We start from the raw sequence: 254,352 nt of genomic DNA, 5'->3' as shown, positions 1-254,352 counted from the left end.
GTTGGAGGCGAAGAGTGCTTGGTCAAGGGAGGTGAGGAAGAGTTGAGTGACAGCTGGGTTGTTGGAACAGCTGGTGTTGATGTGTGGACGTACCTTCTGCTTGGCATGGTGGATCTGCTTGGGCTGTAGTTTCTCTTTCATACTCCCCACTCCAAAGTGACCAAGGCAGTCTGGTCAGGATTAATGGTCGGCACCAACCCTTGCACTGAAGTCCCCCAGAAGGAACAGGTGCACATTCTTTGGGATAGTACTGAAAACCATGTTGAGCTCCTCCTAGAACTTCTCTTTTGACTCCAGTGGTGAACAGAGAGTCAGAGCATAGATGCTCAGCAGGTTGGCTGGTCCACTGCTGGTGAATATATAGATGGCAAAGATGCATTCAGAGCCTCCTGTCAGTGGTTCAGCTGTGGAAAGCAGGGTGTTCTTCAATGCAAAGCCCACACCATACTCTTGGGTCTTGTCTACACTGTTGCTCTGCCCAAAGAATTTGTAGTTTTGTTCCTTCAGATAGCTGTGGTCAGCAAGTTGTGTCTCTTGGAGAGCAGCAATGTCGACACTGAGTCGGTTGAGTTCACGGTTGATGATGGCTGTCTTGTGGGAGTCATTGATGTGGTTAAGGCTGTCTGAGAGCCCTGTGTCCATGGTCCTGACATTCCAGCTTGATATGCAAAGAGCTGGCATCTTTGTTTTCTTCTTGTGTTTCAAGTGTGCATTGTTGATGTCCACTTGTCGTGCTTTACACTAAGCCCCAAGCACCCAATGAGGCAGGCAGATGTTGGCAGATCGGCACCCTATTGACTGGGGCTACCTGGCTTGAGTGCAAAATGATGATTCCTCCCACCATCAAAGCTGACCTGTGATGCCCCGATCCCTAAGCCAATTGGGTAGTACTCATAACTGTAGACTGCCAGCTTCCATGTTGTTTCCTCCCTCCAGAGTGAGGCTGGAGTGACCTCTCCAGGCCACTGATGCTGCCATGGACTGGGATGATGGCTTGGATCCCGGTCTGAGGACTTCATAAAAGTCCTTGAAGTCCCAGTGAATCCTCTTGCCACCACGGATGTCCCTAAACGCTAGGGCAGGGAAATATTTGAGCCCAAGTTCCTCAAACCCCAGCCTTAGACATTCCATGACATCCTTGCCCGCCTTTTGCACCATCAGGCGGACACAGCCAAAAGTGCAGGGCACGGGGAATGCATTCTGTTGTGCCAAGCCCTGAGTGAAGATTTCCAGGGAGACTGAACCCATAAGCCTACCTGGGTATTCTGCTGCCTTCAGACCATGTAGACCAATCCTCTCATTTCTTTTATATAGATCCATGAGCAGCACCTTAAGAAGGTGAGCTCCAACTACAGCAGGGGATACCTGCAGTGTCTCTGAAAGTGGGAAAAGTCTCCTGATCCTCAGAGTCTGGAGCTGGTTCCTTGTCCAATTGGAAAGAGGTGGAGGCTCAATGTCTGCACTGACACTTGAGTACGATGCAAGGCCAAGAACTCCTCTTTGCTTTGTGACACTGTGGTCATGCACAAAACTAGTGTCCAGTGCCATACCAAGTCGGTAGTTGTGAGGATAGAGGGGGTGGCCATAGAAGACCTCCTCAAGTGCCAACCCCAATTGGTAGGCATGCCATGAAGCCTTGTAGCCACCAATACCCAAATGGTTTTGGCAGTTCTTGAGTGTGGTTATGATGTACTTTAAAATACATCTGAGCACTGACAGGGATTCTTCCCCTGTGCTGTCTTCTCAGAACGCTAGGATGAGAGGATGGTGTTTCAGAAGCTTGTGTATCGCATCCATGAAGGATGCAGGGACAAGAACTGAAGGGATGCCGTCTTTTCCCTCAATGATTGCCACCTGTTTCAGCCTGGCTGGGTTTGGCACACAAGTTTTGAGACAAGGTCATCCATTAAGTCCAGGAAGGACAAGGCTCGGTTCACAACAGCCTTATTAAATTCTGGATGTCCAAGAGTCATGGTGACTATTGTGCTATTGACTGGGTGCTTATTGGGGTTGCTGATGTAAACATGAGGTGTGGTGGCATACAGCTGGAGGAAGGTGACATATTTGGCCTTTGAGTCTTTAAAAGGTTCCTGTCCACATCTATTGCCCTTACCTCCAGTGTTGTTTGCATGTTACATGCTTCATGCATTGAGAGGCTGCTTTTCAGCCCAGCCACCTCATTAAGCCACAGTCTAGACCACAGGATGTAGGTGCTTGGGTCCGTGCCCTCAAAAGTATACGCAGCATGTGATGAGACCCTGTGAAGCTGGTTCAGATGTAGTAAGTTGGAGATGTCCAGGTCTTCTAGGCACTTTTGCCCAATCTGGTACAGAACCAACATCAGTTTCAGCAACTGATTGTTTCCTGCCACTGTATTGATGGCCTAGTTAAGGATGTGAAGGATAAGTGGCTGGCCTTCTTGGACAACACCCATTTTGGCCAGGTCGTTGGGATATTTTTTTTTGGATTGAAGGCCTTGCCATATCCCCTGGTGGCAAGGTTTTTAGCAGCCTCTTAAATTCCTCCACCACACTCTGGTAAAAAATGGTGGCTTTCCTCAGAAAGACCAACTTTTCTGCCATAATCACTCCGGTATCCCCAGCTGACTGGGTCAAGACAGGGACTAGCCACCGTCAATAATTGCAAACAACATTCCCTGCATGTTTTTCATGGCAGCAAGAGGTCTGTCCCTCAGGTCTATGTGTTTTTTCAGAATACTCCAGTGATTTATGAAGTTTGACTGTTGCACAGTAGACAGTATTTTTAGTGACCTGTATGCCACAAAGGTCACAAAGTCAGCAAGCCACATTTTAACATTAGGTACGTATTTCCCCTTCCATAGCATTAGTACACATTTCTTAACAGACATTCATTCCAGTAATTCTCAAACTTGGAACAACGTATAAAAATATGAGTATAAAAATGTGAGCAAGAGTGGCCTCGCTAGTCTCACATTTTTCACATATGGGTAAAACTAAGGGGAATAACCTATGCAATTTCACCTTTGAATAATATAGTCTGTGTACAATCTTAAATTGCATGAGGCAATGTCTAATGTTTATGGAGTATTTGTGTATCTGCATCAGACTATGACTTCATTGTTCTTCAGTAATCTGGACGCCCGGATCTCTTTTGCCCTCTCGTATAATTTGTAATGGTCTGATATAAGATAAGGGGAATAAGGGGAACGTCTGACAATTTCCCTAATTGTGAAGTGAATCATTGTCTTATAGGAGGGGACATGTGTCTGGACATAGTCCCTTATCTGTAAGTACCCAAAGAAGTCTTGTCTGGGCAGTCCTATCTTGTCGACAAATTGTTGAAATGATGCAAAAACACTCTCACTGTACAGGTCTGATATAGTCGTAATACCAGCTCTTTCCCATGTCTTGAAAGTAGGGGGGGGGATGAAGTAAGTGCATTGAGCTCCAGTCGATGTGTTTGCCTATCTGTTTCTAAATGTCATCTGATACACATATTAACACATTGCGTGTGAGTGGCTGTCTTCCCTTTCTAGTGTTAGCGATAGAATCCCCCCCCGTCTTCCGTCTCCTCTAGAGTAATTCAAAAAGTTTTACTTTACCAGTCTTACATTTAAATGGTATGTATTTCATGAATATTCTCCATTTTTCAGTCAATGCATGTCAACATATGTCAATTCTGTTTTAATATTTATATTCCCACACACATTCTGACATTTCCCACACTGTTTACATAAATTACATATTCAGTAAGTTATATTATCAGTTTGTGCAAGTACTTCCAGTGTAGCAGTTCTATGTTCTGCTCAATCAATTGTTTTGTGGAAACAAAACCACAAGCAGCAGAAAAATGAATGAGTTGTTAATTTGCCACATTTTATAATGATGGCAACAGAACAAGGCACACATGGACCACAAATAACATCTCTGCTTGTGTATAAGTCTGAGAGGGGCATATGGGAATACATATATGTGTGTATTAATGTGATGCATCAGGCAGAGTATGCAAAACTTAGTACATGTGAGCAACATGTGATTACAGCATGATTTAAAACATAACCTCTGGTAGGTTCAAAACATGATGTTGTGTCTCCTTTAAGAGTGAACATGCCATTCTCCTCAGTGAACCTATCAGTCACATTTTGTGAAATTACTGCCATTGTCTTTGCAAAATACAAACATGGAAGAAACAGAAGAAGAGCAGCAGAATAAAACATTATTAAACAAGAGTTTATGGCTAAATGAGCACAATCACCAACAATACATTTTCTCACTTTTCAACAATCTCAGGAAAGAGGTATACTGACTTCGCTGTAAGGGCCTAAAGTGACAGTATGCTCTTAAACCTGTACAAGATTGGTGTCCTTCTCAAACTATAATGCCATTATTTTATGCATACATTATAGTCAAAGGATAATTTGTTTCCCCATATATCAATCAATCAATCAATCAATCAAAAGGTTTCTAAAATTTCCAAAAGGTATAAGTGTATTGATTTTGAGAGGTGCTGTATTGTGTTCCAGGAATCAGGTGCACTAAAATTAAATGCAGTCTTTCCAAGTTCAGACCTAACTCATGGAACATGAAGCAAGAGCCGGTCAGTAGAGCGGGTCTGACAGAAACCCATCAATCTCAAGGCAGAGTGATAGACAGAGTTCAGAAGTCTAAGAGTGGAAGATTTCTATGAATCACATTGCCATAGTTCAAGACTTATATGAAAATGGCCTCAATGACCCTTTTTCTACAAAACATGGTTTTATTTCTGTAGAAATAGCAAATCTTTTGCCTTAGTTGGCACACAAGATTGTATATATGAAATCTGAATGTGAGTTTTTCATCAATCCAGATGCTGAGATATTTATATTCTCTCAATGAGTCTCTCAATCATAAGTCTATTCATAGTAGAAGTATTAAGACCATTATAGTCTATAGCTCTGGCTTTGGAAAACAACATGAATTTTGTTTCATCAGCATTCAGTACAGCTCTTAAGTCTTTAAGAGCACCTTGCGGAACATTAAAGGTTCTATGTGTAAGAATCAGAAATTCCTTCTCAGTGACACCGGAGGCTGTTAAGTGAGCTGCAGTCAGCATCCTGTTGCTTGTGCTCGCTCATGGAGTGAGCAGCAGTGCAAGACTACTGCAGGTGATGTCTTTTTCCTCGCTTACACTTCTTACAATAACATAAAAGATCTCTCACTCCCAGTCAGTCAGCCCCTTCTCCCCCCTGCTGTACGTGCACATGCTCACACACACACACACACACACACACAAATACACAGAGGCTCCTGCTGCGCTGTGGCCGCTGGCTGGTGAGAGCCAATACACACCGCCCAACCCACACAAATATGTGTTAATCAGCCGAACCTGACCCGACCCATACACTGCCGTGCTCTAAATGCAGAAATGAGCTGAAATGGGCTCAAGATGGAAGCTCTGGACAGAAATAACTTCAATTGATCATTTACTAGAGATTCAAGGACCTTTCCCAGGCAAGGCAGTTTGGATATTGGTCTATAGTTGTTAAGATTGCTCGTCACCTCCCTTATGTAGAGGTATAACATGACTCATTTTCCAAACTCTGGGAACTATACTGGAGGAAACAGAAAGATTGAAAATATTAGTTATTTGCTCTGAGATAAGAAAAAGGGCTCCAAATTGTTCTCTCCAGTACACTTCCTGGGATTGATGGCAAGGAGAGCATCTTTTACTACACTTGAAGAGACAGGATATAGGGTAAACAGAGGGCTTCGAGAAACAGAGAATACACTGTCATCAATTGGAGAGGGATCTAATCCCCCATCCCCAAAGAGGTGACTAAGCTGCTACAACATTTTTATTAAAAGCTAAACTAATCTCTTTATAATAAATAGTCATTGACCTTGAATAAGAGCTAGACATTTAAATCCAGAAAATATTCTGATTTGGCAGTCCTCGTCATGGATGTGCATCTGTTTCTAAGTTGTCTGAAAGTGGTCCAATGGGAATTATTCCCAGAGTGTCTGGCAAGGGACCAACCTTTGTTCTTTCCATTAACAAGTCTGATAGATCATTAGTAAACCAAGGGTTTGATCTATTTTGGCTTTGTGCTCTTTAAAGGGTGCATGCTAGTTTATGACTGAGAGGAAGGACTTGATGAAATAGTTCAAAGCCAGCTCAATATCCGGAATTTCAGGTATAACATGAATATCACTATGACAGAGATAGTTAATAATTTGCAATTGTGATCTCTTTAAACATGTGCTCCGCATACAGGGCACCGGAGAGTGATCACTAATTCAAAGATCAAATACACCAGCAGAAACAATTTTATTATTCCTATTGGATAGGATAAAATCAATTAGCATTGACTTCAAAGAGTTTTTTTACATTAGGTCCAGTAGGTTTCAGTGATTGGCTGTGACAGGTTGAGACTGCAACAGATCTCTTTAAAGTAATTAGAGATGTTTGATTACATATATAATATTAGGGAATAGGGGGTAATCTTTATTCTACTCCAGTTCTCTCTGATCTATTCTGTCTGCAGGCACATGACAGGGGAATTGTATAAACTTTACATAACCACTATATGAAGCCATAGGCATTAGCAATGGCAGACAAAAATGTGAAAGAATTCATTAAAAGAGATAAATGCATAGTTATTTAATCCATCAGATATTCAGTCTGAGGCTGAATCTCTTTTAACACTTTAACAAACCTTTGCTGATCTCCTATCAGCTTGCTCCCGTCTTTGTAAATCTATACCTCACATCTGGCATTATCTCCCACTGAGAGAGACTGGAAAATTAAAAAGATACATCACATCACAGCTTTCCACATTATCTGATGTTGATGATCTATGATTTTGAGGTCACGCTGTACAAAGACACCTACATTGCCAACAAAAACAAGTGAGCCTGTAACAGTTCACTGGAAAGTCATTGGGGCCAACCTGAGATGTGGATTTCATCTAAGTCAGGGGTTTTGCATGTGATGGTGTAACCTAGGGTGCATCACTATGGTGGCAGAGAGAACTAAACAGTTTCAATTAAAGTGGCTATAATTGATTTTTTCATGACAGTAGGTTAGAGGTATCACTCTTAGTGATGAACCCACAGAGAATTATCACCCGACTCTGCAGCTTCCCTTGGCTTTACTGAGCTTTAAAGAGCAACTCACTCCTCTACAGCATCAGTGCAAGCTCCATCAACAGACTCTAACTGGTCCAGAACACAGCTGCCCAACTTCTTACTCACACCAAATCCTGGCACCACATCTCCCCAGTCCTATTAGAGCTCCACTGGCTTCCTGTCTCCTACTGGATGAATTACAAAATCCTGCCTTCTGCCACCCCTAAAAAATGCCTTGCCACCCCAGCTGCAACCCCAGTTTTGTCTAATTAAAAAAAAAAAAAAAAATATGAAAAGTTGTGGGTGGTCGGAAATTTACACAAGCAAAACTCCAATGTCTGAGTGCAAGCGAATGCAGCGAGAGATAAAGCCAGCTGCTGCTAGCTGTCCCTGCAGTGGGCAGCAGCTCCATTTTCTCCTGGCCCAGCAGCTTTCTGTGCAGCCTCTCCCAGTCCCGGCTGCACACAATCACTGCTGATGTTTTTTTTTCCTGCTAAATGTGTAAGTAAGGTTGCCAACTTCCACTAGTAGAAATACAGAACAGCCACAGATGGATAGTGGCGGGTTGTTTTGTTGTAATAGTAATAGTAACCTGCTGATAGAGCTGAGCTGATTTTGGTTTCTTATATAGTTATGTAAGCAAGCTTATGTGACAGAGACATATGTATACTAAAAGTTATTGAAAAAAAGTACAGCCTGCAGCTAACAAGTGGTGCTACAGTGCTGAACTTGTACAGTATGTACAGTATTGCTTAAAGCCAATGTTGCATCTTATTCCCACACTTAAATCTTGGTTTTTAAAGGGCTTGTATTGTTTACATTGCTGGAAAGTGGGGAATACTTTCTATGTCTTGATTAAAAACTTTGTAAAAGAAATCCCTCTATACATTCACTACGAAAGCCCTCTTAGAAAACTGTGTGCCTTTCATGTTGTACTATAGTTAATCACCTTCCATTCTAAGCTTGTACATGTGCTTGGACTGTCCTTCTGTATTTCCCCCCATCATCATCCATGCAGTCCCTATAGATTCTCTTTGATGCCAAAGAGAATTAGATCCCATTTACATCACTTGTTGCCCGAAATTCAAATGACTGTTGGCAATCAGATGAATCATCTTGATCATCACTGTGTCACAGAGTGCAGTAGTTACTTTAACATGTAGCAATGGACAGGATCTGATTTAGCAATGCCTTGGAGATATAATGTACTGTAACATTGTTGTTTGTGGGAAGTGACAAACAGTTAATGCAGGTAACAAAAGTGCTACAGTAGCTGTACAATTGTTAGAACTGTGTTTGATTTGGTAAAACGAGAAAAACAAATCACCATTAAGTTTGATTTTTCTTTGGCAGCCATGTGTATGGATAGATGCACTGGTATGCTTTTTTCCCTGGAACCTGCAGCATTTTATACATGAAAGAGCAATATCATTGTATTAAAACAAGAAAAACTGAGGATGCTAAGTTTAACTATGGTTTTATTATATTGTATCATATAACTAACCACTGTCTAACCACTGGCTTGTGCATACAAGTCAGTAATTAAACAAATAAACAAACAAACAAATAACTGGAAAGGTGCTTGACCTCAACTCCGCCAAATATCAAATAGCTAACAAATGAATGAGGAAAGAGACCATGAAGAATTATGTTGAAGTCTTTCTTCAGGTTGATTGGCCCAGCCATTGCTGAAGTTGATTTTGTAATTGTTAAAGTAAGCAATGACTGCTTGAGATATAGTAGTGTTGAGTTGACTCTGGCAAGGAAAACCAGATCCGTTACAAAAGGCCTAAAGAATGTCGAGGGAGCAAATCCTCCTTGCTTGCAGTATTTATTTTACAAAAACAGACATCATTCAGATGATGCCAGATGAAGAGGGTTACAGTGCATCATTTGCTCAGCCGAGAAGATCATCGGCTGCAAACTCCCCCCCAATGATTAGATGCACTCCTCCAGGGCCAGGTGGCGTGCAAGCAAGATCATCTTCGACCCATCCCACCCTGGACACAGACTCTTTGAACTTCTTCCCTCAGGAAAAATACTGAGATTCATATAAACCTCCACCAGCAGACACGAGAACTTCTATCTAGAAGCTGTTGCCCTACTAAATAACTTTAGTGTTATCAAACTAGACTTTACATTTCACATCCCTCGTTTAATCCCTACACTTGTCACTTTCATATATTTCATCAAACTGGACTTAACATGTTACATTGCATTCAACCTCCACTGTCGCATAATTTGATTATTTATTGTACATGTCACATTTAATTTTTGCACTTGTCACCTTCATATATTTCATACACTTCATTTCTTTGTCCATAGCACAGTCCATATTTCCTTTGTAGAGTCAATATTTCATTTCAAGTTTTATATCCCATTTCAAAACTACTATTATTTCATTCTGTAAATAGATTTAATGTTCATTTCAGTTTAGTACTACTGTTTATTTCATAATACCTTACTCTTGTTCTGTTGTTATTCTTCCATGTTGCTTTTGTGAGAGCAAACGCCAAGACATATTCTTTGCATGCTTGAATACTTGGCTAATAAACTGATTCTGATGTGACTTAAACATCCACTGAAGTTTCCAGTGACATGAAAAACAGTGGCAGATGAAAACATCACATCTGTGTGGACCAATGAGACTGTAACGTTCCTCAAATGAACACATCAAACAAACAGAGATGTCATATTTCATCACGTTTTCAACACTGTTTTTTAATGTAGTTGTTTTTCAGTTTTGACTGGTGCTCTTTTAATTATGTCATCTTGTTGTGTTCTCTTTTGCATTGTTTAATGGAAAACAGCGTCTTCAGCTGTTTATCTCAATGACCCAACTCCAAATAATCGCATAACAGCAGTGAATGGAAATACGCATCAATTCAAATTTTTGCTTTGCTTATTTTCTGGAAATTTAGTCTGAATGTTTGCCCTACATTTGAATGGAAACCTGGCCACTGAGTCAAATGGAACCTAACTGAATGCAGTCTGGGAATTAACAGTGGACTAGCTAGGCCTAGTAAAAAGATGTGTGTTAGGTACTATGGTTGCTAATTTACTGAAAAATTACAACCCAGTTGATGTTACATGAAGTGCAGGTGACATTTGTTGGAGAAGCTAACATTTATTTTAGCCCTATAAAGCCATGAGAAACAGGGTGAATTAGAGTAATGTGGGACAATTTTTGGCACTCCTCACATACATATATTTCAATAGGAAGCAAATAGATTATATCTGCACCCGATACCATTCTGAAATTCCCAAGGTGTTTTCTAATCATATTGGAAATGAGAATGCAGATATCACACCTGGAGAAGAAATGACAAATATAGAAGTGTCACATTGTCCCAGTTATGGGCTTTTCCTAATGGAACAGTTCAGGCTGACTCTAAATCACCTTAATTCATACAATAAATGTACAGTAATAATAATCCTTAATATTAAATTACTTAGGCTACTAGTTATATCTCTAGTCTCTATTTTAGTTATTCTATTTATTTTTCATATTTAAGTTAGTTTATTTAGGTATTGAATATAATTGAATGTTTGATTGAATTTGTTTCTTTTACCTACCTCATTGTTTTTGTAATTAGATTTATGTCAAGTGGCTGCTGTAACACTTTAATTTCCCTTTGGGATTAACAAAGGAATCTATCTATCCATCTATCTATCTATCTATCTATTGACAAACACAAAATCACTGTATACAACAAGTTAATTTTAACGGCATATTATTGTTAGCATAAAGTTGGGTCCTCCTCTGTTTTTTTCACACCTTGCTAATGTGAAAATTCATTTAGATCTGCCTGGTAATACCTGAACATTTTCACTTTTTGTGTGGCTTTCTTGGATTTTTATTTCACATATAGCAGATTTTTTTACACAGAAGATACTGTTACCTTCTCATTATGAGTGAAAGAGAGTTAAAGTAACCATAAAAGAAGTAGCTGCCTAGTCTATTTATACACTTTTGTGGCAGAAAAGGAAGTGACACACCTAATGTTTGGGGACCTGTTTCTCTTCAATTGGCCTGCCGACCTGGGGTCCCCTGACATGAGGTCTGCAGTTTGACCATCTTGGTCCTGCCTCCTTTTTTAGCCTGTAGCCTGTCAGAATGCTGACAGACTTAACGGAACAGCACTTCCTCAGAAATTAGTCTACTGATGGCTCATCGCTGAAGTTGAATAAAATTGTTAATGGTTTAATTTAACTTTTCTTAGATATGCAGGAGCTCATGTCTTGGATCTGGAGTCAATATTTTGTAGGTTTAAAATACACCTCACCCTTCTCACCATTGTGCCTTTGGAACAAAGTACACAAAAGTGAGAACAAGTCAATTAAAATCAAGATTTAATAACATGCAACATGTTGCTGCAATTTTCAGATAAGGTGTGGACACTATTTGCTCTCACCTCTTGCATAAGACCAAGTCAGAGGAACAAGAAAGCAAAGAAAAAGATTACTGCAGTGTCTTCTCTCTTCTCAGTCTTTCTCACACACACAAACATGTTGGTACTTAGCATCTGTTCTAACAATATTTTGGTGTTTGATGTTTTCTCACACTTGAGGTGCAAATAATGTACAATTTGCACATACTATCCTATCTTTGATGCAAACAGTTCCATCTGCTCTGTCAGCGGGCTGCTAAATTAGATAAACGTTGCTCTCAACAAAGATTTAAAAAGCACTTATGTATTTCAAACTGACAAGGCTGAAACCCTGTGAGTTTGTTTGAATCCATAGTTTGTTGTGATCAACATTGAAAGAAAAATAAACAAAAGGCACATGCCCTGCCCATATGCTCTAGGAAAGCTGTATCTGAAATGAGCCAGACAGGAAAAAAAACATCTGTGAGAGAAAGAATCTGAACACAGAAACTGCAGTTAAATGAAAACAACTTCACCATGAAAAGAGAGACTCCCTGCGATGATGGGAAATTAGTGAAGGAGACAAAAGCACATCCCTGCTGAGAGCCTTAATCTCACTAGGCAGCTGCTATATTGGGGGGGGGGATTCATCTCCTCAATTGGCCTCTGATGTTTTCAGTCAAGCAATAAATCTCAGAGCGAATGCATCAGCCCAGAGCTGAAAGATAATGTAATGCTGACAGATGCCTCTCATGTCCTGATGCTCTGAGGCATGAACCACCATTTACCACATGTAGGTAAACAAAGAGTTGGGTCATGTGATGATAAACACAGGAAATACAAGCAGCCAACTTAGCTTCACCCCAGACTTTGTTTCTAATTAGGATTTAGCCATGTCCAGCCATGGAACAAATGTGTTTACCAGTCTCCATTGCTTTGATGATGTTGGTTTTTGTTGTGCTTTGTTTTCTTGCCACACAAGTCGTTGTACATGCTTTTGTGTTCCAAATATAAAGTCATAATCTGTATTCAAAACTGAAAATAATATCCCTGATAGCAAACTGACTCTGCACCAGATCCTCCCTGGAGATATCACAGGCTCCCGAATGGATCCACAGAACGGGTCTGGATCAGAGTCCATTTGCACGGCAGATAAGGATCATGGATCCAGACCATATCTGACCCAGATCCTACCTGTAAGTAGCTCATCTGGCCTGGATCCGATTTGGACCCACTCATGAAGCAGCTTATCCAACCCAGATCTGATTCGGATCCATTCATGGAGTGGCTCATTCAGTCCAGACCGACCGACGTGACTTTTTCTTGTGCACCAGCACTTCTCACAAGCTGTTGGTACTCTTTTCTGCCTTCTTCATAAAGTTCTCTGGGTGATTCATAATGGCCCTAAATAAACTGCGTTACCCAGGAGGCACTACGTGACGCCCACCTGTTCCCATTCTTGCCTGCCTGTTTTTCTCTGTCAGCAGCTAGTCTAAGTAACATTACATTAACCTTACAATAATGTTGCCCTGGCTCCAAAAGGGAACACAAACAGAGTCAGACGATAACACAACAGAGCTTCGAAAGTCAAATCCTACCCAATACTAAATGCAGGCCGGAAGCAGCAAGATAACATTAGCACCACTCCTAGCAGCAAAGAGCCAGTTTATGTAATGTTAGCATCATCAAAAACACCCGCAGCTACCACCACCACTACTGCAGCCAACTACAACGTTAATTGTAATGTCAAGTAGAGAGAAGAGGAAGTATATTTCAGGAATACATGGAACTAAGGACCCAGCCACCCTGGAGCCTCTCCTTAAAGCTGTCCACACCATTGCTGTGTCTACCAGTGAATGTGAGCGAGCTTTTAGGAGCATGAATGACATTCTTACTGAAAAAAGGAACTCTTTTGCTTAAGGTCCAATCTGTTTTTTCTGAAATGCAATGGACCATCGTTAGAGCAGTTCAATCCACAAAGGTATTAATAAGTAAGGTCATGGCTGGTGAAGGGAAGAAGAACTGCAGATGGAATGGCATGTAAAGCCTCTCACCATTCAAGCATAGCTGACCCCAAGACCTGCTGGAGCCTTTTTTAAGTAGGTTAACATCTTATTTCTGATGGATTGATAATTTCAGAGTGAGATTTAATATTTCTCTTTAGGCTACTTTTTTGTTTACCTCTTCTGTCTTTGGCAATGAGTATTCATCAGTTTTGCTGATGTGTTTCATTATTCCAAAGTACAAAAGGTGACAAGTGGTGCTGAATTAATTTACCATTTAATGTGATATGCTCACTGAATTCATCACCACATTCATAGCTAACTCATTTTCTCCCTCTATATCTCTGTCTCTTTCAGCCCCTGCCTGGCAAAGGCAAGGAGAGATGCTGATGAAACAGCAAAGAACCTGACAATTCAGCTTAACCCCAGAACATACTGGTGCCAGTGTTGTTTATCCTCCCAAACATGACTAGTGCTTGGTGAATTTATGCTACCATAAAATATTCAGTCAACCTAATTGTCTACTGTTTCTTTAGAATAGCCAATTAGGTTAATCTAACACAGCAGTATATCTCTTGGCTGAAGTCATTTCCACCCACGTAGGTAACTACTCTCTACTTTTCTTTCTGTCTAACTCCCCCTTCTATCAGTGTCTGTCTCTGTTGTGTGTGTCCATAGGGAACATGAAGCACCAGTTTGATAGTAAGAGACTACTACATGCCTCCTCTGATAGATGAGGAGTCTATCAGATGTGATAGATGTGTTCTCCATTGCAGGCCTGATGACTTAATTGCACCACACAACAAAGCTAATGTGGATAGCCTGAGGGACAACAGGACATAGAGCATGGTGATGCAGAGGTGCTTCGTTTGTGAGACACACTCAAAGTAGAGGCAAGAGAAAGTATCCAGGGATTTCACTGGGAATACAAGGAACTAACGGAATCCTGATGACTTCATTGCACCACAAACTGAAGCTAATGTACATAGTCAATTATTTTTACTCTAATAATTGAAATGGTTGTCCCCTTGATTAAATAAATTTATTCACTGTAGAAATTCAGAATGTAATACTTAATGATTTGCTCATACCAGCGAATACACAAGCCAACATGTGAATAAGGGGAGTACTGGAACTTATTTTTAGGTCATATGAAAAACATAATTTAATGTATTGGAATGGTCTGTGCATGTTCATATTGCTATAGTTTTGTGTTTGAATTAATCTCTGACATTTCTCACAGAATTAATCTCTGATGTTTCTTACAGATTTAGTAACCGCTGTCCGACAATCTGTTTCCACTGTGCTACATGGTTAGTAATGGGGACAGATTGAACAAACTCAGAGGCACTAATTTTAGTGCTTACCTTATTCCTTGGATTTGGAGCATGCACCCTCATGACCATGGGTATGTGTTTTGTTATTGTGACACAAGGAAAATTGGTCCCATTAATGTTTTTGTTCATGCTTAAATCCATCTGGATGTTGCTGGAACAACTGGTGCAGCATGTCTAGAATAGAGTATCTGGTTTATCATGTGAGTGCATTGGCCTTCACCTCATCCCATGATTATGAGCTCCTTTTGAAAAGGATCTCCATCACGAAAGGTGGTGTACTGATGAGGTGGAAAAAGCTTTACAGCATCCCTCGTCTAACTCGACTTAGCTACACCAAAGGAATTTCCTTCCTACAGAACATTTGAGTTAGTCACCCAGTCAGGGATTACCCACGAGGTTGACGTACCGCTGCACGTGTTTGATATAAGGAGTGGACAGTTCAAATCTTGGCCATCCTCTTTGTTCCACTCAATCTTAGCTCCAGTATTGACTGGAGATGTTTCAAAAGTGGAGCACCTGTCCTGCAGAAGCCTCATTTTTTCACTCATTTTATTACAGCTGATTTGTCAGAATAGCGGCTGTCATTAACCTGTATTTTTATTTATTTAGTCTGACAAAGTGATCATAAAATGCTGATTTTATCTGCAGCTCAGCAGCCTGGTAACGACTGACTGATTAACAGGTAGCATGAGCTGTGATCAAATCTTATACTCTTTCTGTTATAATACAACAGACAGAAAAATATGTAAATGCAAACAACTATATTGTGTATTAAAACACATTATTTCTGAGAGAGAGGAAGGGAACTCTCTCCCTCCCTCCATCTTTCACTGTCATTACCTTTGCTTCCTCTCTCTCTCTCACTCTCTCACACACATACACAGTCACACACACGTTAATTACAAACACAAAGAAACTAGCTTTACTGTAAATGTGTTAAAGAGCACTCCACCAAATGGATTCACAATGGGAAATTTTTTTTCAAGTATCAACTAATGGAATAAAAAAGATAGTCTTTTCTATTCTATTAATTCTTCTTCCTTGTGAAAACCTGGCACCTACATTAACCCACAACACAACTTGACTGCTAAATTTCAGTTGGAGATTTGGGTGTATTAGGCTGGTAACAACAAAAAGTCTGAGTGAAGGGTCATTATAAGTTAAATAAGGTTGTTTTTTTAACGGTATATATTAAATATGGGATAAGATATTCTAGAAGAGCCCCAGATTAAAAATATAGAACTGAAAATGTGCATAATATGTCCACATTAAGCAGAGATGAGGAGCGGGCTACAGAGGTCATGTAACCTCACGTCTTCAAGTACACACCCCCAGATTTTTTTCATTTTCAAAGGTGTAGTCTTCAGTCTTAAATTTTATACAACCTTTTTGAAATAATATGCAGCAGTACTCTCTTAAAACTGCATCATTAAATATTCATTTTAAATAAATGAAGCCTGAACTAACTGTGAGCTAGTTCAGGCAGCCTCCAGCTTGTTAGTGGGGACAGCAGCGGCTCATCTCCACAGGAAAACCTGCCCTCAGTCATCAGTGGCCATTTTCGTGATCAGGTTTTTCTGCCTGAATCAGCCTGTGGAGGAGGTGGAGATGAATCACTGCTCTCTCTGCTGTCTGAGACACTAAATTGCGGCTCAGCTGGGCCGGGCAGCTGCTGGACAGCTTTGACTTTCTGTGTTGGTGTTTACATATGTGCACAAGATAGCTCTTCAGTTATAGTGACTGTGAAACACCTAAAATTAAAATAGCTTTGTATCTTCATGTACCAGAGTATATAATTCCCAAAACCCAATCGTTTTTCCCTCCATGAGACCTTCTGTTTAAATACAACAAACCTGGTAGCTAGTTACATTTATGGAATGTTAACACATTCGTTATCTTAAGTTCTCTTTGAAGGATAGACAGCCCATACTGTCTTCTTTGTGACACACAGGAATGGGTCTACAGTCTTTTTTCACAGTTTTTTCTTTCTTTTCTTTTTCTTTTTGGAACACAAGACCACCAGTATCACACATAGTGCTTCTGTAGTCATGATTGAGAATTTCTCGATCCTCCTCCTTGACCATCTATGAACTCGCGCAAGGTCATGAATGATGATTGGTCGGGGTCGTACTTGTAGTGTTGCCAGTCTCCTGACCAAGACACTTCAAGAATTTATGGCAGTATGATTGCCTAATCTGACATGGTGACCATCGAGAAAGATGAAAATATTGTGTAGTTTGATCCTGGCATTAATAAATTCACATATTCTGTACAGTACATTCACAAGTGTAAGGAGAAAAGAGCTGAATGCATGACGCTCCGGTCATGGAGCCAGTGGGCATTACTACACTGGCTAGGATGTAACAGAGTCAGAATGCCACACAGATCCGGTGGATCTGTCATTGTCAGCATCTTTCTAAAAGTCGGAAATCAAATCATACAAATTGTGTAAAAATATTAAATCTTGATTCAGAAATGGTCAAAAGTAACACGTTTAAATGAACAGCCAAAGGAGTCCCATAACTGCAACCTTTAAACCCAGTCTGAATAATGTGCGCTGGCTTATAAGTGATATATGAAGGTTCTGAGTTCTCTAAGGGGTTAATATGTGATGGACAGTTGTTATTGTCAGTAGAATTTAACTTAAACTTAATTTACTGTTATAGTGGTATGTAACCATTACCCTGGTGAAGACAAATACTGTAAAGTTGGTGTAGATGCCCTGGACCCTCATCCTTCACTTCATAAAATTTCAGTTTTCCATAAAAGGCAGTGCCCCGTCTTGTTTATACCAGCAGCAATAGGCTCAGACTTCATGAAATAAAAACATGTGGTCTCACGTACTGGAGTGAACAATGCTATTCAATTGGATGAAAAATAAACACATGGATGGAATTTATAACTAGAAAATAACAATGACCACATATTTGCCCTCATTTGACTTTGCTATGCTAGGTTTTTCAAGCATGAATAACTGATTGCCTGTCATATATTAACATATTTTCCAGGTAATTTTGTGCAGCTTGTTGACTCGTAATGAAGTCAATCTCAGTAGGTTTGAAAAGGAGACTTACTTTTTTAGGCCTCACGGTATTTGGCAACGTTAGCCAAAATAATCAAACTGTGGAAGCCGTGGTAACATTAGCAGTTGGTAAGTTTTTCACATTACTCAAAGAGAAATGTTGATATAAGAGTTAATATTTCGTCAACCAACTTCTACAGCTGTGTTAATCTCATCTACGCTTGTTGCTGTTTTGCCACTGCTATTTTTCATGAATGTAGCAACTGTAGGTAGCTAGCTAGGTTTAGGGTTAGGGTTAGGGTTAGGGTTAACCCTATGTAGGAAAATGGTGTCCCCATTCTTCATCCTGTCTACTCTTCACTGGTCACAACAATAGACCTATTTGAATCACTTAACACAGTTGAGATATCGGTATGAATTTAGTGATCTGGAACCAGGCTAGTATTGGTGCCATTGCTTGAATGGCAACTCTTCTCAGAGTACCTTGTGCGAAAGCTAGCCCAACATATTGTGAATACGTAAGCAGCATTACACAGTCATACAGCATGTGTGAAGTGTGTATGTGCACTTTGCTCTAACTATAGTTACATCTGCAGCAGGCCATATGTTTCTTTGCTAATCTTCTAAATGAAGCACCACATTTTTGACAGAGTGGTAAAGTGCAGAATGAAGGTACACCTGTGCTTTCATTTTGAGCTTCTATTGGAGCCACAGTGTTGATTAGACAGCTTTGTGATGTAACTCTGTGTTAGATGCACTTGGTCCATGTAACAAAGAAAGACACTTTAGGGAGGGAACATACATCTGTGCATGTGGGAATGTGAGTGTGTTTGTGTGTAATGTGTTAAACTCTCTGGTCCATCGGGATTGGAATTGATTAAACTATTATAAAACCACACTGGATGACAAATCAGGTTTCTGGAGGAAACTGGTAAAGTCAAAGTGTACAGAAAGCTCCAAATGTCATTTAAGATTTCTCTTAAACTCTCTAAATGTCCAAGTATACATGTATAGCAGAAATTTGAGGGATTTGAAATTCCCATGTATGTTGCTGAAAGGTGTATGCAGACATTTACGGTCATTTTACATATTGTCCTGTGCCTCGGAAATGTCTTTCTCTGTTAACTGCCGTAACATTCTCAGTGTCCAGAGGTATGTTGAAACCATGTCATACACACACACACCCTATGCGAAAGGTTTTATAGCTAATTTTAAATATGGTATGTATGTAAATGAACCACAAGAAACCTCTGCAAAAAACAGCTATTAGCTATTTCCAATAAGACTTAGACAGTATGATCTAGCCCAAGACAATGGCATTCGTTCGTCCCATTTGTTGTGTCTAAACATACACACATTAAATAAGTGAAAACCTTGAAACAATGCTATCTTTAGTGTTTAATTTACTTTTGAGGAGATACAGTTTAAGTTCAAGTTTAGATTTTTTTCACATTTCACTATGACATTTCTAACTTGATGGAGGAAATCTACAACACACTGTACAATACATGCCCACTTGAGCTACACTTGCAAGAACAGTCAAAGACACACCACTCTCAGTTGCATCCCACACTGTATTTTACTATTGCAAACCTACTTCACAATAGACATTTTAAATAGACAAGGCTAGCAATGTTTGATTTCTTTTTTTAATTTAAATAAAAAATATTTTCCAGAATAAAACTAACAAATGAAAACATCCTCCAAACCACTGCACCAGCAGAAACACAATTCAGTTCAATTCAGTTTTATTTATATAGCCCCCAAATCACAACAGAATTTATCTCAGTGCACATAGAGCAGGTTTAGACTGTACTCTTTATTTTACAGAGACCCAACATTCCCCCATGAGCAAGCACATGGCGACAGAAAAACTCCCCTTTAACAAACGAATGTAACCCACATAAAATTACCAGTAGTTATTTCTGGCGATCCCACAACTGGTCGCTAGAGGGAGCCATAGCGCATAATAGCGCTATCGATTCAGACTGTATTGTAGAGAACAAGAGGCAAAACAACGGAGAAAGAGACAACACCATGGATGTATAGACCACCATTGTAAAAGAGACGCCTGTAAAACTGTTGACAGGACCCCTCGAACTGCAAACAACTTCAATAATGATTCTTTCCATTACGCACTTTTGATTCATGGAGGTTTTATGTTTGTAAAACTTTCCTCGAGCCGAGAAAAGCGATTTTAAAATCCGTGACGTCATCACAATGTAAAGTCTATGGGCCGAGCGGAAGCTCGCGGGCGGGGCCAGCGGGGGAAAGACTACTGCGCATATTCAGTGGACCGCACAACGTGGAAGCAAACCTAGAAGCTAGAAACTTTTTTGGCGTATGCGCCAGGCGAGCAATTCCCATAGGACTGAATGGGCGCCATTTTTAGTCCGGTATCCAGCTCTTATAATACATCCATGGACAACACACAGCTGCTGCTGAGAGAAACGTGTGGAGAGAAATCTTAAGAGTTTCATGAGCACCAGGAGTTTCTCAAGACATTTTGGATTTAATTTCCTTTTTATTGTTTTGTTGATTGCGAGGTCGAAGGATTATTTTGATGTTGGTGTACCTGCTTTTGGATTTAATCCGTGAATCTCCGGTGAGTTGACGTACTAAATTAGCATAGTAAGCTAGCGGTTACCGCAGTGTAAACAACCAGTTTGTGTTATTGTTTTGGATCACTGCATTAATTTTTTGTTATGTTCTTTACCTTATGAGTACCTAAAACCAATCAGAGATGTTTATATAAGAGTGAAGAAATGTTTTTTGAGTGTTATTTTTTGTTGTGCTACAAAGGAGGATGTAAACATGAGCGGTCTTTGACTAGTGACACCGCAAACGCCATTTTGTTTTCCTTCATGTAGTAACGAGGCAGGTTATGACATTAAGTGAGCAGCTGGTTTTACTGTGGCTAGATTTCACTGAGGATACACAGTTGAATGTGAGATGTTATTGCATTTAAGTTCACGTAGGACTATAAGATTTGTTTTTTCTGTGTGCTGTTTAAATACAGTTGATTAACTAGTTAATTGAGTTAAGCCACTCATACAGAGAAAGATTAAGAGAAATATAGTTACTTAAAGTAACACAATTATTGAACAATATGATGAGAGATATTTTCTCTGCTGTTTGCAGGTTGTTTTTTTGAGTCTGAGGTTGTTTCTGAGGAGGAGGTCTGGTTTTGCGAGTCAGGATCCATACTAGGAGCAGAGAGTATCCAGCCTGCTTTCTCAACACACCTGTAATGACTACAACCTTACTCCTGGACCGATAAGCATATGAGATCTCAACATACACTCTTCCCAGGTAGCAACAACAATATACACACACACACACACACCTGAACTGAGGAGAACTGAAAAGAACTGTGAACTGTGGATGACTGTTTGAACTCTTTCTACAGTCTGATAAACAAAAGGACCAAAATAACAGCATTTTTGCTGTAAGAGTCAATTTGAGTTGAAAGTTTATTTGCTTGTTTTTTTTGTTGTTGTGTTGTAATAAATGGAGTTATTTTCTTTAACCTCTACCTAGTTGTGTCACTCGCTCCTAAGTTGAAACCTAGATGGCCTGTGTCATAAAGGATCATTGTTGACTATATATCCATGAGTAGTTGAGTACAGTGTTACACAAACAATAAATAAATAAATAAAAATAAAACAATAAAACAACAACCACAAAAACATAAACAAAGAATTGGAGAAACTTTAATAATAACAGCGTTGACAACGTTTGATTTCATTCAAGTCAAAAGGTTAAAACCAGTCACATCTGGTAAACCTTACAATTATTTAACCAAATTCAGTTATCAGCATTACTCAAAATTCTCACATCGGTGTTACTCATACAACTGACAAAAGTGACATTTGGTTTAAGGGGTCTGGAAAAACATCATCTTGACTTCTCCTGCATTTACATTTACACTCCTGTCTCGTCAACTCTGTGACAGGCTCATCAACGCTGGAACAAACTGAACACAATTTTGCAGATACATAAGCTGATCTTTCAGTTCGGCATCCATCAACAGAATAAACAAAACCCTGGTGTTTAACTCTTCTGCATGTCATAGCAAACACAGAAACATGCTGCACAAAGCCATGTGGATAGATCTTGTAAATCTGCACTTATCTCTGAAATCTTAACATAATATAACTTTTGAAAAGGTGATAATGGCTCTACATCAACTGCATTTTCCAGTGAGAGTGTACCTGAAATGTGATATCATCATATTGTTTCACACAAGTTGAATTTGACATAGTTCCCTTTCCTAGTGTTGAACATAATATGTCCTTGAGTCAAGGTCCATAGTCAGAAGGTGATGTTGTTCAGCTGCTGGCCTGTTTGAAATTGCCTCATAAGTTGTACTTAAAGGTTCTTATTGTTGTTTTGTTGTTCCCAGTGTGCCATTGTAATACTCATATGAAAAACACCAAAAGCTGTACACTGGTCCACTGGTGTACAATGCTGTGGACCAAAAAGTCTTTCAAATTTCTGAAGGAAAGATTTTAGGTACTGCCTCAATAATTTTGGCCTCTGAAATAGCAACTGAACAAAGAACTGTGCAAGCTCTTGCAAAATCATGCCACATAATAGTGTTGCTCATCTATCAGGCCCTTTAAATAAAACAATGAAAAAAAACAATTGTCCAATTCTTCCACTGTTCAGCTGTGAACCCATTGAAGCCAGAGGCTATTTCTCTGGGTACACTCCCTGTGTCTTGTGGTATTTTGACATTATCTATTCTATGCTGAATGATGCTCAGGTCTATGCTTGACAGGATGTTCAGTTCCTTCCAGACTCTGAAGACATGCTTTGCCGATGCAAGAGGATTATGCATAGAGTCAGTGACAATGAGGTCAGAAATATACTTGCTTTTAACTACTCGTTCGTGTGTGCATGATTGCTGCCTCACATATCCTGCGTCTGTTTGGAACATTGGTTGTGCACATCCTCAGAGAGGAATGGGACGATGCAATACGCACTTGAATGGTAGGGGAAATGTAGGGGCAGTATGGGGACGTGACAGGTGTCAGGGGCATGTCAGCAGTGACAACAATGGTGAAAAGTTTTGAAGACAAGTTAATAGACCAAGTCTGCAATTACCTGAGACGAGCATCATGTACTCAACCTGGGTATCCAACAAAGATGTCTAAAAACTGTCCCAAATGGTCACAGATGGTCTGTAGCTGTAAGGAGGAAAACAGCTTCCTGTTGAAGTAGCATTGGGCATCGATAGCTGGTGGCTTTATTCTCTGAACAAACTGAAGAATTAAAAGTAATTGTGTATGCTTGTCATTTTACATAAAGGCCAAATGAAACCTTTATTCCTCAATATATAAATTTGTTAAGCATTTTTTTCACTTAAACACAAGCTAACACAAAAAGTGTAAGCAGGAAGTTTCAAGATTAGTTACATTAGCCTGCATCAGTTACTCAACTATAAACTTAAATAGCCTAACGCCAGTGTAATATCATGTCAGTTACATGTACAAGATGTTCAATACAAAGTTTTTATTGATATAGTATATACAGTATATTTACTGCATTTACTATAAAAACAAAAACTCATGAGTAAACATGAGTACCACTACCACTGTTGTGTTTCTCTTCAGATTATCATTAGATTTTTAAAGTTTAAAGTTTTTGTCAACTCATTTCAAAAATCATAGTTTCTCATTTAAGAACTGACATTTATTAGTTCTGACACTGAAATTTGGAGTAAGTGAGCTGTTGTTATCTGCCTTTTGGTCTTGTAGTTTTATGACAGTACAGTGTGGTGATTTCTGTGACATTCTGTTAAACTCTGAACTGGGCCACACAACATTACAGAATGATAGTGGAGTGTAACAGTGTACTACTACTAATAAAAAACAAAACCCTTAATAATGAGAAACCAGTCAATAATGAAAAAAGAACAAAGGACAACAGGAATTTGAGGGTTTTTTTTAATTCCTCAAGTAAAAATAAGTCAGGGAAATAGAAAAAAACATTTACATTACATTTTTAACAAAGCCATTTTTAAAAATTAAATAGGAAATTGCACAAACAAGGACACTGTTATTTATGCAAAGCAACACTCTTTATTCTGCTAGGGTATATGTGTAAAATTTGTAAATAAATTTTTATAGAAGTAGCCAAACAGCCAATGTTAAACATGTTTTAGTGATCATCTGTAGTCAAACTGATCATAAATGTAGGCCTTAACATTAGGAAAGTAGAAAGTAGATAGCAGAAGTAGAAAACAGTAAATTAGGCACATTTAGGTACAGTAACACATTTTATATTTTAATAATGGTGAATGGATATGACATGACAGGCAGACCTAAAATACAGAAGCCTGTGTGTTTCTATATGATAAAATAAATAGATATAACAATAGAATACTGCTGATAACCTTGTGTGTGTTACTATATAATAATAAAATATAATGAATATATGGATGGTGCTCAGACACACACTCCCTTGTAAACCTGCGCATGCAGTGGAACAAATCCAGCTTCACAGTGATGTCCTGGTTGAACCTGCTGCGTGACGCACATGTGTTTGCCAACTTTCCAGAGGTGGCCTCAGCTGCGATGGCATCAGTGGTCTTCCAGGCGTCCCACTGATGGTGCTCATGAGGCTCAGGGTCCAGGACTCGGAATGGAGCACAGCAGTCTCTAATTATACAAAAAAGCAAAGAGAAATTGTATTGAAAATGTGATGTGAAATTGGCTGATATACATTTTCATTACAGATTTAAATACTCAGTAAATGTAGCCTAACACTTTAAAATGATATAAATGATATGTGAAATGTTCAGTCACTTTTTTCTATTCATTCTATGTATGAAATGATTTAATCTAAATTGAATATAGATGTAATCTGACTACATGTTCAGGTTTTGATTCATACCTGTCCACCCACTGGTACTTGGCCTTCTCTACCCCAGCAGAGTTGTAGCAGTGGGCCAGCCCCTCATACATTGGCTCCAAGGACTTGTCACACTCTGACTGAAGCATCACCCAGGACAGGATCATCCAATTTTTATTCATAATGGCATATGATGATATTGTGCCAGATGATAAAGTGATCTTCCTAGCCAGTCGACGAGTGTGATCTGATTTGAAGACCTACCCAAATGTTCCTTGTAGGAGCAAATTCAGGACTGGCTCCTGCTGTTGATACTCCTGGAGGAGGCACTCAGTCAGACAGCCCGAAGAGACAGAGACCCCATACCAGCCATCAGTATCTTCATATTTGCCAAATGGTGCAGGGGAGTCGTCATGGCGTAGAAAACCAGTGATGGTTTTCTGTCCATACAGCCCTACCTCCTCATCCCTGATGTTCTGCACAGCAAGCAGGTAGGCCAGGTTGGCACGCTCATATTTGAGGTGGAGCAACTCATTCACCTGGTTGGCCATGTCATGTGGAGACTTGCCTTTTCTCCTTAGCTCATCCATCACTGTCTTGCATATGGCCTTCTTGTGGGTGAGGAAGGCTGGGAGACTGTTGGAAAATCTCTTCGGGAGCATTTCCAGCCACTGAAGCTTGTCAGCAAACCGGTACCGTTTACACATCTTGCAGTTGAGATTGGAGGCGAAGATGTAATACTGGCCACTGGTGCCGACAATCACTCGAGGCCTTCCTACACCTGAAGAGACAACCTGGGGAGAAGGACAGCCATAGAGACAAGGCAGGATGTAGTTGTTCCTGAGTCACTCCATGATGGCATGCTCAGGCTTCCAGATGAAGAAAGGATGGAGATGGAAGTACTTGAGTGATGGCAGCTCAGAAATGGAGTCAATGAGTTCAGGCTGAGGTGGATAAAGCCACAAGGACACCATATTCATTGGATGCCGGACTGGTTGGGACCCTGGTCATAGACCCAAGGCCTCCAGCTCAGTTTTCATCCAGATGCGCTGTTGGAGAGAGCAGTGCCAGTGACTGACGTCCTGGTCATAACTAGGAGCAGAAGCAGGCTGGGCAGGAGGAGGAAGTGCATAGGAGGCTGCCGGAGGATGTGCAGAGGAGCCTCAGGCGTAGATGCAGAGGAGGCTGCAGGCAGACGTGTGGAGGAGGCTGCTGCAGGTGGACATGTGGAGGAGGCTGCAAGTGGACATGCAGAGGAGGCTGTTCCAGGGGGATGTGCAGAGGAGGCTGCAGGCAGACGTGTGGAGGAGGCTGCTGTGGGCGGACGTGTGGAGGAGGCTGCTGTAGGGGGATGTGCAGAGGAGGCTTAAAAGACAGAAAAAACTTTTTTTTTTTGATTACTCAGTTGTTTCAGAAACAGTGGTTAGTAAAGAATTGTGAGTAATATTACTGGCAAAACTTAGCCTGCGATAGATAATTAGGTTGCTGTTTATCATTATCATATTAAGCTAAATACTCTGCTCTCACACTGTAGGTCCCTGATGGTTTGTCCTAAGCTGTGGCTCAAAGGATAATGCCATGTCTAACTAACTAGAGGGAGGTGTCCAGGAGGCATCTTAATCAGATGCCCAAACCACCTCAGCTGGCTCCTTTTGATGCAAATGAGCAGCGGCTCTACTTGAAGCTCCCCCCGGATTTCTGAGCTCCACTGAGCTCGGCCACTTGTATCTGCAATCTAATTCTTTCAGTCACTACCCAAAGCTCATGACCATAGGTGCGGGTTGGGACATAGACTGACTGGTAAATTGAGAGCTTTGCCTTTTGGTTCAGCTTCCTCACCACAACGGTCTGGCACAACACCCGCATTACTGCTGATGCTGCACCGATCTGCCCGTCAATCTCATGCTCCATCTTACCCTAACTTGTGAACAAGACCCTGAGATACTTGAACCCTTCCACTTGGGGCAGCAACTCACACCCAACCCAGAGGGAGCAATCCACCTCTTTACAACAGAGCACCATGGCCTCAGAGTTGCTTGGAGTTGCTGACTCTCATCCTGGCCACTTCACATTCAGCTGCAAACTGTCCCAACCAAAAAATTAAGTCAAAAATTTTTTATTTTGGCTTTAATTCCTGCATTCATGTACACTGGGCATGCGCATGCCAGTGTTAACAGGAAGTAGATTGTCTACTCTGAAACATAGCAAAACAGTATATTTCATGCTGATAGAAAAAATAAGGGACATGAAGACAGTTTCATTCATTCTGCATGCAATAGAAGTAGTGATTTACTAACTTATTTTTTAGTATTAATTTGACTGTTACATGATACTAATACTGTATGATACTAATGCTTTAAGTGGCCAATGGAAAACTTGTTAAACTTACTTGTTGTGACATAACCTCATCTGGGCACCACCTCCTAGAAGTAACCTTTAATGTCAGGAGGAAACATTAAAGTTTGAATTTAATTCTCAATTTGGTCAATTAATCAGTCTCAAAACCGTGAGTTCTTGTCCCGACAGTGATCTCTTGTTTACTGCAGCTAAAAGAAACAACCAACCATTTTTAGGATAAATTAAGACATTTATTAATAGCTAAACATCTTGAGTATACATGATAAAACATAAGATAATAAAAAAGAATAATAAGGCCTATAAAAATTAAATAAAGAAAATTATTCAGCAAGAGTGGCTCAAAGTGTGTGACTCAAGGCTAATGTATTGCAATGGTGGATGCTGAGGATAAGATACAAGAAATTATCTTTTTAATTTAAACATTATTCAACATCAACCCTTGATCAAAAAGACATGTTATTTCTTACTGTTGACAAGTTTCCTGGCTGTGGAGGTGTCGTCTTGGTTCAGCGTTTTTTTGGTGTAGAGTCACCAGTGGTGCTTGGCAGTGAAAGAACCCGGATCAAGCTGTGGACTGTGGGCACATCTTCGTGGGTGCAGCTGTGTTGAACACCGGTGAAAAGGAGTCAAGCCATTTCAGGCTTCTCTGAAAGAGTCTTTAGGCTGATTTAACTCCCAGTTTGCAGTACTTCTCTCATCAAGCAGAAAGAGATCCAGTTTCAAGCGTTGCTATCTGCTTCCAAACAACGTTTCAGTTTGAATGAAGAATTCAGGCTTTGGCTCACTTCGTAATCTTAGTTGAATGCCGAATGAAGTTTAATCTGACTACACTCAAATCTTGACTACCTCAAGGTAAAATACTGTACATGGAAATATGAGACTTAATATAACAAATAAAACAAAAACAGCTAAATTGTTTCAATAAAATTAAAATACACATATACTTGGTTGAAACACAAAGAAAAGATACGTCTTAAGAAATTTCTTGAGTTCTGGAGTCCAGCTCAAAGAAAAATCTCTTTGAGACTGTTTGGATAAAATGGGTGGAGTTTTGGATGTGTTTTAAATGTTCTTGCTCCAAATTACTGATAAATATTCAATTTCTTTGTTTCAGGGACTTTTAAGATATGGTTTACTTCGACTTTAGATGGCAAATTACTTCTTACACTGGTGAATTAAGTTTTAGTTGCAAACACAAATTCACACTTCAGTCACTATCTCTGAATATTTTATGTACCATATGTTGTAAACCATTCAGACATTCAACATTATACATTCATTTTGTAATAAGTCTATCAACCTATCAAACATTAACGTTCATATCACTGCTTCTCAGGGTCTAGACATCCAACCTTCATTGATTCAACTTTCTCAAACCATCTGCACTGAAATAAAAGTTTAATACTATAATGAAATGAAATAAAGTTTAGCAACACGTGATTAGATTACTTTCAGAAACATATTCAAATATAAATTCAACACAACTCTTAATTCATAATATAAAACATTCAATATTACTATTGTTTAGTAATACAGAAAACCTCAACCTGAAACTCCGATTCATTCTTTTAATACAACTACTTATGTAACTATTAAAATATCATTGTCTATGAGGTTAGTAGATCAAAAATTAAACATTTAGGTGATTTTAAAATACAATTGCATAGTTGCCAAACATTCATTAACTCTTAACATGAGGGAATTTAACTAGTCACTAGAGGGCAGTAGGGTGACATGTAGTAAAAAGGTAATAATATCAAAATTTAGTATCTCCTTAGTAGATAATCACACAACTATCAAAGTTATACCATTCTTCATATATTTACATGACACATAACATTACATAACTTACATAATGCTTGGATATTTAATTTACATAAAATTCAGGTTTGGCTCATATTTGCAGGGAGACTCCAGGAATGTGTGTTTATGGCTTAGTCTTGTTAAGATAAGAGGAGGGGGTTCTCTGCCCATGTGTTGTGGTTATGTGGTCCTTTGTCCTGGTTCAAATGACCCCAGAGGCTTTTAGTTCAGGCCATAATTCAGTTATTGGTCAGAAATGGTCTCTCAAGAGGTCTCTTCAATCTCCATTTTGTCACAGTGTTTAAGTTTTAGGTAATGTCCTGCTAACAGACACCCACACCCCAAGAGGTCAGTTGGGGGTCCAGGGGTGAGGTATTCTCCATGTCTCTCAGTTTGAAATAAAAAAAAAAAAGAGTTTTACCTATGAATTATCCATGAATCATACAAGATGTCCTACATACTCATCCCAGTAAAACTAAAATTCTAGGGGCCCAAAAGAAAAAATGTTCTAATGGCAGACAGTAATACTGAACAGTGAAACCATTTATTTACTTCGCACAAAAAAATTCCAACAACAATATTTATTTTAGCAGTCTAAGGGTACAGTTTACACACTATAACTAATATTTCTAAGTATAGTGTGTAAACCTAATATTTCAGTCAGTCATTGCATTTATTTAAATATGTTGTTTATTTCAGTTAGCAGATAATTCAATATATTTGGGGCGTGGGTGGGTGAGTGGGTTGTTTATACATGAACACTACAGAAGAGGCCTGCGCAAATGTTGTTGTTGTTGCATATAACTATATTCTAACTTGTTATTATGACATTAAGTTTTAAATAGTGTCATGCGTTCCAGCTGTTCGACAGTGCTCCGGGAGACAGAGCACCACAGAGGAGGAGGAGGAGGAGAGGTTTCTGTGTCAGGGTTTATCTCCTGACCTCATGAATGATGAGGAAGATAATAGTGAGGAAGGGGAGCTGCGTGGAGGTCCAAAGCTCCAGCATTCCGAACTGCACAGCTTTCAGCCTTATGCCAAAATCTCCAACTGCGCCTTCAAGAAAGCCCCCAGTACAGGGCTACTCATATGAAAAGAGTGTGTGCGTCTGTATCTGGAGTTTTTTTTTTTCCATATAGACACTAGATATATGCAACCCTTTTCTGAGCCGTGGCTAACTGTAGAAAGTGTACGCCCTATCACAGTCGTGGTTCATTTCTGACAGGGATGGGAAGTTTTAAATCTCCAGTTTCTTGCCATGCACAATGCATGTCTGACTGTGAAAGTGTAATTCCAAGTGTCCAGCGATGGAGGTTTTCACCCAGTGCCAAGTTACTGTAACCAGCAGGGATGATACACAGCTGTTATCGTCCTCCTCCTCTTGAGTGTTGTAAACGGGGCTGGTCTCAGTTCACTTTCTGTATGGCCTCTGGATCTTCTTTCAATCTTGAATACTAAAAGACTTTTGTTCAGAGAAATGTCATATCAAATTGTCCAAAAATCTCATGAAAACACCCATACCAACAATGAATTGAACCAACTAATTTATAAATTTTAACTATTAAAAACACATCACTGAGCCACACCGTTGCCCTGGATGACATCTTAATTACCATGAACACAAACAATAATTTACATGGCTTCAATCCCACATACCACTCCGGGGAATTCAAAGCAGAGCATCAAATATGTATCAGTCTGCAGCTGAAAACTAATGCACCATTAATTATTGTTTGAGTAACATTTGCCCCCTGCCTTTTTAAAAGATGAAGCTATATACACTATTTGTGACCTAATTTGAGTTTAGACTTTTCATGGGATTTGCTTATTTATTTAATATTATGTCTTTGGATTCTATTGTTCCAAGTGAGTTGCTCAATATTTTCTATTTTTTTGGCCAGGGTTTTTGAAAGAAAAACAAAATCCATTGTGCAAGATGTAGAGTATGCATACACCATGTATCATGCATCTCAGAATCTCTCCTGGGAGTTGTGCAGAAAGTTTGACTGGGACTATATTAATTTGAACCCCTGAGAAGGACATGAGAGTCATTTATGAAGTTTCCTGCATACACTCAGCAAGGACAGCTACTCCATGTAGTAATGTGGGGCATGTTTCATGACACAGTCAGGCTCTGACAGTTGTACTTTGGGTTCAACACACAAGCTATAGGCCTATCTGAAATGTTAGATACTGGAAGTAATTTGAAATTCAGTACTGCAGCACTCTACCATAGCCTTTGACTTAATTTTACAAGCCCTGTAAAGCATATAGGCCTGTACAGTATAGCACTGTGACAACAAGGAGTATAGACACCTCAAGAAGAGAATTCATAAGCAGAAAAATCTCCTTATGGGATTCAGCACTCTTGTGAAATCTGTCAGGATTTTAAAACTCCTAAAATCTGAACTCCTGAGGGTGTTTTGGTAATATGTCTCAGAGCATTCCCCCCTTCACCTGCCAATTGCTGTTCCCTGGGAGTTTCATCACAAGGATGGATGTCGTTTGAATGAAAGGTTGATGTTGCATTTTATTTGGGTTCTGCTGCGAGTTTCAATATCAGACAGTGCTCTCTAAGTTCACTGAGCTGTTAAAAAAATGCATTGGCTCTGAGCTGACCTGTGATTGAACCTCCGTAAGGCTCCATTAAAGGTGCTAAAGCAGACCAGAGCGACTAAAGCGTGCAGAAGAGACTTGAGCGGATTGAGCTAAATGCTTCCATGCATGCCGCACCAGATCTCCTGTGAATTGACAGCAGAGAATAAAACTTGTGTCAGCTGCTCCCAGCTAACTGCACCTTTAGAAGAAAATAGGACTCAAACGCATAGACTGGATGATGTGACACTGTGGTATGCTAAGAATCGTGCTATATATGAAACAATAGCAATAAATGTTTCTTATTACTGGAGATAAATAGGCAGCTGGCTGGGCTGGCCCAGAAGTAGATACATATGAAGTTAGCTACAATAGTTAATTCACAGTGCTAATTTCTGTTTATTTTTAGTTGGGTTCTGAGCACTGCCAAAATGCGGGTGACCTAAACTTAAAACTGCCTGAATACATCCTGTGTAGACACACACACCAAGCTCCCAGGAACAGTGCTGGGCTGTGAGGCCAATTTCACAATTTGGCCAGACCATGTAATTACAATTTCTGGGTCCGTCACGTGATGCACACTGGCCCAAAAAGCATTTTCCCCTTATACAATCATTGGAGAGAGAGTGGCTATAAAACAGTGAATACATTTTTCTAAGTGTCACAACCCCTACAAAATAATGTTTTGTTATCAGAGTTTGGTCCGATAATATTTGGAAAGTCTAAAAGAGCCACATGATGAAATTATTTTATTCTACTTCAAGTGAACGAGTGGCCAGGTGGAGGTTTGCTGGCTTGTCCAGCGGAAGTCTCGGCCACATATGCTCAGAACCGTCTGGCTGGAGAAGAACTCTAGTGTGCATGCTCTATGGACCCAAAAACAGAGAGGCGTGAAGAAGCCTGTGGAAACACGGCAGCCTTTCTTTTGGCTTCATGCACCACTGAGCAACATTCTTTCCAGTTCTCCTTAATACATCCATGACACAAAAGAAGCACTAGTTGCTGTTGCTGGTCTGCTAATGTGCTCATGCTACACCTTCTTCTTTGCGTGCCCACAATCTCTCAAGTACAGTTAGCATAGTCAGAATGGTCACAATATATGAATAAGATCCACGTCGAAAAATTGTCCCTTTAATAGATTTTGCTTGTGTAGAAGCAATGTGTATGGAGTATGCTGCTACAGTTTATTATATTATATATTATTTAGTTCTATTAGTTATGATAAAATTGTACTCAACAAAGTGCTGAGTGCTGACATCTCAGAATGTGTCAATATCACTGAAAATAGGTCCTATGGGGCAAGAAACAGGAGCCATCAGAGAGGTTGTAAACAGCCAATTTATTCAGACTATCTAAACCACTTCATTCAGTGTACAAGAACACCATGAGTGCACACAACTAATGCTGTGGATGTACAGCAGATCTAAGTTGAACCAGGAAGTCGATGTGTAAGCTGTGGTGGCTTTTTACAACTTACATTTTGGATTTTAATCTCATGTTGTTGCAATCTTTTTCTCTTCTAAATAAGTTTGACTAACCTGTTGCTTTGTTAATAACCTGAACGATCATCTGACTGATTAGATTAGACCTTTTTTTTAGTAATGTCACCACATTCCGAAATCTCCAAAATTACTGATAGAAATGATGGTCAAGAAAAGAATCATCTCGAGTTATTTGGATTGTCTGGAGATGTCAGTAGCCCTCAACCTGAGATTGTGATCTAAAGTGAAACGTTATGTTAGCTAACTTCACTAATGCCAACTGATACAAACAGCGCTGCCAAGTCAGCTGAAGAGACTGTTGAAAACAAAGTATCCCTTCCACAGATAACGTTAGCTTTAAGTGATTTTTCAGTTTCTTCAGTCCACTAATTCTGTCCTGATATAGCCATTAATGCATCAGCTAGTTATTTTGTAGACTGAGAGTTCAATTCTACCTTAAAGCCATGAAAGATTAGGGCGGCTCTGATTGCCCAGTCTATTTTATATCACCAGTGCTGTACACGTTCGCTCTGTCACTCTCCTTCCCTATTTATTTTGATGTCTGTTTCCCAAGTCCACACTAGAGGGTGACATGGCAGTGGATTTTCACTCCCGTCCCATCCCACTCCCAAAAAAATACTCCTGTCCACAAAAATGACTGTCCTGTCCCAGTCCCACAAGAATGGCTACTGTCCCATTCCGTTCCCACAAGAATCCCCAAAAAATGTCAGCCTCTAGCTGCAACCAACCTGCAACCAGCCACCAGAGCAGTTATGACAGTATAAAAAAGAATAAAAAAAGACAAATTACTAGCATTATGTTCAAAATGAAGAAAATAATGTTTATTCATATTAGAACTGCATATTTATATATATAAAAAAACAGACCTATTGTTAATATGATTCCCGTCCCGCCCGCTTCTTTTCTTTTTTCTTGTCCGAAAAGTGAAATTGACTCCATCTCGCGGGAATCCCACAGGAACCCTGTTACCCACAGGATTCCCAAAAAATGTCTTAGCCTCTAGTCCACACCTCTCCTCCTTCAGTCTGTAAATTCTGGATTATTATCATTACAGGTGCTGGTGGTATGAACATGCCAGTTGTTTAATCCAGATAACAGATAAATACAAATACTGTACAATATCTGTACTGTACATTGCACTGTTCTCTCAACAGTGTTTCTGTTATAGGCCTTCATATCATTCCCAAATCATAATATACATTGGTTTATCATAATAATCAAAATAATTTTTGCTGTTTTTATTTAATCTGAACATGTGTAATGTGTGGCACACTTGTCTTGGAAGCTCTTCTACTGATTCATATAAAAAGGCCTACATGGTTGCTTTGTCCAACAATCACATTCACACTAACTCTATAATGACGCATGTTACTTATCCAGTCACTTCAGGCTAGTCTCCTCAGATTGAACCAAGCCTGTAAATTGGTGTTACATTGGTAACCATGGCAGGGATTGTCTAACACTTGCAGTTTTTTGTTCTGCAAAACAAAGTCCAGGACTTTAATGGTTTTAACAGAACCTGTTTTTTTATTCTTTATCCAAAAACCTCAAGGCTAATTGTCTTATTATATTATTATATGCTATAATGTATGGTATACCATATAATTCAGATTAGTCATTTTTAGTTAATTTAGAGGAAGATAGAACCCAGTTTTTGCAGTTTGGTGGTTTGTTTAGAGCATTTGACCACTTTATAGCCTTAATTTTTGTAAATGAGCCTAGAGGAAGGCTCTAATTATTTGTCATTGTCAATGTTAGCCTATTCATTCATTTGAGCCTATTATTAGTAGAATATTAATGCATATAAAAAAATCAGCAGACTGTACACACACATTTACAACACATTGCAGCCACCTCTAAACATCCCTTAACACCCCTGGACCACCCCAGTTAAAAATTCCTAGAACTGCCTCTGTGTCCTGGTATTGTGCATGCAGGCTCAATATATATAATAGTATTATTATAATAGTATTATTTAATGAGAGCCTTAATGGAAATGAGCCATCGTAAATGTTAAAATGTGCTTTTCTTGCTATGACAAATGAAAATGTCTGCTGTGAAAAAGCTGCACTGTATGGACACATGATAAACACAAACATTTCGACTGCTTCAGGAAATTAGCTTCCATACATTGTGTTCACTGGATATAATTTCAGTCACAAAATATCATTTTACCTGTGTGAGAATGCTTATTCTGTAGTAGTTTCTAGTCTGTGGTGTATACAGTGTCTGAAAGAAGCTGCAGGAAGACTCTTTGACCCCAAACCACTCACTTTTCTTTGAATAGCTGAACATTTGCCTCTTTTTTTTTTGCTGCAAAACAAAAAGTAACAAATACAAACACCTTCAAGTGATAAACTTTACCACTGGATTTTAGTGAGAAAAACTACAGCAAGAACTAACAGCACTAACATTATTCTTATGTGCCTCAGGCTAAACTGTCAGACTGTCATTTTGTCCATTTCGTCTTTAACCAAATAGAAACAGGCAGCGTGTAAGTAATAAAAAGGATTTGCCTTGAGAAAAGGGTACTTTTGGATTGTTGTTGCGTGTCATAAGATGCAGCTGATCCCTGCTGCTTGAAGAAACACAAGACAGTCTCGTTTGTTTGCATCTTTTGCCCTGGGTGTAGTTTCAAGACAAATCCTTTCTCTCCATCTTTTAACCTTTCCAAAGTTGTGGCTGAACTCAAACTTCCATCAATTCTCCCAGTCTTCTCTGTGATTAACAACACCTGCAGGGTGCAAAACTGCACCGGTGATGTCTGGCCCCTTTTCTGCAATGGAAACGATATATCATTGACAGATTTTGGGAGTGACTTAAGAAAAAAACAAGAACATTCCATTTTTATCTTTTTCATCGTGACTTTAATTCTGTCAGACAGATGAAAACCACAGAGACAATCTTAGCAGGCTTCAGCAGCAGTTTGACTCCTCTTTTGGAAAATCTTGATCTAATTTTCAGCTAAATGACCTCTAAACTTTTAAAAAAAAGCCTCACAAAATGTCTCTGAAAACATCAACAAATTTAACATGAAGTGGTGGGATCAGGTGATAAGGAAATGCTGTTGTTAGGGACCAAGAGGCGAGACAATGAGCAAACAGAAGTTTTAGATGGAAGAATAGGTTTTTCTTTACCCCCAAAATGTGAAAAACATTATAAAACAATAATTTAATAACTAGGCCTGTAAAATAGGTTTAACTGAACAAACTGACCTAACACCATGACACATAAGGGAACATATCAGTATATTATTTGGTTTGGCTTGTCCAAACCAAATAACACACAAGGGGGCAGACAAGATGGACACCAACTACAACTAAACACAAAGCAAAACTAACCAAACCCAGATCCCCCCCATGACAATGAGCTGGCTCCAGCATTTAAGACTGAATCCAACTGTCCGTACTTCACCTCTTGCAGATTCGTCGATTCTGCAGGTGCGTTCCCACAAAGTCAGCCAGTACTAAAAACTGTCCAAAACCACAATTCATCCAGTCCACAAGGGGCCTCAAGCAGACTTTCTGCAGACTTCCAGAGAGTCTGCTTGTGGTGCAGATTTAATTACTCACAATTCATTGTAGTATGGACGTGACATTGGAGTTTTTCCAATTGCCAACTAAAAAAACAAAAAGAACTTATTACAGCTGCAAGCAGTGAGGAACAGGTCATCACACCTCACATATCGGAGGGAGTGGCAGCTGTTTGATTGCTACTAGAGGTCAGTTGACACAGCTCTGAATTTTCTGGATTATTGGACACTGTGTGAATGGGTAAAATATTATTTCCTGTGTGCAGTATGTGGTGCTGGAGATGACATATTGGAAATTGTGTATACATTTGATGAACTATGTATCATTTAGACTTTACTTCCTGTTGCCCGTAAGCAATTTTAAGTAAAATATTCATAAAATATGAATGCAGCAATATGTTTTCCCGAAGGCAGCTGACATGGATATACATTTTCATGAATAGTGGACATTGCATGTAGGAGATAACTATGACTTCCTGTGTTCACTATGTGGCACTAGACATGACCCACTAATTATATGTCATTTTTCTGTATATCATGTGTAGACCACCCCATGTAAACCTCATGTAAATCAGATGATATTTGTCACATAGGGCTGACTTCCTGTTGCCAGTAGACGGTACTACACATGTGGGTCATTAATGCAGCAATACATCTAGTGGAGGTCATCTGACATATATATGCATTTTCGAGTCGATGTTGACATGTAGATGTGTTCAGGCCAGGAAATCAAGCATCAACATACATTCAGGTTACAATAACTTCCTGTTTCATGGCAAAACATCGAAATTTGCTGCGTCACCATTATGCAACAGCATTAAATGAAAACTCAAAAGCTTTGCAATTTATCATCGCAGAAGTCTGTAGATGAAACCATACAAATTTGAAGTTGCTCTGGTTTTTTTTCAAGGAGGAGTTAAATTATGCCTGTACACGGACTGTAAATTCAAAATTGCTGGCTTCCTGTTGGGCATAGGGTATGGCTCTAAGAGGTTTTTTGTAAGTCTGTAGATGTTTCATCTTCATCTTCATTCATCTACGTCAAATTTAAAGGTGGGGCTTTGACTTTGAACATTGTTAGGGGGTGCTATTGAGCCAACTTGCCACACTCAAGCCAAAGACCCATATCAGACATGAATCTTCGCCACTTCTGATGCATGTGCAAAGTTTCCTGAGTTTTTGAGCACCCCTAACACCTCAAAGTGTGCAGTTGAATCAGTATAATAAAAATCCTAATAATAATTCTTTCAAATACAATACAGCCTTCTTTATGATACCTCCTCATTTCATTACAAAAACTTAAATAAGGTAGCAGCTGGCTGGAGGGAGATCTTCAGGGAACTGGAAGTTTCTGGTAAGAAAATTTGTTTTTGTTTGTTTTCTGCCTGGATGCTCAGCAGAGCTTGTTAACTAGCTAACGTTAGCTCGTTTTACAAAGTGGAGATGGTGGTATGATATAGTATGGTAACCATGATAGTGGTGTTGTGAATATGAATAGTTGTTGCTGTGCAACGTTTATTTACATCTGTCTGTACTCTGTACTGTGCAGCAGTAATATTTCTTTAATTTACTTATCACTATTTTACTAGACTGATCATTTACTGAACAAAGTATTCAACTGATGCTTGGACTAATTGTTTCAGTCATTCTGTATTTTTAGTCTAGTCCTCATTAGCATTCAACAAAATTCCTAAACATGTTATTAAGGAAAATTATATTATATAAGATAGTTGTCAATTGATAACTGTTTAATTTGATGAGAAAGAGATAAAAAAGAGAAAGATGACCAAAAAAGAGAAATAGACAAGATGTGCAATAATAATAATCACAAATATAAAAAGAAAAACACAAACACAGCACAATACAAGCACACAATTAAAAACCTTATAAAAGAAATTTACAAATAAATCATCCAAAAGGTAAAACAAGTGAAACTATTTAAAACTTGCACAACAGAGCTGTATTATATAAACAAATAAGACTAGTTGTTAGATAAAAATGTGTCTTTGTACTGGATTTAAAGGTTTTAAAAGCATCAACAGTGTCAGCAGACTGAATACTAACTGGAACACTAAGAAAAACCTATCTGCCATGGTGGCAGGGGCCCTGAAATTTTTTATCAGCCACAGACCACATTGACCCTGTATTTTGCAGGTGGCAGATGGTCATTCACTGACTGCAGGTTTTCACCCTCCCACAGCAGCCTGCATTCTGCATCACCAGGCCTTGTGAGGTTATGCAGAATACAGTCCGCTACAACCAGTGTGTCCATTTTCTCCACCGATGTGTATTGTACGCTGCCAGCATACCAAAGGCCTTCTCCACTGTCATGCGAGCTCCTGACAGCCTGTATTTATATATGGCTCTGTCCCGAGAGAGGTTTCATCCTCCAAAGGGTTTCAGTAGAAATTGCTTCAGGGGAAATGCTACATCAGCCATTATGACATGTGGCACTTCCCCTAGGAACGCAGCGTCTGGCAGGGGTGTTGGTGGTGGTACATGGAGGGTGTTGTTGTCTAGCCCCCTGCACAGGGCAGAGTTTCTAAACACAGCACCATTGCTGGTTCTGCAAATATCCCCTATTTGAGTAACCAGGAACCTATAGTTCGCATCCACAAGGGCCAGAAGTACAATTGATAAAGTCCCTTTGTAATTAAAAAAAAAACTTCCACTCCTAGGTGGAGCTGTGATTGCTACATGCTTCCCATCAAGTGCTCTAATGCAATTGGGAAATTGCCAATTCTCCCAGAAGCCCCTGGCCACCATAGCCCAGGTTTCTTCGGTTGATTGAAGGAGGAAGTGGTGCATCATGTGCTTTTCAATGTCCCTGGTGGTGTCCAGGATACAGTCTGATACTGTTTGCACTCTCACTCGGAAGGCATAGGTCATTGAATGCATGGAATCCCCTGATGCCATGTATCTGAAAAAGAGAGACCCAGGTTTAGTTGCATAGTCTTTGCTGTTGAATAATAATCTTTTTTTTCTTGAGAGATCCCGATCAATGCAGGAACAAGTCACGTTCAACAGAATAAGAAAAAATGTGCTAATCAGTGGATCAGAGGGGGGTGGTAGGAAGGAATGGAGACACCTGAAGTCCATGTGGTTTCTGCTGCCACATCTCAGGGAAAGATGGTAGGATTATTTTTAGTGTATGCAGCTGTGGAAAAAGTAGAGTAAGTAAAGTAAGATTTTTTACTTAAAGGTTCCCTCTAGACATGTTTTAAGATGTATGTAAAATACTCTACTTTGAATAATAATTTGTGACTGATTCAATTTTTCTACAAAAAAGTGAAATTATCTTGTTGAAATCCTTAAATTCCCCCTCGCTAAAATGTCCATAATCTAGAAATATGCAAATATATTTAATCTCAAAAGTTTAACTGCTGGACACAATATTTTTTGGACAATGCATTGATTAATTATTTTACTGTAACATATTGCGCCATACCATCTACATTTAATGCAGCACTTCTGAACAAAAAGTATTGCGGATTTAATAATAACACACAGGGTTCTTGGACTTTTACTGCACACATATGACTAAAACTTTTAACTTTAACTTATAATTTAAAACTTTTAAAATCAGAGAGGTGTTGCAGTGCCTCAGCTCCAGTCTCGAAGGGCTGCTGTAAGTTCTACAAACCAATTAGATGTCACTTTGCTGACATGAGTGTGTGTCTATTTTCAGTTCTAAAAGCAGACTCGACCAGGGAGATTTAGTGAGGACAGAGGAGGAGGAGGAGGAGGGAGGAGAAAGGTCTGGAGAGGTGGAAGTGAAAGATGAAGATGAGGACATGAGGAGAGTAGATATGAAAAGTGGGGAGAGAGCAGATAGGGAGAGGGAGGTGAGGGGAAATGGTGGGAGAGAGAAACAAGTAAGAGAGCAGAGAGATGAGAGAGAGAGGCCTCACTCCTACAATTCCAAAACAAGGAAGAAAGCAAATCAACCTCAGAAACCCTCTAACGAAGACCTCTATGAAATTCTTAAGGCACCTATTCAACCTGATGGCCCAGATGAAATGTTTTTGCTATGTTTACTGCCAGAGTTCAAGCAAGGGCCAGTTGAAAGAACAGCTGTTGGCCACAATTTTAAATTGGGATAGCAACCAGGTTTTTCACCCTCCCACCCAAGCAAACCACTCCATCCCACCACACCATATTACTGTATCTGAATGTATCTATTATTACAAGTTTTATTGATCGGTTTAATTGCCCAAATTTACTGGAAGAATTTTGTCTGGGATAAATAAAAAATAATGCTCATTATCCAAAGCTTGTGTCTTTTCAATCTCCATTTTGCCTCATTTGGTTCTCTATAGGTGATCCATTGTTTGCATAGGTCCTGACCTACATAGGACAAGACCTCTTCTAATTGTGTAGCACTCATCCTGAAATAATTGTGGAATTTTTTGCTGTCAAATGCCAATTCCTGTACAAGGCTATAGAAATCCCCCTGCTGTTTTCTCACCAGGTTCAGAGGATAGACCCATTGTCTTGTCCTGCTGGAGGTTCTCTGCTGGAGGAGTGAAATAGCAGCCACTTTTCTTTTCCTCAACTGCTGCTGTCTGCAAAAGGCTCCTATTTCAAGACATCAACAACAAGGACAAAGTGGTCTTTTCAACAATATAATAACACCTCTACAGACACTACAAATCAGCAAGGTCTCAGCACTGATGTTCATTTCTTTGGTTGGGCCTCCTTTGGACCAGTGGGATCCAGAAAAATGTGTCAGGAAATGGGTGCGTAAAAGAAGGTCAGCTGATCACATAACCTGTTGACAACCACTTGGCGACAGTGGCAATGAAAAACTCCCCTTTAACAGGAAGAAAGAACAGAGCAGAACCAGGCTCTAGGTGAGCGACCATCTGCCTTGACCAGATGGCTCTAGCATTAAGAGACTTAACATTAGCTTGTTGGCTTGTTAGCTTGTTACCATTGGCTACCTAACATTATAACATATAAAAACACCAACTCATATGGGCAAGTAATGTTACATTCGCAATATAGTACCTAAAATAAGTTCCAGTTGCACTGGCACCAGTGTTACTCAAAGATATAACATTACCGTTATATAAATAAACTCTTATTATCTCGTTATAGTTAAGTGTATATCACTGCAACCGTGCATTATTTGAGCATGTTCAGTAGTGTAAATTGGAAGCTGGGCTTGCTTTTCACCACTAAAATAAATCACAAGATTGTGGTGTTTTTAAAAGTTAAGTATAATATTGTTTATAGTTGAAATAATCAATGTAGTTGGATTTTGGTGGCTTGATTCTAAGGTGGCACCCATCTATGGCTCCCAGGCATCATTTTGTGGCAGTCTTGAACAGCCTTGACCAACTTCAGCAATGGTGTTGAGGTTTGGGGAGAAGACAACCTTGTGTCTGTTCTTTCTGATGTCTGCTGCAATTTTGTGTGTGATAAAAATGTACAGTGGATTTTGGAACATCAAATACTTGAGCTGTGATGATACTCTATGAGCAAGCCAGTAAAGAAAAATCAGAAGCTCTAAGTGGTATCCCCAGCCTTCATCTCAGTGCAAGTGGAGAGTGGTGAGTAAAATATTGAAGACTGCTCTGGAAATTTGGAATGTTGGTTTGAGATCCTCACATTCATCCAGAAATATTTTCAACACTGGTATGTTTGTGTTCAAGGGGGTGTAAGTAGCCCTTGTCTATTTTAAAAATAATTGTAACAATAATAATACTAATGACAACAACAACAACAACAACTGACATCATCATCATCTGTGAGACCTCAACAACCGTTTTGGGCTAGCACAAAAGTAATCATCAGTAACTTTTCACAATCACTGCCAAACTCACCTGTCTTTCTTGCAGAGCAACCACCTGAATGATTGGGTCAGCTAAAAAAAACCCCTCAGCCTCTGGCATTGTGTAAGGATTAGAACGATTACATAAGCAAGTGCAGCAGCGATCACCGTGTACATGATTGTAGATGTCGCTAGACTGTCGCTTCGAACATTTCTGCAGCAACGGATGAAACAGACTTGATGCCTGTCCATCAGTGCCTTATATAGCCTTGCATTCTTGCGCCCTTGCAGACTTGACGTGATGACGGTGAACACATGACAGTACATATGACTGAAGTCTGCGAGGGCTCAGTCCGCAGGTCCAGAGGGTGGACATTTGAATTCAGCCCAAGAGTGATCAGCCTTCAGCCACACCTTTTCCACCAGGAAAGGATGCCCCCCAACAACCATGGTAACTCAAGACAAAGAAACAAATGATTAATATAACAGAAAATTGCCTGTGTAACCCAATTTGTACACTCCATATAAAACAATGTAAGGTTAAAAGGGAATAAACAGATTCTAAGTCAAACTAACTGTGGTGTGGTGACTGCAAATGAAATAAACTTGTGTAGGAAAGCAAACTAATGAGGTGGGTTGGGTTATTTTTAATTGGGTTAATATTACCATGTGTGGCTGTGGCCATCACAGTTGTAATGGCTTCCAGATAAAATAACACTTCATCACACTTTCTTGCCTTAGATGCAGACTAATTGGCTTGTTTATCCGTTAAGGAGATACAGGACAATAAACATTCTATCATCACGTCATCCCTCATTACTTTTACTTGCTGAAGCTCACCTGAAAAAGGCCTGTAACCTGAAACATTTATTAAGCTCAATCTTAAGAGGCAGTGCATGCTTTCTCTCTGACCGTTTGCCAGCTACATTGATATACTGTGCATTTTACATTTGCATTCATCAACTAACCCATTTGAAATGGAATCTTGTGTTGTGTCAATAGATTTTAGATTTTAAATTCAATATGTGTTCCCAGGGACTTGGACAAAGGTTTTTCTGCAACAAGCAATTTCATCCATCTCCAGATTATGTATTGAGACAATCTCATGTATTAACTCAAGCGTGAATGGTGACTGCTGCCTTGCTCAGAAAGAGGAAGCTGTATCTCAGTGAGTATGCAGAGTACACTGACTACACAGTGAAACATCTGCAAATGGTGCAAATGGCAGCAGCCTGTCAGGTCTTCAGCCAGCCAAAAATGAGCTTGTCACTCCACTTTTCATGACTCAATAATGCTCGCCAACAGCAGCCACTAGCACAACACTCACCTACCTGAACTCCCTCATTCAGGTTTATGCGCCTTCACATTCACTCCAATCTGCAAACCAATGATGACTAGTCCTACTGTCACTGCAAGGCAGGAAATCTCCATCTAAACTCTTCTCCTGTATGGTTGCTCGGAGATTGAATGAGTTGCCCAACTTGACTCAGTCAGTGGAATTTCTTTCTATCTTCAAAAATCACTTGGAGACCTACCTCTTACAAAGGTACTTACTCACCTAATATGCTTTTTATCTATCTTTAGATCCTTATCTAGCTCTCTCTCTCAAAAAAAAAACCCCCACCAAAACCAAACCAAAAGAAGTCCACTTATATGTTACTTCATGCACCTGCAAGCCTTGTGGCACTTGTGTCAGGTGAAACGTAGAACTGAATGCTCAGGCACTTATTCTCAGATCTACTGTGTACCTCATTTAATCTCAACAAGACTTTTACCTGGTTAAATAAAGGATAGAAGTAGGTGTCTGCCAAATGAATAAATGTAAATGTAATGAGTTTATCTTCTCTATTATCACAAAGAGCACACAAGGAAATAAAGCAGTATTAATCGAGATTGCAACTGGTCCTCATATTAAATGAATAATGAGGAACAGGTAGAAACAGCGTGAAAACAAGGTGTACTATACCGTGATATTACAGGAAGGTAGTTACTGTGTGGTCACTACTGTCTGTTTCACTTACTTTTTTAATAAGGAACTGCTAAAACAGAAAGCTGGACACTAGTTTAACACAAGTTTTGTTCATTTTCTGATGGATCTGGGAAAATACCTGCACACACATGCTGTTGCGCATACAGTATGTGTTACCATGGTTACTGGATGATCTTCATCACATTACCTAATTGTGGAACGTGATTAGAAGTGGTCATAAATGGGGGAAATTAAAACCCTGCTGTCTTTGGTCAAGGATGGTTTTTGCGTTAAATGTAAATAGCCTCCTTGATCTTTCTCCACCTGTCCACTGATTCCTGATCAATGACCTTTGACCCCTTCCCAGATGAGACTGTGACCTACTTTGGTCTGGTATGCACAGACAGCTGATGTAATCTTCCTCAAATATTCATTCAGTTGCTTGTCCCGGGTCCTTGGTATTTCACTGAAATGGTCTTCTCTACAGTTGTCACATGCAATGTCTTACACCACTCCAGCCGTCCTATCAGGCGTCTTTATGGTGTACCAGCAGAAATCTTAAGGTGTGACTGATTATACTACTACATTTATGTGTATTTCTGACAATATTTTCTGGTATTGATTTATAAATAAATTGTCAGATTATATTAATGCTTGTTTGTTGATAAAAATCTCCTGCTGCAAGCTGTGGGCAACGTGTGATCCTTTCTTGAAGCAACAATTTGACATTTTGGGAAATACACTTATTCACTTCCTTGCCTAGACTTTGATGAGAGGATCAATACTACTGTCATGTCTGTTGGATAAATATGAAGCAAGAGCCAGCAGCCAGTTAGCTTATGCCGGCCTTACACGAAATGATGTTTCAAATTATTTCAATGTCAGAATAAAATCATGAGAGTTTTGCTAGAGTTGTGGCACACTCCCGTCATCTTGATCGTTTGGTGTAAGGAGGTCAAAAAACTCAGTCCGAGCTGTCTCAAGTCAGTCTTTTTCTTGTCTTGACTTTCCAATAAAATCAAACATGTTTAATATTATCATAAGTCTTTAGTCTTGGTTCATGCAAATAGAAAAGTTCAATGATGAACATTGTCAACCAATTGGCGTGCTCTCTACAGCACCAAACAGGAAGCAGCAAACCGGGTAGTAACTGTAAAGGCCGAAAAAAACTCCTCAAATACTGTCACACAAACACGACAGACAATGAATTAATAATGTTATGAGTCAGCGTTTAATTCGGCATGTATCTGATCCACCAAACAGCACATATTTTAGTGAGAAATCTTAATTTCTAAACAGTTTGCCTCTCATTCCTACAGTCTTCTCCCACTAAAATAGCACAGCTAACAAATAGGGATGGCAGGGAGTTGAGGCGAAAAAATCCAAAATGTAAAGTTTGTACAGAAATACAATTTATCTTTATCTATTATATTGATGCCAAATTGACAAGAAGACTTGTCACATATGATACCTTTTTATCTTGTGTTTCTAGAGTTATGTGTTTTCACGTAAGGAATTGTTGATAATCATATTTCTTAAAGGTTGTAATATTTTCCCCGGAGAGTGCAGGGAGCTTCATTTTAATTCAAAATGCTAATATGTATGTTTTTTTAACTTTTTGTCACCACTGCAGAATTAACTGCTAAAATATGATACAGTTGTCTGACATTGAATGCCTCTAGTTTTTGGTTTTATTAATGGTTTACAATCTAATAATGTGTGTTCATAGATCACTGACGATGGCTGAACAAGCTAATTATCAGCTCAGTTTCTAATGGCAGTATGCAGTAAATCGTTGCCCTTTGTGTGCATAAACTACTTCCCTAATTGAACATGATGTGTTTGATGGTGTTATTAATGACTCCAGATGAATCTTGAAAGCTCAGCATTCTCGTTGCCCTTTAGTTTCCCTTTTTATAAGTCACATTAACATTTATTCACCCAGAAAAAGCTAATATTTCTCAGAATAATACAACCTGCTCTTTCCGTCAGCTGCTGTGGGTCTGCAGTGTATTCACTGGTTTTTCACACATGATTTCACTTTCTGCCTTTGTAATATTATCCAGGCTGCTACTGTTTCTTCTGTATTTCATCCAGTTTGCAGGGTTTCCAAACAGAAATACTCCAACATCCAGCGGCTGAAAGTGCTGTGTCCTGATAGTTAGAGGACCTATTGCGCTCATTTCCAGCTCTAAATTTTTATTTTTGGACTCCACTAGTGTGGCTTTGCATGATTCACAGTTCAAACTCTCAAACTCCTTATTTGTCTTATATTGACCTTTTATGCAGCCCCTCAGTATACACTTTCTCTCTGCAGTTCATTTGAGCTCCTGTCTCATAAAGGCCCCCCTCTGTTCTGATTGGCCAGCTTTATGTAAAGGAAGAGTAACACACACCAAGGGTCGTAGTGAAGGTCTGATCACTGGAAGTAGGCTTGAGAGTAGGAAAAAAGTGTTGCACACTCTGGCTTCATATGCATTTTTCTTTTATTCAAGTGATGTTTTGTCCCTCGGGCCTTCTTCAGGATCAACAATAACTGTGAATCCTGAAGAGGACCTGAGGGCTGAATGGCCAGCTTTACATATCAGAGTTGTGTCGTGGGAAATCTTCAGATGGGCCAGAAGTCTTCATGTCTCCCACAACTCAATACTCCCACAAGAAATTAATTTACCACTTTTTATGAAAAAGACTCAAAAGAATACACTGGAAGCTGAAAGAGTTCAATGTGAATAGGTTTACTCTGCATAAAGAGCAATACAAAGCAAACCAAGTCTTTGACCCAGGACAAATAACCTAATGAAAAATCATAAAACATTAAATTATATACCTCTCATAACCCATTGCTAAACCCCACCTCGCTTGATCTTAACACTTTGGTAATAATCCAAACATGACTCATCTACAGAAAACAAAGGTGTCTCACACTTCTCTAACAAAGGTGTCAGTTATACTTTGCCTCTTCCACATTTCTCCAAATACACACACACGCTCATCACACACAGAAGATTAGAATATGACATTGCTGATTCTCCCCTTCCGTATTCCCTTGGAAACTATCTCTTATAGATGTAAATGTTTTCTTTGCACAATTATTGGCCTGTTCATGGAGGGACAGTTTTTCAGTTGTGTAAAGCTACTGCTGAAATTAAAAACTTTTAAATGACTAAATAACAGGATAGTTTGACATTTTGGGAGATATGTTTTTGGTCGTTTTTTTTTTTTTTTTTTTTTGCATTGTTGCCAAGATTTAGATGAGAAGATTGATACCACTCTCAATGTCTGTGCAGTACATATGTAGCTGAAGCCAGCAGCTGGTTAGTTTAGCATAAAGACAGGAAACATGGATTGAATTCATGGATTAAACAAACAAGAAATAACATTCATTGGCTTCTTTTAGAGGTGCTTATAGGTGGATTTTGTTCCATATGTACAGAGCCAGGCTAACTGCTTTCCCCCATTTCCAGTCTTTCTGCTAAGCTAAACTAACCGGCTGCTGGCTGCACCTTCATATTTACCGTACAGACATGAAAGTGGTTTTGATCTTCTGATGTAAGTCTCTGTAAATAAGCAAAAAATAAAAATAAAAATGTTGAGCCAGTATTTTAATGCGTCATAAGCCACTCATTTTTTAGTTACTAGTAATTTTTTGAAACTACACTATTTTCTGCATATAAAAACTCATTCTGTTTAGCTAGTTGGTTTATAATGGCTGTTTGTAATTTGGAAGTCACCTCTTGTTTTTGACCAGTAACAATGTAATAATGGCCTGCCAGGGGGAATTGCCTTTTTGACTTCTAATTAGTAGATAAATAAATCCAGTTACAGAGTTGTTGATAGACTTTTTTTTTCTGTAGTGGAAGCTTATGTAAAGTTAACAAGAGATGAGTCACTAATTTTAAGTAGCACAAATGAAAAATGGGTCAATTCAGAAATTCAATTGGGATTAACATCATTCAGTTGGGAATAGACAAATAAACACTACATCTTTAGGACATATATGTAAATATTCCAGGCTTCTGTTGTGGGAATTTTTTAACAACTTACATCTCTAGAATGTGCTATCTATGACCTGATCGCACCAAATGGCTAAACAAGATGGGCTTAGCATGCAAGAGACCATAGCCATTGCTGAGATCACAGGATATGGGTCCTTTCTGCCTTCCTTGATAAAATAGTTGATCCAGTTTTAGAACAAAGGACAATGTCTCAATTGTTTCTGCATTCAGTGCAAAAAATGAGGAGACAAACACTTGAGGCTTCTTGGCAAGAAAGCTGTCTTTGTCAGGTTGAGTCACCTCCTTCATTTTTTTTCAACACCATCAGTCTCATTATGCTAACTGAAACAGCAACAATATCATCTTTGCTTTGTTTTGAAGCATTATACTATAAAGCCCCTCATAATCCTCACACGAGGACTTCATTGTTGCAGCGCTGTACAAAGGTGTACTTCCTTAGATAGACATTACGTCACCTTGGTGTTAGTTATGGCACAATAGACACTCCATTTTGTGAACTGCTAATCCTGTTCAGGGTCATAGGGGTTGGAGGTGCATGGGGCGAGAGACAGTCTGCCAGTCTATCACATATACAAAGACAACCTCACTGACACTTGCATTCACACCTACAAGCAACCAGGAAAAAACCCTCGCTGACATTGGGAGAACATGCAAACTCCAGACAGAAACACCACAGCTGCACGGTGGATTCAAACTCAGGATATTAGTGCTGTAAAGCCACAGTGCTAACCATTGAGAATCTATGGTCAGTGGCACATCGTTTTGTTTTAGTTCTAGTCTGTTTCATGTCTGGACTGATTTACCACAAATCAACCAAGAGGTGTAAACAGAAAGTCATATGGACTGACAGGTAATTCATCCATTGGACAGTGGCCTTTCATCCTGTATCATCAGTGCCACATGGACCCACTGAGGAAAAACAAAACAGTTTTTCATGGTGCACTTATGCTGTTATTTATCTTCAAGGGTCAACAAAGAAATATGTAGTTATGAGCAGTATTAGTCAAGACTGCAGCTTGAACTTATAAGTCAGAAACAATGACAGTCAACTAGAATCAGGACATAAACGAGGTTTGTTGCTGTAAAATAATTTAGTCGCAACCTTTTCTCACTTTTTACTGAGGAACTGCCAAAATACATGGAGATACTGTAAGCAAAGAACACCTGTTTTAACCCCCTTTCACTTTCAGATGTACTGTACAGTAGCTGAGAAATTTCTTGCACTCAGGTCCTGACATACTTGATAATTTGGTTACCAAATAATCTTGAGCAACTATGAAGGAGGTGAATGTAAGCCCAATATTCACTCCCATTTTAGCTCTGTTTTGGTCTCCACCAACTCCTGGTTTCTGGTACTTTTAGTTGCAAAATACCTTGCAGTTGGGTCGGATCATGTTCCCGACACAAACAAACCGCTACAGAATTAATTTGTGACCAAACTGAGACCTCAAATGTCTCTGTATGATTGTTTTGGTCCCCACTAGAGTACAATTGGAGTGTTCAGATCTGCCCTAATGAATTGTACCAAGATTCAACTGGACTAAACAACACAAGTTTGAAAACTCCTTTAGACCAGCAGACTAAATGAACTGTACCAAACGGACAAATCCACCAGATTTTGACTGAACCACGTTACACATCTTAGAGGTGAAAGCACATCGGGGAAGCTGGAGCCAAAGTCCATGTGCAGCCAGCCTCTACCCATATCCCCATTAACATAATAACTGATAATTGGGAGTTCATTGGAACTATATTCTTTGAAAATAATCATCTGTACACAGACTACACTGAAAGCAAACCTGTGAGTGTGGATCTGAATGCATCACTCTGTTGCTGTCTTTTAAGCTGAAGCTGACTCTCACACTCAATGTATACACAGAGGCAGAGTACATAGTGTGAAAGCTGAAAATAATACAGAGCCGTCTCCTATAATTTATGACTGAGAGTAAATATGTTTCTCCTCACTGCTAGAGGCTGATTTAAATGTATACTGTATGTATTGTATATTTGTCATGTAACACTTACATACTCTCTTTGTTATGTGTTGCTACAAACACTTTGGATTGGAAATACATTTGGGGGAAATGTTGCAAGACAGAATATTTCTTTCTGATGATGGTGCTGCTGAAATAAAGGTGTTAACATTATATACAGTACTGGGCAAAGGTTTAGGCACTAAAAGCAAAGTGAGGATGCTTTCAAAAATAATGCCATGAATAGTCTTAATTCATCCATTAACTTCATACAATGTTAACTAAACAGAAGAAACCTAAATGAATCAATATTTGGTGTGACCACGCTTTGCCTTTAAACAGCGTTCTGGAGAAGTTGCCACAGTTCTTCTGTGGATTTAGGCATATCTGTTGCTTCTGTGTCTTCATGTAATCCCAGACTGACTCCATTATGTTGAGATCTCCATTGTTCTGTTGTTGGACTACTTCTTGTCACTTGTCACTGAAGACAGTTCTTTATGACTCTGCTTGTATATTTGGAGTCGTTGTCATGCTGCAGAACAGATTGGGGACCTATCAGACACCTCCCTGAAGGTATTGCATTATTCATAACAATCCAAACATCTAAAGTGCCTACATTTTTTGCACAGCACTATAGTTTCAATGAAGATTTGAACAAGCTGATGATACTGTCAGATTTTTTTCAGCCTCAGATCTACTAAAGGGTGAGTAGGATAACTAGGTTTTAAGGGGATATATATATACCTTAGACAGATTAACAATGTCTGTCAAAGTTTGTCTTAACACAATGGTCAGGTGCCCATATGAACACTGGAACAGGTTTTGCTTGCTCTAATCATTCCTACATTCATACTGGCTGTTAAAAGATCTCTTCCTTTCAATATTTATCTGAAGCTAATATGAGGTCTCAGCAGAAATGAGCCAAATCAAGTGAATATCTTCCAAAGAAATTGTCTTTTTAGTCCGAAATCCCCTCTTTTTGTTGCTGTCCCTCCACTGCAGCTCAATAGGGAAACATTGCTCAGGAGGGAATTTTGTACTTAAACCTTTGAAAGATATCCATCAGATTGCTGAAACTTCATATTAGCTTTCAGATAAACTTCTGAATTCAGTTTTGCACAAAACAAAGTGTGGATTCCACTATCAGTTACATTGAAAGTGGATTAGGAAGGTATCTTTAAATGGTCAGTATAAACAGGAGGAATGATTACAGTGAGAAAAACCTGTTTCACTGTTCATAAGGACACATTTTTAACACAGACTCAAAAAAATGTGAACCTATCCTTTAAGGCTCTAAGGGGTGCAGTAGAGGTTAAAGTCAATGTATCTGCCCATTTAAATTGGCTAAATTCCAAGTAGACATCCCATTAGAGCAATTAAGATGAAAAAGGACAGGGTCTTTAATAATCACAGTGAAAACTCTTCTTTTTGTCTAAATGAACATTTAGACTAAATGGCATTAGTGCCTCACAGGCTCCACAACATATTTCCTGTTGCAGGAGTGTGGGGGCTCTTCCTGCATCCACACTGCACTGGCTTCCTTATCTGTAAGTGGCTCCTGGAATGTTTTTATTTCCCTGATGAAGTCATCCATCTCACTGCACTGTAATTCCTTAAGATTCAATCAGTGTGTTCTGCGCTGCTGCAGCGAAGCTTCAGCAGAGAGCAAGTGGTCAAGTCAGACACACAGAGACACAGACACAACAGGAAGTACAACAGTGTTCCTGTAAATTAAAGTTTAGCTCACCATTTGGCCTTATAATTTAACCAAGACAGGCTTTTTAAAGTTATTAAACACTGGATGGAGCAACATTTCTATTCCTATTAAGTGGAAATAAAATGTCTGGTTTATCATGAAAATAAAGGGCCATTGCTTACAATTGGATTTCAATTTTCTTGTGTTTAAGATTCTATTTGAACATATTTTCTCAATATATTTCAAAATATATTTCATTAAATATAACATACATTTCCTTCTATTAAGATTTATACATACGAATACATAGAAATCAATTTATTCTTAATTTATTTCAACCTATGTAACTTCTGTATGGGTTGATACTGGTCATACACATTTCAATCAATGTGTATAGTTATGATTACTGACGAGTGGCAGAAGAAGTAAACAGATCTGTTACTGAAGAAAAAACAGCAAAAATACTCCTTTACAAGTAAAACTTGTGCATTATAACTTAAAGTACAGAAGTATTTTTATTTATTACCAAAATATACTTAAATTACAAAAAGTTAAAGTACTAATTATGCAAAAAAGAAGACCTCTGTAAGTATATCATTATGCATTATAATGTTGGATTGTTATTACTTATTTTACTGTTGTAGCTGGTCAAGGATGAGCTCAATACTGCTGGGTAGTTTAATCTGATCATATCTGACAACATATGTTTTGTAGATAAAATCTCAATCAACAAAACAACTAGTAACTGTCATTGTCTAATAACTTAGTGGGGTAAAAAGTGCAGTATTGACCTGTGAAATGTAGTAGAATAGGAGTATAAAGTAGCATAAAATGTTACTACTCAGTTAAGTAGAAGTACCTCAAACCTGTAAAGTTCACTACTGATACTGACTTGAACATTTTGAGCAAAGAAAATATTTTACTTAAATTTCCATCTTTACAAAAAATAGTCAATAACCATTATCAAATGAATCGATAATTAATATTTAAAGTCCCCTCCACTCAAAAATATGTTTTTCTTCTTGCTCCTATGAATGTTTGAGCTTCACTGTGCAGAATAATGCATGTGCAGAGTTTGACAGTGGATGGAAGGCTGTTTTCACATTCATCTGCTGAAAGCGCTGCTCACTGAAAATCAGATTTCAAGGGGTGGGCCTACAAGCAGGATTTGTGACATCAGTCAGTTCGGTCAGAAAGACCATCTTTTGCATGAATAGGCCTGTAGTATATTTTTCATTCATCCTGCCATTCACATCTATCATGCATGCTCACTCTTAATAACCCTTGCTGTCATTGTTTGGGGCTGTCAATTGTGCTATCAGCTGTTCACGTCAGCTGTTCATGTCTGTCCAATAGCATGGCGACACCCCTCCATTGTTAGCCTGTCATCTTGTTGCTGTCTTTTTAAATATGCTTCCTCTCTGCCTTTAGTGTGTTCACACTACTGTTATGTGCACCCCTCCACCTCCCCATCACTGCCTAGGCTTTGCGCATTCATCAGATTCATCACTTCATCAGCCTCACCGGCCTTATCACTCTCAGCAAAAGTCATCAGCCACCACCAACACCAGTGTCTGGACTCCATGGAGGGATTTATCATGCTGCTGCTTGGGGCTGATGCCCCTCGATTCCCGATTTCCGCCTTTGTGTAAGCTTTCTTGCCATAAATTAAAAAAAACAGCCCAACACATGATACATTTCTGTAATACTGAAGATGTACCTATCCATTTGAGGAGGAAAGAAGGTTATATCATATTCCAAGGAGGCATGGCATACCCTTTTGTGTAAACTGACCCAAAACCTTTTTTTTCCCTAACATTTGCGTGATCGTGACAGGACCTTTGGGTGATTGGGATTAGATCACATGAGATCCAGTCCTCTGCTTTTTTAGGGTCCTCTGTGTCCCCATATTGCTACAAACAAACCACACGTGACTCATCCTTTGGGCTTTTTGCTTTTTTGGTTGTTTGTTTCCCTTTTCCTGTGGTCTTGCTTCCCACATATTCAAAGTGAGCATCACTTGTGAGGTGGGAGCTTGGGGGCTTTGACTGCTTACTTGTGGTGGCACGCTCACAGCTGGGAATACAAGAAAGCCTTTTAGCACTGTCCCAGTCATACAAAATCATGCTGTCTCATTCACCCAAACCATATTTCAGTAGATGAGTTGAAACAAAAACAACCGAACTCCAAAAATAGAAACATGATATTAATACATTTTTACTGATGTCATTGCAGTAGTACATCATATTCATGTTTCCATCAAAGGTTTGTGCAATATATTAGCTACAACAATTTTATGACCTTATCATGAAAACTAGCTTAAGTTTATGTCATTTTCCTCAGCTCATGTGTTGTCCATGGATGTTTTATAAGAGCTGGATACCGGACTAAAAATGGCGCCCATTCAGTCCTATAGGAATTGCTCGACTGGCGCATACGCCAAAAAAAGTTTCTAGCTCCCAGGTTTGCTTCCGCGTTGTGCGGCCCACTGAATATGCGCAGTAGTGTTTCCCCCACTGGCCCCGCCCACGAGTTCCGTTCGGCCCATAGACTTCACATTGTGATGACGTCACAGATTTTTAAATCACTTTTCGTGGCTTGAGGAATGTTTTACAAATATAAAACCTCCATGGATCAAAAGTTCATAATAGAAAGAGTCATAATCGACGTTGTTTGCAATTTGAGGCATCGTGTCAACAGTTTTACAGACGTCTCTTTTACAGTGGTGGTCTATGGGGAAAATACTTTTTGGGCCAAAGGGGGATTTTTTGCTGCAATACCGCAAGTGGCCACTGGGAAAATTGGCTGCATTGGCTCAGCGACGGTGCCCTATCCAGCTCTTATAATACATCCATGGTGTTGCAGGGTCAACTTCCTTTTTGATGCCTGCTCCGCCCACCTACGTGATGTCACAAGGGCATGAAATTTTGATTATGCCGTTTCACAGCTAGGGCTCAGCAGAAAAAGGTTTTTATTTTCTCATCAGGTGAGAAAATAAACCCTGTATAGTTATACTTTCCCATTTTTATAAAATGATATAAAAATGTGTATCATTTGGGACCTCTTGCTTCGTAATGGCCCAGAAAATTGGCTTCCAGGAAAAGAAAGCCCCAAAGAAATCTGTGAGTTGTCACTGATGCTGATCAATAAAGCAGTCAGTCCCCTTGACTTACACTGTCACAACGCATTCTTATCTGCAGTGACCTCCATGCTCAGTTCACTCACTCTCAAAGGCTTTCATTTGTGTTAAGAGCCGCTGAGTCCCTAAAGTGGCATGCTTTTATTTTGAAAGCTGCGACCAGAAGTGAGTATTTAGCCAGACTGTGTGTATTGACAGTAGTTTGACAGTATACAGCAAAGTGATTGCTGGTTTGACGTTGCTGCTCAGAGCGTGTCTGCAGCTCAGAGGAGAAGTTCAAGTGGCAACCCGGGAATATTTTACAGACTGTGTCTGTTTCTTCATCAGGACCATCACTGACTGCTTTCCTCCAGTTTATCTCACAGTGGAACAGATTTGTGGGGAATTAAACTCCGCTCGGAATGACTGATGACCGATGATCAGAAGGTGAGCTCCAGCAAACCTTCACTTTAGGATCATTATCCTTCACTTTCTTCTCGTGTGCTGTGTGCTCTCTTAGTCTGTTATGAAATCATCTTCCAAACTGCGCTGAATATGATGATAGTCATCATCATGATAATAATAATAATAAAGCTAAACTATTTATAAAAAGCACTGACAATCTCATTTTTAAAAATCCTATTTTCGCCCCTCTTACTTTTTATTGGTTAACATTTCTGTAAACACTGGCCTCTTACCCGCCAACCATCAAAACACAAATGAGAGAAGCTCCGATGTGATTTTTGTTGTTGTTGTTGTTTTTAAGTTGATATACTCATCTGATTCGCCTTCAATTAGCCGCGATATTAAGCTTTTCATTGAGTTTTTTGCCCTGGGTTTGATCTCTCAGGTACGTACAGGCAGGTTACCTGAGAGGAGGGTGAAGAAAGAAAACACACACAGCATTTTTTACAGAAAAAAAAATAATTTAATCATATTTTACGCACATGTGACAAAATATAATTCTATTAGTGTTGTTTTGAAGTTGGCTTTACTTCCCAATTTGACACTGTACATTTACAAATAATAACAATAACTACAAAATCAACTAATTTCCCCCCTTAAATACATATTTTTCTTTTTTTTCTGACCTTATTATAACTCAGTATGTAGAGTGGTGTTGAACCTTCCCTTTGCCACAAACTTGCACATTTGATAAAGGTGACATCATAAGAAAATATTTCAAGCTTTATTTGTTATGTGCGACGTTTATTAATATATGTTAATTTTGTTGCATGTTAAAAGAAATGCATGTTATCCTGACTGTTCAAAGTCATGTTAACAAGCAACTCTTACAAAATCAAGCTGAATTATCAAGCTGATAAAACCATGCAAAGTCTGTTTTTCAGGCTGTTGAATAATAGAGTCTAATAAACAACACTACAGCTGAACATCTGTCAAAGCAAATTCAGTAAAAGGCATTTTTGTGGTTTGTGGCTAGACATGTAAACAAAGCCATATCACAGACTCAGTTCTCTATTGATGATACTTTGATATTTTCAGTGATGTTAGTGCATTATATAATACAGTAATCAAGGCCATCTTTGTAATTGCAATTTGCTAGGTTAACATGAATGTTATGTATATAAATAAACAGTTTGAAGAATCCTACATGTCATTGCTTCACCCTCTCATCTGAAACAAACCTACACCCTTAGAGTCAGAAAATCCTCTTCAGTCCTAAAAAATATGGAGTCATATCCTTTTTTCTTTTTTTAAAGAGGCCAGACTTTTGCCAAGTTTCAAGTGTAAAGTTTGGTTCTTAGATACATAAAATATAAGTGGTTCAAAGTACACAGATGGGCTTGAAAGTGCTTGATTCAAAGAAATATTCAGTAGCACCCAAACTGATCATTGTAACCTCTGGAGCTCCTCCTGACACAGCCTCAGCACTTTAACCTCCTCAAGATGATTTCCTGACGAGATTGAAAGTGACGCTGTGTGTCTAATTCAGACCTTTGTAATGTCTTATTCAAAAGGAGTCTGTGAACTAAACACTGAAAGTCATTGAAAAGTTAATGTTGCTCATATGCAAATAAGTGATAGAACTCAAATCTCATCTCAACCATTGATATATGTGTATTTAACAGTCTCTTATGTTGTTGAAGTTAATGGGTAAAGCAAGGCATTTACAGGTTAGAGTCACTAAAATGTCTGCATTTATGTCAGGTAAAAAAATGGTTTCGTTATCAGCAAATCCTGAGAGAATGCAACACTTCAGCAGGATATTACTGCTTCATTTACTGTGAGTCTGAATGATAACTTAACACGCCTCTCATAACAAATCCACTGGAGGTGGAGTGTGCTTCTACATTAATGAGAGCTACTCTAACACTGACGTGGTCCAAGAGAAAATATGTACCCCCGATCATGAGCTGCTATCCATCTCACTTCGCCCCTTCTACCTGCTGAGGGAGTTCCCCCAGCTCTTCTTCACCCTCGTCTCTTCAGCCACTCAGCTGATGGCAGAGGTGACCGACAGACTGGACGCTCTTTCTGTTGATGCTCTGAAATTAATTTTAGGAGATTTTAATCACTGCCAGGTAGATAAATCATTTAAGACATATGAACAGCATGTTACCTGCGCAGCAACTCAGAATAACTCCTCCATTGACTTGTGCTATGACTCAGTGTCTGGCACTTTCAGATCCCTGACCATGCCTCCAGCATTGTCAGATTACAAGCTTGCTTTATTGTACAGATTGGCATGTCTTAATAGATCATGCTCTGACGTAAATGAACTGGCACAATCTGTTTCTCCCTATAGATCCTTCTGTGTGAACACCAACATTACAGTCTTCCCTAATAACACATGGAACCAAAAAAAATGTCATAAACAAAAAGAAATGCATTTTTTTTACACATGGAATAGCCAGGAAAAGAAAGCAATTACCAAAGAAGTCATGAGATAAGAAAAGTTAAGAGTGTATAAGGATGTTAAGTACAGTAGCGGTGATCTACGGGCAGCTTGGAGGGGAATCAAATCTATGTCCTCAATCACTCAGAGAAACAGTGACAGTGACTGAAAAATTGAGAAAATAAATGATGCTGATCTCCCAAATAATTTTTTTATTCCCGTTTTGAAAAACATGATTTTTCTCAAAATATCTCTGTCCTTAGAGAGTCTCTCTTCTGACTGTGATGTTGTCATCAGTCAGTAATGTGTTAGAGATACATATAATTGTGTAAAAATATAACTTTTAAGACTTACTAGAGCTTAAAGATCCCCCTCAGACATGTTTTAAGAGGTATATAAAATACTAATAATAAGTGTCCAATATGTTTTTTCCACAAAAAAAAGTTCAGTTATCTGGTTAAAATCCATAAAATGACATCTACTCCTTCTCCCTCATTAAAAATCCCAGATTATATTAATATATTAGCATAGTAATATATTCCGAAGTATTTTTCATTTCAAAGGTTGAACTCACAGTGTATGTGCACTGGAGGTTTTGAGTTTCCACATAAGTTTAATACTTAAATCACGATTGGCTTCCAAACTTGTCGTGATGTCACAAATCATGCTCGTGGGCCCGCCCCTTTAGCTCAGATTTACGGTGAGCGCGGAAAAAAATTTCCTTCTCCAGCAAAACAGCTTTATAGTGTCAAATTCTGCACATACATCATTCTGCACAGTGAAGCTCAGACATTCAACTGTAGGAAGAAGAAAAAAACACATTTTTGAGTGAAGGTGGACTTTGAGGTTTTAGGCTGAATAATGAGATTATTTTGAAGTCAGATACCACTTTGACAGAGACAAAGAGATGACAGAGATTCTGTAGGTGGATCCAATTTATCTTAGTCCAGGATACTAATCACAGACTTTCTCTTCATAAGATCACTTCTCTGTCCTACTGTGATTGTATAAGGAATGTTAATTTTCATTTTCCTTTTTTCCTCATGTGTGAGCTTCCAGCTGAGTTGTTGAAAGTCTCATGCATGATTTCACTTGCAAAAATTAGCCATTTAGGATCACCTTTCTGTTTATCATTATCATATCAGTTTTGTAATCACTTTGTTCGTCTATGTTTTATTTATTTGCCACTAACAATCTTCCTCTATAATTCAATTCGAATTTCATTCTTTATTTTTAATATTCGAATTATATTCAAACTTTTAATGCTCAAATCAAATGCTCAAATTTTTTACATATACACTGTAAACACAGGCTTATGCATTATATGTTCTGTCCACTAGAGGGCATTCCAACATTACCAATAAACAGGTGATAACTTTCTTGCTAATTAATAATTAAGCTCAGGCACAAAATGAATAACGTTAACTAAAATATAACTATTAAATAGGCTTTCATCGCACTGGATCATAGTAATTAAACTACGCACGTCACTGAAATATCAATAAATCCACATCGGCACACGCTTGCTTCAATACGTGATGTGTTATTTGCGTCGGGATGCGCTGCAAGTCCAAATAATAGCGTGAGTAGGAGTTCTGTGTTCAAACCCCAAACTGCAGCTGCAGCACTGATTGCTCAGTCTCACGTCTTTTACTGTGGGCCCACTTTTTTAAAATTTTTCTGTTTGTTGATGGAAATCCAAAACCTTTCCACACATCGCTTCTTAAATGGTCAGGAGTGGTGACCTCTGTGGGTACATCGCTTTCTGCCGTTTCTGATATTGTGACGTCATAGATTAACGCTGGCACATTGAACGTGAGATTGTGATTCAGTCAGACTCGGAAAACTTTATTGTTCATCAGATGTGACAAAAGCATTTTGTTTTCAGGTGCAGGTAGGCAAAGGAGAGGAGGGTGAAATTTACTAACGTTAGCCAACACATATCACCAATTGTATTACACCACAGTATTTTTAGGTGAGCAAAAGTAAAGGAACAAATAATCTTTAAGTACATAACATTTAATATTTGGTGGCATAACCCTTGCTTGCAATAACTGCCTCAAGCCTGTGACCCATCAACATCACCAAACTGTTGCATTCTTCATTTGTGATGCTACTCCAGGCTTTTACCGCAGCTTCTTTCAGTTCTTGTTTGTTTCGGGGGGTTTCTCTCTTCAGTTTCCTCTTCAGGAGGTGAAATGCATGCTCTATTGGGTTAAGGTCAGGTGATTGACTTGGCCAGTTTAAAACCTTCCACTTTTTTCCCCTGATGAAGTCCTTTGTTTTGTTGGCTTTGGGTCATTGTCCTGCTGCATGATAAAATTCCTCCCGATTAGATTGGATGCATTTCTCCGTAAATTGGCAGACAAAATGTTTCTGTACACTCCGGAATTCATTCTGCTGCTACCATCATCAGTTACATCATCAATAAATATGAATGAGCCTGTTCCAGAAGCGGCCATTTACACCCAAGTCATGACATTACCTCCACCATGCTTCACAGATGAGCTTGTATGCTTCGGATCATAAGCAGCTCCTTTCTTTCTCCACACTTTGGTCTTTCCATCACTTTGATTAATCTTGGTCTCATCAGTCCATAAGATTGTGTTCCAGAACTTTTGCGGCTCATCTCTGTACTTCTTTGCAAATCTCATTCTGGCTTTCCGATTCTTACTGCTGATGAGTGGTTTGCATCTTATGGTATGGCCTCTATATTTCTGCTCTCGGAGTCTTCTTCGAACAGTGGATTGTGATACCTTCACCCCTGCACTGTGGAGGTCGTTGGTGATGTGACTTACTGATGTTTTGGGGTTTTTCTTCGCAGCTCTCACAATGTTTCTGTCATCAACTACTGTTGTTTTCCTTGGCCGACCTGTTCGACGTCTGTTGCTCAGTACACCAGTAGTTTCTTTCTTTTTCAGGACATTCCAAATTGTTGTGCTTGCTATGCCCAATGTTTGTCCAATGGCTCTGATTGATTTTCCTTCTTTTCTCAGCTTCAAAATGGCTTGCTTTTCTCCCGCAAACAGCTCTCTGGTCTTCATGTTGGTTTATCCTCTTTAACAAGAAATGCAGTCTTTATGGGTTTAAACCCAGGCCAAAAAGTAGACCAGTCATGTAGAGCTATTTAATGTTTGAACAATCAACCTTAAAGGCAACACCTGGTCAACAAGAAACACCTGGCAGTCACATGTTCCAATAGTTTTGCTCACTTGAAAAATGGGTGGGTTCAAACAAAGGATGGTATGTCCTTAGCTGTTTAACACATCTAGATGTAAATACCAGGAAATAAAAGCCGACATTCTGAACTCTTGTCTCATACTCATCTTTTGATCTTAAACCCAAATGTCTTCAGTGAACAACAAAAACAAAGGAATTTGCCTTGCTGTTCCAATACTTTTGGAGGGGACTGTATAAAAAATAAAAAAAATACACATTCAAATAGTATTTTCAGCATTCGATTAGTATTAATTTTTTAACTATTTGATATATATTCAACTCCAGAAATTTGTTCCAACAGCCCTACACCAAATACACAACAACATTCACTATCTGACCATACTAATCAAACTGAATGAAAATACAGGGAATGATCCAATCATTTATAATTATTAACAACTAAATCTTTCATTTTAGGGTTTCAGCAGTGTTCATATTCACTTATATTACCGTCATTCACTCCAATGTGAAAAAGAAAAATAACGTAGGAAGATAACATGTAGCCTACTGTATAATGGCATTCACATGAATTTATTCCATTTCTCTCATTGTCTCCAGTCGTCTCTCTGTTCTTCACTGTTTATTTCCATGTCGTTATGATTATGCTGCTGTATTTTTCTGCTGCAGCAATTCAGTTCTCACCAGGCACATCCTCGACATTCCCCAACATATATAATATAGAATGTGTATATGGTTTACCCTTTGATGTAGAGAGCATTTTGTATTCCATGTCACATCTGTATATGGGGAAACCAGAGAAATTGTTCCCCTTAGATGTGTGATGGAGTGCTGGAGGCAGCATTTTGTGTTTGTGTGTGTGTGTGTTCTTTTTTTTTTTTTTTTTTGCTTTTGCTCCGAGTTGTTGCCCCTGTGCCAGGTTCAAGCTCTGATTTCCAACCACACAGCGTCTCACTCAGCATTAGATTGTCATGGTATCGACCGGTCCTCCAAAACGGACTAATTGAATCCTCCGTGGAAAAGCAGTTCCCTCTTTGAGCTGGGCATAAATAAAAAGGAAGAAAACCTTCCTTCCTATAGAAACTCCTCTATAAATCTTAGATGTGGTTACTCAATGCTGAAAGTCCAACCATTTGCTAAAAAGATACTTCAGCCCTCCTTAGCACCCTTCCATCCCACCTCTATGGTACTGTAGGTAGTGAGCTAATTAGCAGGTTATTGTATTATCATAGACAGACATATTTGATTGCCCTGTGAAGGGAGCTGCTGGCTATGGTAGAGCAAGCTGTCTGTTTTTGATGTCCTGTACTGCAGTGTCAGTACCTCACACTGAAACAATATTGTCCCCTTTCATGGCTTTCCCTCTGGGGTGACTCGTTATAAAAAGAGAGAGAGACGGGAGAGAGATATCTACAGGCAACAGTGGAGAGTCCATGCTCCCCTTGCTACAATAATAGCATATGCTTGACAGAAATCAGAGAAGACATGCTATTCACTGTGATGTATTACAAAGTACATTTTAAGCTTTTGCAGGTTTATTTTTTACAAAGATGTGGATTTATTGACCTGGAAGCAAGTAAAAGCAGATGAAAAATAAAATGAAAAATCTAAAAATGCAAGGGTTTAAAGCTGCACTAATCAGTATTTTTATATAACCAGTGGATCAAACCACTATGTGAAAAGTAAAAGGAGTGGCTTGTATTGGCAGACAAATAAGTAACACCCAACTCTTGAGTTCCCCTCAGCTATACAAAGCATTTTAGTCTCGCAGATCTTACTGTATCCTACCTGCCCAGCAGCTAACAGCAGACAAAGTTAGCAACTAGCTAGCCCTAACCCTAACATTAAACAAATGAAGAGCCAGATATTTTTCTCAGGAGTTGGTGGAGACCAAACCATTCATCAGATTCCCAGAAACAAAACTACAAATGAATGCTAATGTTGCCCCATATCTTCTGGATGTGTAAATTACCAACATACTGGCCATAATAACTTTATATGGTGATATTTTTTATTTTCAACTTGTTCTGCTGCCCCAAAGTGCCCAAAAAACAAAGAAAAAAATCCCCCAAACAATTAATCCAGCTTTAGGATGCTCATAATACATCCGGACTTTACTATCTATCTGTTTTACTGTCTTACTACCAACTATTTGGTGATTTTGTTTGACATGACTTATAAAATGTTGTAGCTTAAAACCAGCAAAACATAATGAAAACTGAGGTAACACTTTATATGAAGCCCTACTTTACATGTAGCTGTATATTTTACTTTTACGTTTGATCAACAAAAGTAACTTGTTAAAAAACCATGCACTGGTGTTAACACTTGAGAAGTCTCATCCTTGGTAAGGCCTTGTGTCCATACAGTGTTTCTCTCTGGCAAAAAAGTGCTGTCAGGGAGCTAGAGATTGCTGGGATGAAGCACTGATGCAGTGACAGAATCAAAAAGTTGTGTCAAATTGGCGCATTCAACTTCTGTTATGACCCATTAAACAATGTTTTATGTGTTGTTCTTGCATAGTGTCACAGTGTAGGCCTGCATTCTAGAGAGTAAGGACTACAGATGGCTAGATGTGCTGGCCCTTGTCCAGAAGCTTAGCTCTTTGGCTCACTGGTTAGCGTAGCCGTCTGTGGTCTGGGAGACCGGGGTTCGAGAGGAGGTGTGGGAACCCTCCTTCACAACACATAGATTTAATTTTTAAAATTTTTCTCACTTTACTTAAAGCATCCAATCACCACTTAGAGTAACTTATAATCACATTATAATGCATTATAACAGTGATTATAATGCATTATAAAATGATTATTTATCACAAATATGAGAATTATTATACACTATGATCCTTGCAAAAAAATGTCAGTGAGTGACCAGCAATTATGAAGTATTATGATACTTGACCTTATAACTCATTATAAAATGCTTTATAATGTGTTATGATTATTGTTATAAAGCATTATGAATATTCATGAGTGCTTATAACTATAACAGTGTTATTAGCAGATTGTAATGCATTATAACTATGTTTATAATGCATTATAGACATGGGCTTCATAGAAAGTGTTACCTAACTTGCCACTGTCTCACTGCATGTGTTATCATCATTAGCTTTTATGCGTTGTTCCATTGACCATACCACAGGGGAAATAAGTTAGCTGAATGGCAGACATCATTCACTGATATACTATTGTATAGAGGAAGCCTCATGTATTGACTAGAAATAGTTTCATTCAAAGTGAACATTTTATTCTCCAGTATGCTGCAGTCTTACAGAAAGGGGAGAAAGCAACGGACTTCGCTCTCGACATCTTGAACACATATTTTGTCACTAAAGTTAGTGACACGGCATAGGGAAGATTATTTCCTTGAAACTTCGGAATAAAAAAATCTCTGTCTGTAGCTTGAAAAAAGGTATTTTCAGTATATTCTCCACAGTAATACTGTATGATTACTATCACCAGGTTTCCTATAACCTGTCACATTCACTGTATTAAATACTGTAACTAAATACTGTAAAAAGCAATTTTTCTTACATTTTTATTATGTACTGTTTAAACTAAACATGAATTGCCTTATTGAGTTACTTTAATCAAACACTTTACAACACTAAACAACGCTAGACTAAACAGGATAAAAGAGGTGCATTTACCTTGATACATTTCAGGGTCACATAATAACCTTCTGTACTGAGTTTAAGAGTTGCTGCTTTGACACCTCAGCAGCATGAGCATAAAACATTTTTCACAAATCATACCCTAAAGGTCTGTGCTTTTATTAATGCGATAAAACAGACAAGATTGCGACGCTTTATCAACGCAATGAGAATTCTGTGGACATATGGAGATTTGTGTTAACTGCAGAAAATAGAGGTTATTATGGAATCTGTGAAGTAGGTTTTGAATGCATTTTGAACAAATATATCACAATTTTAAATCAGGAAATACGTGTATATATAGTATTTTAAGTGGTTTTTACCTATAACATTAATCGTCTTAAGTACCTGCCGCATGAATATGTTAATAGCACAAACACAGCATGTGGTGCTCTATGCTCTGCTTGGCAAACAAAGGAGAAAAGGCATTTAAACCAAAAGCCACTGCTGCAAAGGCGGAAGAGGACACAGATTAAGTGTGCAGTGTGCCAGATTAGTGATAAAGTCGCCTAACACAGATGGCAGAAAAAGTTGGGAACACTTAAGAGTTTCAAATGTGAAAATGATTTAATCAGTGCTTTACGCATGAAGAAAAAACACTCTAAAAAGCACTTAAAGAAAATCTTTATTCAAACAGAGAATATCAGTCATTTGATTTAGGGAAGACAAAACAGAATGGATTGACCTAATTAGTGAGCTCAGAGGGCCCCAGTGACTTGCTGAAATCACTGGTGAATGGTTGTCTATGTGTGGTTTTACTGTGAGTTAACAAGAGAGCAGTGAATTGAACCAACATCAGTTGCACACAATTGAATGAACTGAAAGGATGATGTGTGTTGGTCTTGTGATCTCTTAGCTTAGTCGTGGATGCACAGGATTTCACGGCTCATACTTCACACTTGATCAATAAGACTTTAATTCTATCAAGAAGGACGTGGTTAAGTAATTCCTCTCCTTCCTTCAGTGACACTCATAATAGGGCTGAGTATAAAGCATAATTGTGATTCATTTGGTTGATCCTATGACCATGATAATTAATCAAAATTAAAGCTGCTCATAGTGATGAGCCCATAGAGGATTGTTACTTGATTCTTTAACACTTTATCTAGCAGTTACAGAGCAACATTATCAGTCATTTGAAGTCATGTTTCTATCCACCTGATGAACGTAACTCCAATATTCACTCACTTTTAGCTCTGTTTTTGGTCTCCACCTACTCCTGAGGGAAATATCTGGCTCTTTAGCTTCTAAATGCTTCACTTTGTTCACCAGCTAGTCTACAGCTAAATGTGTCTGTTAGCCATTTGGTGCTGAGCAGGTAATGTATAAAGCTTTTTAATGAAAACAACTGTCTGTTGTTGAGAGCAGTGAGACTAAACCAAAACAGCGAGCTGAAAGATGCTCTGTAGAGCTGAGGGGAGCTGCTAAGTCAGGTGAAAATATAAGTACACTTTAAATGTAAGTAGTGATTATATTTTTATCTTCCTTGCACCTTGGAGATCAATTGGTTTTGTTTTTTATGGGAAAAAACATAGTTTCTAACAGGGATATGGTAATCATTAACATCAATTAATGATTTTCACTCACACACACTGTACCAGTACGATAACACCCTACGTTACCGTGGAATTGTTTTGAGTCATCAAATCCCAGAATCCCTCCTCTCCTCGTTCTTCAAAGGACATCTACATGAAAGGTACTGTTATAAGAGTAGCGTAGCTCCATTAAGGAATAGGGCAGTGTGTAATGTGTGTCTGTAGAAAGTGTGTGGTTGAGTGAGTGGCAGAAAAGTGATGGGGAATGCGAGCAGAGCAGAGGAAAAGGTTAGTAGTAAGTTGTCAATCTGGCAGTAAATGTACAGTACAGACTACAGTGTGCCAGTTAATAAATGCTGCAGCTTCTCACAACCAAGAAAAACCTTGTCTGTTGTTTCCCCAACTGCTGGAAGTTAGCCCTGAAGTTAGCAACAATGGGTTAGCATAACCTGACCAGGCTCACTTAAGGTGGACTGACCTTAAAGGTGGACCAGCTATTCTCATTTTAGTGTCTTAAACAGAGAATGGAGAAATTTCTGGCCGCTGAGTCTCTTCCGAGATTTGGCTTGGAGTATTTTAGCACGTCACCCACTTTGCACACCATTCTCTTGAAGGCAATGCAGCTTAATACTTTTGGGAATAAAGCGAGCATTTAAAACGATCAATGGTGTGGTCGTCTGAGAAATCTGAGAAGCAATTTTAGCTGGACAAAAACACGGTCAATATTCCGCCAAATCACTCCCTTGTGTCAGTCTTATTATTGATGTTTCCTTTGTGATGCTACAATAGTGCTTACTGTGTAAGAATAATCTTCACCTTTAGTTTGTTCCACAAATAGAGGCCTTGAAGTGCAACCTTTCATTATAGCTGAGACAGTAATATGAGTGACACACCGTACTTCTGTCATAATGCAGTGGAGCTCATAACATAAGTAAGAAAGATACATATGTAACATACTCTATGTAGCTTATAATATATGGATATCTACAGTACAGTATATCCTATTCTATCCTGTATATCAGTGGGAACACATGCCTATATGTCGTGTTTATTTTTAAGTCTGTTTATGGTTATATCTGTGGTCAGAGGTCATTTTACCATTGATAAGTGATGAACAGTTACAGCTTATTTTTATACTCAGTTGGCTAAAAGTGACTCATACAGGAATATACAATATGTTCTGTGTTGCAGTTTGAGATTAGAGACGTACTTTATTGTTATCCACACACAGTAGGCCGCTTCAGTCATGGTTGACTGAAAGTAATGTTGTTGTTGTTGTCTTAGAAAAAAAAAGGCATCACCACACCATTATTGTTCATCTGCCACCTATTTGTGTACGTGAAAAATAAATCTGTAATGATTGAATAGGCTAAAGTTGTGGAATTAAAACAGTATTGGAATTCAAAGCTTCAAATTTCATTTCTGGTAGGTTTATTAGACATAATTTCAGCACCCTGCACTATTCAAATAGCACAGTGCAACCATGGGTTTCATAATGCCTCTCGTCCTGTGGGGACAGTATAGAAGTAACATATTGATTGGGATTTACACCAGCCTTGTGTTTGCTTTTTGTTACCCACAGTAGATTTGTGAAGATCCCTGTTAAAGTTTTGACTTCTGACCAAATATATTTTCTGGAGGGCCGGATTTGACTCACGGGCCACTATTTGCCTACCACTGTTGTTTATACTTCACAGCAGGAAGGAAAGGGTTTCTCCATCTGCATCCTCTAATTTGAAGGATGTGATTGGACAATCAAACACATCTTATGTTCTGTTTACATCTTGCACAAGAAGCATCAATCAGTATAAGAATGCTAATGCGTCAGCCCGGTATTTGTAGGAACTGTGTTTGCACTCAGCACATGATTCAAGTGCTGATGCAGGAAGAATTGTGTCCTTTGTGGAGTGAAGTGAAAACAAAGGATGTAGAGTTCAGGGTGGTGGAAAAGTGTGACTTTCACGCCAGAGACCGGCGATAGCATCTTATCTCAGTCCAATAATTAATGTTGTCTTTTTTTAAACCATGTCTCCAACCTTTCCATGACCTTAAGCAGCATTTGTTTATTATACTGTAGTAGCATGTGTAGTTATTCAAGGAAAAAATATTATACTATTAAAATACCAAACCAGTGGTTCCCAAAGCTGGTGCTGCAGCACACTGGGGTGCTTAGAAGACAGGCCAGGGGTTCTGCAAAATTAATCATATCATTGTTCATCTATTGCGTGTTTTTGATAACATTTCCCCACATTTGCACCTCTGCACTAGATGGTCTGGAGGTAGAGAGAGAAAAAAACAAAAAACCTGCCTCTATGCAATCTATGCACTCTATGCATTGCCTTGGTGCACTGCCTGTTGGCATCTACGTCCTATTGGACTCAATCTTAAGCTTTATGGCACTTACTCGTGTTTTTGTCTCCTGACTAGATCCCTGCTTGTGTTGTATCAGTCTCAGATGTATGTCGCTTTGGATAAAGGCGTTTGCTAAATAAAAAATGTAAATGTAAATTTACATGAACTACTTTTATGTTACATTTTCGAACATATCAAAACACAATAATTAAGTAATAAATATCAAAATCACCATATTAAAAACTCTTTAATATGCAGGTAGTCACAGCTGACATGGCAACTCACTGTTGCTGGTTGTCATAGTAACACAACAAGCTTTCCAGCTACGCAGATGTGCAGGAGCTCAGCAGTCAGAGAAAAAGTAAGCATCAGAGCAGTGATGGAAAGATTTGAGACAAAAAACAGCTCAAGGAAATGCTGAAACATCTCAGCTCTCAACACAGAGACAACTGAATCTGAGCCGACCAACAAGACTACTTGGCTAAAGGTTGATGGACAGGTTTTGGCTGCTTGTGGAAGATGGATATCCATCATTGTCCGTGCGCATTCACTGTGGTATTACACATTTCCAAATACAGATATATGTAATGTGGCTCTGAAATACATGGTATACATGTTCTCCCTCCACGTCAACAGCAGCTCACATGTCCCATTAAAATACCAGCAGCCTTTGTTTGTTTGCTTTTCCTTTTAAATCTTAAATAGAAGCTCATTCTAATTGAAGATAATGAAAAAAAATACATTTAAAATATTAACGTATTTCATTGTATTCATGTTTATTTTAAGTAAAATTATTTATCTCTAAATCTGCACAGCACCTGTTGACTTTTATTCTGAGTGATTGAGAATGAGCCTGTTGATACAGTATTATATAACCTAATTTAGCCTGCTTTTTTGTTAGCAAGCTCAGCAAGATTATATGGAACCCCTAGAGACAGACACACAAACCACGAGGAAAGCAACATTAATAGTTCACGACCCTTCACATCCTTTATTTAATGAATTTGAAAAACTCTAAGAGATCTTTTATCCCATCCTCTGTCATCTTACTAAACCAATGACGTATTAGATATTAGTGACAGTATGATGTCTATTTAAGATATTAATTTATTGTTATTATTTTAGCACTTTCATCCCAACCGTTTATTATTACAAGCCTGCTTATTTATTGTCCTTATGTCATGTATTTTAACCCATGGCAGAGGAAGTTTTTAAGTGTTTGTACAGTATTTCTGTGAAGTTTTTAAGAGTATGTCTGTGAAGCCAAAGACAAATTTCCATGTGAGTAGGCAACAAAGATGTTGATTCTAGGGTGTAAAAGTGGGTATGTGCACAGTATGCAGTATGTAAGTATGCTCCTGCAGGGGGTAGACCTGCATGTGCCTGCATCAATATACACAAGCTTAGAAGATAATTATATGTTTCACAAAAGTTTGTCATAGTGCACCTCATTATAAGAGGGTTTTTGCATCTATGCTATTTTTATATTCCTTCAAAAGTAAGACATGTTCTTCTAAACAAAATATGTCAGATTAAAGAATTCAGTGTTCCTTTCTTTCTTCTCTTGACAATTCCCCTATAACAAACACAATATATGATCTTGTCAGTCAGTCATCTTGGTTTTTAAATTACGCTAACAAGCCTCCAAAATGCTTTGCTCTTACTGCGACCTCTGTGGTCTCCTTGGTTAATTTAGCTCTCTGCTTTTCATTTGTTGAACCTGCTGGTGCTCTCCTGCTGTTGCTATCATCTGTACACTTCTTTTGGTGGAATAGAATGTTTTGAAGTGGCCTAATGCTGCACCTCCTGCTTCTCTCTCCATTTTTCTTTTTATAGCGTTGCTTGGTGGAGGTTTTCCACAGTCTATTTTCTCTCTTTGCCAAACATATTGTACTCATAAAGCAGAGATAGCCTTTCCACATGCAAGAGGATGCTTCAGGGTGAGCCCCTGGGTGAGCAGCAAGGATACTTCTGATGGTGCATATCTGCTTGCCTGTATTATGTTTCCTACTCTGCAGTACACTCTTAGAGTACCTCCTTTTTCCCTTCATGAATGTACATAAAATATACTGCACATTACAATGAAGAAATTACCTCTAACTAGTGTTGCATTTAATTTACATTTAGTGGTAATTACTCAGTTTACTTACCTGTGCAATCTTTCTTTTCACTTTTAAGGTTAATCATTAGGTTAACTGCTATAAAACAAGCTCACTTTCAATAAGATCAGGTGATGAAGGGTAAAAGCTAAAGTCAGTGTGCAAAATACCATTGAGGGCTCCCATGCTTTACACCGTACTTCTAAAACAGAGTAAGCCTACATCAGCCACACATTAATTCCACACAGTTATTAAAATTATTAAAAACTTTTTTAACTCCATCAGAGTCCTACATGTGTCCAGTTTTGCAAACCTTTAAACCCTCTGCACATGCAAAGCTCAGCACTGGAGCTGACCTGTTACCCTAAACTATGTTTTAATCAATTCCAGACCTGACGGGAACTGTGACTGAGACTTGCCACCTTATCAAACTTATAATCAAATCTCCTCTGAGCTGCGGTGGCGCACAGTGGCCTGAGGAATTTAATAAATTATAAAAAATATTAAAAAAAAAAAAGATCAATAAATTAAGTAAGGTGTTGAAACAGACTATCTCAAGGACAAGAATAACTGATGTTTTAGTGAGCACTTATTATACCTTATGTAATGTACTTTTTTGCATCTATTTTAAGCATCAATAGTCAAGATGTTTCTATTTACAATAGATGACATGACTACTTGTGTGTGAAAGGTGTTGCTCGTAGTGACAAACCCACGAAGAATTATCACCCAGCTCTGCATGTCCCCTCATATCAATGAGCTTTATAGTTTTGTGACTCACAGCCATGTTGGTTCCCTCTCACCACTTTCACAACATCGTTTTCAGCAGAAACATACTTTTTGGCAGGAGTTGTTGTAAACTGAAACAGAACTAAAAGGAGTTATTATTGGACTCACTTTCATCAGGTGACCAAAACACAACTCCAAACAAATGCTAATGTTGCTTGGTGATAGCATGTCAGTGTTAATATGCTGTGTTCTATGAGAGAGAGTGGCTGCACCAGGGATGGGCTCCTGAATACATCTCAAAGTTGGACCTAAAAAGTGGGACATTTTGCAAAATAACTTCAGCATTAATCAGCAAGAACAGAAGAGGAAATATCATCTTTGGATATATTTTGTAAATCAAAACAGCTAGCTTAGCTGTCAACTGCTAACTGCTACCTGCCACTGTTACCAACATTCCAAAGGAGAAACTGCACTGAGGAAGCTAACAGAAGAGTTATTTTGTGAAGAAAAGAAGAGAAATTAAGGGGTCCTTGTTGGTGGTATTCTCTCTCTCTCTCTCCATGCACTGGTGTGATGGTGGCACGACCTCTCCTAGTTCTGACTATTCAGTGTATTTGTCCATGTCTACGTCTGTGTCGTTTTGTGGAGTGCAAGGGAAATATACCTATGATCGTCAGTTTCTTTTGGACATTTATAACAAGGACTTTTACTATGAGAAATACTGGTTGAGAGCTAAATAATTTGAGCAGCTGGTCTGCTACGCCCAGTGGTCCCAGTTGAGACCATGGCCTTGCCTGGAGCTGCACCGGAGAGGAAACATTGAAAAGACGTGGAAGCTGGGCAAGCACAGAGTAGTGCAAGCTAGGCTAACTGTTAACCCATATAAACCAGCAGTTCCAACAATCATGCCACCTAATGTTCTCTGGACAGCAAATTGGATTATATAACTCCCCCATCAGTGCTGGTCACTCATTGACATGCAGGAGCTGTCTACATCAAACTGAGACATATACTTTTCTCTCTAAATGCACTTTAATGCACTGTGCTGCTAACTGCTCATTCCCATAAACCATAACCATGTGACAGTGAACCAGCATATACAATACCAGGATCCTGGTTTTCATTTCATTATTTATACATGTGTTTTTCTTACTGTGAAATGTCAAAAACTGTCCTCTGTTAAAAAAGGCCTATGGTGTGTTTCCTTTTTCTGTTTTTTTGAACCTGCACAACTTAGACAAACCCAAACGTAAGAACGTATTCTCACAATCGTCCTCTTATCAATAAAGAAAGCAGCTAAATATGCAGCCAGTTTCCCTTCTCTGCCAGAGTGATGCAAGGCAATCTCTTGTGGACACCTGTGACATCTGTTTCTGATTGCTGGCTCAGGGGACATCATGATATAGAGCTACTTACTTACTTAATCCTCTTCATCCCTGGTGGGCAGAAGGCTTCAATGATCTGCCTCCATCTAGACACGTCTTGTGATGCATGCTGTGCTTCGCCCCATGTTAGGTTCATCTTCTTTAACTCAGCTGTCACAGTTTGCCGCCTAGTTGTTTTGGGCCGGCCTTGATGATATAGAGCAGTGGTTTTCAGAGTGGGGACTGGGGACCTCCAGAGGGCCTTGAGGGGGTTCCATGGCAAAAAGCGGAATAATTTATTTTCACTAAAATTCCATCCATGAGTAACAAAATGACAGGATGTATGGGTTTCATATACTTTCTGTGATAAAACATCTAAAAACAAAAATCTTATCAAATGGGGGTCTGTGGTCTCATTTGTGTCAGTTTAGGGGTCCTTGATGTGAAAAAATTTGAGAACCTCTGATATAGAACATGCATGTTTGAAATGGGTTTGTAGACATGGGTCTATGAATTACTCTACGCCTGCATGTGTTTGCATTTCATACTCTGCATGCTGGTACATGTGTGCAGCTTTGTGTCCTGTTTACCTGATGCCTGTATGTGTGTGTGGACTGTTTTCAATTTGAGGAAGCAGCTTCATTGTTTCACCCTTTTCCTCCACTTCACAGAACATTCCCCACTGATGGCAGTGATGGAGAACGAGACGTGGCCACATCCCTCATACGTCCCCCATTATCTCCTCCGTGGTGACCCTTTCGCCTCAAGACTCTCCAAAGAGGCTGATATCGTTGCAGCCTTTTACATCTGTATCATAGGTCAGTTTCCTATTGCGAAGAATGTTTTTTTTCCCATCTCTCACAAATGTTTATTTCATCTTTTCACTGAAAGTCAAGTGTTCAGTGAGATGTAATGCTAATGTCCTCTGGTATGGTAAAGATAAAGACAATAACAGTCTGTGGCATGCAATAAATGTAACATTTGATTAGGCCATTGAGACGCAGTTCAGTTTTTCATTTGCCATGTTAGTTGGTAGAACGTTGCAGATGTAGGAGTGCAGGACTCATAGGGAGCTTCCTTTGAAGTGTGAGTTTATTTTGGCTGAGGGTAAGGGAATTGTTCTTAGGCACAATAGGAAATTACACAACACCTTGAAACACTAACGCATATGATGTATGTGATGAATAATAACAAGTCCTGTAAAACATAATGTTCAAATGGAAACAATAAAGCAGATAAGTAGAGAGCAGAAGGGTAAAATACAGTATGTTGGTCACAGATGGAACTTGTGAAAGATAGGAACATTATTAGAATAAAGAGCTAATTTAGGGTTAGGTTATTTTCTTTCATTCTTTCATTACTTTTCTATTAGGTATCATGGAGGGAAAAAACAAACTAACAAACAAAACCTGCATTATCTCATTTGTGTGCACAGACTAATGGAATGCAATGTTAAGCAATCTTAAACATATGTTTAGGGGTTGTTTAACAAGCAGACATGCAAATTCCAAAGAAGACCCACCTACCTCTGTCCAAATTCAATATGAAACTGAATTTAATTCAAGCAGCTCATTTAGATTAGATTGCCTATAGCCTGACAATATTCACAGGTAATTTCTCCATGCATTAACTTTAGGCTAAACAACATTAGACTGCATATGTGCAAGCTAACCGATAGCTAAAGCTGACCAGTATTGCTGAAATAACTTTCAATGCAGTGTCACAACTATTAAAAGACAAACGGACAAATAAAGGGACAAGGATACATTTATTGAAAGCAATAACCAACTTTAACAACACCAAAACATAGCCGCTAGCTTGCCGCTAACATTCTGGGTGCCCCTACTTAACTGAACACAGTAGACGTTAATTTGTAACTTCAATTATAATTGCTACTGTAGCTGGAAATTAAGTGTTAATCTTACTGCAAACACTGAAAGTTGTAAAGCTATGTACAGTTAAGTCAGCCTTTTTCATGGCAGACATTTTGACTTGTCATAGCAGTAAAACCACAGGCTAATACTGCTAACAATGGCTCAATTCCATGTAAGTGTATCAGTAAACCATATCAGTGAGCCAGTATGCACAATGGCAGGGTTCTGAAACAGGTTAGCTTAATTGGGTGCAGCCCTAATTCATGTTATTGTTATTATTGTATGTTATTTTCTTGCTGTGTCATGTCAAAATGTCTGCCCTGAGAAAAAGACAACTGCCATTGTGCTGTTGTTGACCCTTCATCATGTTAAAATATTAACAGCTGTTGTTAAATGCAATTTTCCGTTACTTTGTGCAAACAATTTATACATTAAAGAACATAAATTGAGTAATATGGTGTAATTTGGAGCATGATTAGGTAATTTTAAAGTGATAGTATTTACCTTTCAACTGGTTACAATCCACCAGTAACCAAAGCAAGAAAAAACTTCTCCATATCTGCTAAATTTCTGGAAGGCAGAAATAAGCTGATAAAAGCTGAGCAGCTGTTATCAGCTGAGCAGCTGTTATCTCAACCAGACCAGAGAGAAGAGTCTCAAGCATATTTTTTTCTTTTGACCCTTTCTCTCTTTTGTTCTATAAATGGACAGAATAAATCTCGGCCCACCTAAAACTGTCTAACACTTACTTTACTGTGTTTAAGAAAATGTATAGTAGTGTGAAATTCACAACTCCATTGAGTTGCAGACTAATATATCAATATTAATTGTATCATATTTGCATCTTGTCATATTTGCATCTTGTCTTTTGGCCTTGAGATTAGTATGATCCCAAAGAACATTTTCTTAATGTCCGGATGACCGACTGTAATTACTAATGTTCAACAGCAAATCAAATTAACTGACCTTTGCTGGTAATAAAATCCCTCTGGATACAGCCTCAGGCAGCCAACAGTACAAAGGGAGTCATTGTTGAGATACAGCTTGGTTACAGTACAAGTCAAGAATTGGCAAACCTACAGTATGTTAAGTCGCTGCATTCCCTTTTTAACGCCAACAAATTATAACTACGTTCAAATGAGGATTTGGTATAACAGGGGAAGGGGAAGTACACATTCTATTTGCTAAGGAAATTTGGGAAAATTATGGGAAATGGGGTTAATTTTGAGCAACAGAATAGTAGGAAAACATAAACCTTAAGGTCACAAAAGTTGACAGTTGAAATACAATACAATTGAAATTTGTATCGGACCTGCTGCCCTTTGACCTCCTGCAGTATATATCATGTGTGGAGGAGATTACAAGGGGAACTTCACCACATCAGCACATGTTTACAGGTGTTGGAGCAGTACTGCATATGTGAAAAAAGTTGTATAAAGCCTTTAGTGGCTCTAGGAGGATCTGCGTGAAGTCTGAGAGATTGCCTCAAGGGATGTGACTTGAAATTGAAAATGATTTTGAGGCTAGCGGCTCAAGGCTACATCAGCTGCTACTAGGATAATGTGTGGGAAAAATTTGTGTTCCACGGGTCATTATCTGGTCATCCCCTGGTCATTCTCTATCCTGGGAGCAGTTGGTCATGACCTGTCTATTTCAGAGCGGTTCATCTCTCTGTCCACTGAGATTGGCTGGGATATGCAGCTGTCTTTATAAGGCCGGCTGTATATGATATGCTGTGTTTTTGTGCAAACGGTCAGACTGGTCTCCTCTTTGAATGGATAGCAAGTAACTTGTGTACAGACTACGTGATTTCAGTTAACTTCAATTAGTATAGTGTCTTGTTTATAGTTCAGTAACCAATAGAGGCATAGATGTGTGAAGAATAACCTTATTTGGAGGTAGAAAGGGCAAAGATTTGGTGAGGGGTTTAAATACTATTGTCTGGAAGTAGACGGCAGAATTGAGTGGCATTGCACAGTGTTTCACTTGTACTGAAATTCTGTTTTCCTCAATCAAGCCTCGATAAATGTTTCCAAGTAAGACATCCCGGTCTCCTGACAAGTTCTTCACTTTGGGTTAACCAGCTCCAGCAATATCCTTGACAAATAACACACCTGAATCTTTGACTGAACTGTCGGTGGTTGTGTTGCCGAGTTGTATTGTGAATAACATTGGCACCAGGTTTTAACAAGGATGACAAATGTGTTGTGTCAGACAGTGTTATGGGAGTGAAATGCTAAATATTGGATATTTACATAATTTTTGCATCATTGTGATTCCTCTTCAAGATCTACTTAGTACGTTTTCCAGAGCTTTCAACTGCATTTCACAGTCTTCCGAAACAGATTTAGTTTGCTCATTGTTTTTTTTCCATCTTTTTTATGGTACTGAATAGGTGTAACAGATTTTAAAAGTATTATTTCATTTGCTCTAAATATGCATCCCTTCCAGCCCATCAACACATAAACACATATATGTAAATCACACACACATTGACTCTCACATGAAGTACATTCAAGGAACAGTATAATCCCAAAGAGGCCTAATTAAATCAAAGGCCTGCCAAGAACATTATAATCTGTGTATTGGTCTATGTAAATTCAGATCCCATACAAACACGCATTCGCAGGATTTCTTTTTATCAGTCAGTGGGCTGAATGGAGGTCTGCTGACATGTTCATATTAGCAGTGGAATGTAAATGCACTAAATGTAGGCTATCATGGGCTCATGAGCTTTCCGCTTTCACTTTCAGTTATCATCTGGCTTCTTCCCTTCCCTTGTACCTCTGGTATAAAAAGGCTGTTATCACCTTGATTTTCTCTGTGGCTATTAAGCCAATGCCATAATTGCAATCAGTGTGAAAAACAGTGCTAGGCTACTGTATTAAATGTACAGATTGTAAACATAAAGCATGGTAAGAAGTGAAATAGCTGCAGTATACAGCTTTAGAAGCCTAACATGTCATAAGTGTCCTAGCAACCCTTGTTGGAGGTCAGGCTGGGAACAAATAAAGGCAGCAGGGCTAGAAGAATAGAATGTACAGTATATACAGTAGATCAGCAAAGTCACATTATAATTGACAATGAAAAGAAAGGTGATAAAATCACAGACTGTTTTTCTAGATAATGATTCACGCAATTCAGGGCTAAGTCTATGGCTAATTATGACTAATTCAATGAACTTCAAAACTATAGTTTCCTTTAAGCTGCTCTTGGTATTGCTTGTAATGATTAATTTTTACCAGCTGGTCTTTTAGCTCATTGTTTCAGTTTCATGGCCCCAACTTTACTTTTTTGGTTTACCCCCACTGTGTGCATCAGTGTCATTTCCAGCAGCAGGCAGCTGTTTTCAACAGAAAAGCTTAGATAAGCCCACTTTACACGACACATGTGCTCTCTACACTATGCACAGCACCAAACAGCTGGCAGACAAAGTTAACAACTAGCTGGTGAACATGGTGAAGTATTTCGATGCTAAAGAGCCAGATATTTCCCTCAGGAGTTGGTGGAGACCTAAACAGAGCAAAACAAGTATAGTGAATATTGGACTTATGTTTGTCAGATGGCTAGAAACACAAGTCCAAATAAATGCTAATGTAGGTCCTTGTCTGCTGGATGTTCATCTTGGTGTGCCTATCTTCTGTAATTTTGTAAGATAAGTCTGTGTAGAAAAACTGTTGAAAACTACTTTTTAAAAATGAATCAAACTAACAATAATAACCTGTGGTAAAGATGGATTTGAGATGAGTGTTTGGCACCATTACTGGTTTACTGCTGCAGTTTTGCACAGAAGCAGCAGTTGAATTATATAACACAGCTTCCGGAGTCACTGAACAGTATTAAACTGGCAAGCAACACCTTCATAGTTGAGCAACATTTTAGCTCTATGCCAGCAGGCGAGCATGTGCATAAAGAAGATAGATATTCTGAAAATAAAAAAGCTATTAAGTCCAAAACTTAGCTCTGGATCATCTTAAAACTTCTACATTGTTTAAACAATATGTGCAAGTGGGAAAGAGAGCAGTACATTTCATGTAGGATGAGCTTCAACGGGCACACTTTTCAGTTAAGAGAACAAGTCACAGGTGTGATATAGGGGACTAAAATCATGTGATTTGACAAGCTCCACAGACATAAAGGTGTGTAAGGAAATAAATTAACATTTATATTACAAAAATTAATCCCTTGGGGTGCACTGTTGGCCTGGAGGTTTAAGTCACTGACCATGTAAATGCAGTGTCTCTTTGCTATATATTATCCCCCTATCTCCTCCTCGTTTCCTGTCAGCTCTCTACTGTCGACTCTGTAATGAAGCAAAAATACTGAATATATAAAAAAGAAATTATTTGATCAGAATGTAACATTTTTAATCCGTCCTTCTTATTTGTCAGATCAATGTGTATTTAGTATTTTTTTAATCTCTCTATTATGGGAAGAAAAAACTCCATGTACGGTTATTAATTAATAATAACTGTACAAATAGTTAATGAAGCAGCGGTTAAAAAAGGACAGACTCCATGAAAGATAGATGCAGCTTCAGTGTGATGAATGCATCAGCTGTGATTTATAAAGTGTTGCCAAATATCTTTTTGGTTTACACAGAAACAGAATCCAGTCCAGCCTGCACAATGACCACATCATTATGTCATCATCTGTACCTGCCTCATGCTAAATAAAAAGAAAGGAAACCCAACATCTGCCGTGAGACTTGTGGGACTTGCAAGCCCACCACCGCCTCATAGCTCACACATATACAACAGCGGCATTGTCTGGCTTTCACTGTACTCTCATAAGGTTAGCAGTATTGTTAGACTATTACTTGACTGAATAGTCTGCAGCAAGTCAGAATCTAAGGAATAAAAGCCAATTCCACACAGGCACAGTGACACGTGTCATATCAAAATGTTCTTCTTTTGTGAGTCCATGTTGTTTCGTGTTGAGTGTTCATATGAGTGCTCTAATTGGTGTGATTTCACTTTCATGATGCACATTACCTAACTCTGACGGGCAGCCTGTGGGTGGTTAATTACATACTCTGAGACTATCCAAGTCATTCAGTTATCACGGTAAACACAAACGCACTTCTACAGAGGTAACATTCAGCCCAGTGTGGCGGCAAGGTAGTAGAATGTACAGTATAAGTTAATCCTAGTGAAAGAATGTACTATTACTGGGAATACTATGGGATATATAATACATTTCCTACAGAAATTAGCTAATTTAGAAAACCACAGAATGGTTCATATGCTGTACGTAACATTATGTGTTGTGTTCATTGTGTTTTTCTGTAATGAAAAACTGACCTTGGCTCATATTCATCAACCTTCACCTCTAAAAAAGAGCCAATTCAGAAGTAAAATCTTTGCTGAAAGGAAAGAATACGACACATTTATCAAGCCTCTCACTCCTGCTTACAGGGAATTGTAAGGACATGATTAATGACATGTATGAGAGGAACAACCAATGAGATACAAAGCATTACCCTTTTATGGGAATAAATTTGTGTCATAATAATTGAACAAATCACTTAAGAATGATTAAATTAATACATTGAAAGTGAATAAAAATAAATTGAAACCAAAGAAAACTTAAAATAAAACTAGACAGGAGTGCTACCTTTGGTTTCAATATTCTCAGTTTTCTTTTACTGATTGGGATTTCTTTTTTGCCGTCACTTTTTTCAGTTTTGCTGCTGAATTTTTCAGTTTTTATAAGTGAAAGAAAAGTGAGAATATTGTAATCGAATGTAGCACTCGTGTATAGTTAATTGTACGTTTTGCCTTTGAGGTTATTGTTTGGTTTTAGTTTATTTTTTATTCACTTTCAATTCAATTTTGTTTTTTGATTCTTGGGAGATTATGTTCAATTATTATGACACAAATTTAATCCCATACCCTGTACCCACCTGGCCCATTGTTCATTGAAAAGAATGCTTAGGTTTTCTCAGTGGTACACTATTATGCAAAAGCATGTATAATTACATTTTTTGTTGATTTCATATGTGTGATCTCTATGATATTTTCTGTAGCATGTGTAATGAACAGTGAAGTGGTATAACTTCTTAACTTTGCCTTTAGAGCTTACAACAAAGCATTGACTGCAAAATGGTGGGCTAAATCTATTCTGAAAATATAAATTTTCAAATAATATTTTTCATCAAAACCAATTCAAAACATATCTTGAAGTGTGTGTGCTTGCCTCTGTCTCTGTATGTCAGGCTTCTCTTAAAGGTAGAGTCAGCGATTCTAATCCCATAATTTTTTTGTCAAATTCAGGGAATATGTCCTCATGGTCCGCTAGTTGTCCCTTCTGTGTGTGTGCTGAAAAATCTGGTGTTCATACACAGCACTGGCTCTGTAAATGGGCATGTAAACACAGTGGCTTGGAGCGAGCCAGACAACACTATTCTAGCCAATCAGCAACTGGGGGCATTCGTGCTTGTGCACAGGAGAGGGGGAAGTGATCAGAGCAGCTGTCTGTGTGAGGACATAATTCATATAGAAAGCGTTTTCTCATGGAACAGATAAGCTTTTGTTTTATTAAATGTATCAATCCACACTGAATCCAAGACAGCCTCACGGAGACCAAATGCACTTTTTTATGCTCTGAGTCTGTCTCTGTTGTGTTAATGAAGCATAATCTGAGCAGGCAGCTGTTTAAATCACTCAAATATCCTGCTGTATATGTGTTTTCAACTTATTAACCATATTAGTCAATCAATAAATACAAACACTGTTGATTTCCTCTCATAAATAGATAGATAGATAGATATTACTTTATTGATACCCGACTGCTGCAGCTACTCCTCTGTCGCTCCAGGAGGCTGTGGAGAGGGTGTTTGCTATTGTCCGTTATAGCTTTCAGTTTGTTCAGTGTGCCTCTCTCCACCGCAGATCTTAGAGGGTCTAATCACCTGCCCAGCACTGAGCCCGCTTTTTTGACCAGCTTGTCTGTAAGGCTGCGTCCCCAGCACACTGCAGCAAGAAAGAGTGCACTGGCCACCACCGTGTGGTAGAACATGGTTATCATTTCCACACGCACATCAAAGGACCTCAGTGTCCACAGGAAGAACAGGCAGAACCAGTCCAGCTGGTCATCCACAAGGACCCCCAGACATTTATAGGTGTGTACCACTTCAATGTCCACCCCACAGATTTTCACTGGCTCCTGCGGAAATCCATGATCATCTCCTTTGTTTTTGAGGTGTTCAGTTGAAGGCGGTTTTTTTCGACTCCAGTCACTGAAGGCTGTTATTAGATACCTGTATTCAGATTCCTGTCCATTCCTGATACAATCTCAATTCTCGATGCGGCAGGACTTAGAGTCATATCTGAAGTCCGAGGTATACAATGTGAACAGGAATGGAGCCAGTACAGTCCCCTGTGGAGCATCCGTGCTGCTCATTACTGTCCCCAACCTGAGAAACTGTGGCCTTTCTGTCAGGTAATCAGTGATCCAGGAAACAAAGGAGGGATCCACTCTCATCTCTCTGAGCTTGTCTTTGAGTATGATGGGTTGGATGGAGTTGAATGTACTTGAAAAATCAAAGAACATGATTCTTACATAAGTGCCTGATTCCTCCAGATGAGCGAGGGCACAGTGGAGCATGTAAATGACAGCATCATCCACTTCAATGTGTTCTTTGTATGCAAACTGCAGGGGATCGGGTTTGTCTTTGACCTCAAACCTCAGTAGGCGTAGAAGCAGACGCTCCAGGGTTTTCATGATGTGCGACGTAAGGGCCACCAGTCTGTAGTCGTTTAGTTTAGCCGGACATTTTATTTTTGGTACCGGTACAATAAAAGATGTTTTCCACAGAGCCGGGACCCACCCCAACTGTAGACTCAGGTTGAAGATCTTCTGGAGAGGTTGACATGGAGCCAACATGCAAACTATTCTGGTTCAGTACATTTCTGCTGTCAGTCAGCCTGATGAAGGCAGTTTGTCTTGCTGCTGTCCTCTCAGCTCTCCAGGAGCTGCAGCTGACAGACGGCTGCTTCTGTGGACAGAGACGCTGAACGCAGGTCCAGTGAGAAGTGCGGAGGCCACAGAGAGACAGACAGTGTGGATGGACTATGTCCCGCTCATGACAAAAATTGAGAGGAACAGAAGTGACGCTGATGCATCGCTCTGGATTCCGCTATATTTCTGCCAGGGCAATGCACGTCCATGAATTGGGGGGGAGTACGAAGGGAGGTGTGTATTTGTTTGGGTGTTTGGTTTAAATATTATCAATCTTTCTCCAGAATGACTGACTCTACCTTTAACCAATTTAAAGCAATTGACATTTGGGGAAATGCACATACTTGCATTCATGTCAATTATGATATATGATCCATATCTTTTAATTATCTTTTTATTTATCTGTAAGCTAAATATGAAGCAGAACCAAGCTTTTAAGTTCTTACAGTAGCTAGTTCCAGTATGCAACTTCCTGTAAAACCACAATTTCTGTTTGTGTACGCTTGAACAAATAAGATGTAACTTGATATTTAGTGAGTGTTAGAGGTAAGGGTGAGTGAGTATCTGTATCTGTAACTGTTCAACCAACTAAGTTATCTGTATCCATACTCAGATAAGCCTGAAATGGATAAGGGTTGAAGCAGTGAGAGTCGTGAGCTGTTAATCCCTGTGGACAGAGTGGCTGTGATGATGGCAAGATTGTGTTGTGTGGTGCAGCAGCAGTGAACTTTGTGTAGGCTGTGTGTAGGGGAGGAGCTCTGTGTGTGGCTGGCCTATCACAGAACGACATAGACACAGCTAACCAGTGACGATTTTCCTTGATCACAAATCCGGATATTGACACATTTTACTCGGATGATAGTCATCCTAGTAAAAAGTATGTTATCTGTAATGGATACTGGTTTCATCCGAGTATTCAGCTCAACCTAGTTAGAGGTGTTGGTCGGCAGATTTGTCAACCTTTGCACAGATCCAGATCTTAAACGACGTGAGAGACCTCTGGAGATCTCTTAAATTTGAGGGCATTTTCAAGTCAAAAGAAATTTGATGACAGCTTTTATTCCCGAGTTTCAGGAGTACAATTGAATTAATTTTACACTTATATGAGGAGACAGTTATAATCATCAACAAAACAGGATGCAAATGGCTCATTGCATTAGGGCAAGTGTTCCAGTAAAACATGACAGCGTGACAGTGAGCCAGCGTGTGCAATACCAAGACTCAGAGAGTGAAGCGGCTAAATGGAATTTAGCCATCATTCATTTTCTCATTTACACATGTGCCTTTCCTACTGTGACATGTCAAAATGTCTTCAGTGAAAAAGGCCTATTCCAAATGTATTCATTACTATCCTGGGTTCATATTTATCAAACAGCTAAAAGTGAAATTATGGACTATTTATCTCTTAGACTTATACTCTTAAATTTGATAAGTTGCATAAGAGTCTGTCTGCAGGACAGAAACACAGCTGAGCACACATGTTCTGGAGTGCTTGTACAATATATCATTGGTCACAATCATTTAATACATTAGCTGAATCTAATGTATTTCATATGCAGACTAGAGTAGTTTGAGTTCACTATTTGCATTTGATTTGTGCATTTGATTAATAACACTTTTGCTAGCAACAATAAAAAAGGTGGCAATGGTTTTGTTTGCAGTCACTTTCCATGCATCTAAATTCTCCTTCTGATATGTTTTCTGTCATGTACTGTACCTCTTGTCCCAGCAGCAGAAATTCCTTCCTGCTCCAGTTTTTCAATTTCAATTACCAAAGAAGTTAACATAAATAGAATAAACTTTTTAAAAATTCAAATTGCCACTGAGAAAAATGTAGATGCATGGGATGTATTTGTTTCTGATTGACTTCCTCCTCTGACGATACATATGATTAATATAAATGTGTAAATCTATCTTATTCCTCACACTTATGCAACAAACTTTTTTACACCTCATGCAAGCCTTGAAATTATCCTCATTAAGAATGCGGACATGGGACAGGGGAATACCTCCTTGTTCATACATGTCCAAACCAGAAACATTTTGTTCTGTTGTTTGAAACATCAACAGAAAATCAAGCTTACCCATCCTCCTGATAAGCCAGTGTGACATGCAGCTAAACACATCTCCAGACAATCCCATGTTGGGGCAGAGGCGAGAAGCTTCCCTAACACTAAGCAGCTGTGCAAACAGGACAAGTTGAACAAAGTGGCTTATACCAGGAGGTGAATGTGATTGATGTTCATAGAGGATCAGCTGATAACCACTGCTGTTTCCATTATAAAGTGTCAAGCTTTAGGCTCTCCTAATACAATATCTGATACTAAAAGCTGTAATATAATACGGCAGCTCCATAAGATATGAGGAGACAAACAGATTGACTGAGGAGGAGGCAGCATGATATGCTTTTGATATGCAATTCATTTTCTATCAATTCAGATTCCTCGCATGGTTTTCCATTTTTAAGATGAATTTTCCCACATGGCCTCATGTGGGAACACTCCAACAGCCTAAACTTGGCCAAGAGCCTCTATTTGCTATTATGTGGTTGCTGTTGCAATGCATCATATGAGTTCACGGAGATGAGGAGACGCACAGTCAGTTTGTTGTGTTATTTATTAATTTAATTTGCCATTTTACTTCGTGCCCTCATAAATAATTGGAATGAATCAGGTTTATTCAGCAGTGAAAAGGGTGTTTGTGCTGATCAAACGGGCAGAATGGGAAGCAGCTGACAGGGTAGTAGGTTTATGACTGAAGGTTAACCATTGTTAACCCTGGGCTAGGACTTATTTTTATTTATTTATTTTTAGGAAAATGTGTCGAAAGAAAACAAAGTTTTCTCCCCTCTGCTGCTGAGCTGCTTAGTGTCTGATTGTGGCACGGTGATGTCCATGTTGAAAAAGGGCATGTATGTGCAATATACAGTAGAACAGATCAAGATCATGGTATCTTTTGGCTTTTCCTTAAGTAATGTTCTGCAACATTTAACAACAATAAATGTAGGTTTTGGTGCTTTCTAATGCAGAATAACATTGTGTATAAGGTTATTACATTCATTACACCAAACATCTTTGATTTGGTAAAAAAACAAACAAATAAAAACTGGTAGTAAATGGCAGGAAATTGACATTTATCACATAACATAGTCACAGCTGTGCACATATTGAATCCCACACATGTGCTCATGCATGACCAAGCTGATTTGCACAGAAAAATACCCCAGAATCAACCAGCTTCCCTTTAAAAGGCCTTGTTAGCATAATTGTTGCAGTCAAATATGACACATGTAAGACAGGGCCAGGAAGAGGAACTGTTGAGTTCTTCAGGCTCATCTCTAAAACTGCCTCTATAATTACTGAGAAATCACTTGAGGATGATTTGTGGTGGTGATACTGAGAACTACAGGACAGCTCTGTTAGGAGGAGGAGGAACATGACATAATAAGCAGAATCCTTGAAGTAAACAATCAGAGACCTGAGGAAAACACAAATTATATTTTTATTAACAGGTTTGACGACTTGAGAAGTCATCAAGTACCTTCTTAAACCTTTTCTGTTAATTTTGTCTGGTCATAGTCTTCATTCAAATTTCTGATTACACCAAAGTACACTTTTGCTGTGTGACCTTGTCAACTACAGGAGTACATAACTGACTCCAGGCTACACGACACTGTCGACTCCAATACAGTCTTCATAAATGTCTTCAAGACTAAAGTGTTCATTTGATTTCATTAATTTTTTATGACTGTCTGGTGTTCTCATTTGCATTCAAAAGCAGCTACTTTGTGACTTACATTTAACAAACTTTTAAGTCATTTGCATAGAAAGTAATAAGAAATTCTGGATGTTTGTGTGTATTAAATCATGAGAAGGCAACCCCTGTAACCCCAAGAGGCAGGCCCTCTACAATTTTGAATGTTCATGTTCTGAAAACAAATTTCTGAAGTTTGTGGAAGTTGGACCTTATTAGTAAGCCAGCATTTACACCTGCACTATGTGGGCCTATATAAGAAAAGAAAAGGGAACTTAATTTTGTTATAGCGTGAAATAGTGACCCAAATACTCCAAATTCCTGCCTTGTCACAGTAGACGTTGACATTCAGTAGAGCAGAAAATTCAGCACGTTTTACAGTTGACTCTCAAAACATCAGCAGTATGCTGGGAGGAAATTTGTTTTTCCTTATTGAAATATTTGACGCTAAAGCAACGTCAGAGATAGTGGTTTTAACCTAATAGTGTTACGCACGCAGTTGACTGATTTCTTCAACCCACTTCAACACCTCACTACTGGAAATTACCCACACATTTTGAACACTGATTACAATTTTAAAGCAGCAGAATTTCTTTTTTTTACATTTCCTTGTGAAGTTGATATGGCTAATGTGTGAGCTTTACAACAATCCCTTATAAGTAGGGCTATCGTGTTTGTTTTACAACATTTCTTTATAAAGTAGTCATGGCTAATGTGTTAGCTTCACAACATTTCCTTATATGCCACAGTGAGTCACTTCAGTCAGTCAAATAAACCCAGTTCGAGGTACTAGTAGTAGTTTAAAGCTCTGAAGTTCTTGCTGTCAAAAGGTGCTTCATTCTGCTCCTTCAACTGCCTTAATTGCATCCATGAGTTGTGTGTCACAGCCACTGTTGCTAAGCAGGCCAGTCACAATAACTAACTTCCAATTTTAGGACTGAACTACATGCTGGTTAAACTAGCATTAAGTGTGGTGTGACAAGCAGATGGCAACCAGTGCCGACAGAATCTTTTTTTTTTCCACACGAGTGACTTTTTGGTAACCCAGGGGCACTGTAAAGATGGCGCAGTGTATAAGTCTACTCTGGATCCTTCTGTACCGTTTATCTGTCAGACACATAAGGAGACCCACTGCTCTGTTAATGTTGTGTTAACAGAGTTTGCAACAGTTTTCATTTCCCAGTCATTTGATGTTATTGTCTCAGCAACAGCATTTTATTTGGTGTAATAGTGATATTGATATTTATTAATTTGGTCTAGAGGGGCACTCTAGTCAAATAGGAACAGCTGTTTGAGCCACTTTAGCATGTCCTTGCTGTTACATATTGCATACAAAGTAGCATAAAGTCAGTCAACATATTTCCAAAGTACAATTTTACTCTCGAGTTGTTTACACTTGAGAATGAGGCAAACCCTCTCAGGATTCACTGTGTCAGTCCAGATTAGACGTCATGTGTTCATTGTACTCAAAGAGACTTCAAAGCACACTGAACATGTCACACATCTGTCTTTCGCTCTGCTACATTCTTGTGTCATTGTTGTGAACAGTAAATTAACTTTCTTTAATGTTGAAGCCAAGAGAACACACAATAGGCCATGAAAATCCATTTTATTGTCATGGAAATTATCTTGCCATTAGATGTGCTCTGATGTGAACATTGTGGATGCAGAATGGGGATCAGATAGGGGTTCATAACTATGCTGTCATATTTTTCTCCTTCACTACTTCGCTTTCTCTCATTCATTCATTCAAACCTTTATTTAAGCCTCGAAAATCATCAAGGTTTCCATATTCCATATTGAGATACAGAGTTAAAAACAAAATACGTAGGGTTAAATAGATCAGAAGAGGACAATACTCCAAATCCACGGTTCGGTTCAGACCTTGTTCAGACCTTGAGGTTAGGGGTGGGGATGAATAAGAAAAAACAGGGGGGGAAAATCTGTTTCTATTTCTGTTTTATTAAATCAACTACAATTTGGAATATCAAGACACTATGAAGGTAGATTAACTTTATAAATTTACTTCACATAAATTAACTAAGTAAACAAAAATAAAACTTGACGGAAGACCAGTCAGAAATAAAGGGTGGTTGGTGCATTCAGTTAGCCACACATGTTTGTGGAAATGCTTGATGTATGGGAACATAGAACACCATCATGTCCACATTCTTAGGTTGGAGGTTTGCTCTCTGTGCTGTGACAATCTCCCCTGCAGTGAAAGAAATCAGAAAACCCTCTCACTGGAGACAGATGTTACTGGTGCTCCAAGGTAGCGTTTAGCCAACATGGCTAGATGGGGAAACTGGTTCACATTGTCCTGCCACCATGTAAGTGGATTTGACTCCACTGGGAGGCTCTGCACTTACTTGTAACACTGCACCTCCTTTTCCACCACTTGACACGGAGACCTGGGTGATGATGTCTGTTCCACTGGAAATAAGTTTCCAAACAGCTGGTTGATTGTTGCTTTTTGGCTGGAGGATCACCACTGCTGGATGCCATTTCTGACTGACTTCCTCTGTCTCTGAGACCTGGGCCTAACAAGGACAAGTCCACAAAACAACAATATAATGTTACCATTAGATATTATTGCAATTAAAATATCTGGTAAATATACAAATCCAGGAAAACAAGACATTAATAAAACTACCAAAAACATTGTGATGTACATTTCTGATGGTTTAATCTATTGTCATCTGTTTAGTTATAGTTAAATGCTGAAATTCAATTAAAAATAAAACTGATTTGTACAGTGCTTATTGTTACTACGATGCTTTACAGGTCTCAGGGCCTTGAAACTGAACTGTATTGATTACATTGATTTTATTAAATCAATTCAGTTTAGAAACTGTTTAACACATGCTTGTGGGGGATGGTCATACAGAATATTGTCAGTCAGGCTGTTGAAGATCTTGCCTTGAGTGGTCTTATTCAGAAAGGGATAAGATTTAAAACATGGGTCAAGAGCATTGCTCTCATGAAGAAACTAATAAGTGTTGAGTCAGAGTCGGGGTATCTGTTGTTGAGGTCATGAAATGGCAGATTCGACATCTTTCACAGCTGCTGAATCTGAGTCACTCTGCTTCATGGATTCTAGGATTAAGTGTTTCAGTGGCATTATCACTGAAACTGTTGGCAGCTGTTCAGTGCTCAACAGAGTTTTCATTGTTTTAAGTGGTTTGAGAGCCTGAACCATGTCCTCAGCTATTTTTACATCTTCATCAGACAGAGTAACAATGTCCTTAATGTTCCTCTTAATACTCCTGTTTGTTAATTCTGAGAAAACAGCAGCCTGCTTGTCAAAGTAGTGCTCAAGCAGGTCATGGCTTGAGTTCCACCTGGTGGGGACATCCTGAACCTAACCCTGCTGCAGCAGTAGTGCTGCCATGGAAAAAAGTGACCACTTTTCTCACTCTGCCCAAAAGCTGGGACATCTGGTTAACACCCATCCCCTTCTGTGATGCCAGGTTAATAGTGCGTGCAAAACATCTATTGTTTGGTGAAAATCTGGCTGCTTCAGCCGCATTCACCATGCACTTGGCATTGTCCTTTGTCATGGGTGGTGACGTGGGTGGTGTTTGGTCTGTCAATTTTCCACTCTGCTACAGCTCCCTGTAGTATTTCTGAAAAATGGTCACTTGGGTGACTTTCATAGACAGCATGTATCTGGAGACAGGGGTTTGCCATTACCCAGTTGTCAGTAATGAAGTGCACTGTGATTGTGATGAAGCTCTCTGTTGCATGGGATTTCCACCCATCTTTTGTTAAAGCAATGAATTTTGCATTACTCAAGTCCTCCACCAGTTTAGCCTTTACTGCATTATAAAGTTTAGGCAACACATTTTGACTGAAATGTGGTTGCAGCAGCAGTATCTTCTCACAACATCGGCACAAATTTCGTTTCGTTTTTGGATAAACCGACCACATATTGGGAATCTAAATGGTTACTTTGTCACTTGAATAAATATTAAAACTTATAAAGTGACATATTAACAGTGAAACTTACAGCAGCTTTCAGCCTGGCTCAAAATCTCCACCATTGCTGCTGTGGTGGCTCAGGGTGGCTCAAGGACAGACTGGACGCTACAGTGAGTCACTATCACCTCTCGAGGTACAAAGTGATATTGTGAGACAGGACAGGCCTGGGCTAGCTGGTTAGCATGCTAACTTCAGTAGATATCTCTGCAACACAATACATAGACATCTTTGGCATAATGTCAAAACTGTTATTTCTTCATATTCTGTTGATAATTTAGGTAATTTTTGAATGTTTTTGAATTTTTGAATTTTAAACTAAAATTCTGACCAAATCTTATATAATGCACCTTTAAATGAGACGATTAAGTCTGCGGTGCACTGGAAATGTCAAGGCCTTTTATTTATATTTATTTTTATATTTCAGTCCTGTTTAGTGATGATTTGATGGCATGAATATGTCGCTGCCTATGGGTGTTGACAGCCTGATGTTAATGGTCCTGCCTCAAGCTTTTCCTTGTCATGTTTCATTCACAGCAGTTCAGTAGTCACAGAACAAGAAAAGCTGCTGTACCTCTAGGTTTGTTTGTCTTTTGAAAAGGAATTCATTTGGAGTAATTTAACATTTTTTATGAGATTAAACAAACATCAGTTCACCTTTTCACCATGGTTTGTAGATACTGTGAAGATGATTTTGATTTTAATGTTGGAGAGCTATTTCACACATCACAACTGCATTCAGTAGTTTCATAGACAAGAGATCCAGAGAGGTTATCCTGCAAACTTAGCTGAAATAAAAGATTAAAGGCTCTTTCAGTGAAACCTCTGCCCAGGTTGAAGCTATGCTTGAATTAGATGATGTCTCCAGACTCCATCTTCTAATAAAAATCATTATGGTGTATTTTCTCTTGCCCAGTGACAGTCAAAGGCACCATTTAAACTTAATTTCAAATGTTGTGCATCCTGATAAAATCCAGATGCGATTAAATACACTTTCATTTACCCTTCGCCACACACAGTAGGTATGTCTCTGTTAGCTATATCACAGATCTATCTTGGTTTTCCCAAGCTACATGCAAATTAGGGTCCTCCAGACCACAGTTTGGTGGTAATACACCTGTAGCTATTTGGTAACTGCCAAAACCACTGGAATTACTATAACTTGCATAATTTATCAGTTAACAAGGTAGCTAACAACTGTCCATAAACTTACTTGTACTGATTAACTACAAGTGACTCACTCGGCTCTGTCACCCACACAGAATGTTCAGCTGATCAGGGATCAGATAAACATTACAGCAACATGTTACGTTAAAATCAATGTTATGTTGAAATCACTGGAGCTGCTTTCTGCCTGCTGCTCTACTGAGACAGCAGATAACAAAAAACAGCAGATAATTTCAGCATGACATCAGCTGCTGTTATGACAGACTACTAAGGACAGAGTAAAGTTTCTGTATGTTTATTGGAGCACAGAGGCATTTACACCTTTTCAACATCTGGCTAGAATGTGTCTCAGATTTCAATTATCTTTATTGCTTCTTGGTTGCATTTACACTTGGCTTCTTTTGATATGAAATAGTTTTAGTCTGTACATGCCCACAGGTCTTCTAATAATAACAATAACAGTGATGATAATACATTTAATTTGTACCACACTTTTCATTCATAGTGAAACTCAAAGTGCTACCGTACATATAACATAGAACACACCACATAAAGAAAATAGTAATGAGTTAAGATGAAAAAGCTTTCCTAAATAGAAAGAGTCTAGGGTCTGCGCTGCCCTCAGATGGTTAGGAAGGCCCTTCCACAAGCGTGGTGCAGCAGAGCCCCCCATGGTGTGGAGGTTATTACTGGGGACCCGGAGGAGCAAGCTGCTGACAGATCTGAGGGTCCTGGTGCTTCTTCCGCAAGCTCCACTTCACACAGCTGCTGTCATATCAGCTGAAATGTTCGTAGCGGCAGAAATTTTAATTTTGGACCAATCCCCATATTTCATTTTAAAGCATTTATCAGCTGATGATGATGATGTGCCAATATTATTGTGCACCCTTACTTATATGGCCATCAAAAGTCAGCTGAGGCTCAAACCTAACACCTAAATTAATGACTGAGGTGGCCATCAGAGATGAGATGAGGTATGGCTGATGACTGAATCTGATGTGGAGTACAGACAATGAGAGCTTCAGTTTTGCTGCTGTTTAATTGGAGGAAATGTGTGTTCATCCAGGCCTTTATCTCCTCAAGACAGATGCTGAGGTGTTACATGGCTGTAGAAATGCTTGGGGCAGCTTTTATGCTCAGCTTTTGATGACAGTCCAGTGGTGGTGTGGAGGTGCTCTATGATAGTATGATCCACAGTGTCAAATGTAGTGCTCAGGTCAAGAAGAATCAGTAGAGGAGGGGGACCCTTCATCAGCTGCCATCAGCGGGTCATTCACAACCCTGAACAGAGCTGTTTCAGTGCTGTGTGCTGTGTTTAAGATGGTCCTAAAGCTCAGAAACAACCACCCTCTCCAACACCTTGGACAGGAAAGGGAGGTTGAATATAGGTCTGTAGTTGGCAAGAACCTCTGAGTCCAGGGTGGGCTTCTTCAGGTGGGGGTGGATGACTGCGACCTTGAGGGCAGATGGAACACTACCAGTTTGAAGGAAGAGGTTGACAGTTTGGGTGATCAGGGGGCTGGGAATGGGGATGTATGATTTGAGCGGAGCTGTGGGAACGGGGTCCAGGGCACAAGTACAGAGTTTCATCTTCATGAGGATTTCCTCGATGTGGCTCTCCCTGACGCCAGTAAAATGAAGTACAGACAGCGAGCTCCCAGGCAGATGGTCGATAACAGGGGGAGACAGAGGAAGAGAGGAAGAGCTGGACATCAAAGAGCGGATGTTGTTGACTTTGGCTCTGAAAAAGTCAAGGAAGCTGTTACATCGCTCTCCTGTAGCCGCAGTTGGGGAAGTTATGATGTCACAAATCCTGCTCGTAGGATACACGCCTTAAATAGATTTTTGATAAACTTTCCGTCTTCAGCATGTGACTGTGAAAACAGCCTTCTAGTGTCAAACTCTACACATACATCATTCTGCACAGTGAAGCTCAAACATCCAAGTGAAGTAACAATAAGTGAAACTCATGTTTTTGTGGAGGGGGACGTTAAAATCACCTGTGAGTTCAACATGGGTTTGTCGGGCATTTAAAATATGATTCTGCTTCTTCATTGTGGTTGATAATATGTCTTATAATATGTAGTGCAGGATGAAAAGAAATTACAGCCAAAGAATTTGATGGCAACATTTTCTTATGATGATGCAGTATGTCAACATCTGAAGTAGCTAATTAGACAGAAAATATCTGCTTTTCTATTGTGAGACTATCCTAAAATCTCCATGTTCATGCATATACTGTATGTTTTATCTGCAAAAACGTGTAGTAGAATCCTGTCCAAACACATTTTAAATGCTGCTTACTGTGAGGCAAATTATCAAATACAAACCAACTTTTATACTTTTAAGTTAGCCACAGAAATAATGGTGCACTGCAGAACAGCTGCAACAATTTACTCACCAAATGAATACTTGTCTGATAGGCAGAATTGGCAGTGTGGGTGAAAATAGCATTAAATTAGGGTTAATTACTGCAATTAATTAACTTTGGTTGACTTGAAGCCTCAATCATTGGTAGATTTTAAGACAAGATTATTAAGATTATTTACAACTGAGTCTGATAATAGTAATAATTAAGAAACTTTATTTTAAACCTTTTAATGTTCAAGTGCTTTACATTATTAAAACAAAGATAACTCTAACAGATGGTTAAAAGAACTAAAATTAAAAAAAACAAACAAACTTGTGTGTACGAGATCCTCAGTAGGAAGATCCCATTTACCTGAATGACAAAGTGAGATTTGTTAAATGCTAACCAGAGGATCTCAAGCAGCTTTAAAAACTAAAGCTAGATGTAGAAGATGTAGAAACCAGCAAATAATAAATAAATAAATTTGCTCTGCACCAGCCAAGCCCTGTATTCAGGTCATACCTCCTGCTAAGACCAGAGTAAAGATATAACAGCAATGAAGCCTGGAGAAGATTAAAGTGCCAATCATCCTCTCCAGGTCTGTGACGTCAAAGACCTGAATGATCTTAGTAATGTTCTTTAGTTGAATAAAACATGATTGCACATTGGAATTTTAGTTAGTTGAGCATTTAATGACATGTCTGAATCAGGAAAATGACACAAAAAGTATAGGCTTCTGGCATCACATTTCACACAGCCAAATGACAACACAGACTACAAATATGATAATTAATACTGCTAGGTTGGGAGGAGTAGTTATCACTGTCTGACTTGGAACATGCTGCTTTACAGTGTTGGGCAAGTTACTTGTAAATTGTAATTTATTACTGATTACATATTACTCATTGTACAAGTAATTACATTACTTATTACTCAGCAGCAAAAGTAACGCGTTACATTACTCGTTAATTTAGTTTAGTTACTTCAGCTCCGTCCTTCAGCTCCGTCAAAGTTGCCTTGTAACAGCTCAAAATCCTCCACACCCATGCACTGCATCTTTTCTATTTAACACATGTAACATTAGAAATGGAAACGTTTGTGGTTTAACAAGCAGGCAGGAAACAGTTTACTGACCATCCCACAGCTAGTGTTAGCATAGCCTAAGTGACTACACACAGCACTGACATCCCGACCTCTGCTGTACGACGTTAACGTTAGCAAGCCAGCTAAGCTACAACACAACCTTGGCATTACCACAAGTTGCAGTTCTCCTCCAGAGCGTTACTGGAATTAGTAACTGTGATACACTTACTGAATTTTAAATTGTAATCCCTTACACTACTCACCCTGAAAAAAGCAATGATATTACTGTAAGGGATTATAGCGTTAGCGTTACTGCCCAACACTGCCGCTTTGAATCTGCAACTGCAGAAATCTTTTAACATCTAAACACCTAATATCAGAGAAATGTGACATAATAATGAGACATTGTTCTAAGCTGAGCTCCAGCAGTGAATATATGTTATATTAACTATGAATCAAACAACTGCAGTAGTGCATATGTAATGTTAAAGGGGTTACTTGAACTTGACACATCCCACTGAGAATTTTTACCCAGCTCTATAACTCTGTGCAGCTTTATAGCTTAACAGCAGGCAGAAAAGCTCTGATAACCCACTATATGCTACTTTACCTGCCGTGCGTGAAATGGCAGACACATAGCCAACATGTACAGCTCTGTTACCTGACGGGTAAAGCTTTGGCTCTGGGGTTCAGGTTTGGTATTTTTAAATGTAAATTACTGAGATATTTCTATCTTCCCTCTCTCTGACTTTGCTAACTGTCTATGTCCACGTTTTAGGGGTAAATTTGCAAAATTTAGTGAGAAATAGACAGAGATTGAGCATAGCCAATTTGTTGCAATAGCCTAGCAAGCTAACGGTCAGTAATGGATGAAATAGTAAAGCCTGGTCACACTCTCAAATTTGGCAGGACCAGTCAGGTTCAGTACAGGTTTGGGTCCATCTATTTACTTGGGCTGTGCCGCCTATTTACTATATTGAGTACAATATTTACTGCCCACCATTTTATCTGACTGTGAATTCAGAGTGTATAAATTTAGCCATAGTGCGCTCAAAACTTATGAAATGAAATGAAACAGTAATGTCCATGGTACTAATTTCTGCTAGCAGTCTCACAATGCAATGTACCACATTTATGGATTCAAAAATGACATTTGTGTGACTCTACAGCTGACAGTAGGCCTTTAATCTGCATTCTTGTCTGTACTTGTGTTCTTGTGTACTTGCATTATCTGTCACAGCCCGAGTACTGTTCCAATTCAAAGTCCACATCCAGCAAAGTACAGACCAAATGCCTGGATGTGTACTTGCACTGGCCATTTTATTGATGATGCATCGGGAGCTGACTGTGTGGACTTGAGAGAGCCGAGTATCCCAGAATGCAGTTCACACAAACCGGCAGCGATGGCTGAGATTTTGAACCAGGCTAAACTGTTAGCTGTTAAAATGTAATTTTCACTCTAGGACTGTTAATATGTCACTTTATTAAGTTTTAATATTTTTTTCAGGCAAGAAAGTAATCATTTAGATTCCCAATATGTCGTCAGTTTATCCAAATAATGCCTGTTGGGAAATTTGCTCTGATGTTTTCAGAAATGTGAGGAGTCACTGGCCGGATGAATGGGAAAGTGGTGTCAGACTTTTGGACCTTAGTGTAGGTAATGCACCGGTCTGGTGACAGAACCCCACTATCAGACTCAAATTGATTTTTTTTTTTTAGCATATTAGTTGTATCTTGTAGGAATCAGAGTAATAAGGGTAATTTTAATCAGCTGGAGACTAGCTTAAAAATGATGTCTTTGTTGTTAATAAAATACCTTTTGGGTGGTTATTTTGCACCATTGATGTTAATATTTGGTAATAATAATCTATTCAGCCCCCTCCCTTACTTTTTCTCTCATATGGCACTGTATGGGATGGAGGAAGTTCATAATATTGGGTTTACTGCATCGATAGTACGCTTCCTGTATGAATTGTTCTGTCCTTTATCCGCCTCTTTTTTTCTGCACTTAATCCTGCTTTTTTGCTTTCAGACAAGACATCTATGATAGCCTGATTGCTGCACTTTTTTTCTTGTATATCTCCTTAATCTTTTCACCATAACAAGTTTTTAATAGAGGCATTTAAAGAATACTTTACAGTCTCCCTGTGTGTTTTTATTGTTTTTGTCTAAATTGCCTCACAGTAACTTTGTACAATAAGCCCTTTAAAGAAATTATGAATGTGCAGATTTATGATCTATGGTTTACAGAATAGCAGGTATTTCCTCTCTAATTAGCTACTTGGTTAAATGCATCTGTGCCTACAGGCCACCTGTACCGTTTTAGTCTATTTTTGTGCTTATTGGGTCATGGTAAGCATTATTTACGGTATGATTAGAAGTGTACCTTTTCATCATGGTGATTTTACAACCTACAATTTATCTACACTTGCTGCACTTGAAAGCAGGTTATTTTTGTTTAATTGGCCACTTGCTTAAATAAACCTGTTTCTGTAGCTTACCAGCATTGTTCTCTGACCTCTGAGCAGCATTCCTCTACATAATTACATACTGCTTGAATAGTATCACTTCAAATTTGTATGACTCCAACAAAATCAACTATGCATCTGAATAAAATTCTGAGAGCTTCTCATTGGCGATCCAGTAAAACCATGATAGAGTTAATCAAGAGTTTGCTTTGCTCTTGCTTTGTCATTTAGACTTCAACGACTCACGTCAAGTATCCACAATGTATTCAAATTTATGTATAACAATTGTGACTCACAAGTGCAAATGGTATTTCAACAACCTCAAACCCCCCTCTCACTCTCTCCTACAGGAATCATGTCTGCAACAGGGAATGGCTATGTCATTTATATGACCATCAAACGCAAGACCAAGTTGAAGCCTCCGGAGCTCATGACTGTTAATCTAGCCATCTTTGACTTTGGCATATCAGGTACCGTAATACTTTCAGTTGTAAAATCAGCAATGCCAGACTGCTTTGTGAAGTACCACTTAACTGTCTATTGTATACTTGCTCTCACACTGAATGGAATCCAGTAACAGCACTGTTTAATATATCTAGACTTCATGAGTAAAATCTAGCCTGGCATCACCAGACTAATTTACAAATGCATGTTAGTCTGGAACCTCCATTTTCGATTTCAATGGGTGCAGACCAAAATGCCTCTAGACATAATTGGATAGACCTACAACCAATCACACGCTTGACGGACCTCTGCAGACTGAAGTTTATTTTTGTTAAACTTCAGTCTTTAGTTTAGCGACGGCAACCAATGGTATGGTATCCCAATGTGGGCAATTTTTCTGTCTGTGATTGAATAAATACTTTTTTTTAGTATAAAATTGATTAACTTTAATGTATGCTCTCAATCAATTCCCAAATCAAATCATCAAATCAAATGATAAACTTCAAGTCATAAAAAGAAAACGTATGGGGAGGATTGAGGGAAACAGTGTAGGACCACTTTGAGTAACACACATCAAAAACAAAAGTATAGTATGTAAGACTGATGGAGGAATCATAATGAATAATGAACATTTATAAAAAATCTTTCAAAATCTTAATTTTAATTAGCCTATAAACTACCAAACCTGAGAACATAACCACTGGTGAAGGTACAGACACTAAATATTTTTAGTAAAAAATGATGATGATGGCATTTAGCATCAGGTTTTACTAATTTTCTCCTCTAGATAACAGCCACAGGCCTGAATATGAAACTGTGTGAAGTGTCAGTTTGTTGCTAATTTTTCTTTCATACATGTTGCATTAGGTTACTATTTGCATATTCATAGATTCATTTATTCAGTCACAGGACGCCAGAGGAAGCTGTCAGACGAAGGAAATAGCTTCTATTCTCAAAGTTGTTTCAACTCTCAACAAGATGAGGCTATCTATCTATTTGGCTGCTATTTCATTAACTTTTCATTTTGTTTTTGTATTTCACCATTATTATCTAGTGTTGAATCTCAAAATCTTTTGTCCCCATTTAATTGCTCCAACCCATAATGCTTGTGATTCACTGGCCGTTTATGGAATTTCTCCTTTAATAACTTTTGGAAAATTACATTTCTTTCTTTTCTGGATGACTTAACTGTTAGCGCACACGTTTGGCCTCAGGAGAATGATTTGACATTTCGATTCATCACTCGGCAGTGTCACATTATGCAACATTGCTCAACAGCTACTTAAAGGGGAACCGATTTTACACATAAATGTCACTTTAGTAGTCATGGGTATTACTACTATGAAAACAGCTGTATAATATCTTTGGGCTTGACAGAAAGCTTGCGTTACAAACTGGAGACATAAAGTTTAAAAGATTACCAGGCAGAGAGAGTCTAATGAAAAGATGCAGTAAGTCAAGTCAAGTCAATTTTATTTGTATAGCCCAATATCACAAATCACAAATTTGCCTCAGGGGGCTTTACAGTCTTTACAGCAATACCACATCCTCTATCCTTAGAATCTTGATTTGAATAAAGAAAAACTCCCTAGAAAAACCCTTTAAGGGGGAGAAAAAAAAATGGAAGAAACCTCAGGAAGAACAACAGAGGGATCCCTCTCCCAAGACAGACAGACTAACTACAGTATATGTGTATAGGACTCGAAGCACTTCTAAAACGTGGGTGATCTACTAGTGTTGCCAACTATTTTCAGTGGGAAGTAGCTAAAGCCTTCTCAAAAAGGGTGACATCACAACAAAATAACTTGTACAATATTTAAAAAAATCAAAGAAAATGAAGTCAAAACTGACTCTATATCCTTAGCTGCCCTGCTAAACATGCTGCTAATGCTATGCTCTCTGAGCAGTGTAAGATTTTACAGCATGCTAGCAGCTCTGTGAGGCTATATAGGCACATAGTGCTTTGAGATCAATGCTAAAGTGAGCACGCTAACATGCATGTAGGTATAATGTTTACCATGTTCAAAATCTTAGTTTAGCGTGTTACATTAAGCATAGCTGAGACTGATGAGGATGTCAGTAGTTTTGCAGGTATTTAATTTTAAACCAAAGAACTGGACAAATTTAAATTTTGTTAGATGAGATTTGTTCATGTCAGTCCATCCAGTACTAACAGAGATAAATTAGTCTGCATCAAAATGGTGGTCTGACTGACAGACATCTCTAGAGCCAGGCTAAGAAATGGAGACAAAATTTCTGCATACAAGATGCACTCACATGTAGCTAGCTTGACAACAAGCTGATTTATCTGCAACATGCATGATGAGTTTTCTGATTTTTGTGTGTGTGTGTGTATTTTCAAATTTGTCAGATAGGCTACAGAAGGAAATCCCTTCAGCCCAGATGGCACTAATAGATTCTCAGAAAAAATGTTGGATGCAGATTGAATATAGGGGAAACACTGGTTCAAGGTAACATCACAGCTGGATACTAAAATCAGTTATTTTCAGTGTACTTGTGATCAATGTGTGCTACGGTTTGATTGGGGCACATTTCAACTTTTATGATTAAAATGAATCTGAATGTCAACATTCCAATGAGTTAAACATAATCATCAGGAGTTGTAGTAATGAGACAAGAGGTCATCTTGTTCTTCGGCCTTTTCGAGTATGATGCGCAGCTGCAGAGACCACGAGACTCTGAGAACCAGAGCTGGGCAAAATATTTTTCACATTAAATTGTTGTCTGTCAAGGAACAGTTTAGAAAGTGTGTGTATTCATGAAATCTAACTAAGACAAGCTCTCAGGAAGCACAGTAAGCACTTGATCATCTTTGACTTTATCTATCTGGTCTATAGGGATGCTGTGTGGGATTCTGACCCATGTATGCCCTGTATGGACCGCTCTGTGCTAGGCACAGTCAAAAATCAACAGACCATGTGTACCCAGAAAGTGAACAAAGCCGGGTTATCAGCACATGTGTTTGCCCCGCGGCTACTTACGCAGTAGTCCTGGCTCACAATAAATGTTATTAAATAAGTCTGCTGTCCTCTCATGCCTTGTGACGTGAATTATGACATTGGCATATTAAGAAGAACTGAGGAGTTTTATTCCAAAATAGGTCATTCACCAGTTGAATTCTGAAAGAAAGGTCAGAATGTCTTGGTATACTTATGACCTAAATCAACCAGGACAAGTGAGAGTCATGCCATTCTGTTTCAAAGGGGTGTGATGATTTAATCGGACGTCTCAATTGGAATAACTCTGATGCATTATCAATCCTGCATTCTGCCCTCGATTTGATTTGATTAAATTGTATTATTCCAAAAAGTTAAACAGCTCTAAAAATAGAAATTATAAAAAGCAGCTTGACTGAGTCAACAGTTTCCTCCTTTGATTAATCCTACTCCATTTATCAAATTTTCAAATGGATGTAATTGGCTTTCCAACCTTGAACTGATGCTGTTTTTTTTTTTTTTTGTTTGTTTTTTACAGCTTTACAATTTGCTCACATTACCTTATGGACTGATCAGATCTCAATGATGTGGTGGTCTATTTAAAGACCTTCAGTCTCACATTCACTGCATGCTGTCACATGCTTTACTGCAGCTACTATCTGCAAGAGGCACTGATACTGTTCAGTATGTGCTATGCAGATGTTTGGTCTATGTAGTGCCTTACTTGCTACTTTTTCATTTCAACCATGTCTTAATATACATACATTCACTGGTGATCACTTTGGATGCTGGTGATTGTGTTGGTCATGCAAACAGAATTCCATTGACTTTCTGTTTGAAAGAGCGGAGCACACACAGGTGTGATCAAGTAATGGAAAATTAATCTGTCAGCACTTGTGTTACAGAATGTAACACAACATGACAAGGTTGACATGTCAGAACAAAACATGTACATTAAGTATATGCAAATTATGACAAACAGCGAACAAAGTTGGGTTTGAGTATGAATTGAAACAGATTTGACAAAAGTAATGAGGGAAGGAGCACGGCAGTCTGTTGTGTATGGTAACAAGGTTGTGTGTGAGTGTGTATGCATGAGTAAAGAAATATATAAGGGAGACAGGGAAAAAACAATCAGAATAAAATGAAAAAGGAGGGGGGAAGAAAAATAGAAATGAAAGTTATGAATGACAAAAAAGTTGCTCAAAACTATTGAGTCTATTGTGAGCAAAAATACAAAAAGTAAATGAGACAAGAAAGATAGTTTGTAATTCACAAAGCACCCGCAAAGGGTGAAATTCAAGATTCAAGATTCATTTTTTATCATTTTACAACACAAGATTGTATGACAAAATGTAGTTTGTAGTCCCTTAATGCTACTCACAAAAACAGAAATGATATAAATGGATTAATAAATAATAAGTCATAAAAATAGAACTATATTTTTATATTGGAGTGCAGAGGATGAATTGGGGAGTCTCACAGCCTGAGGAAAGAAGCTGCTCTGTGGTCTGGTACAACAGCGGATAATTCTGTATCTCTTGCCAGATGGCAGCAGGGTGAACAGGCTGTGGTTGGGGTGGGTGTTGTCTCTTAGTATACTTTGGGCTCTATGCAGGCTCCTCACCTCACCAATATCACTGGTGCTGGGTAGATGGGTTCTGATGATCTTCTGGGCAGTTTTAATTACCCCTGCAGAGCCTTCCTGTCTTGGGCCGTGCACATTTCATGCCAATCTGTGATGTTTCAAGTCAGGATGCTCCTCTGTAAAAGTAAACAAGAACTTGGGATGGGAATTTTGCCTTCTTAAGTTTCCTTAAGAAGTACAGTCATTTCTGAGCTTTTTTTACTAGGGTGGAGATGTGTGATGTCCATGACAAGTTCTCTGTGATGTTGATTCCCAGGAACTTAAAACTGTTCACCTGCACCACCTCAGCTCCACTGATGTAGACAGAGGTATGTGTCTTTGCCTCCTTTTTTTCTAAAATCAACCATTAGCTCCTTGGTTTTGTTGACATTGGGCTGTAGTTTGTTCTCTGTGAACCATTCTGCAAGATTGTTGATTTCCTCCTGATATGAGCTCTAATCATTGTTTGAAATCCGGCCAATGATGGTGGTGTCATACGCAAACTTCTCAACAGAGTTCTCTCCGTGTTGGGGTTTGCAGTCATGGGTATACAGCGTGAATAGAAGGGGGCTGAGCACACAACCCTGGGGGGCTCTGGTGTTGAGCATTAGAGTGGAGGAGGTGTGACCACCAATCTGAACTGTCTGGGGGCTGTTTGTGAGGAAGTCCAATATCCAGTTGGAGAGTGTGGTACTTAAGCCCAGAGTGCTAAGTTTTCCAATCAGTTTCATGGGGGAAATTGTACTAAATGCTGAGCTGAAATCAAAAAACAGCATTCTGATGTAGGTGTTGTTATTTCCTCTGTGGATCTGTTGATTCTGTATGCAAACAGGTGAGGGTCCAGGTTGTCTGGGACAACGCTGCAGACTTTGTAGGTACAGGGATGATGGTGGCTGTCTTGAAGCAGGTGGGAACATTCTCCTGTGACAGTGAAATGTTAAAAATGTCAGTAATAACATCAACTAGCTGGTTGGCACATATTTTTAGTAGACGGCCAGGGATGTTATCAGGCCCAGCAGCTTTATTCATATTCACTCTCAGCAGGATTTTTCTCACATCTGCTGTGGATACTGACAGTAGCAGGTCCTCTGGAGGCGGAGTGGACTTTACAGCTGACTTTGTTGAGGATATCAAAGTGAGCATAGAATGAGTTAAGCTCATCTGGCAATGTGGCCTAACACATTATGGAGACGCTCCTGCTTTTGTAGCTTGTGATGTTCCGGATCGCCTGCCACATATCTTTGATGTTATTGGTGTTGAGGTCTCTCTCCAGTCTCTGCTGATGTCTTCGCTTTGCCTCCTTGATGCCAGCTTTCAGTCTTGCTCTGGTGGTGTTGTATGTTTTCTTATCACCTGACCGAAAGACAGCTTTTTGGGGTCTGGATAGAGCCCTCACCTCTCCATTCATCCAGGCTCTCTGGTTGGGGAATGATTTTATTGTCTTAGTGATCACCACATCATCAACACATTTGCGGATGTATGATGTCACTGTTGATGTATATTCCTCAAGGTTGATGTGGCTTACCTGGGTGGCGGCATCTCTGAACATGTACCAGTCTGTGCACTCAAAACAGTCCTGTAGAGCTGCTATAGCATCATCTGTCCACACTTTAACAGTTTTTACTGATGGTTTGACCCTTTTTATCAGTTGAGAGTAAGTAGGCAGGAGAAGCAGGGAAATATGGTCTGATATGCCAAAATGGGAAGGAGGGAGGGCTTTGTAGCTGCCAGCAGTGTTGGTATAAACATGGTCCAGGGTATTACATCCCCTGGTGGGGATGTGGACATGTTGGTGGAATTTAGGTAAAACAGTTCTGAGGTCTGTTTGATTAAAATCACCAGCCACAATAAAAATACCATCTGGTTGTTCTGTCATGTGAATGCTGATGACCTCATACAATTCCTGAGGGGCATTTTTTGAATTTGCATCTAGAGGAAAGTAAACAGTAACAACAAACACACTGCTGAATTCTCTGTGCAGATAATATGGTCGACATCTTAACATTAAAAACTCGTCATCTGGTAAACATTGTCCATCCACTTTATAATTGCGTTTGAGCACCAAGCATCATTGATGTAAACACAGAATCGGTCTCCTCTCCTTGTGTTCTGTCGACGCGAAACCATCAAGTGCAATAGCTTGATCTGGGATGTTGGGATGGGGCAAGGTCTCTGTAAACATGTAGACACAACAGTCTCTGATTTCCCGTTGTTGAATTAGTCTTGTTTCATTCATTTTATTTTCCTGCGACCGGACATTAGCCAGAAGTAGGCTGGGTAGAGGAATAGCCTTATAGGTCCAAGCTGTGTTAGCTTGGCTCTGACCCTGGCTCTCTTCCCATGTCAAATACCATTTACATCTCTATCTCAGTCTCTCTCCTCTGCTCCGCTGTTATGTCTATCAGCAGGTCTCAATAAGGGGAGTCATATCCACCTTCTACATGATGCACATTTTCTTATTTCACTCCTGGAGTTGGGGGTGTTCCCCAGATTTAAAGCTAAGCAACTGACACACACAAAGTGCTCCCAAGGGACTCTCATAACCTGTTCTACCCCTTCTCCTTTCCACAAAGTTAGGTTGTAAAAAATAGGCAATAAATGAAAAGTTCAAAGCAATAATCGCCTTTGAAGTTCTTTGCCTACACGTTACACACTGTGCTGTCTCTGTATTATGGGTGTATAAATAACTACGGGTCTGTCTGTACTATTGCAATGAGTAAGGTTTTAACTCAGTAGTCAGCACAGTCGTCTATGATCTGGGAGACTCCAGTTTGAGACCCAGTGTAGGGACCTCCTTTGTAAGGTAGTTTATTCATGAACACTTATTGTAACACTTTAATTTTCTAAAATTAAAAGAATAATAAAAACAAAAACAGGATTTTTAAGCCTCTTTCCACTTTTAGTCGAATACAAATATAAATAATTTTGCTGCCTCAACAAATATAGATACAAATACAAATACTGGGCTCTCTGCACATCATTAGTGTGTGCACACCTCTGCTAATTAAAGACACACAATTTGACGCTTTTGTGCTCTCTGCAGTTTTCATTATGGATCAATCTGTGTGCTGAAATGTGGAGAAAAGCACGAAACACTGTAAACCGCTCCACTCACTCAATCAGACACAAAACAAGGGCAACCTGCACTCTGTTCCAAAACTTTATGGGCGTGTTTGTGCCGGCATATCATTAGATCAAAATATTTTGTGAATACGACCTTAAAACGGGGCAGATTGCGGGTCCAAAATTTGTGCAATGAACGGTGCTATTAGCTTTGTGGATTTGGCCCTGTGTGTAATGTTAAAGGTTTCACTCGTAATGATAAACCCAAAGAGAATTACCACCCAACTCTGCAATTCCACTCAACTCAACAGAACATTTGAATGTCTTTTAGCTAATTGTTTTGGTATTTATGAGTCGCAACTGTACTGATTCACTCTCACAGCTCTCATCAACCTAATGTCCAGCTGCAGCTGTTTTCAACAAAAAATGCTTTAATAAACCCACTGTACAGTACCTGCAAACAGCAGACTGACAAAGTTAGCAACTTGCTAATGAACATAGAGGAGCATTTAGCTGTCAGACAGACATGTTTTTTCTCAGGAGTTGGTTGAGACCAAAACAAAGCTAAAAATGAGAGTATGAATGGACAGACGCTTGACTTCAAATAAATTTTTAAAAATATAATAAATTTTGCTCTGTATCTGCTGCATGTGTAAAAAGACAACTGTTTGATAATGTGTTCATCAAAACACCTTTATCACTTCATAATATGTCAGTGTTGTGTTTACAGCTGTTACTTTGTCACCAAATGGCCAATAAATACATAAAAATCAATGAAAGCTGCTTTAAATTGTAAATTGCAAAAACCAAATCTCTTGAGCACATGGAATTATGTACTTATGTGCATATAAAAATACAGACTTTTAGCCTTTGGCTTATATGGACAAGCATTTCATGTCTTATATAAACTGTATTACCTTGTTAATTGCATCTGCCTTTTCCTGCCGCTCAATCTGACTCAGTTTGTATGGCTGGCAAGTAAAGCCTTTGAAAATGATGTGAACTCTCAAAAAGTAGAAATCATAATGTTTTTCTTTTTTCATGTCTTCCATAAATAATTTCTCATCTACTCTATTGCTTTCCTTTGTATCTTTCTTCTCTCTGCATTGTCTGCATAAATTCAATCAGATTGGTGTCCGTGAAGTGCTTTGCACTCTGTCAAATGTGCTTGCAAGTACTCATCCCTGGAGTATTGTATTCTTGCTATAACAACATTGAAGCAGGAGTAAATGAATAGCAGTGTACAGTTATTCAGAAAATATTATATCCATATCTATCTGTCACAACAAGGTTACTCATATCAAAGAAGATGCGTGTATTTTCTTTTCAGAGGTGACTCCAATTTCAAGACAATATATATTTTCATCATCAGGTGATTTTGATGTTGTGCATATGATGTACCTGCAGTGCTTAATATTCCAAAGACAGAGGTTAATGTTGAGAAGATGACAGATGAAGGCTGGTCCATGTAGTTTGCTCACACAGATTCTTTGGACCAGCACGTGCTGGATTCTTGCAGCCAAGCTGTTTGGAGTAATTGTGAAAAATGTCAGTCTTGTCTTCTTGTAGCTCGCTCTCTCTCTTTCTCCAGTGTGAACTGATTTGTCAGTTACACAGAAGATCAAAAACAAAACAGTACCTTTTTAACAAATCTGCTTGATTCAAGTTGAATGTCTTTTACAAAACATTTTCACACTGCTGGGAATCTTTCAGCTCGAACATGTTGTACCATTCATTCATTCACGATTATGAACACATTTCCCCTTTGCGCTGGGGAAAATGTGGAACCACAACAATTTGCTCTTACTGCTGCACCATAAGAAGGAGCTTGTTTTCATTGAACTACTGCAACTTCAGTTATTGCTGTCACTGTACCCTCCTGGCAACAGCCAAAGGCCAACATCTTCACCAGTCTTAATGTTTTGATGATTTACACTTGTCATCTTGACCACAGTCCTCTTACAGAGCGCCGGAGGGCGTTTCATCTGACTGGGTCTTTATTTTATTATATGAGAAGTGGAAGGAAGGAAGGAAGGAAGTGTCAAACAACACTTAAATCTGCTTTCATCCTGTCCCTTGGCAATGCATGTGGACCCTTACCACTCGCAAGTGATCATCATTAAAGGTAATGATAAAGGTTACCTCACTAGCTGAACTCATTAAGGGTGATTTCAAACCTGCATTGTTTAGTTTGGTTGAATCGGACTTCCCCCCTGGTACAATTCGTTTGGGTAGATCTGAACACAGCAAATGTATTTGGGTGGGTACAGACCAAAACAAGTGGTTTGTTTGCAGTGGGAATGTGATAAAACCTCGATTTGTCCGAAATACTAGGCGTGGTCTGCAAGTTTGAGCTAAAAGTAGGTAGGTGCCCTTTGCATACTGGGTTGCGGATGAGCAAAATCAACAGTTGTTTGCAGCTAGCCCGAAAATGAATCGAGATCCTACCTGGACCAACAATGAAGTATGTTGTTAAGTTTTCATATTTGGGCAGAGAGGAGCTTCTTCAGGACCACCTTCCTGTGTTTACATTCTGGCTCCCAGCCCAGACACAGCTAACCAATGAGAGGAGTGGCTTTAAGTAATGCATTTTGGTCTGCTTGTATCTATTATTGTGTGAAAAGCAATTGAACCAATGTGAAAATGCACCAAGTTAACCAACGCATCCATTGATTCAGAGCAGAGCAAACCCACTCTAGGTTTGCAAACACCCTATATCACCGGACACTCACCTGCAAGAGCTGCTGAGGGTCTCTCTGATCTTTTAAAACCTATCAGGACGTTGTCATCTGGCCTTGCCCTAGACCAGTTTGCCTTAAATGAACCTATCTACGTACATTATAACTTTAGGGAGTTGCAACTTTGCAACTTTAGTGACTGCAACCTTTTTTTCATTTATTATCCTTTAAAAAAACTCCTGAAAATCTATCCTGTTAAGAATGATACTATACAGTAAGAGAAAAAAATGTATTGAAATGTTTATGTATGATCATACATGATATTCTACAATTTTATTACAGCATATGAAAGTTATTACGGGAATTTGCAAGACAATTAATTTCCTCCCTATCAACATATATCAGGCATGACAGGTAGGTTTCATAAAAGTGCCATGGATGTTCATGCTCATATCCCTCGGGGGAAAAAAATTGAGCTGCGGTTTTTACGGATGAGACAAGTGGAAAAATACAATATTGACTGTGAACTGTCACCTTGTGAGAGTTCTGTTAAAGATATAAGTTAATTAAATAGTACTGGCCTCAATGATATATCTATATCATTACCTGCAGCCTGCAGCGATTGCTTCTCTGTTCATGATGCTCAATATGTCTCAGCAGAAATGAAGACAGAGATATAAATAAATTGATTGGTTAGGTCCTACAGTTAAGTTATTGATGAATTGTGATTTAAGGTTAAGCTTAATGAAAACCTCTGAGGACAGAAATCATTAAAATTATTAAGTCTAACAATATTTTGTAATTTCTTTGTATTTTAAAGATGACTGGGGGAAAATAGAGATTTAAGTGTAACCAAAATCATGCAATTTAACTACATCAATTTAAAAGCAGTTACATATTTGTTAACTTGCATAATACGTGATGCCATCCTCAGGGCTTTATCCTCACTAATCCTCCTGTGGTTGACTAGTCCTCTCATTAAGCCTTTCAGCTGGTTTACACGGACATGGTTTGCTTTTCCTTGGTCATGACAGTGAGTGTGTATGTAAGTGTAGAAGAGCAATTGGGGCGAGTGGTTATAAGAAAAAAAATTAATAATAATGATGATAATAACAAGTAAATCAATAAAAATAAATACATAAAAAGCGAGAGGAATGGAAAAGGAACAAAGAAAGGAAAAAATGGAAATTTTGGAATTAAAAAGAATAATTAAGTTGAATTTTCTTGGTAGGGGAGGCTGGTGATGTCTCAGGTACAGCCACTCTATGACTTTCCTATTCACTCATCTCCACCAAGCAAAACCTTTAACCCTTATGAACAAACAAACAAGTTAAGCCAAAACCCTTTTTCTCTTTCTCTTGATATCAGTCATGAAGACTATTCCAGTTCTTAGATTGTTTTCATCAAGACAACACCTCCAAAATGTAAACCATACCTATGCTTTTTCCTTCTTCTGTAAAGGGAGACACTTTGCTAAACAAATGTAAGGATTCAGGTTCAGGGAAACAGATTCAAGCAACGGTTTAAAATCCCTGACCGCATAATGCAGCATTTAATCAAGATATAGACAGCTTTCAGCGTGGCCATGTCAAGGTTCACAGCATGACTTAGTCTTTACAACAGTAAATAAAATACTTCCACAGTCAGTGCAGTGCTGTCAGCTTCAGGCAATGTTTCTGAATGCTCTCTCTTAAAGCTGCTATGATCAATATTTTTATGTTAATAATAGATCAATTGATAATGTGTTTGTGAAATGGATTGCTCTCAGTAACAAACCCAAAGAGAATTATCAGCTAACTCTGCTCATTGTTTTGGTTTTCTACAGTTTTACTTTTTTGTTTCAGTGTCGGTGCTCTCGTTAGTGTCATTTCCAGACACAGTAACTGTATGCTACCTGCCCAGCGCCAACATTAGTGACTAGCTGGTAAAGATAGTGGAGCATCTAGCAGCTAAAAAGTCATTTCCCTCAGGGGTTAGTGGAGATCAGAACACAGCTGCTGTCATATGAAATATTTCTCCACCTTTAAGCAGCACTACTACTTATTTCATGGACCGCAGCAAGTTTTACTAATTTCATCAGTCAGCATTCACCTTCAAATTGCATATAGTACAAATTACATATACAGTTTAACGCTAAGTACAATTTTAGCACTAAATTAAATTTTCCATAACCTAACTACTCTTTTAACAAATGAAACTCAGGTGGAAACATATATTTATACTATTTTGAAATTAAGTTACAGTTTTGCCCTTTATGTGTGAATAATAAAGTTTTTCCACAGCTTTTCATGTAGTGGTGGAACATTTGTGGAGCAAATGTAGAGAAAACCCTGGGGTTTACTTGGAATAATCTTGATATGACGGTGTCTCTTAATAGTGTAGTGGAACAATCCCTGCAAGCTGGTTCAGTCAGACAATACGAGTGTGCTGCTACTCCTCAATCTTTTGGGGAGTGACAAACTTGGGGTATGCTCACAGGGAGTATCAAGGTTAGATCCTACATGGTTGATATTAATTCTGGACATATTCTCCATTTAGACATAATCCTTTCCTCACCAGCTGCAAGACAAATAACAGTGATGGTCACCAGGATAAACAAGCCAAAGGGCAAACAAAACAATTGCCCGATTTGTAGAGTTGAAAGATTTTTTTCTGTTATTTCTGTGACTCAGATTGTGTACTATAAATGCTATTAAGCCCTCAAACATGTGAGCAACCATGTGCAAGCATGTGTACATGCCCTGGTGGGTTTTCAGTGATTCCAAGAAAACATTTGGCTCATAGTCTCATGTAATCTTGCCTCGAGAGGTTTTGATGTTTATCCCTTTTATGCCGCTCAGACTTGGCATGCCTCATGGCTCTTGGCCTGTCCGGCTTGCCAAGAAGAGGGCCCACGTCTGACAAACACAACAACTATCAGGAAGTCACTGTGGTTAGCAGCAGTAGAATCTTGTGTTGATATGAGCTCAGTACCCTACTATGTTTCAAGGAATCTTTACAGCGATTATGATTGCTTTGTGTTTATGTCATCAGTGAGTGGTTCTTACCCTCTTGTTTGTCACTCTCCTTTTGGTTGCTCTGTAATGAAGCATTTGACACAAGTTGTCACAAGAGCTGTCACATGTATTACTGTTTTTGATCCTTTGAATCTGAGCTACCGGGAAAGGAGAAAGGGGCTTTTGTCATCAGCACTAAAAAATGGGTTTTTCCTGCCTGTTGCAATTTATTTAGTCTCAAGGCAAGGACAGCAAGTTTAACTTTTATGTCCTTTCACTGGCCTTTGGCATTTTCCATGTAGCACTCAAGCCTGTATTATTGTAGCTGCCTTTTGATTCGGTATTGCTCAGTAGTTAAACTTTTCAGAATATTGTCAACTTTTGTCTTTTAGCTGACATTAAAGTTCTTCCAAGGTGCAACAGAAATATACATGAATTTGCCAGTTTATTAGGTAATTACACCTAACTACAATTAATGCAGTTGAATAAAACAGCCCTGCAATATATTCTACTTATATAAAGGTAATAATGTTCAGTTCTTGTTGGTAGTAGGCTGGATTAGCACTTTGTGATGCTGCTGAATTGTATTGCAGAAAACTGAGAGGTATTATTTTGTCTAAACCATTTATATCAATGATATAAAACAAAAAATGACAAACTACAAACAAGTATAACATAATCTATAGCCTCCAAAATGACCATGAAGTTGAATTATACTGCATTAGTCTAGCTAATAGTAGTATGTGTGTATGTATGTGTGTGGAGTTCTTTCATATACTCTGATTAATCAGTTAAATATATAGAATTATTTTCAATATGTTTTGTTTGTAAGGGTTTGTTACATGTAATGGGTGCACTAGCTGCCTTAGGCCTACTTTATAGATATTTAGTAGATCCTGTTCCTGGTTGTGGTCTTGGATGGGAAAAAGTGGTGTAGATGGTGGTGAATATAAATGTAATGAAGAGTTATAATTAAGTGTATTGCCTGAAGTTATTTAAAAGATGAGGCTGGTGATATTCTCTATTTTTCATATTGTCAACATATCCCATTAAAAGACCAAACCAATGAATTAAACAAGTACTGTTTGTTTATCCAAAGCCTGATATATTTTATTATTTTGTGCAGAACCCTGTTAATCTCCAAAAAAGAATAACAACATACCACACTATTGCCCTTGGTGACTAGTTTCTTCATCACCATGAACATGGGCATTGTCATTTATTATGAGTCAAACCCACATACATCCGTCCTACCACTGTAAATACTGGCAAGCAGTAAATGTGGCTGAAAATAGTCCCCTTGAAGATGTACATCTGTAGTAGGAACCAATGAACTTGATGCTGAAAGCCACAGACAGGCTTGAAAAGCTAAAAATTACTGAAGAACAGAATAACACACTGTTGGTTTAGGTGATTTTGTGGGATTGCTGTCAAGTTTCATGATTAAAATGAAATCTCTTTTAGTAAATATAACTACCCAGATAGCAAAATTGCTGTGGCCCAGATCCGGCCCACACCCGACACTTTCGGCACTTTCATCCGGCCCACATACCGCGTAGAATGATGGCACTTGGGCGGTCCGCTCCTGTTTCCCAGATCTTGGCCACATGTAAGCCGTATGCCAACCAAGAACAAACCAGATAAACCAAAACTGGCCCACATCCAGGATACACATACCTGAGAGCACCACATCTTTACCAAAAAAGGTACCACATCTTTACCAAATTTGGGATATTTGGGCCATATTTGCTATTTTACATGTGGGCCATTTCAGGCTCACATCCATTTTGTCCAGACCAGAAGAAGACCAGCAGTGCCGCATCATTGCCTGAAGTGGCCCACTTCCATATGCTATCTGGGTAAAGAATTGATACTAATTTTATGTTTTCACCCCTTCTGCTCCTTACTTTGCTTCTCCCTCCCCTGTCTGTGAAAATCTACTTACTCCTCCCTCCATATTACCCTCATCATCACTGTCAACACAACACTGTTCTTTTTTCCTGTTCCCTTTATCCACTCCGTATTCCCTCATTTTCATTTTCTAAATTTTGTTTCTACATAATTTTTTCTTCATATCCACCTCTTCCACCTGACATTCTTCCTTCTCTTCCTCTGTACTTGTGCCTTTCTATTCTATTTGTCCTCGTTTTCTTTCTTCCCATTCCTCTTCTTCCTCTTGCTGTTCTTCTGTCATGTTCATATCATTTCTTCCTTTTACCCCCACTCCTCCATTTACCTCTCTTAATCCTCCTCCTCCTCCTGTCCTTCCTTCCTCTTCCCTGTCCTTGCAGTGACAGGAAAGCCCTTTTTTATTGTATCTAGTTTCGCCCATCGCTGGTTGTTTGGCTGGGAGGGCTGTCAGTTCTATGGCTGGGCAGGCTTCTTCTTTGGATGCGGCAGCCTCATCACAATGACCATGGTCAGCCTGGACAGGTACCTCAAGATCTGCCATCTGAGATATGGTACGTCACAATCTCATTTAACAGAACCTCTGTAAAATTTCCATGCACACTCATACAGACAAACAAATATTGATGAGTTGGCTTTTTGATCTGTATGGAAATAAGTAACAGCAAGAGGAAGGTAATTGAGGTGAAAGACAGACACACAACTGGAGTATTCATTCTGAAATATTGCGTACTTGTTATTTCCCCCAATGAAATCAATTATAATTACAGATTTGATTGAAATGAATCATGGAACTCCCTCAAGGACCTCTCAGGGTCTCCAGACTCCATATGTTATGTTCATGTTAACATGTGCATGTTTTGGCCTGTCTTACACACATTACCTTACATCATATTTTGACTACTTGTTACTATACAGTATAGAACCAAAAGAAGCTTAAAGTTGAACTGAAATCCTCATTACATATTTTGTAAAGAAATATAAACTATTATGTTATTGCAGATAATGCACATATTTTTGAGGATGAAACAGTTTATGGATACATTTGTGGAAATGGTGTTTTCCATGACAGTTGTCTGGCATCTAAGTGCCATGAATGCTAGGAGATATGCTATCAACTTCCATAGCACGAGGTAGTTTACTTTATTTGTTTTTTGATCAGGGATATTCAAGATATTCTCTGATCAAAATACACTCAAGACAGCAGCAAAAAGCAGACATACACAACCTAAACCCTTCTCACATTCTCACTGCCTGGTTGAAGCAAACACTGCATTTGACAGATGTGATTTATGTGAACAGACATGATTGTTTAAGTGGAAAATATATGATTTACTACTGCTTGATGCAGTGATGTGATGTGTGACATTTGTGAGGGCTGGGTAATTGTCACTGCAGTGTATGAGCAGTTTTTAGAAAATGAGTTTTTATATGATGTACACACTGAGGCTGAGATCACAGTCAGAAAATAAGGTTGGAGTTAGAGTTAAGATTGAATTTAGATTCAAAAATTGGGGTTTTATTGTCTCTCTCACCGCTAGTCCATCTTTTTCTCTTTTAGGTACATGGCTTAAACGCCACCACGCCTTCCTGTGCCTGGTCTTTGTGTGGGTGTATGCAGCCTTCTGGGCCACCATGCCCCTGATTGGTTGGGGAAACTACGCCCCAGAGCCCTTCGGGACATCCTGCACCCTGGACTGGTGGCTGGCCCAGGCCTCCCTGTCTGGCCAGACCTTTGTCATGGCCATCCTGTTCTTTTGTCTCATCCTCCCCACCGGCATCATAGTCTTCTCCTACGTCATGATCATCTTCAAGGTCAAGTCCTCCACGAAAGAGGTTTCGCACTTTGACGCCCGCATCAACAACAGCCACAACCTTGAGATGAAACTCACAAAGGTGGGTGAGAGGTTTGAGGGAAGGGGTGAAAAGAAACATGCAAAACGAAACATTTTCTCTCTGCTCATACAGCAGTCTTGTTAAGGCCAAATCTGTGATCTGAATCTTGTTTTGTGTTCACTCCCAGGTGGCAATGCTGATCTGTGCAGGCTTCTTAATAGCCTGGATCCCTTATGCAGTGGTGTCAGTGGTGTCAGCGTTTGGCGAGCCGGACTCAGTGCCCATCCCTGTGTCTGTTGTTCCTACCCTGCTGGCCAAGTCCTCAGCGATGTACAACCCCATCATCTACCAGGTGGTGGATCTGAAAAATTCCTGTGCAAAATCCTCCTGTTTTAAGGTCCTGAAGAAACGCAGGCATTTTAGAAAGTCAAGGTAATATTGAACATGTAATCTTTCTACCTCGCTGTTTGTTGTTTTAATTAGTTAGTTGATTTAGTTAACTCTTAGCACTAAATTGACAAATTGCATATTTTTTCAGTGTTGTAACTCAGTCAAACTGGATTTCGCCAGTTAATAGCACAAATGCAACATTGCACGATGTATTGTCGTGCTTTAATTATATTCCACACAGCAACTGTGTTTACAGTCCCTCATGGGAATGTCCACTATTACTGTGATAGAGAGCAGAGGTCATGGTGAACAGAAAGTTACAAGTGGAGTTCGCTTTGCTAGATGTGTGTTACTGCAAAGGAAAAGATAAGTAACCCTTTTTCAAAGAAATATAAATTAAGCTTTATGCCTTCCATCCAGTATATTCTTGTCTGCTTATCCATGGTTACAATGCACTTCAAACTTCAAGAAACTAATGCAGCCTTTTTATGGTGCAGAGTGGCTAAAATGTAATGTGTTCCACATTACATACATTCTACATTCTGACAAAGTAAAGTGTACTCAGAACAATTAGTATGCATCCTAAAACATGACTGATTCTTGAATTTTCATTGATGCACACTATTCTCCCACAGTGCAAATAAGAAATGGAGGTGCTCACAGTTGCTAAAATCAAAACTGTTTGTTGACGGTGGTGAAACAGCTCCAGGATATTCTTAGAGAAGAAAACAAACAAACCAAAAAACAACTATTGAATAAAATAGAACTTACATTCTCCTCTTTCCATTCATTATACAGATATCTGTGATGTGGTAGGAACCTGTGTAAATACAGGCAAAAAATACAATTTTAGAATTGCATACATTTTTTATTTTCAAAGTGTTCCAGAACATGGATAGTACCATTTACTGTATATAACAAATGATGACATTTCTGATTAGCCTGTAAAAAATGGGGTTGAAGTAATTGTAAAAGAAAAGTTTCAAAAAAGTATTAAAAGGGAATACAGTTTTTCCTGGGTCAGCAGGAATAGTGATAATCTGCAGTTTTACAGAAATGTTCAGAGGCATTTATGACATACAATACTGTAACTGCTGAGGTGAAATTGCCAGAGGTTCATTGCTGTTATTGTTAGTTTAACAGTGGTGTGGGCACATATTCTCACAGCAGTTTAAGAGGCGCAATGAAATAAAATCGTAGAGGCATTAAGCAAAAGGTCCAACCGCCTTCATCTCATTAGAATTTGAATGAACTGCATCCATATAAAGTACAACGTTTGTGTTGCTTCACCATTCAGGGAACTTAAAATGTGAACTTAAACATAATACTGTTGGCCTGATGTAAAGAGAAACAACAAATACTACAGTATCTACAGCAGGGACGGGCAACTGGTGGCCCATGGGCCACATGTGGCCCCTGTACTCACTTAGTGAGTAAGGAAGTCACTCCCTCGAAACGCAAGAGGCCTTTAGCCAAGCAACTGCTTGCACATGGTCTTGTTTTGGTCTCGCCAGGTCTCTTCCACAATGGCACGAGATTAAGAGAGACTTGAGCGGCCAAAAAAGAAAACTCGACCAAGAAAACCGTGTCTTCCAGGCAAGTTGGGAAACATGATCTTTTTTCAGAATTCGAAGGCAAACCTATGTGTTTAGTGTGCCTAGAAACAAAATCAGTCATGAAGGATTTCAACCACTACGGCACCACATACAAAGACAAATATGAAATGTACACCAGAGCTGCCAGAGCCACTATCATCGCTGGCCTCAAAGGAAAAATACACTGACAGCAGAGCCTTTTACCAAAGCCACAATTACACAAGTTCCTCTCTCAAGGCATCTTATGCTTTTTCCCTTGAGCTTGCTATAGCAAAGAAGCCCTTGTCAGATGGCGAAACAGTGAAGCGATGTGCAGTAGAGATGGCTAAAGCTTTTGAAGATTATAACATGGCTATAACTTTGAAACGGTTTCTCTGTCGCATCACACAGTGATGCGAATAATTTGATTAAGGTGATGGATGCTAGCCAGCTTCTCATTTTCATAAGAGCCATTAACAGTTCATTTGACATGTACAAGGAGTTATTGAAACTGGTGTCTTTGCATGACACCAACAAGGGCAAGGATGTTTTCAATGCTGTTAAAAGTGTTGTAAGTGAGCATGGGGGCTTTGACAAGCATTCAGTTGTTGTTACCAATGGCGCACAATCAATGCAAGGAAGACGCACTGGATCTGCTGGGCTCCTCCAACAGAGCAGCACTGACTTTCCAATACTGCACTGCATCATACATCAGGTAGGTAATGTTATTGTTAACTAACTGTTAATATATGGTTATGAATGCGGGTATTCTTTGTGATCATTTTTATCATTACATAAATCCTATTTTATTTTGATCTTACAGGAGGTCCTCTGTGCCAAGACTATGGACTTCAGTCATTTCATGGATCTAGTTTCCAAGTTTACCAATCTCATTCGAGGGGGGAACAGGTATCTCAATCATAGGAAGTTTGTAGCCTTTTTGGATGAAGTGAGTGCAGCTTATGGGGATTTACAGATGCACACTGAGATTAGATGGATGAGCCGTGGGAGGTGCTTGAAGAGGTTCTTTGTGCTGCGCACTGAAGTGTTCTTGGAGGACAACATTTGATGTGATACAAAAAATGCTTACTGCAGTAAACTCAGGGATGCAGAGTTTCCCTGCAACATGGCCTGCCTTGTGGATATTACCTTGTATCTAAATCACCCGAATATGCAGTTGCTGTGAAGAGGCCAAACTGCGTCGGATCTCTATGCACACATGAACACATTTCAGTGTAAACTAGCCCTGTTCGAACAAGGCTTTTCATCCGACTATCCAAATGGTACGCAAAGATGTACCGAGAAAACATTTCTCAAGTACAGAGCTGACATAGAAACACTGCAGCAGCAGTTCAACGACCGCTTTCAAGATTTCTATGCCATGAACTGTGTCTATTCACTGACCCCTTCTCTGCTGCTGTCAGTGAGCAACCCCCAGAGTTGAACTGCGGCTTGAACTGTGCAAACTACAGTCAGATCCCTTCTTTCAAGCAAAGTGCAATGAGACGGGAATTTCATTTTGGAGACTATACCCAAGTCCTGCTTTCCACTCCTCAGGGATTTTGCACTCTCATTGGCCAGCATGTTTGGGAGCACTTATATCTGCGAGAGCAGCTTTTCAACAATGAAGCACATCAAGCGAAGAGAGAAAGTGCCTGAGCTGGAACAGATTTTCATCTGTCAGCCTGATTGGATGCACAAAAATTGAGAATGACATTCAGTCTATAGGACACCAGCAGGAGAGGCCACAACTATCAACTATATTAAGACAGAACTTTATACTGATCCACCTGAGGGTGAGAGTCAGTGGTTTTTGAGATAAATACATGCTTATTTGAAACATGTCATGGAATGGGAGGGCAGAGTAGAAATGCAAACAAACATGAGTATTAGTTGTTGCACACCACCATTGAATGCTGATTTTTGAGGCCCCATTGCACTGAAATAATGGTTTATCACTCAGGAATGTGGACATTTTGTTTTTGTGTTTAGTTCATTAAATAAATAGAAACATTACTAAATGCATTTGAATATTACAAATAGATTGTTGGTATAATAAACTTTGATTACTGGTATATATTTAGTTTTTTTAATTAAATTAGTATCTATAATTGGCTAATTGAGTGATGCGATTACAGTATCCTACTGGTGGAGGTGCACGGTCACAATGTGGCCTTCTGGTAGTGAGGATAAAATTTTTGTGGCCCTATCATCAGAATTGCCCATCCCTGATCTACAGTGTGAATGTGGTCGGTGCTGTGATATATTCTTCTACTCTGATGTTGTCACAGTGAAGTGAAACATCATTCTGTGCTTTTAACTGAACGCTGCACTTCAATCTCATTCTCAAGGGCATCTGACAGTGAAGGCTGTCACACAGGCTAAATGAAAAGTCTTCACTGTCAGTGACTCAATCACACATGCCCTTTAGAGGTCAAATCACCTTTCACAAATCTGCATGTTGAAGTTCATTAAGCATTAAGAAATGGCAAAAACTGCTGCAAGTCCACCAATGTCAACACTTTCAGTAAATTAAGTGAATAATAGGACATATTTAGATCTGAAGAACCTTATATTTATATGTCAAATTTTGACAGAATGATGTCAGAGCTGATGTCATATGCAAAAACAATGTTATTTTGACCAGTAAAAATATTACTGATGAGTAACTCTGTGTGATGGTGAAAATCAAATTGCCATCTAGGTAGATGCATGATGTGTGCCTGATGGCGAAGAGGTGACACACTGTAAAAGTAACAGTTTGTGAGATGATCCAGTTGCCTGGTGTGTGTCTCACTGACATGTGAGTGTGTGCATGTGTGTGAGGGGTTTTTGTTGTTATATTTACACCTACCTGAGAAGCTCACAGACTCACAGCAAAAAAAAATTTTTAGCGCAAAAAGTCATAATGACTGTCCAAAATCACTCCACATTTGCTATCTAGTGCATAGGGCTGAGCCATATGGTTGAAGTCAATATCAAAATATTAATAAGAGTACTTTTTTATATACTGATATATATAACAATATGTCTAATATCTGCAAAATCACATATAAAATAATTCATAATTAGACATAATTCATCAGATGTTTGCATATCAGTACTTCTGCCTGATTCACCAATCATTAGAACTGTCAGAGACACAAACGGCAGAGAAGAAACAAAAGGCAGATAAGAACATATTGACGAGGTTCTCCAACTATGCCAGAGCATCTGTCAGTGCCTATTTATAACACCTGCATCATTAATTCATGACATATACCTGCAAAGCCATCACCAGTGGTGATATCTTAATCATCATCATCAATTTGGAAAAAGATAATCAATTATGTAGTTTATAGCACTGGAATTGGCTTTAAAGGATGGCTCACAATAAATGATTAATGTTTTGGACTATCAAAATGAAAAAACCACGACCAGTAAAATTGGCTAACAATCCTAACCAAACAATATCTTACTAAGACTGCATCTCTCACCTTATTTTTCTTCTCCACCTCATCATTTCATGGTTTTTGTGTGTGCTTTTCTTTTTTAGATCTGGAGCTATATTCATAAAGCTTCCTAGTACAAAGAGTTGCTCCTCTGAGACCAAATTCTAAGAAAATTCTTAGAATTATGACATTTTCTAAGAATTTCCCCTTACAGTTAAGACTAGATCCTGGTGAAGATAAAAGCTATTCACAGAGCATCTTAGCCCTTAAGAGAGCTCCTAAGGTGAAAAACTGTTAAGAAACAGGGAGGAGGACTTTTAAGAGGCTTTTTTTTTTGCTCATCCAACCACACATTTAAAATATATCCTATCTAGCAATGGGGTCAACCACACTTCCTCACTAAGAGGAAACTAAGTTTCTGTCCCTTCCTTGCTCAGAGTTGCTTTGAGAAATTTAAATCCCTCTTAAGCTACGACTCCTTGCTAGAATTTTTAGACGAAGTGAGGAGCACTCTGAGAGTATTCTCAGAATGATTGTGAATGTTTGGCCCCAAGTCTCTGAGTTAACTGATAAGCTCTGCCCACCACCAGCCAGCCGAGGGTGTATTACTCAATTTAACACCTGTTAGAAAAAAATTACTTTTTTCTTAATTTATTTCTTCACTTATGATTCAAATTTGCACAGAATCCTTAAATTAAAGAACAGTTTTGGAAAACAGTAATGTTACAATAGCATACAATACGATATGATATGATACAATACTGCAGGTGTGACAGTGGATTGTGCTGCAGGAAGCTGTTTAATCTTTTTTGTGGAATTTCAGTCAGCATCATGAGACCTGTAGGGAATGCTATGCTGTCACTACTGCTAGCTATGGTAGCTAGAAAGCTGGTAAATTTTAGTCTCAATAAGCAAAAACAGAATTTTGTAACAGGTAAATCCATGTATTAATTTTCTGCCACTTCTCTGGCTCCAGAACACTTTACTGGATTCATTCTACTACTAGGAATTATTGTTATATACAGCTTGGAAATTCTGACAGAAATGTGATATAAATGTCAATAAATTCATGTACTTAATTATAATAAATACAATAAATCATTGTAAGCCTTCTGGTTTTCCATCATTGATTAGAAGAGATATTAAATTGCAATGTATGTGTTAATAAAAACATCACACTGCACAGCAAAGCAAAGAATGTTCCCTGTGCTAAAAATTCCATGACTTGCAACACCTCGCCTTTGCAAATGAGATGACAGATGTATAAACTGCAGTTATGAGCTAGTGACATGATATGATGAGTTATATCAGACACAGTTAATATTACTGTGTGCGATTCTGTGTGTATCACTATTTGTATATTATTATTCTTAAAAATTGTTTCTTATTTACATGTTCCTGCAGGTTCTACACCATCTCGGGCTCATTAAAGGACACGCCACCAGCCAAAGAAGCTCACATCGAGATGTGAGACAGACACTTAGACTGTGTGACCCTCTTACCTCTTCTATTTGGACAGTTTGCCTTGTTCCCTGCCCTCTGTGCCCTACACTTACCCAATCACACGCTGCCTGTCATCTGCTATGACATCATCAACCGCTCACCTTTGTAGCCGGTGGTTCCTGAGTCTCGCTGCTTGTTTGCACCCACGCTGGATCTCTGTGTGCTTCCCGCAGCTCCCCACCTCCTCTTCCTTGGAAACACATCTTTCCCACGAGGTTTTCCTTCATCTGTGGAGTAGCGTTGTCTTAACAGTGGTTACAACATACAAGTGATGTGTTGTGTAAGCTTCTTGACTTAACATTTTAGTATTACCGACTGACTACAGTGTTCTCATAATATGGCTTGACTCAGGTTTGAAATTTTAAGAAGTTTCCAACCAAAGTCAAGTCACATCTGGAGCTATAACCTTTTTTGCGAATCCAAATATTGCAAAAGCGTGAAATTAACAATGTTTCTAAACATTAACTGCAAATTGAAACAGAAAAAAAAACCTGATGTAAGCCTTGTCAAATCAGGTTTGGGTGTTACCGTCAAAGCTCAAAGTTGTATTTTTTCTGTTTGTACAGGCTGTTGTCTTTTGTACTCCTACACCTGTGGCTTGTATACAGTAGATATTTCAAAAGGCACTGAATCACGTCAGCTTATGTTCTCATCAGCTGTTAAACTGCACAAGGAGATGTTTGTGACTCTAATAGGTGAAACCGAGACTTTGATATTACATTAACAGGGTATTGTCACATTGCAGCACTGATCAAAAGCTAAAGGTTAAACCTTTCACAAGAAAACACACGCACAGGAGTGCACTTTACCTACAAAACCATTCAGTATTCATTGATAACAATTTTGTGTCACACATATATATGTTGTGGATTGTTGCAGAGAAGTGGACAGATGCACATAAAAAGAAACAAATCCAGCAGTTTTGTCATTTTTTCAGTACTTTTTCCACTACTACCAAACTTACAGTGCAATTGTGTTTATGGGAACAGGAACAATTATGATTAATTCAGGGACCATTTTGTAATCTATTTATTATTGGTTTGTTAGCTTTTTTTTTTCCTTTATGGCCATTGACAGAAATAACGTCATCATTTTCATAATGCTCCAAATGATAGCTCAACATTTCCATATGCTTATTTTCATTCTTTTCAAGTTAGATGAAAATATCTCATGTCAGTGTGTTAAGAATGATGCTCAAGCCAGGAGGCAATTAACTTAGTTTAGCATAAAGACTTGAAGCAGGGGAAAATGAAGATAGCAAAAGTTAAACAAGATTAAGAGTCTGCCAGCAGCTCTGTACTTTGATCTAAATGCTAACATCACCATGCCAGCATACTCATAATGACCATGCTAACATGCTGACGATAAGCAGGTATATGGTTTATCATGTTCACCAATTTAGTTTGGCATGCTAGCATTTGCTACATTGCACTAAACACAAAGTGCATCTGAGGCTGAAGGGAATGTCATTATATTTGCAGGTATTTGGTTAATTTTGACCTGATGGAGAGACTAGAAAAAAAGTCAAGAGATCACGGCAGATATTAGAATTCATCCTGAGGTGGACATGAATGTCCACACCAAATTTCATGGTAATTTCTCCAATAATTGTTGAAACATTTCTGTCTGGTCCAAAGTGATGGACCGACAGACCAACATTGCCATCCCTATAGCCATGCACCTAGCATGGCTAAAAATATACCTTCCAATCTCTCTAAAGCTCACAAATTAATGCTTTGTATCTTGCTTGTTTAATGCATACACAAACAGAAAACTAAGAAATGAAAAGTTATGAAGGAAAGTACTGTATATAGTCTACTACAGTGACTTCCTGCAAGATACAATGTTTTAATTACTGAGCTTTAGAGATTCTTGTATGTGGATTTTTTAACTTAAGCCAGAGCCAGGCTAGCTGTCTATTTATGCTACCAGTCTTTGATCTAAGCTGATCACCTCCTGGCTCCAGTTCTATATTTAATGGAGATACTTCACAGAAATGACTTTCCATGGGCCACTACAACCTGCAAGATTAGGGTCAAGTGGCTGTCGTGGGTAACTGCAGGCACTAACACTAGCAAACTAATCCGCTAGCATGTCCACTGCCATTTGGGCACTATTCGCTGTGTGAGCTATTGCTATGTCACATTGTTTTATTACTTTTTCTTTAATTGTTAGAATAGAGACATTACAGAAGAACTGATAAAAATGATGTGTACTGTCTCTTTACAACATGTTTCCTCTTCTTTATCCGTCATATTTCCTGACAGACATGAACAGAATTGATGGAAGTCTTTTGCTGGGCGACAGACCTATTGAAGGGATCCTTAAATGTTGTTTTTACAATCAGATTAACAAAGTTATTTTGCATGAATATTCATGGTTATATTTTGGATGTTATATTTAAATATTCTTGCATAATTTGAATCACAACTTCTGAGTATAAAGAAATGCTTTAGTGCATTTTTCCCTTCACTGTACAGACTAGTTTTCCAAGTTGTGTTATGTGCTTCTTCACTGTTTAGAGTTACCTAGCATTACTATTTGACAAGCTAGCAAAGCTACTGAAAAGTAGCCTCCTGACACCATCTGCTGTCTCTGATGTTCACATGGCCCTTGCTTTGCGGGTTGTAGTGGTCTGATAAGAGTCTCCCATCATTCTTGTCATCCAACTCTTAGCAAGAAAGCAAATAAGCATATTTCCCAAAATGTCAAGTGATTCCTTTAAAGTAAACATTTATTTGGTTGAACATTTTCCCTTTTCTGCCAACCTGCAGCCTCATTATAAAAATATTTAAAAATTCATATTAAATGTTCATGTAAGCACTTTTCTGATAGGATAAGCAATATTCAAAAACATGAGCTTCACATTTTGAAAACCATGCAAGTCTGTCTTGTGCACCTTTACTCCACAAATCATAAATGAGTGCTAGTTTGAAGGTACTTTATTTTACTTTTCAGTGTCATTCAGTGGGCAGGCAGACGGAAAGAGGTTAAATGAGGACATTGATTCTCTGTTTGCACAGAGAGGCTCATGAGTGCCAGGAAAGTTCAACAGCAGGTTTAGCTGGCAGACTGACTGAAGTGGATGGAGTGGGAAGAATCCTTTGTGAGGTCAAAAAGAGCTAGCTTGAAGCATCAGGGAGATTCAAAGGTTGTTATTTGCATGTTTAAAGTGGAGGCAAACTAGGATGAAGACACAATATTGGTTAAATGAATCAGTGTTGAGTCTAATGACAGTCCTCAAAGTGGCTCAGGTTCATCTGAGGAATTTTGCTTGTTGGGGTGTGATAATCATGCCTGACGCATGTACAGTTCATGCTTCATGTCTAATGTAGACTATGAACGTTTCCACCCCAAGTTACTGCAGTCATTCAATACCTTCAGTAACACACTGCAGTTTGGACCAGAATTCCATTGTACAACCTTTTCAGATGAAGCTCCTGAAAGCTGCAAGTGTACTCAGCCACTAATATCAGCTGCTCTGACATTTCAACACTGTCTCTAGACAAGAGTGTTGCTATTGGACAATTCTGCAAAATCACAGATTATGTTGATTGACAATGTTTTTTTTTTTTTGTTATCCAGTACCAACATTTCTTGTTTTCTCCAATATCTGTACAAGACAACTACTGCACCATATGGTTAAGGTTAGGAAAAGATTGTGGTAAAAGTTAATAAAAATGCAAATGTTACACCCCTTCCTCCACACCCTTACTTTCCACCTGACTACATAAAGGTCACACTCCTGCTTTGGGACTGAACGTTGGCACTTGGCATAAATCAGAATCCTCCAATATGTGCCTAATTCTAAGGGATGTTAGGCTGGGGATTTGTTTCTTTACTATAGGTAATACATCTTTAATACTTTGAAATAGGGTTGGGTGATCAGACAATACCTTTAACCATCAGAGATTTTTCTACTGTATCCATTCCTTTAATATCTCTGGTTGTGTATATCTCTCATTGCGAAAAATGTTGAAAATCAAATGGCAGTGTTAGAATAACAGGGTTTTTTGCATCAATAGAAGGCTTTATCCATATCACCAACCAGAATGTGACACATATACAAATATGGCAAAGCAGAGCAAAGTCATGTTTTTTTGTGGTTTCCAGATGTGAATTTGATTAATTTTAGAGAGAGGTGTGTGCTATCATAAAAAATGTCATATGAGCAGCACTTGACAGCATGGAAAGATGGCTGTTGTAATGAAATCTATTACCAGAAAACAGACTTTACCTTAATTTTATCAGTACATTTGAACACACCTAAAATGCTGTGTGACACCATAGCAAACAGCCCTAGACTAATAATACACAGTAGCAATGTGTAGATTTATTGACTAGTCCAGCTTCAAATGGTGTCTGAGTGAAACTGTGACATTTGTATTTCAACAGCAACATGCATGACAACCAGCACAAAAGTCTTAAAAAAAAAAGGCACAATTTGTCACACATTCTGGTAATATTTTTCTCATGAGTTGATGTTCCCTTTGCTGCTATAATTTTCTTGCTGCTATGATTTTCTTGCTGAGTCTTTTGTAAACATGCTCCATTGAACCTCTTTTGTTTCCCTCCATGTGTCTGCACTCAGCACTTTGCAAGCGTTGAAGCCTAAGTGTTTGGACATGTCCTACTGTCTTAAACACCTGACTGGATTCTATTATGACTGCAACCCTAATCGGGGCATTGTCCGAGTAAGTCAGACACTCTGTGGATTCTCCAGCAACCCTCTAGTGCCACTGATCCTTCAAGACTAAATTTATCCGCTAGATTTACGTGCTGTCTCTTTGCATTGACTGTTTGTGATGTGCAGTTTGTATTGTTACAAAAGACCTGCTTCTTCTTTATATTCTTCTTCTCTACGCACATCTCATCATACCTACTGTGGAGAAGCATGGGATTGATTCACATCACAAAATATAACTAACATTTACCTTTTGTGAATGGTAATGAATCTGTCAGGGAGGGAGGGACATTTATGGTTTGCTGTAGGTTACCTTTTGGAACTACATGCCTGATTACCTACAGTCCACAGAAGACACATATTCATCACATTTTGGGACTTATGAGTAAACAATGAGGAAGAAAAATGTGTCCCGTGCTGTGCCCCATGTGTGCCAAGTAATTAGTTGGTACAAAATATAATATACAAAATATTTCCAAGCCCTACTGGCCTATGTCCAGATGATGTTGGTCTAAAAAGTGCTTTTACATGTTAATTTATATTCCATTTCCACCTAGACAGAGTTATAACAATTGCATAAAATATGCAAAACCTGCTTTTGCCAGCTAGTCCATGTTTTGACCTTAGCAGGACAAAAGTGGCTTCAAGAGTTAATCTTGAATCTTGCTGTCAATTTTCATTAAAAAAAAAGAGCAATTTCTTACTTTCGGTGGTCACAGTAGGTCATTAATGTGCTTCAGCTCATGTTTTTCACTATGAAAAACATGAGCTGCTAAACTGCTACTACTGCTAAACTGTTCAAGTTTTTTCTCCAAATTTGGTACATTTGGTACTACTAATCTAAAGGTGGGTCAATTTAGGCAAGTTAGTAAGTAAGTAAAGTTTATTCAATATAGCACCTTTCACAGAGTAAGGTCACAAAGTGCTTCACAGAAGTAAAATTGTTAAAGAAAGCACAATATGAGATATAATAAAAGAAACAATAAAACAAGCGACAACAGACCTTAAAAAGACACAAAATACAAACCCTAGACAGTAAGAGGCAAGACAAAGGCCAGTTTTCAGCTGCTTTTTAAAGGCATCAACAGAGACCACAGATTGTGTGTCTGCAGGAAGAGTGTTCCACAGTGTTGGAGCCACCACTTCAAAGGCACAATCACCTTTTGTTTTAAGTTGAGCGCGAGGGACAACCAGTAAGCCCTGGTCAGAAGACCTAATTTTAGGGCGTTGCACATGTAAAACAAGCCATAATTCATTAATGCACAGTTCAGAACAAAAAAACAAACAAACAAAAAAACTGACTCACATCATCAGATCAAAATATTGCCCACAGGGAGTTACAATATTAAAGGTCCAGTGTGTAGAATTTAGTGGAATCTAGCGGAGTGGACTTGGCAGAAATGGAATATAATATTCATAAGTATGTTTTAATTAGTGTATAATCATCTGAGAAAGGAATTGTTTTGTTTTCGTTAGCTTAGAATGAGCCCTTTATATCTACATAGGGAGCAGGTTATCTCCCACAGAGTTTCTACAGTAGCCCAGAACGGACAAACCAAACACTGGCTCTAGAGAGGGCCTTTTGTGTTTTTCACGAGTTTTGCAGCCACCGCTGGTTCTCCTACACGCTTTGAAGGGGAGGGGGAGGGGTATTCAGCTGGTTGCAACCTGCAACCTCACCACTAGATGCCACTAAATCTTACACACTGGTCCTTTAAAATCCATATACAGTAACTAAACAGATTTATCAATCATAGTCAAGTAAAATATGATTTGTCAGTTCAGGATGACAGAATTCAGCAGCTCTACACCTACAGAACAAGGAATAGACAGTATATCCTACATACTTGTACAGTCGCATGTAATCTAACACAATAGCAATATTGGTTCAAATGAAACTGCAGTTTGTATTACACCATATTGTACAGGTTGTTCATGTTGTTGTGGTGCAAGTCAGGCATGTTTTCTAGTAGATGCAGTTCTTAGTCCCACTGTTCTCTGCACAAAATCCAAGTTCCACAAAACATAATTCACTGCTGCAGCAAACATTTTGCACAAACTCAATATTGCTTTAGTTCTGCACTGTCTGCATTTTACCAATATTCCCAGACTGACTTGCTGCTTACATTTAAATGCTTTGTCAATAGTTATAAATGTGCTTATTGATAAAATATTTTTTAAGAATGTTGTTTTGTTCGTTTTGTTTCTTGCTTCCTGTTTTGGTGGGTCAAATGATGTCATGTGATATCAGTCAGGTCTGTGGGAGGCCAACGTTATGTAGAAGCAAAAGGAAACTGACTTTTAGTTGTGCAGAAAGCACACTACTGTTTACCTTGAATCATGAGTGATACAACTAATGTTTATGCACATAAAAAAGCATTATAAAACAGGCTGGGTTGTGTTTGCCCTCAGTTCAAATGTATAATCTGAAGTTCCATTATATAATAATCATAAACATGAATTTAAGCCTTAAGATTTTACTGAATAAACATTTGAAATTCTGAAGTGAGGGTAAGGCGGCCTGGCCTGTAGTTATATGATGGAGACAATGATGCCCTTGTTTGGTGTCAAACTGAATCTCAGGTATTGGTTGTTAGATGTTCTGGTCTGTTTCTGATCTGTTGGTCTATGAGGGTGTATGAGGTTACGTTTGTGCCAAAAATCTGTTACACATAAATACTGTTTTCAGAATTTATAATATGAATTACTGTTGACTTTCATATTTGCACATTTATTTACTGTTGTACACCGTTTTGACTCTGTACATCACTTCTGTTTGGTTTTGGTTAATCATTTCTGTTTGATAACTTTAAATTCAGACATCAACAGTATTACATCTGTTTAATGATTATTATTCATTTTGACTGACAGTTAAGGTAAAAGGCATGTCATCACAATTTACCATAATCCATTAACACTGACACAAAACCAGAATAAACTCTTTCACTGTATTCCTATGTGTTTTGTATATTATAAATATATTATTTAAGCCCTTCTGGATTGTTTGTGCATTGATGTCACCTGAGAGTCACTGAGGTCACATGACAGTCATGTGAGGGTCATCAGTTATATGAGTCACAGGCGTGAAACTGCCTTGTGAAGGGATGTCAGGACAATATTGTACAGTAAGTAGTTGATAAATGAGACTGCAGGCCACTTTTGATATGGGATTTTTTCATATTGAACCACATATTGAAACTGAGAAACTTTTTGACTAAAAGGTATAACCGTTGAGTATGATTTGTGTTAATGTGCCAAATTAAAGAGTCAGGCTGGTAGATACGGTATATTTTTCTTAATAAATCCCATGATAGGGCTCAAACCAATTAAACCTACCAACAAGTATTGTCTGTGTAGCCAAAGTCTGATAAGCTTCTTCCTCTGTGCCACAGACCTCCATTGTTGTCCAAAAACTATTATTAATATTGTAATTAATTGCTGCACTGTAGTTTATTTCAAATCAATCCCCAAAATTAAAAATGCTGAAAAATGTTCCAACAAATGCACTATGTGAGTAAGATCCGAAAAAATTAAACTATGTATTTATGACCCATTTTAAAGGGGATATATCATGCACATTTACAGGTCTTATTTCTAATCTGGGGTACTACTGGAGTATCTTTACATGATTTACATTAGAAAAAACAACAACAAAAAAAATCCTTATTTAACTCATACTGCCCTTTTATGCAGCCCCTTTGTTCAGTCTTTTAGCCCCTGTCTCTTTAAGACCACCTCCCCTCCCAAGCCCACTCTGTCCTGATTGGCCAGCTCTTGTAAGCTGCCCCTCAGGAGACTTCTGCCAGCTCTGGAGGCTACACTGACAAACCATCAAACAAACTATAGTAGCAGGATTTCACTACTTTTTCTCGTTCTTTACTCAAAATGTGAATTTCTCAGATACATCTGTACATGTTTGAGCTGGAATCCAATCCAAAATATGAGAGTGGACATCATGATCAACATATGGAAAAACCTTAGCAACAACCTTAGCAACAAAGGCTATGAATGGACTGCTGTTTATGGGCATGGGTAAGGTAGAAAAAAACATTGCAAAGTGTTCAGAGCAGGTTGAAGAAACCTGGGCTTTTAACTTTCAGGGAGCATTTCTACCTCAAGTTAATCATAGTTAAAGCATAATATATCCCCTTTAAAGAGTTAAGTCAACAATACAGGAAAAGGGGAAAAATGGGCTTTGGGCTGAGTGGGCCGAGAGACAGAGTAGGGAAGTTGAAACCATTGAAACATTGACTTGTGCATCATTGGTTTTAGTCTAGTGTGGGCCGTTGACCACAGATGACAGTAATAATCACTTTTATATCACTTTTATATAATATAGTTTGTAGCAAGATGGACCACTGGGGCCAAGTTTTTTTTCTTGTGTTTTTTTCAGATACTACAAAAGATATAAACAAGAGGAGTGATAGACAAAGTCATAGTTGAGGTACAAAGTGAAGATAATAAAATATATAAAATAATATATATTTATTATAAAATAACGACAAGCAAATTAACAAATACAGATCAAAAAAAACACTGTGATAAAAAAAAATTAAAACACAATATTTCAACACACTTTTGGCACACATGGAACCTCATATTCAGTCTACCTGTAAGTATTTTATGTTAGTCAGGATCTCTGCCTGTTGCCTCATGTGTAAAAGATTCTTTTAGGAGGGAGAGATTTCATCAAACACATCTTTTCATTTGTATTTTATTCTGTGCATACACACATAGGATTTTGTTCTATTTAATCGTTTGTCCAGTATGTGTCATTGTTTGGTTCTTTTTTTCTGAAATTATTTTCCTAAAACATGATTTTTCCACATGTGACAGTCAGACGGTACATTGAGACTAATCTGTGGATGGTTTAAAACTGTTACTGTAACACATGATTTGGTTAACAGTGAAAACAACAGCATTAAGTCTCTGAAGCAGGAACTTCACTTTGAATGTAAATGACCTTTAGTATGGCCCAGCATGCTCCTAGAATTTGTTGTTTTTCATTTTTATGCATCTTATAAGTATTTTCTTAAAGTTAGGTTATTATTTGTCCTGTCATTTTAGATTTTAAAGCTGGGGCTTTTCTGAGTCTTGCCGAGAGAAAGACTCTGTAGATTGTCAAGTGTGTCCACATGGCATAAGTGTGTGCTTAATTTTGGAAAATGTGTATTCAAGGTATGTTCAGCTGTGGGTTGAGCTACAGTATGGTGTATTTGCACATAAAATAAACACTTTGTGAACCTCAGTTGAAGGGTTAGACCATCATTCAGCCAGGAATGCTACACTGATAGAAACTATCATCAGCAATTTGAAAAAGAAAACTGTAACAAAGAAGAACATATTTCATATAGCATTGCATTTTTGTTTTTGTGGTGATTCACAAGAAATCATTATAAACTATTATAAGTCAGAAAAGTTGATTTAGAGCAAACTCTCACTCCTTATCCCAAGTGGCCTGACAAATACTTACCCATCTGTTATAACATTTGTATGGATTTGTGATAAATATTGAATCAAACAGGGTTTTAACTGCTGGCAATATTTACAAAAATCAGTGTGGATCTGCTTTCTCTGTAAGGAGAATTTGTGCTGTTGTTTCAGTGTTTGACTATGAGGTGAAAAACGAATGAAAGATACAATATGTGTTGAATTTGTGGTGTGTATGTGTAGGGTGAAAGGAGTAGAACATAAACTCTTGCAGCAGTAGAGTTTAATGGGAAAATCCTAATAACCTAATAATAATTTTAACATCACAGGACACATTGCTGTAATAATCCCAATCTCATCATTTCATCATGCACTGTCCTAATGTGACTTATATCGCTAGGCTTCAATAAAGAAAGATGTTATTTTTTTACTCACTTAATTTTGTCTTTTTTCACGTTATTGTGCAGATAAAAATACTATATTAAATTTAAAAGACCACATATCTACTTAAGGAATAGCTTTTTGAGATTATACACACACACGCACACACACACACACACACATATATATATATATATATATATATATATAAAGAGAGAGAGAGAGAGAGAACAAGCCTAATCAATAGACCTTTATTAGCCAGAGAATCTTCAAATTTTTGTGGACAGTACTGAATGGTAGGCTATTTAAAAGTCATTTTCTAATTACCATTGGCCCTGTGACATCAGTAAGCAATGCTGTTTAGAAAGTGGTAAATAGGTCAACTTTTAAAATGTGAGCTGAGCTGGAGAGCATTAAAAGCATGAAAAAGCTTCTCTATTGTTTCACAGATAAAGAGAGGTCATATAAAATGTGGCATTTTTATGCAATTTGTCCAAAAACATCACATTACTGTGATGATGAGACTATATAAGTATGTGTTGATTGTTGTGTACCGTTCGGTCAGGTATTTTTACCTATTTTAAGTACAATGTGTTGCATACTGAGTAAACAGTTGCACTGCATTGCAAATCTGTTGTGTTTGTAAAACTCTTGTGTAAAAGTGCAAATAAAAAGGTGCAATGATGCACATACATTTGCATGAAATATGTTTAATTTCTTTGTTTCACACCTACTGCACTGCATATTTTACAGCACTCTTCCTTTGAGTCAAAACCCTGTGACTCAAGTATCTACACTTCATCAATGAAAGAGTGCTGACTTTAGTAAGTAATTAGCTTTGAGCTTAGTTTAATGATGGATCTGCTTTCCATTCTGACAGTTTCACCGTAGCATCAGTGTTCATTACAAATTCATCTGCTAATTATTTTCTCCAATAATCAATTATATATTTGGCCCTAAAAATGTCAGAAAAAAGTGATCATAACAATTGCCCACAGTCTAATGCAGCATATTTAAAATTCTTGTTTTGTTCTACCAGAAGTACAAAAGCCAGTTCGCTGTCATGGAAGTGATATGCTATATGTCTGCATAATTACATTAGCACACACAGTCTTTGCCCAAATTGCAAGTAGAAAAACAAAACAAAACAGTGTAACTGGCCTTCAGTAGTTAGCAGCCATGACTGTCAGGAGACCGGATATAATGCTTGAAAGCAGGCCTTACAGTGGCTGAGCCCCGCCGGCCAGTCAGATGCAGGCTGAGTCAGGCGCTTAGATCCTCTCTGATTTTAATTTTTCTATTCTTCTATCCAACAGTCTTTGAATAGAAAATTTAACCTCACATTAACTACTAGGTAACATGTCCTATGTGTGTGTATGTATTTACTATTCTTTGAATTCTTTTTCTTGTCCCTTTTTCTTTTTTTCCTTTCAGAAGATGGATCTACACATTAGTTGGTGCACTTTTCCCCAAAGTAAAATCACAGATATTATTGCAATTGCTTTTGATGATATATGCATCATATAACATTTTAGACGATAGAGTGTTTCCAACCTAGTGGCAAAACTTTGTGGTCCAAAAAGAGACGGTTATTCAAATATTATTGTGAGGTTATTAAAACTTGCACATTACTAGAAAGTTTGCCTCGATGTTAAATAGAACTCATAACAACTTCTTAATCTCCTGGATTTTCAGAGGCCAAAAGTCTCCAGGGAGTGCTCTCTGTAAAGGCTGGAAAGCCTCACAGTCAATCTTCCTAAATCCAGGCTTACTGGTTGAGTAATTGATCAGTCAATACCTAATCAATAGACCTCCACTGACCACTGGGGAATCTTTATACTTCATGAAAAGCACTGAATGGCAGGCTATTTAAATGTAATCCCCTCATTACTGTCCGCCCCATGACACCAGTAACGTTGTTTAGAAAATGAAAATTCTGTTAACAGAAATATGTCAAGATTTAACACTGAACTGGAGAACGTAGGGAGCATTATGAATAAGCTTCTATTCAACCAAGAAAACCAGGACCAGGACAGGCCAGCGTTTGCGACTCGAAGTCAAGGTTTTTAATAGACTGCAATCTTGATGTTTGCTCATGTTGCTTGTGAATTTGGCTTCAGAGCAGATTCTAGTCAGCCTGCCTGCAGCACCTAGTGGTGGATCAAACCATCTGGCAATCCTTTAAATATAAGAAGCATTTTCATTATAGGATGATAATGATTATTATTATTCAATTTGGCAGAAGGATCAAGACAACACTGGACATGCATAAAATCTTACATAATTTAGATGAGAGATAAACATACAAACTCTGCATCCCAGTCGCTCTCTGTTGATATGTTGAACTGCTTTCTGATGACAGATTGGGATACTTCAGTACTACAATAACTGCAGCATCTGCCAGTTGCCTGAGGAAGAGCACCAAGCTTTGCAACAGTTTGCAATCCAGAGTAACTACTGATCCAAGTCTTTTCTGTGTTCCTCATGCCATTTAGTGTGTGTTCCTCATGCCATTTAGTGCCTTTATTCATGCAAATATTGAGTATATTAAATTCCCTCACTTTTTTGCATTTGACAGTTCCTTTCCTTTCCTTTTCCTTCTCCTATTATTATTAGTATTATTATGGGTCTCAAAAATCATAATAATTTCAAGAAATATACGATGGAGTAACATTAGATTTAACATACTAACAAATTTTAATTTTTATGTCATGGTAATATTCAGTTTTCTTTAAAAAAAAAATGTTTTGGGGTAAGCATTTATATCGTTCTTCTCAGTGAACCCTCACATCAGCATGCTAACATGCTCACAATGATAATACTAGCATGTTGATATTTAGCATGTATCATGAGCCCAACTGATATATCGGTCAGCTGATATTGGCCTATCCCAGATACATTGATATCGGTGTTTATGTTGTCTGAGATGCATCTATATATATATATATATAAAGTTATATAAGCAGCATTTTATGTATATTTGATCATTTTCTTAATTCAAGATCATTGGCCAATATATCAATATTGGTCGAATTTTTTTCTCCCTTATTCTGGTATCAGCATTGGCCCCAAAAATCCAGTATTGATCAGGCCCTAGTATCATGTTTACCTTGTTCACAGTGTTGCTTTAGCATGCTAACATTTGCTAATTAACACTAAACACAAAGTACAGCTGAGGTTGATGGGTTTTGCAAGTATTTGGTCATAAACCAAAGTATTTTTGGCAATTAAATTTTGGCAAGATGAGGGTGCTAGACGAAAAGTCAGGAGATCAAAGTTATTACAGTTCATCCTCTGGGGACATGAATGTGTGAATCAAATCTCACCATCAAACTATCCCATTGCTGTTGAGATATTTCAATAAAGAACTAAAAAATCAACCTCATGTTGGCACTGGAGGAAAAATCAGAGCATCACTGAAGTCATTAGAATACATTGTCTGGGAACCATGAATGTCTGTATGAACAAGCAGATCTTCAGATAGAGTTGAGCCGAGCCAGTACCATGTAGTGGAAAAATGGCTTAAGCTCCTTTCACACATGCAGTCTATATGTTCAGGAACATTTCCTGCATGGGGTCATCTGTGAATGGGAGCAGGGATAGATATTCAGGGAAATCTGTCACCAATTTTCCACCTCAAGACCTAGTAACATTTCAGAGAAAATGCCAGTTTGACTGTATTGTGAATGAAAGCAGTAACACTGCAGGGACAAGCATGTAAAGGGTCGTCGGTCTGATGAAAGACGCCCTCACGTGGAGCGAGCCGATCAAAAGACTTGACATGTGGGTGACGTATTGCGAGTGGGGCAGTGCTTGGTTTTGGCTTGTCTCTTTTCAACATGGCGTCTGCGTCACAAACTCTCATATTACGGCTAAACAGTACACTAAAATGTGTTTCTGAAAACATCTGAGGCAAGAAAGGAGTAGATGTTTAACAGTAAGCTCAGCTCTGTTAAATTTAACGATATGTTAACAGAGGTTTTCCTCCAACAGTAGGAAACAGTTGAAGACTTTATCTGATGATATTTAAACTACATTTAACCAATAAAATGTTAACTGTTACATACGTTTTGAATGCAGGACTTCAAGAAGCTGGTGAGGCAAGTGATGATCCTGTATTTTCTTATCCACAGCACTTTTGCAACATACTTTGAGTACATGATTCTGTTGGCAATGAATTATCGGACACCACTATACCGCTCAGGCTTTTTACTTTAATAAGGTAAATGACCCTAATATCCCTTGCAGGAATCTAAAATAGATGGTAAAGATTCTCCTTTTAAAAATTAATGACAGTAAAGATTCATATTTCATATCAAATATCAAACAACTGTTCATAAATGCATTGATTGGCCCATGATACTTTAATGATTATGTACCGAGTCCACTAAAAAAAATGCATCACTGGCTTCCTTCTGTCTCACAAGACAATGGAGTATGCACCAAGGATTAGTCTGTGGTTGAGTTGCAGTGCCTGCTGTGGCTGAACAGCCCAGTTCTTGAGTGGCAGTCTCTGTTGTAGTTTCTGCAGGCGTAGTGCACAGCTGACTCTGTGGGTGCTGATTCCGCCTTTTGTTGTCTGCACTCTCTTTCTTCCCACAGGTCCTTTCTCTTCTCGCTCTTCTAGATGCCTGATTTGATGGTGAGCCTCCATCTGTTGCTGTCTGCAGCTACAGATTCCCAGCCTGCTGGGTTGATGTTGCATGCCTTCAGGTCTTGTTTGCAAACATCCATGTAATGGAGAACAGGCCCTCCAGCAGGTCTGGTACCAGTAGCAAGCTCACCATATAGCATGTCTTTGGGGATCTGACCAAGCTTTAGATATATACTGCTGAATTTTCATTTACAATATCAGCAAATTTATTATTTAAAAAATGCATATTTATATAACTGTACAGACATTTTGACTCTGGTCTCATCTCCCTTAAGCTGTACTTATTACTTACTCTTTAAAAGTTTTTGCTGTTTGATGTTCAGTTCTATGAAGTTTGTTTGATGTTCCAGACTTGTTATGAATAGTGGAGCAGGTAGACCCAAGTGCAGAGACCGAAGGCAAAAGCAGGGCTGAAGAATAAGTTCTGTATTCTTGGATGTGTGGGCGAAAAACAAAAAGCTGGCTGAGCTGAGCAAAAAACTGAATACAGGACATGACTGAACAGGCTGAATGGAACAGAGCAAACTCAAGGGCTCAGAGCTAAAATATAAACTGAACTAATGAGGAAATGGACACAACAGCAAGCTACTGGACATGATGCAGGGCAGGTGTGGAGGGTAAAACGGGCTGAGGAGGAATGCAGGACCACAGAAGTGAAACACAGAGAAAACATTATACTCTTAATACAACCCAGCATACATGAACCCATCCAAGAATACACATGAATATAGACCTTTGCAGTAGCATAATTTTTTGGTTATTACCAAAACATTGTTGTGAGCAGGGTTTTTTTTCTCCTTTTTCCTATACATAGTTATACTCACAATGACATTTTCACATTAAAATATTTGAACCTAATTGCTCCATGTCGTATAACGTAATGTGCAAATGTGAAGGGGATAAACACCACACCCTCTCATTGAAAACAAGTGATGTGGAAATTTGATTTGTCGAATAAAATTGTTTCATGGTATAACTTGTCAAAATCATAAATAAATATTACATTTAAAGTAAGCTGCATCCATTAGATGTAACAATTAACAAAGCTGAATTCGGCATCACTACAGTTTTCAGTGAGAGCAAATGTAATTTCTGTCCTCTCATGTGACAGCAAAATGTGTTCTGTTTACATGATACTCTCATAGTGAAATGGGGCACTTAGGCTGAGGTAATGGTGATAGAGTATTTATAATATTGCCAGTTTTTACTATTTTAATTTAATTCATTTTCAGTATTTTTTAAACGTGACTGGCTTCATCATTAACATCAACACCCTAACCTTGATGATTCCAGAGCTGCTTCAGTCACAGTGTTATGTCTGCACATAGCGCTTCAGCCAGGACCATTTACAGCTCCTGTTCAAATCCATCAGGGCATCAGGTAGCAATTACATTTTGAATACACAATGCTATGTTATAAGTAAGACAAGGGGTAAGGGAAAAATTTTATTAGATGATAGAATACAGAACTGTAATGTCACTTAATGTGCAAATTACAGGTGAGTGGAACAACAACTTGAGTTTGGTTCAGTTCCAGAGCATTTTCCGCTGTCTAATGGTCCGCTGTGGGGTTTCTCGGGGCAACACTGGCATAATTTTCTGAATGTTACCACCTGTTGACCTTGAAGAACAATGGAGGCCTGATGATTGCATCTGTAGGTATTTTCAGGGTGATCCACTCAGCAGAGTGTTGCATTCATCAAACCACAAACATCTCATCAACAGCTCATCAACGCCTATGTAGGTTCAGAGGATGTGTTCAGTCTTGATGACCATATTATTGGAACTCAGAACAACATTAACAATCATCACTTTTGCATTGCATCACTGTCATTAGTTGTCAGCAACTTCCACAAGTTGAAGCAGTACCACATTGCCAAACTTCACACTCTGTAATTGCAAAGTGGTAGCTTGAGAAAGAAGATCTGTAAAAATATACTGTTTCAAGGATATTAATCCTTAAAACAAAAGCTGATCACATTTTGCTAAAAAGTGTGAGATTGAGAGGAACTGAATTTGTCCAAGACAGGGAACTACTTTGATTCTCACCTAGCCCAATTTTATGTTTACATATGACTGCACTGTATATCTGAACATTGATCTCAAACACTTGACACACTACATTGTATGTAGTATTGTATTATTATATGAATGTATTTCATGATTATATTAGTATCATATTATTGTATTATAGTACTGTATTGTATTGTTATATCATAGTATTGTATTGTATGTGTCAGTGTCTAAAGTGAATTAATGAAGATGAAAGTAAAATATTTGAGATTTACAATATTTGTGACATTGTTTGTATAATGGCAGCTGTCCAGCCTGCATTAATGGAGTTATCATATGTGTCTTGGGGTGAATGGATGAACTGACTAGATGTTCTACTCTTAACTGGAGTCTGAGGAACAAAAATAGGCTTGTTAATTTCATTGATGAATTGAATTAATTATTAATACAAGAGCAAGCAATCAGGCAGCTTTATAACAATATAATAGATATAGAAATCTACATTTTTGGAGAAACTCACAAAATCAAATTCTAAATGATTTACACTTGATGTTGCCTAGTCATAGATTGGAGCCTGCATGTCCCAGAGGAAGTTGTGGCTCAGTGGGTCATTGTTTTGGCAGAGAGCTGATTAGATCCATCCCCTGTAACTGAATTTAATTTCAACAACTAACCAGTATCATGTTCAATTTCTCTTTATAACGAACCAAATTTTGTGAAAATCAGTTATGAATTAAGTGAGTTACAGTCCATTTTGTAGTGAAGTCTGCATCTCTCAATACAAATATTTGTTTACCAGTGGATCTTTACTGCCCCAATATGGCGGATGTGCAGACGCATAGTGGCAACATACATGAGCGGCCAGTGTGGTATCTACGTTTCTATATTCATGTCTGCTGCCACCTAGTGTCTACAGTTATTTGGTGCAGCCCCCTCTTTTACCACCACGGCAGCACCGTGGTAAGGAGGTGGTAAAGCTGAAAAACAAAATGAGTAACATCTGTATATCACAGCGTAAGTGACCTCTTGTTGTGGCAATCCCTTTAACAGTTGAGTGAGATATTTCACTCTGAACCACAAATGTCAGCCTCATAGTGGCATTAGAGGAAAAGTGAGAGTATCACCAAAGTCAGTAGGATTCATCCTCTGGGGACCATGAATGTCTTCAAAAAAAATTGATAGCAATCCATCCAATAGTTGCTGACATATCTCAGTCTCTCTGCCATCCTAGAGCCTAGACCTTAGAGCCATCTTCCATAAACAGTCCACATACCAAAATCGATTTTTCTGTTGATAACTTCCTGGGAGAAGTGTAGCGTAACAGCCTAACACACTTCACCCAAGCTTGAGATGCCTCAGTCAGGTTGGGGTAAAAACAATTATTTTTGACAAGATACTTCATAGTAGATTATAGTAATTAGTCAGTAATTTGTGGATTAAACATTTTGACTCCAGAAACAAGTTATATTCTCTGTCTTAAATGTAACAGATGTGACATGTTGTTGGAGTCATGAACAGAGGAGAATGTTGCAACTCTTGTATTTTTCATGTAAGAGACTTTCTGAAGAAAGATTTTTGTTTCTCAATCATCAAAGCATACTCTGCAAATCATCAAAGTAGACTTGTTCTTTACAAATGAACGCCTTAAAGTCAAAAGCAGTTGAAGGCTAGGAATAAAAAATCATTAACTAGAGCAGAGGATCTTTTTTTTAGTTTTCTTCTTTCTGTCTCGTGGCTGGATTAGGGGGCCATGAGTAAAAATAATGAACCGTATGTTCTTTTTGACCACCTGCTCCTCTCTCTGTCTGTTCAGTATGTACCCCTCATGCAAAGTGCCCACAGCAGACTGCACAGACTTTCATTATACTTTGCCCAGAGCACCAGAAACCAGAATACTACCTGCCCCTGGTTTGTTGTGTGTCATCTAGCATGTCATTATTTAATTAAACACATCTATGCAGGACAATGCACCATGTAAACTAAAATAATAAAGGTCTTAAGTCAAAGACTGTGGGAAAGGGCCCCTTTACAAGACAGGGCCTCAAGATGTGGTTGTAATGCAGGACCTTAGTGCCCTTTATGTAATTTATTGCTGTGCTGTAGTGGGGCTCCAGTATTTCTTCAGTAGCTAAACCCTGCTCATCAATAATCTTCTCATGATATTCATCTATAAAGTTTCCAATCCAAACTACATCACATCTCTTTTCACATCTTGAAATCACAGTAAATGATCCAGTAACCACTTATCTTTAGATATTATACAGCTGGTTTCACTCATTAAAACCTTAATGACCACATTTGTATTGATTCATTAAAACTAGTTATCACCTTTTAAATGGAATTACCTGATCTCAAGCTAGATTCTTTTATTTCAGCTTTATTATCTGATGATTTCATGTCTTTAAGTAATATTAGTTTTTAAGTAATAGTTTTATAAATTCATTATAAGTGGTTATAAAGTTTAAATCAGTAATCTTTAGTATAGAAGTAGGCTTGGGATGTATTGTATTGTGTCTTATTGTCACTAACAATAATAACAGCTTAACTGTCAAACCAATTACAATAGATTCTAAGGCCTGATTTACTGTAATAATCAGCATCAGGCAATATAATGACACTTATACACTACAGTTGAGTGATATTCTTCAAGTCTTGAGTGACTCTTTGCCACAGTGTACACTGCCCTCCTGTGGCCAACTATGTAAACAGCATAAATGAGTTTCATAACTGCAGAAGCAGCAGAGTGCACAATGGCAGGTATGTCCCCTGCATCAGTCAGACAATTCTGAGTTAATGTGATCTTATTGAGCTGTTCACTTACCTTCACAGTAAAGCTGCTCCTGGGTAATTCTGACCTTTGACCCCTCCATATATAACTGCATCTAGGAAATACTGACAATGACAAACTGTGAAAACGCAATCAAATTACATTAATTCCAAAGAGTTAGAGCACAGAGGCAATAATTGATCAAAAATATCTAGGACATGTAAGACAACAAGCATTAAAAATGTATTTATCTCCATTCATATGCTTTATATTTTTCCATTCACATACACCAACATACATGTATGTTATCATCATTACCATGGACAGCTATCAACAAGTTCCACCAAAAATACTGTATATATACAGTACTGCGCAAAAGTTTTAGGCACTTCAGATGTGTAGATTGATCAGTAATGCAACGCGATCAAGGGGGCATCTGATTAGTCCCAAATGTATTCTGCAGCATGACAATGACCCCAAATATACAACCAAAGTCATAAAGAGCTATCTTCATCAAGAAGAAGAACAGGGGGTCCTGCAACAGATGGTTTGGCCCCCAAAGAGTCCTTATCTCAACATTATGGAGTCAGTCTGGGATTACATGAAGAGACAGACACAGCTGAGACGCCTAAATCCACAGAAGAACTGTGGCAACTTCTCCAAGATGCAGGAACAATCGACCTGCCAAGTACCTGAAAAACTGTGTGCAAGTGTACCGAGGAGAACTGCTGCTGTTCTAAAGGCATAAAATATGGTTAAATATCAATATGCCACTGGGCTACATCGATCCATTGTCCTGTAGGTTTGGATAGTTGACCATCATAGATACATCATAGAGCCTATATACTAGTCTATACTGTATGTGTGTAGTGACAAACATCAGACTTGGATTCACACGTCATCTATTTATGTAAAGGTGTTGCTCTTTTCATCAATGTTGATTTCTAAAAGGCGCACACCCACATGTGATGTATGAGTCATTATGCTCCTTCCAAAGACTGTCATTCACCCTGTCATAATCAATGATCAACCAGTTCAGGCTGTGGATAACTTAAAGTATATTCCTACACAGTATCCTTTGTTTCTGTGTGAATGTTGATTCCGTTTATAAGGAATTTACAAACCAAATTTTCAAAGTTGTCCAGAAATCTGCCATTGAAAATGTTCTGTCATACAGTTTGGGACTGTACACTGCATAGTATTGTAGCAGTAGATACAGCAGCAAGCTGGCGAGGGTCATCTAAAGCCACAGAGCCAGCCGGAGGAACCTTCACACCTTCTGTTCTCTAGATTCAAGCTCTGATAGTCGCTACGGGATACAAAGACCGTATAAAGCAACATTTATCTCACAGACAGTTGGCTTGCTCAATTCTTAAAGACTCAAATTTTATTCCTCTCTCTTTTCAGGTGTTCTCTTAAATTTTGTACATTGTACGGTATTTTATATCTATTAATTTTGACTTTTCTCAATTTTTCTTTTCTTTCTTTGTATTTTTCCTTATATAATATTCCTTGTATTCACACTATCCGTGTTGTTGTTATGTGATGTGATTTAATGCTTTAATGATCAGCCACATGGCCATAAGACAATTTTCCACCTTGGTGGGCAGTTAAGTGTTCTATTCTATTAAAGTGTGTAAAAACGAGACTTTCACTCACATGTTCTCAAGTCCCTCAAACATGTACAGGTCTTTTAGGAATTGTTAGTACATAATACAATATATTAAATTATTATTATTGCTATATTATAATTGCTGAACAGACAAGTTTTATAACTTATTTAATGCATTTTGTTCTAAAGTCTAAACATTATGCTGTAATACAACTTTCAAAAGCAAGACACAGTTGGTAGTTTGCATTGTGTGCAAACAGCTGTGTCAGATAAAAATGACAAGATATTTGAGTTACATGTGTTTATAAGAACATGAAATCAGACTTCTCGCTCTGAATTTTACAAGTCAGTTTTCTTATATGGAAAATGCACTTAATGATGATTGATTTGGGGATATATTGATATGAACACACTTGGTAAATCTTTCTGACCAAAGACTTTCTTTTTTCATCACAGGGGTTCTACGTTTCACTCAAAACAAACAGTTCAGTGTTGGATGTTGTAATTATGTACATAAACTTGGCCATGATGTCGTCTCTTCTGCCAGGGTCATTCACACATTTAAACTTTATTTTCATGTGTATTTACATTTAACATTGTAATTATTGCTATATTATAATTATTATATAATATAATAGTAGAGATAAGATTATTACTAAGAAAGTCAACTACAATGGCAGTATGTACACTGACTAAAAATGAAATATCAAACAGTTGAGTGCAGAGGAGCCTCTAGGGGGAGCAATTGTTCTTTCTTTGAAGTTTAAAGACTGCTCAGGCTCACAGCATGCAGCTTCAGCATCACCAGCGTAAATGAAAGCAAATGTCTGAATTTATTTTACATGGCTTGAAAATGGAGCATGTGCTTTTTTTTCCTTCTCCAGTGATAGAATATTTTTCCATATTTGCACTCTGTGGGAAAATCAGAGCTGCTCTGATTTTATGAGATTTCCTAAATGGAAACTGGCTATTAGGAGATATCACAGGCATATAATGGCACATTATGTGGTACTCCCAGTGCACCATGCTGCACTGTATCTCCCTTTACCTCCATTCATCTATTCCTTCCTCTCCACAGTTATTTCTCCCTTATCTCCCCCCTCTCTTCTCATTTCTCTGAGACACCCCAAACAGACACCCCCACTCCCTCATTTTCCATTTAACCATTTTGCTCTTCTTCTTCTTGTCTTCCTGTGTGGGTGGAAGGGAGGAAAGGGAGGGTGGCTGGATCTTGAGATCGCCCTTGCATCCATGCAGGAACCCCTCAAATAAACAGTGTGAACTTGCAGTGCAGGTGTTGGTAGTGACGGTAGTGATGCAGGCTGCCGCGGTGGCCTCACTGCTGTCGTAGTAGCGATCACACCCGTAGTAGCAGAGCAGGAGGCTGGCAGGATGATAAGCGGCAGATAAAATCCAGGGCTTCCATGAATATTTCATTTCTTGAGAGATGCAAGCCAGAGAGGGTGAGAAGGAGTTTGGAGGGGGAAAAAAGTGTCAGATTGAGAAGAATTCAGCTGCTATCTCTGTCTCTTCTCTCTCTCTCTGCCAGCAGTCCTCTCACTCCTCTTGCTTGCCTGTTACTGCTTTTATCACCTCCCCCTCACTGTGCCAGATGGACTATTTTCATTATCTGATTGGCTTTTGTAATTAGTACCGATGAGCTTTCCTGTAGTGTAATAAATTTAGAAACAGATGTGAAAATGTCATTCTTCTTTCTGCGTGACTATGGGTCAAAAATACCAAAGCACACTGACTGCATGGACATGTAGATGTGTGAAAATAAAGGAAAACCTGACATAAAGTGTCTTAGTACCTCCAGTACAGATTCATTGCTCCTTGGCGAACCATTCAGTGACCTTTTGTGCTCTGTAGAAGCATCTGAATTTATTATGTTATTCCACATATTCATCCAGATTGTTCCCTCCATTTGTCACCTGCCTGTAGGAACATTTTACATGCACAGACAAGGTTAATGTGGCACTGTGTGAACTGCTTTCAGTATGTAACAAACCTCCTGATTTACACTGCAGTAAAACTATGCAGAATAATTAATCACAACAGACGAGCAAAGCATGAATAAAGAGATTTGTGTAATTTCAGAGAGGTTTATATGGGTTTGTCTTGACCAAATGAAGTGGCCAAAATATTGTGCTGAGCTGTCAATCTGGTCTGAGAAAATCCATGACAACGGCACACCAAACTAATCCAGTGCTGTTGAAGAAATAACCTCAGTGCACCTCAGGAAATTGCTACTTCCTGCAACAAAATAGAGCCCAGTATGTCAAAACTGAGACTTACTATCTTATATTTTTGACATAGGATCATGATTCTAACTTAAAATCTCAAAATTCTGAGTTTGTATCTTATCATTTTGACTTTTTTCAAATTTTATTTTCATCATGTCTAACTTTTCATCTATTTTTTTTCCTGGCAGAAATGGGCTTCCGTACACAGACATTTCAACAGATTGGAGTTTAAAGGTTTTCACCTGGCAACACTGATACTTATGCTGGAAGACTACACTTTCTAATGTTCATCATATTTTGTTATGGATACCTGAATGAGAGTCTAATAACTGCATTAGATAATAATAAGTGGAACAAATCTTTAATTTTCATGTTTATTACCCAGCAGTGTTAGCATATTAGCATGTGTTATCCTTACCCAGTCTGATTCCTGCACATGTCTTTAACCTTGATTACTGCAGGGAAGCTTTGCTGAGTGCAAACAACCTCAGCACCATCCAACTTCCCACGTTGACCATTTCACACTTTTGCACATGGAAGCAGCCCAATAAAACTACAGTTTTTTTTCCATTTGTCAAAAAGCACTAACACTGCAGCAGTTAATCAATGTGTCCAAGGACACTTAGATGGATGTAATTTGTTGAATGGGGAAGTCGAGGGCAGCTGTTGGTGCTAGTTTTTTCTTTCAGTCATCAGTCTTTCAGTCTTTATTCAATTATCTTGAAATGTCAAACTTTATTTCTTTGTGATATGTGATTAGGTAATGATAGCGGTTGCACATTCAGCCTCTTGTTTACAGTAAAAAATGATGCATTGGTCAGATGTGATTTCTTCAGTGCTTGTAAGTCTAAACTTTGACCAGACTGTCAGGTTTACTACAATAGACTGGTCTCTAATGAAATCAGCAGCAGAGGGGCAGATGCTGTAAAACACGCACACATACTGGCAATCCAGTGATTGCCTTAACTGGTGTGAAAAACAAATACAAGAGCCCACTGCTGCACACAAAGCCAACAGAGAATCAACAGAAACCATACATAAGCCCCATAATGTACAAGTTGACCTTGAGACTCACATCATTAAAACAGCATCGCTGAAAAAATGTAGTGTATACACACACACACACACACACACACATAAATATAGTATATTTTAGGGTTAGTATAAGATAAATAAGGAGTTTTATTATTATAAATCATGCAGTGATATTCCAGTAGTGTCCCAGAATATAAATATAGACCTGTAAATGTGCAGAATGTCCCCCTTTTTTTGGATGAATGCAGGTAAGAAGGAAGTTCCTTCAGCTCCTACCATTAGCTGGCTAGCATTGGTGATTGGCATTGATAAAATGAATGATGCTTCATCATGCTTCAGTTTCAGGGTCTTGGTATTGCACATGGTGGCTCACTGTCACACTGTCATGGTTTACTGGGACACTTAAATTGAACAGAGCCATCGTTAATGTTATTAGTAACACCTGTGTTTTTCCTACTATGACAAGTCAAAATGTCTGCTGTGAAAAAAGCCAAGGCTTAGACATTTCCTCATTGATCAGATGCCTTTTCACACTTAAAAAAGGTGAAGAATGTAGTTTCACTACCTCTAAAGTTCTGACATACCATACTGCTCATCTTTGGCCACAAACTATTTCCTATTACATGCACAGTGCATTGATGTTAATCCATAAAAATGTTGCAGCTTTAAGCGTGATGTTGACAAAAATAAACTTTTACATGTAATCTCTTGATAATTGCACTGTGATCTAAAGAAGCACAGTCTGATATCTCAACATAATAAAATAATAAGTTGCGATCTCAAGATAACAACCTGGTGCTTTTGACTTCTGAAGATCAGTTCATAGCTATACTATGCTGTATGGTCATAGCTTGTTGGTGGAAATTTACTACTGAAATTTAACAGACAATGAAAAAAACAACAAAAGTCACTCACACGTGTTTCATAGACAAAAGCTTTTTTTAATGAAAATTGTGAATTTTTTTTTTGTTCTGTCAAGTAAAAAAGATTGAACATATGCATACTATTTATAGCTTCAACATAGCAGGCAGTAGAAAAAGAGTTTACATTTAAAATATTCAGAGCATTCAAAAGCATAAGTCTTCTAATAAATTGAAACTGAGACATTCCCTTACATCATCAACTCACTATGGTTCTATTTCTGGCTGGTCTGATCGGTGGTGTTCAGCCCCTTGCTACAAGAGAAATGTATACAGTATGCAAGCCTGGGCTCAAATTCTATCCAAAATCCTTGCAGATGTACATCCAAGAACATTTTGGTTTGGCTGTCAGTGCCAGGACTGGGCTGTATTGTAATGTGCTGGGTGATATCAGTCAAAAAATTACAGTGAAAAGCTTTGTTCAAAAAAGGATTCAGGATAATATTTTGACCCAGGTGATCTCAGTCCGACATATTTGCATTTTTTTTGTTTTGTTTCTCCATTTTTGTAACAGTTAGCCAGCTGAGATGGCAAAGCTAGGATGTCCAAGAGGTCTTTTATTCTGATAATTTGTCACCTACATGTTTGCGCTTATGGAAGACTGCTTTTTCATTTTCTGCTGCCGTGAGGGTTTACATCATTTCACATAGCTGAAGTTGACATCTGAGAGGATTCATGAGCATATAACTGCAACAGAAGTCAAACAGAAGCTCACGTAATACTCACATGACAGAAAAATACACACAAGCTGACATAATGTGTGTAGTTATGTGTATCTGTTTGTCTAGTTCAGAATATTAGTGACTTTGTTCAACCTCCATCAGAGGGCCAATACATGCTGGAGTATTGACACACTGCTGGTGATGCAAAAACTTTAATTCCTTGACTGCATTTGAAGATTTTGGATGAATTAAATCCAATATATTGAACACTGATAGCAGCTGGGCAATGCGATGCGCTAAAGAGCAGAAGAGTATTGTGTCTAACAATAAATATTACTATATTTGATATAACACTGTATCTAAAAGGACATCAGATGTGTATCACATGTACATTGTTTTTTCTATTTTAATTCTTTTAGAGACTTTTTGTGCTATTTATTTATTTTAGAGACCTGGAAGTGATTAACTCTTTACTTTTCAAGACCAGCAAAGCAACTTGACAACCACACCAGCAGTTTTGTAGTCATCAGTCACTATGTCCACTCTAAGCCGGCTAATTTTCCAAATGCTCTCTGTGCGTGAAAGTAATGTGCATCCACACTAGTGTTGTCAGGTTATTTTCATAAAGATCTCCGTCCACACTAAAAAGCCTTTACAGTAGGAAAACAACCAAATCTCTTCCTCTGTGTCTCATTTCTGTCATCAAAACAAAACATACACTGTTATTCTCATTCACAATTTTTTTGTTTCTGTTGTCACAATGAGCAGAAAAGGGTGATTTTATCACCAGTCATAAAGTACGGAGGCTCATGAGGGTCATATAGTTAAAAACAATATTGGTTTGTAAATGTGTGAGTACAGATTATAAACTGAGTGCATGGTTTACAGGACATTTTGTAGGGTTCTGGTTAAGCATCTGGCCTTTAGAATTAAACCAATTTTTCTGTTTTTTCCACACTGTTTTTAATGAAATGCAGTATTTAACATACCAGCTAAAGAGGAGACACAGACTAATAACTGGTGTCAGAAATAAAAGTGAAAATACTATACTATAAATACCATATGCTGTACTTAATATACTGAAAACAAGTGTGTAACAGCATGTTAGCCATTGTACAATTCCTTTTTAGTTGTTGAAGCACAAGTTATATCTCAAAATGCATCTGGCTGATTGTTGTTCTATTTTATTCTTAAGGTCAGAGGTCCGGATCAGAAGTCTTGTCGTTCCCATAAATGCAGTCTGACTGTGTACAGATTTGTCCCTAATATTTTATTAATCTGTGCACAGAGTTCATCAACCCGTCTGCACAGATTTCCACATCACGATATTTTTTTTTTAGGGTCTCCGTATAAAAGCTATCCATTAACCAGACAAACAGTAAATCCTGCTTTGCATATATACAGCTTAATGACCACATTTGTATTGATTCATTGGCTATATTAACATTAAAAATGACAGATTACAGGATTATGTCATCTTTTTCCAAAACAACAGTTTTCCTAGTCTGTATTAAAACATACAGCAGGCCTTTACAGATTTATCCACCTTGTTTTCAGGTGAAAAAAAAGCTGGTTTAGTGTGGACAGAGAGCCAAAATGGAGAGAAAATGGTGAGTTTTTATGTTTAGCTTAGTGTGGCTGTACTCTCAAATTTGAAGTGACCTGGATGCTGAGTGAAGGACAGAGAACAGCAACATGTGTGCATAAAGTTTAAACTGAACTAATATATAGAATTATAGTAATCCGGAAAACCAACTGAGCCTGACCATTTTTCCACTCCTCTTTTTCTCTCTGCTTTCTATCATCATTCCATCACTTGTTAGCCACCTTGCACAGTGATAGTCCCAAACAAACTGTAAAGAAAATGATTAATAAAGATTTCACAGAGTATTCTCACTCATTTTTTTCTCACACTCAGAGAGAATTAGACTTTCAGTCTCAAGTCTAATATATATTCATATACTAGTCCAATCCATTCTTTGCCAAAAGTCTTCAGGATCTCTTTTTAGGCTGAGAGAAAGAGCAAAAGAGAGAATTCTATGGAAGTAATTATCGCAGCTGCCCTCTGCGGGGAATTCAGACTACTTTAATATGTTGTGAAGAAAAGCGATCTCATTGAAGGGGAGAGGGTGGAGGGATACATTAAAAGCCAGGTAGTGGTGCTAACAGGATTATTGATTTTGTAGTTTTTTTATTTATATATTTGCAGGGTGTGGGGGGAACTGCAGATATATTATATAACCTAATGAATGAATAAATTACAGATCTTATTGGTCCCCAGCATGGGAGCACACACTTCATCACTGGAACCATGCAGGCACGATAATGATGACACAAAGGGGAGAACTGGTGGTGGTGGTGGTGGTGTTAAAGGAAGGTGCTCAGAAGGAAAGGATGGGAAAGTGTGAAAGAAAAAAAAAGAGGAAGGAGAGAGAAGGTGAGAAGGGGGGAGGAGGGGTGAGAAGGTGGGATGAACAGGAGGGGTTGGGGAGGGGAGGAGAGAGGAAGCATGAATAATCCATTGGAGAATCACGACAGGATTAAGACAAGGTGGCAGCCAAAAATATCCCTGGCCAAGGCAGCTTGGCGCAATAACGCTGCAACAGAGCACAACACGACAGCAGCCACTCCTGCTGCCAGTCTCTGTCAGCTCAGGAAGTAAAACGTTTGGGGATTATAAAAAGCCACTATGATGTGGCCTTGTACAGTAAAACTTCCAGTGTCATGCAGTATAGAGCCTAGTCCTCAAACTAGTCCTCTACTCTCTCGACTGTCTGTATACTGTATATATCTAGGACGCTGTAACAGAGATGCACTTTTGGTTGGTTTACCATCAAATAATGCAAAAACTAGGCAAACAAATAAATTTTTAAATTTCCTCAATCATACTGATTATTTCTGAATCCAAACTTTGAAATTAAATACCTCATGGCTAAATTCTGGCATCTTACTGCAAAACAAAAGTCCATCTTGACAAAATATTTACTGAGACTTAAAGGGGCACTCCGATTTTAAACATCAAGATCAGTGTACATGTGAGTAGTACTATGAGGAGGAAGCATTTAAAAGTTTAAAAAAAATAACCCGGACGATGTCATCTGGGTTGTCTCAGTTTAGGTTTAGAGACTACAAATTTTGAGGGAAAGCCTGCATTATAAACTAGAGGTACGGAGTGTGAAAGATGAGGGCATAAAGTGTGAATTGAGACAGAAAAGGGTCAATTGAAAGATGCTATCGAGTTGCATTATGGGAAGTATAGGATCCAGTTTACGGAGCTTGATCCATACTAGCAAGGCTAGCAAGACTACCAACTGCCCCAGGGCCCCAGACCCTGAAGGCTTCAGTTTGTCTGTGTGGCAGTTACTTTATGATAATTTCATAAATTACACATTTGGTTGGTGATATGCACCACTGAGCCACAATCAAAAACTGCTATGGTTAAGGCCCTAAGCTCGCTCAGTATACCTCTAAAGCCCCTGAAGTTTTTCTCTACAAGATTAAATATTAATAAATAAATAAGCAATAATCAAACTTAAAGTTTTTTTAGTTATTATTTATGTTTAACACTCACAAACTCAGCTAATGTCTTCACCAGGACTGTGTTTGATAGTGCTGGCTGCGTAATTAAACAACTGTTACCATATTTTGATTCAAATGTTTCTAAACTCAAATCGGAGCACGGAAATACATGACATCACCTTCATTCAACTTAGCCCCACCCACTTCAAACCAGTGAGAAAAGCAAGGACAAAAACACAAATAAAGAATCTCAACTAAAACTGTTTGTTCATATAAGACCGCATTGCTCATAATAAGAAGCTGACTGAGAATATAGGGTTTCAGGACCTTTAATATTTTATTAATATTTGATTTAAAGTGTGCATTTTTCAACAAATTTGTTTTTAATCTTATTCTCACAAACTAACGGACATACAGCAAACCTAGGGCAGAAACATAGGGGAAACATCGGTTGGTTTCTGAGTCTCTCTGGGGGTCCATGGCTCATTTTTGCTCTGGGACCCCCTAGTGAGTTAATCCAGCCCTCTGCGCTATTGACTAAAAATCTGGATATCTTGGCCTCTGTTGCATTGATTTTGACCATTTTTAAAAAATCCATTCTTCGCAAGCTCCCAAACTTCATGGAAGTGCAATAGGAAGTTGTAAAACCTGACAAAGACTGAGGTAATTCCCTTTTCTTCCCAGGCAACTGAATCCAAGAAAATTGAGAGTAAAGTCAAAAATCCACCCTTCACAAGATAACTACTTTTTTCTGAAACAAGCAAATCAGCATTTGACACAACAGACAGCAACTTTCTACGTGCTGTACATAAAGTAAGCCGATAAGACTCATTACATCAGCAAAGGACTCAATGTTAACATTTCTTGCAGTGCCGCAGTCACCCTCGATTCATACATCTGCCTTCACCGAGAAACTTGCCTTCATCCCTGCTGCTGAAATCTTCTCAAATTCAAATGAGGGCTTACCTCCTGTTTTGCCAGCATCATTTTTCTTTATCACTCCCTCCCTCTAACACTTCTCTCATCCTTGCCTACATTTTCTCTCACTGTTTTTTCCAACCCTGTATTTCTCCTCTCTGTCACTGCAGTCAAATGAGGTTAAATCTTCCTGCTGTTTGGTAAAAGGCATAGATTAGCAAAACAGAGTTCAGGCTTTGCCAACACCTAAGAAGGCAACCAGAAAAACAAGCAACACAAAGACCAAAGCTGATAATTTCCTGTTCTTCTTTGAAGAGTATCCCTTGGCAACATGTGTGTACATGTGTTTGTGTATGATACAAAGCCATGCAGAGCTGTGCACTGGTCTAACAGCTGAGTGACATTAGCATTTACATAACGTAGGCAACCTATTTAACAGTGACTAGAGGCGGTGAGAAGGGGATTACAATTCATTCTTTAGCAAAATCACAACATGTGAACTACGATTTCTGGGCACACACGTGCATGCTCTTCTCTCAGTTTCATAGCCACATCGGTTCTTGTGATTTTGAGTGATTGTTATGTGAAAAATAGTTATGAGGAAGGCATTAAGAATGAACAGCACTTTAAAAAGCCTAAAGTCCACAGTATAGTAACATCAAACGACAAGTTACCATCAAACTCAATACACCTCCACTCACCTATTGACACAACACGCAAACATCCAACGACATTTGACAACATCGTCATCTCTTCACAGTGTTTCTTCAGTGCACCTGGTTCCAAAGACATACTTCACTCCATCACAATACATAAAAAAATACTGCACCTTAAAGATGACATCAGTATTGAAATAGTGGGAAAACATATGTAAGGCAATGCCAGTGGTCATATGAGGAGCACAGATTTATGAAGCTACCTGATACTTAAAAGAAGAATACCACCCAGTTTGAGAAACCATTCTTGTCAGGTACAAACAGTCCAATCAGCCATTTGTGATAAAGACTAAATTTCAAAACCAGAGCTCAAACAAATGATGAGTCTGAGGCTGCTCAGTAGAGCCAGAGCATGACTTTAGGTAACTTCAGATTAGAGTTACTAAAGATGTACTGTATATTGAGATGCAGAAAAATGTAGTTCTATCTGATTTCACCAATCTACATCCAGAAAATTCTGTAACATCCTTCAGTGTTAACTTACTTTGTTACAACCTTCAAAGAATGTTCTGGAAATATTTGGGTTCCAAAAAGGTGTCTTTATATAAGCATAATGATAAAACCATTGGGAAAAGTTTACTAATGGTCTGTGCATAGTTACTTTTAAAATACTACCTGAAGGTTCTTCACTCTACATAATATTCTTGTAACATTAAAGTAAGACTATGTAACTTTTTACAAACAAAATAGCACATTATTCTTTAACAAATGCTGGATACAAAAGCAATAAAACAGACCCTTTCTCAGTATAATACCTGCAGGGATTTTGCTGGTACAATCTCTCTTGCTCTGGCATAACCAACACCTTCTGAAAGCTAATTTTAGCAAATGTTAGCGCTTTAAAATTGCTGTATAACTAACATTACTGCATCAGTTCACTGAGCTGATGCTTTTAAGAATGTCCAAGGAACCGCATCTTCTAACTTTCAGGAATGTTGCAGAACTTAAGGGAACATTCCCCTGACCTGAAAACCAGTCTCCGGACTAATTATTTGCTGGGTATTTTGTGTACTATAGATTAACCAGCAGAAAACTGTAGTTCAATCACATTATAACCAACAAAAATGGAATATTCTCTACACAGAACATCTAGAGAACTTTGCTTGAAGGTTCCCCTGTAGATATAATATTCATCATACCATATTCACATTTAAAGGGAGATTATGTAAGAAATGTAAGATCTAGCACATTTTCCCTCTCACAAACTAAAAGTTGAATACAGAAGCAGTAAATGGACCCTTCCTCAGTTCAATACCCTATAGGGGTTTTGCTGCTTCAGCATTTCTTGTTCTGGCATGACCAGTAGTTTGTGGTGGCTAATGCTAGCCAATGTTTTAGTTAGGCTTTAGTTAGATATTACTGTAAACAGACATTACTGAGTCAGTTCGGTGACTTTATGACCAATCTCTACTTGTGCTAATGTTACACTATGTTTTCGCATTCACTCTAATCCCATAATTGTCACTAGTGGACATAGTAGCCACTATTCAGCAAAAAAAGAACTGACTAATTTAAAGCCTGAACAGTTAGCCTCCCTACCATAAACTATGTCTGAACTAATAGTAACTGTCATACCTGACAGTTACCAAATTTATGTGGTAAAACATCCTTATAAGTTTCACAATACACACATTTTCAGCTAAGGTGACTGGAGGATAGCATCTTGAAGCTGTAGTTTTTAGTTTGAAAAGACCTTGTTTATCCAGAATTAGTAGCAAAACATTTTAGATAGTTCAAGATATTCCAGAGCTAGAAAGCATTGTGCAGATGAACTTCAATCTGAAGTCTGTTTGTTAGAACCAAGCCATGGTTAACATCTCTTTGTGAAACCAGTCCTAGGAATGATGCTGTTACATCACGGTAAATACAATGTACGGGAAAATTACTGCGTAACCATATATGAACCTCCTCCTTAACTCAAAATGTGTCCCCAGAACATTTCCATAAGTAATAATTATTTGCTGGGTGGTTTAAGGGAAAGTTAACCATGGTAGTAGGACTGACTGGACTGTCCATAGAAACCACATAGCATTAGTACCCTCTAAAATTGAGTGGTATACCCTTTTACAGTAAGACACAAGGCTCAGGCTTTGGCAAACTCAAACTTGACCAGAATCCTCCAAATAGATCAACGAGCAAACAACAAAGTGTACTCTTATACTAGAGCCACATGACCACATTAAACTATGCTATCATTGTTTAAGTCAAATCAGGAAATTCATACAGACAGTTGTATGGGCAAACATGGGGAAACAGTAGCACACAAATTGATTTTTGACAGCAATGCAAACCTTTAGGTATTGCTATAAGTTAGTATTTAAAATGAATAATGAATACTATAGATAGATAATTAGATAGATAGATGGATAGATAGATAGATAGATAGATAGACTTCCATTTGTATATGTTGCCATCTGCATAATGTTGAAACTTTGTGAAAAATGCTGAAACTAGATACCATAAAATAAGAGATTTGATGAATGGGGGCATCATGAGCCTATACTCAACTATACAAGATAGATGAATTACAATAAAACAGTAATTTGTCCTCTGAGGCTGTGGTTGAAACAGATTTGCCATGTATATTATTCAACAAGCAGAGTGGTGTTGCATAATTTTATTGCCCTGTATTGTGGAAATATTGTGCTGTCCCTGGTTGTACAAACAGAAAATGTGCTGGTGCGTGGTCAAAGGACTCCATGAGACTTACAGTACACTCATCTTCCTGTCCAAACCTTGACTTGTCATGTATATTTCAACTGGAGTTCTGGTTTTGCTTTTGAATAACATGCATTGCACTTATTAGCACATTAGATTAGTGAGAAAAAGATTTGGAGGCAACCTAACCTATTATCAGCACACATGTGGATATTTCAGCTGCAATGTCACAGTATCACATACATTTAAGTTATGATATGCCCATAGAAGACAAAATGGGCTACACCACACCATACAGGAGGAGCTTATAGAATAGATCCAGTGAAAGTGATTTGTAACATTAGAAATTGTGCAACACTTTAAGAGGTTTGATTGACTATAAAATGGTCACTTTGATCTGCTTTCAATAACAAATGCTCAAGTATGGTGGTTAGTTTTCACAAGATGATAAAGAGGGTGTGTAAATGTGACTCAAATAACTGAAATTTACTACAAATGTGTTGGAGTCAAACTATAGTTGTGCACTGAAACAAAAAAAGAATATGTACATACAAAGTGTAGTTTTTTAGAGCAGATATAGAGTATCTGGTATCTCATTGAATCTGATTATAGCACACAAGGCCAATTTACCTTTCAAAGGATAAGACTGGCAATATTTTGTGCCTCAGTTTTTAACAAATCCCATGAAAAGACCAAAAACAATCAATGAATTAATCCTGGCAACAAGTATTGATTGTGTAGTCAAAGCCTAATATTGATTATTCCTCTGTGCCATAGAGCTCTATTGTTGTTCAATAGATTAGATAGATAATTAGATAATTCATTAACATGCAGCTGAAAGTAGCCCAGAAAATGCACAATTTCCACCTTTTAAACTATTTTGTTAAAAACTACAGTGCCCAGCTGTTTGAGGCAAATATTTAGCCTTTTTAAAAAACAAGTATGCATTCGTGACCAGCAGGGACTTCGTGTCACAGACAGGGTAAAGAATTTGTGAAGTATCAGTAGATGGACTAACACATTGTTGGTTTTGGTTTCACATGATTTGTTGACTAGAGGAAAAATATAAAAAATAATGCCAAGCTCATCTGTCAAGCCAGGTTTTTGTCAAAAAAAACACTGAGACACATTACAGATTTGTTTTAGATATTGAATAGCACATGCTGTTTCAAAAAACTCATTGGTAAGACTCAGTGTGTTGCCAATTCTAAATGGAAAGATTGTGAATATAAGCTACAGCAATAGAATAGCTTTCTAGGCAGCAATGACAGGTTGCCTTCAGTAAGAGGACACCAATTACATTTAGGAATGATGTTCCAGAAGAGTTTACAATAATGCTAAATATAGAATTTTTTGCTTCTAAGCTTGACCTGCCTTATAGCAAACTGTAATAGATATATTTCACCTATATTCTGTAAATTTCTAATCTATGTTTTTGTTAAAAAAGAAAAGTAGAAAGCCTGATAGACTGTTTAGTTATTTAAAAAGGGCGGTTGAGTAATGAATATTTCCCTTAAATGTGAGGGCCAGATAGAGGTTATATAGGAGTCAAGACACACAAACAAACAGTAAAATGGTGGCCACAGTTTCCCATATAAAAGTGTGAATCATCAACAAACATTGACACTGCAGTGTGCAAGGAATAAGATCTAGTATACTGGTAACATTCCACTGTTTATTACTGGCCTACTGTGTTCAACTTTTTTCCCTTTTTATTCTTTTTTTTTAAGAAAATCCTGTCATTAAAAATCTTTCTATAGTATATTTTTTTCTTAGAAAATATAGAAAAGAGTATTGTACAGTTATTTTACACATGAAATATCCTCTGGCTTTTGTTTTGGAACATATATGACTCATTTTGTTCTTTTGCAGCACATGGTGTTACAGAATATGCATTGAAACAACAAACATAAGTCACTACAGCGTAGCAAAATAAAAAATATGCAGACTTCATACAGAGAAATTAAATACATGCATACATACAATACAGTGCCATGCAAACACAGTCCATTTTGGGAAGTAAATTATTTAAGATTTGCATTTCTTTCCCGTTTTTCAAACAATTCATGCCTTCTTGCTATACATACATGACATGGCTTTTACATTATGTGGTGTTCACTGCAGCTGCTGCAGGAAGTAGCTTGCCAAAACCTCCTCATTTCTAAGTAGGGCAATCAATGTCTGCTTGATGAAAGTTATACGGTTCTTATCAGAGACAATTCAACACTTACTTTCTAAATCCACAGAAGTGTGTTCATGGTAAAATATGACAGGTAAAAGGTCTTTCTTTTCCACCTTTGTGTCTCATTTATTCACTGATATTAATTTACACATGAAGTGGATTTTAAAAGCGTTTTTGATAACTAGTGATTTATCACTTGATACCGACAATCCTTTTAACTCACACACTTCTTTTTCAAACATCAAAACATATTACTCACTGATATTTGGTCCAGCATGAAAACTATATCCTCACCCCAAGCTACCTGATTAGCTTCCACTGTCTTGTGTGAGAGCCTTTCACTTTCTCAGTGGTAGCACAAAGAAACAAGACAGCAGTGTCCCCTCAATGACAGCCCCGTAAGAACCAGCCAATCCCCTAATAAGGTATTGACTGGTCCGCAATCAGCCACATCTGCTCACATATAGGGCCTCTCTATCACATACCACCAGCTAATATCTGCCTGCCAGAGGTCAGTGTGAGATTGGTATCTGTTAGGGCTGCTGACCTTGAGTGTGTTTGTTTTGGGACTGCAACAGAGATTCTTATCGGGCCTTGGCAGACTTAGATAATACTGTTTACCCTCTGGGGAGACAGCTTTTTTGGACTTGCAAGACTGAATACTGAAGAAGGATATTTGTGGATAGTTTTGATGGAATGTTACTTGAAATACTATAGCAAAACATACATACATGGACCAGACCAGCTCCAGGCCTACGGGTGGCAGTAGTTGTCTGCACCCTTACTTTTGCAGTGTTCCCGATAGAGAGCTGAAGTCCTGACACCATTCCCAGTCCAGCCTCTGTTCCACTAGCTTTTGTAACTCAATGGAATCTCTCATTGGGGTTTTTTATTATAGGTCTTTCTCAGGAAGTGAAACACATTCCTTTCCTTCTGATTGCAACAAAGTTAAACGATTAATTTATTAGTGTTTAAACTAGTGGTTAAACTGCACTTCCCACGAAAATTTTCTAATGTAGTAGTATGCATATCATACATAATAGTAACTGTTTCTTCCTCATGAGTGACATCTCATCTGTCAAGCTGGTGATATTTAACCCCAAATTGTCTTGGGCTTGTGGGAAATGGTGTTTGTTAAAGCTGCATTAATTTATTTTTGGTGCCACTTTGGGGCAGCAGAACAGCTTGAAAAAATGACATTGACATAGAAAACAGTTGTTTATCTACACATCCAGCAGACACGGAGCAACATTAGCATTACTTTGGAGATGTGTTTCTAATCACCTGGCGAATCTATGCTCAGTATTCACTCTCATTCTAAGTCTGTTTTGGTCTCTCTTTTGGAAAACTTTGTCCATCTGCTGTTTGGGGAGGTTGCATATAGTGGATTTATCAGAGCAAGCTGCTGCTACTAGAAATAAGCTTGATGAAAGCCATGAGAGTGAAACAAAAAAGTGAGGAAAACTAAAACAATGAACTAAAAGATGCTGAAATGCTCCACAGAGCTGAGGGAAACTTCAGAGTTGGGTAATAATTCCCCATGAGCTCATCACTACGATCAACTCCTTTTGCTTTAAATTTAATCATTGGATCCATTGTCAATATGAAAGTATTGATTAATGCAGCTTTAAAGGCCAGTGAAACACAACTCGTGAGCAAGGTTATGTTGTAGGGCTGGACTGTTTGTTTTATTACATCATTATTAACGTCAATTTGATTTTTAAATGGGGTTTTCTTACTTCTGGAACAGTCCAGAAGTTCTGGTTTGACTTCGGCTCTCTATCAGTTTTTCACAATATTCAGAGGAAGTATACTTTACAGAATGTAATTTAAAGCCTGCTTCATAATTTGCTTCACAAACCTTGACAACACTAGATAGCAATCATTCAAATTAGCTCGATTAATTAATGATTCATGGTTAATTTATATGAAAGTTGTACTCTGTACACTATTTGGCACCACTGCTAGTATTGAATCACAGTCAAACCTTCCAATTACCAGTGCTGTTCCTTTGAGCTTTTGTAAGGGGATCATGGAGACATTCATACTCTCACAGAAACTTTCCATTGTTATCAACCTACTGGAAAGTTCAATATTTCAAGTCTTGGAAACACTCTTCACTTTTGGTTTTACTGGTCTGGTGCAAAAGCAGTTTAGGATTTACTTAAGTCATACTCTAAAAATCAGGCTTACTGCCTGATACTGCTGCACGACAGTCACTCATCATTTCCTCCTCATACGCTGCAGCCCACTGCAGTTCTTTTTGCCATTGCCTAAGACCTTATGTGACCTCTGGAATAAAGCAGAAATATTTGTCTCCTGCTTAATAAACCTCTGCAGTTCTATTCACACAATGCAATGTGCAAGATAATTCTTCATAATGGACACAGTGTATGCCATCTGCCCAGTTCAGCTGTTCAGCTATTTTTAATGTTATAATAATGCATGCGATGTGCTTTCGGTCCACAGTATCTCTCTTTCCACAGAATTTTGGTTTTGTCTCTTTTTGCTGTTATCAGTGTGAAGAATAAGGTGTGAGGAGTGAGGTGTGTGCACAGTCGTCTTCTGCACAGTTATTAATTTGTACACCTTTGTATAATCACACTAAGCACTTTCACCAACTCATCTGAGCGTCCTTGGCTTAACAGACTGCTATGCTCCTCACTCACTTCTTTTGAGATAAGGGCTGCAGAAGATGAACATAGAATTGCTAATATTCAAATGTACTAATGTAATATGTTTGGAATTTACTTACAGTTCTGGTAACTAACTTGTTTTCATGTGCCAAATAGTTAGGAAAGAGTTTTAGAACCATGAGCAAGTTGCAGTTTGTGCAAATGAGATACACTGTCCAGACTGAAGGACTGAATGACTGTCCAGTGGGGCTGCGCTCTACTCTGGCCAGCTTAGCTGCTATTGGTTGGGAGTGACAAGTGCCCACTCCACAGGGGACATCTCAGACTCCCCTGCGCCTTGAGAGGTGCCTCATCACTGGAGAACACCTCTCATCCACCAATACTTGACGGATACCCACTGATACTCACTGCTAAAATTACAAACTATTCAGACGTTTGTCACATGATCAGGATTCTCCCTGACTTCGATGCACTCTATCTCCTCCCTTTCTCTTTCCCTCTCCCTTTCCCGCTCCCTCTCCCGCTCTTTCCGCTTGGCCCGTTTCTTTTTCTTGTGTCTCTTTTTTGACGGCGGGAAGAAGGTTAGGAAGACGGGCAGGATGACGAAGCAGTGCAGCACGGTGCAGCCCGCGGTGAGGAGGGAGCACTTGAACAGTGTGTAGGTCAGATTGGAAGGCACAAACACCAGGGGCATGATCCCGATCACAAAGCAGGATGTGTTCTGCAGGATGGCTGCCCCGTGCTCCTCCAGTGCCAACTTGATGCACTGCGTCCTAGTGTGCTCGGTGGCCAGCACAAAAGTGTACAGGTGTGGTGCACAGTGATCCATGGCGAAGTTGAGGGTATAAATAAGGCACAGGATTGAGATGCTGTCCATGCCAACGTTCCAGAGGGTCATCAAACCCAAGACGCCCAGCTCCACGGATGTAACCGTGAGAATGAGCCAGAAGTTCCCCAAGGGGTTGATGACCAGGAAGAAAGTGAGGATGAGGATGGTGAGCACGCTGAAGCCTGAGGTAAGGATGGGAGAGATGACTGAGGAGCTGTAGCGGTCCATGAACACAAATGTGGGATTGAAGGCAATGAACTTGATGCTGTTGATCAGCATCAATGGGCGAAGCTTCTCCAGAAGCTCCACCACCTCCTCACGCTTCTTCTCTGTGGTCCGTGCCACCAAATACATGCGTGAGGCGATAATGTCGTATTCGTCAGTCTCACGGATCTTGGAGAATATGATGTCCTCAGTGAAGTGCTGGTACTCTGGGCTGCGCAAGAAGGAGCCCCTGAGGATGGTGATGAAGTCGCTCTTGGTTGACGCACTCACATTCACCACTCGCAGGTAGTGGAAAAAGTTGTCCATCCAGGAGATCTTGTTGAAGCCGTGACTTAGAGTCTTCAGGTGCTCCTGCACCGTGGAATTCCAGTACTCAATGGGCTCATAAATGTAAAACCCAATCACAGGACTGTAGTTGCTGAAGTATTTCTGCTGGGTCAGAGCATACGAAACACTTGGAGAGTTACTAGCCAGCAGGTTCACAATGTTTGATCCATCACTGATTTGTAAACATCCCATGAATGAAAAAGAGGCGTAGATGAGATACAGAATGACCACAAAGGGTTTGACATAGGTGTTGGTAATCCATTCTGTGTAGTGCTCACGCAGGAAGTGCTGGATGAAGTGATTCTGGTAAGGGGCACTGTCATGGTGTGTGGACAAGTCATGGCCATCACTCATCATGGTTTTAAACCACGTGGGCTGGCGGTCCAGGTATTCCACTGAGGGTATTTTACAACAGAAAACACTGTGGTAGCGGTTCTGCTCAAGTTGTCCAGCAAACACCAGGCAGGAGCCATAGAATGAGAAAACATAGAAGTAGTTGACCAGGATTGCGACACACATGCTCTGGCAGAAAATCTTCACTGACTCGATGTTGGTGAAAGGGCTAGCTCCCATGCCAAATGTGATGATGTAAAGTGAGCTGGTCATGGTGTAGCACACCATCACGTCAGCAAAAGCATCCGCCACGCGTTCTTTAAAGGGGAGGTTTTCCCTTGTTCTCCTCCAGCCTGCCAGCAGCTCGAATACCCCTTTGGTTCCATGGCCTGGAAGAAAAGAAAGAGAACCCAGTAAGGATTATGTTTACACTGACATGTTAGTACTATGCACACCTACTTTAAACATGTTATCATCTCAACATGAACGTTAATATTTTTCCTGATGGCAAGAACACTGCTTGATATACACTGAGAGGTCAAAGCAAGCTCAAAAAATTTAATCTAAAAAGAAGGAAAACACATCCCTTCAGCATCAAAAGCCAAGAGAAGGACCTGCTACCTACTACAAATTTTCTGGATATCTGTGGTGTTTAATGTATGTTGTGTCATAGAGTTGTGAAGTGGGGGAAGTTGTTTTAGGTGTCCAAGTAAAAATCCCATACATTCTCTGCATAGACAATGTTGGGGCCAGGCAGTTGGAGTGCTTTGGAGTCCTTTATGGGCATGGCACAAAAGATGACCTAGGTCTGGCTCTTTGATAAAAGTCAAAGGTGCAAGACTTTGTAGAGAAGTTAACTGCAACTCCCAAGGAGCATTGTGGTGATAAGCATCCAATGACTGAGTTTAAAATTTTGTAATGTGTGCTGCTAATGATGAGCGGAAACTTAAGATAAACTGCAAACAACAAAGTGTTTTGAATTCACTACAACTCCAATTTATTCTCAATTAGAAATAGAAATGGTGATCAAGGATCATAGGTATTGTGTGTTCAGTAGGCAAGCACCTACCAGTTGTCTTCCTGAACATTATTCCTGAAACTGTGTATTTAAATTGAGAGCGACTAGAAACCGGAGCCGCATTCCTTGTATGTGTAAACATACTTGGCCAATAAAGCTGATTCAGATTCAGAAAGAAACCGTTTTTAATGGATCGGATTGGATCCACTCAGTAAGGTCAGTATTGTTGCTGATACCGATTCAGTGTATGTAATCCATGCTTCTATCATCGCTACTATTTAGAACCATCATACTAAACTGAGAGGAAATGAGGTTGAAATAATCACAGTTGATGTGTCAGTATGTATTAGGGCATCTCCTCATTCTAAGGCTCTGTTAGTGGTCCCTAGAGGCTGCCATGTTAGGTACATCCTTTAATATAAATGTGTCCAAGAGAATAAACATTGTACTGATGTTTTTGGTATTTTTTTATCAGTGCTGGTAAGGATACTTAACAATGTGTGACAATTGTGACAATACAGATTTAAAATGAAAGATAAAATTAAAAAACATTAATTCTAGTATAGACATGGGCTTTCCTTCACTCTGTTGTTCTTATATCTGAGATATTACACTGTCCTCTCTACCATGCACCAGTGAACAGCAGGCCCATTCATGTGAGTCAAATCTGTGGGATTTTCACCAGTCAAAATTATAGATATAAATACACAATGTTCAAAGGCATATGCTCCATAGTGCAAAATCTCCCACACAGGAACACCCGCCCACCCACGTATTTTTATTTGTAAAATGCCGGAGCTGCATTTCTGATGGGGGTGAAAACTGCTGCGAGGGAGTGTGTTATGAATTTCTGAACACTAGAATCAATTTAATGTTCCTCCACAGCACCATGTAAATATTTCAGTAACAGTGAACGGTGTATGTGGTCCATCCGTATATTTCTGTGCCAGCATCAGCTTTAAAATATTCCTTTCAAATCTAGCAGGTGGACAGTCAAGTGAGAGGGATTGCTCCCCTTGACAGCATTATAAATTCCCCCCTGTTTGACACATAGAAAAAGTTAATTAACTATAAAGAATTAGGCCTATGTAATGAGTCGGCTAGATGGTTCTTCCTGCTTTTAGTTTTATTAAGCTGTGCTGCAAGTCAATTAGTTAGTGTCAGTTGGTTTAGAGGGTGTAGAGAGAGAGAGAGGAAATTCACGCCCCTGCCTTTTCCAACATTACACCAGAGGCTTCCGCATGCGTTTCCCCTCAACAGTTACCAAATAGGATGTTAAGTAGCATGTCATTTTCAGGACATGATTGGAAAAGCTCTGGGATTTTGTGCACTGATTGATTGCTGGCAGGTGAAGGTGGATAATAACAACAAGCACATCTGGTAAAGTGTCCCTGGTTTGTGTCATTACTAATACTGCTGAAGGATTCCAACAAAAATCTTTTCACTGAACACTTGTGTGATAAAATCTTTATCTTACATTGCAATACATCTACTGTATCTATAAAATTATAATTAAATCCCTCTGCATGCTGCAGACATACATACTGGGCTGCAACTTTAGCCCAATCAGTATGCAGATCAGTGGAAGAAGTACTCAGATCCTTTACATAAGTAAAAGTACCAAGTCCCAGCAATGTAAAAATACTCCATTACAAAGTTTTGCATGAAAAACCCTACTTAAAGGTGCAGTGTGTAGAATTTAGTGGCATCTAGTGGAACGGACTTGGCAGAAATGGAATATAATATTCATAAGTATGTTTTAATTAGTGTATAATCACCTGAAAATGAGAATTGTTGTGTTTTCATTACCTGAAAATGAGCCCTATATATCTACATAGGGAACGGGTCCTCTTCTGCCTGCACCACCATGTTTTTACAGTAGCCCACCATAGACAAATCAAATACTGGCTCCAGAGAGGGCCTCCATTTTTTTTGCAAGTTTTGTGGCCACCATACCGTTCTCCTTCACACTTGGGAGGGGAAGGGTATTCATTTGGTTGCAATCTGCAACCTCACCACTAGATGCCACTGCACGCTACACACTGGTCCTTTAAGTAAAAGTACATAAGTATTATGAGCTTGATGTAAAGTATTGTAGTAAAAGTAGTGGTTTGGTCCCTCTTACTGATATACTATTATATATGACATCATTAGATTATTAAGACTGAAGCATCAGTGTGTAAGCAGCATGTTACTGTTGTAGCTGCTGGAGGTGGAGCTAGTTTGAGCTTCTTTATATACAGTTAGCTAGCTTAGTTCAGTGGTTCCCAACCTAGGGTTCAGGCCCCTCCAAAGGGTCACCAGATAAATCTGAGGGGTTGTGAGATGATTAATGGGAGAGGAAAGAAGAAAAAACAAAGTTCTGATATACAAATCTGTTTTCAATTTTTTGACTTTTTCTCTAATCTTTGATTTTTGGTGAAATATTGGATCATTTGAACATTTATTGTAACTAGTGCAGCACCCGTTCAAAACGTGCCTGTTCGGAACGGGTCGATTGCTTGGCTTCTGGTATTGCTGCTTCAATGCACAGAAAAATACAGTTGATGTGAGCTGTGAATGAGTATATACACTAACAACATGAAAGAAACTAACATTCTATTATACACAGATGTTATAAATAATAAGTAGTCTAATAGTAAATAAATGTTATTTTCTCATTTCAAGTAAAATAAGGGCTGCATTTAAAAATAAATTACATAATGGAGAGCTTTTGAAAAAATGGGCATCCTAAAATAAAGTGGATGTTTTATTATTTATTTATTGGGCTCTTAGATCATTTAACGCCGCGGTCTCATAACATATGAGACATACTGGTTTTGAACTGCCCATGGGAAAAAGGAACATGTGAGAATCTGTCCGTTCTTGAGTACGCCTTGTGAAATTACTTAACTCTGACCTGCTTATTTCTCTGACTGCAGTCTCTCGTCTTTTCTCTCCCCTCTGTGTGTGTATCTCACTCACTGACTCGAGTCGCAATATGATTATTGGAATGCACAGATTTGACTGGCTGAGTAGCATCACGTGAGATCATTTACAATGCATGCAACTGGTCTGTGAGTTTCCTGGGTTGCTAAACCACTTCTGTAAAGACTAGAAAAGCTGCACAGGTTAAAAAAGAAAAGTTTTGTCAAAATTTCAAGGCTCTCAATTATTCATCAGTTATAATGGACTTCCTTTGGTCCTCAGCAATACACCCACCAAGTGTGAAGTCAGTCGGATTAATAGTTTTCGAGAAAATCAAAATCTATGCAGCTATGCATCGCTTGGCTGCTATATTGGAAAGATCAAGGTCCACTATATGTTTTCTTTTAATAATATCTTTAACATTTCTCATCCAAACCACTTCACACTCAACTCTGCACTTTGAGGTCAAGATTCACTAGCGCCAGTATTTACACCAGTATTTGGGATTGGTGCACACCACGGCCACAAGACATGTGTCCCAAATACTGGAACACCAGGACCCCCAACAGAAGATTAGATGAATAAGATGAATATCATCATCATGTTGTCTTGTTTAAGTGAATAAAAATCACATATTACAAAAATTATTTGGTCAGAGGTGCAAAAACTACAAAGAAGCACTTCAAAAATACACAAAGTAAAACAATTCAGACAAACCATAAAACAACAATACCCCCAAAAACAACTAGCCTACATCTATGTCATGGGGGTGCTTTGTCTTGTATGTTCTCCCCCACTAACTGCTAGATTCTTCCTATACCCATCTTCCCTGAAGAAAAAAGCAGGCACACACACAGTACAGCAGTTATGACCATGAAAATAAAACTAAGGACAATCTGTACCAGTAGCTGTTCTTAGCTGCCATTCTGTATCTTGCAGTTATAACTCTTGACTGAACATCTTCACGCCATCTACTCCATCACCATGCAAAAATGAAAACAGACATGAAGAGACATGACATCAAGCAGGTTTTGTTTTTGTACTGTACTGAAAGATCTCAGAACCAAAGCTGTCTGGAGGATGAAATATCAATGTGAAAACATGGTATGATAATGTAAAGTATACATGATTTGCATTAAATAGGATAAAACATTATAAAACACTGGTAATACCCTTCAAATAGACTGGATTTGACTATGATTTCAGTGCTGTTTTGATCAAGTCTGCTTTCTAGTAAGTAAAGAACTCATTTCATCAATGACAAACGCTTGGGAGATTTCACACCTGTCTTCTCTCTCTGTGAAACTACCTTTGTCTTTGAAAGCCTCAAAAATGAGAAGAATCCCAATTAGAGGGAATGAGAGCGAAGTGAAAGAGTGCGGGCAAAGATCAAAAACAGCAACATGCTTGCTGGAGTGATATGTATTCACACCCATGTCAAACTAAGACAGGTGTTCCAGTGGGTGACATGCTCGAACCGAGAACTGAGAAGGAAGGAAGAATAGTAACAGCATTCCCTCATGTTTAGTGAATATGAGAGTGTTGAACTCACATATTTCAGTCAGTCCATGAGGACATTTGACATTTATTCTGAGGACTTTATTCTAGCAGAAGTGTAAAAATGTAATTTTTTGGGGAAAAAAAAAACTTCAGACACACATACACATACGTGCAGTTCGCTGACAGTGTCATCTTGCTTGCTGTATATTAGAGTGAGAAAAATTGTCAAGATAAACTACGAGCAATGTCGCAGCACTGAGTCTGAGTGTATGAGATGTTTATAAATGCACTGGACAGAGCAGAGGGACAGACAGCTGCTGAGTGCTGGGAGCTCTGGAAAAGAGAGCCGGGGGCAAAGCCGGAGCTTCGGGACAATAACACCCACAAGTCACCGGATTCTGCTCTGATCCGCAGCAGGCAGGAGAGCTAGGAGTTTATTTTTTAAACTTTAAGCAGCAGCAACAGTGAGTGCTCAGTCCATTTCTGTGGGTACTGGCTAGGTGGGCTAGGGGGTTTATATCGGTTCATATGTAGCAACGTCTGCAGAAACCTATGTCAGGTCACATGGGAAGAAGGCTTGGGAAAATGACATTTTGATGCTGAAACATATGTGCTTCAACCAAAATTTGAATTTTCAAATTTGAATACATATGGAACATGACTGGGAAGGTACAGAATGATATAAAAACCTCAACAACAACAACAAAAAATAATGGGCTCTTTAAAGAAGATAGTTGGATTGATCAAGACAATTGCACATTCAGACTTAGACTAGTAAAAGTGTTGAATGGAGATTTACGTATCACTGAATAAAAATGGAGAGATTAGCTGTAACAACATATTTAGGTATAGGTATATATTTAGATGGAAATGTTGTGTAGTCAGTTGAACTAACTGGCAAGATAATGTTAGTTTGCTAATATGACCCGTTTAGATTAAATAATAAAATTGGTGATAGAATAATAGAATAAGGACATATCTGATGAAAAATGCTATAAACTGGGAAGACTTAATGCAGGATACCTCCAATTACAAAATTTTATGCTGACATTAGACTTAATGACTAAATAGTGTCCGTTAAGTTAGAATAATTGGATATTTCCCACCCATTCCAAACACAACTTAATTTGAAACACATATTTCCCAAAACATGCAGATATATGGAACAGTATAAACAAAACAAAGTAAAGTAACTAGATTTACAAATTGGCAGTTTAGTTATTATAAAACTGTAAAAAAAGAAGTTTTCGGATGTTATGTTACTGCTTGTAACATAACATCCAAATGCTACAGTAACTTCCTGTCAACATAGTTGATTGCTTTTGTTTGGACAGTGCTGCAGATGTTTCCTAGAAAGCAATTTATATATTACTAAAGTCTTTACTAGCTACATTCCTCAATGGTTCAATTTAATAAATAGCAAGTAGTTATTAAGTACGTGGACATGACTTTATACACAAATTTGGGAATTTTGAATAGGTGGTACAACCCAATCCTGATGTTTAAACTTCATCCTTTGTGCAAATAAAGAACAGACAAGAAGCCTGGCCAGTGTGGACACAGCTTTAATCAATGAGAAAGTGAGAAAAAGCATGAGGGAGACGAGGAGAGGAGCACATGGCTGGAAGCATGACTGCCGCTCAATGCTAATCAGCTTTGGAGCTGACTGACAATTCTGTCTGTATGCTGAAAAATGCAAAACTGGACGGCCAAATTTTAACAGGGGCCTCTATAACTGTTCGGAATTACAGAATTACAGATATCATTGCAGTCATAAAAGTCAAGCAGTGTCATCGTGATGTTCCCTTAACAACGGGACACACACGCACGCAGTATGACTACCATTTTAGCCACGACTGAGTCTGCAGGGAAGACCAGACTCTCATTTTCTGTTCTCACCATCTTCACCCACACTCAGACACCCACACACTAACACACTCTAGAACAAACACACATACAGACAGAAAATGAACAAATCAGCCTCCTTTCACCTCCCCTTTTCCTCTATATAAGAGTCTGCAGGTGGTATAACACACTTTTTGGCAGTGGTAGTGAAGGACTTCAGCATTTGGTTCTCAATAGTTATGAACAACTGATGGCACTGACTGAGGATTATGTTTAGATAACAGCCTGTTACCAGCAATGGCAACCTGCAAAAACCATTGAAACATGCTTTTCAAGCTGCATGGATTGGCTGTTTTCAGAGTGTAGGTGCTATTGAGGACAATTGTGTCATGTCCTCAGTATTCTTTTCTGTAAAGTTTGCATTGTAGCACCTGGTGGCAGTTCACATTCTACAATGAAACAGTGATTAATACAAATATTTTTAAATAAGTGTCATCTAACTAGTAGGAGAAGCTTCCTCCTCTAGTAATCCGCTGTAATGTGGATATGCTATTGACTGATCATGAACCACTTCTTGATTGTTCACTGATTGCTTAGCAACTATAACTAGGCATGGCAGACATGTCAAATTTTGGATTTCTCAACATGCTGAAGCAGTGTGCATGGGGCTGTATATAAGAGAGATTCTCGCGAGACAAGCGTTTCCATCTAATTCATGAAGTTAATATGGATTCGCTAGCAAGCTACAGATCATAAACTCTGCCAGCAACAGCTGCCATTTCAGCTGGTAAACCGATGGTCGCTGAAAAGGAGAAGCCTGCTTTTGTCTGATGTCAAGGACCTACTGTTTCAAAAATTACTAAAAAATTTTGAATGGTTTACCTGCTATAATTGTTATTGCAAACTGCATACATGCATATTGAAACATTTAAGAGTCAACAATAGAGGGTAAAAGAGGCAGCAATAACTAAGGGTGGGTTAGAGCTTAACAATTTCTTGATGAAGCCTTGCACTCTGACTTTGTCTGTTCTGTATCTGTTTCATTAGCCAATGCAAGCATACAAAGAAAGTGTCTTTGTGTTTGGTCCCAAAAAATGCAACACAGAAGAATAAAAATAGACAAAAGTAAGGTAATAATAATAAGAATAAGGATAATAATGAAATAAACAATGTAATATTAAAATTAAATTGAAATTTTCAAATCTATTTACAGAATGGTATAATAATATTGTTTTGAAGTGGGATCTAAAACTTGTGGAAATAGTGAAAATAGAATACATTGAATGTGTACTTCAGTAGTGGTAATTTGAGACTTAATAAGTGAAAACTCAGAAAGTATTTTGACATTTGTACACAATCTATAAATTGGCGCCTGGGTCTCTGAAGCCATAAGCATAACAGAACCTCCCTTTTCCCAACAGACACAGACTCACCACTGGTCTTGATTAACCAAAATAAGCCTCTTTCAGCTTACCCCAGAATGTCTTCCCACAGGTTTAACCTCACTGTGGGTCTTATCTGTGTTGGGTGCAACCCAAAGCTGCCCTGGAAAATAAAACACCCTTAGTGGTGCTGTGGGGTTAAAAAACACACATCACAGCCTTTTTTTCTCAAACCTACCAACGACTGACCTCAGCAACCATGTAACATGAGATGGAAGATAAAACCTATTGACATAAAATACAATACATACTGGATAGTACTACTACTACTACTACTACTAATAATAATAATAATAATAATGATAATAATAATAAAAACAAAGTTAAATCATAGAATACATAGAATGTATAAAATCAAGTATAATACATTTTAAAAGAAGTGCAGTATTGCATAACTGTGAAGCTAACTGAGAGAAAAGCTAGTTAAAGGCTAAAGTGAAGAGATAAATTTTTAGCTTTCTTTTAAGAATATTTAGCGAGCTGGCTTCCCTGATATCTCTGGATAGTGTGTTCCATAGCTTTGGGGCGTAATTGGCAAAGGCTGCATCCCCTATTTTCTTTTGGCTGTTGCTGGGAACATCCAATAAACCAGCAGCAGACAATTGCAGTGTTCTTGAAGGCAAAGACAAGGGAGTTAGCAATGCAGCTAGGTCCTAGCCCATTAAGGGCTTTGTATGTAAGGAGGAGTCAATTCCAAATGTCACAGGAAGCCAGTGCAGAGCAGCTAAAACTGGACTAATGTGTTCGCTTCTCTTGGTTCTGGTTAATAGCTGAGCTGCAGAGTTTTGAATGAGCTGAAGTCTGTCAGAGGCCAGTAAAAAATGCATTACAGTAATCTAGTCATCTTGAAATGAAGGCATGGATCAGTTTTTCAGCATCCTTTTGATTTATAAATGGTTGTACTTTAGCTATGTTTCAAAGGTGGAAAAATTATGTTTTCGTCACCTTGTTAATAATGGACCTGAAGCTTAGATCTGAATCTAAGATATTGCCAAGACTTGTATCCTCAGATTCAATCTAGGGAGTTAATTTCCCCAGATTATTAAACAGCATTTCTTTTTTTGCTTTGGGGCCAGCTAGTAGGATTTCATTTTATTTAACTTTAAGAAATTCTTGCTCATCCATTTATTTATTGCAAGATGACAGGTAGTAATGGAGTTTATAGCTGCAGCATAATTTGGTTCAGTGGAGATGTACAGTTGTGTGTCATCTGCGTAACTATGGAAACATAAATTGTGTTCTCTGATTATATCACCAAGTGGCAGCATGTATAGTGAGAATAATAATGGACCAAGGCAGCTCCCTTGTGGAACCCCAAAGCAGTTGTCATGTTCCTCAGACATATGATCTCCAAGACTGATGTAAAATTTTCTCCCTTTGATGTATATTTTCAACCAGTTTAACACACAGTCAGAAAGATCAACCCACTTTTTAAGACGATTGATGAAGATGTCTCAGTCAATCATATCAAACGCTGTGCTTATGTCTAAGAGGATTAGAATTGAGACTTTATTTTCATCAGAGTTTAGTCTGAGGTCGCTGATTATTTTAGTAAGAGCAGTTTCAGTGTTCTAAAGCCTGATGGAAAATCCTCCAGGATATTGTTCTCTTTAAGAAAGGAGTTTATTTGCACTGAAACTTTTCAAGTATCTCACTAATGAATGGAAGGTTGGATATCAGCCTATAGCTGGTCAGTGCATTACTATCTAGGTTGGGTTTCTTTAGTAAGGGTTTAACAACAGCTGCTTTGAAGGCATGTGGAAAGATGCATGTTTGAAGAGGTGTATTTATAATTTTAAGGACATGACTTGAAACACTGTTGAACACCCGCTTAAAAAATGCTCTAGGTACAGGGTCAATGCATGAGGTAGAGGAGTTACATTCAGTTCATATTCATCTTAAATATCCTCAGCCATCTCTGTTAAACATAAAATTTAACAGAGATAGTGGCATTTGGATTTGGGTTGTGGCTGACCAGCAGCAATTTGAAATGGAATGAAGCCCACCCATGGCAGACAACCCTAGCGATTTTTGTAATCATTTAAATTTGGCTGAGTGGTTAATTACACATTTTTCTGTGGTGTGACAAACTCAGAGCACATATTTATTATTGCTTTACATGGACTTTAACACAGTGACAGTGAAGAAAATACTTCCAGGCGGGTCCTCCAGTCAGCCAATAGTATAGCTTCAAATTCTGGTTTTCAAATTCAATTCAACCCTGGGGTGTTCTAAAATCTATGTTTTTTTTTTATTGAAAGAACATTATCAAACAGTTACATGAAATAACACAAACAACATAACAACTCAGATAACTACACAATGCAAAGACAATGATTCAAACAACATACAACTACATGGTTTCAGCAATAGCAGTGTCCATAGTAACATCATGGCAACAGAGCCGTTATAGTGAAACTAAACGTTTTGCTCTGTGGACCAACGTAGCTATTACACATTTTGATGTGAGGCTGGGTTCCCTGTTCCCCATCTGTCTAATGGGGGGATAGCCTGTGCTGTTTGCCACTATAGCAGTATGTCAGGAAGCAGGGATGGATAAAGAGAGAGAGAAAGATGAAAAGCTGTAGCTCAGAATGAAAGGATGAAGAGGCAAGAGGCGTTGTATCTCAAGCCTCTCCCAGATGCAGGTACAACCCTGAATGGATTGTAAGAGGGCAGTTTGTCACCAGCTGTCCTGCAGACTATTTTCTGCTGAGAGGAGAGGTGGGGGGAGGACTATAGTCTCACAGCCTGACCACAGTGCCCCTATAATGGAGACCCCGGCTGAATATCCGTCCCCTCCTCCCCTGGCGCACACCAAAAAGCCACTGAGTCATTAAACTTAATTACTGCTCTAAAACCTCTGTGGCATGCAGACCCCCAAAACACATCCATCACGTGGAGAGAGAGCGTGTCAGCCACTCCCGCCCACCGTGGATTCTTCCAATCAGGATGACTGTTAACCATGCCGGTTTGTCACACAGGTGGAGATGACAGAGGAGCCAATATCGCAAGGAGGAGGTCCCACCGCAGAGGAGTGATCCAAACTCAATAAAAACAGATGAGGGGAGTGAAAGTGAGGGCAAACACAGGGGAGCCCAAAAGCAATCACTCCTTACAAACTCCAGTCACTTGGTCTCTTGCAACATGAATTAAATTTCTCCATTTGAACTCTTAAGTTTAAATGCATGTTTCCATAGTGCTGGCTACATTAGCTGGCCCTGCTAATTGCAGCTGTTAGCTCATACACTGTTTTTGCTGGAGGTGAGCTTAACCCTGCTGCAGTGGGTTACAAACAGATGTAATGACTACAGAAAGACGGTGTCATTACCCTGACTGCGGGGTGAGATTCACACAGTGCTCTCAGGCAAAGTATCAGACTGCAATTAACAAGCGCTAACAAGTTCAGGGACTCATTTCTCTTTCAGACATCTGTCTTAAACTCAACTTTTTTTAAACGAATATTTAGATATACTTAATATTTCTTCTGAAGTTTTAGCATGTTATCATGGAAATTGAATCATCATCTGCAATAAATACGACCAACAGTGATATAGTACTGCTGCTCTCTGTGCCTGCTGTTGCTGTGGATTGTTACATATATTTTAATCAACCCAGAACCTCTAAGAATTATGGCAATATTGGACAATCTGGCATCTCACGATTTATGTCCAATGCCAATGCCGGTAGCAGTGTGCCCTTTATGTGGGGGAAGGTAGGGCATATCAAAGGTTACACTTTCATCCAGGGGATCGGAATTTGTGTCCTGTCACACACTTACTATTAACATTTGTCTTTTTATTAACCATGGAAGTTGTCTTTTCCTTACCCTAACCAAGTGTTAATTGCTAAACCCTAATAATATCTTAAAGGTGCAGTGTGTAGGATTTAGTGGCATCTAACAGTGAGCTAGACCAACCAACTGAGGCAAAGAAAATACTTGTCCATTGAAGGGAGTTAGCCCCGAAGTTAGCAACAATGCGTTAGCCTGACCTGACCAGGCTCACTTAAAGTGGACTGACCTGGTCCTGGACTGGACCAGCAATTCTCATTTTAGTCTCAATCTCTTTAAAAGAGAACAGAGAAATGTCTGGCTGATGAGTGTTTTGAGTATTTGATAAGCCACGCAGTGGGAAATGAGAAGCTGTCTATTCATCCGACCAAGGTGGTATGTCACGCGTCTAACCTAGCAACCCACCAGATCGGTGGCCTCTCAGTTACCAGTTACGAGCTTATCATTGGCCAGATCAGTAGCTGGCTTTGGCAAGCATATAACCTCCGCAGATTTCTCAGGAATCTTAATTTTGTCCCTTACCCTGAGCCATACACACTCACCCACATACACTCACACTCCCCCATGTAGTTCAGCAGCAAACATTATCCTGGATTTTGAGTAGGAGTCTGGCTGGGTTTGAAACTGATTTTCTGGAATTGCCCCTGGGTGTGAAACAGCAAATTTGGTCATTTGCATTTTCAAGTCCTCTCCTTCTCTAAGAAAAGTCTGCAAAGTATGTTGATACTGCTTTTCTGCAGCAAAACACAGAATCCACATATTTGTTTTGCTTCTTTGTTAGAGTCAGTAATAATATGGCAAAGTGTATTTTGTTGAGGTAGCTTTCCTGTCTGTTGAAGAGGTGCAGTGTTGACACTAGGTTGTGAGATTATTTTTTATTTTTAAGTGAGTGAGCTGCCTGCATTTTTGTATATGTACGTCTGCATTTATTTATAAGCTGCTGTTTCTGCTCATATCTTCCTGCAAATACAAAACTCACAAACTGGTCTCCAAACATCATATTCCACTGAAAGCATGTGATCAACAGACAATAAGAAAACTATTCAGCCAGACATGTAACAGCGGCCTGTATATGTAGAATCACAGTTCTGTGTTTCTCCTTGACTGGCAGAAAGGTCTGTTAAATCAGAGCCCATGTGTTAATTAATTTGCTGGAGGTGCTGATATTTACAGTTTTAATACATTGAAGGAAGTGCCTGTTTTTGCTGTATAGCATTATGTTTTAGCTGTGTTGAGCTGTTTGTGGTTTTGACTGAATTCTGCAAAAAGGAAAATAAAGAGTGGAGATGGGTTTTGGCATGCATAAATCACAGAATAATTTATTGGATGGAGTTTTGCCTTCTGCAAGACGACAACATATGTCAAATCACAGAGAGCACAGGGAACACTTAACATTACACTCAGCCAACCAACCAATCAAATACCTTTGTATTTTTCAAAAATTTTCCCAAGTGATTAATATTTCACAGAACTGTCAAGGAAACATCTATCAACATGACTCTGAAATAACAGAAAAGGCATTGCTGTCACTCTCTCATCTTTGATATAAAATGACTTCACAAGCAATTAGTGACATGCAGCGAACAAAAATATCACATTGGACCAAAATATAGAGTCACAGGAAGTATGATGCCCACTGAACAAAGTTAGACCGTTTCTCTGTTGACCCATTAAAAATGCAAGGCCTCACCACTCTTTGATGGTATTTTTAGCACTGTTAAGAGGGGTCCTTTTGAGACCCCGCTTCCTGCTGAACGTCCCATTAAAAATGGATTATCCCCCAACGCACCTCTTTATTGACTCTCATCTGTAAAAGTGGCTCTCATCCTGGTCAATATTCACACACTCATACAAATGGCAAATCTAATGAGAGACTGACATGTAGAGGGTAGTATGATGCAACTTGATAAAACTAATTATTGTTGCGTATTTTCATTGTGAACAAAATCAAAAATACATTGATAGCATTAATGGAAATTGTTCAAAAGTGTAAAAACTCTACAATAGATAAGGTTTGTTACTCTATGTAAATACAAGGCTTTTATTTCAGTTACAACAGCTAGAGAGTTGTCCACTTATTGGAACTAACAATGACAAGCTGCTGTCAAGTCATGTCTGACAATAGCAACTTTTGATATTTGACTGACGAGCCCTAATTGGCAGCTCTGTACTGTAGCTGTTTAAGCTAACATTAGTTTCACAGGCTGACAGGACAAACTTCATCAAAGCTCTGACATTTGAAGGTCTCAATTCAAGTTGCCAAAAGGTTTAAGTGTGAGGTTCCAGCTTCTATTCACTATTCTGGTGTTGGCTAACTACTAGCTAGCCAGCTGCTACCTATCTGTCTGAAATTGACAGTCTTTTTGAACAGCAGGAAGACACAGTCCACTCTCTACCATTTCAAACATCAAAATGATGTGGAGTTGTGTTATTCTCAGAAATTCTATTAATCAGACAGCTGCCAAGAGCTTCATTTTGCAGTTTGCTACCATTTAAGCTAGCAAAATTGTCATTGATGTTGACTAAATTTTTTATCTTTCACAGCTTGTTAAGACACTGAATAATATAAGTTATACTCAAAATCATGGTACCCATTATTAGAAAATTACTCTCTTTTCTTTGTTGTTTCAATACAAAAACTATTAGATGCACTAACTCCAATCATTTTATGTCATCATCATTGTTCACTATCCACCAGCTGCTGGTCATTTACACTCGACAAGAGCCCACCAAGCTAGCTGCTAACTCATCAAAATGATAGGAGCAGTGTTTCTATTTTGAGAAAATCAAGCATAAATAATACAGATACCAGCATGCAGAGAACATATTAACCAGTTGACAGCCGAGAGCTTCATTTTGCCAGCCCTAGGAACTTCATTTACTGGCATCAACTGTCATTTAAGTTGGCAAAAATAAAATCAATTCGGTCATCTCAATATCAAATTAAAAAAGATGCAGCTAATCATTGTGTATCATCATCTCTCTTCTCTTCTTCTGCCCGGACATTAGAGTGATGTTCTAGCGTGATACAGACCTGAAGCCATCGGCCTCATTGGTGGCCAAAAATCCCCATTACTCCCCGTCACACACATACATGCAGAATTACACAGCTGCCTGATTAATGACATGTAATATGTTACACTTGGAGGGATCTGTAATAAGAAAGTCACTAAGGATATCTCTAGAGTTGATTAGAATTCTGTCTGATTTTACTGCGTACTGGTGAATCAACAGATTACATTTACACCATACATTCTGCTATGCTCTGAATTTAAATAAGTTAGTGTTAGCTTGGAGATGCATTATGTGAGATAATGTGGAAATGTACTGCATCCAGGTATGTTCTCACTTTATTTTCATGCTACATGTACAACTGTGCACGTGTGTGTTCACGTGAGTGTGTGTGAGAGGCATCCTGAAATGTGCTCATTGATTTTCCCAGTATCCACCTGCCTGTTTGTCATGATAGGGCATATCCATGGCTATGTGGAGTACACAATGCTTTACAGGGCAACACTGTGTGCATATGTGTATGTGTTTGTGAGTGTGTGTGGGGGTCCGCTATATCCTGACCAGGGAACTCTGACAGTAATGTAAAGATCAATACTGTCTGACATAATGAGGAGGAGTCACTGTGGTCCTGGAGAACATCTCTCCATATGACATGTGTATAAATCTACACACACATGAACACACACTCAGGCTGTTACACGTAGACAAGACCTTTCACTGTTTCCATTAATTCAGTCACCCCAAAGGTTGATCAACTCAAGTACAGGTAAGTATACTTATATGCATATAAGAAAAGACACAAATGCACCATGGCTGGGTCAACTGAGTTGGTGGCAACGTGGCAGTGGGGGAATACAAATGACTTGACTGTGATGCAAAAGGGCTGACAAATGAGGCTGTAAAGCAGATGATCTGGTGTGCCTTTACTTGGTTCTGTAGCTGCTGCTGGAATCAATGCCTGAGCAGCAGACTTTGCACTGCGTCTGTTGGCATCTGCTGGGAATTCATGTTCATTTCCAGGCTTTTTTAAGATGCACAAGTTAGGAATAGAATGCTATCAAAGTAAAGTCTTGAAACTTGGAGGAGAATAGCTGTACCTGAGTTCTGTTTTGCTGGGGGGGGTGGGGGGGAACACCCTCCTCCATAACAATGCTATTATTGGGTGTTACCTAAAGCAGGTGGGACCCAAACAGATTGGCAGCATTTCTAAAATATTTGATACTGGTTAGGGCTGTGACGGTATGGATTTTTTCTTACCATGCTGAAAAAATAAGGTATCCCCGTGGTTTGACGGTTTACCAACCAATGCCGCAATGTCTCGGCTCTCGTGGAGCATTGCCAAGGTCTTGAGTGGAGCAGATGACCATATAAAGAAATGTGTCATGAGCTGATGTCGGCTCAGGCTGAAAGTAGAAAAAAACCTTGGAAACTAAGCATTCAGAACAGTCTGAAGCTGGTGCTTTTCGCTCACAGGGATTACTTCTACATATGTTTACCTCATTATTTGACACTTTGGCCATGTTTAATATAAACATCTGACACTGTATCATTATATATATATGACTGAAAATAAGGAAAAGCATAAAAGGTCTCCTTCAAGTTGCTTCATTTTACCTAGGAAAGTAAAAAAGCATAGTGTGTGTGTGTGTGGCTGCACATAATGGACAGGCAGTAGAGTATTTTGAGGAAAACAGAATGAGACCTCCTCTTTCTGGGAAGCATATAAGTGTCTTTCTAGGTTTACCTTGGCCACATCACCATGGGAACATGCAGATATGGCACACTCAGAAACTCTGTTATTCTTGTTGTCTGCTTTGATTAAACTGTGACTTTCCCTTCCTGCCACTGAAATCAGGTTTACCTGTAGGAAACAGAGGCTCTGTGTACTATAAATACAGCAAAGTGCAAATTCCACAGTCACAATTAGAGATGCAGTGACACATACTACTGAAGACTGAAGAAATGTGTGGAGATTAAACACGAGAAGAACTAGAACATGATACTGGGAATGGGACCAGTAATAAATTCATTTGCCAGAATAAAATACATGTCTTCCTGTTGCCCATAGCAACATCAAATTCTGTTGGTAACATTAGGAGGTGGATATTGTATAGACTCCAAAAAGCTTCAATGTATTTTTCCATCTGGGACTATATCACCATAGAGCTATATTAATTGACATATAGACCTGGTTTATAATTCCTCCCTGTAGTCCTTAATAACGACCCTGAAGCTGTCATACCACCATCATCCCAGAACCACTCACGGCAATAACATCCATAGATCGATCATCAGTCATCCAGCCCTACTTATAGAAGCAGGCAGGAATTCCCAAAAGGCTTTTCGCCATCAGCAGAGATGGCCGCACCGCGTGACTGGCTGCGAATGTGAATGAGTGTCACTATCTATCTTGCCCTCACAGGATAAAAAAATATCAGTCCGTAAAAACATCAAGGTCCAGAAAGAGAAAACTCCAAACAGCTTGTAAATCATGCAGCACCACTGACAGGAACATCACAGGCTGAGATTGATGTGGCAGTACACAGAGCGGGTGTGAGGGAGAGAACTTTCCATGAAAACATTGTTAATGACCCTTCTACAGCTCAACCAAACTTCTAAATACATGAGAGGAGCAGCTCACCAAATACTTAGATGTTTTGGTAACCTGCTACATTATTCCCATAAAGACAATCAATCATGTAAATACACTCAAGTATTGCCTTCTTTCATTAAAGAGTGCACAAGTGCTGTAAACCTTCATTACATACATGATAGATGTTAAAATTGTGAAGATCTCATTGGCCAAATAGTGAGCCAAATTTCCCAGGGACTGAAGAGACAAAGTTGGACGGTTAACATCCAAAAGTTATAACAATGTAAATGTAGAATTGAAAATTGAAGACAAAGCAAATATTTGGCTTACTTTATTTGTTTGAATTTGACAGGGAAATAAACACTGATTGAAGAAGCAGCCAAAGTACCGACTGTTTAGCTGTTAGCTGAAGTTAGCTGGCAACATTTGTTGAAACATTTTCAACTGGATACGTCTTTATCCCAATTTGTACCACCTAGAGCAGTCATGTCCACAGCAGGCAACCAGGAAAAGCGATGGGCTGTGAAGTCAATTTGACATACTTGCCTAACCCTGAAGTTCGAACTTCCGAGTCTGTCATGTGATGCACACTGGCCCAAAAAGTATTTTTTCCTGCACACAATTATTGGAAAAGGAGCAGCTGTAAAACTGTGAATACATTTTTCTAAGCACCCCTGCAAAATTACTCGCTTTACAGTGGACTTTTTTGGCTTCATGCACCACTGAGCAACTTTAATAGGAATGAATAGACGCCTTCTTTGAACACAGTATCCAGTTCTCCATAATACATCCATGATCCAGATGTGTACATGCAAATGCCTCTAACATTTTCTTTACATTCTTTCTGAACACACCTACAGTCTTATTTATAATTTGTTTGATCAGATATTCTTATTTCAGTCATTATTTTGTTATTATACTAAATGTATGAATGTATTATACTGTAGTTTCCACTAATGCATTTGAGATGTTTATTATTTTGTGTAATGCTAAAAAGATTTTGCAGACAACCATGAGTATAGTCAAGAAAGTAAGGCATCAATAAAGGCATAATTTTGGGGGGTTTCATAGTAGAGCCCATCTGTCAATTGTGACACCTACTGCATTGAAAATAAACATATCCTGCTGTGAACTTTGGTTGGAATGATAGTCTGCGTTCTTCTCCTCATATGCACCCCCTTACTGACTGTTCAGACACGGTGCAAGAGAAGCATACAAAGTAAATGAAAGTACAAGTAGACACAAATTAGTCTAGAGCAGCACAAATTGGCACAAAGACACATCCATGCAAGTTGAAAATGTTTCAACTTGATTGCCCACTGGGGAGCCTGTGAGGCAAAAATGAACCATGATAGTCTGTGGTAGTTTGATAAAAACACAAATTTATTTATAAGGAGACCCTCATTAAAAAACTGAATGCATACACACATGCATGTAGTTTTACCAAACATTTATCAAATTATAACAAATTTATTGCCACACAGTGACTCTGGAGCCTTCAAGACCCAGAGGGTCAGGGGTCTAGGGAAAGTTGGTAATCCAGCCTTTTCAAAACCTCCTAACCTCAATACTGCTGTTAACAAAAATAGGAAAAAAAGTTTGTGACTGATTATGGTGGCAGGCATTTGTTTGACTTTCCACCCACAGTAAAACAGAAACGCAAACCTGCTCATGGTTCATGCAAGGTAGCCATTTGAAACAATTTCTGCTCTCACTGTGAGTCAAATATGGCTGAGGTGAAAAATATTGGATTACAGCTCAGCATCGAGGAGCACCATCATGTCCCAAGGGGGTGTACAGTTGCTGCCTGTTGTGTTAAGTAAATAAAATACAGTTTGGGAGGGTCAATATACTGAGCTGATTTAAGCTTGTCAGATCCTGGGGGAGAAAGACAAAACCGTCACTTTCTCTCTGTCAGAGCATGTACTGTATGTTTCATTAGTCCTGCTCTGGTTTCTTTCCTTTCCTCCCCTCTCTGCCTGTTTTTACACTTCTAACAGCCATCACATATCCAGAGAGAGAAGGAAGTGACAAGCTCAGCTCAGCAGTAATTGACCAGCTCGCAGATGACACGGCAGATAGACACAGGGGAGAAAGACAGGAGGAGAAGCTGCTCCATATTAAACAAAGGTCTGCCCGCATGTGGCGGTAACTGCCCTGTGCAGGGTTTCTTCCTCTGCATGATTCAAAGGCCAGCGATGACATTAGCTAGATTGTTCAGAGAGAATAATGGATTAGTTTTACTACGATGTGAAAGAAAGGCTTTGATGTAACACATGAAGGGAAACCATGACACAGCTTTACATTTTCAGCTTCTGAGGGTAGAAACTACATGGATGCTATCAAACTTTGTGACACTGTTACAAAAATAATTTTGTTTGTTATTACTATGAAGTTCCATGTGTGTGCCTGATAGGGCTGGGTCTCAAATCTCAGTATGTTTCTTGAATCCACTGAAGTGTGTCTGTAGCACCGAGTATCCAAATCTGTACCAAATTTGGTACTGAAACAGGTATTGTATTGGTAAAGTATTGAAAAATAGTGCCGTGCCTAAAGTTCAATGTTGGAAAGTTACCTGAAACATGTAATCAATTACATATTATTCCTTTAAAAAGTATTTATCGTTCATTTACTAATTACTGAACAGCAAAATAAATGAGTTAGATAACTTGTTACTGTACTTTCATTACTCAAGGGGCCTTGTAACCAACTTTAAAGCCTCCACAGTTATGTGTTTCACTTTCTGTGTTTAACAAGAGTAGACAAAGCTAGCATGTAGCAGACCAGTCAAGACACTGAATGCACAGAGACCAAACAGTTATCAATCCTCTATCAAACTACTGGTAAGTAACAGAGCATTACTGGTATTAGTAACTGACTGACTTTGAAATTGTAATCCATTACTCATTACTGGAAAAAGTTACTGCTCAACACTGCTATTGTTGAACCAAGAATCTTTGCCCCATTTAAAGTTGTTTGTGTATTTTCTTCAGTTGCTTCTCCTAAGTTGGCTTCGGCTGTCCTCGTCTGATGACTGAATACTAACTGTTCTTCCAGTCCTGGCTGCTGCTAAAAGCTTACAAATTGCATGAAGCTGCCAACACCACGCCTCACAGTGACGAGTGGTACCTCACCACACATAGCACTTGGCATTTAGGTCAGAGTTTAATTTCCGTCTCATCAGACTGAAGAGTTTTTTTGGCTTCGAGTGCCAACAGATATACACCATTTGGGGAGTCATATTGCTTTTATTCATGGAGTGGCTTTCATCTGGCCACTCTACCACACAGGCCTGATAGTTAGAGAGGTGCACGGATAGATGGAAGTTCTGGTTGTTCCAAATCTCCTCTACTTCACAGTGATGGGGTCCAATATGCTCCCAGGAACATGCCGCACACAATACTGTTTCAGGGCTCTATGGAGAGTTTATAGCTTGATTTTCATGCTGATGTGTAGAGCCACAAAAGCTCAATTTCAAAGCAAAGCATATTACAGAAAATAAGATATCACTGTAATTTTTGATTTGTTTTGTTTGATATATAGATGGCAAAAAACACATATTCAAAAGAGCAGCACCACCAATTTGAACTATTCAGCACTATAACAAAATCATTATTTTTAAAGCTGTATTCATTAATTAATTTATTTTTGGCCAATTGGGGCACCCGAACAAATTGAAAATACAACACTGACATATTATAACTGTATAAAGTTGTTATGGTGAACATGTTTCCAAGGAGTTGCCTATGTACACATCTGGCAGACACGGAACAACATTAGCATTACCACCTGATGTACATAAGTCCAACATTCACTTTCCTTTTAGGCCTGTTTTGGTCTCCACCAACTCCTGAAGGAAATATCGGTCTCTTTAGCAGCTAAATGCTCCACTATGTTCACTAACATTTCACTAACTTTGTCTACTGTTTGAATTTAGATTCATCAAAACAAGCAACCCCTTTCACATGACACATAGTAATTTGATCCATTGTTGATATAAAAATGATTTATGACTGCAGCTTTAAATAAATACATTTACATTAAGTGTGTGACATTAAATGTGGAAAACATGAAAAGGAGAGAGTACAACAACACAAAGCTGACTTAAACATTTACCAGTGTTTCATGGTAAATGGTAAATGGGCTGCATTTCTATAGTGCCTTTCTGGTCTTCTGACCACTCAAAGTGCCTTTACATTATGTGCCACATTCACCCATTCACACACACACACATTCATACACTGATGGCAGAGGCTGCCATGCAAGGTGCCAACCTACTCATCAGGAGGAGTTTCTAATGGTCACACACACGTTCACACACCAATGGTACAGCCTTTGGGAGCAATTTGGGGTTCAGTATCTTACCCAAGGACACTTCAACATGTGGACTGGAGGAGCCGGGGATCAAACCGCCAATCTTCCAATTAGTGGACGACCCACTCTACCTCCTGAGCCAGAGCCACCCCGGTTAACATTAAAGACCCTTTAGGTTGGATTTCAAACGTTGGCACCTGCTAGTGGTAGTGTCAAAAAATACACTGTGGCAGTTAGAAATGCACAAGACTAATCCCTAAGTTTCCACAAATAAAAGGCCATTTTAGGCCATTTGAATAATCTAACAGATGCTATGATCACAATATAATTCTACACATAGGGGCTTTAAATAGCACACTGTGGTCCCAAGTGTTATTATAGTCTCCACAGAAGGGATGATGGGAGCCAGAACCAACTAAAAGCCAGAGGGACTATATTCAGATAAGATAATTAGGTCTATAGTGTATATCACCACCACAAATGAATCATGAGACTGTGCAGAAGGAGGCTCACACATGGCTGTATACCTCTGCTTCAGAAAAGATGTTTTTTTTTTTTTACCAACAGATAACCGTAGCTGCCGGCTAACTCATTAGCACAAAAGTTGAAAATATATGTTTTTCAAATAACTGGGCCAAATGCCTTTCAACTAGCCTATTTTAATGTTATCACATATAACACTTTATTGCAACCAATATAAACTGGTAAAATTGAATTAAGATCTAAACAAAGCTTCGCAGGGTGAGGAAGTCTCAACAGGGGGCGCCACACTACCATTGTAGATTGGGTCATCTAGTAGAAAAAAATCAGTATCCATTTCTGTTCGGAGTGTCTGCCCTGATGTGGCGTTGATATAGTGATAGGGGTGTGTCTCAGTCAGGACCTCCCAAGAGGCCGGTGGACATCTGCTGCCTCTGAGGTCCTGTCACAAGAAATTACAGACTTAATCAAGTCCTCTCCATCTCCTTGGCCCTTCTCCACCTTCTCCCTCACTCTGTATGTGACTTTTTCCTCTGTCCTCCTCTCTCCTCTATTTCTTCCCTCTTCCTCTTCCTCTATCTGTCTCTGCCTGTTCCCTGCCTCCTCTTCATCACCCTCTCCTCTCCCCTTTTTTTTTACTTCCCTATACATCACACACGTTTTTCACCTCGCTCTTTTCTCCTTGACTTTCCTTTTTAGCCCCCCAGCATCACACCTCCTCCCTCTCCTCTCCTCCCCTGCCTCTAGGTCACAAGGAGCTGATCCAACCTCCTGTTCCTGAGTCTTACTTAAACTTCAGTTATGTCAGCCAGCCTGCAGCAGAGCTGTACCAAAGCCCAAGGGATCCAGTGACCTTAGGAGTGCACAGGGAGGAAGCAAGATATGCAAGATATACTGTGCGGTATTTTCTGAAGAAGAAAATGAAGGAAGAAAAAGGAGAGAGGAGAGATAAAATCTGGTGAAACATTAAAGGATAAGGCTGCTGATATTCTATATTTTTTCACTGTCAACCAGTCTCATGAAAAGACAAAACTGTTCTCTCAAGAAAAATGACACAATAGTCAAAAATGACATATAGTTATGTTTGAGTGACAGATTCAGAAGAGGTGGGGTGGATGGAGGATATAACCCAACAGTGGACCACTGTTCCCATTTCTAGCCACAAGTTGGGACAGTTTTTAAAAAAACAAACCTTGGAGCGTCCCCTAACCTTAACCCTGTGGTTTTTATTGTAGCCATGATGACGAAGGTTGCCTAACTTTGAGGAAGTAGTAACTTTAACCCACACCACTTGTTTCTCTAACTTTAACAAAGTGACCATTTTAACCCAAACCACAATCTTTCCTTAAATCTAACCAAGTGGTTTTTGTGCCTAAACCCAACCAGACCTTAACCACAGCATTGTCACATCATAAAACATCATTATTTTTAACAGTGATGTGTTTCTGTTTCGGAAAGCACAGACAAATGATGTCTTGCCAATTACTGCCGATAGGGACGCCAGATTAGAAAACACTCCTATGTGTCAATCTGGAGTCACATGGTCAAACTACATTTGGTCGTTTACTTTGGAGGACTTGTTAGAAAAAATCTAAACCAAGAATGAATTGATCCAACATTTGATAAAGTGTCTATATATCTTAAGCCTGATATCTTATTCCTCTGTGCCATAGAGTTTAATTATTGTTCAAAAATACATCAGTGAGCCACACCTTTACACTGGGTGACATGTTCCTTCATTACCATGAACACACACACCAAGTTCATCTTGACTCAATCCTGTTCTGGTGCAGTAAATGTGTGTTAACACATGACAAATGGACTATTTCCTCCTGGTTGAGCAACATTATTTGCGAAAAGCTACAGCTCCCAGCTGTTTTAAGAAATTACTGAGCATTTTTTTAAAAATTAAACTATGTATTTGACATCTGTTTTTAAGCATTTACATCTTTAGAAAAAAAGTTGCAGTGTTTGTTATTTTTTTCTGCAATAAATGTGCCAAATTAGGGAAGCATGACACCACTAAAATATTAATACTTTATCACTTCAAATGTGAATCTGAAATACATAATTAATGTATCTTTTTAAAAACGAATCTGTGGGCTTAAGCATTAATTCCAACTGTTCTTTTCCACACAATAGTCTGATATTCTCATATGCGATAGCTTTGTGTAGCTCCTCACGGTTGATATACACTCTAATAGAGTTTATTATTAAACCCACTACAGTGATGATAACATCACCTGAAGCTCAGTAAACTAATGAAAAACCTTGCAAAACAACTGATTGTCTCTTCCGAGCTAAAATCACAGAAAAAAAACACAAAATTTCCTGACAAAATGATGTGATGCACAAACACACATACAGACACACACAGCCATGCTCCCTATTTTGCAGCAACAACCACAACGAACTGCCGGAATCCCCTTTGAGGAGAAGCCCATCACAGTTCTGTTAATCCCCTCCCCAATCAATTCGCTGCGAGTGTCAGCCCCTGATAAGCCCCCTTAACCAACCACTACACACACACACACACACATGCAACACACAGTCAGTCTCAGTCACGACACATCCCCCCCCCCCCCCCACTCATCACTCACCCATGGCAAAGAACGGGATCCCCAGCAGTGTAGAGTTGAACTTCCCGTCCGATATGAAGAAGATCCCTGCAGCTGTCACGTTGGCGATGCATATGGTCAGTACGCCTAGGAGGCCTAGGAACGGCTTCCCCCTCAGGCAGTCCCGCATGGAGCTGGAGATGGTGGCGGCCAGGAGCACCAGCACCAGGCTGACCAGCACCTCCCCTTTGGCAAGCACGCCTGTCTGGTGGAAGTCCTGCCACAGGCTGAAGGAGGTGAGCGACTGGATATGCAGCTGGTCAGGTGCATGGGGCGCCTCGGCTGTGGACAGCCGGCTGACCAGGGCGCAGAATTCGTTCTCCCAGCGCTCGGCGATGGCATCCTGCACCACTGGTCCATGGTTGCGGAGGTAGTAGGTGATCTGGACAGCGCGGGCGAATTTGACCTGCTGGTCACGGCTGTTGGGCGAGAAGGACACGCCGCCCAGCTGGTGGCCGATGAAGGACACACGGCCGTCCTGCAGGGGATTTGGAGGGAGGAGGGTGATGAGTAAAGACAGATGAAGGATACAGTTTTTGATAAAATACATCATTCTACCTGTTTTCAATGCACCTGACCATCAATGTAAAAAGAGGGAATTTTCTCTTTGACACCAGAGGCTGTGGAGCAGCCAGAGTTGCAGCATACTACAGTACAAAGTTCCAACCCACAGAGAGCAGTGCAGTAGCAGTTTTCTGCCCTATTTCCTTCAGTGTTGATTTTCCATATAACTTGAACTCCCCTTACAGCTGTGGACAGAAATGGGTGATATATTGTGAAGGTTGGTGTGCTGCCTCATTGTAATGTTTGAATTAATTTAATCATACAGCATACGCACAACATCACTTTGACAAGAGTTTGGAGATAATGTAATTGTGCAATAAGAAGTGTGCAGAGCAGAGTTCAATAAGGCAGCTGGGACAATAAAAGTCTGTCAGGAAGAAAAACAGAACCATGGCAACATGAGGTCATTGTCTCATGCTTGGGCTGAAAATGTTGCCAGGCTCTGTAGATGTACAGTATAGTAAAAGTTACAGTTAGAGCATATTTTGTGTTCTAAGGAGTACAGCTCAGGAGGAAGGTAACCAAAGGATGGATGTACATTCAGGCACTACTAGTTACCCACAGGTCTGCTGCTAGTCACCATCTATATATCTAACAGTGCAAGTTTACTCTCAAGCTCCATCCAGGGAAGACCACTGTAAATCAGAGGAACACACCCAAAACATACTTTCTGTGAATTCAAATGCTTTGCTTTAACTTTGCTAATGTTCTAATTTGAATCATTTATTTCACTTCAGGACAAAGATTCATTCACTCATTATGTAAGCTAGGCAACTGCCTCACCCTTTGACACACATCAGTATGCAACCCTGATGCATAATGCTATGACGTTAAGAAGTTGCTTCTTACAATCTTCAGTGTTGGATTCTAAGTTCAGTCTAGGTCAGTAAAACTAAACCTACATGAGCACTTTTTTCATGGTTCGAGGCTCTAGCAACGTTTCCCTAATTAGCATGTTCGCATACTTATTTAGCTAATGACAAAATGTCAGAAATGTTGCTGCTTTTTCCCAAGGTGTCTACCCAACTTTTTGGCAGCTTTGATCATTTTTAGTGTGCAGGACTGTTGCCTGTATGTTAGTTACATATAAACTGGCTGTTAGTCACACCACATTTTTGTCAGTTTAGCTGGGCTTCCTGTATTTACTGAGCCATTAGCCATGTCAGTGTTTTAGCTAGTTTTGAGTTATCATAAACAGCTAAATAGCAGAATCTAAGTTAAATAGTGTTAAGTTAATAGTTTATTACATCCAGTCAGTAACAGAGTTATCACATCATGATTCTTTATCTTACTTTAGTGGCTATGCAAACATTTTTAACCAGGAAGTATTTTTTAAATTGCCTAAATTCACTTTTAGTAATCTGTACAGAGCTACTTATTTGGAATGGTCTGATAGCAAACAAACAATGCAAAGCTACTTTTCAATGAGCTAAAATCAATTTTATTAGTGTTAATAGTGTATTTTATTTAGATGTAACTGCCAGCAAACTTTTCACCACATTTCAAGTATGAGATACAATAGTTGTCAGAAATTCCAGACATGCTTGAAATACAACTAAACAGCTGATGGGAACAAGTTTTCAAGACAGTGAGAGGAGCTCCAACGCAAAAAGCTTGATCCTGATTTAGGCAGTAATACAGTTCAGCTTGAGAATTCACACTGACTTGACCTTTCAGTCATGATTTCTTCTGGATGTATCACACATTTAAAGTTACAGTAGGCTATATTTTCAGAATTTTAGAATGATTAATTCAATAATGCATATAACGTAGGCTATATCGAAACTATATCCACCAGCTTTAAATATACAGCATATTAAAACACTGACATAGTAATTATGTCCACAGACCATTTAATCAACTAACCAAGACACACATTGTTATATCAATTTGAACTCCTGCGTGACACTGTTTTGTTGTCGTAACCAGAACAATGTCAACTTTAATTTGCAGCTTATTGTAGATATGATTTATCTTGTTATGAGCACAATAATCCACCACAATCAAACAGCCGCAATCACAGCGGGGAGCTTGATATAAATCTCATGCTTCTAGATAAATAAATCCCTGTGATTGTTTGCTTCAATTTCTGTAAACAATTTACTGTTGTAAAAAAAAGGATGCATTATTCTGCTTTGGCATTATGTGGGCAACAGGATGAATTAGTGGTTGAGGACACTGCACTTTAACATAAAATAACTGATCCCATCCATAAGTCAACAGCCAGGTTTTCTGACTATCACTGACTACCTCAGACATGTCAATTTACTTGCCAAGATCTGCTTGTTATTTTTCTCTCAAAAACAATCCAATTGAGCACCTAAAATTTGTCATTTTTGACAGTGTACAAGTGTGTTTATGTAATGTAATCACTCAGAAATTGCTAAGGGAACTCCCAAAGCTTTAGCTCTCATTTCACTTGTGTAATTGCACAAAGCTCAAATTAATCTACCACACTGACTTTGTAACTCCACTAAAGCATTTCAAATGAATCTCAATATTCACAACACACTTATCTGTAAACTTTTGCATCCCACACAGCGACAATGCATGCTTAGACTGTGTGTTATTGTTGTAATCACTGTGCTGAAACACATGCAAGTATGTATTTGATAATCTAAGACACGGAACTATATTACTTGCAAAATGCCTGTTCAGCTCTGAAAATGCCCAAGGTACAGTATATCCACTTTGTTTTCTACCCTTGTTTGTGGCACCCTTTTGAGAGAGAAAATATAGTTCTCAGTGTGTGTGACAGAATGAGAGAGTGAAGATAGGTGGGGGATGGAGCACCACACAAAGGTGAGTATGTGTGTATATGTGATATCAGTGAGCAGCTGAGTGATATGTGAAAAGGGGGGAAGTGACACCTCCCGAGCTCTCTTAGAAAAGACGGAAGTGAGTGGCAAGAGAGGTGGAGAAAGATGCGTCAGAGAAACCACCCACAGCCTTTACTGTTTTCTAATCTAATTGATATTGATATTTTTGTATATGCATGTCCTTTGATTAAAGACGCACTCCACCAATTTTACATATGAAAGTATAATCTTCTGCAGCCGCAGAGGGGAATGACAAAGAGAATCTAAGAAAATTGTGGATGGTTTCCGGGCAGGGAAGGTCTACCGAAAGATGCTTTAGAGTTGCATTATGGGAATTACAGTGTTTTAGGAGGTTGACTCAGTCTAGGGTCAAATGGGGACATTTATACCTCTGAGTTAAGGGGTTAAGGCTTAGCTTTGGAGCCTTAAAAATTTACCTACATGCTATGGGAGATTGCAAGAACTGATATTGGTCAGTTTTAGCTAAACACTGTGATTACATGGCAGGAGTCTCCTATGCAGTAGTGAGTGGAGGAGGAATAGAGGTTATCTGGATGTAACTGTTCTCTAAGTGCATGTGTTAACTACTCTATATCACAAAGTGAGTGAATCTATAAATCTAAAACTAGGCTGTGGCTATCTACAGCAGAACTGCTGTTAACACCTTGCGCCACATTTAAAACTGGCTTCAAAGTTGGGATATTGATCTTGGCCTCAGCTGCAATTGATTTTTACCACTGCTCAAAATCTGAGTCTCACAAATCCTTCAGCTTTATGGAAGCACAATCCATGCATCATCAGCAATGTGAAATTTGGGGCTTCATAGATAGTGAATGGGATGTTCACTGTATTGGTAGCCAGTTCTTCATGTCATCACAAACTCAACCTTATTAGTTGCATGTTTTCATCCAGAGACAATCCTGTGGTGATGCTAATTGTAATTACTACTGTAATTTTTTGGCCTTGAATGCACCGTTCGCTAGTCTACTTATTTGCTGGCCTCATTTACACTCTATCTATTGGGATCGAGTTAGGCAATAATTCAATATTATAATGTTTTTGTCAGTGGTATCATATCAGGATGATGTGATTGTGTTATTAATTCTATAAAATTCTGCAGTCCAACTAAGTGATTCTATACAAATTTTAATTTAAAATTAACAAAAGGAGTGTTTGAATGTTTTGTTTCATGTGTCTATTTTATACTTAAGATTTTAATTAAGGTTCTTAATACAGTTTCAAGAGACATTCATACTATTAAGTGTTTTTTATTGCCACGTATCCAAACGCACCCTAGGGCAAGCCAATTACTGTCACACATATAGATAGCCCCATCAACCAGTGCCTCATCTGTTCTCCCATCCTCCAATCACATCCTGTCTTCTGCAGCATTTAACCTGTCACAGACCTGCTTCTGCATATCAGCTGTTTCCCTAGTGTCTCGGCTTGCTGCTGCCACTCTCACCTCCAGTTTTATGATTTATTAAAGAGAATGGGGGTGTAAAACAAACGTTGACCTTAGCTTGACATTGCCATGCACTATCCAACCCAAACTACCTAATAACTTAATTCAATCCAGCACTCAATTTCACAATCCACTCATGAATGTAACAAGAAGCTTGATAATGTCAAACACAATATTATTAGTTTTAGAATAAATGTAATGCTAAAGTCACACAACAGTGTCTTTATATATTGATCCATTTTGACCATAAGAGCTTTTACTACGGAAGCCCCGAGTAGCCAGAGATGCTCTTTTTAGTGACACTTACTATCATAAGATGACAACTTAATTATCTCATTATCTTCACATATCAAACTGGTATCTCAAGATTATGGGCTTAAACAATAAGTACTACAAAATCTGATCCAGACTAATCACAATCTCAATCAATCCGTCCATCAATCAATCAATCAATCAATCAATCATATGAACACAAACTATGATTTTGTGGTGTTCATTAATATTTTTAGCCCTTAATTTTTAGATATTGATTTAATTATATTATTTGAGGATATTTAACATTCTCACCTGTAATATCTCGTCATGTTTTATTTTAGTGACTCAAATACAGTAGGTGGTCTGGTGTTGTGCTCACCAGACTGCTGTGTGTAAAATTGTTACTTCAAGATTATGGCCCCACAAAATGTCAACATGTCCTCCAATCTGAATGACAAAATATATAGTCTTCTATTTCAAAAAGACCAATATAACCATTTTCTGATCTGCCACATCTATTGTCAAAATTTGGTCAGGTTTAAGCAGCTAAAACTGGTGAATGTTAAGGTTACGTAGACATTGTAGTCATGGTTAAAAAAAAAAACAATATTAACTGTAGAGACAGAATACTAACAGTAGTCTCTTGTGCCAGCTTGGATGATATATCTGCCAGTATCAACTTATCACAAAAATATGGGTACTGGCATAATGTGTAGAATAAGTTACAAAAAAAGCACCAAGAAATTGCAGTATGAAAATGCATATAATAATGATTAACAAAAATAATTTAGAAACGGTGACATTACAGTTTGTCTGTTTATGGTTCAAATGTAAAATGTACCGCTCAGTATATATCTTGGTCATATCTTTAAAAAAGTAAACTTCAGGGATCCTTATTAAAACTGTTAGTTACCAGTATATCTCAAGCTCTCAAATATCAGTATTGGTATCTGCCTCAAAAATCCAGTATCAGTCAGGCTGTTTCACTCACATGACAAGTCACTTGTTGGGAAAATGTAAACATAGGTCACTTCAACTGCTGATATGGTTGTTTTTCTGGTGAGGACGGTCTGAAAATGTTACCTGTTAATCTCAAAATCACACGATGATTAAGTTGCAATCTTGTGATTACAGGTGTGAAACGAAAATATATGTGCAACCATGGCTGCTCTGAGCTTCCATATGCAACTGCAACACATGTTAACAGAGCTGTAAAGCTGGAGAAGTCCATATTTGTATGACCTGAGACAAACTGTGCCCTCACTGTCAGCAAGGAAAAACTAAAATATTTGCCCTATCGGTTATCAGCACATAATCACATACCAGCCTTGCCATATGTCCAATCTGTTGCCTTAACAACTTTGGCACCTCAAGTAGCTATCAACAAGCTCTAATTAACCATCGGGCATTAGCACACCGATGTGGTTGCTGATGTGAATTCAGGATGAAACTACAGACCAAGATGTGACAGGTATTTCTCACATCTCATTTTTCTAAAAACACTAAGTCTAATTGAACTTCCTGATAATGTTCAAAACCATATTCATTTGTATAATAGATGTGTCTCCAAAATGTACTTTGTTCCAATAACAGAATTCTTTATCCTATATGTTTATGTAGCCCCGTCTGGTGTATCTTTTCTTATCACATTCTTTAATGTAGTATTTTTTTTAACACCTGACAGTTAAAAAAAAAAAAGATTACACAACTAATAAATAAAGCAGTGAGGCAAAACAAAGAATATATATTTTTAAACATTTTCACCTGGGAACAGAGTTCATCAGCAGCTCAGCAAGAAGTAAGACTTTATACAAAGACTACGTCTGTATAACAAGCACAGAAATAAACCCCTGATTGTGACATCAAAGAGCAGGATGAGGCATAAGAAGTCAGGCAAATGAATTAGCCCAGACAGCTCATCAGAAAGGCAGACGGAGAGAAAGAAAGGTTTCAGGAACATAGAGAGTGCAGAGTGGTTGATCCAGAGTGAGGAGAGTGGGAGAAGAAAGAGGTCACATCAACCTTCAAGATGGAAATAGTGTTATTCATGTTGGAGAGAAGTTAATGCTAATGTGAGTGTGAGTAGCCTACAGTATATGCTGGCAAGGCTACTGTATACATGTAATGGAAAACCTGTTACGGTGAATGTATGAGCATTTTGTAGACATGCTAGGACGTGGCTCTATGGATGGCAATGTCAGTCAGTCAGTACACTACTTTAGTCCTGACTGAAATATCTGTTGAACTGTTGAAAGGCTTGGTATAACATTTTGCGCATTTGTGGTCCCTGGAGAATTAACCATACTGACTTTGATGATCCATTGACTTTTCCTCTAGTGCCACCATGAGGTTGGCATTTGTAGTTTTGATTGAGATATCCTTACACATTCCATGCACATGAAGAAAAATACAACAAAAAAAGCATCTTCCCTTTCCATAAACAATGTCCTGGATACTCTGAATAAACCACAGGCCTCACTGTGAACAGTTTTTATTGGACATACTTTCTACCAAAAAAATCCAATAAAAAAAATGTCATTCACCTCAATTTGATTACTGGAATCGATTCAAATCTATATATAATCTAATCGATTATTCTCTGACTTAATTGTTCAGTCTCTTAAATGTCAGAAAATAGTGTGAAATGCTCATCGAAATTTCAAACAACCAAAGATACTCAAATTACACTAACATAAAACAGAGAAACACAAGGAAGATGAAGGTCTAGAGTTTGAATATACAGTAGTTAATAAATCATATAGTAAAGTCTCCTAAGTGGCTGTTTGTTCCTTGTGAGATAAGACAGTGAAGTGACTCAGTCTAATTGCCTGTTTCTCCAGTAGGAAAGGCACTAATATGTTTTTTTTAATGAAACATTGCATAGATCATTTATATTTGAGCAGTAATAGTGCAACTTTCTGTGACACAGTAAAACGATAAAATGACAAAAATCTGAATATGTATTATTACAGGCCCTTTATATCACTCTTTTGACATAATGATATAGTGCTGTAAACACAAACCATTTTGATTATCACTTGTCATCCAAAAGAAGAATACACTTTGTATCACTTAACCTGAATACTAGGAGCCAAACAGTCTGCAGCAGGACGATAAATGGCCTCACTACTAGACTCAGACACTCGATACTGCTCGGATAGCTCAGATTGCTGTGGCAGCTCTCACTGGAAGTTACAACCTGCCATGCTGGAGACCACTGTGGTGCATTAAATATGTGCTTGTGTCTGTTTGAGCCCACAGTATGTTTGTGGCAGTGCAGAGCGGTACTGTGGCGTTTACACCACAGTATAATTGCCCTGTGTTGAATAAGCCAGTCGTCACACTGACTGTGTTCGTATTCTATTAAACAGCACAGCGCTTTCAAGTGCTCCTCAAGGCCATAAAATAGAATGAACCCTTCACAACAAGCACATGTCATGCCGCTAGTGATGAAAAACCACCTTGCACGGCACTTGCCCTGTGGTGTGACAATGACAGTTGGGTTTAATTTGTAACCAAATACCAATTATTGCAAATCACGTTTGTGTGCAGTTTAAAAACCTCACAAATACTACAAGGCTTCATCTGCAGAGGACATCTGCACTTTTCCTGCCTGCTGAATGTACACCTGTATGTCTACTTTGACATATTTTGTTGTGCATAACTGCTGCGAGAAGGTTGTCTGTGATTGATATGGCTGCATGAGTGTAGTCAGATCCTACTGAGCAACAGAAAGAAGGAGGATGATCTAGGCAAGCAGGGTACCTAATCTATTAGCTACTGTAGCCATGTCATGCTGCATGTGCAGTCTGGGGAAGGCAAGAGGGAGACACTGCATCAAAAAAAAAAAAAAAAAGGACAGAGGATATCCCTGTGAGTGTGTGTGTATGTGTGTGTGTGTGTGTGTAGGAACAGAGAGCAGAGCATTCAGGGGCTATATGCAGCCAATCAATTCACCTGCTGCACCAACAAGGGAGGGTGAAAACTGCGAAGCCGGCTGTCTGTGTTATGGAGAGGGTTCCCTCGCTGGCTGATATATGTAGCAATCTGCAGCCCCACATCACAGCCTGAGCAAATACAAGCCCCACTGCGTTCATTGAGAAATTATGGCAAGCTGCGAGGGCCAGCCTGCTACCGCTATTCACACGCTGACTGCTGCTGCACCGTCACCACTGCTCTCACAGACACATTTGGGGGGGAATAGTGTGTGCGGGCCTGCCTGACATGCATGTCAGAGGAGCTGCAGCGTGCAATAAAATCTCACCTTTAGTGTTGTGTTCGGATAGCTCACTGGCACCTTGTGGAAAGTGCTGTTGGAAAGCACAGCCTGCCTGATATCTTCGAAGATGGTGATGATATCATCCAAGAGGCAGCGCTTGTCCCTGTGGCTCAAGACGCAGAGGTGCGCGAACGTGTAATTGAATCCCTTGTAATTGACGCGCAAATCCAACACCTGCTTGTGAACCTGCAGGACCTGGTCGGCCAGCTCCAGGATGTTCCCCCCGGACTTGGCCAGCAGGATCAGCCTGCCATATCTGCCCGGGGTGTGCAAATCCGAGTACAGCTTGTGCTTCGACTGGTCGATGGGAAACAGGCTGTTGGCGAGACTCCTCTCGATCTTGGCGAGGCTGTGAGTCGGGGCTACCAGCACCTCCAGGTCCGTCTCCGGCTTGAATCGGCTGAGCACGGTAGATCCGAAAATGATGGTGAGGACCGCGGGGACAGTGAGGAAGAAAACGGGGTGCCTGCTAACGAATAAGCCCAGCCAGTAAAACGAAGCCTTGAGCCCTCTGTGTATCACTTGCCGCAGCATCCTCCACAAAATCCAGCTTGCAGATGCCCCGTCTCCTCCGATGAAGCACATGTGACATCAGACTCCGTTCCCCGGCTTAGTCCAATTCGTAAGAGAATTACACCAGGCTACAACACCAGCACCACCATGCACACACGTTCACACGCACACACACACTCACACATTCACTCACTCACTCACTCACTCACTCACTCACACACACACACACACACACACACACACACACACACACACACACACTACAACACCTGGAAAAACAGCACTGCAGCAATTCGCGGCAAGACGCACAGACACACACAGACAGGCGGACAGTCAGAAAATCATCGCGCATCGGCCGATCGAGACGAGTCCGCGTTGTCCGCTCTCAAGCCATTCCGTCTCCGTGTGAGGGAAGAAAAAAAAGCCGTGAGTCTCCTTCGCTGCACCGGCTGCAGTAGCAGCGACGAGCCGCGGCGGTGTGATGTGCATGCGTGTGTGTGTGTGTGTGTGTGTGTGTGTGTGAGAGTGTGTGTGTGCCTCCTGTCTGCCTCTACAGTTCTCACACCAGCGGTGGCGCCTGATTTATGTACTTAACTGTAACCATGTGGCGGGGTTGAAGAGGGGGAAGGACGGCTGGAGAGGGAAATGATGATGTTGCCTGGTTATTTTGGGAACAGTGGAGGCAACAGGCAACGTGAGAGTTGTAAAATGTTCCTGCAGGTGGCTGAGTGACCGGCAGCACTTGCAGGGGGATGAGTCAGTGTCGGCTTCATGAATGGGGGGAAAGCCACCCTGTGTTGTGCTTCATGCTGAGTGGTTTATACGGAGCCAGGCAGGGAGGTGTGAGAAGACCAGGTAATACAGACGTCCCTCATTTAAAAAAAAAAAAAAAAATAGCCTGCCTATTAAGTTACCTGTCCCCCCCAACACACACACACACACAGACACCTCACTAAAACCTCAGTCATTACCACTCCTGTTAATCAAGTATATTATTGTAAAAAGATGCTGTCAGTCATGTAATTCTCCATCTACTGTGCCTTCATCACTAAGTGAATAGAACAGGTGCGTGAAGACGGCAGCCTTCAGGATGCTTTTCCTAGAAATCCGTTTTTTATTGCCAGTGTGAACATGTCAAATGGCAACACAATAATCGAATGATATCCATTTGACACTTTCTGACACATTCTGATGGGCAAGGTAATATGGCACTGAAGGTAGACATACGTTTCTAACTCAGATTTGACCTTGAGTGAAAAAGCTTTAGTAACACTAGTACTGAGAAGAATTTTATAATGAAACAAATGCATTTCAGCCTGACTCATCATCAGTGATCCTGATCCAGCCACCAGTGGCAGCACTGTGCGCTCTGCAGCTGAGCAGCACTCCAGTCAGCGAGATGAGGAAGAAATCCTGCACCATCTTCGATTTTGCATGGTTTGTATTGACTTTAATAGAAGACACAACCTCTCGGTCAGTATAAATCATGTTTATTGTTACATAACACCAGCTGAGAGGAGATGTTTTTTCAACCAGTCCTTCAAACAAACAACATGATAAATTATTGGTCCATGCCTCCAAGAATAACCCAATCAAGCATTTTCTGATCTGATGGCAGTATTGGCAGGACATCATTTGTCTGTGCCTTTGAAAACTGGCACAAATCACCATAACAAAAATTATTCGTATGATAATTTTCTGATAGATCCACAGATTTAGCATTACACTCCTAAAACGTCCTTTTTCAAAACCTGTCACCTACATAATCAGACCTGTCAACTTTCCTGATTCTCCCAGGTTTCTCCCATTTGTTCACCCCCTCTCCTGCTATGTTCTCGTCTCATAATTCCCCCCATAAAGCTCTCGAAATCCCTTTCTTATTTTTACAGTTACACAGAATCCTAATTGGCCCAATCAAGTTGTTTTGGTTAGATCTCTAGACTTCAATATATACGCCAGAAAAGCCCTGCTATACCCACACCTGTCCAGCAGGTGGCAGCATACAACAGGCGGCATCCTTGTCCCTGTCCTCCTCTTCTTCTTTTTGAGAAGTCACGATAACAATGATCATTCAATTAGCAAACAGCATGAAAAATTGATAATGAAATAGGTGAGATGCCGGCAAAAAATCTAAATATCTGTGTAAACATTTTAACACTTGGGAAACTATTTTACCATTCCTGACGAAAAGCATGTTAGGAAACAACCATGTGTTTTGCAAGGTGTGTTGGGTGGACTTAAGTGTTGGTCATGGTGGGAAAAATGATGAGCGTGTTAGGTTGGTTAAACATAAGCACACCCAAGAAGCCACAAAGAACACATTAACCGTTCATTCGTTTTTCACTGTTTCTGAAGCTGACCAGGTGTCAACACAGAAGTGAAAACGTCGATGCTGGTGGCTACAACCATTTTTTTGTTCAGCTCCTGCAATGATTTAAACAAGTCTGTGGCTCTCTGGAGCCAAGAGGGGAAACTTTTCATAATGTAAAGTTGCTAGCCTCCAGCAGAGATGAGGAGCGGGCTACAGAGGTCTGGTAACCTCACTTCTTTCTAACTCCACACCCCTAGATTTTTTTCTTTTTCAAACTCGTAGTCTTCATCCCCAACCGACACTGACTCAAGTGACATCACGTGAGGCAATTTATCAGACTTGCTCAAAAGGCCTTATACACTAGTGCTAACAAAGACCTGTAAACGGACTTTGATGTGTACATTTGGAGTTCACCTTTAAAGTTTGGATATAGGTTTAGGCACGAAAATAACTTGTTGGGGTTGGAGATAGATCATGGTTTGGTTTAAAATAAATGTTTGTCAAGATTAGGGATCTTTGTCATCCTGGTTAATTGAAGCCAATATTAACTGCTGGTATGAAACAAGAAATGAACAGCAGTCCTGTATCCTAAATCTGACTAACTGTTGACCCATTCATTCACCCTGACCTCCTCCTTACGTGGATTTTGAGGTTTCTAACAACGTCTTGCTACTTCAACTTTTGCCTCTGACAGATATGAGTCACAAATCACTCTGCTTTGTCAGTTACGTGCAAACATATGGCATTTTTAGGTATTGTCCCTAAGGACAGACACTGTAATTTCTCTTTAAAGCACAGTCTCAAACTAAAACACACCGGCGGCATTGACGCACATCAAAACACCTGCGTATATTGTTTTTGTGTAAGCCCACACACTGTCCAATTTCCCAGCTATGACGCACATCAACCCTCCAATAAAGCAACAATTTCATCACATTCACTCCCCACATTGGCACATCCTGTTTACTGTACTTCTGTTTTTTGTGTCTGTATAACCAATACATTGCATTAAATGACGAAACACAGCCGGTGAGTGATGCACTTTAAAAGTCACAAAGAAGATTGCTTTCCATCAGCTGAGTATGTATTATCAAGATCCTTGCTGTAACAATTTTTATGAATGTCTGAGTGAGTGTAATGCCCGGGTTCCATCAGAAAGCCATCCAGGACCAGTAGTGGTCATGGTCACATCAGGTCATGAGATAGATCTGAAATGTGCTGGTATCAAGACCCTGATCTAGTCTTTCAGTTTCATAATAATAATACTACAAGTATTGTTGAAGCTTTGATACTGCAAGTCTACCTCCCTTCTCCATGCAACTTGCAAGTAGGTGACATTGTGCCCGAACCCTAACTCTAGTATGAGTATGATTCTTAGTTACAGGTTAGGAAGTAAAATCAGTGCCAGATTAATATGCTGGGATGCCATCTCAAAAATGAGCCAACCCATTTTGCCCAGGACCCCCATTAACCAATCAGTATTTCTATGTAGGAATATTACTACACCCCAGGTTTGCTGTACACCTCACCAATTTTGAAAAGTTTGAAAAAATAACCCTGATGATATCACCAGACTTGGACTTGAGAGTTTTCATAGAGAGCCTCCATTAAAAAAGGGGACATTCAGCATTTAGGGGGGTCTAACGAAAGATGCTATTGAGTTCCATTATGGGAAATGCAGGATTCAGTGTTTTTTGGAGTTCGACCCATAAATAAAAGTCTGAATATCTCAGCCTTGGTTATTTGATTTGGACCATTCTTTTTAAAAATTATCCTGTCAGCTCCCCAACTTTATAGAAAGGCAATACTTTATCACTTGAGTACACTTATAGAGGGATTGAAGATAGATTAATGGCCCCATTACAAGACATGGCTTCAAGATTAGATAAAAATGTAGGATCCACCTTAAGACCCTTCTCATGTACAATTTAATTGCAATGAATCAAATTGCTAGTAATCCATTCTTGGGTGAAGTATGCTTTTTATGATTTCTCTGAACCTTTTATTAATGATAACAGCAATTGGTGCCAAAGTGTGTAATCCAGCCCACTCAGGTAGCTTCCTGCTTGTTGACCAGTTTCATAGATGAGGATTAAACCTGGTCCTAGTCTAACATCTTCCAGTGAACATCTCATCACTGAAAAATCAATTACAGCCCAGGATTAGGATTAACTCATGCTTGTTACACTGTAAATACCATTTGTATACTCTTGGGTTTACAGCGGTAATCATCATTGAAGCCCCTTCCCAGTCTGTATACAAGGGAAGCCACTGAAGACCCCCGCCCCCCACCCCCCACCCAAACCCTGATCTCATTGCATAAGCGTTGTAGACAGTCATCATTGTTGTTGACCCAGACTTTAATCCTGCCTTAGCGGAGCCTGGTTTTCCGAGTAGAACCTCTTATGGTTGGAGAAGCAGAAGCAGGAGAAGTAGCATAAAAAGTAGGGCATGTGCAGTCGCTACCGCTGCACCTGAATAATTTCTTGGCATGAGTAAAACCTCATTCACTGGTCTGCCAAACAAGCCTCCTGAGCAAAAGATGCAGTAGCGTTATTTGTTCTTATTTGTTCCTTTTGATTGTCAGGAACTGTTTGGATACATTTGCTGATTTAAATGACAAAGGTCCGACCTTGCTCATTAGACCACAAAGAACACTGCAGAATTTGTGTCTGTGCTCCTTCATTGAATAAATCATTATTTAGAAGTTCAAGCTTTTCAGTGTTCTAAAGAATCATTTTTCAGGGCGGCCTTGGTTGCTGAGGAGTTGAGATAAACAACCTTCTATTGTGGCACACTATCAGCTGGGCTGGAGTAGCCTTTACAAAAGGCCTTTATCTAGACACAAAACATTGGTATCAGAGAGCTCATGGTTGGCACAGCCAGTCTGTGGCCCATGCAGTGCCATGGAGAGTCAGCAATGGGGCACAAGACATTCTAAAGCTCATATTATATCAAATGTTATTGCCTTGAGGGAAGGGAAGGTCTTTTCAAATAGAATACCTCACCATTATAAGCCATTCACTACCATGCCATTGCAGATATACTATGTTGTGATATAGCTGTCATACATCTCGTTATGAATCGCTAAGACATGAGTCTTCATCTGAGCGCACAGCTTGCGATAACATAAATGTTTTATGGATTACTGGCCTAAGTGGGTGAGAAAATACTATGTACTCATTCTTTTCTCCTTCTAGAACAGTAAATCCTCCCCTCTGGAAGGACTTAATTAAAGGCCACACAGTGACCACATTCCATTTAGCCTCTGATTGGATGCCAAGTGCCTCCTTTAGAAACCAAAGTCTCTGGTCAGTGGGGAAAGGGCTGCTACTGGTAACCTGATAGCAGGATGAAAGTGTCCTGCAGTAAAGCAGTATGTACGTAACAGCTTTCTTTTTTACTGTAATTGATAGTGGATGATGTCACAGAGATACCATACTTAATGTTTTCATGACTCTGGTTTCATGCCAAAACACAGGAAAAATAAGGTCATCTAAATAGAGAACAAAGCTGCCAGAAATGCAAAAAAAAAAAACACAAAAAGTGATGGGATGGCTGTAAAAGGTCAAATGCATACAAGAACATGCATGTTTCTCCAATAACAGCTTCTTCAAGTTGAAAATTCAAGTGATGGCACACTTGTAAAGGTGAAGCAATGCTAAGTTATTAAACCTTAATCCTCCAACATGCATTGCATGTATCCTTACTGCAAGACCTCACAAACAGGAGGGATTTATCACCTACCTCATAAAAGCTTTGCGGAGAGTTTTTGTAATGTTTCAGCTTGCGGCCTTCCGCCTCTCCTTTTTTTATTGCATTACTGCCACCAACTCCCACTCATCACAATATTGCTGCTTTCAAAATGAGCAGTGCAAAGTGGTCCTTTTAAAGCTGCACTAATCAGTATTTTATATTAACAATAGATCAAATGACTGTGTAAAAAAAGGGGTTGCTTGTTGTAACAAACCCAAATTATCACCCAACTCTGCAGTTCTCCTCAGCTCTACCAAACAGCATCCAAAGTTAGAAACTAACTGGTGAACATAGTGGAACATTTAGTAGCTAAGATGAGAGGGTGAAGTTGGTGATGACAAAACTATTTTCTAATGTTTTCCATAAAAACTTAACAAGGTGATGATGTGTCAGTGTTGTGTTGAAAGGTTTTTGTGCTACCCCCAAGTGGCCCATACATATATACATATACAACACACACATAATGCATTTTAAAAATTTCATGATGGCAATTTTCTTGATGTAATGAAATGTGACAGAAGCTCTAACATAAAACTTTCTTTTTAAAACATTCTTATATTGGCAACAACTCTTGAAATAATCTTGAGTAGGACTGTACGAACAAGTGTTGTTCACTATTCTATACATTTTGGTGATCGAATGGACACAAACATAAAAATTGTCACAGACCCAGATGTTTTCCTTAACCCATCCAAACCCAAGCCCAAACCTAACCTGCTAAGTACAGACAGTATATGCCACTTTAAGCTATAAGCTTGCAGACCTCTGAAAGACTGGCTCTTTACAAGGCTGCTGCTTCTTACTTTCAATTAATTCCTAAAGTTTTATCCAAATGTACGACAAAACTACAGACTTCTCACAAGACTTGGAGGTCTGGGAACAGCCAAACACAGATTCAGACTCAAACAAGTGTACATATGCCTTTAAGTGTTTTGTATTTACAGTTTCATATTTCATTGTGTATTAGTGTGTATTCATCTGTGTGGATTTCAGTCATGAAATGAGGTATGAGGAGGTAGATAGGTAATGAGGAATGCTTTGTATGTGTGCTGGCTTGTGTGTGTGTGCGCATGTGTGTGTGTGTGTGTGTGTGTGTGTGTGTGTGTGTGTGTGTGTGTGTGTGTGTGTGTGTGAGCGTGTGTGTGTGTGTGTGTAGGGTCTGTGTCACTTTATGAAAGTGATTTTCTGCCTGAGTGGTTGTTTCCCAAATGCTGGCGATGTCCTGTAATCCTGCAGGGCGCTCCAAAGGCTCGAGCGTCATCCTCACTGCTAATCAGAGCCATTCATCAGCACCTCCACAAAGGCCCACACATACTGAAGAAAAGGCCCTTACACTGAGATGCCCACATGAAATTTTTATGAACAGAAACACACTGACAGATTGTACATGCACGCACATATAATGCCAGTTTACCATGCTACAAATGTACATTGACAAAATCCCACCCACACACATTCACATACTCTGGAGGCTAAAAACACTGGTTGAAGTGTTAAACCTAAAGTTTGCCCTTTGGGACACAGCTGAGCTAACAAACAACAAAAGAAATATTGCCAAAATATGAATTCATAAATAAAGATGGAATTCACCATTTCTTGTTCGGTGTTGACAAAAGCAAGTCTAGGGTAACTCTAATTACCTAGCTAGATAAGTGGCTATGGGCTAGTTAGAATTTCATGGTTTTGGAAAGCTTTTCTATGCAGCAATGGAGTTTGGCCTCATAAATGAATTCCCTTCTCTCTTCACTAAGCATCAGTGTCATGTTATTTAGATAAAAAAAAGTAAAAGTTCATGTGGTTGGTCTCTAACAGTGATACTTATTTCTTTCTAACAAGGTTATTTGACTAAAGGACAGGATCCAAAACTTGAATTGACATGCAAAAAGCTTGGGAGTAGCTGCTTTACAATCTCTGCATTTAACTTGCTAGTCAGGTCACATGAACATTATGTTGGCTGGAATACACAGGGGCCTTCATGTTGTGGGCACTGTTTAATATTTTAGACATTTAGTGCTGCTGATGGTCTTGTTCAGAATTTCTTACACTGGCAGATAGCGTAGGGGTTTGGTATTTTGCCAGAAGGATAAGTCCAGTTATTTTTAAACTGGGCCTCATTTTCACAGCTTTTTAGCAAGTAAACCACTGTTTTTGTTGAAATTTGCACCAACTCTCTAATAGTTTATGAATTATGAAAGTAAGATCCAACAGTTAAACTGAAAACAATTAAAGCATGTGCACAATACTTTTCAGCACCTTTCATATGTTTTAATGATGAAGGCATGGGCTCCCCGTTTTATAATTCTAGAGGGTTGTGTCAAACATAGTGATTGGACTGCACAGTCTAATTCTGGCTAATATTTCTACAAGGACATACAGTAATAAATTATTTTTAATGCATCAGTGGGCTAGATAAACTTATGAGTTTTGATCATTTCAAAAATAGACTAATAGACAAATGAGCATTATCATCTGTACCATGTGATCTGCATTGTGTGTAACTCTTTAACAGCTTTAAATTTGAAACTACAGCCAGGAGATGGTTAGCTTAGCTTAGCATAAAGACTGGAAACAGGGGAAAACAGTCAGCCAAAGGTGCCAACCAGACCTCTAAAGCTCATTAATTAACACGTTATATCTCATTAATTTAATGTTTAACTTATACAAAAACTGAAGTGTACAACCTCACGGTGACACTCCAGGTTCATATTTAACAGGAAGATATGAAAGTTGTATTGATCTTCACATTCTTGACTGAGCATCATGTTGAGGCTGGTTGAGCTGAGAGACACTTCTCGGGCAATGTATCACTTTTAACAATTTTCTCATATATGCAAAACTCTACTAATGTGACAGTAACAGGCCAATGTAGAATAGCTGCAATAACAAGTGGTTGTGAAAATTGCCTCAGGCTGTGCTGTGGGGGTAAACAATACAGAATGGCATCTGTGTGTTTATGTAATGTGTACCACTGGGCTTACAGGTCTGAAAAGGACAAGTGATGTGCTAACTTTAAAACTTTAAAACTTTAAAATCAGCACGTATCAAATTGAGCATATTCTGAGACACAGAAACTGTAGTTGAAAGTTTTAAGGACCCCAAACTTACCACACTTAAAAACACGAGGACAATAGAGTGATTATGTGTAAAAATGTGTCCGACATCAAAATAAACCAGGATGATGGAAAGGTGGGTGTTCTGAATTTGAATGCATTTTTTAGTGTTAATTGGAAAGTTGCTCCTTAAAGTCCCCTTTGACTCAAAATCAAGTTTTGCTTATTGTTCCTTCACATTCATTTTCTTAAACATGAAACTTTGTGCTCACCTTAAACTTGAGTTTAAGATATGTACCTATGAGCATGGTTTGTGACATCACAACTAGTTTGGAGTCCAGTGGTGGTCCATTATGCAACTGACACCAGCGTGATGTGGAAACGTGATACCTCCAGTGCACAAACACTGAGAATGGACTTTCCAGTGAAGCACTACATCGGGTGTCCTGCAGTTAGATTGAAATTAATTAATATTTATATATTCATAGATTCTAGATTTTTTAATGAGGAGCAGGAGTAGATGTAATTTAATTTTTTTTAACCAGGTAATTGCAGTTTTATTCATTGATTGATTTTAATTATAATTATGATTTTAAGGCGAGTGTAAGTGTCAGTGTTAAATATGTCTGATGGGGATCTTGAAGCTGTAGTTGCATTTACAATAATATACCATAAAATTGATTGAGACTGGATTTCTAATAATATAGAATATTGTAGCCCACTTTCTTGTCTTTGTTCATTTTGAATGTCAAACACTGTTTATTGCTGATTCATAGCATTTGATGCATAAAAGCAACTGTTTCTGAGACAGATATCAAAAAGATACACATCTGCCTCCCTGAAAATAGCTTGCAGTCAGCACAAGAAACATCAGCAAAGTGTCATTCGTACGCCAAAAATACCTGCTTATACTGAGGCTTTATGATTCTATTTCTGTCTCTGCTCTATCAATAACATTGGGGAATAGTGACAGTTAATGAGTGCATCCTCCTTCCTGCATGACAGCACATCTAAACCTGCTGAATCCATCTAGCGCAGGGCTGCATGTTGTGCATAGCAGGTATTGTCATTGCCTAATTGGTTGATTGACATGGGTAACACGCTGTAAAATGCATGCAGACTCCACATAATTATGTCAAGAATAAAAATACAGACCTTTGTCACTTGAGTCATGCTCTTATTCACTTCAGCTTCTCCTCTAATGACCATTAATCTTCAGAGAAAGACTAAATTTAGCGGCCTCTCAGGCTATTCATTCTCCAGAAATCTTAATAAGACAAAACTTCTTCATCTGCCTTTTTAATGTGACTTGGCGCAAAAAAAATCTACAGGGTTTGCTTAATGAGGGTTCAGTGGTGGAAGTCACTGATTGATTCTGCTTGTACTCCACTGTTCCTCGCAGACTACACTCTAATGAGTCCTCCACTGTTCATAGTAAGCCCACTTAACCCAAATTGGGTGTCATTAACTGGCCATCACACCCTGATCTCCCACACTAAAGCAATCATCTACAGTCTACCATCTGCAATATAAATATATAAAAATAATTTTCTCTTGTGTGTGGGACAACTGACTGAACTGAAATTAGAACATGTACTGTATTTGCTTTATTTCTGAGAGTGGGATGAAAAAAAAAGTTTCATATCTGTCTGAAGTTGGTGTTGGGACATGTTAGCTTAGCTTAGCATAATGGCTGGATACGGAGCTAGTTAAAGGCTAAGGTAAGGAGATAAGTTTTTACCTTCCTTTTAAAAATATTTAGTGAGCTGGCTTCCCTGATATCTATTGGTAGTATATACCACAGTTTTGGGGCGTAATTGACAAAGGCTGCATCCCCCCATTTTCTTTTGGCAGCAGCAGATGATGCAGTGTTCTTGAAAGTAAATAGTGAACAAGGGAGTTAGCAATGTTGCTTGGTCCTAGCCCATTAAGGGCATTGTGTGTAAGGAGGACCTTAAAGTCAATTCTAAATGTTACAGAAAGCCAGTGCAGAGCAGTTAAAACTGGACTGTGTTCTCCTTTCTTGGTTCTGGTTAATAGCCGAAATGCAGAGTTTTGAATGAGCTGAAGTCTCTCAGTGTTTTTTTTTTTTTCTTTTTTGGGAGGCCAGTAAGAAGTACATTACAGCAATCAAGTGGGCTTGAAATGAAGGCATGAATCCGTTTTTCAGCATCTTTTTGATTTATAAATGGTCGTACTTTGGCTATGTTTCTAAGGTAAGACTTGTAACCTTTAATCCAGGGAGTTCCCCAGATTATTAAACAGCATTTCTCTTTTGTCCTTGTTTAACTTCCAAAAATTATTGTTCATCCATTTATTTATTGCTAGAAGACAGGTAGTAATGGAGTTTATAGCTGCAGGATCACTTGGTTCAGCAGAGATGTACAGTTGTATGTCATCTGCGTAACTATGAAAACATACATTTTGATCTCTGATGTCACCAAGTGGCAGCATGTACAGTGAGAATAATAATGGACCAAGGCAACAGTCATGTTCCTCAGACACACGATCTCCAAGACTGACGTAAAACTTTCTCCCTTTGATGTAATTCTTGAACCAGTTTAACACACATTCAGAAAGACCAACCCACTTTTCAAGACGATTGATTAGGCATTGGTCAAGCGTGTAGTTTGAGGTCTGAAAAGTGAAGCCAATGCAGAGGTATATTAAACTTGCATTCTCTCAATGGCCATCAGGGGGCGACCCCACTGGCTCCAAAAAGAAGTTCACTTGTATGGAAGTCTGAGAAAATGACCCTACTTCTCACTTGATTTATTACTTTCAGTAAACACTGTCCTAATGAGTTTATGGTCTCAATTGCTAGTATCAAGTCTTCTTCAATACGGCATGATGTTCATTTTGTAAATTATGGTCCTATTTGATTTAAATTTGACGAAAAAGCAGGGTATGGTTTGGGGTGTGGCTACCTTGTGATTGACAAGTCGCTATTACAGTGACAATGTTGATTAGGTAACATAACCATGGTGTAACCCCAGATTGACAGAGTATAAGCATAGCCTTCACTATTCCAGTGTTTTTAATTGTAACATTTTGGTCACCTAAAAAAGTGTTCAGCGTTTGGTTGTACTAGAAGACCCTCTAAGAAATCGGATGTTTAGTTTTTCGGGTAAGTACATTTTGTTCTAATGGTTTTAAGCACATTCTTCGCTAGTGAAAATTAGCATTAACATCTGCATTATCACAGTTAACCATAGTCTTTAAATGCACCATGCTAACCAAGCTAGCAGCTAGCATTAGGGTTAGCTCCACCCTCTTATCCAAATATGGTCACTTCTCATCACTTCTGGCTCCAAAAATCCAGGATGGCAACAGTCAAAATGCCAAACTCAAGGCTTCAAAACATGAGTTCACAAACCAATGGGTGATGTCATCGTGGCTACTTCCATTATTTCCTACAGTCTATGGCATTGGTGCATTACTGCTGCTCTTGGCACATCGATTCGTGGAACAGCATAAAACTGTCAGCAGGAATGTGTATACGCGTGGACAAGATACAAATAGTATAGGGTCCTGCAGATAAAAAGGTATTTCCATATAGCTACTACATGACCTTGATATCAATCTTCTTAACTTTTAAAAAACCATATTTCCCAAAATGTTTAAGCTCTTAAAATAGTATAATGGTACAAATCAGAGGGACATGGCAGCAAAAAACTGATGAAGAATCAGTCCTTATAAACAACAGTTTATTTTATGAAATGTACAGTATGCCCTCTTCTTGCTTGTCTTTGTTTCCAGTGTTGTTATTTAGATAACAGTGGGAACACACATGCACAGTGTTAATAATTGATGTAGGAAGCATTTGAACATGCAGTGATGCTTACACTTCAGGACGATGCAGAGCATGTTTTATGAATCTGCAGATACAGTACATAACAACCCCCTGAAGGACTGGATTTAAAGTTGCGAGAGAGAGAGAGAGAGAGAGAGAGAGAGAGAGAGAGAGATCCTTCTGGGTTTCTTCCACCACTCACCCACATGAAAAGAGCTTTTATTCCACAGAGACAGAACAGTAGAGCAGGGGAGTAGAAAAAAAGTAGGAGGTGGATGTTAGAAGTCGACCGCTGCTGTGTGGGGGATGGAGGAAACCCTGTGCAGAGTTAGCATCTTTCTGGCCTCTGAGCTTCACTGACTCTCTAATATCACATCACTGTACCTGCAGGAGGAACAGAAAGCACCGAGCAATGTCCTGATGAGAGTGGGACTTGCAAGTAGCGGATACTTTACGTGCTGTGAGGATTTTCAACCTGATAAAACATACCTCTGTGTCATACTCCCCGAGCGCCGATTGTCCTCTCCGTCTGTTCGCTGTAGGTCTCCTACTTGGACACACACACAAACACACAAATACACACACAAACACACAAACACACGCACACACCCACATACACATACACACACATGCACACACACACCATGAATCACCTCCTGAGCAGCCGTCTGTCAGCGTGTCCACCCATTTTACGCCACACTCCAATCTGTCAGTCCGTGCTTTTAATTGGCAGTGGGCCTGCTCAGTGGCTGTTCCATTCAGAGGGATGACAGTGGGTGGGGGATTTACAGAATATACTTTTTTCATTTTAATGCGTTATCCTACAATAGACATGCCAGATATTTTTCTCTGTTTCAAGCAATGAACATGGATGAGAACAACAAATCTTCAGTCTTAAATCTAGAAAGTAAACAGTGAACAGTAGAACAAAGTGTGGTCAGTCTTATCTTCTTTGTCAAATTGCAGAGGAGCTTTGAATGATTCTAACTACAGATATCTTAAGCCCTGGTCACAACAGAAAGTGGCACAGCAAAGTTTATCTGCACGTCCTTGCCAAATTTGTCATGCTAATGTTACAATGCTAAACAGGGAAAGACAACTTGAGTGAAAAACACAGTGACTATCTTGCTCTCAAATCAGCACAGACCAAAAGCTCCCCCTACAGACTATTTACCTGTAGTGATTTTACCAAATATTTTTATTCCTAGGATGACGAAGTCATGAACCACCCTCATCTGCCTCTGATTGGCTGACCCTGATATTCTTACCCTAACCAATCTCACTCCTCATGCCAAAACCTAACCAACCCAACCAACAGAGGCAATGAGTACTAGCCAGTCAGAAGCAGAGTAGGTCATGACTTCGCCATTCTAGAAAAAAAATTTGGTGTACCGGTGTAACATCAGCTCCTACAGCGAGTGATGCATTATGGTTTGTTTGTAGCTTAAATGTTTAATGCTGCTAATGTAAGCTAGCAAGCGTCTCCAAGTCCGTTTATCTTTTAGAGTTACTTAGCGGTATCTAGGTGTTTGGTTAGCTCAGTTTAACCTGCAGGAGTTTCTGATGGCTTGCGCAACGTGTTTTCCTGCCACAAAGGAAATAAATTAATGAGGAGTGAACACGAGTCCAAAGCATCTTCCAATGCAGTTTATAGTCAGAGAGAGAGTGGTTAAATGCAGGTGGATGATGTAACACAGCTAATAAGCTATGATAGCTTCCTCTGGTTTGTCCGTCCCCTCAAAGGTTAGCAATGTAAAGATGGTTTGCAGTTGGGCAACAACACAAACTTGCATGTCAAAGCTTCTGTTGATGTTGAATGTTGAACTTGACACAAACAATTTGTTCACATTTGAAATGAATTAATTTTGCAACTAAATGTTTTCATTTTAATACTAGAGTGACTGGGCCTTTCCACCCTTTTTATGCTGCACTCCAGTCTCAGTCTGTCCTTTTTATTGGCAGTTGGCCTGCTTGTTGGCTGATCCATTCAGAGGAATGACAGTAGGAGGGAGATTTACAGAATATAATTTTCTTTAATGCAGACGACTACAATATATGCCAAACATTTTTGTCAGTTTCAAGCAATGAGCTTCCTGGTATTCCCTCTGATTTAGTCATACCTGGAAACTGCCCAGCTTTATTATTAGCTACTGGGCAACTCCACTGGAGCGCTTATGGGTTCAGTGACTTTGTCAAAACCTCATAAGTGGTATAGAGGGAGTAATACTCATATACCTCACTAACCCACAGTTCCCCAGTCAGTGCAGGGTGTTAAACTCCAGCAATAATTCATAAGCTTAGTTCTTTATCCTCCAGACGACTGGAGCACTGTAAGTTAAGCTCTGCTGCCTTTTTATCATTACTTATTATTATAAGTTGTATAACACTTCTCAGTAGCAGTATTGATTATAATTACAGTAATGAGATGCACAACATGTTTTAGATAACCCTATGTACAGTAGGTTAGTGTGATGTGCAATGTGTCTGACTTAGACACTGGAGAGACTATGGTTTCGATAATGCTGCCTACCAACAGTCAGTGTTGGTTTGTTTCAACCATGGTAAACCATGATTGGACACAATCTTTCCCTAACTTCAACCAATTAAAATTCTTCCCTTTTCCCTTTATACCTGTTTCCAATAAAGTTCTCTGAAGTACTGCAGCAAGGTGAGGTTAAACCACTCAAGGTCAGTAACAACATTTTCAGGGGGTGTTAAGTTGCTCTTCAACATTATGGAGAGATTATGGTTACAGTTAATAATAAAGCAAACATTGATTAAAGACTAGAGTGTTCTCTACTTTCTACATTAGGATGGATGTTTTTTAAAATTATGAAGTGTGAAACCATCCAATATGTGTAATTTATAGGGCTAGTTACTGGGCTAGTTTGCTAACATATTTGCCATATCATAATGTGATATAATATGTCAATGTTGTGTTTACAGTTTGATGTGCTGCCCCCAAGTGGCCAAGAAAAACATGGCCTAAAAAGAAATACATGTATCTCATATATGTACATAATGACATAATACAAACTGCAGCCTACAGCCATGGTGCAAAAAAACTAAGTTTGTAATGCAGTACATATAGATAGATAATAATAATTACACATTGTTACCACCATCAGCACTACAACAACAACTACTAGTAGTACTTCCACTACTGCTACTACTAGTAAAGTAGTATTTTAATTTAACAGGCAGAACCAATCTTAATAAAACAGACCCCCGCAAAAATTAATTATATGAAAGCTTTCCATAGAGATGTTTATGGCAAAGTGATGTCAAAGATCACACTACTTTTGCTTCCCTAAGCTTCTAAGAGCCTGGATGGCAAACTCCCAACCACCACTAGACTTCTATCTTCTTTTACTAGACTTGGACTTGCCAGAATGCACCAACGCTGAAAGAATCAAAGCAGTTGTAATTAAGTTAGAAGCCTGCACAATAGAAGTGGCATGGTTGACCATAACTATCAGTGTACATACTGTGTCAGTGTGCCCTGGTGATGGTGATACATGGAATTTTGCTATTCCATAGCATGTGGAATATAAATATAAATATAAATATTCTGGTGTATAAAGTGATTATTAAGGTTATATTGGCAGTTACACAGAACACTTAATGCAATAATTCATAAACATGTAACTATACTTGAATATGAAAGAAGAGGCCTCTTGTGAATCAGTAGGTACTTTTATATAATTTCCTAACAGAGCTGCAGTTTCAATGGAAATATAATTCAACATAGAAAGTAGAAAAGGTTTTTCATAACTATACAGAGAAATAAAAAATAATGCATTAATGTTGGTATTGCAGTTTTTGGCCTCCATATATTATCATACATTATATATCATATGGTGTGTGTATATATGTAGTTGTGTGTACATACATACGTGGGAGTGCATTATATTGTGATAGTATTCACTTTCACTAATCTCATTTATTTAAAACATTATGTATTGATCTGCTTTTAATCACCACTGCCAGTGAGGGCAGCTCGGGTACATATGAATGAGAGAAAAAAAAAAAAAATCGAATGTTCAACAGTACAACAAAGACAGTATGGTCACTTTGCCCTGCAATGCCCAATCACAAAGCAGCCACATGTGATTACAAATGTCAGATGACTTAACCTTCCATCATTGTGGAGAAAATGGTCACTGTCTCTGGTGCTGAAGTCTCACTCCTGGCTGAATAGAGGCTTGTTGCTCTCCATGGTGCTGATTGCCTTCACAAGCCTGGAGGACACTGATGGCAGTGCCTTCTCTGTCTGATGTACTTTTCATTGTTCAGTTTAAATTTGTGTGGCTGCTGCCAATAATATAAAGTTAATAAACCACCTGTCAGACTGTCGTTTAAGATTTGTTGCTGTTAAATGTGTCACTATTTCTTTGTTTTCAAACCAGCTGTCATGAAACTTTGCATTGCGGATCAAAGTGGAAACTAGAATATGAGCTATATTTAAAATGTCAAGTATGACTGTCAGAAGACTGAAAAATCCCTCAAATCACCATAATAAAATCATTCCAATTAAGCTTTCACATTCATGCAAAAGTGACCACAGCTTTGAGTGAAACACTAATAATGGCAGTCCATTTTACTGACTGAAATTGCCCAGAATACATTAGTTGGGATCCTCTTGATGTGGAAATATTAAAAGTTTGTCTCTCTAAAATAGACCAAATGTTTCAATCATCTGCAAAATATACTGATTGCATGCAAAGAAAGATAACCACCCTGTACACACATCCAACAGAGACATATCAATACCTATCTGTCACCAAATTAAAATCAAGATTATTGTATTGGTTTTTAAATCATTGAACAGCTTGTTGTCAATTCTTATCTGTTTGTTATTGTTAAGAAAATATGTGCCCTCTAGGTCCCTTTGATCCCTGGCTCGAGCCTGTTGATTGTTCCTGAGGCTGGAACTAAAAGGCAATGGTTGTTTGTCACTTCCCTAAACTATGGAAAAGTCTGACGGAGGGATTCTGCTTCTTATATGTGAAGTACTTTGTGTTGCATTTTATGCAGGAATTGTGAAATAAAGTTTATTATCATTAGTATTAAATTAAAGTAGAAAATATTCCTCTAGCAAGTGTTTCATGCATGAATTCATGCAAGCTATAGGCTAACATTTGCATGCTTTACACAAATAACTGGTCAATTTCCTGCACATGGGTCACATGTATTAGTCAGAAGGAGAAGGAGTGAGAGGCAAGCTAATGATCCATATGCGTGAATTCCAGGGCTTGGACAATGTATTTATGTAAATAAGTGATATGACGTTGGGCTACAGAAAGCCATGGCCTCTGCTTAAGATTCACAGCACCTTAACAGCTTATCACAGACACACAATAAGGCCTTATTTGGCTTGGACAAAGCTGAATTATTACCATCTTTAGTTTCACATATGAAGCTTGTACAAGTACAGTGAGTAAATGAAAGGCGTTAAGGTTTCAGGAGAGATTTGAGTTTCTGCATACAAATAAAATATATATATATACATATATATATAAATATAAGAAAATATAGTATATCTTGATGTTTACAGGATACTATTCTGACTCTTTTTCAAATGGTAGAGTCAGAGTTTACATATTTTTGATGGGTATATATGGAGCATGTAGACCCAGCAAATACACCTACCCTTGATCTACAACATAGATTGTCAAGTAGAGATTGTGACGCAGTACACTGTAAAGTGCACAAATAAAGTTGGGTGGTAGGAGTGATTGTATGTCTGCGCATGGAGATTGTAACCCCCTCCTTGTCTTTGTCAAAATATATAGCAACTCGTTAAATGACGTTGGAGCAATCATTCCCAACCTCATTAATCAGTGGCACTTGTCGCAGCTGATTTGCCACCGTGCTGACATAGCATTTCTGGAAATATATAGTCCAAATATATATCCCTCCACGCTGAGTGGGGGGGTTTCTCTGTACAACCCTCCTCCATCTTCTTTCCATGTCTTACATCTGTCTTCTGCATATTTACTCCACCCCTTCACCTGCTTTCCCCTTTTACCTGTAATCTCTCCATCTGTTCTTCTGATCCTCTCTCTAACCAAAAGCTGTAATTCCCAGCAACATAACTTCTGTTTACCCCCGAGCCAAAATACTGTACAGCCATCAGTATCAAGCACTGCCATCGGCCATTAGCCAAGCAGGGAATGCCTCTTTTAGAATGAATGAAAACTCCTCCACTGCTGCACTGTGTTGGTGTTGCAAAGTAGTCCAAGGTTCATGAGTGGGACAAACAGTACTGTAGATAGTGGTTTGCTTAAGGCTGATGATATTCTATAAAATTTCCCTTTTGTCATCAAATCCCATGAATCACGACATATGGGATGGATGGCAGAGATGGGAAAGATTCCCACATTAACAGCTTGTGAGCATTCGTGTCATCAAGACGGCTTTTTGATTACAGAGTTGGTTGCATGAGGGTTTAAATACTGTGCATTGAAAATATAACACCATAACATTATACTGAACAGCAAAGTGGGGTGTTCTTATTTGTTTGGTTTTCCTGATTTTTCCAGTTTCACAGTTGTAATATGGATGTTGACAAGACCGTTATTCACAAAACGGAAAATCAATAATTACAATAACTCTGATATGACATGAACACAGCAGAACTCCTTGTTGCCCAAAAACTATTAAAAACTATTAAACACCACATTGTTGCACTGGGTTAAATGTTCCTTCATTGCCATGAACACACACTGTATTTTCACACACACACCATCCTGCTGCCAGGAACGGAGCAGGATGTGTGTTAATCTACTGCTAAAAATGTGTATTAATCCAAAAAATAGGCCCCAACAAATGCACTATTTACTCCAGTTTGAAGTTTGAATATGACAACTCAGTGGTTGTGTGGGACATTTAATAAAAAAGTAAAAGATCTTTGATCGTGTAGTTTACATGTCCCATACAGCTCAGCCTACTGTCATGCAATTGGTTGCTTGTAAAACCCTAAAAATTACAAATACATTTTGCAGTTAAGTAATACTCGCATGCAGCCTATTTCAGAGACCTAAATATGATGCATCAGTGTTGGCATGCTATTTAGAGACAGAGATCAGCCTATTTCCAAACACCAGACACCTGACATCTTACATACAAGTTCATCAATTCTTGGCTTAAAGTCCTGAGCTGTAGCCACTTTCAGAATGGAGGTAAGATGTTTGTCTGTGAGGCGGATCTGTGAGAGGAGACAACCTGACACTGACTGACAGGTTGGAAAGTGAACATAATTTCCCTGCTGCATTTTGTTCTCACACAAACGCAGTTTTATTCGAAAGGCCTTCACTGCATCATGCATACCCGTGATCAGCTGTTTGCAGCCCTGCAGTTTCATATTCAGGGTGTTGAGATGCTTCCTTATGTCACACATAAAAGCCAAGTTACATAAACACTTCTCATCGTAGTCATGAAATTGGTGATTTCTTCACATATCTCATAAAATCTGCGCAACACTTTACCACAGCTTAGCCAATGTACCTCTGTGTGGAATGGCAGATCTTCAAATTTGGAATTTTCCTCCTCCAAAAGTGCCCTGAATTGGTGATGGTTCAAGTCCCTGCCCGCTGTTCTGTCAATATGTGCTACCTATCAAGATGTGCTACCTAGCGGTTCTGTGCATGCACATGACCCACAGTCTTGGGCTTTGTTTCCGTGCCCATAAATCTGTGCAACCTTGCTGTCAGGCATGCTGTCGAGACTTTGGCTGATGGTAAGCAATATCTTAAAAAAAATGTTTTCATTGCATCTTTTGACCTCTAAGCATGTAAATATTTGCATGTATACACAGGGTTTGCTGCAGAATGTAGAAATTAAATGATAGTGGCGTGCAGCGTGTGTTATCTTTAAACAAACATAGCTAGTTTGTTGTAACGTGCACATGTTATAATGAGCTAGCAAATATCAAAGTTGCTAGTGAGGCTGATTCATAATGTAATATTAAAGCCTAAAGAAAGACTACTTTGACCGTTCTCTCCTTTATTAAAGAATTCCATGACATGCTGTCAGGTAAGTCTACCTATTCAGCCCATGTAAGTGCATATTTGTAAAAATTGGAATTTTCCTCAGGTGGGTTTATGTTAAGCCCACTTCAGTGTGGTTCATTGAAATTTTCTCCTTTTTGACCCATTTTATTGCAATTATGACTAGAGGTGATTAAGATGGTTGCATCAAATGTAAACATCAGCTAATGTGCACCTTTATCTTTTATTTAAGAAAGACGAAATCAAAAAGAAAAAATATAGTACATGTCCAAAAATAGCAGAAGCATGTTGCCTTTACCAAAAACTTATGTATGTATGGAGAAAAGGTGGCAAGAAATATTTGACTTCCTCTCTCTGGGAATATAACCATCTGGGTATGATAAGTCCCAGAAATTAAACCTTAGGAGGTTCGCTTCCAAATTCACACTAAAGGGTGAGTATCTAAAATACATTCAAATGTGGCTAGTGTCTTGGTAAGATAGCTCTTTGATGATTATAGTTCTTTAATGAATATTCACTGCAGAAGGAGAGGTCTTCTTTGGAAGCAGAAGAGTCATTAAATCCAAAGAGGATGCAAGAAAGCTCTTCAAGGAATTTCACTCCCCTCCTACTGGGGGGCATTCAGGCATCCTGAAAACACGCACTGCAATGTGCTCCAGATTCTACTGGCTTGGCATGTCCACTGATATTGACTGGGTATGTATTTGCGTTATTTTTGTGTTTCGTGCTCTTGTGCTCTTGTGCTTGTTTCTTAAAGGTCTTGGAATGTGATAAATGCCAGAAAGTTGGAAAACCTTTGACTGCTGCACAGCCATTAGAGTATATAAAGGTAAATGTGTACAGTGGTCATTTGATATTACAAAGCTATTAATAAAGAAGTACTGAAAATGTAAAAGTAAATCTTCTATTTTACCTTGATAGGTGTCTGCTGTCTGGGAGCTCATTGGCATTGATCTGACAAGACCTCTCCTGAAAACTGTGGATGGCTTCCAGTATTTTCTAGCAGACACAGATTACTTTTCAAAATGGGTTGAGGCTTTCCCATTAAAGACAAAGTCAGCAGCTGTAGTTGGACACCATATCTGCTCTATTATTTATAGACATGGTTGTCCCAAAAGAATCCTCTCTGACCAGGGAAGAGAATTTGTGAATGAAGTAAGTGCATTTTTAAAATACTATTAAAGTAAATTCAATTCAGGAATTATTCCTTTCTGCTTGGTTTGTATTTTTTTACTGTAACTGTTTTTTTACAGCCTCTGTAATATGTTGGGTATTGAAAAAAAGTGTCACAGCTGCCTATCATCCCCAAACCAACAGCCTGGATGAGAATACAAATGACAACATAAAGCAGCAAGTTTTTTTTTTTTTCAATTTTTTGGTAGAGCTTTATGAAAGGTGTCATAAATTATCTTGTTAAATTACTTTTAACATTCCACTCCCATTTCAGGGAAAGGGACTGTGTTGCTTTTAACCATGGATAATTGATATTATTCAAATATTATTTATTCACTATTGATATGTATTTAATTTGATTAATATCAATATGTTATGCAGTGCATGGTTGAAGCAAGACATTTGGAACTATTTCTGAGAGAGGCTTAATTTTGTTTGTTTATCTTGCGTTTCTTATTTTACGTCTTAGAGCTCTCACAAAATTGGTCAATGAGAAGCAGAACAACTGGGACATCTTCTTGGATGCTACGTTGTTTTCATTGAGATCAAAGGTCCACATCACCACAAAACACTCCCCTCTTCTTCTGATGTGTGGGAGGGAGGCAGTTTCCCCTCTGAGGTTCCTGTTGACATGCCGGTCAGTTGGTTTCTGGAGTCCTTTGAAAAATAATCATAATGGCTTCTGGCAAGATGAGTAGATTTTCTTCACCAGTCAGAGCTGCAGCACAGTGTATAGTAAAATTAATTTACAAATCTCTTTTTTTTTGCTTAGTTGCTGTATCCAACATAAATTGCTCATAAATGTTGAGACAGTTATTTTGTTAATTACCCATTAAACTGTTAAGTTAGCTGCCGCAACAATGTTTCAAGATATTGTTCACATTTCTAGAATTTTATGATTCAGTTGAGCCAGTTTTAAATGTTTAATACAAGTGAGCCATGCATGTTCATAGAACATATCTTCAAACAGTGTTGTATCTGTATAGAATTGGTTGTTAAAATTTATCGTATTTTCATTTTGGTTATTTCTTTGTCCATAACAATTTAAATTATTCACACTTTCACTTGTAATCAAGTATTTTCCTCACAATTGTTTTTCATTTCAGCTCTCCACCGTAGTTCTTCCTGAGGAAAGGACTTATGCTACATTGTTGGATGTTAGAAAAAAAGTCAATGGAGACTGCAAAAAATTTTTTTAAAAACACCAGTGGAAAACATCTCCAAGTCTTTGGACAAACAGAAGCAGGTATTTGTGAAATGACAGTTTATCATGTCAGAGATGAGCTGCTTATGTTCAACATGAGGAAGTGGGGAAGGAAAGGAGGAAGAATCAAGCCTGATTTTTCTGGACTTTATGTCATTCAGTCAAGCTTGTTACACTGTCTAATTCTGGAAGGGCTACTTTAAAGAAAAAATACATAAACCACATCAAGCCATACAGAAAGCGCCACACTGATGACAGTTCAGTCCCCAGTCAGGAATCACACAAGATCCCAGAGAAGAACAAGAGCAGTGCATTTTCCTGTGGCCCACACTCCATGACCATGGAGAAGATTTGGAAAGGACAACTAAAGACATTTCCATGATGTTAAAAAAGTGTGTGGTTACTGTTGAGCTCTATAACTGACATATACATATAACTAACTACAAAACAATTATAACAGTGTTAAGTAAAAAATTAAAGCTTTTATATTGTATTCCCTACAGTAGTGTTGTGATAGCTGGTTGTGTTAATTTCATTCCAGTAAACAGCAATTTTCACCACAAATGTTCCTTGTAAAACAAAATGTGCACCACACATTTTAAAAGCTCTTATGTTGCAGGAGATTTTAGCAGAACAGTAACACTCTCTCTTTTTCCTGAATCTTAGCACCTGTTTGTCTTTTGACTAAAAACCTCTAAATGATGGCGGGTTACTTTCTTAAGTAATTAACAGGATTTAGGTGCTGGCAGATTCAATTTCCACTTTGTCTCAGATGGTTTCTTACAAATGTTTTACTTTCTACTACAAACTAGCTTTAAGACTGTTTGTGCTTAGCCCAGTTGTTGGTTCTTTGTACAATAAATCTCTGAAGTAGCCACTGGCCCCTCAATGCTGAAGCATGCACATATTTCTATATATTTTCCTCACAAAAATCACTCTGAGATGACACCCCAATGTCAGCATTTGAGGTACTCCACATCAGCCCTTGATGAAAGGGTCCTTAGAATGGAAACTTCCCAGACATAAGCATCTTCAACATCTTTGGCTATACAAGGAGATTTAAAGAATCCATTGTTTATTATACTCGCTGGATGGTAGAATCTCTGTCACTTGAGGACCAGATATTCACGACTCTCATGAAGCTCCGTCATAACTACACCAACTTGCATCTTGCTCAGCTCTTCCAGTGTTGCTCCACTTGTGTGAGGAATGTGGTACTTACATTTATCTATGTTCTCAACAAGTTGTGGTTCAAGGACATCATGACCACTGTGCCAAGTCAGGAGAAATACCTGTCAAGCTTACCCTCTTCATTCCAGATGTATCACAACTGCAGGGTGGTCATAGAGTGCACAGATATTGAAACTGCTACTCTAGCTAAGCACACCTATTCCTCCTATAGAGGCATACATTCATTTAAAATCTTGCTAGGTGTGGCGCCACATGCTGTGATAACATACTGCAGCAAATTGTATCCTGGATCAGTCTGTGACAAGGACATTGTGGGTAAGGGTGGAATCCTAGAGGTCTACAAGTCAGGTGATCTCACACTTGCTGATAAAGGATTTTTAATCCGAGACATTGTGTTAGAAGGAGTCAGTATGAACAACCCACCGTTTTTGCATCATGGCAGGTTGACAAAGAGTGAGATTAAACTTACTTAAGACACGGACCAGTATCCTTGTTGAAAGGGCAACTGCCCATTTCAAAGAATATTAAATCTTGCGTTTTTATTCCTCACTCCTTGTGAAGCCACGATGATGTGGTGGTGCAGCTCTGCTGTGCTTTGGTGAATCTCCAGATTCTCTTGATCAAAGAAGTTGCAGTTCATTTGGATGAGTAACTTTCAGTTTGCAGAGCCCACAACTGTGCAACAGGAACAGTTGATTCTTTTTATTTCAATTGCATTACATTTTTGTCCCTAATTTACCTTCCTTTTTGACTTTTTATAGAATGGATTTAATATTTTTGATCACACTGTAAGATTCATGATATATCAATATGTTTGTCCTTAACTCATTTGTTCTTTTCTATCTTTTGACCTTTGGAGAGTTTTGAGGCTATATGGATGTTGCTTTAGATTTATTGGCATCGTTATAGCTATTGTGATCATTTTGTGTCTTTCTAATCTTTTTTCGGACTGGTGACGCATATGCTTTGTGTTAGTTCAAGGTGCTGATCAGCCAGACCAGTCTCTGTGGTCCTGATTCCGACAGAGCTTGGAAATGAGGGAAGGGGTGACAGGCTTCGCCATCAGCACTCTTCCAAAGTTGCTTGCCGTCAGCTGAAATTTCCTCGGAGCATGCCAGAGGTGATTGTCCTTCTGCCCCACTGTTGCTGTCTGGATGGCCATTATCTGCTCCACTGACATCTTCATGGCCGCAGGGATGCCATCACTGCCCAGGTGTTTGTGGGTGGCTATGATGCAGTCAGTGGAGAGGTGAAGTAGAGATTCCTGCGGGGTTTCAGGCTCAGGACTGAGCAGCCAGGAAATCCCAGTAAACCGGCCCTGGAATTGACTGAGCAGCCACTTATGGTCATCCAGGGTTAGTGCACAAGTCAGAGGCTTGTACTCCCGCACTGGAAAAAGCTCCTCCACTGCCTTGACCTTCCCTGAGTGCACATTGAGCTTTTTCCAATGGCACTCAACATCTGTGGAGGTTGTGGATGGCCTAGCTCATCAAAGCTGCAGAGCGGCTGCACTTGTACTTCCCAAGGGGACACTCGCTGGAGGTAGTGTTGATGACTCCAGAGTCACCAGTGCATACCTGGAAAGAGAAATACTTTTTAAAAAATCCCACTCACAGCCTGTTCAACACAATGAATAGAATTTGATGTGATTGGACTTACAAAAGAATACAATAATCAACACATAATCAATAACTTTAACATACTTAAAGTTGCCTCTTGAATGAAAGGACAACATAACCAAAGTGATCTTATTTGTGTATGTAGTGTGAACATGAATATTGGGAAGAGGCATACTGTTCTTCCTAATTACTTCTCTTATTGTTCATATTATATCATAATAATAATACCAATAATAATAGTATTGTTTATACTTTTCTTATTATTCTTCACTCACTTTTTAAACACCTAAATTAGCTAATGTTAGCTATCTTCTCTTACATCATTTCATCTTTTTCACCATTTACAGCTCATTTCATCTGCAGCTCACTAAACTTAGTCACAGTTCCCTGGAGGACCTACTGCCTGGAAGTATTTCCTCACTGTTACCATGTTAAAGTTCTCTTTTAATGATATCTTTAACATTCCTCAACACAAAAACACGAAAGTAACAACTATGTTGAAATAAAACGTCTAGGGGACTGTGTAGGCTACATGATAAAGCTTTAGTCAATTAAAAGCCCCAAACTGCATTTCCTCAAGAAATCAGCCAATCATAAAGCTTCAAATTCTGTTTACTGCACCGTTTATGGCTGATCGATTTTATTATACATATACACATTATTTTCTTAACATTTCAATATACAGTACAGTATTTTGTTCCTGATTGCAAACAGCAATCCGCAGCACTATGTGATGTTGCACTGAATATAGGTTTTGTCAAGCCTTTAGCTGATATCTTCACCATAGTAACGGTTGCTGAGGATCATGGGTAGGCTAATGTTGTTACTTCCACTGTTGTCCAAAACTGACAAAAAACTTGATTTCTCAGAATTGAAGGTAGGATAATTAAAACAGATGGCCATAACCTTTTGTATTCTTGAGTTATCAAGGACACTTTTGTGTTTAGAGAAATGTTGAAGGTATGAAAATCAACAGTGAGGAAAATATTCATACGCAGCATGTCCTTCCTGGTCTGCCCACCAGACTGGTAAAATTAAAATAAAGAAATAAAAACAAGGATAAAATGTTGAGTGATGTAGTGGTTATAGTTAAAAAATGAATAACAAATGAGAAAAAACAATACAGCTGAATACTGATAGAAAAATATGTGCTGGAGGCATGAAACCTACTTCCAACTGAAATACATTAGTTTGAAAGTCGTGCTGACTGTCACAAAAAAAAAAGGGAAAACTGTTACCACATGGATCGATAGATTAAATTTCGTGACTATTTCACAAACTGCCGTGAAACTGAGTTGCAATATGACTGAGACAACAAGACTCCATGATGTCACTGTGCCTAGATAGATACATAAAGGAGATACTATACATATTATTTGGTGAGCTTTAGTATGGTTGGTATAGGCAATAAGTACAGGCTAGCTTTTTCTCCCTGCTCGCAGTCTTTATGCTAAGCTAGGCTAATCAACCCACGGATATCAATCACTCTCAGAGAGAATGTAAATAACTGTTTTCCCAAAATGTTGAACTACTACTTGAATGAATGAAATTCTGTTCCCAGTGAAAAAAGGTACAGACATTAACAAGGATTATACCTCTTCCATTTCCTACTTCTCTCTCTTCTTTTCCTTCCTTTTTCACATTCCCCTCCCTTCATGCCCCCAGAGACCTTACCAACCTTCCCCTTACACCTCTGCTGGCGTTTCTCTCCTCCTTCCTCACACCTCCATCTTCCACATGTGGGAAGTTGCTAATTAACTGACTGGGGGTTTTCCTGGGGAGGATTTTTCTCCCCTTCTCTGTTAGTGAATAATGCAGTAGCATTAATGGAGAAGAGGGATAGGCTGCATTTATTTATTTCTTTTCCCATTCCTACCTTCCCTTCTCTTCTCATCACATCCTATCCCTCACACTTGCCCTTCCCCTCTGTTTTACCATCCCTTTCTCCCTGTGTCATTAAGCAAACCTCCGCCCCTTTCCTGTCCCTCGTCACTCTAGCGGAGGTGACTCATTGTAGCCGGTGTTGATCATGTAGCTGAAACAATCTGTCTGGGTGAAGGTCATTTGATTGTCTCAAGGGTTGGGTTGGGGATGAGGGGGTCCAAGGAAGGAAGGAGGAGGAGGAGCAGAAGGAGGAGGACTGAGCGATTGCAGAGTAGATAACCTTTGCTTGGCTCGCAGCAGCATAAATCTATGGCTAAGTCAGGAGAAAGACACTTAATAAAGAATAGACTGTCTCTCAGAGGGGTTTCCTGGAGAAAGAAATGAACAGAAAAAATATAAGAAAAAAATAAGAAATAATATAAGTGTCAGCAATGTCCAGCCAAATGGAGAGAGGAAATGGAGTTGACCTTGCAGTCTTGGCAGAGTGCAAGATTGTACAATGAGTGTTTGATAAGAAGCTATATAATTTACAACTTTGTACAATGCTGTTTGCCGGCAAGCCATAGCTCCTGCTGTTTGTCATTACAATATAATCATATTGTATTATGATCATGATTACAACCCTGCACACATCAGGATTGGGCAGATTTCTCCTGTCTGCAGGTGACTCAGTGCCTGGCTAAAATTGGTCTGATCACACCATCAGGACTGATATTGACTGATATTAGTGATTAACTGTATTATTTTGTTGGTAACAGTCTCCTCTAGTCACCTTGACATTTTTGTAGTTTTGTGTTACTTGTGAAACCTCAAACACTATTCTTTTTTAAGGCCTCAAACCAGAAAGTGGAGCAGCATCAGTCTTTTTATTAAACAGGTGGCTCTACAAGCTTAGTGACATACTCACAGGACTAGCTGGCAAACTGTAGCTGGCAAGCTAGCTGCTTAACACACTAACCAGCTGGGAACAAACTGTCATATCCTTCCCTATTTACTATAGGCCCCTGTAGTCAGGGGGCAGGTTAAAACCTCTGATTGGTCACCTTGCAGCCTCATTTGCTGTACTAGGAATACAGCTTCATCAATTTCTGTCAGTCAGGGCCTTCATTCCAATTCATTCGGCGAAGCCCTTAATCTGATCTAAAAAATATAGGAACTGGCATTTGCCTCCATCTGTGTAGCTACAGCTAACATATCCACCACTGTAGCACATAAGATTTCATTAAGATCCACACAGGGTGCTGCCATCTTGAATTAGGCAAAAGCAGTAGATTCAAGTTCAACCACCAATCGCAGGGCAGAGTCCACCCCCTGATTTTTGATTGATGAAGTTGACAGATTTATTTATTTCACTGCAGCAAGTTACATTATGGATAAATGAAAGTATGTATATATATATATATATATATATATATATATATATATATATATATATATATAAAATTATAAATAGATGAATAAATGTGTGAATAAACGAATAAGTAAATAAATTAATTAATATGGGAATGAACAGATAAACATATAAATGTGATTTATTTATTTATGGTGACTATTAAGCATTACATTACATATCTATTTATTATTCATTCATTTAAGTATTTAATTATATAATTATATATTAATTTATTTAAGCATTTAATTATGTAATTATTTACATAATCCACAGTTGTGTAGTGTTAGTACTTGTATCAAAAGCTCTGTCCTTTAACAGCAGGTTTCAATCTCGTGCTTTGACTTTTAGTCGGGATGTCCTTTAGTTTACATTTACATACACTTAATTCATCTAGATACAGGTGTAAGTTTTCTTGCTTTGAATTTCTTCATGTCTCTCCATTTCCTGATGCCTGGGTTGTCTCTGTGTTTCTCTTTCCTCCTTAAACTTTTTCTTTAAATCTTGAATCAGTATTTCTCCTTGTTTTTCTTTCACCATGATTAACGTTACATCCTGCAACTTTTCTTCATTTCTGTCTCCTCTCTCCTGATTCCTCCACTCACTATGAAAATATAAAAAGCCTTCCTTTACAAATCTGAGTGAGCATAAAGCAGAACTTTAACTTGTATGGTGTTCTTTATAGTGGACAAACAACACATTGTGGGGATGCATCACCAGTCAAGCTATCCAAACTATCAAGCTAACTTTACATACAGTTTTTCTCTTTTCTCTCGCTTACACAATATAACTGGGCCTATTAACTAAACATCCCAAACACCATCTACCAAAAGACAGACCCATTTCCCAAAACTATAAACACTATTCCCCTGTTTTCACTTGTGCTCATTTAGAAAGCACTGGAATTTAATATCATTAACTCAAGTCATCACAGTTGGAACCCAATTAACACACAATTCCCCAGGTGGAAACACTAAGAGTCAAAATTGTTCACACACCAGTCAGAACTTCAGGATAGATGGATAAAAGGTCATGGGTCAATTTACTTGTTTTGGAACAATGGATCCACAATGAGTAAGTAGTAGTAAGTGTTTGAAATCTCAATTTACTGCTCACTTTTTAGTGAACTATTGAGTTTCTATCATATAGGAGTGAATGATGGAGTGATTTCGGACAGAGCTAGCTAGCGCTAGCTAACTGGCTAACACTCAGTTAGTAAGCAAGTTAGCTCAGTTGCTAACAGGACAATATGCTTGCACAGTTTGTTTAAGAGACATATTAGTGCCTTCTGTCTCATAAGTGACTGCAAAATGTTTTGGGTTTTTTGCAAGTGGCAACCTCTGGGGCTGTAAAATGAAGCCAATGCGGAAGTGCCAAAAACTGCAGTTCCTTGAATGGCCACTTGAGGCTGGCTACAAAAGCGAGTCAATCCCCATAGACCCCCATGTTAAAATGCCCAACTTTACAGCAGAAATAAACATGTTTACAGCCTGGTACAAAAAATGGTTTTGGTCTCTATGGCTAATTTCCCCTTTCATGACAACTGTACGGGGGGTGAATTTTTTTATAACTCACCCGTTTAAATTTAATTAAGCCGTAAAATTATGTATAATGAAGGACATGGCTGCTTTGAGTGACAGGTCCGTCAGCCAATAGGTGGCTTGTTTCAGCCTCTTTGCCCATTTTTGATTGGCTTGAAGTTAGGCAGCGTCACGCACTGCCAAGATGGCGACAGCTGTAGCGGCTCACTTTGAGCTTCAAAACTGCTCTTCAGAAACCAACGGGTGTCATCATGGTAACTACGTCCATATTTTTATACAGTCTATGGTTTTTTGTGGAGCAGTTTGAACTCATTTGTTTTGGATTTTCCCGCTCTCTGTTCCCTCAAAGATCAGCATTGTTGAGACTGTTTGACTTTGGTCACCGATGGGAACCACATGACAAAATTAACTAAAGTTGAACTTGTCACTTAAGATTTTTCCAGATTTAGTACTTTGAACCAACAAGCAAGCTGCTGAATAAAGGAATAAAATGAAAAGGTGGTGGAGTCTGAAGCTTCTGTCATGGATGCCTTGCAACATTTGCTATGTATAGATGACTGCATTTTTATAGACCCTTTGTGGTACTGAGTGCTTGTTTGTGTGTGTCCTATATTCATATAATTATATGCATGTTTAGTTATGTCTCTATGCCTGTACATACAGAAGGTAACTGAGTACTGTAAATGGATGTGTGAGTGTGAATATGTGTGGGTGTCTGAATGTGTGTGCCTGTTTGTATTTCCACATTGCTCTTATTCATCATAATGTCAAAGCCACAATGTGTGTGTGTGTGTGTGTGTGTGTGTGTGTGTGTGTGTTGGAAGGCTGAACTGGTGTCTGTTCTGCATTAAATCACTAAGCTCATCAACAGTGCATATTCCATCTCTTCTTCAGCTCCAGAGAGAGGAATAATGGAATATGTATACAGGTTGGTGTATAGACTTGTATGTGTGTGAGTGTGTGTGCACACACAAACATGACAGACACCCCCCCAAACACACACACATACACACACACACACATACACAACAGAGGGAGGGAAAAGACAGAGATAAGAGAGGACAGAGAGGAGTTGGGATGTGATTTGCATTTATAAATTGAAATTGTTTGTCACACACTCTTCAGTCTCTTGTGCCTAGCAGAATGAGGGGGTGAATTCTCCCATGCATAGATCCACAAGAGAACAGAGGAGGAGAGAAGAAGACAGTAAAACATTCAATTTACTGAAAAAGCTACATTTGAGAGTTTGAAAAAACAATATATTACAGAATAGTCAAATGTCAAAAATCCCAAGGAAAACCAAAACTGAAGTAATGAGGCTTCCAGAGAACACCAGGGTGAACACTGATCCATATGCATGATCTTATTTGCAGACACTGATATCTGATATCTGAGCCATAAAGGAATACAGTGTTGTCAGTGTGTGCATCTATTTTACATTTGATTGGTTTGACACACAACTGTCCGAATGCTCATTTGACCAAAATCAATTCTGAGTTGTGTTGCAATCCCATTCTAATACCACTCAATATGTCCTACATACGAATGTAAGAGCAGTTATTATGTAATAAATTAAGATACCTACGAAGATAGTCTCAGAAAGTGACAGAAGACATATAGTGACAGATGTCCAGATGTCCCTCTCAATCATCACTTACGACCCACTAGAGGTGGATGCCACTGTATTAATCTGCAGAGACACTGCCCTCTGCCTTTTTTATTTTCTTATTATTTTGCTGTGTTTGAGATGCTTCTGGGCGTCAACCTTTGGACGACGAGTGTGTAGCCCTTAGCCAATAACAGTGTGCACGGTGTGAGGTCAGGACTCATAGCGTAGCGACCAGGTTACATCACTGTCTCCGTCTCTCTCCTCTGCTCCGCTCTGCTCTCTGTCTCTGTGTCATGGATGTATAAAGAGCTGCAGGTCTGTGTGTCTGCCTGACCGAGGGTGGGGCTGGGCTACACACACGCAGAGCAGAGAGGCCACAGCGGACAGGATGAAGCTCTGCATTCACACCAAATCAGGCAATGCAGCACCTTCCTGCAGGGTTGTGTGGAGTTTATTTGTGCTTTAGAACATAACCGCCATGAAACACTCAGACAATAACGTTTTATTTATCTGATTTACGGCTTTGTTCTCGCCGGTGCTGCTCGCTCTTTTCATTCACTGTCTAGCTCGCTCAGCCACCACTGCTCTCTCTCTCTTGGTCTGGTGTTGAGCTGTGGAGGAGGGGACAACTTTGAATGCTGCGTATTTACAAACACCCACCAACAAATCCTGCATGGTATACCTTTAAGAGGAGGCTTTTCTTTAATGCTCCTGCAACTGTCAAGCATCATTACAATTTGTAAAAAACAAAAAAAAAATCCCACCAGTGAACAGCTCCTCCATTTTTTGTGCATTTAATAGTTGCTATGCCTGCCAAACTTTCCTTTGGCACATATGCATTTAACAGTGATAACAACGGCACATTTACCACTCAAAATTCTGAGTCCGTTTTGAATTCTGACAGAGGCAGACAAAAGCAGGCTTCTCATTTCCAGCCAATAGTACGTTAGCAGAGTGTCCTCTGTCAGTGTCTGCACAGGATGTGTTCAGGCACAGTATTGAGTGTAGGTTATCCATGTTTTGACAGCGCTCAAAGAACACACAATCAATGTAGTTACGCATGTAAAATGGAATAAACAGTGTAAAGCTGTATTGAAGTGACTAGTGGTGTATCTGTTCTGTCAGCGCGTGTGATGGATGACTTAAAAAACGCAGCTGAAACACCTCCTGTGTATGTGGACAAGCTTTGATTTAAGCGTGCACATGGTGAGTGAAAAAAAGCTGTTATCAACGAAGCTCCAATACTATGACTCACCATGGCAACAGATAAATAGAGGACATCTTAATCCAGTGGAGCTAGAAATATTAATGCATGTGAATGTAGACTATGTGTACAGTATATATCTTTAAAAACCACAGATGCAGCAGTGACAGAGCCCAAGTCTATGTGGAGAGGTCTATTTTATACATAAATCTCGGCTTAACAGCATTCTGTGACTACATTTCAACATGTAGTAGATTTCAACATCAAACTATTCGCATATGATATTCAAGAACTCGCTTTTAAACTACATGAAGTACAGTTTTAAAATCTTATTCTTTTCAGCTGCAACACAGTCCTGCTCAGTAAATATTCACATTATCTCCAATACGGTTTGGTACTATACTATAATAAGAATGTTCCATCAATGTGACCAATCAAATAATCTGAAAAATGAAAAGATTGATCAGTGTCTGAAGTGTCAGTGTCATCTAAAACTTGACTCACATTTTTTTGTAAATTTGAACAGAGACTTCTACAGTAATGAGCAGTAAATGTTTCAGTGCAGGACCTCCCTACAACCTGACAGCTGTCTTATCAATGTGATCAATGAGTCATAGCATTATAAAGAAAACTTCCACTAGCAAAAAATGAGGTAAATGCATGCATTTCTTTTTTCCTTCACTGAGGGTGAATCCACTCTCTGTAATATTTGTGAAGGCAGAGATCAGTGCTCAATGAACTGACCAATAGCGCATAAGTAAAGATAGTAAAGATAGTTCTTGGTGAACTAAATAATATCCAATCCAATTCTGAACATAAATCTGCAAATTAATGAGCTTCGTTATTCACTTTCATGACATATCGACTGTATGAATGAGGCTGGTGTGTATGACAGCTGCATCAAGCTCTGCAGGAGGGGAGGATGCAGAGAGAAGCTCAGGGTTTGTTGAGGTTAAGTTCACAGAGTCTGTTACCACAGTAACTGCAGAGTTAAAGTCCTCTCTGTTTCTGGAACTGAAAACCTAGAGTTTCCCTCAACCTAGAGTTAATGGAAAGGTTCACAATTTTTCAAGTCTGTCTCAAAACAACAGTCATATGAACACAGAAACAGGTCTTGCCTGTTGTAATTATTCCTCCTTTTCATACTGGCCAGTAAGAGATCCCTTCTTAACATTCTTCCCATGTAAGTCACAAGGGACAGAATGCAGTCTTTGTGTTTTGGCAAACATATATTGCAAAGTGTATATGATGCTAATATGAGCAGTTGGAGTTAGACTGATAAAACCGGTATCTTCCAAAGTTACACTCCTCTAATACAAAGTTCCCTCTTTGTGCTGCTGTGCCTTCCACTGCAGCTCAACAAGTACACATTGTCCAGGGCAACATAACAAGGCATCCAGTCCAGTTGCCCTCCATTCAACCCTCCTTGGATTTTTATTAAAAAGACTAACTTTGGAAGAAATCTACTTGATTCATCTAACTCTAGACTGCTGAAGCCTCATATCAGCTTTAATGTAAAAGATGATGTTTTAAAACATTTTTGTGCTGAACAAGGACTGTGGAGTTAGTCTCCTATCATGTCCATCAGAAGTGCATTAGAAGGGAAGGAAACTTTTCATCAGTATGGATGGGAAGAATGATAACAGCAAGCAAAACTTGTTTCAATGTTAATATGTGCACCTGACTATTGTTTTAGGACAGAAAAATCATGAATCTATATTTTATCAAACTCAGAGTTTTCAGTAAACATGATTTCTGGAATGAAACCCAGGTGTAAACACTCATGAGAGCTTCATCCTCAACCTGGAAGTGGAGAAAGCAATGACTAGAAACTACAGAAACAGACAGAAATGCACCTTTTGAGAAGCAAATATATTATTCAGCTAAACTGGCAATAAAATTGCACTACATAAAATATAAACTCATTACTTTTGGCTGCTGATTCTTTCCATAATACTGTTATTTCCTGATTACTTTTTTATATATTTGGAAAATTGCTATATCAATAAAATGTCTTGTATTTTGTTATGAGGCAGCCCAACAGTAAAAAGTTTGTGGAGCAGCTTTTCATGACTGTCTCTTGAATCATGTTGAGATTTGTTTTTTTTTCTTGATGACTGACACCAGCTGTGAAATCAATAACATCCCCAGATGACTTTCACTTGTATGTCGGCAATCATTTCATCAGAGCTTTTCAAATGAGTAGATACAGGACTAATGTCTCTCACTGTGTGTCTGTCTGCTTTCCTCCTGCGTCCCAGTTTCTCTGTTTGGGTTTTTGTTTCTGTTTTTCCGCCCCCTTCCTGTTCCATCTGTGCAGAGGAGGCAGTCCTGATTGCAAAGCGGCACAGAGCACAGATGTTGAAATTGTCAGAAACTTTCTGTGGAGTGGAGATGAAATTTGACCAAATTGAAGGAAGGCTGCTTTGATGAAAGGACTGGATGGGGAATCATGTCTAATTTCACTAATGAGGCTCTTCACCAGCAATGTTAAGTAGGGCATGTAGTGCCTGGGAATGCACGAATATGAAGGGAAAAGCAGTGCTGGAAATATGAGGTAGAGCAGAAACAATTTTCCACAGTTAATCAGAAATGAGGCCACAGCATGTTTTATTTTAATTGCAGTTTTTGGGATATATTTATTTATTTTTCAAATCTTTTTAATTATTTTAGAAAGTTGAAGAAATCAGAGATTCAGATAATATAATATTATTAATGATCATAGGAATTTTAAATACTTATTTTTTGCCTATAAGGTGGAAGCTGGACTGGATGATGGATGGATGCTCACAAAATTACATACAATAAACTGCTCACTCAAACTACTTTATGCTAAACTAATGATGCGGACATGTGAACAATTTTGTAAGTTTTCCCAAAAACTTCTGCTTCATGTGATGATTTTCCTGAAAGACAGTCTGGTTTCCAATTAAATCCAACCCCTGCAAATTCCCTCCTCCTGTCTGAGAGTGAGGTAAGCTGATGAGAATCAATGTGGTGCCACTCAGATATGCAGTTCTCTGTTTGGACAGAGGCAGCAGGAAGCTAGCAGAGGCAGCTAGCTGGGAACTAGTAGAATGTAAACTCCTCATCAGTTTGTTTCCCTATCAACCATCAATCAACCATCTATCACCTATTGTTTTTATATGCTCTCCATAAACTCTTCCTACCTGCACAGTGAAAATATTAAGGCACCAAAACCTTCTCCTTCAATAGGAAAATATGGCTTGGAAAGAAAGATACAAAGTCATCAGTCATTCATCAGTCATCAGTGATATGGGCTTTCCAGCTGCCTGGATAGAAAAACTGAGTAGGAGTGGAGTCAGAGCGAGGTATTTATATTATTCTAATTGGCAAAGAGAGGAGATTAGAGAGGAGGAAGAGACGGCAGGAAAAATTAAATAAAAGAAAGAGACAAAAGGAGAGAGAAAACAGATCTGCAGCAGAGAGGAGAGTCAGTAATAACGAGGAAGATTGTTACAGCAGCAACCTGAAATGGCCTGAAATGTTCTGTTCCTCAGAGGACACAAACACAGTATATACTGTAGATCTGTGCACATACACATTCTAGGAATATGTAAGTAAAGGCCAGCGTCAGCATTCTGCGTGGGATACAGATGGTTGAGGGCAGTGTCCTGGTCGAAGTTCATTCAGAGGCTTCACAACTGCACTGCTTCTGCTGGACGTCACTGGTAAGACGACATGCACCTCACAGACACACCACACATTATTGCAGACACACACAGAATAACAAGGATACTTGAGTAAATAGATACATTCTATTGAGGTCCTGTGCCTGACCTCACATCCTCCTACAGCCGACATACTGGCAGAGAACATGCTTTTCTTGGTCCTGCTAGCGTGTAAATGTGTTAACACTGACTGCTGAGGTACTGTAGGTAGTTATCAAAGATCAACTGTGTCTGATGTGTAAAAAAAACTGCACAAATACAAGAAGTAGAGCTACATTTTTCTCTTACTGAACATGAATATTAGTTATTAGCTGTGGTAGTCATTTTTTAAAGGAATAGTTTGACATCTTAGAAAAGGAGTTAGATAAGAAGATCAATGCCACTCTTGTCTCTTTATGGTAAATACAAAGCTATCACTGGGTTAGCTTAGCTTAGCATAAAGACTGGAAATAGGAGAAAACAGCTAGTCTAGCATTGTTCAAAGGTTACAAAATCTCCCTCCCAAAACTCTAAAGCTCACTAATTAACATGGTATAATGTGTTTGTTTGAGCTGTACAAAAACCAAAACCTGAAAATGACACATTAGTCAGACATTATGGGTCTGACTATTTCCTGGCTGGGAACAGTTCCTGGAGTTTTGTCATCTATCCTGGCCAGGCTAGCAGTTTCCTTCAAGCCCCCAGGAACAGGGTTATGACAGTGGTTCATTTCTTACTGGGTTACATCACCATGGTGACTTATGCTGAGCAGGTTAACTTCAGAGGATTGGATCACAACCTGTCAACACCCCGACCACTGACCAATCAGATCACTGGAAAAAAAAGGAGTCATCATTCCTACAGGATCCTGACATGAACAAAAGTCCTGAGTTTACAATAAAGTGTACAAGTAACATATATATTTTTATGGGTCAGTAGAAACATTTTATTGTTCTAGGCTTTCTATTTCCACTCTGGTTTTAAAACAGAGTCTCTAACAAACACAGATATCTTTTACGACACTAAACACATAATGATGATTTTAGCTGCATTTTAATTGTTTAAGTTGGTTTTATCCCTGGAGTGACAGCTGACAGTGTGGATGATTTTACACTCTCATTCCATCACTGCAGCTCAGAATAACACGAGACAACTATGTGATGATAACTGGAAATAAAAACAAAAGACTATTTTTTTATTAGAAAAATAATCCACACTGTTAATTGGCCCCATGATTATAAATGCAACATTTGGGTCAGATAGACCTCATCAGTCTTTAACTACTTTTCTACTCTTTGCAGTTTTTATGTGACTTAAATACAGAATGGTTTCTTCATCATCCAACTAAATAGCAAAAAATACTCACTCTATAGTCAAGTCATATATAATAATACCTAAATGTATTTTAAGCCTTTGCCTGCTTTTAATATGTATTTCTACATTTCCAGTGTTTCTACATCTTCTCTTTCTATTGTATGATTACAGGCTTGTTTATTTTTTACTTTGTTGAGTATGATTAAAACAGAAGTTTTCTGCAGGTACTTGGTATTACTGTTTCGTCTCATATCATATGAAGTACTTCATTCATGGTTCTGATGATGTCGCTTGTAATTAACAATCCCGCCTCTTTCACACGAACGTGCTCGTAGCTGGAAAACCCAAAGTTGACTGAGCTAGATGATAGCCATCTTCATTGTACTGGTTACTAGATGACCAATGTTGGCTCAGTGAAGCCAGCTAACAAAAAGATACTCTGGGTATGTTGAACTTGCTTCACAGTACAGGCCCCAGGTATAGCTAGATCCGGCTGTTGCTAACGTCAATTCATGACGGTGCTACTATTTTTGTGCTCGTCAACAAATTAGCAGGGATTTATGTAACCACTGTATCTCTCTGCATCATAAGGCTTGATGTGAAATAAATGGTCAGAGGGTGGAAACCGGTTCCATTTCATAACTGATTCACAACAAAATAATGAATGAACTATGGACCTACTGCCTTCTTTCACCCCTCAATATGGTACTCAGGCTTAGATGGAAATATCCCTTACCTTAAAAGTAGCCTTGTGTTGTTTAGTGTTAGGCATGTGAGGTCATATTGACCAGGTGATGGAACACAGTCTCCAAAGTGAGGTCAGAAATGCATATTAGACAAAAGTGAGGCATGGGTCACCTCCCCTTACTTTCTGCACTTGCTGAATGTCAAACAACTGTATGAGTTTCTGCTTCACATTATGCATTTGTGGCAGGAAAATTCTCTTCATATGCACAGAGCTCATGTTTTGTATTACGTGCTCATTTTACACTGTTCTTTCAAGATTAGGCCACTCTACTCCTCTAAGTATTGTAAATTTAATTTCATTTGCAAGTGCTTCATTTTCATCTGCTGAACTGGATGATTGACAATATAAACACAAGATTCAAATATAATTTCACAGTAATGTGTTTACATGTCAAAGACTTTCCAAGATGAGAGTGATATATGCAGAAAATAACTGACTCAGACGAGCACTTCTCTCTGCTCCCCAAAGACAAAAGCAAAAATACGTTTTGGGAGGAATACAAATCTTAATATCTTGAGACACCACATGTGAATGTTTGTACTGATACGTATTATTATTAACAGCTTTCCTGACAACCGTAGAAACCAAGTGGACATCCATCTATCAGTGTGAAAACATTACAGCTGTTCACAATATAGTCTGAAATAGCATTTATAGATGTGTCTCTCACGCCTACACACAGCTTGCTTTATGGTTAAACTATGTGCATTGATAGATGACACTGTCAGATACACTGCCTATACAGAAATTATGATGTATCACTTTATTAAAGCCTTCCAAAAGTTACTAAAATAACATCATTTTAGTGTGTAAATTTGGAATATGTGTAGAAATGTTGATGTATAAAATGTAACAACACAAAGACCTTGAAGTAAGACTTTCTGTTAGATTCGGGAAAATGGAGGCCGCCAAACTCAGATAAGCAGTGACCAGTGTGATTACATTCACTTTAAGTGACACTGTGTACTTTCTAATCACCTTGTGATTACAGGGAGGGAGATGTTCCTAAAAGGAGTAATTGGGAGGGGCAGAGATGTGATAAAATTGTTGTTGGTGCTGGTAGATAAGCTGTCAATGTGTCAGCAGCAATTTGATTGTACGTGACAAGCATTCTCATCTCTGGTAATTCATTATGACACAGTAGCTGGGAAAATATCCAAAAATTGCTGCTTTCACAGTGGGTGGTAGTTCAGCTATTTTCAAACGGCAGCACAGTCGGCAACATATGATGGTGACATATCAGCTCATTCAAACAGAGGTGGCTGAACTTTATCAAGAAAAGCTAATTCCTATCATGAAAGTCAGCTAATGTCTCAATTTTCTGTACTCTCCTAAAGTAAGACATACTGTTTTAAGGACACAGTTTGTAGGTGCTGTATTTTGAAGGGTAGAGGAGCAGCTCTTCTAACATGTATTGATGGTATAAGAGGGTATTTTTAGCAGTGGGGCCCCAGGGATTGCAATGTCAATTGTTCCTACACTTTAGTACAGACACAATTATGTTGACATGCACTGGAGGGATAGCCATGCCATTTTATACAGACAATCATGGTTCCCCTGAAGATGAACTACTGACTTTGGTGAATTTTCGTCTAGCACTATCAGCAAGTCAAAGTTTTAAACATCTGCTCAACATCTTCTATGGAACAGCACAACGTTTGGTACACACATTCTTGGCTCTCTAGATGATGAATCCTAATAACTAGATCTACCAAAGTGGCACCAACAGATTTTGTATTTTAGAATTTAATGTCATTTGGATGGATTGATTGCCATGGAATTTTAAATGGAAATTGTATTCTGCACTGAATAAACCGTAGTAACTTCCTCTGAATTGTCATCAAAGTGCCAATTGTCCAATTTATCCATTACTTTGGTTTATGAACAAATACTTGCAAAACTGACATTCCCATCAGCCTCAACTGTATTTTGTGTTTGGTGCTAATTAGCATGTTAGCAAATACTAATGAGCTCAACTAAACATTTGCCTGCCAAGTATCAGCAAGTTTAAATTGTGAAGACATTTGTCTTTAGATCAAAGCACCACTGTGTCAAAGTACAGCCTCACAGCGCTGCTAACATGGTTGTAGACTCTTACCAGGGGTTCAGACTGAAAACAGCTCTGTGTTGAAAAATGCAAGGAGCTGTGTTGGTGGGGGGTTGTTGTTGTTTTCATTGATCTATTAAGAGAGCTAAATGCTGTGTTCCAAAATGGCACCCAATTGATTCCAATGAAGGTTGCTTCTAGGAGCATATATATATGCCAAAAACTTTTTTGGGCTTATAGAGCATCCACACTGGCTGACTTTGGAGTATTTGTATCACTCTGTAATGACTGTGTATGGGAAAACATGTTTTGGTGGGTGTTACACTGACTGTGGACACTACGCCAAAATTGCCCCTCAGCCCAGCCCTCTTCCTGGAGAGTTGGTTGCATTAAGTACTGGTGAGAAATTAAAATATGATCTAGGAAGTAATTAAGTAATCAATCAATGACTTTTAAGGCTTATCAAAGTGCCAAAACACTGAATGTTACTATGTTGAATCATTTTATCTACAATTGCAATGTAAACAGTAGAATTACCCAGTTACCCAAAATCCTAACAAACAGATACATAGAAAATATGCATATTCATAATTATCCATAAAAATGGTGCATATATATTGGAAGTTTAATGTAATCCTATTTCTACCAAAGAGCTAACATAATGTGCAACATATATTCTATCACATTAAAAGGGCTTACACTAGTTTCAGTTGGTACATATAGCAGGAAAAGTAGAAAAAATTACCCATGACCCAATGGTTCCTTTAAACCATTTGGGTGAAGAGTCTGAGGTCCAGTGCAGCAGTTGGGGGTTAATTGCCTTTCTCCAGGGCACCTTTAAATGTAAACAGGTGAAAGAAGCTTTCATCCAATTTGTCATCACACATTATTTCAGCTGGGATTAAAACTGGCAACCTTCCAGATGCAAGTCACAACTTCTCTTCACTTTCAGGCTACTGTAATCCTCCCCAGAATTCACCATGGACCTCATCATTCTGCAGTGTGTTTTCTCTGGGAGCCAATCCGTCCCCTGGCAGCGCTGACAGATGCTTTCAAGGACACTGACTGTTGGGAATAAATCAGCAGAAACCCCCAATCTTAATGGTGCACTCCACTCAATCACAGGTAGATAAAATTGCAATAGAAAAGCCATCATCACCTACTCATCCAGCAGCAGGGGGAGGCTTTTTGCTTGGTGATTCCTGCTGATTGCAGCTGATTATTGCAAGCTTCAATTTAGTCATATTTATCCTTCAACATCTTTCCTTTCGTTGTTGGAGAGAGGTGCCAGACAGTGATGCGGGGAAATAAGTGGGAAGTAGCAATGGGTTAAGTGCTGATTTCTGTAAGATAAAACAGTGGACTGAAAACAAAATGCCAGGAAGACACAATTTTCCCATTCAGTGCAAAAAAACCACAAAACCCCTCTCCAACCAGGTTTGCTGTCACTGCAAAAATCCTCCCAGGTCACACAGTCCTAACATGAACCTGCCATATTAATAATGCATGTCTTACCCCGAGCATCCATTAGGTCTTGTAGTGCAGTATGTGCACATCACTTCAGCAGATGAAGCTGCTCTTTTTGTCTATGGAAAAGCATTTATTTTGTGGTGGCACAGTCACTAAAAAAGTAGTGAAACAGAAATTTGCTGTGAAAAAAGCCGTGGCTAACTAAGGTCATTCAAAATGCATGCAAGAAGAAAAATGTATTATGTAAGATTTTTTGAAGAAAAGAACAAAAGAAGTAGACCACACATATAAGACAAAAAAAACCCCAAACTGACAGGTATTATGAGAAACAGCAAAAGGAATTATTATATTACTCCAATTATTGGAGGGCAACAGAAATAATGTTAAAAATACTTGGAAAATATTAAATGACTTTTATTAAAACAGGAACTACAGGATACCCAAATCATTTCCTGACAAAGAATACTACAAATAGTATTATTGGTTTGGCTGAGGAGATTGGAGAGCCCAGTAGAGATGATGTGGAAAGTAAAAGTATTAATGTAAATAAATCCATGTTTTCCAAGAATTTTTAACATTGTTAAAACATTTAAGAATAAGAAGTCTACAGACTGGATTGGAATTGATATGTTAAAAATATTGAGTATGTGGTGAAACCTCTTACATATATTTGTGATGAGTCTCTACAAACTGGTGTATTTCCAAACAAAATGAAAACAGCTAAAGTCATACGGATATATAAGGCTGGAGACAGACATGTTGTCTCTAATTATCAGTTTCTTTACTTTCAGAGTTCTCTAAAATACTGGAAAAAAGTATTCTATAAAAGATTAGCAGACTTTATCACAAAACATCATGTACTGTGTGAACAGCAATATGGGTTTAGACCTAGTAGGACAATTTCATTTGCACTCATGGAATTTGTGAAGAAAATATCAACTGCAATAGAAAGGAAAGAATATACAGTGGGGGTACTCCTAGATCTCAAAAAAAGCATTTGATACTGTTGACCATGACTTATTATTAAAGAAATTACAAACATATGGAATGAGAGGGGTCGCACACTTGGTTAAGTACCTGGAAAACAGGTATCAATAATTGCAAATCAATAACTTTAACTCACAACTACTGAAGGTTATTTATGGAGTTCTCCAGGGCTCAGTGTTGGGACCATTGTTGTTTATTTTGTACATAAATAATATATGTGAGGTATCCAAAGTATTAGAAACTATTACTTGCAGATGATACAAATGTATTTTGTTGTGGTAAGAATTTGGAACAACTTTTGAATACAGTGGAAAAAGAACTGGAAATGCTAAAGAGTTGGTTTGATTCTAACAAAAACTGAATTTAAGTAAAATTACATTAATAATCTTTGGGAATCATTTAATTAACTCAAACAGAAAACTCATGATAAATGATATTGAAACCAACAAATCCACTCTTTATTAAATTAAAAGCACTAAAATTCAAAGATCTGGTTGACTTCAAAACTGCCCAAATCCTGTACAGAGTAAAAATCAACAATTATCTTAAAGTATCCAAATATTGTTTCAAATGAGAGAAAGTCAACACTTCAGAGGAATTTGTATGTTCAAAAACAATTAGTGAGAACTAATGTAAAATATCGTTATATTGCAGTCAAATGAGTTAATTTATGGTACAACTGTAGTGAGGAACTGAAAAAATGTAAAACATTTAGTAAGTTTAAATGAGCGTTTGAAAATAACATATTAAACAAATATGAAATGGACGATTACAAAGACAGACTGGCATAGAGGGACAGGGTAAAGGATATGTAAGTTGTTATGGATTTGTTTTTTTTTTTCTGTTTGTTTTGTTGTTATTATTTGGAGTTATCCTTCAAGATCAAACATAACATGTTAAAAAGAGAAGCCATTATTAGCTGAGGCTTACACTGACACCTTTTTTTTTTTTGGACTGCATAAGAAAACTTTAAGGTGGGTTATTGTGCTGTTTTGAGTTGCTCTATTTAAGTATCTGTCCCTTTTTTGTGTGTTTATGTATGTGTAAAGACAAATATGTATATGCAGATCAGAAAAATAAATTCAAAAATTCTAAAAATTCTACTTAGGGAGTAAATGGGAAAGAAAGACAGTGAATAGAGGAAAATGGGTGACATCTGATGGAGATGGAGTCATCTGAGTGTCATTTGACTGAGTTAATATTGGACTAGCTACATATTCAAATAAGCTAATGTGTACTCTGTGGAAGTCTGGCCCGGCATATAGGAAGTCTCTGGTAAGGTTTTGACTTTCCTACTATTTCTCACCGTCTCTCTTACCCACACACAGATACTCAGTCATGCTATCTGCACTTGCTATTGTCATTGCGTGTCAGATATCTCAGCCTATTGACTGCTGCAGGGTTCCCCGCTGCCGTCCAGTCTCTGAGCAGAGAGGACACGGTAATCGATTGGTTTGCGACTGGGCACTGACTGTCTGTCTGCTTAAGAAAGAGTGACTCACAGTCTCTGTTTGCATTTCCCAAAATGTCCTAGCCAAAGGGGTGACTGATAGCGTCCCATCTGCAAATGTACTAAATCTCAAGTGTTGCATTTTCAAGTGGTTCTAATCTTGATTAATTCAAGTTGAAAAGCCAAATTGCAGATCATTTGTTTCTTTGGTTTAGGAACATGAAGTGGTATCTGATATATAGCAATGATCCATTTTTCTTTGGAGTCATTGCCAGAAGTCCTTGTTTATAGGTGCAATACTGCCATGTGTGATGGACCAGTTCACAAAAAGAAGGAAATTTCAGTAATTCATTAATCTATACATTCAGCAACATAGTCACTGAGCAAGGAAGGAGTCAGTCCTATATCGTCTTTGACTTTACACGTCTACTATTGATTTTATTCTAAGTAAACCTTCTCTCCTGGGATTAATCATGTTTTTAGTTATTTTTGTTACTTTCCTACCATCGAGTGAGTTTATATTTTCAACATTTCTCCCGACTAAAATGTCCTAGTTTAAGCCTTACTGGTTCACAGTTAGAGAAAAGTATAAAATGTCTCTAACTTCAATTGCCTTTAAAGTAAAACATCAGCCTGTCCAACATCAAATCATCTCCTGAAAGGCTCTTCTTTCTTCTGTTCTTAATGGATGTGAGCTTTTTTAACACTCAGAACACAGATTTGTTGATTTAAACCCAGATGACAGAAATGCTCCTTATGCTCCTTATTCATATTTTAACATTTCAAAAGTTTGTGCAAAATTCATCCGACAGTTCGATGGGAACATGAGCTAATCAGATATTTAATTAACAATTTATTAACCTCTCAGACCTGTTTCCCCTTTAAATTAAGCGAACCAGAAAAACACACTGTTTGACAATATATTCTCTGTCTGCCTGTTCCAGCACAATCTGTATGATGCAGTATGATCCTGTGTTCAAATATTCAAGGCCAAGATGCATAATATCATTGCATTACATCAAATAGAATTATTCTAGAAGTCTGGTGCATTATTAAATATAAACACCACTCCGAAATTCAGCCTGATCCTGTGTATTTGGCTTCTTTTGGAACTTTGGGATGTCCAGAAATGTTTAAATAAAGTTCTGTGGGTTTGAACATTGCTTGGCTGCACAACATGTGTTTGTATCAGTGAAGCCGTTATGTGTGTATGCCCTGCACATCTCTTGCTTGTGGTGAATTTGTGTGTATATGTGTATCCTCTTTACTGCATGCCTACTCTTATGTTCTCATCCTCACCGTCCTCTATTGCTTTGGTGCTAAAGGAGCCAGTAGCACGAACAGATCCAGTGTATGCGTCTGTACATCTGGCCAGCAGAATGCCAACAACCTTGACATCACCAGAGACCCTACTGTAAATGGCTTCATCAGCACAAGCGCACAGACAATGTTGGAGGATGCATATTCATGAGGGATGAGTCAATACTGGTGTTATGTAGCTTAATAGGTGGAGCACTGACTTTGCCAGGGTTAGCAGCACTTATTTCCACTGACTCAAAAAAAAAGGAACAAAAAAACATGTAACTGTAGATGTAAGATTGACAGTGTGGACTTGAGATTTTTTCAAAGTCTGTTATGATGCAGTATGATATAGTTCATGTTCATGGTTGAAAATATTTTTTGCAGTGTTGGAAGAAGTGTTTAGATCCTTTGTATTACTTAAGTATCAAAAGTAAAATGAAAGTTCTCATTATGTATGGTATCATATAATAGTTATTACTGATGCACTGCTATATGAGATGCATTTGGTATAACTTTATAATATGGCACACTTTGAATAGATTGATTGTTTATGAATGCATTATGGATCAGTGATAATCTAAATATCTTTCTCTACACAGTAACTATAGCTATACATTACTTGAGAGAGAAGTGTTACAAAACTGCTTTTGTATGTGTGATAAGTCATGTCAATTTTATTTACATGGCCCAAAATCACACATTTAAGGTAAAAGTCCCCCAAAAAACCCTTTTATGGGGGAAAATGGAAGAAACTTCGGGAAGAGCAACAGAGGAGGGATCTCTCCTTCAGGACAGACATGCAAAGGATGTGTGTACAGGGAAGACCAGAATAAAAATATTAACCTCCCTGGTGGTCTAGCGGGTAAGGCGCCAACCATGAACCACAACATTCCCGGTTTGTGTCAAGCCGGGGATATTTGTTGCATCTTTCACCATGTTCCAGTCTACTGCTCTCCTGACATCTCTCTACTGTCACTATTGAAAAAAGGAAGAAACTGCCCAAAAAATAATTGTAAACACAACAAAATGCCGCCTTTCTAGTGCAGTGTTCATGAAAATAGTATGAGTCAAATATTTAAAACAACAGTCTAATAACACATAAATGTCATATACATGTGACATACAGTACCAGTCCAAAGTTTGGAAACACTTTCTCATAGAAATGAATGGGAAGGTGTGTCCAAGCTTTTGACTGGTACTGTTGTTTGCATTAAATGTGCAACTGAGAACACTTCCTGAACAATTATTTCTAAAAATTCAGAATTCATTTTTCTGCTCCGGCTGCAGTCGGGCCTTTATATGACCCCTTTAACTTTCCCACGTTCAACACTTCCCCACTTCCTCTCTGCTGTCTGGCACCAAGTCAACAGCAGTGGCACCTTTTTCCTTGTCGATAGGACTTGGGCTCATTGGTAGGCATTGAGAGGGGCCAGCTGGATATTATTACCGCTAATGAGGACTCACAACTCTGGCGTCGGGTCTCAGAGTGTGTATGAAATTACAATGGATTAAAGCCAAATAATATCAGGCAATACTGTGATATCAGAAAGGCCTGCCACAAAGGGGTTCCCCATGCTGAACACATAGGTCCTGTATGGCATATACACAGGCCCTGTAGCTGCCTGCTCACTGTGGCAAGTGAATAAAACATAAGAACTGCACAGAAATGGAGAAAACAACTCCTTTTTTTAGGGAGCAGTGCTGCACCTTGACACAGAACATTATGATACAGTCTATTTCCTCTGGCTACACACTGAAAATGATAAAATATTCCCCTTTATCTCTGAACCAAAGAACTGTAGTATTTTCTATCCAACACATTACTTACTGAACATTTCGGGCTGTATTTCAGAATATTTTTGGCTACAGACCATTTTGCATCCCTTAGTTTGTTTTTCAACCTCCATTGAACCTCCACCATACCAGCTTTGGCTCTCTGATGGCTGATGGTATTTGGCCATGTTCTGTATTTATGAGAAGAACCTACGTGAGTTATAGGAGACAGAGGCTAACGTGGCAGCATGTTTTGTTTTTGCCAGAACAGGTGGTGTGTGAGGCAAGCTATGGCCCCTGACAAAATCAAAGCAGGAAAGAGCCTCTTTATGTTAAATTACAACTGAAGTCCAATAATAAACATCAAAAATATCTCCAGTTTTGCTGCAGTCAAAATGTGCTTTGTATTGTACAGAGGCAGAAATAAAGGCAGGATAATATCTCCACCAAACATTAATATCAACTGCTTACTGGCTGGAACACTACAGTTCTACTCATTTAAATCATTATGAGAATTACAAAATGTGTGTAATTGTTGTTGTGCTTGACAAATATGTGAATGAAAAAGAGGAAATGAAGCAAGCAACATTATAAAAAATGAATTATATGTCAAAATTGTACAACAATACAGTGCTTACATACTGTACAATGTGCAGTGATTTCAGCTTAGCTCAAGTATATGTCAAATTATTCTAATTATATATATTTTTACACATTAAGTACAATCTTAATATGTCAATAGCACATTTTAATTATATTAAAGGTATCCTGTGGTGTTTTTGACCACTAGTAGCGCTATGGAGCAGTGATTTAAGAATGGGTTCCCATTTTGTTGGTATCTTGTACATGTGCATGAGGATGCAAATACATGCAGATGACGCTGATCCCTGCCAATGGTTTCATGCTATTCCACTGACATGTGGTGCCAACAAATGTAATAATATGCCAACAAAAGCAAGGAAGAAGACTGCTAGCAAGCAAACATGAATGTAAATAATATCAGTTTCAAATTCATCTGAACTTCAGCTCTGTAAATGTGAAATGGGGAAAGAAATGCATTCAACATGTTTATTAGACCTCAAAGATACACACAATGTGTTTTGATGAGAAACACTGGATGTGAACATAACTTTTCTTACCAAAAAACTCCAGTATACTCCAGTGAGGTACACTTAGTATGCTAAAATAAGTAGCTGATACCTTTTTTATACCTTTAATCTATACCTTCCAATCTACATCTTGATAATATTTGGTAAACATTTCATAAATTAAATCAACAATGCTTGATGGCTTTAACCTTTATTCTTCTTGTCAGTACTTTCCTGATGGATGTGCCCTGAATAATTTTGTACACTAGGTTTAAGTGCCGTATGTGAAAACCATTAAAAACTACTCTAAGCTTTGTATATAAATAATGCAATACATATGACGACAGCGTTTCTATTTTAATCAGGCAAGCATAGAGATGTCCAGCTGCTCTGTGAGAGAGAAGCGGCAAGGGGAGCCTTGAGGAAATACCCTGTTCAAAACACAGTGACAGCTCTGAGACACCAGCACCTGCTCTGTTATAGCACCTGATGTTGTGCCAGACAGGCTGGCTAAGCAAAAACTGACTGATGGCACGGCTCTGTGTTGCATGAAGGGAAAGCTCATTATATGAAGGTCACATTCATTGTGTGGAACTGGACTGAAATGGCACTGCAATCAAAGAGTAACTTTGTAAAAGTAGGAAAACTTGCAAGGATCTTAACCGATCAATGAACTATTAACTATGTCTGTGTTTTCACTTGATTGTATTTCTCAGTCTCTGTAAAGCACTTTGGTCAACTTTTGTTGTTGAAGAAAAAAACATAACTACATGTGCTCCATTTAATCTAGCAGCATTGTATATCCAAGTGTGTTTTAATGAAATACCTTTTTAATACATTTTAAAGGATAATTTTGATGTTTTTTAACCTGGATCTTTTTCTCATAATCGTGGTCATTTTGACTATTGGTCATGCTAGTGTAGTGATTTGGGGAATTTGACTTTGGCATACATCGTATATCAGGGCAAACAGCACATGTCTCCTAAAGCTTTCTAAATTGTTGTTATTTAAACCTTCAAATTGAAGTTAATTTTCAAAGCTTTAGAAGGTTTTTACTATCTGCTTTCCCTAATCTCTGCAATGGAAGTGGTAAAGTTAGCATGAAGTAGTTAGAATTGCCACAATTATGAGTAGATGAAGATTTAGTGTAATCTTCCTGTATTTCAAGTATATTATGACATAAGTGCTTGTGTTCCTGATATACAGTATGCTCATATATATTAATCATATTAAAAACACAGTGCATTATAAAGCATTACTAGTCATGCAATGGATTTAGTGTTTGGTATACTGTGCTATGAGACTGTCCCTGCTCATAAATGAAGGCAGCCATTTTTATGGATGACAGTTGCTGCTAAGTACTATGGCAGTGCAGATCGAGGCATCTGTCTTGAACTGATGATGCATATCGATGGCAGGCAGGTAATACAGCTGGATAAGTCAGCTAATGCAGCTTGTAAAGTGCCAGATATATGGATAGCTTTTCCTGGGCTGCGCCAAGGTTGCCAAGGTTGTTCTTTCTGACCAATGAGCTGTGCAAATGGTCATTAAGCCTTTGAACCCCCTCTATGTCTCCCTCTTCTCTCTTTCTCGTCCTTTTGTTCTTTCTTCGTCTTTTTCTTTCTTGTAATCTTGATTTCCCCGTCTTCCTCCCTGTATCAGTCTCTCTTTGTTTCTGTGATAATAAGTCTCCATCTCTATCTCATCCCTTCTCCATCTATCTCCGTCTCTGTCTAAAAATAGATGGCATCTGGATAATAGTCTCCTTCCGCTCCACTCCCCACACCTGATTTATGCCAGTAACCAAACTGGTCTGCCAGCATTGAGGCTCAGCAGAATACCAGATCTCACAGTTTGGAACCCAATAATCATTTCATGCTTGGTCAGCTGGCGAATAGAGCATGGCGCCATTCAAGGGTTACAGGGAGGCAAGGTCAGTCGAACTTGATTAGCAGCCAGGGAGCAGGGTCACTCAGTGAGAGGTCACATAAAGGCTGGTTTTGCTGACTGTACATGTTGCCAGGCCTTTTAATCAGCACCAACATTGGATCAGCACCAAAGCACAGTTTTTTTGTCCAAAACAAAATGCAATATGAAATGATTCAATGACTAACACCCATTAATCCCTCCTGACTTTTATTGAGCTTTGCAAATATAAGCATTGTAATGGCTAGACACTGGTGGCCAGATATCTGAGAAAACAAGAGGAGTTGCCTTTAACTTTTGCCTCATATGACCTCAGTGAATGAAAACCTCAAAGCTGCTCTAATAAACATTTTTATAATATCAATGAATCAAATTACTAATGTAAAGTGAAGTCATACCCAACTCTGCAGTTCCTCTCAGTTCTAATGATCAACCTACTGATACAACATCTTTTAGGCAGCTGCTTTCAGCAAAAAGGCTCTGATAAACTCAATGTATCCTACAGCACAGAGTTGTCAGTCAGGAGTTGGTGTAGATCAAAACAGAGCTCAAAGGAGAGAGAACATCAGATTCAAATTCATCAGGCAGACACAAACATGACTTCAAATGAATGCTAATGCTGCTCTGTGTCTGCTGGATGAGTAAATTGGCCAGTTAATGCAGGTTAATGTGTTAAGAAAGAACATTAAGCGAATTTTTGCCTCACATAAGTTACAGTATATTCCACCACAAGGGTGTTTTGCAGTCTGTAGAATAAGAAAATATCCCCAATATTATCTGGTGTTACAGTAGTACAGCAGGATTTCGAAACCCCCACACATTACTTCAACCATAAACACAAAAGGTTGGAATTTAAAGCAATTATTGATGCATCATAAAATTCACATAAAATAAAAAGGACATAGAAATCATTTTCTTGTTCTGTTGAGTAACCTCATTGATGTCACGAGCTGCCTTAACTTGAAACCCTCTAAATCATCCCTCCTGACACTGCTGACAGTCTCTAGGGAGCTAGACAGTGTGAGTGATGTAGTGTTCAGATAAAATCCACTGGTGCAGTGAGTCATGAATACAGGAACGGGGAATCGTCTAGTAATTCATTGACAAGAGAAACATACACATGGTTCAACTGGACCAGTCGATTCTCTAGAGAATACCACGGGGCAGAATTGGGTTCAAAGGTCAAATGAGTGGTAGTGACCTCCAGTTGACACGCATCTAGAGATTGGCACTCCCATTGATAATATATGCATTTATGAAGCTCTGCACATCGCAAGTACTGCACTTCAGTGAAATGCTGTTTCTGGCATCAGCGTTGTGTGTCGAAAATGGAACAGCCAGGAACCTTCAACTGAAAAAATGAACAGTCCTCAAACATGTCATTCTTAAATTCCTCAAACCCTTGAACTCATGGAACCACTCACAATCTGTACCCTCTATCGTAGAGCCCACGACACCACTATGACTGTAGAATGTTGCATTTGATGTAACGTTGCTATCAAAGTAGGCTGGTGTAAGAATCATATAGTGTTGAAACAAGTAGAGAATAGAGGCTATGTGATGTCATACAATGTGGATGATGGGATAATGCAGGTGGATATGATTCTTTATACCAGTTGCCGATCCCTTTTCAGTAGGTCAGCTATGATGTTACATTAAATATGGCTGGTTTGTTTCCAATGGAGCTATATGATACTTGATATGACCAGCCACCAAATGGCAAGACATTCATTTCTACTGGGGTTGGTGGCTTATGTTCCCTTCACTTTTCAAAATCCTATCTTTGTCCCCTCACATTTATTGTTGCAGGTTGATTCTATCACTGATGTCTCTTTGAACATCACTCTCTTACTGTCCAACCACCATAGTCCATGAGAGATTAAATATTGATTAAAATATTGATACATTCTACATTTGCATTGCAGTTAGATTATTACCTTGTGCCCAAAGCAATAAGACTAACTAGCAGTGATGAGTACTGTGCACGTGCGTCACAATGTTTTTTGACCTGGGTTTCACCTCTCAGGCTCCAGACTGCTTGCTTTATTAGCGAAGGCTTTTAGAGGCTGTATATGCAGCCTAAAAGGAATTCACCACTCAGAGATTAAAAGGGCACTGCAAACCTAAGTTGTTTTTGGTGATATTAGTATTTAATGTTCTCCTTTTTTGTATGTGTGTTTTATTGTCACCCCACTTCTGAAACCAAACCTATGCCCTTGCTAAATGGTGTTGACAAATCCAATGAAACAGAGGTTTTAAGGCATATTGTTGAGTTTGATTAGACAGGAAATAGCTTGAGCTTCCATTTCCACCCAAAAGAGTGAAACACAAAGAGAAATAAAAGAAACAAGAATCCAAACTTGCCTTCTTTCAGCCATATAAACTTTGTTTGTGTTACAGTTTTTTGTAGTAATATCTTATTTTCTTGCAGTGTTCTACCCACACTGGGTATTACTACTGTAGCTTAAAACTACTGAGATAAATAGACTAATAAAGTGGTAATGAGTCCTCTAATCAGAAATGCATGAACCTCTATCAGTGAGAGAAGCCTTCAACACTTTAAGGGAATGAATCTATGGGAAGAGGTACAGATCTCATGTTGTACAGGCTGCTTGCAGGTTACAGTAATTTGACACGGGAAATTAATACCTGCTTGAATAGCTCATTCAGTCTGAGGTAAAGCTGAAATGACTGTTTTCTGCTCATGAAAATCACTCAGGTGTCATTTCAAATTATAGCATTTAGTGCTATTACTTAAGTGCTCCAACACTCTACCACTTACATAAGTACATACTACCTACACGCACTATCTACATGGATCAGAATTGTAGGCAGTGTATGTGTACCTGTTAGCAGCTGGTTGGCAGCGTAGCAGGCCAGCTGTCCTTGAGGTGATGGCCTGAGACAGAGAGTGGTGACCAGGCCAGAGCTGACCTAAAGCTCTTTCCGCCCTGAATGTGGGAAAACAAAAAGAGAAGTGTCATTAAACTATCACATCCAATTAGCATCTAATTTACACATCAGTTTGACCGACCCCAGGCCACGATGAATATGTGAGACACAATGACAGTTGTCAATCATACACCCGAGCTGAAGGTGGAAGGTTTTCTGAAGGACAGTAACTAGAGGCGGTGTAATGCTCGAGATTTGTTTCAGTGTAGCACTTGAGACACTGTCTAGACCGTCACCCCCACTGGATGTCTGTTGGTACAAATTTAGGTTGTTTTGCTCTGTTTCCAGACATCTGGGTTGGCCATTAATAGATGCTGTCCTTCTTTCTGAATCCTCAGCAGGGAGGCGTGATTCCCGATCACAACCTCTAAACTGATCTAAACGTCCCTGTGTCGCCTCAGAAGTAGGCCAGCAGAGGTGACACTCATACTAGTAAAATATTACTCTGGCTCATGGTCAGAAAACAAGTTTGTTGGAGCATCACTAAATTGCTTTCAGTAAAGTGGCTTTAATATTTTCAAAGTGACTTGGTTGGTAGGTTACATCTGAAAGTCTGAGGCTTATTTTTATCACAGGGGTGATAAATGAGGGTTACCTTCATTAGGGATATACTGTATAATGGCGTTCTTAAAGACTAGACTATGTGCTTATCATACTTAACATAACTGTTTTTTTTACAAGAAGAATCGTCCTTTTTGCATTAGACTGGAGGATGCTGATTGGCTAAATTTATATGGCCATGTGAATATCTTGAGTCAGCAATTGGCTATGCTGGATGTTTCTATCACCCCAAAAGAGCTGCTTAGAGACAGTGAACAAACATTTCCCCCCAACACTAATGCTTCATATTATATATATTATGCATGCTAGTGAGTATGTTGCATATTTTAAACAAATAATGAATAGTTTATTTCAAAAAGGTTATTTAAAAAAATAGAATAAAACTATCTTTTATTGGTTTTATAAATAATTGGTGAGAGCAACATCACTAAACATAGGTCCAACGGGGCAAGAAAGCAAGAAATTAGGTGACCAGGTCAGGTTGTAAACAAACCCCCACTCCATTACAACTTCTTCAAATAGACTGTTGATCTCTGTCTGTTTTTCGAGCTTGAACTGAACAGGTTTGTAGCTGCCTAACTACAGCAGTTGCTGGTGGGGATTCCCTCTCCATTATTAGAGGAGTCTTAATCAGTGCCATCTTAAAACATTGAGGAAAGTGGTTCTGTGATTTACAGTGCTTTTTAAAAGACTGCCACACTGCCAAGTGTCTGGGAGGTTAGAGCAGACATGATACAAGATATGTTTTCTCTATAGTGGTGGGTAGAGTACTGAAAATAATTATTCAAGTAAAAGTACAATTACTTCCATAAGAAAATTGCTCAATTAAAAGTAAAAATTACCATCTAAAAAACCTACTCAAGTAAAAGTATAAAAGTACTTGGTCAATAAACTACTGAAAGTACAACTTACTTCGTGTTTAAATATTGTTTAGAGATCTTCACAAGTCATTTTATGCAAGTCCAAGTCTTAAGTCTTTGTTCAGGAGTCTGAGTCAAGTCTCACGTCTCTTTTGGGAATAATAAGTGTTACATCCTCTGTACATCAGGTTAGAAATAACCACTGTGCAACATGGTTGTTTCTAGGGAATGCACTTTGTCTTGCATGTTGATTGCCTCTAATTTAGCTATTTATGTTTCATACAATTATTTTACTTTTTTTTTTATCTACATGATGGTATTGATAAGATCACTTTAAAATATCATACTTGCCAGCTGCCTAGCCTACTATTGTTGCCTGTAGCCTATCTGTTGTTATCTTGATATGGACATGTAGCCAACCAAACCACTTGCTTTGATATGAACAACACTGCATATGATTTACCTTCTCCAATAGCACAG

General features: G+C 38.8%; 2 protein-coding genes and 4 long non-coding RNA genes across 10 annotated transcripts; 4 read left to right on the top strand and 2 right to left on the bottom strand.

Moving 5' to 3' along the window:
- Positions 1-19,939: 19,939 nt before the first annotated feature.
- On the top strand, positions 19,940-22,169 carry LOC122965499. Its single transcript, XR_006398238.1, has 2 exons — positions 19,940-20,425; positions 20,962-22,169. It is a non-coding gene; the product is annotated as an uncharacterized LOC122965499 (long non-coding RNA).
- Positions 22,170-55,257: 33,088 nt separating this feature from the next.
- opn5 (opsin 5) lies at positions 55,258-123,597 on the top strand. 4 transcript variants are annotated; one of them, XM_044377496.1, is made up of 7 exons: positions 55,258-55,463; positions 73,453-73,599; positions 97,767-97,886; positions 113,473-113,643; positions 114,651-114,985; positions 115,113-115,357; positions 121,725-123,597. In XM_044377496.1, exons 2-7 carry the CDS (start codon positions 73,467-73,469, stop codon positions 121,789-121,791), a joined length of 1,071 nt encoding a protein of 356 aa, XP_044233431.1. In that variant the 5' UTR covers positions 55,258-55,463; positions 73,453-73,466; the 3' UTR covers positions 121,792-123,597. The 4 variants fall into 4 exon arrangements, with proteins under 4 accessions (XP_044233431.1, XP_044233433.1, XP_044233430.1 ...); XM_044377495.1 differs by lacking the exons at positions 55,258-55,463; positions 73,453-73,599 and adding exons at positions 96,098-96,395; positions 96,541-96,605; XM_044377497.1 differs by lacking the exons at positions 55,258-55,463; positions 73,453-73,599 and adding exons at positions 96,103-96,395; positions 96,541-96,601.
- A 13,965-nt stretch (positions 123,598-137,562) lies between these two features.
- On the bottom strand, positions 137,563-146,999 carry LOC122965350. The gene is made up of 3 exons (XR_006398209.1): positions 146,921-146,999; positions 141,806-141,876; positions 137,563-137,599 (listed from the first exon to the last, which is right to left on the bottom strand). It is a non-coding gene; the product is annotated as an uncharacterized LOC122965350 (long non-coding RNA).
- An 8,935-nt stretch (positions 147,000-155,934) lies between these two features.
- ptchd4 (patched domain containing 4) lies at positions 155,935-198,168 on the bottom strand. Of its 2 annotated transcripts, none has more exons than XM_044330046.1 (3): positions 197,459-198,168; positions 188,074-188,569; positions 155,935-162,958 (listed from the first exon to the last, which is right to left on the bottom strand). In XM_044330046.1, the coding sequence occupies exons 1-3, from the start codon at positions 198,056-198,058 to the stop codon at positions 161,283-161,285; spliced, it is 2,772 nt and encodes a 923-aa protein (XP_044185981.1). In that variant the 5' UTR covers positions 198,059-198,168; the 3' UTR covers positions 155,935-161,282. The 2 variants fall into 2 exon arrangements, with proteins under 2 accessions (XP_044185981.1, XP_044185982.1); XM_044330047.1 differs by lacking the exon at positions 155,935-162,958 and adding an exon at positions 185,737-185,915.
- A 10,959-nt stretch (positions 198,169-209,127) lies between these two features.
- Positions 209,128-233,793, top strand: LOC123000038. Its single transcript, XR_006407879.1, has 3 exons — positions 209,128-209,219; positions 227,433-227,442; positions 233,784-233,793. It is a non-coding gene; the product is annotated as an uncharacterized LOC123000038 (long non-coding RNA).
- On the top strand, positions 219,344-220,297 carry LOC123000037. Its single transcript, XR_006407878.1, has 3 exons — positions 219,344-219,737; positions 219,830-220,063; positions 220,162-220,297. It is a non-coding gene; the product is annotated as an uncharacterized LOC123000037 (long non-coding RNA).
- Positions 233,794-254,352: the final 20,559 nt, after the last annotated feature.

Source organism: Thunnus albacares, chromosome 16 (genome assembly GCF_914725855.1).
Source record: "Thunnus albacares chromosome 16, fThuAlb1.1, whole genome shotgun sequence".
Taxonomy (NCBI): Eukaryota; Metazoa; Chordata; class Actinopteri; order Scombriformes; family Scombridae; genus Thunnus; species Thunnus albacares.
The sequence above is the reverse complement of the archived record's forward strand: the minus strand, read 5'-3'. Positions and strand labels throughout refer to the sequence as shown.

Coding starts and splice junctions, on each gene's coding strand:
- opn5 (XM_044377495.1), top strand. CDS start 96,247: ATGTGTACTTGCACTGGCCATTTTATTGATGATGCATCGGGAGCTGAC. Junction 97,887..113,472: donor CTTTGACTTTGGCATATCAG/GTACCGTAATAC, acceptor CTGTCCTTGCAG/TGACAGGAAAGCCCTTTTTT. Junction 113,644..114,650: donor GATCTGCCATCTGAGATATG/GTACGTCACAAT, acceptor TTTCTCTTTTAG/GTACATGGCTTAAACGCCAC.
- ptchd4 (XM_044330046.1), bottom strand. CDS start 198,058: ATGTGCTTCATCGGAGGAGACGGGGCATCTGCAAGCTGGATTTTGTGG. Junction 188,570..197,458: donor ATCCGAACACAACACTAAAG/GTGAGATTTTAT, acceptor AATCCCCTGCAG/GACGGCCGTGTGTCCTTCAT. Junction 162,959..188,073: donor GATCCCGTTCTTTGCCATGG/GTGAGTGATGAG, acceptor CTTTTCTTCCAG/GCCATGGAACCAAAGGGGTA.